This window comes from Amblyraja radiata, chromosome 8, assembly GCF_010909765.2.
Source record: "Amblyraja radiata isolate CabotCenter1 chromosome 8, sAmbRad1.1.pri, whole genome shotgun sequence".
In the NCBI taxonomy this organism is placed as follows: Eukaryota; Metazoa; Chordata; class Chondrichthyes; order Rajiformes; family Rajidae; genus Amblyraja; species Amblyraja radiata.
This window is the reverse complement of record NC_045963.1, coordinates 50,376,573-50,664,930: the sequence shown is the minus strand read 5'-3', so window position 1 is coordinate 50,664,930 and position 288,358 is coordinate 50,376,573. Positions and strand designations below refer to the sequence as shown.

Sequence of the window (288,358 nt, the reverse complement as noted above, 5' to 3'; positions counted from 1 at the left end):
CGCAGCCAGAAGCACCGCAGACTGCAGGGCCGGCGGTCGAAGCTCCCCTCCAGGGGTGATGATAAGTCCATGCCGGCCCCGCGGTAGAAGTTGGCCGCGGGCCGGCAGTGATGGCTTCTTCTTCCCCTGGGTCCCCCACGAGCTGCAGACCGCGACTTCAGGCTGCCGGCTGCCCCGTGCCAGCGAAACGGAGCGCTCCCCTCCAGCGAGCCCCAGCGAGGGCTCACCCGCTCCACGCCGAGAGTCCACGCTGCGCCCGCCGCTGAAGCCCCGGGCGCGTCTCCGGGAAAGGCCGCGCCGATCCTTGATGTTAGGCCACGGGGGAGGCGACCTGGAAAAAGTTGCCTCTCCATGGAGGAGGCGACCGAAGCGGTTTCCCCCTCACCCCCCCACACCACCCCCCACACAAAACACACAAAGGAACATTAAGCACATACTTTAAAACATACTAAAAAATTAAAAATAATTGAAAAAACTGACGCGCTGCTGACATGGCTGCTGCCAGAGATGCTGCCAGATAACACCAATCTGAATAAAACTTGATAAAAACACATCACAAGACAATTGTGAGTAAGGTGGTCCAAAAACTGTAGCGCTATCGTGTACCGTTTTGGCGTAGTTCAGGGCATGACAGACACACACGCACACAGACAAGATGAGATTTTTAGTAATACATAGATAACAAGACACTTTAAATGTTGATGCAATATAGAGAATAAGAAATTGTATACATATTTACATGTTATTTTTCAGGTACTCTGACTGCTGTGGATAGCTTTGTGATGTTGAAGACAGGACCACAGGTTTATCTTTTGTTTATTTGAACCATAGTTTGCAATGATAAATTCTGGTATTGAAACAGTTGCATGTTAACTGTCCAGTTTAACAGTGTAAGAAAATATTTTAATACAGTTCTTTTTGCTATTTCTTGGGTTGATTCAGAGGATCTGTCTTTTGGAATAATAATTGTCATTTGGCACCGGTACTTTTATTATTAATAGCCCTGTCCCACTGTACGAGTTCATTCAAGAGTTGTCCCGAGTTTGCCCTGATTCGAACTCTGAGATTTACGGTAATGGCCGCTCGGTACTCGGGGCTCTCATGGACATTTTTCAACATGTTGAAAAATCTTCACGAGTCTTCCCGAGCTTACCGTGTTTCCCGAGTACCTGCCGTTAGCGTTACGAGCCGCTAAGAGACGTCTTGCTTCTTGGTTTCTTGGTCCTCCAAAATATTCCAAATGGAATTTAAACTGGAGGTGGTGGAGGGAGGACTTAAGCCAGAAAGGGTTATTGGGAAGAAAGAGCTACTTTAAATTTAGTTGCATCTGGTTGGGTAACTATAGTAGGGTGGAGATTATTCCATGCTTTAATTGTGCTGTCCCCGAGCTCCAACGTACCCGCTACGTTCATTCTACATGCTTCCACGGGTTTGATTTATTTTTAACTCGGGAGAGTCTTGAATGAACTCGTACAGTGGAACAGGGCTTTTACCATGTTATTTTCTAAAACTACAAACAATAAATAGACTTGTTTGGGATATTAAACATTGTTTGTGAGTATATGTGGATTAATATGCACATTTAAATATATTATTTATTTATTTTTCTAAATTTTATTTATTTATTTATTCCGAACAAGTAAAGACATTAAAGACATTAATAGTAACAAAATCGAAATTATCAAACAATTGGATATTACAATCAATATTTACAAAGCAATGAAAAGAACAAAAGCAAAGTTCCAATGTGTCTGTACAAGCTCGAAAAGGAGTGAGAAGAAGAATAACTTATTAAATCTCACCCCTTTTCCCCAACACTTCTACCATGTTTAAAAATCAATTAATTAATAATAATAATACTACCCTAGGCAATTTCCCATAATACCTACAGACATATATATACATACAACTATTATGCACATACAAACTTCATATCTGAAGTACCCAAACATAAGTAAACAATAGTAAAGCAATAGATAAACATTAACCACCACTTGTCAACCATCCCCTCCATCCCTGTACCCCTTGAAAATTATTTTTTTATATATCATTTTAAAATGATTCATGTTTGCGCATTGCTTTAATTCCCCGTTCAATTTATTCCACACACCTACTCCACAAACCGAAATACAAAAGGTTTTTCTAGTCGTACGGACTCTTTGTTTCTTAAAGTTAAATATTCCTCTTAAATATTTTAAACCTAAAGCAAAAACAAACTGCTGGAGAAACAAATTGTAGAAGGGATATTGGCCTAACATGGAAAATGGGAGTAGTTTTCATGGATATCTTGTTCATTGTGGACGTCTGAAGAAGGGTTTATGGCCCGAAACGTTGCCTATTTCCTTCGCTCCATAGATGCTGCTGCACCCACTGAGCTTCTCCAGCACTTTTGTCTACCTTCGATTTCCCAGCATCTGCAGTTCCTTCTTAAACAGTTGGACTGAACGGCCTGTTTCCATATTGTATGACTCTTATGACCTTGTAATTCAACAGATCTGCTGACAGATCAGCAGTGTTTTATGCTCCAGATTCCACTATCTGCTGTTTTTTGTGTCTATATTTTAAACCTAACCTTTTTATTTGAGATTAAAATCTGATGCTTTTGAAAATGAAATTTATTTAAGCAGCCTAGTTTTTCGATCAGTTGCTCAGCCATAATGTATAGCACACAAATGTGTGTTTCGCCCCAACTTATTGATGCTGATCAAGAAGTCGATCTATGCTAATTTTATTTTTCTGCATTAGGATTACATCCCTCTAATACTTTCACATCCAGTAAATACTGAAATTGTATCTATTGTTTCCTCTGGCAACTTATTCCATATGACTATCACATTCTGTGGGGGAAAAAGTTGCCCCTCAGATCTCCCCCTCAATCTTAAATCAATGGCCTCTAGTTATAGATTCCCCCTATCCTAGGAACAAATATTCTGACTATCTATTTTATCTATGCCCCTCATTATTTTAATCATCTGAGAGGTCTTCCAGCAAGCAACCTTCCAGATTTCAGTGAGAATAAACAAGACAAGAGTGTTTTATTGTCATATGTCCCGGATGGGACAATGAAATTCTTACTTGCTGCAGCACAACAGAATATTTGAATAAGTAAACATCTTCAACTCTTCCAATTTTTGTTGTCACCAAACTTATTAATCAGTCCACCTACATTCTCATCTAAGTCTTTTATATTCATGACAAACAATAATGATTCAAGCAACAGCCCTCAACAACTACCCTCTGATTAAAGAAAAATGTTTGGAGGACTTGTGTACCAGATTTGTTTAATTAGTGTAAGTGTGAAGCGTTGTACTTGAATAGTTTGTAGTAATTATATTCCAGATGAAAATGGACATTGGCAGGTATTTACTAAGGCATGCATTATACTTCAGTCCACTTGGAGATTTATTTAAGCCTGTGATGTAAATTTAGTAGGTTGAATTAATAAAAAGGTTTGAATTACCTCATTTTTCATTTTAGTTTGAAGTTACTACCTCAAAGTTACTAAGTCCTTTCTATCTTTAATAGGGTGCCAGGTTTCACGATGGAACTTGGAAGTCAGCAATTCATGGAATGTCTGATCGAAGTAACCTGAAGAAACTAAGAAGACAGTTTGAATTTAAACCTCTTCCGGTTATTGGGACCAAACTAAAACGCAGGTGAAAAAACATTCCATTTAAATGTTCAGATTCATTGCTGCTTAGTTAAGGAGTTTGATGTCTAGGATGAAATAACAGTAGTGCTATAAAATTGAGTTTGATATTTTTTTGGCTATTCTCCTGTGGTATAAAAATGTATAATAACTTGTTCACATTAATGCAAATTTTGTGATGCTTCATTTAGCTCAATTGTAAATACTTTTTGCTGCAGTTATTTAACCACATTTGATTAATTTGAATTTGCATTTGAAAGGGATAGGTAACCATGGAATGCATTCATTTAAAATTAAATATTTCTCTCAGTTGTGGAATCATAATGTCTCCACATTATGAAACATTCTTGATGTTCCTATTACTACCATACAACTCCTGCACAAACCCATGCTACTCCTACATGTCTGAAGGAATTAAACAGTGCCGCATGACTTGTCGATGACTCTCAATCCAGCCTCTCACCAAATGTTTCTGTACTTATTCCTTTTCTCCATAGCCCTTTCTTCCTCCCCCTCTTTGGAAATATGTTTGTATGACTTCAACAGCTTTCAAGTAATTCATTTTATGAGTATATAATTTTTATGTGATGTCCTAACTTTCCACCTCTTCTCCCGAGCATCTGTGCCTTTGCCACTGTACTTGATGCTCTGATATCCAGTTAAATTAAAATGTTTTTGACCAGCCAACATCATTCCAAATTGCCCCTTCTTCTTGAGTGCTAAATATAAGGAAATCATCTCTTTGATTCAAAACCTTAAATGACTATTAACATATATTGACCCATTATTTTTTAAATTTGATGTTTTGTGAAAGCAATAATGTGAAGGGAATATGTGTATGGGAGAGGAGAAATATTAGGTAGTAGGCACAGCAGTAAGATTTTTTTATATTGATGATGTGGTAAGATTTTAAAGTAGTTGAACTCAATGTGATATAAACCTACTTGTGACTAGACTTATCCTTGAACAATGTTATTTCTTCACAGGGGTGGAGCATTTTATAGTAACAAAATAAATCAATATGCTATTCCATTCCTGGGGTCTGATGCCTCGGTAGTCAAACGCACACAGCGGTACCTGTATGAGAACTTGCAAGAAAGTCCTGTAAGTATATTTAGCTTTCTCTTTTTTTAATATTCACGGTATGTTAAGTTTAACTTAATGAAAAATCACATTGGACATAGCTCATATGATAAAAGAGAAACTAAATTGTAATTCACATGACCTCGAAACTTGGGCTTATTGATACATTTTTTTCCCCTATAAATGTAATTTGTTGTTGCAGAATCACATAGTTTTGTTGGAATATTCTCTCTTCTTGCCAGAAAAAAAACCCCGAATGGCAACATTTAGGCTTGCACGGTTTCTTCATGCATCATTTTGGCTCATTTACAAGGATGAAGACTTTTCTAAAATGTATTTACTCCTCGGTATGTGGCCACTGGCTAGGTCAAAAGCAATTGACCATCACAAATTGCCCTTAAATAGTCAATGAAGTGTCACCTATGTGACGACCATTGCCCTTCTGGTGAAGGTACAACCACAATGCCAGTGGGTAGTGAGTTCCTGGATTTAAATCCAGCAATGATAATGCAGCTCTTCTACACTTCCAAGTCAGGGTGATTAAAGGCCTGCAAGGAAATCTACAGCTGGTGGAACATTTTGAGTTGTGGTGGATGGGTGTCACTCCAGCACATTGCTTTGTTCTGCTGATGTACAAACTGCATGAGAGTTGGAGGTGCACACATCTATGAATTGAAGAGTATTCTATCATGCAGCTGTCTTGTATGTTAAAAATGGTGAAGGGCTTTAGGCTGTCAGACGATGCAACAGGTGCTGCAAGATGCCCAGTGTTTCTCTTGCTATTGCTGCACAGATATTTATGTGGTTGGTCCAGTTGAATTTCTGATCAGAAGTGACTCCCAGGAAGTTGATGGAGGGCTCAATAATGATAACGTTATTGAATGTCAATGGTTGACCGCTATTCTTGTTGGCGATGGTCCTTGCCTGGCAATTTTGTGCCTCTTATTTGCCTATTTCTTCACATTGTATAGCCATAGAGTGATATAGTGTGGAAACAGGCCCAACTTGCCCACACCGGCCAATATGTCCGAGCTACACTAGTCCCACCTGCCAGCGTTTGGTCCATATCACTCCAAACTTGTCCTATCCACGTACCCGTCTAACTGTTGCTTAAACGTTGGGATAGCCCCAGCCTCAACTACCTCCTCTGGCAGCTTGTTCCATACATCCACCACCCTTTGTGTGAAAAAATTCCCCCCAGGTTTCTATTAAATCTTTTCCCCTTCACCTTGAACCTATGTTCTCTGGTCCTCGATTCCCCCACTCTGGGCAAGAGATTCTGTTCATCTACCCGATTTATTCTTCTCTTGACTTTATACACCTCTATATGATCACCCCTCATCGTCCTGCGCTCCAAGGAATAAAGACCCCAGTCTACTCAACCTCTCCCTGTAGCTCAGACCCTCTAGTCCTGGCAACATCCTCGTAAATCTTCTCTGAACACTTTCAAGCTTGACAATATCTTTCCTATATCATGGTGCCCAGAACTGAACACAATACTCTAAATGCAATCTCACCAACGTCTTATACAACTGCAACATGGCCTCCCACTTCTATACTCAATACTCTGTCAAAGTCCAATGTGCCAAAAGCCTTTTTGACCACCTTATCTACCTGCAACTCAACCTTCAAGGAACCATGTACTCCTAGATCCCTCTGCTCTACAACACTCCCCAGAGGCCTACCATTCAATGTGTAGGACCTGCCCTTGTTAGACATCCCAAAATGCAACACCTCACATTTCTCTGTATTAAATTCCATCAGCCATTCCTCAGCCCACCTGGCCAATCGATCCAGATCCTGCTGCAATCTTTCACAACCATCTTCACTATCTGCAAAACCACTCACTTTTGTACCATCAGCAAATTTGCTAATCTTGCCCTGTATGTTCTCATCCAAATCATTGATGTGGATGACAAACAGTAACAGGCCCAGCACCGAACACCACTAGTCACAGGCCTCCAGTCCAAGAAGCAACCTTCCACCATCACCCTCTGCTTCCTTCCATGGATCCAATTTGCTATCCATTCAGCTATCCTTGGATCCCATGCGATCTAACCTTCCAGAGTAGCCTACCATGAGGAACCTTGTCAAATGCCTTACTGAAATCCATGTACACAACATCGACAGCTCTGCCCTCATCGACCTTTTTGGTCACGTCTTCAAAAAAATCAATCAGATATGTGACACACGTCCTCCCACGTACAAAACCATGCTGACTATCCCTGATCCTTGCCCATCCAAATGCCTGTATAACCTATCCGTCAGAATACTCTCCAGTAACTTTCCAACTACAGATGTTAAGCTCACTGGCCTATTGTTCCCAGCATTTTCCCTACAGCCCTTCTTGAAAAGAGGCAGAACATTTGCCACCCTCCAGTCGTCCGGCACCTCTCCTGTATTTAAGGACGACTCGTAAATTTCAACCAGGGCTCCCACAGTTTCCTCTCTAGTTTCCCGCAGTGTCCTCGGATATATCTGACCAGGCCCTGGAGATTTGTCTACCTTCATACACGACACAGGGGTGTAGGGGAGGGGGGGGGTGTGGGCTCACCGGTTCCCGACCCCGGCACCGACCGCACTCATCAGCTCCAGGACCCGGCTCCGGACTCATTCAGCGGCTCCCGTCCCCAGCGCCTGTCACACACGCACAGCCCCCGCCAGCGAACACAGCCCGCCCGCGAACACAGCCATCCCGCGAACACAGCTATCCCCCGCCCGCTGAACACAGCTATCCCCCGCCCGCTGAGCACAGCCCACGCTCCACTCCTTCAGCTTTATTCTCGGCGCCAGTGATTGACAGCGGGTACCGGAAAGGGCGTCGCTGTCCCAGCGAATAACAGACCAATAACTTTGGTAATATTTCACCGATGGGAACAAAACTTGGTGCACTTGGAGCAGAGGAGAGCGGTGAGTAAGGTGGCGAAAAATTCTTAGTGATATAGAGTGCCGTTTTTGCGCAAACTTAAAAACAACACAGACCAGAAGAGGACAAGATGAGAGTTTTAGTAATAGTATAGATAGGTAGATATAGATTTATTTTGACAAACAATTTTATAGACATGCTGCACTGCTTCTGACACTCTTTGGTTATGATAATGGCATTAATACATTTCATGGGCTTTGAGAAATTCTTCTTATAAATAGATGAGCTAATCTCATTTAACATCAATGCTTATCCGGTTCTCTTTAGGTCCAGTATGGTGCATATGCATCTTTGGGTGGAATTGGGTCAGTCATTCTGATGATCGTAACTGGATTCTTCTTCTGGTGTTTCACAAAGTGTAACTTTGGAAGGAAACTTATGATCAAAGTAAGTGACATTGATTGGTGTATTCATAAAGTGTTGTTATAGCTTCAATTCAGTTTTAACTTTTAATAATTAGACTAAGTGGGACCCGTTGGCTCCCTGTCACAGGAGGCTCGGTCCCCCAACGTTCACCCATAGCCCCCAACTGCACAGGCGCAGCTCATTTCCCCTCATCCCTAGCACTCTCTCCCCCTCCTCTTCACCCTCCCTCTTCTTTCCCCTACCCTCAGTCACTCCTCCCTCCCTCCATAACTCCTCTCACCTCCCTACCCCCTCCTGTCCCACTATCCCCCACTCCTCACCTCCCCCTATCCTCCCCCACTGCCCTCCTCTCCCTCTATTTCCCACTCTCTACCACCCCTCTACTCCCCCCTCCTCTCCCTCTATTCCCCTACTCTCCTTCTTCGCCCACTCTCCCTCCTCACCTCCTCCCTCTTCTTTTCTCACTCCTCCTACCCTCCCCCAATCCCTCCCTCACCTCTCCTTTCCCCTACCCTCAGTCACTCCCTCCATAACTCCACTCCCCTCCTCTCCTTCTATCCCCTCTCCTCCCCCACTCTCCCTCCCCAGAATCTTGAGGTTGCCGCTCCTCTCCCCTCTTGCGTGCCCCGGAGGAGCATCAGCCGTCACCGCCCTCAGAGGCAGGTTTCGGATCGGCCCGGAAGCACCAGAAGCTAAGGCCGCGCTGGCATGTGGGCGGAAGGGGGGAGAGCTCAGAGAAAAGACGGGGGAAGAGCCATGGGGGAGAGGGGGCGTATCACGGGGGAGAGGGCAGGAGCCAGCGAGGGGGACCAGAGGGGAAGGGGCTGGAGCTGCGGGGCGTTGCGATGGTGGTGCTTTTGGAAGCAGGAAGGGGCAAACCGTCCCGGGGAGTGACAGGAGAAGAGACCAATTCACGCGGCACTGACTGGCAGGAGAGGAGATCGATCTGCGCACATGCGGTTTTTATGATTTTTAAACCTTGCTAACTTTTACAATATACAATATACAAATTACAATATACCACCGATATACTTGTTGCACTTGCAGCACCGGAGAACGGTGAGTGAGCTGGCGAAAAATCGTGACGCTATCGCGTACCGTTTCAGCACAAATAGAAAAAAACCGGAAGAGCACAAGATTAGAGCTTTAGTTATGTATAGATATTGGTCAAGTATTTTGTTTAACTTTTGCCTTATAGTATCCAGCGTTTTTCTCATGTGGATATTTTACAAAGAACGGGCCAACCAAAGCGCAGGTACGTTTGTTTTCCCAATTAATCTTTGTTTAAAGCAAACACGAGTCCTATGTTTTCAAATAAATGGTATCTGACTACTCGCTCTCAAATTGGACTGGTTACTAAAGCGATGAAAACTACATTTTTTGTATTTCCTACCCAAGGTATTTTTAATTAAAATTTGGAAATTAAAACATTTTAAATATGTATTAGTTATGTCAATTTAGTATAGGTAATGGGCCTGTGAAGATATGTTTTAGTAGAATTATTCAGTGAAGTGAAAATGGAGTCTCGGATTAAATCCATAGAATTTTACAAGATGGAAGGGGACTAATTGGCCTATTGTCTGTTTGACTGATCGCCACAAGAAGTGCCACCTTGATCTCCCTTTTCGTTTCAAATTATTTTCTCGAGTCTCTCAATTTTCTTTCAAGCCATTCCCACTATCTTTTCAATTTTATATTTCTCTCCCAAATTATTGACTCACCAAGCAGAAAAGTTTTCTTGATAGTCTTCAATTTAGCTTTTCCTCATAACTAAAATCAATCGTTATCCAGTGACATTTAATTCCTTTCTTGATTTTAATACCCAAATATAGTTCCCAAAGTCTTATTTGGTTCAAATTTGCCCTCTTTACTATAAAGCTTTATAATTAGGATGCCATATGCATGTTTTAAAATGTTTCTGCTAATTTATTTTAAAGATCTGTACTTGTGGTATTGTTATCTTTACATATCTGAACATTGAATACAGCTGCATTTAATGTCCTTGTAAATAATTCCAGGCAGTAGTATTTCTCTCCACACATTTCTTTTATCGCATTACAATATTTGATTGCAGAAAGCTGCCCTAATGACAGAATGTTCTAGAACAGCTGCTCTAGAAACCGATAGAGCTGTTGCCTCACAGTGCCAGAAAACCCGGGTTCAATCCTGATATTGGGTGATGTTTGTGTGGAGTTTGCACGTTCTGCCTGTGACAGCATGGGTGTCCACCGGGTGCTCTGGTTTCATCCCACATCCCAAAGGAGTGTAGGTTAATTAGCCATCTATAAATTACCCCCAGGGAAAGAATATTAAAATGGGATAACAAAGAACTAGTGTGAACGGGTGATCGATGGTCGGCTTTGGCTGAAGGGCCTGTTCTCGTGATGTGTCTCAAAACTAAAGAGTAAGAAAATTGAAACCTACGAATACACTGTTTTAAAATGGACCAGAGAATCTGGAATAAATGCAAGTAAATTCAGAAAAAGCTTGTTGTATTTTGTTTTGCAGATAGAAGAGACCTCTTTCACCATGACTTTCTTTGGTGAGGGATATCAGGAAGGTCAAGATCCTAAAAAAGGCAATCCTTCAGTGAAAATCTGCACCCAGGTGATGGGGCCAGGTACAGGCAATTTTTAATTTACATTAAACTTATGATTATGGAATTAATTTATTTTACTTTATTATTTGACCTCACTGGAGCTGGAACTGCTAGAGTTTAGAAGGATGTGGGGGGACCTCATTGAAACTTACTAAATAGTGAAAGGCCAGGATAGAGTGGATGTGGAGAGGAAGTTTCCACTAGTGGGTGAGTCCAGGACCAGAAGCCATAGCCTCAGAATAAAAGGATATACCTTTAGAAAGGGGATGAGAAGGCATTGTCACCGATAGCTGTGAAGGCCAACACAATGGATATTTTGTAGGTGAAGATAAACAGATTCTTCATTAGTAAGGGTGCCAGAGATTATGGGGAGAATGGGGTTGAGGGGGAAGGATAGATCAGCCATGATTGATGGTGGAGTAGACCTGATGGGCCAAATGACCCAATTCTGTTCCTAAACCCGATGAACTTATTTGACAGGGTTGAGTGGGGAAGTTTATGGTAATTAAATAGTCGGCACGGTCAACTGATGTAATTAAAACTCTTCAACCATCACTTTCCTGTTTATCACCCGAGTTAGTGCTTCTGTTTGAAGCATAATGTTCCAGTTCTAGATACATTACAGACAGTAACTTCAAGGAAAACCTAATGTACATTATCACAGTGTTACACGGAAAAGCTTAATCAAGCAAATAGTACCTGACAAATATGACCCCTAATGAAGGCAGCACATCTCACAACTGACGGAAAAGAAAAAGGGACACATTTGAATTTAGAAACATAGAAAATAGGTGCAGGAGTAGGCCATTCGGCACTTCCAGCCAGCACCACCATTCAATATGATCATGGCTGATCATCCAAAATCAGTACCCAGTTAATGCATTCTCCCCATATCCCTTGATTCCATTAGCCCGAAGAGCTAAATCTAACTCTCTCTTGAAAACATCCAGCGAATTGTCCTCCACTGCCTTCTGTGGCAGAGAATTCCACAGATTCACAACCCTCTGGGTTAAAATGAATTTATGTTTTAATGTTTTCTTCTTCTTTATGCAGCTTTGATGAATAAAGTGGCAAATGTATATTTTAAAAAAATGTTTCTGCTTAAGTCTAATTTTCTATAGTGCAACACTTTTTCTTTGCATTATTTCACATCTTGCTGTTTTTTTTTTTGCCAGAACCTGGCTATGTTGCTACCCCGATGGCTATGGTGCAGGCCGCTATCACAATACTCTGGGAACAAAAGTTGTTGCCGAAGCGGTGAGTTTCATAACTCCTAAGAATCAAATATATTCAGCTTTGAACATCTGCTTATTCTATTTGGTGCTTGGCATAACAAAGTGCGGTGCACTTGTATTCAAAGTAATCTTAAATTCCTTATTGCATCAGATAGAATATTTCATTTATTAGACTATTTGTGATTCTATTTAATGCTGATCTGATAGATTATTGATATTAAATCTATCTAAATGGCGTCAAGTTGGGAAAAGGGGAAGTACAAAGGGATCTGGGGTTCCTTGCACATCATTCTATGAAAGTAAGCATGCAGGCAGTGAAGAAATCGAATGGCATGTTGACCTTTATAACAAGAGGAATCGAATATAGGAGCAAAGAGGTCCTTCTGCAGTTGTACAGAGCCCTAGTGAGACCACACCTGGAGTATTGTGTGCAGTTTTGGTCCCCTAATTTGATGAAGGATATTCTTGCTATTGAGGGAGTGCAGTGTTGGTTTACAAGGTTAATTCCCGGGATGGATGGGCTGTCATATGCTGAGAGAATGGAGCAGCTGGGCTTGTACACTCTGGAGTTTAGAGGGATGAGAGGAAATCTCATTGAAACATATTAGATTGTTAAGGGCTTGGACACGTTAGAGGCAGGAAACATGTTCCCGATGTTGGGGGAGTCCAGAACCAGGGGCCACAGTTTAAGGATAAGGAGTAAGCCATTTAGAACGGAGACGAAGAAACAATTTTTCCCACAGAGAGTGGTGAGTCTGTGGAATTCTCTGCCTCAGAGGGCAGTGGAGGCAGGTTCTCTGGATGCTTTCAAGAGAGAGCTAGATAGGGCTCTTAAAAATAGTGGGATATGGGGAGGGCAGGAACGGGGTACTGATTGGGGATGATCAGCCATGATCACATTGAATTGGCTGGCTCGAAGGGCCGAATGGCCTACTCCTGCAAATATCTTCTATTGTCTAAATGCTTCAATGTATATGCATATTTCAGGGACTGTGCTTTCCAATGACAATGTATGTATTGCTACAGATATGAGAGCCCAAAATGCATATTTGACCATATGTTGCAATTATTTTTCCTCCTTTAGGGGTGGGGTTTTCACACCTGGAGCAATATTCTCAAAGACTACACTCACTGAAAGACTGAATAAGCGTGGCATTGAGTTCACTGTCATCAGCAGGCCTGAAGCATAATTGTTCCATGCATTTGAAGCACAACATATTGCAAGAACAGTCCTGCTTTCACCCCAATGACAAGCTTGCACTCAGTAAGAAACCTTTATTTAACCAATTCTAGCAGCAATTTATTTGCCCATATTGCAGTATAACTATCAAAAGGAATAAATGATTTCAGAGACTTGTTCTCAAGGGTACTGAAAAAAAACTATTTTTGTGTTCATTTCTAATGGAAATTAAACATGTTGATTATAACACACTAAAGTTGACTCTTAGTTTTCAGTTGAATTTGTCATTTTGTTTTCTATAATGAAATATCTGAACATCCTTTGAATGGGGAACTAAATATTTTGTTTAGAAAATAATCTAAAGGGTGCTTTTTGGAGGGAGACAATGTTTTTATGAAATCCAGTGACCCAGGTTCAATCCTGCTTTTTAATCTGCCACCAGGCTCCCTAAATTCAATTTGCATGACCTCAACCCTCATTTTAAACTTTGTTAATTATTATTAATTCCTTGCATTCAATTTGCACCTGTGGGCCATCATGTATTTTTCTTGCAGTTTATGTTTATAACTCCTGAACAGTTGCACACTGAGGTTGAACAATCTTTAGGTAAGAAATACCAGGATTTGACCTGGTCATATTAGGAGGGAGTATGTGCATGAGCGAGTGCGGGAAAAATATTTATGCTAAACTGCGCCTCTTGGAATCATAAGTGTGTTTTGGTAATTGTGAATGTTGAACAATTATAACAGAACTTTTGTTTAAATAGTCTTTTTAAAAATGTTAATTATCATAAGTTAAAAAAAGCATTATTTGGAAACAATTTTTGGAAATGTAGCATTAATTAGAGCAATGACCTGTTCCTAGTTTTTATTTTTCCCTTTCTAAATCACCAATTCCAAGTAAACAGCAACCTTATGTAAAACTTTAGCACTAATTATTTAAATTGCTTTAAAATAAGCTTGCGGCTTGTAGCCAATTGTTTATTAAATTGTCATTTTGTTGAAACATTATTTGACTGCCGCATTTCAAATGGTGATTTAAATTCCAACTCTGGAAATGCCAATTTGATTTACAATGGAGTTGTGTTTATGATCACTGTTCAGATAGACTCTGGGAAAATTGCCCCACTAAAGCATTTCTGAGATAGATAATGATGATGGTTGTGGCAAAGAAGTCAGTTACTCTTTGACATAAATTGCTTGTAATCCAGAGGAACCTAAGTTATCACAATCAGAAGAAACCAAATATTTACTTTTTAAATGGTCAGAGATGATTTACTCTATTGAGTTATTCATTTAGCTTGCATTGGATCTCCTTTGGCATTGCTCTTAGGGTAAAACCTAATGTTTATTCAAACAGCAAACTTTGACTCCAAATTAATATAGGCCCATTCAGCACAGGGCTATATTGTTTAAAATGCAAGTCATGCCCCTGCAATGCTTCACCACATTAGAGGGGAAACATTCTTGCACTGGAGAAGATGCAGAGGAAATTTGAGAATGTTGCCAAGACCCCAATGTTCTAGCTATAGGAAAGGTTTGGATATGACATTATTGTTTTCTTTGGAACAGCGAAAACTTAATTGAGGTGTAAAAAAACAATGAGGGCTTTACACATAATAAATAACAAGGACCAAGTTCTCTTAATTGAAGGGGTGAAACATTTAAAATAATTGATAGGGTTAGAGAGAGGAAGGTGTTTGTTTTCACCCAGGAGTCTGGAACTCAATGCTTGACAGAGGGATGAAGTCTTGTAATTTGCTGTGGACTTTGACACAACATGGGATTAAACTCAGTAGTTTTTCTCAACTGGCACAGGTTGGGCAAATGGTCCCCAGTATTACAAATGTTCTATGACAATGTTGGTCTCCTAATTTGAGAAAGGACATTATTGCTATAGGGTGATTTCACGAAAGGTCACTGGATCATAGATCCTCACCCACGTGACCGCAAAATCCAACTGGGGTACAAGCGTCACTTCCGGTACATGTTATTGATGCTGAAAACGCGCACTTTCACACCCGTTAAAAACCGCGAAAACGGCCTGTTTTTGAGCTGTAAATAACTGTGCCAGTCGGGGTGACCGTGAGACACAGTTATCTTACTTTACAGTCCAGAAGATAGATAAAAACGAAGGTAAATACAAGAGGGAGCTGAAGGGGCAATAACAGCGGAAGTGGTTAGCGGACATTCGCCGTGGAGATATAAAGATCGAAAATATCGGGAATTATCGCGTTTCCTCACTGCATTTCATCAAAAGTAAGGCATTATTGATGTTTTATCTTTATTCATTTGTTATATGAAAAGTTTTAAAAGTGAAAAATCCGTCAGTAAAATTGCAAAATCGCCCATGGTTCTCAGGTGAGTTTTAACATGCAAAATGAAAACGCTTCTGAAGCTACATTTACCATTTAAATAATCGTAAACCATCAATGCGTTTTGAAATGAATTTTACTCAGATGCAAGCTAAGGAATGGGATAATTGTCAGCTGTTAATTGGACAAAATCAGGACATTTTATTATTATTATCCAATTAACAGCTGACAATTATCCCATTCCTTAGCTTGCATCTGAGTAAAATTTATTTCAAAACGCATTGATAGTTTACGATTATTTAAATGGTAAATGTAGCTTCAGAAGCGTTTTCTTTTTGCATGTTAAAACCCACCTGAGAGCCATGGAAGATTTTGCAATTTTACTGACGGATTTTTCACTTTTAAAACTTTTCATGTAACAAATAAATAAAGATAAAACGTCAATAATGCCTTACTTTTGATGAAATGCAGTGAGCAAACGTGATAATTCCCGATATTTTCGATCTTTATATCTCCACGGCGAATGTCCGCTAACCACTTCCGCTGTTGTTGCCCCTTCAGCTCCCTCTTGTATTTACCTTCGTTTTTCTTTATCTTCTGGACTGTAAAGTAAGATAACTGTGTCTCACGGTCAACCCGACTGGCACAGTTATTTACAGCTCAAAAACGGGCCGTTTTCGTGGTTTTTAACGGGTGTGAAAGTGCGCGTTTTCAGCATCAATAACGTACCGGAAGTGACGCTTGTACCCCAGTTGGATTTTGCGGTCACGTGGGTGAGGATCTATGATCCAGTGACCTTTCGTGAAATCACCCTATTGAGGGAGTGCAACATAGGTTAACCAGATTAATTCCTGGGATGGCGGGACTGATGCATGATGAAAGAATGGGTCGACTGGGCTTTTATTTCCTTGAATTTAGAAGGATGAGAGGGTATCTTATAGAAACATATAAAATTCTTAGAGGATTGGACGGGGGAGTCCAGAACCAGGGGTAACAGTTTAAGAATAAGGGGTAGGCCATTTAGGACTGAGATGAGGAAAAACTTTTTCAGCCAGAGAGTTGTAATCTGCGGAATTCTCTGCCACGGAAGGCAGTGGAGGCCAGTTCACTGGATGTGTTCAAGAGAGAATTAGATTTAGCTCTTGGGGCTAAGGGAATCAAGGGATGTGAGGGAAAGGCCAGAACGAGGTACTGATTTTGGATGATCTGCCATGATCATATTGAATGGCGGTGCTGGCTCGAAGGGCTGACTGGCCTACCCCTGCACCTATTTTCTATGATAATCGGCTGTGTCCCTTTAAGATTTCCACTTGTTTATTCCCTGTGATGCAGCTGCTTAGATTAATCACCATGTCATGCAGAGGATTTATATTGTTGAAAGTTCTTCAAATGACCACCTTTTGGGGTTGTCTCCACAGGTTCTTTATATCCAGTCAACACCAGATGCAGAAAGGGGACAAAAAGAAAAGTTAGCAAATTTTGAATGCATCACCGGTGACAAATAATCGTTTAAAATACTCTTGCCATTAGGATTTTTTTTGCTTTCTAATAACAATCTTGGCTTGACAATTTGCGCCTACGATGCAATGAAACTATTTTCTGATTCTATACAACAACAGAACAATGCAGTTATATTAGCACCTTTTTAATTAAACTAAAGATTCTTTCATGGTTAGAAACAAGGAAAGGCAGATGCTTGTTTAAACAAAGTTAGACACAAAGTGCTGGAGTAACTCAGTGGGTCAGGCAGCATCTATGGACAAAAAGGAACGGCGACATTTCGAGTCCGGACCCTTCAGACTGAAAGAGGGTGGAGGTGGGGAGTGGTGAGGAGCTGGAGGAGAGAAAAGACCAATCAAATGACTTCAGGCAGGGCGGTGCCTGGTAAACTCATTGTTGACTAAAGGGACTGTCCCACTTGGGCGACCTAATCTGCGAGTTTAGAAGAGTGTCTTCGACCTTCAAACTCGCAGCATGGTCGACACGCGGTCCTAGGAGGTCGCTGGAACTCTCCATCAAGCTCGAGGGATGTTCCCGCATACTCGCGGCCTCAGCTAGGTCGCAGAAGATTTTTCAGCATGTTGAAAATGTTTCTGCGGGTAAAATTTGGTCGGCATGGTTCTTTTGAACTCATAGTGCAGTGGAGGGCAGCCGTAGGCAATTTCCTTCGCTGACCGGGCATTTTGATTGGCTCATTGGAGTTTTCAGGACCCAGGAAAACCGACCGGTAGGTAAAATGCCCGCTCTGTCCAGCTCGAGGTTTTCCAGGCGAATGCTCTTGAGCTTGAAGGTCGAAGGCACTCTTCTTAACTCCCGGATTAGGTCGCCTGAGTGGGACAGCCCCATAACTCTCAAGCCAATCTCAACATAGAAGAACTATGGAATTGATAAACGACAAGGGTAGAGGAAGGGGATCAGATAATTCAATGTTCACACCACTGGGTTGTAAGCTACCCACGCTAAATATGAGGTGCTGTTCCTCCAATTTGTACACGGCCTCACTCTAGCAAAAGGTTTGTATGTAAGGAAGTTGAAATGGTTGGCAACCGGGAGTCATTTGTGGTTGATCCTGATCTTTCTTCAACTCTTCACAACCGACCTACAGTCTGAAGAAGTGTCCTGATCTGAAATGTCACCCATACTTTTTCTCCATTGATGTTGCCTGACCCACTGAGTTACTCCAGCACTTTGTCTATCTTTTCATGATTCATTGACTGCTATCTGTCAAAAACTAACAGAGGTAAAGGACTGTTTAAAACTAGGGACTATAGGCTTGCTTACAGATTGTTTTTAAACCAAGTTCTTCAACGAAAAGAGAAGGTTTGGTGAGATAATCCAGAGTCAGTAGTGGGAGAAATGAGGTCAGAAAGCACAGAAGGCAAAAGTTCGAGTTCTTCAAAGGCTAGAGAAGCTAAGCAGGACAGAGGGGATCAGTGCCTCCTTTATACAATAGGAACTGATCAATGAACGGCCATCTGGATATACTTTATTGAAATAGAAATGTTTCACATCAGCTCGTCATTCTTTTTCCAACCCCAGAGTGGATTCATTTGATAGTACAGAGCCTGGCTTCATCTGGTCTTGCAGTGCTCTCCTTTTTTTTTCTTAACAATGACACTGACATCATTTTTCAGTGCATTTATGCAAGATTCAAGGTGATCCCCGAAATCCTTTATCCCTTGAGTTTGCTTGTGGAGATGTATCCGCAGTGATTCCACATCATCATCCTCCTATAAAAGACATACAATAACTGCAATTATTGCAGATAAGGAAATCTTACATAGTTGAATTACTGCCTCACCTCAAAACACATCACAAATAAGATTGGAAATGTAAAACCAGAGGAATTGCAGTCACAATCAGTCAACTATATCACTGAGCTAAAAAGCACAATGGAATCAATACATTCTACAAGATGCACAATTTGTGGCATTTGGCAATAATTTTTGTGTGTAAGAGGGTGTAAGAACTGAATTTGGGTGGTACATACCGGTGGTTGATGGCACCTCAGTTCTAATAGTTGGCTTTGCACTCTGTTTATACTTTTGTAAAATGTTTTCAGTGCCTTAGCAAAGTCAACCTCACAGCTGACCTTCGATGTGCTCCTCCAGCATAAGAGATGTGCATTCATTTGCTGGAAAGATTTCTCTCCAGGTCTTGAGGCTAGAGACATGAAACCAAGGGAGGGAATTTTTTTCAATAACAATAGCAGAGCAAAATTCAATAACAATAGCAGAATTCAGCTCTGGATAGTTGCCCTGACGGGCTGTTATATTTTCCTTACAGCCTGGCTTTCTGCCAACTGCTTTGCTACTGTACCCCAATCTTACAAATTGGGAGGCACCCTTTTCTAAATAACAGTTTAAATATTTCAGATCCTGTTGGGCATAGGCCAACGATATGAGAGCAATTGGGAAGTTAAGTCAGTGCTTTCCCCCCCCATAAAAGATAGTGCCATTCGGGACATCCAAACAATCTTTTGAAACCTGGGTATAAGAGATAACTGGATTGATAAAGGCCAACCATGATCTAATTCATTGGAGAACAGATGCTAGTGTCAAAAAAAAACCCTCGTCTACATCGACCTATTACCTGCCATGCATTGCCCTGCCTCTCCTCTTTTCCAGCTTTCTTCTCCCCTCTAACAATTAGTCTGAAAAAGGGTCTCAACCCGAAACGTCACCTGTCCACGTTCTCCAGAGATTCTCCCTGACCTGCCGAGTTATGCCAGCACTTTGTGTCCTGCTAGTGGCTAAGTGAGCTTTCTAAACCAATGAAGATGAATGTGATTTTTATTATTAATTTGGCTGTGAAGTGCAACTATTGTACAGAAACCTTCGAAATGTTGTAGGTACCACGTCCCATGCAACCTGCTCCCCCACAATGTGATTACATTTTTTTTTAAAATGTCCCTTTAGACAGTTGTTGTAGTCCTTTGGATACAGGGCATTGGCTGGAAGACCCTGCTGCACGAACAAAATAACTATGTGCATTTACAATTACTTAATGAGAAAAGTAGGAACAAAGACATTGTAAAACATTTGATAGTGATTCCTTATTACTAAGTGTGTACTGTGACACTATAGCCCATGAGAGGGAAAAGTAATACTGTTCAAGGGATTTATTGTTAGAAATTTCCATTAAAACTATTTTTAAACAAATTGAAAAGTTGTTGGAATTTTTAATGGTTTGAGAAAGTGATGCATCATTTCACATCGCAATTACTAATGAACTGTCAAATGGAATGCATGAACCTTGCAAAGGTTAAAGAAAGCAGGTTTAACAGGAAGTATTATTATAGTTAAACTATGTTTCAATCATTTGACTTTTATTCATTTGGATTATATTTGGCTTGATTTATTGTAAGTGATTTGATAGACTAGATGCACAATGGAGCAGTATTTTAAAATTTGTTATTGGCAAATTAGGATTGAAATCAAGCAACAATTTTTCCACACCAAGATTAGTGGAAGTCGGAAACACTTTTCCTACTTCCCAGAAGGCGTGATTACTGAGTCAGTTGAAGTTTCAAATTCAAAACTGATGGACTGATCTAGGCTAAGGCTCCAAAGTAATGCTGTACAGATGGCCATTATCTAACAAAATGGTAGAGCTGACTTGAATGACCGAATGGTTTAATCCTGATGGTGTGAAATTGAATCTTAGGTTCCATGGTTTATATTAAACAGAATTTGATCCTGTATTTCATTTATATGTAGAGAACAGAATATTATCCAGCGCGATTCTTTTGCAACCTGAATTAATTTGCAGCAGGCACGAAAGTCGATCGTCACTTCTTTATTACCATCATTCATCATTTTCTTTATGGTGGCCTTCAAGCTGACATTGTCCTTTCTTAAGGTTCCGTTGATGTCCCTCAACAGATCAGTCTCTTGCTCCAACTTTGATAACTTAATGTAAAGTTCAGAGAGCTGGTCATCTCTCACCTCCTACAAATTGGGCAATAATTTTGACCATGAATTGTTGCAGCACACAATCTATTGTTGTTATCAGTTTCTAATTTAAGTTTCAAGCACAGCACAACATGAATATTACAAATATAATCTCGTCAAATAGACATATAAACCTTCTCGTTTTTGGACCTTTGGTAACAAGTGGTCTGTTCGATTGAATTAGTGTTTTACACTTTATTTGTACAAAGACCAAAAAAAAATCTTTAGTGTTGCATATTTTAGTTAGAATTACCTTGACTGATATTCTCTACCCTCGTCCTTGATACTGCATTTACATTAAAAATTCCTTATACTTTAGTCACATTTAAAATTCTAGCAGAATGGCCAGAGCCAGAGGATTTGTAAACTTTTAAAGAGCAAAACAGAAGATAACTAAAAAGGCAATACGGGGAGAAAAGATGAGGAACGAAGATAAGCTATCCAAGAATATAAAGGAGGATAGTAAAAGCTTCTTTAGGTATGTGAAGAGGGGAAAAAAATAGTTAAGACCAAATTTGGACCCTTGAAGACTGAAACAGGTGAATTTATTATGGGAAACAAGGAAATGGCAGACGAGCTGAACAGGTACTTGGGATCAGTCTTCATTAAGGAAGACACAAACAATCTCACTGATGTACTAGTGGCCAGAGAATCTAGGGTGACGGAGGAACTGAAGGAAATTCGCATTAGGCAAGAAATGGTTTTGGGTAGACTGATGGCTGATAAATCCCCAGGGCCTGATGGTCTGCATCCCAGGGTACTTAAGGAAGTGGCTCTAGAAATCATGGATGCATTGGTGATCATTTTACAATGTTCTATAGATTCAGGATCAGTTCCTGTGGATTTGAGGATAGCTAATGTTATCCTGCTTTTTAAGAAAGGCAGGAGAGAGAAAACGGAATTATAGACCAGTTAGCCTGACATCGGTGGTGGGGAAGATGCTGGAGTCAATTATAAAAGATGAAATAGCGACACATCTGGATAGCAGTAACATGATCGGTCTGAGTCAGCATGGCTTACGAAGGGGAAATCATGCTTGACTAATCTTCTGGAATTTTTTGAGGATGTAACTAGAAAAATGGACAAGGGAGAGCCAGTGGATGTAGTGTACCTGGACTTTCAGAAAGCATTTGATCATAGGAGATCAGTGGGCAAAATTAGGGAACATGGTATTGGGGGTAGGGTACTGACATGGATCGAAAATTGATTGGCAGACAGGAAACAAAGAGTAGGGATTAACGGGTCTATTTCAGAAAGGAAGGCAGTGACTAGTGGGGTACCACAAGGCTCGATGCTGGGACCGCAGCTATTTACAATATACATTAATGATTTAGATGAAGGGATTAAAAGTAACATTAGCAAATTTGCAGCTGGGTGGAAGTCTGAACTGTGAGGAGGATGCTATGAGGATGCAGGGTGACTTGGACAGGTTGAGTGAGTGGGCAGATGCACGGCAGATGCGGTTTAATGTGGATAAATGTGAGGTTATCCACTTTGGTGGCAAAAGCAGGAAGGCAGATCTGAATGGTGTCAAGTTGGGAAAAGGGGAAGTACAACGAGATCTGGGGTCCTTGTTCATCAGTCACTGAAAGTAAGCATGTAGGTACAGCAGGCAGTGAAGAAAGCGAATGGCATGTTGGCCTTCATAACAAGAGGAGTTGAGTAAAGGAGCAAAGAGGTCCTTCTGCAGTTGTACAGGGCTCTATTGAGACCACAAATGGAGTATTGTGTGCAGCTTTGGTCTCCAAATTTGAGGAAGTACATCCTTGCCATTGAGGGAGTGCAGCATAGGTTCACGAGGATGGCGGGACTGTAATATGTTGATAGAATGGAGCAACTGGGCTTGTATACTCTGGAATTTAGAAGGATGAGAGGAGATCTTAAGGGTTTGGACACGCTAGAAGCAAGAAACATGTTCCCGATGTTGGGGTTGTCCAGAACCAGGGGCCAAAGTTTAAGAATAAGGGGTAAACCATTTAGAACGGAGATGAGGAAAAACATTTTCTCAGAGGAATATGTGGAATTCACTGCCTCAGAAGTGGAGGTCAATTCGCTGGATGCTTTCAAGAGAGAGTTAGATAGAGCTCTTAAAGATAGCGGAGTCAGGGGATATGTGGAGAAGGCAGGAACGGGGTACTGATTGTGGATGATCAGCCATGATCACAGTGAATGGCGGTGCTGGCTTGAAAGGCCGAATGGCCTACTCCTGCACCTATTGTCTATTGGTTATAATGGAAAACATCCCATTAGCATATTTGATTATTTAGTCCATCATTGCCTCTTTATTTGTTCCATTTAACACTTAAATGTCAGCCATAAATCATATTCAGCCTTTTAATGCAAATTATTGCTGTTAAGAGTATAAATTTACATCAATCCACTAAAAGTAAACCGAGTATTTCAAAATGGGTGCTACAAGTTCCTACGTCTCTAATATTTATCCTGCTTTTGCAACCTCTCCAAGCGGCTAGCATGGAAACACTGTATTATACTGAATTAAATTGATCTGTAGCAATTAGTTATTCTGCAGTTAGATCATAGGACTACAGCAAAGGAACAGACTCTTTAGCTCTGGATGTCTGCATCGACCCTGATGCCAATCTAAAGTAACCCCATCTGCCTGCACATGGTCCATATTCTCTCTATTTCTTGTCTGTTCATGTATCTGTCTAATTGACTTGTAAATATTCCTAATGTATCTGTTTATACCACTTGGGCATTTCAGGCATCTACCACACTCCATGTAAAAAAAAAAACTTGACCAGCACATCTCCTTTAAACTTGGCACCTATCACCATAAAACAATGTCCTCTTGAGCCAGAGTGATACAGTGTGGAAACAGGCTCTTCGGCCCAACTTTCCCACCTGCCTTTGTTTCGTCCATATCCCTCCAAACCTGTCCTGTCTATAGAAACATAGAAAATAGGTGCAGGAGTAGGCCATTCGGCCCTTCGAGCCTGCACCACCATTCAATATGATCATGGCTGATCATCCAACTCAGTATCCTGTACCTGCCTTCTCTCCATACCCCCTGATCCCTTTAGCCACAAGGGCCACATCTAACTCCCTCTTAAATATAGCCAATGAACTGGCCTCAACTACCTTCTGTGGCAGAGAGTTCCAGAGATTCACCACTCTCTGTGTGAAAAATGTTTTTCTCATCTCAGTCCTAAAGGATTTCCCCATTATCCTTAAACTGTGACCCCTTGTCCTGGTCTTCCCCAACATCGGGAACAATCTTCCTGCATCTAGCCTGTCCAACCCCTTAAGAATTTTGTAAGTTTCTATAAGATCCCCCCTCAATCTTCTAAATTCTAGCGAGTACAAGCCGAGTCTATCCAGTCTTTCTCCATATGAAAGTCCTGACATCCCAGGAATCAGTCTGGTGAACCTTCCCTGTACTTCCTCTATGGCAAGAATGTATTTCCTCAGATTTGGAGACCAAAACTGTACGCAATACTCCAGGTGTGGTCTCACCAAGACTCTGTACAACTGCAGTAGAATCTCCCTGCTCCTATACTCAAATCCTTTTGCTATGAATGCTAACATACCATTCGCTTTCTTCACTGCCTGCTGCACCTGCATGCCTACATTCAATGACTGGTGTAACACGACACCCAGGTCTCGTTGCATCTCCCCTTTTCCTAATCGGCCACCATTTAGATAATAGTCTACTTTCCTGTTTTTGCCACCAAAGTGGATAACCTCACATTTATCCACATTATACTGCATCCGTCATGCATTTGCCCACTCACCCAGCCTATCCAAGTCACCTTTGCAGCCTCCTAGCATCCTCCTCACAGCTAACACTGCCCCCCAGCTTCGTGTCATCCGCAAACTATGTACCTGTCTAACTGTTTCTTAAACGTTAGCATAGTCCCAGCCTCAACTACCTCATTTGGCAGCTTGTTCCATACACCCACCACCCTTTGTGTGAAAAGGTTAACCCCTCAGATTCCTATTAAATCTTTTCCCCTTCACCTATGCCCTCTGGTCCTCGATTCACCTACTCTGGACAAGAGACTCTGTGCATCTACCTGATCTATTCCTCTCATCATTTTATACACCTCTATAAAATCATCCCTCATCCTCCAGCGTTCCAGGGAATAGAGTCCCAGCCTACTCACCCTCTCCCGATAGCTCAGACCCTCTAGCCCTGGCAACATCCTCGTAAATCTTCTCTGTACCCTTTCCAGCTTGACAACATCTTTCCTATAACATGGTGCCCAGAACTGAACACAATCCTCTAATTGTGGTCTCACCAACGTCTTATACAACTGAAACATAACCTCCCAACTCCTATACTCAATACTCTGACTGATGAAGGCCAATGTGTCAAAAGCCTTTTTGACTACTTCATCTACCTGCAACACGACCTTCAAGGAACTATGCACCTGCACTCCTAGATCCCTCTGCTCTACAACACTACCCAGAGCCCTACCATTCACTGTGTAGGTCTTGCCCATGTTAGACATCACAAAATGCAACACCTCACATTTCTCTGAATTAAATTCCATCACCCATTCCTCTATTATTTGATATTTCCATCCTGTGAAAAAGACTCTGACCATATACCCGAGCTATGTCTCATACTTTGTTCAGGTTCCCTATTTAGCCTCCGATGCTCCAGTGAAAACGTCCACGTTTGTCCAACATAGCTAATACTCTCTACCTGAGGCAACATCCCGGCCTTGTGTCACCACTTTCTTTCCTCACCCCAAAGTGCCTTTGTCCATCAATGCTCCTGCATTCCTCTTGCATTTGACCTCCCAAAATGCAACAACACGACCATGTCCAGATTAAACTCCACCTGACAACCTTTCCCACTGTTTGCACTTCCTCCAATTTATATGATAAAACTAGACCAAGTGGGACCGTTTGGGCTCTGTTCCCCCAACGCAATATTCCACCACTCACCCGTTCCCCCAATGCAATATTCCACCACTCACCCATAGCTCCCAACTGCACAGGTGTGGCTCATTTCCACTCATCCCCCAGCACTCCCTCCCCTCCCCTTCACCCTCCCTCTTCTTTCCCCTCTCAACCCTTACCCATTCCTTCCCTCACCTCTCCCTCCCTCTCCTTTCCTCTCTCAGTCCCTCCCTCCCTAACCCCTCTCCCCTCCCTAACCCCTCCTCTCCATCTATCTCCATGCTCCCCGACTCCTCACCTCTCCCCATCCCACTCCCCCAGTGAACACAATGTTTAAATAAAATTTCTCCTCCATCCCTTCCCCACTCCCTCCCTCACTTCTCCTTTCCCCGACCCTCAGTCACTGCCTCCCTCCATAACCCCTCTCGCCTCCCTACCCCCCTTGACGTCATTGTGAGATGGAAGCTGCTTTTTTAAAACAAATGTAAATGAGATCCCGTTCTGATGTCATTGTGGGGTGGATCACTCCTGATGGGCAGTTTATGTAAATGCGATCCCATTGTGACATCATAGCTGTAACTGCCACTGCAAGTTCCAGTGATTTTTCTCAAACTGGATTTTGGAAAGTTAAAAATGTGAATAACTTGTAAAATATATCATCAATCTGAACAAAACTTGATACAACACACCACAGGACAACTGTAAGGTGGGCCATAAATTATAGCGCTATCCTGTAATTTCAGTCATGACAGACAAACAAACAGAATGGGAGTTTTAGTAATATACTAGACCGAGGGGGACCCGTTGGGTCCTGTCCCCTCAACGTACAGTTGCGGGGGGAGGGCGGCCTGCGGCGTCACACACACGCACACACTAACCACCCACCCCCCACACACACACTAACCACCCCCCCTTGATATTATATTAATATTATTCATTGGCTCCTTTTACCCCATCTCTGCTCTATCTCGAGGACAGAGAGAGTGGGGCAGAGAAAGAGAGAGAGGGGGAGGGAGGGAGGGGGGGGAGAGAGGGCGGGAGAGGAGAGGGGGGAGGGAGGTTGTGAGGGGGAAGGGAGGGGGGGGAGGGAGATGGGGGAGGGAGGGGGAGTGGGGGGAGAGAGAGGGAGGAAGGGGGGGTGGGGGAGAGGAGGGAGGAAGCGGGAGAGGAGGGGGAGGGGAGAGAGAGAAGGAGAGGGCGGACTTGAACTCGGCGAGCGTGCGGCGCGGACAGGGCCGACTGCGAGCGGGCGGCGGGCCTCGGGCAGCTCTTGGGACCTCTCGGGACCTCTGAAGCTCTCGGAAGCCCAACCAAATTACTGCGTGTTCAGCGGCTTCAATCCAGAGCCCTGGGGGGGAGGGCAGCTGGGCTGTGGGCGGGGTGGGTGCTGCGGACAGCCGGCCGAGTGTGAGTTACGCGGGGGGGGTCGCAGTTCGTGGAAAACAGTGGCCAGCAGGCTGCGCATTGAAAACTGCGCAGCTGGCTGTGAGGAGCAGCCATTGTGACGTCATCAGCTCATTAGCTTTCAAAAATATCTCAGATTTGTGAACAATTTTATTAAAAAACTCAAGAAATACTGAATCAAATTTTCAGATGAGGCGATTTTTGAGATCATGAGGTATATCTATCGGAATATGTACAAATTTCACCGTTAGCGCGTTGTGTTTTCGAGGAGATGTGAATCACAGAAAAACACACAAATACACATACAAATACGTCCACATCCAAGATCAGAGTGTCAATAGTTATATGATATAGATGTGGAAATATATTTTCGAAAGAAAATTACAGGAACTGTTTATTTGCAAAGAAAATGCAGATAAAATAGGGTGTACTTACCCCGCTACCACTACTACGGGGTAGCTGCGATCTCTCGTCGCTATAATCTATAATTATACTGCCTTCATCAGTAATCTCAAAATCACCAGGAAAGACCATTTCCATACAACCTTCTAAAAAAAAAGGGGAAAAAAAAACTTTATAATGATTATAGTGGATAGATTTACGGTCCTTCATTGCCAGGCTGTGCTGCCGATGCCATTCTCAGCGGTCGCCATCAGGCTAGGCTGCCAACGCCACCGCCACCGCCTCCCAGGCAACTTCTATGCCACGCCGAGCCTTACTCGAATGCCGCGACCACAACTCCGCTGATCCCCGCCACCAGGTCAGTTCCGAACCGAGAGTCTGGAGAAGTCCCAAAAGATGATACCTGACCATTGCAACCGCAAGAAATGCAACACTTGTCCCTTTACCTCCCCCCTCGACTCCATTCAAGGACCCAAGCAGTCTTTCTAGGTGCGACAGAGGTTTACCTGCATCTCCTCCAACCTCATCTATTGCATCCGCTGCTCTAGATGTCAGCAGATCTATATCGGTGAGACCAAGCGGAGGTTGGGCGATCGTTTCGCCGAACACCTCCACTCAGTCCGCAAGAACCTACCTGACCTCCCGGTGGCTCAGCACTTCAACTCCCCCTCCCACTCCGAATCTGACCTCTCTGTCCTGGGTCTCCTCCATGGCCAGAGCGAGCAACACCGAAAATTGGAGGAACAGCACCTCATATTCCGCTTGGGGAGTCTGCATCCTGGGGGCATGAACATTGAATTCTCCCAATTTTGTTAGTCCTTGCTGTCTCCTCCCCTTCCTCAGCCCTCCTGCTGTCTCCTCCCATCCCCCAGCCTTCGGGCTCCTCCTCCTTTTTCCTTTCTTCTCCCCGCCCCCCCCCATCCCGATCAGTCTGAAGAAGGGTTTCGGCCCAAAACGTTGCCTTTTTCCTTCACTCCATAGATGCTGCTGCACCCGCTGAGTTTCTTCAGCTTTTTTGTGTACCTATGATACCTGACCTGTTGTGTTACTCTAGCACAGTGTCCATTTGTGTATTAACCTGCATCTGCAGTTGGTTTTTCTACTACTTATACAATGATAATCCCTTACTCAGTTGTGGTGGACAATCAGCAATAATGTACAACATTCTCCCCCACGGTCCATTATAACAAGATTTACTGCACTGATATTCATTTCTGCCAACAAAATTATAGTTACGATAAAAGAAAAAACTACACTTTTATGAGGAATTAAATGGGAGAGGTTCGTCAATGGAACATCAGTTTTGTTCATCTCCACTTTGCAGTTAGTTGGGACTTAGACTGTTTGAAATTAAAGCAAATTAATTTAATTGAGACATAAGACCTTCAGCAGCTCATACATACTACTCTGGAGAGTCTGCCAGCCTTGCTGTACCCATTTACAGTCAGTGGGTCAGCCAGAAAGATTAATGGGCACGGTCTAATTTATATGCCAAAAAAGCAAAAAATAAATTCCAGATGCTGTAAATCTTCTTACCGCTTGGTTGAAAACCAATATTCTGAGGGGAGAGGTTTCTGGCTTTAATTCATTTGTGTCAATTATTTGCTTTCAACAGGCCCATTTCCCCCAACAAGGAAACATGAAAACATATCTAGATTTTTTAATTACCTTGTAAACCCCAGAGTTGCAGAACCAGGGCATGATTTTGCAGATAGTTTAGTAACTCCTGTGACACACACTTGACAGTGAACTGCATCATGTGATCAATTCTTGCATTTACTGTGTTCCAAACAGGGTCCGAGTGGAAAGCATATGGATGGTTCAGTGCATGATATCTGAAAAAGATTAGCATGCAATTATTTTTTTTTCTTATCCCTAGGCCATAAGATCATCAGGTGTTTTTTTATAGTGATGCATCAATTCTGGAATAGAGATTTAGAAATGCACTGTCACTTAAAAGATATTCTGGTAATTCTGTTCCACAACATTTACAATTGATGTCTGATGTTGAATAAGCAGATTATCTTTTTTCAGGTATTAAAGTTATAAAAGTGGAATGTTTGGTATATTCTATTCATTTCAGATCCTCAAGATCTCTCGGTGGTCAAAACAAACTGGATTTGTATTATGAGTTAGCTGATAGGGTATCTGGAAATGCCTCCGTGGTGGAAATGGAAGCAGATACAATAGTGGTGCTTAAGAGGTTTTTGGATAGGCATATGGATATGCAGGGAATGGAGGGATATGAATCACATGCTGGCAGAGGGGATTAGTTTAACTTGGCATCATATTCAGTATAGAAATTGTGAGCCAAAGGATCTATTCCTGTGCTGTACTGTCCTTACTGGACAAGGAGGTTGCTTTTAGTGTTTTCATCAAATAGAGTTAAGCAGCTTATGAATGAACACTGTTGGATATCTACAGCTAGATTCCCAAGAATGCACAGCTAATAGAAGTAAATATCACAAGAGCAAAAAGGTATAGTGAGTGTAGTATAATCATTAGTAACCTAATAATAATAATAACAACAACAACCTAAAAATGTAACACAAAATTGTGAAGATTGAGGTATAGACGCCATACTGAGCTCAAAATCTATGATGAGCGTTCTCAGTTTTTGCATTATTAATAAAACCAATTTACTCCCTCCCCTCTCCCCTTTATACATTACTTTCAACAAATAAAAATGCTCCAGAACTGTTCATTGAAAAAATAAAATACCTCGGGGAGTTAATCAAAGAAGGAGGTATTAACAAGTGGGGCAGAAGGGTTCTGAAGGTAATTCTAGAGCATCTAGTTCTTGGAAGGTATAATTCATTGGTGGACTCATTACACCGGGAGATGCTGAAGAGTTTTCAGTTAGAGGTGTAACTCCTTCATGGCTGGAGGAGGTTACAAAGACAGAGAATGGCAAAGCCATGAAGATAATGAGAAACAAGGATGAGAATTTTAGGATTGAGGCTTTGCTAAATCAACAAGCACAAGAGTAATAAACAGTGGGGGTGGTGTTACTTGGGATATGGCAAAAAAAGCTTTTGATACCCTAAATTTATAGAAAATAGGATGGCTGACCAATGGAATAGTTGTTTTGAGGTAACAAAAGTATGGACGAGGGCTTCAGTGGTTTATGAACTTTACAAAGTAGGAGTGAGATGACAATGGGAATATTAAAAAGGTGACATTAACGGTTCTGCGGATGTGAGGTCAGTACTTAGCTCAGGCGTTAATGTGACACCAGACCAGCATCATTAACATTTTGGTTCAGTTTCTGAGTACATAGTTAGGGAACAGAAATTGTAAAAGGGATGGAAGATGATGATTTTGGTCTTCCTTTTAGTTGGACGATATTTTTCACCATCTAGTCTGGAATATTGAATAAATAGTCAGAGGGTCAAGAGGGGAATTAGGAAGGTTGATGGAATATGGAGGAGTACAAAATTTATTGCAAGGTGGTGAAGTATAGATGTAAGGGCATTTTGGTGCAACTTTACAGGAGACCACAGCTGGAGTTCTGCATGCAATTTTGATCTCACTTTTTTTTTTAAATGGGTATGCTTTTAGTGGAGGCAATGCATAGAAGGTTAATTAGATTGTTACTCAGGGATAAGGTGGTGATGGTATGTACAGAGTTGAGCAGTTGGCCTGTACTAATTAGAGTATCAAAGAATGCAAGATGATCTAATTGAAACAAAAGTTTCTAAGGTGGAATATCAATAGAGGCATCTAGAACAAGGGTTGTCCATTTCAAATGAAGATGAAGAGAACATTCTTCTCTCAGAAGGTTGTGCATCTTTGGAATTACTTATTCTAGACAAGTGGAGGTCAAATTATTGAATACATTCATGGTGGAAATTGTCAGACATTTGAACCTTGCTAGATTCAAGGAGTATGGGGAGATAATGAGAAAATGGTATTGAAGCCAATCAGCGATGTTTTTACTGAATGGTGGAACAGATTAGAGGGGGCAGTAAGTCTACCCCTGCTCCTGGTTTCATATGTAGGTGAACATGCAATTTGTATTTTATCACTTTATCATTTGTTATCAAAATGCTCAAGATTTTGTTTTAACAGAAGGAATTTCTCACAAAATCTGAATTCCTCTTTTGATGTTCTGTTTCAGCCATTTGATCCCTAGGCATTGAGTTATCTGAACTTGAAAATCCAGCCTGTGCCCCACCAACTCAGTGGGATCAATAAGCACCTCCTCTTCACCCAGATTTCTGCAAAAAAAGTTCCAGTTAACTTAAAATTCCCAAAAGGCTATGAAAACAATGTTTTCACTGTATCTCTGTACATATGACAATAATAAACCAAGGGCAATTATACTACAGGTACAGTTAGAGATTAGTAATTCCCACGAGCGATATGGTGTCCCCAGACCAGACCTATACAATTGGTTTAACAGCACATTCGCACAAAATGACATGGTGCACTTACATTTGAATTCAAAATGCTGATTGTTTTCATTGGCCCAGATTGACTCTGGTCACGACCAACCCACTGTTGGATTGGCCTGGCACCACTTTATCTGGATATGGAAGGTCCTGACTTTTCCCCCTTCCCTCCCCACCAACCCCAGAGATTCACTCTTGTCAAAGGCTTCTTAACTGTTTTAAACATATCTGACGGAAACATTCAAATAATTAAAAAAATATTTATTGAAAACGCCATTAAACATTAACATATATTGTTAAATATTTCAATGAAGGAAAATAAAATTAAATAATTCAAACACTTATCCACACGTGTCTCCTTCCACAGTATAGGGAATCCCATTTAAAGGATAGAATCACCATTCGTACTGTAGTCAGCCATAGTGTAAAGCTGAGGGGCGAAGCAAATGTTGAAAGTGAGCTGAGCCATGAACCGCTCCGGGTTGCTAGTTCCCCATGGAACCGCCTTTATTTGGGCCATATGTGATTGAACATGTTTCACACTGAAGTTAAAAGGGATACTTATGAATTAAACATATTTACTTTCTAAATAAAAGTTTACTTCTGGCCTTTTTGTAGTTAGGCTGCAGAACCAGACTGAAGTAAACTCCAAAAACAATCACAGCCTGTTTGGTAAGATTTTCCAAGCATGTTCTTGGTGGATGTGGAAAAATGCAATATATTTTTGTTCCAACAGTTATTTTTAAAAGAAAAACAGACAGGTTAATTCTAAAACTTACTGTCCGCTTGGGTTGCATGGTACCAGGTTCATCTGTAAAGTAGCCTCTTCTTTTCCCTGGGAATTATGAAACTCCACATGTTCCTCTAGTGCAATACAGTAGTTCAGAGACTGGAGCCAGACGTAAGCTGTACCTAAGTGAACAGCTTCAATAGGATCCCAGAATGGATCACTCTCTCTGTCCACAGAAATATTCTCCCCATCAACAAAACGCTGATACACGTCTTCCATGATGAACTTCCTGTTCACAAACTTGGCTTTTGACCAGAACCATATCTGTAACAATGAAGAAGCATTTGGATCAATCCTTCTAAAAATTTACCCAACACAGAAGAGAATATCTGATAATTGGATACATTCCTTTCATTGCTGAGGCATAGAACATAAAAGCAAAGAAGCCATGGTAGACTTTATAAAACACTGGTTAGGACACAGCAAATACATTGCATGTGATTCTGATAAATTATGACGAGAGTGTAATAATACTTTAGGGATGATTTAATTGAACTGGGCAGAAGAAAATTAGCTACAAGAAAAGAGTGGGTAAGCTGAGACTGATTTTCAGTAACATGCCACACAGCACCAGAGATGTGGTTTCACGTGCTACTGGGAGTTAGATGTGGCCCTTGTGGCTAGAGGGATCAGGGGGTATGGAGAGAAGGCAGGTAAGGGATACTGAGTTGGATGATCAGCCATGATCATATTGAATGGCGGTGCAGGCTCGAAGGGCCGAATGGCCTACTCCTGCACCTATTTTCTATGTTCTGGTGTGATGTTTGCACATTCTCCCTGTGACCATGTGCATTTGCTCTCACGTCCCAAAGATGTGCGGGTTTTTAAGGTTATTTTGGCCTGTGTAAAATTCCCTTTAATGTGCAGGGAGTGGTTGAGAAAGTGGGATAATATAGAACTAGTGTGAATGTGTCATCGATGGTCAGCAAGGAATCGGTGGACCGAATGGCCTGTTTTCTGTGCTGTATCCCTAAACTAAAATAAGGTTGATTGAAAGGAGATGTACTCAAGATGTGCAGTGTGCAAGAAAAGAATGAACAAGAAGAACCACCTATTTCATTTATTATTACAGCCTTGGAGCAGGAATTAAGGATTATTGCAGATATGTGGACAAATTGAATGAAAAGCAACGCATGTCAAATTCTCTTTAATGGTAACCTTTTTCCTTAGCCTTTCACGTTTAACTATTCTCTTCTACAGCCACCAAAGTAACTTAACCTTGATAATTAATGGCATTGAGGGAGGAAAATACATTTTTAATTGGGAAGGTGTAGAAAAATAAGGGAAAGGTCTTAGGAACTGTTTTCGTAGTGAGATGTCATTGGCAACAAAGAATGACATGAATGACTTCCTTCTTACCTGATCAGTTACTTTGTTTGTCACCTTCACTATCACTTCCTTTGCCAGGTCAGAGCCTCTTGAGTCTGTTAAAGCCAAATTTTTCACTTCCAGTTCAAAGCTTAGATCCTGTTATTGTAAAATTCAAATTGTACTTCACATTTTGAAAATAAGATTACCCTCAAAAGTTTTCAACAAATCCAAGACAGATCTTGGGAGCCTAACCTCAGATGCGTCTTTAGTGCAACACTGAGGAAGTACCACTCTGTTGCAGGTGCTACATTTTAGACATAACATTAATTTGGTTACCATGTGAACACAGGACAAACTATGCTACCATTGTGTGAACTAGAAGCATTATTATTTTTGAACACCATCATCAAAAACAGAATTTAACTCATTAATTTACTGCATATGAAAGCATAATGTGCAGGAACAGGTTCTATCAAATTTGCCTCCAAAAGAACGTTGACATAATTGGTTGAAAAAATTATTTAGGATGTCTGAAGAACATGAGAGTTATTAGATAAATGCAGGCTCTTCCAGTTTTGCACTAATGTATGAGATACTGCCTGCCCAAATGAAGAGAAAGATGAAGAGATCCCGACAAGGTAGAACGTTTGAGAGATTACCTTATTTAACTCTCTACTGATCTGGTTTGCTTCTGCCACCATTGGTTTCACTCTGATGTAATCTTGGAACACAGCAAGCACACTTGGGTCTACACTTCTGTTGTGACCTGGTCAATGGATAATGAGGAACTCATTAAAGCATCAAAACTCCTTGTCCAATAATCTTCAACTGGTGGCCCAAGCCACCAGACCAGACCTAAAGCAGTAATGCATTTGCATTTATAGCCAATTAAGAAAGGCAGTCCATGACTGCAATATTTCAATTACATTTCAAGTCCAAGTCAGTTTTATCTGCCAGCATATAGTCAAGATCTACAACCCCATAGATAGACGCTAAACTCAGGAGTAACTCAAAGGGTCAGGTAACGTCTCTGGAGAAAAGGAATAGGTGACGTTTCGGGTCGAGACCCTTCTTCAGACCCATTCTACAACCATTCATCTTTATTCTACAACCTAGTAGCTGGTTATATATAATGTATTGAAAAATGATCTCTAATTGACAAAATTACTGATGCTGTCCAAAAATTCTATGTAACTACCACTGACATAGATTTTTTTTAAAGTTATAGCTGACCAGACATTAAGGTGTCCAGATTACTCCCATTACCCAGTCTTGTAGGTTGCAGCTCAAAGTGCTGATCTAAACATGATGAAGGTTTCTGACTCCTCTAGGCTTTAAAGTAGCACAATTCAGAGCTCCACTACACTTCAGCTGAAACATTTTTCTTTTACAATCCTACAATTAATTTATGCCTTTGTATCCATGTTATAGATCCAAGATAAATAAATTATTTCAGATCACTTTTAATGTGAAATTTCATGATACGAGTTCAAAGGAATTCATTAGGTTTTAGGATTTTCTTCATACCTATATTTTTAGAACAATGCTTATGGGAAAAGGAGAACTTTTGCCAGTCAATATGTATTCCAGTTACTTGAGAAAGTTCCATAAGCTCAATGCTGGTTGTGTGTACAAAGATATGCTGGTAGATAAATTGCCCCTGTAAATCGACCTTCAACTGGTGATGTGGCAAAACAATCAGTTGGTGGGAGAGAGAATGAATTGTGCCAGCTTACTCACCATTCTCCTGTGCTGCGAGTGCAACAAGTTTTGTTCAGATCGTTGGTATATTGTAAAATTTATTAAGGTTTAAAAATCGTAAAAACCGCGCATGTGCAGATTTCTCAGTCGCCGCCACGCAGATTGGTCTCCTCTCCTGTCAGTCAGGAACTGGCATAATCGCCGCACTGATTGACTGTGTCTGCTGTCAATCGGCTGGAGGTCGCCATGGTGAAGGAGTGGTGGAGGGGGGAGGGGGAGGAGGGAGGGAGGTGGGAAAAGAGGAAGGGAGTGGGGTAGAGGTGGTGGAGTGCAGGGGGTAGAAGGGGTCTGGGGTGATGGGCAAGATGGGATACAGGGGGAGTAGAGTGAGTGGGGGACAGGGAGGGGTGGATTTGATGGGAGGGGGATAGGCGTGAGTGGTGGAGTATTGCGTTGGGGAACAGGTTGCATTGGGGGAACTGTGAGTGGTGGAATATTGCGTGGGGAACGGTTGCGTTTGGGTAACCAGGCCTCCAAATGGGTCCCACTTAGTCTAGTATACCTCTAATAAGGTCACTGCTCAACCTTCACTCCAGTAAAAACTGCCCCAACTTATCCCCAACCTCCCCTTTCCAGCTTAATTACATTCTTCATGTAGCTAAGCAATGTGAACTGCACAGAATATACCAAGTGTGGTCTCATTAACAACGTAGTTATAAAATTATACCCCAACTCTAGTACTCATAACCCTGACCAATAAAGATTAATGTGCCTTATTCTCCTCACTGCCCTGCCATGTCAGCACTTACAAGGAACTATGTATCGGCAGCTATGTATAGCTATTCTATAACGATCTCTAGAGCGCTGTTATTCACTGAGTATGAAATCAATAATTATGATATATAATCAGGCTCTAAAGATTATTACACCATTTCTTGACGACTTACCCAGAGCATCTCTGTCAAAGCCTTCTACTGCTGCCAACTCCGACTGGAAAAAATCATAGTCATATCTGCTCAATTCCTCATCATTGCGTTCGCATGGATATCCCACATAAAGATAAGTGCTGTTGGATCCCAGAATAAGTCGGTCCTGAAGGAAATAACTAAAATATAAGACTTGTTTTTCATTGAAATGTTCTCAATGCAAAAACAATTGGGGGAAAAAAACAATAATTCAATCTCATCTGTTATGTTTGTGCAGTTGCTGATCATAAGATCATCAGTGATGGGAGCAGAATTAGGCCATTCGGCCCCTCAAGTCTACTCTGCCATTTAATCATGGCTGATCAATCTCTCCCTCCTAACCTCATACTCCTGCCTTCTCCCCATAACCTCTCACACCCGTACTAATAATAATAATGGATGGGATTTATATAGCGCCTTTCTAATACTCAAGGCGCTTTACATCGCATTATTCATTCACTCCTCAGTCACACTCGGTGGTGGTGAGCTACTTCTGTAGCCACAGCTGCCCTGGGGCAGACTGACGGAAGCGTGGCTGCCAATCTGCGCCTACGGCCCCTCCGACCACCACCAAACACTCACACGCAGGCAAAGGTGGGTGAAGTGTCTTGCTCAAGGACACAACGACAGTATGCACTCCAAGCGGGATTCGAACCGGCTACCTTCCGGTTGCCAGCCGAACACTTAGCCCATTGTGCCATCTGTCGTCCCGATACTAATCAAGAATCTATCTATCTCTGCCATAAATATATCCGTGTTTAAGAAGGAACTGCAGATGCTGGAAAATTGAAGGTAGACAAAAATGCTGAAGAAACTCAGCGGGTAGCATCTATGGAGCAAAGGAAATAGGCAACTTTTCGGGTCGAGACCCTTCTTCAGACTACCCATAAATATATCCATAATGTCTACCCATAAACATATCCACTGACTTTGCCTCCACAGCCCTCTGTGGCAAAGAATTCCACAGATTCACCACCTTCTGACTAAAGAAATTAATCTTCATCTCCTTCCTAAAAGAACGTCCTTTAATTCTGAGGCTATGACCTCCAATCCTAGACTCTCCCCACTAGAGAAAAGTGTCAGCCGATATTATAACCAACCAGGTTAGGGATTTGGTATAATATTACAATTTCTTGAATTTCCACACTGCGCACACAGAGGATTACATATTCTGACAATAGCCATGGATTCACCAGGAATTAAGTGTACTTATTTATGATAAGTACACTTTCACACAGAGAGTGGTGAATCTCTGGAATTCTCTGCCACAGAAGGTAGTTGAGGCCAGTTCATTGGCTATATTTAAGAGGGAGTTAGATGTGGCCCTTGTGGATAAAGGTATCAGGGGGTATGGAGAGAAGGCAGGTACAGGATACTGAGTTGGATGATCAGCCATGATCATATTGAATGACGGTGCAGGCTCGAAGGGCCGAATGGCCTACTCCTGCACCTATTTTCTATGTTTCTATAATTAATTTTATTAATAATAATTTAGTGTAGAAATTAAAGTTATTGCATCATAAGGATAAATATCAGGATCATTTAAGAATATCTCCCATTGTTGCAAAATATTGTAATCAGAAAGAAATCTGTTTGATCAGGCAGGGGATGTCAGCATGTACACTTAATATTAATTTATCCTCTCCTGAATTATTCTTTTTTTTTTTTTTTTTTTAATCTGAGCGCTTGATTCCCATTTTGTAAGGAATAGTCTTAACTAATAACTGAAGCAATACCATGCTCATGGATATGAACATTGCTGTTGCTGAAAAACCTATGCATTAGTATATAGACAAATGCAGAATAAGGACAATATTCTGCAATACAGTATTTAGCTTGAACAGTTTCTGTCCAGCTCTTATCAAGCAACTGAACGGTTCTCTCGTCAGCTAGAGTGTGGTTCTGCCGTCCCATTTACCTCATTGGAGACCTTCAAGCAATCTTTAATCAGACTTTATTAGACTTCAATGTTATGCCTTGCGCTAAATGTTTACCCTTTATCCTTTATCTGTGTGCTGTGGGTGGCTTGATTGTATTCTTGTATAGTCTGTGACTGGATAGATCACAAACAAAAATATTTCTGTGCACCTCGGTGACATGTGACAATAATAAACTCAGTGGAATATCTCAGTGACATCTCTTTCAATCTTGTACAGTGCCCTGTCAATTAAGTTTAATCAATGTCTCAATACAAAATATTTTATACCGTACGATAGTGTATAAGATGATCTTGCAAAATATTTAGAGATTGTTGTCATTCACAGAGGAACCCAGTCGCAACAAAGCCTAAATGGGTGGGATTAGGTCCAAAACAATGAACTTTCACTAGATATAGAATTGTGCAGTTTTCTAAGCTTTCATTAGGACTTGTTATCTCACTTGTTTTAAAAGTGTAAGAAAAGTTTTTACAATATACGATGTTGAAGGAAGACCATACTGTGGACTCTTTTCACAGATTGGAATACCACAAGCTGCAAGAACAATAACTTGAAGAGTGAGAGACCTACCAAATGTCTAAGCTGAACTTTAGTACGAACGAGGACCCCATTTAAAATCACTCTGGCCTGTCCATGTGGCTCCAGCGTTACTTTGCTGTCCTGGTTTGTGATGATGGCATGTTTATCAGCAATACTGTGCAAGAAAAATTACATGCAATGGCCAAATAAACCATATTCACGCAAGGAATAAATACACAGAACATCAGATTACATTGAACAGAAAATGTAACTGTGGGATGTAAAACGTCACTCAAATACACATCAAGCCAATGTTGTTGCTCACTCATGGATCACTATTTAAAACATTTACCACATTGTCTATGAATGGTAATAATCTCATTCTCTTTGTGACTATTTTAAATTCACAACTCCTTATCAATGATCCCGCAACCAAATGAAAGGTTTTGCCTCAATTACTCTATCATAACCCTTAGCAATTTTAACAAAACTCTTAAGTCGTCTCTCCTGCAGTCTCCGGATGTTGTTACTTTTCAAAATTATCATGCAGTGCTTTAATTAAGTCACAACACCTACTTTTGATGATTTTATGTCCATTCTACACTGAACCCATTGAATATTACCCATCCTATAGCAGTTTTTCAGCAATAGTTTATTCATGTTCTTAATACATTTTGTCTTCATGTACATTAATCTTCTGCTGACAAAACTGGTGTTCTAAACTTTTTTGCCTTTATATTCATTCACAAGTAATTATTGGAAATTGTTTATTTGAACCCCTACCATAGCCCTGTTTGCCCGATTACCTTTGCATCTTTTCACAATTAATGTACACTTATCAAAATATTCCACACAGAATTATATATGTGGCTTGCAGCCCCTTCTGTAAATAATACCAGGCGCGACTCACGGATGCAGCACAGCTGAGTCAGGTTCTGCCTTCCCCTGATAATCACATCAGCAGCAAACCTGGTCAGTGATGAGAAACGCCATCATCTCTGTGATGCTGATGGAACTGTACCCCTTCCCACGGGACATTATGAATAATTCACCCTCAACGACCAGTCGATTTTAAAACTGTTTCATCTTGTTCGATATCGTCAGTGATACCAAGTCTGGCCCCAACTGAGCTTTGAGGTTGCACTGTGTAATATCAACATTATATGGACAGTAAACCCTGTATAAGGAGCCCCACATTCACCTATTAATTAATCACTTTCAATAATTAAAAACTATATTGTTACTTGTAGAAATTTCCACTTGGCATTCCACATCATCACTATATTTCTTGAAAATGTTTGTTGAGGTTCCCACATACCCTAAGCCTTTAATAATAATTGCTCGTGGGAAACTTCCGGATTGTCCCACGACACACTCGCCTGCAACAAAACACAGGTATGCCAAGTTATTTCTTCCATTTGAAACGTTAGTGAAGCCATTTAATTCTGTACAACCGGGTAGACACATAACAAGTATGCTGTACACTTGATTGGGCCTATATAACTGGAGTTGAAAAGAATGAGAAACCTATAACATTGTAACATGGGGTGGAGGTGAGGTGGACATGGGGTGGACAGAGAGGATGTACCCGACATCTATCCAGTTCAGAACCAGCTGTCACCATCCCAAGGTACGGGGTATGCATCTTCAAAGATTAGGAATCTTGTTGTAATTCAAACAAGATTAGGAGAAATGTATAAACCCAGAAGCAGGTGAACTTGTGGAATTCTCTGCCGAGAAATAAGTGAAGGTTAAGTCATCAAATACATTCGAGAAGTAGGTAGGTATATTTCATCATGGTCAATGGATATGAAGAAAGGAGGAACAGGATACTGAAGTGAATGATCAATCATGATCACAGTGAACAGAAGTAGAGATAGAATGGCATAATCCTGCTTCTTTTCGTCATGTTGAGTGGAAGTAATACTTAAACCAGAAGTTAATCTTCCCTTTGTGAAAAATAAAAGCAATTACTGACAGTTACGAAATGTTTAACTGCTTTGCTTCCGATGTTGTTTTATCCACAGAGGTAACCAATCAATTTGACACCTGACATTTTGTTGCTTTTATTCCTGTTTGGCCTTAAATTCTTGGCCCATGGAATTGAATCAGTGTCTAAAAGCTGTGGCGTAAAATTGTCAGTGCTTGGTCAGGCACCAGTAGTCATGAATTTAATGGGATCGGCAATCATCTGGAGTTTTGATAAGCACCTCCACACCATGTCACACCTGGGATCATCCTCCATCTGTTGGAATAAGTTTCCCACTTTTCATAAACAGACAGGGATGGATCGGGACAGCACAGTTCAGGATGATTGGTGTAGTTAAGGGTCATGACTTGATTTCTGAGAATTTACACAATAGTGGTTTTACTATGAATCATGTCAAGATGAGAGAGAGAGGGACTTTCAATTTCAAATTGAGTTTTTGTCTCAACTTTATACCTTTGAAATTGAGTACAACACCAATTTAAATAAATATTGGAAGATGGTTAGGAGACCACTAGGAGACCAGCAGCTGAAGCGAGAGAACCCAAGTTAACAAGGTAGGGGTAAGTTTAGCATCAGCTTAATTTCTTACAAATCTGACATGATCCCAGCACTAACCAGTTTCTAGTTTAAACCACAGCGGTAGGATTGGGAAAGAAGGTCAGTCACTTACCATCACTGTTCAACAGTCCTGATTTCCCACAGCCAAAGTGATAACCAGAATTGTCAGATTCAGCTTTTCCATTATTGCCTGTGGGGCTGAAGTTTCATGCACCCTCTGGACATCTCCAAGATTACTCCCTCCCTGGCCTCCTACCCACTTCCTGACCCTCTTACAATGGTCTTTCCTGGAATGGTCTTTCAACTCAGGTCTTCCTAACCAACAGTCAACTTCAAGAGGTTTTGCTATTAAATCCAGCAGGACCACCATGTTTCTGGGCTGCCCCTGTTGAAACCCCATTGCCTCCAACACAAACCTACAAAAATTGAGGCTTTTGTTTCAAAAGTTTAAAGACTTTTACAATCAGATGTGGAATGATGAATAATTTTTGATCAAATAGTGAGCCATAAAGGGCCATGAGCCAATGTCCATGATAACAAAGACAGCAGGAATAACTGAAAGAGGAGATGTTGGTAGAAAGGCAATATTTGGAAAGACAGAACAGTTGGAAACATCTTCACTATTTCTAAAAAAAAAACAAACACTTTCATGCAGATTCTCCTAAAGGGAAGACCATTTTCTCTCCAGTTCAAAACCAGATATGAGAATGCAGAAATCGATCGTTGATTTGCTTGGAAATGTGTGACAACCCCAACCCGGATGAAGATCAAAATAATAAGAGGGTGCAAGTAAAACCTATACTTAGATCAGTGCAGATCAGCATAGCATTCGAGGCCAGTACCATGCTGGATGAAATGCCTGACCAAGGCAGAGAGCTGTGGATCCACGTTGACATTCGACAGATAGGGGAATAACTGAATCATGAGCTGTTCCTAGAAAACAAATGTGAGAAAGTCAAGTCTAGTCAAATGTATTTTATATGCATATCTATGGTGAGGTACAGGTACAACGAAAATCTTGCTTGCAACAGCATCACAGGCACAGATAACACAAAAACAAACTATAATGAAATTGCACCAAATTTACAAGCCAGCGAAAAGAAAAACACTGCAAAAAGCAAGATTAGTGCAAAATACTGATACTTTCCATTATATCAATAATTCAAACCAACCTGATTAACCTCATCACCACACACTCCTGTCATTTAGTTTAGTTTAGAGATGCAGCATGGAAACAGATCCTTTGGCCCAACAAGTCCATGCCGAACATTGATCTCCTGTTCACACACGTTCTATGTTATCCAACTTTCGAATCACACTAGGGGCAATTTCCAGTGGCCAATTAACCAATAAACCATTACGTCTTTGGGTTATAGGAGGAAACGGAGCACTTGTAGGAAACCCACGCGGTCACAGGGAGAACGTGTAAACTCCACACAGACAGCACCCAAAGTTAGGATTGAACCCGAGTCTCTGCCGTTCTGAGGCATCAACTCCATCAGCTGCACCACTGTGCTGCCCATATCGTGATTAATACATTGGCAAAAACAAACAACGTAACTTTGTGACATCAGAAATAAATGTGGATGTTTCACATTATGAGCACTTTCCTTACATTTCCGATGGTGCTTTAGAACTTCAGCCTTTCTTCGCAATGTTCTGTACAAATCCTCACCTCCTCTCAACCCCCCCCCCCCCCCCCCCCCCCCCCCCCCCACCCTCCGCTGAAGGCATTAATTGGCAGGCTATATAGTGTTGGGATTTATGTCACCGGTTTTCTCCTGAGCCGTAAATGTCCTGTTTTGTTCCAGTGTCTGATGTGCCGCTTGTTAAGTGCCCAGGCAGAAAGTTTTGACTGAATTTTACTAGGCTTTAAGAAGCAGCAGCTTTATATTTAAAGATAGTGTATGTATATTTTTATTAAAACTCACTTTTCATATATGAAAATTATGTCACAGTATTTAAAGAAAATGCTGAATGTTCCATGTCATTTCACCTTATTCTGACGACGTCCTCAGAGATGTTAACTCTTTCTCTCTTTACGCAGATGCTGCCTAACCTAAATAGTTCCAGCATTTTCTTTTTATTTCAGAATTCCAGCAGCTGCAGTGTTTTGTTTTTTGACTGTGCATATATTACTTACCAAGGGTGAATGGACTAGACAGGACTCTCATTGATCATCCTTACCTGCATCAGGTTTGAGTATTGATGTTTCCATTCTTTCTGTGCTTTCTCAAGACGTTGCTCCCAGGATGTCTGAATCTCCAGCATCTGGACCTCATTCTCAACCAAGAGGTGCCGTAACTCCGCTGGTGAGGAAAGGGCAGCACACCTTTGAATGAGATCTAAACGTAATGGTGGAACATGACATAACTCAACAGCGGCAAAGTGTTAGGGATCCATCAGAGGGTGGAAGGGGAAGAATTTATGCTGGTTGAGGACAATTATATCTAACGGTTGGCAGTGGAATGAAGATTACTGAGTGCGGCAGAGAGGATTGAGGAATACTAGTTATGTTTAATCTCATATTTTAAATAATTCTCTTGGTTAAGAGCCAGCTCTCCAAATATTCACAAATGGCCCCCCGATGCCTTGTTTTCCTGGTAACCTATCAGGCATACAAACAGAAAATCCAGTTTGATTGATAATTTAGCTCAAGGAATTTCACCAACTAATTTCATGCAAAAAGATAACACATCAGAGCACAGTACTGATGAATTAAGAACTAAAACGGTCATACTCTACTTCAGCAGCTGTGGGTACCTACCCACTTCCTCCTCCACCATTTGTCCAGAGTTTCTAATCTTAGAGATCTTTAATTGCAGCTTGGTATTCTCTGCCTTCAGCTCTTGAATGAGTCGCTCCGTTGGATTTTCATTTATCATGGCCTTGTTCTGGATATTTTTTGTCCTTGCAGAAGGGTACAACATTTAAACATAAGAAATGGAGATTAATCCGTACAATCCCTCCAAACTGTTCCATTGTTGAGTTCCCCATTGGTCAACGGCCTAGAATATACTGAAAATTCTCCTGAGCATTCTAGTGGAGAAGTTTCCAAAGGTTCACCATGTCTCTAAAACAGATCCTCCTCATCTTCATCTAGGCAGCTTACTGGGCTTCTTTCACACCCAGCCAGAAAGTCAGGGATTTGGTTTCCTCCTCGGGAGCCAAGCAGTGAATCTTGGTTTATTCTTCAATGCTGCACTGTTAGAAGTGGCATGAATCTAAAAATCAAATGCCTTGTTGACTTAGTGTAAAAAACATTTTTGTTAACGTAAAATTTCCGCAGTGTTCTGGCCAATATTTATCCCCCAACCAAGATCACCAAAAAGCAGCAGATCCGCCCATCATTGCATCCCTGTCAGTCAGACCTAATTGCAATATGACAATTAGCTGATACATTTCTTTAATTAGATTAGTGACTCCACCTCAAAATAACCCAGAGTAGTACTGCACCTTGGAATTGCACGTTAGGTTTAAAACATTTCAATTCTTCCTCAATAGAATTCCTCCATCAATAGACAATAGGAATAGGCCTTTCGGCCCTTCGAGCCAGCACCACCATTCACTGTGATCATGGCTGATCATCCACAATCAGTACCCCGTTCCTGCCTTCTCCCCATATCCCTCGACTCCGCTATCTGTAACAGCAATTTCTAAATATTTCAATGTCCAACTTTTAATTACCGTTACTACTCGGGGATGTGGTGAAGATATAGTTTACGCACTAACAGATAGCAAAAATGAATCTTCAGTCGTTGTTTCTTGATTAATTGGTCTTTTATTGAAGTAATGCAAAACAAATAAATGATTCATAACTTTTCGTTCTTCTTTGTGGCGTCTCGTGAACATGAACATGATCGTGGTAAAAACTGTTGTCCTCACCATCCCTCGAAGCAAACTAAACTCTAAATCTGAGTGCGCTAGCCCCTCCAGATGTAGACACACCCCTCTACATATCAAATCCCACCTACATACAAACAGATAAGAACTCAAAATATCTAGACATGACGATAATATACTGATTTAAGCATTAATGGATCCTAATTGTTCTACGTATATAACAAGCAATTACCAATAGACATTAATGGGAGCTACAAGATTAACGTACATCAAAAAACAAAATAAATATGCACTATATGTTAGCATTCAAACTTCTTTGGTGATTCTTCTATCTTCGCCTTCTAGAAGCAGACATGTCTTGATTATCGGTCTTACCAAGACGTTGTTCTTAGTCTAAAGTCGTACAGTACGCACCAAACCTTTAACATCTGGTATAATCTCCAGTATTCTGCCCATTGACCAAGAACCTTGCGGTGCAGTAGAACCAACCACCAGACGATATCACCTGGAATAAAATTTCTTCTAACCCTTGACCATGGTTGTTGTTCTTGGATTAGAGGCAAGTATTCTTGTGTCCAATGTTTCCAAAAAAGATCTGCCATATATTGTACCTGTCTCCATCTGCGTCTAATATACAAATCTTTTTTCACAAAGAGCCAAGGTGGTAGTAATGGATTGGTTTTCACCCGAAGAAGATGGTTCGGTGTAAGTGAATCTAGGTCACTCAGATCATCAGAACTACTGGTCGTTCATTTAAAATTGCTTCAATTTCACAAATAAAAGTTTGCAATCCTTCATCGTTCAGAATTTGTTTAAGAACAGAGCACAGCACATTTCGAAACATGCAGATTAACTATTCCCAAACACTGCCGTGATGGGATCCCGCAGAGGGATTAAAATTCCATCGTATATCTTGCCGAAGCATAGCGTACTGGATTTTATCCTGATTTAAGCCTTTAAGTGCTCCTCTCAACTCTCTTTCCGCTCCAACAAAATTCGTACCATTATCTGATCTTAATGATAAAACTTGACCTCGTCAACAGATGAATCTTCGTAATGCAAGAATGCAGGAGTCTGTGTCAAGTGTAGATTCAACTTCAAGATGTTGATTGCCATGCGTGAAAATTACACCATACCTTTTCACAAGACTTTGTCCTCTCTTGACTTCTATAGGACCAAAGTAATCTACTCCTACATTTGTACATGGAGGTTTATCAGGTAAAATCCTTTCCAGAGGTAAGTCTGCCATTTTCTGTTCTCCAATTTTTCCACCCTGTCGTCCACACAGTACTATTTTTAATTATCTTTCATGTAGCGGAATTAGCTTTGATAATCCAATATTTCTTACGAAGTTTTGACAGCATATAATTTCTTTCTCCATGTTCATGGATATGTCGTAACAGTAGTGTTGAAATGTGAAAGCCCTTTGAGAGAATAATAGGATGCTTAGCCTCTTCAGGCATCGCTAGTTTACTCAGGCAACCACCTCCTCTCAGAAGTCATTCTATCGGATCAAGCTTGTATAAATGACTGCTTCTTTTGACACCATGAATGCCAGCTTCTAACATTGATATCTCTTCTTTGTATCTTTGTCTTTGACAGAAAGAGATAATTGCATTTTCTGCTTTGAGAAGATCATCAGGACGTAAACATGATGCTTTAGAGACTTGCATATTTTCTTCAACCTTTTCCGTTAGTTTACCAGGATCCTTTTCAAAGATACCTTCAGTAATCTCCTTTCTTTTTCCAGCTAACAGCAAGAACCTTGTCCAACAGCAAGAACCTTGTCCTGGCTTTAAGAAACCAAGCCACCACAGTCCTCAGCTTATTCCACGATCTAACTCTCCCTTGAAAGTATCCAGGGAATCGGTCTCCACTGCCTTCCGAGGCAGAGAATTCCACAGATTCACAACTCTCTGGGTGAAAAAGTTTTTCCTCATCTCCATTCTAAATGGCCTACCCCTTACTCTTAAACTGCGGCCCTGGCTCTGGACTCCCCCAACATCGGGAACATGTTTCCTGCCTCTAGCATGACCAATCTTTTAATAATCTTATATGTTTCAATAAGATTCTCACTCATCCTTCTAAATTCCAGTGTATACAGCCCAGTCGCTGCATTCTTTCAAAATATGACAGTCCCTCCATCCTGGAAATTAACCTCGTTACCAACGTGGTAGTAAATGCACTGATGCAAGTATAGGTTTTACTTGATTTGTCCAACACTGCACACAATACTCCAGGTGTGGTCTCAATAGGGCCCTATACAACTGCAGAAGGACCTCTTTGCTCCTATACTCAACTCCTCTTGTTATGAAGGCCAACATGCCATTACCTTTCTTCACTGCCTGCTGTACCTGCATGCTTACTTTCAGTGATTGATGAACAAGGACACCCAGATCTCGTTGTACTTACCCTTTTCCTAACTTGACACCATTCTGCTAATAATCTGCCTTCCTGTTCTTGCCACCAAAGTGAATATTTTCCTCACATTTATCCACATAAACTGCATCTGCCCACTCACCCAACCTGTCTAAGTCATCCAGCATCCTCCTCAAAGTTCACACTGCCACCCAGCTTTGTGTCATCTGCAAATTTGCTAATGTTACTTTTAATCCCTTCATCTAAATCATTAATGTATATTGTAAATAGCTGCAGTCCCAGCACTGAGCCTTGTGGCACCTTTTTATTTTATCTTTTTACCTTTCAGCATAACGTAATGTTGATAGAGTTTCCTCATAACAGATATCAGCTGGACTGACTGTTGCAATCTGTAAGGGAATTCAAGGGTCATTTTGAAAGATGCATTCATCAAACAGAGGGATAACAGTGTGAGAATGGAACACTCATGACAACATTAATCAACTCAAGTGCCGGATACAAAATGGTTCCCTCTGCCTGACGCTTGTGGAAAAACTACTATTGTTTACCCTACTTTACCACAAGCAAAAATAGAAATCCTCCCATAATCCATTCTCACCCTCAAAAGAGCAGCTTATGATAACCATATAACATATAACATATAACAATTACAGCACAATGATCAGGGATATGCATAGAAATATAACGATCAAGAAATTGAGGGTGACTGGAAACTGACACAGAGGAAGCGATGGGGCCAGCATAGGTTAGCCACGATCATATTGAATCGTTGGGCAGGCTTGAGGGATCTGATGGTCTCTTCCTGCTCCCATTTTATTGAAATTTAAATTTGACTGCTTTCGGAGGAGCTCATTGAACAAAGATACATTGTGCATGTTTTTAATGTCCTCAAATGGCGACTGGGTAAAGGTAGAGATCCCTAGACCCTCTTTGTACCTGCTCCTTCCAATACCAGTTCACCAGCTCAGCATAAGGCCAGATGGCTGATCTCAGCATGAGTTGCTGATTCAGCATCGTTTCATGTGTAGGAAAGAACTGCAGATGCTGGTTTAAATTGAAGGAAGACACAAAATGCTGGAATAACTCAATGGGACAGGCAGCATCTCTGGAGAGAAGGAATGGGTGACGTTTCAAGTCGAGACCCTTCTTCAGTCTGAAGAAGACCCGAAATGTCACCCATTCCTTCTCTCCAGAGATGCTGCCTGCCCCGCTGAGTTACTCCAGCATTTTGTGTCTACCCAGCACCATTTTATACCAACTTCTTTACAATAAATATATTGTGACTTTACATGGTTTAAAGTGATCGTTTTAATTATGTAGCCAGCGGAATTAGAATCTTAAGTTCCAGAGATGACTGGCCAACCTCTGGCACCATTCAAAGTCAGAAGTAAAAGGATATGGTGGCCCAGCTGGTACTGTATGTAAAACTGTCAGTGTTTCCCATTATTTCTACACAAGACCAATATGCACATCCAATTGGAAATTCTGAGACAGTTGTCATTGTTTTGAAGCGTCTCTGCAGACGGCATTCAATGGTGTGCGTATGTATTGAGAGAACCAAACTTGATACCTGTCATCCGCTGGAATCTTCCTCAAATATATGGAACTTTGGAGAATTGAAACTAATGCTTCAACCATCGCACTAGCCACTTCAGGAATTTGTAAAAAAAGATGTTTATCTGGGGGGGAGTGGTGATGGAATGCACAGTTACAAGCAATTCAGAGTTATATCTTGATCATAGCTTCACATGGGACTTTAGACACTGAATGTGATATCAATCTAAATACAAGATATGACATATCTTGTATTTAGACAAAGATCAAGAAATTGAGGGTGGAAACCAAGAAAGAGAAAAGATACAGTTAAGGCTGAAAAATAAACAGGAATGAATGAATGAATGAATGAATGAATGAATGAATGAATGAATGAATAAGTTTATTGGCCAAGTATTCACATACAAGGAATTTGCCTTGGTGCTCCGCCCGCAAGTGACAGCATGACATACAGTGACAGTTAGGAATGATACATAAAACATTAAACATTAATAATAAAACATTATTGATTAAACATGTGAAACCTAGTGGATTTGGTTTCCCTAGATCAAGTAGGTTTCCTGAGCATTTACCATTAAAGTCTTACTGTTTCCACCCAGTGCAGGCTGCAGTAGTTTAGTAAGCGTGGAGTTCCTGTAAGGCACGTAAAGCATCTTCTTCCCCATCGCTATTTCTGCCAAGGCACTGGGGAAAATATAGTGTAAAAAACTTGACAACACATGCCATCAACTCAAAACCACGCAATGCAGGGAGCAATGTGATTGGGTGAACTAATAATCCAGAGGCCATGATTAACAACAAAAAGAACAAGAATTCAAATGTTATTGTGCCGGTTTGCAATTTGAGTTCAGTTTAAAATAACGGAAATGAAAATATGACATCAGAGAGCTGACAGAGTCGTAATGGCCAAACTAGTGTCCCATTGCCTGTTTGGTGAATAAAATTATAGCCCTTAGCTAGTCAGGCCTACATGCGACTTCTGCTGCACGATCGCCTGGTATTGTTTACTAACAGTCAGTTTGAGAATCTGACATAAAGATTGAGCTTGTGGTGTAAACATATTATTGAGCAACAGTCCCACATTTGATCGTTAATCCTAGTCTATAATGGCATTGATTTATAATTGTCATATGTACCAAGATACAGTGAAAAACTGCATGCTATCCACACAAATCATACAATAATAATAATAATAATAATAATAATAATGGATGGGATTTATATAGCGCCTTTCTAGTACTCAAGGCGCTTAAATACAATACATAATTTAATAATAAACAAGTACAACAGGTCGTGCAAGAAGAGATAAATACCAGAGTGCAGTGTATTTAGCGTTATGGCATTACTGTAATAGTGCAAATTCAGGTAGATAGGGTGATTGGAACTACACCCAAGCCCGTCTGTGTTAATTGTACGGAAACCCCATAAACAAAATGTTTAACCATAATATTTAGCAGGATTATTAATGATACAAACCACGGGGGGTCAGAACAGTACCGTTGAAAGAGCAAAAGCTAATTGACATTGTTGCAATGTCAGAATCAATGCAGAACAAGGTCAGTGGCAGGAAACACTCCCTCTCTGTTTCTGTATTGATTCTGCCAGTTGCTCCTGATCCCATGGATTTTACTATTCACATCAGCAGAAACTCTCTCTGCTGAGAGAGGGGGTGGAGTATAGAACTTACTCTCATACTGGAAAGAAATTGCAGATGTCTAGGGGAAAAATTGAATTGGTAGATGAGATTGAAAGAAATATAATAATAATAATAATACATTTTATTTATGGGCGCCTTTCAAGAGTCTCAAGGACACCTTACAAAAATTGAGCATGTAGAGGAAAAACATGTAAGGGGAATGAAATAAATAGTAGAGACATGACTAGTACACAAAGTAAAGACAGAATTCAATACAAAACACAGTATGAGGCAATTAATGCACAGATGAAAAGGGACGGGGACGTGGGGCTAAGGATAGGCAGAGGTGAAGAGATGGGTCTTGAGGCGGGACTGGAAGATGGTGAGGGACACGGAATTGCGGATCAGTTGGGGGAGGGAGTTCCAAAGCCTGGGAGCTGCCCTGGAGAAGGCTCTGTCCCCAAAACTGCGGAGGTTGGACTTGTGGCTGGAGAGGAGACCGGCTGATGTGGATCTGAGGGACCGTGAGGGTTGGTAGGGGGAGAGGAGGTCAGTGAGATATGGGGAGGCCAGATGGTGGAGGGCTTTGTAGGTGAGGACCAGGATTTTGTAGGTGATCCGGTGGGAGATGGGAAGCCAGTGAAGTTTTTTGAGGACTGGAGTGATGTGATGCCAGGATTTGGTGTGGGTGATGAGTCGGGCGGCTGCGTTCTGGACCAGTTGGAGTCGGTTGATGTAGGTGGAGCTGATGCCAAGGAGAAGTGAGTTGCAATAGTCCAGTCGGGAGGAGATGAAGGCATGGATGAGTCTTTCAGCAGCAGGCGGTGTGAGAGAGGGTCTGAGTTTGGCGATGTTGCGGAGATGAAAGAAGGAGGTTTTAATGACATGGCAGATGTGAGGCTCAAGGGAGAGGGTGGAATCAAAGATCACGCCAAGGTTGCGGGCCTGGGGAGATGGGGAGACAGTGGTGCCATCGATGGTGAGAGTGGGGTTATTGATTTTGCTGAGTGTGGCTTTGGAGCCTATGAGGAGGAATTCTGTCTTATCGCTGTTGAGTTTGAGGAAATTATGTTGCATCCAGGTTTTTATAGCTGACAAACAGGAGTTGATATGGGAGAGGGGGGGGGGGGGGTTGTGGGGGGATTTGGTGCCAAGGTAAATCTGGGTGTCATCAGCGTAACAGTGGAAGTCCAGGTTAAAGTGGCGGAGTATCTGACCAAGGGGGAGGATGTAGATGATGATGAGGGGGCCGAGTACGGAGCCTTGGGGAACGCCTTGAGTGACTGCGGCTGTAGCAGAGGTGTGGTTGTGGAGAGAGATGAAGTGGGATCTGTTGGAAAGGTAGGAACGGAGCCAGCTGAGTGCAGAGCCTTCAATGCCGAGATCTTTGAGTCTGGTGAGCAGGATGTTATGGTTCACTGTATCGAAGGCTGCGCTCAGGTCGAGGAGGATGAGGATGTTGAGGGAACCAGTGTCAGCAGAGGTGAGGAGGTCGTTGAGGACTTTGAGGAGATCAGTTTCTGTGCTATGGAGGGGGCGAAAGCCAGTTTGGAGGGGTTCAAGTAGGTTATACGCAAGGAGGTGGGAATGAAGTTGTGACGCAACGATACGCTCCAGGGTTTTTGAAAGAAAGGGGAGGTTTGAGATTGGGCGGTAGTTAATGAGAGAGGAGGGATCAAGACCAGGTTTCTTTAAGATTGGTGTAACGGCAGCAGTTTTGAAAGCGGAGAGGACAATTCCTTGGGACAATGAGGAGTTGAAGAGATTAGTGAGGTAGGGGCAGAGAACGGGGAGGCAGGACTTCAACAGGGGAGTGGGGAGAGGGTCGAGGGAGCAGGTAGTGGGTTTGGAAGAGCTGATGAGTTTGGAGATATCAATAGGGGTGACCAGGTCAAACTGGGAGAGGAAGCAGTGTGGAGGAGGGGTAAGGAGGTCAGTGGAGATGTTGAAAGGAGGGGCCTTGGTAGGTGGTGGAGTAGATGCTGGGGAGTCGGGTACATGGGATAAAGATTGATAGATGGTGCTGATTTTATCAGCGAAAAAGTGGAGGAACGAGTTGCAGAGATCCGGAGTAGAGGTAGGGAGAGTGTTGGCTCGAGGCTTGAGGAGGTTGCCCACTGTGGAGAAGAGGGTTCTGTGGTTTAGGCAGGGATCGGTGAATATGGAGGAGAGGTAGGCAGATTTTGCAGCAATGAGAGCATCTTTGTAGTCAGTGAGGTGGAGTTTGTAAGCTTCAAGGTGGACTGTGAGAGATGATTTCTTTATAAGTCGTTCAAGTTGGCGACCAGTCTGTTTTGTCATGTTTTGGGGATGATTTGGTGTAGGGGGAGACTTGTGAACAAAAAAAGCATTGGCCTGGAACCTTTGCTTATCAGATCTTGACAAATGCAAACTACATTTAGTTTGCTTATTTTCTGCAGCACAAAATGTAGCATGGAGCTGTATATGGAGCTGCTGAGCCCTCAAACCAAAGTATAAACCTAGTCTCATCATTTAACAGCCAGTAATTGAGGATTTTGGTTACCATTTCATGCATCCGTTGACAACAATCTGAGGACTCGTCAGAATACCCCATGAAAGAAATGATAAATAATCAATGTGAAGAAAAACACTATATCTGTATAAATTGTTAACGGACAATATTTTCTGCAAAGTTCAAAGGAAGCAAAACTGACCTCCATGAGACTCCATTAATCACAGATAACTGATCCACAGGATCATCACAACTGTTACCTGAAGTGGTCAGAGTAATATTTCCTTCCTTTATTGGGCTTGGTTATACTCAGCGGTTTTGTCTCTCCTGGGTAAATTGCAATAGTCTTGGGGGGGGGGGGGGGGGTTGTGAGGAAAGAGAACAAATATTGGTGGTGCATTATCATGCATGTGGTGCAGTCTTGGGGGATCAGTTGGTCTTTTACTCCTCTTCCAATATGTAAGGCGTTATCAGCAAACACTGCCTCAACTCACAACGCTTAATGGATCAGCTACAATAGCAGGTGCACTTCACCGACATTCCCACCAGTTACACAGAAAAATGTGCTCAGAGGTGAACGAATGGACTCTCCTTCCACCTGAGGGGCAATGGCACCAGGTGTAATCAGAAAATCCCAGGTTTCAACAGTCTGTGTAAGGTAAAGGTAGTTGCTCAGGTAACCACAGTGCTATCTCTTTAACGGTTCCCAGTCCTCACCAACGTCTAGTCTCTGCTGGCTGCTGGGTCGGCCACCGGAAGGCCAAGATCGACTTTATATATTAAAAAACAGAAAATTAAGCAGGAGTTTTAAATTTGTCACCTTGCAGTTCTGCATTTTTTGTTTCAGAGGGCGCATAGACAGGGTGAATGCAAAGTCGCTTTCCCAGGGAAGGGGGTTCAAGAACTAAAATACATAGGTTAATGGTGAGATGGGAAAGATTTAATAGGAACTTGAGGGGCAACTTATTCACACAAAGCGTGGTGGGTATATGGAATGAGCTGACACAGAAAGTAGCTGTGGCAGGTCTATGACCATGTTTAAATGACATTTGGACAGGTATATGGATAGGAAAGATTTAGAGGGATATGGGTCAAACATAAACAAATAGGACTAGCTTAGATGGCCACCTGGTTGGCATGGATGAGCTTCCATACTGTATGACCCTATGACTATGATTCAGGGAATGCCTTACCTGATGACGTTACCCAGAGTGGTCAGGCTGAGGTTGATGGCTGTTCCCTCTCTCAGGCGATCCCCTTCAGAACCCGAGGACTTCTGCCGCTCGCTGCCTGCCAAATCCACCAAGTTTATGTTGGACTGTTTAGTTCGGTGTTCTTTTAAAAATACCTTACGTGTCAGACAAAAACAGGCATTTGTAGGCTGATCTTTCATGTTTAAAGTCCATCTTGTTTTCTTAGAAATTGATTTTAAAATGTACCCTTTCAAAGTAAGCTTCAATAAATATAAAAAGATGCTTCGATCTCATTTAGCAGTCATTTTAAAACCCAAAACTAACTACAATACTTCATAATAATTTGGAATGCAGCATTGAGGAAATTTGTGAAATTGGTCACCATTGGTAGACTTTTGGGTCTACCTTTTGAGTAATTGGGTAAAAACGTCTATTTTGATGGCAAGATCCGGTTACTGTCCATCATCTGCTCTCAGCAGACGTGATTTTTCCATAGTACCATTGTTATATTAATTGTAAGATTTGGTATATTGATTAAGGGATACATATTGACCAGAACACCAAAAAGTTAACCTATTTGCTCTGAAGAGCAATGTGGGAGCCTCTAGCTCATGTGCATGGAATTTTATCCCACAATCTATTGGCTCAAAAGGTAAACGTGCCATCTCAAATCCACGGCTGACATCAAACCTTTCAAACCATAAATCCTGAAACACCATTGAGAAGGTGCCTAATTCCACGGGCAGTTAGATATTAAACGCACCCAACGAAGACCAGTTTAACTGAGTTTAATTTATCAGGATTTGCAAACTTCTCAAACGCCCTAATGATGCAACAGATGGTGAAACTCGAACAAATATAAATTACAGCAAGCTTCTGAAAAAAAAAAATATCATCAGTGCTGTATTTTGCTACTTCCCTGTGATATGTTTCATTTCTGCATTTGATTCTATTCTATGGATTCTAATCCATAACTCACTGGTCAATGCAACATTTGTTTAAAATATTTAATAACTCTCAAATAATGCCAGTATCTAGAATGACATAGCATTACAACAACTCAACTTCAACTTCTTTTGAAATCTAATTTGTCCAGCTCAAAGTTTTCTCTTTCAAATATTTATTCTGTTACCTTATGAATGACCTTACAGTTCAATAGGTTGTTGGCCTTCATTGTGCAAGAGCATTGGTATACAGGAGCAAGTTTAAGTTCAAGTTCACATTCATTGTCACATGCACCAATTGGTACAGTGATATTTGAGTTACCATGCAGCCATACAAATAAAAAGAACAGAATACACGATAGTTTAACATAAACATCCACCACAGCAGAATCAACGTTTCCCACTGTGATGGAAGGCTGTAAATCTTCAGTCATCTTCCTCTTTGTTCGCCCATGGTCGGGGCCTTTGCAACCTCCGCAGTTGCCACTACAGACAGCCCGATGTACAGGCCCTCACGCCGGGATGATTGGAACTCCAGCGTCGGAATGGATCGGAACACTCTCGCGGCTTGGAGTTTCCGAATCGGCCGCTTCCTACCGGAGACCATGGCATCGGTAGTCCACAGGCCAGCTGGGCGGAGCTCCAACACTAGTGATCCCTGTCAAAAGATCCCAGGCCTGCGCAATGTTAAAGTCAGCGCCGCGCCCGTGGCTAGAAGCTCCGTAAACCACAGCTCCACGGTGTTAAAGTCAGCAGGCCCAACGCTCCGGAGCTCCAACATAGGCGATCCCCGGCAAGGCATCGTCCCGCTCCGCGATGATACTTCAGTGCTGCGCCGCTGCTGAAGCTCTGGGCCATCTCCGGTAGGAAAGGCCGCGCCAATCCAGTTGGTAGGCCGCCAGGGGGGGCGCGAAGATGCGACACAGGGAAAAGTCCAGATAAGTGACTGAAAAACGATTTCCCCTTATTGCCCCACCCCCCACATAGGACATGCTACGAAACATTTAATACATACAATTAGACACACTAAAAATAACAAAAAGGGTGAAAGGACTAACAGCTGCTGGCGAGGTTGCCATTGCTGGCGCCACCCGAATGTCTTGCTGAAGTTGTACAGGGACTTGAAACCTTATTTGGAATTGTATGTAAAGTTTTAGTGCCCTTATCTGAGGTGGGATATTCTTGCCATGGAGAGAGTGAGCTGAATGTTTACTGTGGTGATTCATGGGTTGGCAGGACTGATGCACGCCGAGAGATTGGGTTCTTTAAGCCTACATTCACTGAAATTCGTGAGAATAAGCAGTCTCATGTTACAGGACCATCACAAACTAAATACAAGGAGGATGTCCCCAATGATTGGAGAGTCCAGAACCAGGGGTCACAGCCTGAGGTCACAGGGCATCACATTAGGAACCGTGATCAGGAGATATTCCATCATCCAGTGGTTGGTTTACCACTGGAGTGGCTGCCTCGCCAACAGTCTGTTTGCCCCCTCTCTGTTTTTATTATTTTAAGTATGTTTTCAAAGTATGTTTTAATGTTTCTTGATCTGTTCTATGTGGGGGTGGGGGAAATTGGGGGAATCTTTTTTTCAATCACTTACCTCCACGGAGATTCGATTTTTCTCCGTATTGAATCTCCATCCCCCCCCCTGCGGCCTAACAACATGGAGTGGTGCAGCCTTTCCTGAAGACCGTCCCGTGCTTCAAGCTGCGGGCGCGGACTTTAACATTGGCAGCTGCAATCCTTTGATGAGGATTGTGGAGTGCTCCAACCGCGGGGTCTGTGGACATTAACACCGTGAAGCCTGCAGTCTCCGGTGAGAAGAGGCCGACTCGGTAGCTCCATGCCACGGAGTGTTCCATCCGTCCCGACGCCGGAGTTTTGATCATCCCGACGCGAGGATTCGGACATCAGACCGTCGGCAGCAACGAATGCCGGAGGGTTCAATAGCCCCGACCACGGGTGAACAAAGGAGGAAGATGATTGAACTTTATTACCTTCCATCACAGTGAGGAATGTGGTGAATGTTCATATTAAATTTTATTTTATGTGGCTGTGTGTACTGTTGTTTTCTCACTTAGTATGGCTGTATGATAACTCAAATTTAACTGTACCTTAATTGGTACATGTGACAATTAAATTGAATCTTGAATCTTGATCTTGTTTAATCTGTGGAATTCTCTATCAAAAGGCAGTGAAGGCCAAATCACTGAATATATTCAGGAAGAGGATGGATATATTTCTTACTACTGAAGGTGGGAACAAGGTTCTGAGGTGGATGCTCAGATGTGATTAGCATGAGTATTGGAGCTGGCTGGAGGGCAGTCTTCCTCCTGCTAGTTTCCAGGTTTCCACCAGTTTCAAATTGAGTCAATTCGAGACCACGACAATTAGATACTTAATAACTTGGTTCCGCTCAAATTTCTTTGCTAATCATCATAATCTGTGATTTACCTTTTAGCACTTTCATCACATCGCTCCCGAGTTTCACTGGTCCTAAATTTTCTGATCTCCGATATAATTTACTTCTGCTACGACCATTCTGCAATTTTCTTTATGCTCTCTACCAGGCTTTGATATCCTCCCTGAAGCACAGTGACCCGACTAATTTAGTTAATCTCCTATGCCAATTTAAGTCAAAAACTTTGCTGCCTTCAAAGATTCGTGCATCTGGTGGCAAGTCTTTCTAACGGCCACCCTTCTTTTTAAACTTAACTTATTTTGCTTTGCCACTTCCTTTCTCCCAAAATTACCAATTTTGCTCATCCTGACATTTCTCTCATCTGCCACAAGCTGTCCCTCTTCTCCCAAACTGCTTCTGTCTTCACATCTGTCCCACTGATTACATGTCCACCTTTCTCATCATCTGCTAAATTTTAAGCTGGATTTCAGCTCTAATTTTTTTGCAAATAAGTTCATGTTCTAGGGGCAGAATTTGGCCATTCGGCCCATCAAGGCTACACTGCCATTCAATAATGGCTGATCTATTGTTCCCTCTCAACTCCATTCTCCTGCCTTCACATGATAAACCCTGCCACCCTTACTAATGAAGAATCTGGCTATTTCCATCTTAACCACCTTAATCTGATGATAATTCATAAGCAGTTCCTAAATTTAACTGTACACTTTGGTCCGATTATTTATATTGACAGCAATTACCCACCTGAGTTGGTGCTGCCAGATGAGCCGCCTTAGCTCATTAAGCCAGTGAACTTGTACCTGCTTGAACTGGACAGTGATGATCATGTGTGAACGACTGCTGGTCATATTGATATTGGTGGATGTTGTACTCCTCTTCCTGGTTCCTTCCTTCATCAACTGTTCAATTTGCTCGTAGTTTTCACAAGGCACCGACTTCATATCTTCCACGTAGAAGCCTCTTTGTGAGCTTTCTCGCACTCTCAGACCCCCAGACTGTTTACTTTTAGATAATAAGTCAATCACCTAGGAAAGATATTTAGTTTAGTTTAGAGATAGAGCGCGGAAACAGGCCCTTCAACCCACCTAGTCCGTGCCAACCAGCAATCCCCGGACAGGGCACTATCCTACACACGAGGGACTCTTCACAATTTTTTTTGCCGGAGCCAAATTAACCTACAAACCTATACATCTTTGGAGTGTGGGAGGAAACAGAAACACTCGGAGAAAACCCACACAGTCACGGGGAGAATGTACAAAGTCCGAACACAGACAGCACCCATAGTCAGGATTGAACCCGGGTCTCTGATGCTGTAAGGCAGCAACTTTACTGCTGCGCCACCGTGCCTTTTGGTTGTTGAATATTGTAAAAATAACCATTCATCTGGACTTCTGGAGAGTTGAAAGAGATTCCTGTCCCCAGGGACAATCTGTTTATAATTTTAATGTGTGTTGGAGGGACTGAAATTAACTCTGACATTACAGGAATTCAGCTGGACAAATATCAAACTGGTCTAAATGGCTGAGGTTTTATTAATAAATTTGTAGTCTCAGAGGGGGATGGTGAGTAAATAAAATATGTAAACCTTTGAACATTGATTTTCCTCTTGATGTTATTTTATCTAATTACTTTAGTTTTACACTTTGATGTTTCAATGCTTTTTGCTACTTAGTTTAGTTCAAGTTATTTTCCTTATCTTCTTTCCCTGCTTCAGCCTAGACTAGCCATCTGGCAATTCTGGCATAACACTGATGCATGCCTTGTTTACATTTATTTTTATTAGTTCTGCTTGTATGTGTTATTCATGATATCACTGTGCTGCTAACTCAGGTGAAGTCTCATCTTGCAACAACCTCGAGTGTCCATTTCCACTGAACAGTCTCGGTGACTGGCAGATGGTAGGTTGGACTGGATACCTGACCACACTGTCAGTTACAGATAATAAAGTGCCCACAACTCACATGATAATTAAGGACCGAAATATACTTTGGCATGGACCCCACAGCATGAATTTGAGTTGGTGGACCAGGGCTGAGTTTTAGTCTCAGTCTGACAATGACTGATATTTCACAGCCTAAGAATAGCATTTCTTGATAAGGAAGTTTAAGCCAAAGGACAACTCAGCAATTGAAGATTCATGTGACCACATATACAAAGGGATAATTCTTTAAACACAGTCTATATGAATACCTCCAGACCACGACTCCCATAGATAATGTTACACTTTAGGCAACTAGAAACTCCCGTTTCTAATTAACCAAAGTACTGTTGACATGTAATATACTATTTACTTATTTATTTCACTATGGATCATATTATAGTTCAGGTGCAAACATTCTTGGCATTGTTTAATTGCTAATGAATACACATCTGGAACACTGTATTCCAAAACAGTGGAAAATTCGTTCAGCTTATTCCCTTGTATACTTGCCTTTTACTTTCCAGCACCAAAGCATTTATTTAATACACATTGTAGAACACAGTGATGAATTAACTCCGTGGGTCAGGCAGCATCTCCTATTCATCTCTAGCCTTTGTCACTTACTCTGCTCCTCTGCTAATTAAGCCAAGCTCCCCTGTATCCATCCACCTATCGCTTACCAGGCTCACCCCCACCATCCCCAGGCCCCCCACTACAATCAGTCTGAAGAAGGATCCCAATTAGAAACGTTTAGAGATGCTGCCTGACCCACTGAGTTACTCCGGCACTTTGTGCTTTACTCAAGACTCTAGCACCTGCAGTTCAGTGTGTCCCTATTTAATGCACATACCCATGGTAAGATTGGATAGTATTGAAAAATTACATTAATATGCCAGTAAAGAGCAAAGATTACCTTTTCATTGTAGATTTCCAGCATGCTGAAATAAATCTGTGGGGATAAAATTATCTGGAAATTCAGTGTCATTTTTACACTTTTCAAAATAACACATTAATAACATGTCAACACTCCCCCTATTCCCAGTTTCATTGATTCTTTATTGAAGTTGTTGTAAAAACAAAGAATTGAACAAACCAGACCAAAAGCCCACCCCCAAATAATTCTGCAAGAAATATCTGGACAAAATAAAATATCCTAACAGTAACTAGCAAGAATAGCTCCTACACATTGGTTAGACCACACTTAGAATATTGTGTACGGTTTTGCTTGACAAACAACAGGAAGGCTGTGGTACCAATAGAGAGTGCAGAAGAGATTCACCAGGATGTTGCCTGGATCGGAGAACTGTAGAGATTGGACAGGTTAGGACTATTCTCACAGGAACGTAGGAGGCTGAGAGCTCATTTTACAGAGGGGATTAGGTAGAAAAAAAATAATCAGTGAATTTGTACCCAGGGCAAGAGTGTCTAAAGGAACAAGAAGGGATAGGTTTAAGGTGAGAGGGGAGAAATTTAAAGGAGAACTGATTTTCACATAGGGGGTTGCAAACATTTGTAACAAGCTGCCAAAGGATTATTACAATGTTTAAAAGACATTTGGGTTGGTTCTTGGGTAAGAATGATGTAGAGGTACATGGGCAAATAGGGTTAGCGTAGATGGGTGCAACAATCCACGTGGAGAAGGTGGGCCATTTCTCTGTTGGATGTTCCTATGATTTCATGAATTAACACCTTGAATTTATTCAGAAATATTGAGTAGAGAATATGTGCTGTTTGCCTGTATTTAATCCAGTGAACATGCACCTCAGGCTGAAACATTCATCTTCAAGGATATCTCATGCCCAAGCATTTTGTGGTAAGTTTTTACAACGCCAAATGCTGTTATTCAATTTGAGAGACACCGGTTCCACTAGACCAACCATGGATGTTTGCTTCCTTACTATTATTTTTATGCTTCAACCCCAAACCACCTTTCATAGCTTCACAGCCATTCTTTCTCTCTTTTGCTTTCTGTAGTCTTTCTCATGCTTTTGTGATTGCCTTTGGCTTTTCTACTTGGGGTTTTATTTTTATTCCTCATTGGGTTAGGAGAGGAACCAAAGACAGAGCAAGATGAAATCCATGTACATCTTGTGTGGTTGGAATTTAAAATACATTTCATGATAGAAAGGTAGAGCTTTAAGCTGCAAATTGGAAATTGGATGAAGGAAAGAAAATACAGGAAGGGAACTAAGCAGATTTTTTTTCCAAAGAGCTGATTATTGTTCTAGTCGATCATTATATATAGATGTTGCTGTTAACTATAGTCCATCTCCAACGCCCTGAGGTGGAGGTGGTAATACTATGATGTCCGAGCCCAGTAATGATCTGAAACATTTGCTGTCTTGACTTCTCAGAAAGTCCTGTGTAACTCTGAGACTGTTTTTGGTGTTGTTGCTCAGTGAGATTTCTCATGCCAACTTCTCCATCCATCTCTTCTCCACTATTTACATTCACTAAAACTGCAATACTTTGCTGCATTTGATCTTATGGAAAAGATTTTGGATAGAGACAGTGCAAATGTGATATACATTGGGAATATCTTAATGCATCAGCCACAGAGTTAATAAGCAGGCTGAGAATGGTACAGAATTCATATGCACAAGAATGGCCCATTACTCCAAAGTAATTATACAGCAATATAAATGGAAAATCTAATCCCGTTGGGATGAAACACAAGAACAAACAGGAGCGGGACACCTGACCCCAACACCTGCCCATCGATCAATACCATCATGGCTGATCTGCCTCAGGCTTCAGCTTCTCTCCTGTGCCATTCCCCACAACCTTCAATTCCCTGATCTTTCTAAATCGTACCTACGTTGTCTTTACCTGCCATCATTCATCCTCTGCAGCCCTCCAGTGGCAAATTTCTTTCGTTTTACCAGACTCTTGGAGAAGATATTCCTAAAACACCTAAGTTATCAATGACTGACCCCTTAACCGGTAACTATGGCCCTTGTGCAAGACTCTGCCATCAGTAGAAGCATCTCAACGACTCTATCATTCCTCTCAGGATCTAATATATTTCATACGCTCACCACTGATTTATATCCAGGGATTTTCCCTCTCCACCATAACACCTGCAGCTTGCTAACCTTCTGTAATGATCTCAATTGTTCATCTTATTGCCTGGCATCCTAACATTTTAATATTAATGTTCATTTAATTTAGTCATCTTTTTGATTCTAGCCTATTTGGGGAAGGGGGGTTGATAATTTACAGATCTATGGGAGGTGTTAGATGGTTGATAAATCAATGGTCCTTTTAACATCAGTTATCCGAGCAGTTAATTGTATTATTCTACCAACTTTCTGAATCAAGTAGTTACAAAAGAAAGATGGGATAATTATCCATTTTAACAATTTCTAAATAAACCTTTTTTTTTGAAATTCGAGCTGTGTCACATCATTACAGTCCATCTCCATCAACTCTTCCATGTGCACTATGCATCTCAAACTTGCTGTACATAGAACAAGCAGCACAGGAGCAGGCGCTTCAACTTACAAGACACAAGGAATCTTAGTTCTTACCTGGTACTGTTTATCGCGTTCTTGTTCTTGTTTAATTGCTTTGAACAACTCGTCACAAATTAATGGGATTATTCCTCTGTTTTTTCCATAGCCAATCATGGAGTAACTTTTTCCTGAGCCAGTCTGTCCATAGGCCAACAGTGTAGTGTTGTATCCCTGCCATGCATTGCTCAACAATTCTTGGCCCAGATCATCGAACACCATTCTCTAACAAAGGAAAATTTAAAGAAGCACATTTTAAAGAAAGTTACACATTTGTCTTGATGCTCATCCTTTCCTGACCTGTGAAAAGTGACTCCACGTTGATGCAGGGATTCCCCAGCATGAATGCCATCTTTCAGCCTTGAACTACAGTGCATTTAGAAAGTATTTAGATCCCTTCACTTTTTCCACATTTTGTTACGTCACAGCCTTATTCTAAAATGGATTAAATTCTTTTTTTTTTAATAATCAATCTACACACAATACCTTATAATAAAAAAGTGAAAACAGGTGTTTAGAAATGTTTGCAAAGTAATTTAAAAGAAATAACTGAAAAATCACATTTTCATTAGCATTCAGACCCCTTACTCTAGCAATGTTACAACATTTTGAGATTTTAAAAATCAAGTCTGCAATTAATCCCATCAGATAAAGCATAAAAAGAAGTTTAATTTGACACCTAATTCACTTTCATATCTCAAGTATTAAAAATGTTATGGCCATTTTCATCCTCGGAAATTAGCACCTTGTTCCCTATTGATTTTCTATGGACATAACAAAAAAGCTGTGATCGTGAACAGTCAAAAGCCCATAACTTTCTTAAAAATTAAGAGAACTGAATGACATTTTCAGTTATCATAGATTGAAGCATTCTGAAACAAATATAAAATAATCTTACTTGGATGACCTGAAATTAAAGCATATAGTTAGTTAGTTACCCAATTGTAGCTAATTCCAAACTTCAATTACTAGATCTAAACATCTATCCATTTCTTAAGAAAAGATTAACATTTTTAAATAGACTAAGTGTCCAAATAATATTCACAAAGAATTCACAATAAAACATGATTTTTAAATCTAATTGACATTAATTTATAGGCCAAATGGAAGGAATTTATTGTTCAATTGCTGTAAATTAATGCATTTAAATCAGCTTTCGAGTGGGGAATCCTGTGGAACGCACTGGTTTAGAACCTTCACATTGCGGTAGATTTGTGCCCCCAAATGCCCAGAAAAATACTGCGGGATATAATGGGCCCCAAATTAGCTACTCGCAACATTAAATTTTGTATAAAGGGATCTTAAGAAGCCCTTTTTAACGTAAAAATAAACAACCTACCTTCCGTTGTCCCCGTATGAGATCCGGCCCGTTGTCGGCGGTCACGGGTTTAGAGGTTGATTTTTAACCTACTATAACAAGTAAATAAACCCCTTAAAACTAAAAATAGCTCAAGCGACGGAATCTTCCAGCGATTTTTCGTTAATAATTAACTAAGCTGAACATCCTCGATTTGAACAGCCTAGGGAAAATCGCGTTTTAAACCCGCCCCCCTCTAAACGGCGCCAAAATCGTGCACACAGGCTAGGACAGATTTTCAGCGACGCTTCAGGTACGTTTTACAACATACCTACTTACTCGGTACTTTGTTGAGGCACCTTTGGCAGCGATTACGGCCTCAAGTCTTGGGAATAACGCTACAAGCTTGGGCACACCTGTGTTTGGGTAATTTCTTCCATTCTTCTCTGCAGATCCTCTCAAGCTCTGTCAGGTTGGATGGGGAGTGTCAATGCACAGCTATTTTCAGGTCCCTCCAGAGATGTTCGATCGGGTTCAAGTCCGGGCTCTGGCTGGGCCACTCAAGGACATTAACAGACTTGTCACGAAAACACTCCTGCGTTGTCTTGGCTGTGTGCTTAGGGTTGTTGTCCTGTTGGAAGGTGAACCTCCGCCCCAGTCTGAGGTCCAGAACGCTCTGGAGCAGGTTTTCATCAAGGATCTCTCTGTACTTTGCTCCGTTCCTCGACCCTGACTAGTCTCCCAGTTCCTGCCGCTGAAAAACATCCCCTCAGCATTATGCTGCCACCACCATGCTTCACCGTAGGTATGGTATTGGCCAGGTGTTGAGCAGTGCCTGGTTTCCTCCAGACGTGACGCTTGGCATTCAGGCCAAAGAGTTCAATCTTGGTTTCATCTGACCAGAGAATCTTGTTTCTCATGCCTTTTGGCAAACTCCAAGCGGGCTGTCATGTGCCTTGTACTGAGGAGTGGCTTCTGTCTGGCCACTCTACCATAAAGGCCTGATTGGTGGAGTGTTGCAGATATAGTTGTCCTTCTGGAAGGTTCTCCCATCTCCACAGAGGAACTCTGGAGCTCTGTCAGAGAGACCATCGGGTTCTTGGTCACCTCTCTGACCAAGGCCCTTCTCCCCCGACTGCTCAGTTTGGCCAGGCGGCCAGCTCTATGAAGAGTCCTGGTGGTTCCAAAGTTCTTCCATTTAAGAATGGCAGAGGCCACTGTGCTCTTTGGGACCTGCAATACTGCAGAATTTGTTTTATACCCTTCCCCAGATCTATGTCTCGACACAGTCCTGTCTCTGAGGTCTATGGGCAATTCCTTCGTCGTCATGTCTTGGTTTTTGCTCTGACATGCACTGTCAACTGTGGGACCTTATAGACGGGTGTGTGCCTTTCCAAATCATGTCCAATCAATTTAATTTACCACAGGTGGACTCCAATCAAGCTGTAGAAGCATCTCAAGAACAATCAATAGAAACGGGATGAACCTAAGCTCAATTTTGAGTGTCATAGCAAAGGGTCTGAATACTTATGTAAATGTGATATTTCAGTTATTTATTTTTAATTACTTTGCAAACATTTCTAAACACCTGTTTTTGCTTCTTCATTCTGGGGTATTATGTGTAGATTGATGATATAATAAAAAATAATTTAATCCATTTTAAAATAAGGCTGTAATGTAACTAAATGTGGAAAAAGTGAAGAGGTCTGAATAATTTCTAAATGCATTGTATAACCATTAACACTTCATAAATGAATAGCAGCTTTGAAAATGTTCAGTTATGCCCCCAACACCAGCAGTGGTTGCGTGAGTTGCAGGCTTCTATGATCATTTTGTGAAGTAATGCTTCTCAATACCATCCCCAAACTACCTGCCTTTAATTTCAAGGTTATTCTTCACCAGAGGAAAGTGTTTCTCTTTATCTTCCCCATCAAGTTCTCTAAATCATTTTAAACACATCAGTGATATTAAATAATCCTTGATTTCTAAGGGAAGCAAGACCACTTCAATGTAGTGTAACTAAACCATCCTAACACAAGAGAGCAGTCCCGAATTAATATCTATCTCATTGGAGACCCTCGGACTATCTTCGATCGGACTTTACTGACTTTACCTTGCACTAAATATTATTCACGTTATTCCCTTTATCATGTATCTATACACTGTGGATGACACGATTGTAATCATGTATTGCCTTTCCGCTGACTGGTTAGCACGCAACAAAAGCTTTTCACTGTACCTCTGTACAGGTGACAAGAAACTAAACTAAATTGGACCACGGTTGAGCTGCATTTTTTAATCTTGGCAATGACAAGCGCAAAATCATCAGTCTGATCTTTAACCTTGTGATTGGTTCCCAGCTTGTGCCGAGTATATTTTTCAAATGCGACCAAATCACAAAGATAAAATAGGCCACATTTTACTAAAAACACATTTGCAAATCAATATTTTTGATAAATTCTGAATTGAAGTCAGTGTTTAAGTTTGACAACTATATTAATTCTTAATTGCAGTTGATAGACAAAACATTCTCTTAGCTCATTACATCAATCTGGGTAAATCATTTAAAGGCACTGCCGCATTTGCTATTTATTGTCCATCTAACTGCTGTGGAAACAAATACTTTACAGTATTAGAAATCAACCACAATGAGAAACCAACACAAGGAAGCAAAGCTTTTATCTGTACTTGAATGAAGGGCCAAAAAGATCCTTGCAGTTAGATCTCCAATGGTGCCAATGCAAGATAATCCCTCAGATTATTACAATCTTCATTGAATATACATATGATTTTTTACCATTGATTACAAAAACTGTTACACATTATCACTCAGAAACTTGAGAAATTACAAAAGACATCCATTCACCAATATGATTTTGAGAAATGGATTTCCAAGATTTCATAGAGGTAAACCTTGTCTCAAACCTCTTATGACAAAACATACTGGCAAATGGACTCCAGCTAGAACAAAATACTTCATTCAAATGGATTTTGCTGATGTGTTTGTGTCTCATCTGTGGCAGAACATTTAGACTAATCCCATATTAAAGAGTTAGCACTCTAGACTGTTGAATAAAAAAGACTCGGGTTGCCCAAGATCTGTGCATCATCCCACCTGGTCGGCATATTTGCTGGTAGGTCCATCAGGGACAAGAATTCCTTCCTCATTCTTAATAAATCCACTGTGTGACCAGTAGGCCAGGTCAAAAGTGAATGTTTTAGTGTCGCTCCGATTTCTGGGGTTCCAAATTGTGATGCTGTTTAAAGCCATGGAGATGATGCAACCACATCCTGCGTCTTTCTCAGTCTGTTAAAAGTAAGAAAGCATAGGGGGTCACACAATATTTAAATGTTTTTTATAATTCAGTATGTGTGAACATCCAGGGCAACTTTAGTATTGTTGAGAGGGTAGTTACCCTGTGGAATTTTATTGCAGAAAGTAGTGGAGGATAAATCATTTTAGTATACTCAAGAAGGAGGTGGGTAACAGTAGGTATTTGGACAAGGAGGAAGAATGAATAACCACCTGTGATTAACAGCTCTTGCTTTCTATGTTTCTATGGCAGGGGAAAGTAAGGGTTACATCCTCCCTCATCTAAAAGTTGGATATTGACGTAAACTGAATTAATCAAGTCCAACAAATACAGGTGTGAAATTGCAATTGCCTTCGTATATCCTTAGGCTGCAGTTCTGACCAAATCTGTGTGTGCCCCCGAAACCAATGGCATATGAAAGAAGATTTGGGCTATTTCTTCCCCATGTAAATGTATATTTAAACTCTAACAATGACTCCCTACTTTGTTACAGAATATTTATGAAAAAGTTAAAAATAAACTCCAATTTCTTGAATTCCTTTTCTGTTAAGCATTTGAAAAATTCACTCACCTGGTTAAAGGCTCTAACACGGGCAGCCACTCTCACACTGTCCACACTTGGCATTTTTCATACTTCATTCATTCATTTTCCTTTCTGCAGAAAGCAAGAATGGATAAATTGATAATAATACAATGCTCTAGCCGTTTGGTTAGACAAGGTGTTTATTTTTCAACACTAAACGTTTACCTTGTCTTTTTAAGAGCTGTTCATCTTTCACATCACTTTGTGTAGTTATGCGTGACCGTGCAGTGGGAGGAGAATCAGAATGGTAGCGTGGTATCAAATGTAGTAGCTGAGTTAGGCAAGAGGAAGATGTTAGCAGCAAAGCATGCCAGACCTGGGAAAGCTAAATACAAGGAACAGTCACTACACTATTATTTAAACACAATTTTAGGAAGAATTACATGGCGAAGAGACAGATCAAATTTCACATTTGCATTTATTTTTTTAAGTCAGCAATTTTGGACCAAGTGCTAATATGTATGGGAATGCATTATTCAGAATGATAAAATAATAATGAAATGGTAAACCTGAAACTTGATAAGAACAAATATAAGGCTTCTCCAGTGACTGAATGGTTGTAAAGGATTCTGAAACTAGTTTTGACCATCTCAAACATTTTAATATAGAGAGAATTGAAAAACTACCATAGTCCTGATTTCAGAGATTATGCTCCAGAAGTGGGCAAAAACAAAATTTAAACATTATAAAAATGGCAAGTCTTTATTTGGTTTCTAGTTATGCAATAACTAAATTGGTTCTCTTATTTTAAATGTTGTTAATCAAACACAACAAAATAAACGTTTTGGTGAATTTTATGAATTTTGAAGTATGAATTTTGCAAGAGACACCTTGGTAGCAAATACATTTATACTCCTGCACATCTTTGATGCAATTAGATGTGTTTTGAGAACATGGTTTGTAAATGAAACAATAGGTAATATATAAGCAAAATTTAAAAAAAATCCTTTCATATCAAATAAGTATCAGACCATATTGTATCTTGGAATCATTGAATTTTACATCAGGGACCATTCTGTTCATCAATCCAGGTTGAAAACTATTGAAACTAATCGCATTTGCCGATTCTCAATCTGTCTTTGCTCATTAAAACACAGCTCCCTGCACCAGAAAAGGTAAAACTACTGCATCTCCTTCAAACTGACACTTGGCTACAACCAGGGAACGAACGGTGGCGTAGTAGAGGATGGCATGGTAGGGCAGTGGTAGAATTGCCACCTTACAGGGCCAGAGACCCGTGTTCGATCCTGACCATGGGTGCTGTCTGTCGGGAGTTTGTACATTCACCCCGGAAATTGCATGCGTTTTCCCAGGGCGCTCCACTACTGGTTAGTCGGCTAATTGGCTTCAGTTGCGATTGTACATTGTCCCAAATGTATAGGATAATGCTACTGTACGGGGACTCGGCGGGCCGAAGGGCCAGTTTCCATGCTGTATCTCTAAAGTAAACTAATGTCTCAAAAGCCTTTCCTTATTGTGCATTTAGTCACCACATATATGTACTCATTAACAAGAACAGTTGTTTGGTAAAAACATTGAAAGCGTTTAATCATCTGTCATTTCCTGAGTCATTGTTCCAGTGTGCACGGTCACGGGTTTTGCATAATTAGAATGTTCCATCTTGCCAGCATTCTCAAGCATTACCATGGTGTGGACAGAACAGAGGCATTGGGGCGAGGTAGAGAGGGTGGTATCTACCTCATGGTAATTTTTTTGTGGTGGTCAGATGTTGCAGTCTCGTCCAACTCCTGCTCTCCATATCTGGAACACCTGGCAGTGAAGTGCCGGCCCTTCTACCTCCGACCACTGCTACACCACCACCATGGATGCCTGACGCTCCATCCCTCACCCGCAAAACAAAATCAGGGGGCAACATAAGACACAGAAGCATCACACCAGATGAGCTCAATGCATTTTACGTACTTTGATAGGGAGAACACTGATGTGCCCCTCAGGCCCCCATAACCCGATGCCCATGAAGTGTAAGGTGATGTGCCTCAATGACTACTGACCATGTCCGTGATGAAGAAGTGCTTTGAGAGGTTGGTTATGGCGTGTATTAACTCCGACCTCAACAAGAACCTGGACCCACTATAATTAGCCTACCACCAAAACAGGTCAATGGATGATTGGACCACTTGGGCAATAAAAACCACATACATCAGGCTTTCACTCAGACTACAGCTCGCCGTTCAACATCATTTCCTCCAAACTGGTTACCAAGCTCACGGAACTCTGCGCATCCCACCACAACTAGATTCTCAACTTCTTCATCAACAGACCACAATCTGGACGCATTGATAGAAACACTTCAAGGCTGCGTGCTGAGCTGCCTGCAAGCATTTCAAGGCTGAATGCTTAGCCCTCTGCTCTACTCATTCTATACTCAAGACTGTTCCAAGTCCACCTTCAAATTTGCCAACGACACCACCATTGTTGGATGAATTAGATGAAATCAGAGGGGTTGCCGAGAACAAAGGGGGGGGGGGGGGGGGGGGGGGGGGGGGGAGGGGACTCGGCGTGAGGGGGTCATCTGTGGCCATGTGCAGCAGCGGTTCACTGCTGCGAGCAGAAGATAAAACTATCCAATTAACCTTTTGTAACTTTGTCAGCGCCAGAAATGTGGCGACTCTTGTGTACTGCCTAGGTGGTCAGCTGTATGATTTTGCCAGGTTATATGCAAAACAAAAAGAATTTCACTGTACCTAGGTACATGTGACAATAAAGTACCATTAAACTGTCGCTGCCTAAAAAAGGTAGCCAGCATAATCAGAGACCCACATTACCCTGGTAATGCTCTCATTTCAATCCTGCTATCGGGAAGAAGGGATAGGAGCTTGAAAACCATAACATCCCGGTTCAGGAGCAATTTCTTCCCATCAACCAGCAGGCTATTAAATACTACAACCTCCAAATAAGCTCCGCACTACATAGTCTAGAGAGTATTGTTTTTGTCTTTGCACTATTGTTTGTTTTCATTTTTAGGAATGCACATTCAGGCTGCGGCTCATCGACCACAACTCGGCGTTCAACATCACCCCTCCAAACGTGTTTTCAAGCTCAGGGAACTTGAGCACCAAAAGGGTTCCACAGTGGCGCAGTAGAGTTGCTGCCTTACAGCGCCAGACACCGGTTTGAATCCCCAATAAGGCTGTGGTCTGCATGAAGCCTGTATATTCAATGATCATGTGGGTTTTCTCTGGATGTTCCACCTCCCTCCCACATTCCAAAGACGCGCAGGTTTATTGGCTAATTGTCTTCTGTAAATTGCCCCTAGTGTGTAGAATGCAAAAACTGGGGTAACATAGTACTAGTGCATAGGTGATCATTGGTTGGCACAGACCCGGTGGGCCGAAGGGCCTCTTTGCACACTGTACCTCTAAATTAAACTGGGTCTTTGTGCATCCCTATGCAACAGGATCCTTGACTTCATCATCAACAGACAACAATCAGTAAGACCTGGCTGCACTTCCTCAACAACCAGCAACACTGCCTGATGCATCATGGGTACAGATCAAAAGGATCTATAAGATGGAACTGCCTCAAAAAAGCAGGCAGCGTCATTAAGGACAAACACCACCCTGGCTATGCTCTCATTTCACACCTACCATCAGGAAGGATGTATAGGAGCCTGAAAACGGTGACCTCCAGATTGAAGAACAGCTTCTTCCCAAGAACCACTGGGCTCCTGAACACTAGAAACTAAACTATGAACACTTTTGATTACACGAAGGCCTTCGGCTATTTTAAAATTTATTTATGTATTTAGTTTTATCTGTTTTATTAATGTTATCTATGAACACTTTATTTACAGGCCTGTTATACTGTTGTGAATAGGAATTTCACCATTTCCATTGTCGATACATATGGCAACTAAACACTCTTGACCCACATTCGCAAAGTCCTGTACTTACCATTTAAATAGGTAAATTGGCTGATATATGATTGATAAAAATACGGCAAACCCAAGTTATAACGGTCCAGGCCATGGGGGGGGGGGGGGGGGGGGGGGGGGCGGGGAGGGAGAGAGAAGGTATCCATTATTGCCGATTGTCTGCTATAAACCAAATTAGGCACTATTGTATAAGTAGTGGAAACAAACAACTGCAGTCGCTGGTTAATACCCAAAAGGACACAAAGTGCCCGAGTAACTCAGTGCGTCTTCTTATCGAGTCCACACAAAAGATTAGAAGTTGTTCAGCCAGAGCTAAACCCACTTCTCGTCATCTGCATACAATGGTGTCTGTCTTGTTGCTTCTTGTGGGTGGTGGTGGAAAGATTGGTTGAAATAGGGCTGCGACGTGAACACTCTTTCCTTGACCCCCACGTAGTGGGTTAGGCAACATCTTATTGGATTGAGAACATGGGTTGGGACGTTTTGGGATCAGACCATTCTTCAGACTTTCAGTCCGGAATGGGGCCTGGAATCCAGGTGAGTTGAGGGCCTGGCCAGCTGGTGGCTACCTGGGGGAAAGTCAATAGATGTGGCTCGTAGGTCACCGGAGTGCAAGTAAGGGTCGGCAATGGAGGTGGCGCGGCAGGCGAGGCCTGGACGCGGCTGAGGAAGCTATTAAGAGAGTGGTAGATTTAGCTCAGGGGTAAGGGAATCAAGAGATATGGGGGGGGGGGGGGGGGGGGGGAGCCAGAACGGGGTACTGATTTTGGATAATCAGTAGAGCCAGGATGTTTAGGCACTAAAAAATTCTGAAATAGGCAGGCAAAAAAGCATAATAAAATTACACAAAAGGCACAAAAAAGGTATTTATTGACAAAAAGGCATTTATTTCCACCATCAAAATATGGTTACAATTACAATATAAAAGTATACTACATTAAATGACCAAAGTTGCCTGGTTGCACATAATTACTGGCATTTTCTTCAAATTATCTGGTGTTAAACTATACCGTCTGTCAGACAGAATATGCTTCAGTAGTGAAAAACTTTTCTACCTCAGCTAAGGTCACTGATGCATACCCGAAACAAGCTAGACTCTATATTCATGTCGATATCTTGTGCATTACAACTAACCTTTGAGAACTTTAGCTATGTTTTCTATTTCTTCAAGATCTTTGTGAGCTAAAATCACTCACATTTTCCTTGTATGTCTTTACCTACATCGCCAGGATCTTTACGAATATCGTCAGTTACTTTGTTGAAAACCTGCAAGTTATTCACTAATGTTTCGCCACGTTTCTCAAGGGAAGTGATGATAGCTTGTGGGAAGTTTGCAAAATTGGAAGCAATAAACACAAGATCGCGGTGGATGGACGTTTTCTCAATGATTTCACTGACGATCCAGCAACAGATTCTTCTTCTTCAAAACAGTTGACGATTTCTTTTATCTTTTCAAAATTTGCAGCATAGTAGAGTACAGCAGGGAGCCATGTACCCCACCTCGTCAAAACGGGCGGAGGAGGTAGCGGAATCTCGGCTGCCATTTCCTTGAACAACTGCACACATGATGGTGCTTTGAGGAAGATTTTCTTGACATTGGCAATTCTATGAGGTCCTTGAGCTAAGTATGTCAAATGCAACATTTTGGGGAATAATACTTTGTCAAACAGAAGAACATTCTCATGTTTCATACCTTCTGGCCAAAGTACAGCAAGTGAAGATATAAACAACTGAGCAATATTTGAGCTGTTTGACTTCCCCAATACTTCCGATGTCAACAAATACGCCTTTGATGGTTTACCTGCCTCCATTGTACCGATGACCACATTGGCAACATATCTCCCCACAGCATCTGCTGTCTCATCTATTGAGATCCATATTTTGTTGCATGCAACTTCATCTCTAATTTTCGGCACAACAATGTTGAAGTTGCTGTCAACATAATTTTTCCATAATGACTCACTTGGTATATGTTCCTCTGTGTATTTCTCTAAAAAAGCCTGAGAGATTTGTTTTCCAATTTCCACAGTGGAGAAAAACATTTTTCACACAGAGAGTGGTGAATCTCTGGAACTCTCTGCCACAGAAGATAGTTGGCTATATTTAAGAGGGAGTTAGATGTGGCCCTTGTGGCTAAAGGGATCAGAGGATATGGAGAGAAGGCAGATACAGGATACTGAGTTGGATGATCAGCCATGATCATATTGAATGGTGGTGCAGACTCGAATGGTTTACTCCTGCACCTATTTTCTATGTTTCTATGAATTCCAGCATCAATGAATACCTTGCAGATCACTCGAAAACTCAGATTTGCGACTGGAGTCAGCAGTAAATGTAGTGAGGAGACAAGCTTGGGTAGTCTACACCCCAGCGGTATCAACATTGACTACTCTAATTTGATATAACCCTTGTTTTCTCCTTCCTCCCCCTCCCCAGCTCTCCTAGTCCCACTGTCTCCGCCTCTTCCTTTTATTTCCCCGCCCCCCCCACATCAGTCTGAAGAAGGGCCTCGACCCGAAACTTCGCCCATTCCTTCTCTCCATAGATGCTGCCTCACCCGTTGAGTTTCTCCAGCATTTTTTGTCTACCTTTGATTTTTCCATCATCTGCAGTTTTCTTAAATAGATCTTGGAGAAGACTGAACCAGCGGGCAGCGGCATGAACAAATGAATGACCCGGTGGTGGTAGTTTTCTTGTAAGATATACTATGTTTACACGTTAATAATAACATTAATATTAACATGTAATCACGGTACAACGCGAGAAAATAGCAAACGACCTTTTAGCAAAACAGCTAAAAAAGGCTGATTTAGGCACTCAATCGTGAAAAGGACATTATCCTGGTGAAATAATCAAAAAAGGCACGAAAAGGCATTTATGGCAAAATCCTGGCTCTAATAATCAGCCATGATCATATTGAATGGCGCTGCTGGCTCAAAGGGCCAAATGGCCTACTCCTGCACCTATTTTCTATGAAGGCTGGCGGTGGTGGTAGAAGGTCTGGCCTGGAAGCGACATGGAGGCTGCAAATGACTAGGAAGGAGGCGCGAGGTCAGCATGCAACTGAGGAGACGGTTCGAGCCGGGATCGGCGCAGGGGGAGCCGTACTGAGAGCGGCAGGGTAGGCGACACAAGCCAGGGGTGGTGTGGGCAGCTGTCGGTAGGTCAATCCTATATAACCAAAATCTGTAATATAGAAATCGGTTAAAATGAGTGTTTACCGTATTGCAATCCTGAAAGAGGTGTAGCAAAGGACTGCAAAGATCTTCTTCCAAATCAGATAGCAACAAGTTGGAAAAAGTCTTGATTGTGATTCCAGCTCAGAGATGAGATTGCAAAATACTGACTTGTATAGTTCCAAAGTATCCCCGATCTGTTATATTCTCCCCATGATGTTTAAAAAACTGAACTATAAGGACACATCAAATGAAATTTCATGGTCAACCCTGCTGCTAAGCACGTTTTATCATCCAATAGATTTCTTCCTTCAGATATCTTTTAATTTAGGTTAGAGGCAACAATGATTTAAATATGGTAAAAATAGGGTAAAAATGAACTTGCACAATCTGATTTGCTTACCCGAGAGCAATTCTGTGCAGGTGCATATATCCCATATATTTTTTCCAGGGTTTAATTCATGAATAAGCAAATAAACTCTGCATCTAAACATATTGAATGTGTACACATACAACCAAGATTGACATTTATAAAAGCTGGAGCGGTCTTAATAAAGAACAAAATAGGTACCAACTTAAAAGTAAGATTAAAATAAGTGAGATTTGCCATGTAGAATTGAAGGTTATATAGTAGAGGATAATAAACACAAAGAATAAAAGGAATCGACTGTGTAGAGAAATTTCAGCAATTTTTTTATTTTTAAAATTTGCCTGACTTACCAGTATTTGCTGAGCTATCTCAGTTTGTTGTGTGATTTGTAGCAGCACGGCAAGCATATCTTGATGAAACCAAATAAACATGATACAAGCATTGTGACAAAAGTAAATACCGTGATGCAACATCACGTGACATAAAATTAGTATGTTACAAAGTTCAGCGAGATACCTGGGCGAGATTTCAAAAGTTGGCACTTAGCTGTCTTAAATGAACAGAAAATGCTGGATTGCAGGGGAAAAGAAAATATCCTCAATACAAAATATTTCCCATCCCTCTTAAAAATAATTGAAGATGGAATCTCCTGCTTCTTCTCTCACAGGGATCCTTCTTTCCAATATCCAACCGAAATAATTGATTTCTGTTGGGTGTATATTGTAAACGTTATAAAATATCTGCCATCCAAATAGCACAGATATGAAATACAAGTATTAACGGAATCATGAAACAGCTTTCTAAACTGGAGGCAATTCCTTACAATGAGGTAATGCCTTCACATATTTAGCAGTGAGATTGTGTACAACGTTATATACCAATTATAGTCTATTCTCATGACTAGACAATGATATATGACAGCTTAAGATAGCTAAGAACCACTTTGATCTGTGCCTCAGATTATTGACAATCTTGTGTCTAAAATAATCATAAAAACAAACTTTAGATGTACAACTGCATATACTGTACCATTTACCCCATTGGCAAAATGTTCCATCACAAAAATGCAAAAAAACATATCAAATTGCCAAGTATACATTTTATTTATAACTCCCCTAAAATGTCAAAAATATTTACATTTAATTTTATATACGTTAATAAAATGTATGAAGATTCATTACAAAATTAAAATGCAAAACATTTGCCTAAAAACAAAAAAAGCAGTTACAATACTCCACATGGAGCTACAATTCCCCTTACAGACCATTTGTTCATGAAATGTTAAAATAATTTATATAAATTATTTTCCGAAAATTAGATGAACTTCAGAAATTCACACAGTTCTGTATACTGTATAACTCTTATATATAAACTGCATCCAAGTATTAAATCGATAAAACAGTAAAACATCTTGTTATAAGGGCCGGTTCACTTTTCTGCGTGTGACTGGTTTTCTAAACATTGGGATCAGTTTTTTCCTCTTATGACGAAGTGTCATCTTATGTTCCACAGACCCAGCATCATCCTCTGCTTCTTTTCTTTTACCGGACAATGAATCCAATGGGCTTGCTAAAGGAGAGAGAAATTTAATTTCCACTGGTGGGGCTGACCATGAAGCCTTTTTGGTTACTCTGTTGAGACAAAAGCAATACCAGGATGTTTCACTATCAGCAAGAAATAAATCCGGCACCTTGCCTTTTACACAAGGGTTACGCCCCTGAAAAGCGTGTTATTCAATAGGTGTAAATTAAACATATACATAGGCATAAATTTGATCATGTGATTTAAAAAATACAGCACACAAATTTGGTTTTGTTGTTAATTAAGCAAGTATGTTATTTCAAAAAGGCATAAATTAAACACACATAAAATGCAAGATGCTTGTATACGCTTTCAGTAAAGAGGAATAAAATTTGGACTGCAGAGCTTAAAGGCTCAGTGCCTCTTTTTAAAGGCAGTCTTGCGATGCCACTCGACAATACCCTTGTAATAATTAATTATTGTTAATATACAATACCTGGGACTCTTTTTCATTCGAAGTCTTGTGGTTCGACTTCTGGTACATACTTTCTCCCCTTGTTTACTTTTCTCCACTTCGTCTTTTCTAAACTCTTTTATTTTAGGGACATCATCCTCCAAAATATCCAAATCCTGAAGTGCACATAAATTATATATTTGCATCAACATTTTTAAATAAGAAAACACATTTTACTTTTACAAACCCAGCAAATCTTCTTGCCAAAAGTGCATTAATCAATGTCAATGATTATTTATTGATGGGTATAAAATATTAGCCAGTGAAAATTTGAAATAAGGAAACCTATAGGCATAAGTTGCTTGCCCAACAGTACAAAGGGCCTGTCCCACTTTCACAACCTAATTCACGACCTCTGCTGAGTTTGCCCTCGACTCAAACTCGCAGCATGGTCGTCACGAGGTCGTAATGCTAGTTGTAGGTACTCGTGGCATCAAGTAGGTCGGGGCGTTTTTTCTAGCATGATAAAAAATGTCCACGAGTAAAAAAGGTCGTGAATTAGGTCATGAAAGTGGGACAGGCCCTTAAATCAGCAATTAAAAGCATTTAGCCCAAAGCATACTTGCCCTACCTATATGGTTACCCAGAAAATTGTCTTGTTAGCCTGAATATTTTTTGCAGTTTAATGTAATTTTATTATATATTTGATATAAAAATGTTGTTTACCTTCTCTTTCACTGTCTGCAAGTGTGCTTTGTTGGTTCTTCTACTGGACCTTGTAAGAGGAGTTGAAAAAAGAAACTCTGGCTGCTGCACAGAAGAATCCAGCAATGTAGGTTTCTCAACTATTAATTAAATTGGAAACAGAATCTGTCAATTGATCACTTGCCCATTTAGAATACCATCTCTGCTATTTAATCATGTAAAAAAGCAAACATATTTAAATTGATAATCCTTGAAAATCTCAAAACATTAAAAGCCCAATTTTTAGCAAAGTTTCATCAGGTGTAATGGCCACTAATTTTAATGCTAGATAGCTAATTGATTGTTGTAACCTTACATGTGGACCATCATCACATACTCTATCATAAAGGATCTTCATATTGAAAAATTAAAATATTGATGCTTTATAATGTAAAGCTGAAATGCCAGAAGCAGACTCAGAGCTGTACAACGCGTAAACAGGCCATCAGCCCAATTTGTCCATGCTAAGTTGCTAAACCAAGCCAGCATGATATGCTACTGCTTGCCAGACCCCACCAAACCTTTCCTATCCATTTATCTGTCCAAGTGTCTTTTAAATGACACAATGGCACCTGCCTCCAGCTCTTCCTCTGCCACCTTATGTGCGAACCACACAATGTAAAAAGTTGCCTCTCAAGTAGCCAATCATTATAATTTATAACCATTTGGGTGGGTGGGTGGGAGATTGCAACATTCACGTGGTCCACCCTGTTTCGACGAATGCAATCAACCCGGCGTGCACAAACAGAAGATCAAACAGAACAAGTTGTCTTACAGCTTTAAGCTGTGCATGCCATACGCAAGAAGAAGAAGATAGCCATTTGGCAAGTAAAACACAACAAATAGCCAATCTTAATGCTACATAAGAAATTAAACATGCACAATTTTAGATTTCTAGACAAAATTACCTTTTAACTTTCTTGATGACCTAGTGAGAGGAGGAGAGAAAGCATAAGAATCCTCTTCTGCTAAAATTATCGGATGTAATTCCGAGTCTTTACCAGATTTTCTCCTGGTTGGTTTATGGGTAAAAGTCACAGTAAGCTGTTCTTCTTGCCCGTCATCCACAATATCATCTTTGACCACAGGCTTTATTGTTTCTTTGTTTGTGACAGGCTGCCTCCTTCTTGTGTTATCAGATTTAACAGGCAAAGTAACCTCTACATTTGAAGTTAATTCAGCAATATTTTCTAGTGCCACAAGGTGGGCACCTTTGGCCCTACTTCTTGTAAGTCTGATGGGTGTAGGCACCACGGGTATGTGCTCATTAATCTCCAACTTTGAAAGTGAGTTGTCGAGGAGAGCGCCAACATCAGAAAGTTTCTTTCTTTTTTGTCTGGAAGAACGCTGAGAAATAGAAATGACTTCTGCTTTCTGATGTAGTGGCGTTCTCATAGAACTGTCCAAGATGAGCTCTGTATCTGCTCTGAATGTAACACTTCTTCTCGTCGATCTCAAGATAGGGAGCATTACAAGATGTGGCATATTGGCTTCTGCGTCATGTGTTCTACTAATGTTAGATTTCCTAGTGGACCTTGTAGTAGTAGTGTGGAGAGAGTCTGTTTTTTGATCCAGTGGTATGCCTTTATGTTCTTCCACATTATTTTTCACAATTTCATCCATCCCTGTAACCGTTCTTCTTGTACTCCTCCTTGGTGTGACAGGTATTTTAATTTTAGGTTTAACTTTTTGTATTTCCACTAATACCAATTCCTCATTATCAAGGGAACTAATTTCACCCACTTTACTTTTTCCTCTTAAGGACCTAATGGGCATTACCACAGCTTCCATTTGCTTACTCTGTACAACTTTTCTATTAAGCTCCTCAGACTCATCCACGTCAGTTTCCTCCATTGACTCTCTCTTATGCAAGCCATTTCTCTTCGTTATTCCAGTATCTACCAGAATAGGTGACTTGATGAATTCAGACATCTTTTCTTCATTTGGCTGACCTCCATTGAGGACCTCAGTCGAGTTATCTATTGGTTGACCTTCGAGGACCTCAGTTGAGTTATCTGTTGGTTGACCTTCGAGGACCTCAGTTGAGTTATCTGTTGGTTGACATTCGAGGACCTCAGACGAGTTATCTGTTGGTTGACCTTCGAGGATTTCAGTCGAGTTATCTGTTGGTTGACCTTCGAGGACCTCCGTTGAGTTATCTGTTGGTTGACCTTCGAGGACCTCCGTTGAATTATCTGTTAGTTGACCTTCTTTAAGGACCTCCTTTGAATTATCTATTGGTTGTCCTTCTTTGAGGACCTCTTTCGAATTATCCGTCAGTCGACCTTCGAGGACTTCCGTTGAATTATCTGTTGGCTGACCTCCTTTGAGGACCTCAGTTGAATTATCTATTGATTCACCTGCTTTGAAGACCTCTGTTGAATTATCTGTTAATTCACCTCCTTTGGGCACCTCTGTTGAATTATCAGTTAACTCACCTCCTTTGAGGACTTCTGTTAAATTATGTGTTATGTTTACTTTAATTGGATCAGGTACACAAGGCAATGGATCAGCAACTTTATGGTCATCTTCCAGTGGTTCTAGGATAAAATAATTATGCTTTGTACAGAGATTTTCTTCACTTTCAAAAGAATAATTTTCTGGATTCTCGTTAATGGATTCACTAATCTTAGTTTCCAATGATTCAAACAGAACAGCCTTCCTATTTTCAAACAAAGCAGCCTTTTGCTTCACCTCTGTCAATGTTAATTGTTCCACAGCTTCATCTCTATTGCCATCTTTTAATATTAAAGTCATGTTTTCTTGCATATTTTGGCACTCTGTAACACAAACTTCATCCCCTTCAACCTCACTTGCTTTGTCATTGGATTGGTCTGGAAATCCAATGTCACGTTCTCCAGCATGTAAAACTGTTCCAAATACAACTGGTTCATACTCTTTCAGCTCTATAGCAACTGTGGAGCACAACTCTTCAACTGGGGCATCAACTTCAAGTCCATCATTGACATTCTGTAATAAGATTAAAGGAATTGAGATAAAGTATTTGTTGCTTTGCTATAAATTATTTCATGAATTATAAACATGTTGACTCACCAGGCATAATGCATTATGTAAGGACGAAATTGTAATTAGTTTTAATGCTCTTACACAGAGGTATAACATGAAAGGAGAAATAATTTAACGTTATTTTACCTCCTTAGGTTATCTTTCTCAACAAACATAATTTTCAATCTTCACAGACAAATAAAGATCTCTTAAAATAAGAGGACGCATTGTTAGATATGCCTCTACTAAAAACTAATCAAAACAATATTCACTCAGTCCTACTATTCAAAAAGTTTTATTTTGGTACTGCATATAATCATGTCAAATGAGATGGATGGTGATTGCAAGAAAATGAAAACAGGCAAAGTGAAATCAAACCTCAAGGGTGAAGAGATGCTTTGCAACAATAATAGCTTCACATGGGCAATGGAGCTGCTGGTCAATTTTTGTTCCAATAGCATAAAAATAAGAAAGATGCTGCTTCAGTAATTGTAAGCTGCCCTATCTTATTCAGGATGTTTAAGCTTATCAGCATAACAATTCCAGCTGTTCCAAAAAAAAACCCCAATCAGCAACATCTCATGTCGAGGAATGTGTAATAAACTTGGTCGCAGTGGCATTCACATTTACAGCCAGGAGTAAAACCATATGGGAGAGGAATAAAGTGAAGTTCTCCTCCTTGTCTTGAAGAGAGGTGAGCAGTGGCATCCAACATCGGAAATAATAGCAGATAAGCATGCAAAGCTACAGTCAAATGCAAGTAATGTGCATTGAAGAAAATTGATTTTTTAAATAGCAGAATTCAAGAAGGTAAAAGAAATTCAGGAAAAACAGTCCAAGCTAATGGAAGAAAATGGTAGAACAATTTAAAAATTGTAATCCCATGATTTATAGCATTGAAGTGTTGGTTTGAAGAGCATCACTGAATGAAGTGTATCAGTTAAAAAGACAGATATAAAAAATCAGTACCAATTATATCTTGGTTTAATTGAAAGAAGCATGGTAACAGGTCGTTTAGCCTGAGTCTACACTGACCATCATTCACACTGGTTTGTTATCCCACTTCTGCATCCACTCCTGACACACTTGGGTCAAATTACAGAGACCAATTAAACTACAAATCTGCATGTCTTTGGGTTGTGCGAGGAAACCAGAGCACCTGGAGGAAACCCATGCAGTCAGAGGGGGAATGTGCATACTCCACAATGATAACACCTAAAATCAGGATTGAACCTGGGTCTCTCGTGCTATGAGGCAGCAGCTCTACCAGCGATGCCACAATATTGTCCATTTCAATTAAATTAAAATTGGATTTCAATTAAGATCCTGACAGTTCAAAATCCAGTGTTTGGTAGAGAATTTGCTCCCTGTATTCGAATGTTTATTATATATTAAGCCTCTATTTTGGGAAGTGGTAACTGATCAAATTTTGTCGCGATAATTTTCTATATAAGGAGTCCCATTAACTACCTGCAAAATGTTCATATATTATTTTCAGAGTTGCATCATAAAAAATTGGACAAAGATTTAGAATGCATCAATTACAATCTCTTAACCTATGTAGGTTGTAGACCAAATGGTGGAAGTCTTTCACAGCAGAGTATACTCTGCAGCTATAGTTTGTTTGCAATGTGCCCCTTTAGGTTAATCAGGACTCCATGACATAACCCAGAAATATAAACATCAAGATAAAACACAATTACAGATACATGGCATGTCTGAAAAGTGATTTATGAAGTAAATTGCAGTCAACATTTTTTATTCTGATGCATGCTGAATGAGTGAGGAACAGCCTATGTTTTTACACAAATTGGAATGAGGAAGGTAATCGAATGAGAACTGGAGAACATTGGTCAGATTACCTGCAAAAACTGAGTATTTACTGGAATTAAAATTGCAAGCGACTCATTCTGTGTACACTCAGCAACATCGTCCATCATTTTAACATCGCTTTCCTTGTATCCTGATAATGCAGATTCATTTTTCTCATTTCTTGACTCTGTTCTGGGAATGCCCTCATCGTCAACTATAATCAAAGGTGGAAAATAAGTGAGGAAAATTTGAGAATCTTTATTATACTTATATTTAAATACAAAGAAAAAATATTTTGACAATCTTGTTTTACAAATGTGCACTAGATATATTAAAGCTTTGTTCATCTTGCATGTCATACAGTTCTACATGTCAAACAATGTATTTTATAAATTGTTGTGAATGCTACTGAGAAGTCTTAACTTCACAATTCCATAGCATTTCTTGCCCTCACCCCAGTACCATGCAAAATAAAGTTTCTTGCTGCTTTTATGTTTCTGTGCCTCAAGGACAGAAAAATAGAAGCAATGTATTTTCTCTATCTTTCATTCTACATAACCTTTGAAGTTCTAAATTAAGGAATTGTAACACTTGAATGCAATAAAATCACTGCAATCGATTTGAAACTCACAAACAACAAATTAAGAAAAAAAGAACCTCCAACAGCAGCTTTTGGTAATAATGCTTCAAATTTTGCATTCCACCTGGATAACGAGCTGAAATTTCCCCAGCTAAAGCTTGGCAAAACACATTATAGAAGCAAAGAGGTCCTTCTGCAGTTGTACAGGGCCCTAGTGAAGCCACACCTGGAGTATTGTGTGCAGTTTTGGTCTTCAAATTCTTGCTATTGAGGGAGTACAGCATAGGTTCACAACGTTAATTCCCGGGATGGCGGGACAGTCATAAGCTGAGAGAATGGAGTGGCTGGGCTTGTATGCTCTGGAATTTAGAAGGATGAGAGGATATCTTATTGAAACATAGAAGATTATTAAGGGTTTGGACCAGGGGTGGAGAACCTGCGGCTTTAAAGCCGCATGCGACCTTCTAGGCCATTAGGTGCGGCCTTTTGAATGAATCCAAATGTTGTAGAACAAATCCTTTTATTTTAACTGCAGATGCTGGAAAATCGAAGGTAGACAAAAATGCTGGAGAAACTCAGTGGGTGAGGCTGCATCTATGGAGCGAAGGAAATAGGCGACGTTTCGGGTCGAGACCCTTCTTCAGGTCTGACGAAGGGTCTCGACCCGAAACGTCGCCTATTTCCTTTGTTCCATAGATGCTGCCTCACCCACTGAGTTTCTCCAGCATTATTGTCTACCTTTTATTTTTACTAATATGTTTTTTGTTTGTCTTTCATTATTTTTATTTTAATCTTAAAATGAACGTATTTAAAATACCAAAGAGTAAAAGAAGATTCAACATAATAATCCTCCCTGACTGACGGCCACAATAAAAACATTAGTAAGTCATGAGGGCTATTTTAACAAAATAATGTACATTTTGACGTATATCTAATTGAGGTTTCTTGGATGCGGCCTTATTAGATTACAGCTAACTTAATGCGACATTCCAACATGAAAAGGTTCCCCACCCTTGGTTTGGACACTCTAGCAGGGAAAAGGGGAAGTACAACAGGATCTGGGGGTCCTTGTTCATCAGTCTATGAAAGTAAGCATGCAGGTACGGCAGGCAGTGAAGTAAGCGAATGGCATGTTGGCCTTTATAACAAGAGGACTCGAATGTAGGAGCAAAGAGGTCCTTCTGCAGCTGTACAGAGCCCTAGTGAGATCACAGCTGGAGTGTTGTGTGCAGTTTTGGTCCCCTAATTTGAAGAACGACATTCTTGCTATTGAGGGAGTGCAGCATAGGTTTACAAGGTTAATTCCAGGGATGGCGGGACTATCATATGCTGAGAGAATGGAGTAGCTGGGCTTGTACACTCTGGAGTTTAAAAGGATGAGAGGGTATCTCATTGCAACATAAGATTGTTAAGGGCTTGGACACGCTAGAGGCAGGAAACATGTTCCCGATGTTGGGGGAGTCCAGAACCAGGGGCCACAGTTTAAGAATAAGGAGTAAGCCATTTAGAACGAGACGAGGATACACTTTTTCTCAGAGAGTGCGCGAGTCTGTGGAATTCTCCGCCTCAAAGGGCAGTGGAGGCCGGTTCTCTGGATGCTTTCAAGAGAGAACTAGATAGGGCTCTTAAAGATAGCGGAGTCAGGGGACATGGGGAGAAGGCAGGAATGGGGTGCTGATTGTGGATGATCAGCCATGATCACATTGAATGGCGGTGCTGGCTCGAAGGGCCGAATGGCCTACTCCTGCACCTATTGTCTATTATACGTTTGTGGTGGCATCATGTAACCCCATGAGATTATTCAACCACTCATTTAGACAATGCTAATCTGTACCAACTTCATTTCACCTTCAATTCTGTAATCCTTTATGGTTTATGCAACATAAAATATCCCTGGAAGAACTCAGCAGGCCTGGTGTGGACAGAACTGGTCGGACAACAGACTGAAGGATCCCAATCTAAAACATCGCCAGCCATTTCCCTCCACAGAACCTGTCTGGCCTGCTGAGTCCTCCAGCACTTTGTTTTTTGTTCAAGATTCCAGTATCTGCAGTCCCTTGTGGCTCCATAAAACTATATCAGTTCTAGTTGGTATTGGTATATTATTTCCAAGATACAGTGAAAAGCTTTGTTTGCGTGCTATACAGTCAAATCATATTATATACTAGTACAATTAAGCCATATACAAGTACGACAGTTAGAGCAAAGAGAAAAATCCCTGACTGTTGAATAAAGTGCTACAGCATTATAGCACTACACTTACAGAGGTCCAAGGTCCACAATGAGACCACACCCTAGCTTACACCCTAGACTGTTCAGCAACTTTGTTATTTCCATCTATCTCATCTAAACATTTTGTTTCAATTACTCAGCTTCTACTTTAAAGTTGTATTCCATGTCCTCTGCTTTGTCATCAAAGGAAATAGTTTTATTACCCAACAAATATCAGGATCATTTGAAAAAACTATCAATTAGGTGACCTTGTGTTACATGCTGACAGGAATACAAAATTAATCTGTGTAATTTGTCTAATCACAGTGCCCTCCATAATGTTTGGGACAAAGACCCATCATTTATTTATTTGCCTCTGTACTCCACATTTTAAGATTTGTAATAGAAAAAAATCACATGTGGTTAAAAGTCCACATTGTCAGATTTTAATAAAGGCCATTTTTATACATTTTGTGTTCACCATGTAGAAATTACAGCAGTGTTTATACATCGTCCCTCCATTTCAGGGCACCATTACGTCTGGGACACAGCAATGTCATGTAAATGAAAGTAGTCATGTTTAGTATTTTGTTGCATATCCTTTGCATGCAATGACTGCTTGAAGTCTGTGATTCATGGACTTCACCAGTTGCTGGGCATCTTCTCTGGTGATGCTCTGCCAGGCCTGTATTGCAGCCATCTTTAGCTTATGCTTGGTTTGGGGGCTAGTCCCCTTCAGCATATAAAAGGCATGCTCAATTGGGTTCAGATCGAGTGATTGACTTGGCCACTCAAGAATTTACAATTTTTTGGCTTTGTAAAACTCCTTTGTTGCTTTAGCAGTATGTTTGAGATCATTGTCTTGCTGCAGAATGAACCGCCGGCCAATGAGTTTTGAGGCATTTGTTTGAACTTGAGCAGATAGGATGTGTCTATACACTTCAGAATTCATTATGCTACTACCATCAGCAGTTGTATCATTAATGAAGATAAGTGAGCCAGTACCTTCAGCAGCCACACATGCCCAGGCCATAACACCCCACCACTGTGTTTCACAGATGAGGTAGAATGCTTTGGATCTTGGGCAGTTCCTTCTCTCCTCCATACTTTGCTCTTGCCATCAATCTGATATGTTAATCTTTGTCTCATCTGTCCACAAGACCTTTTTCCAGAACTGTGGTTGCTCTTTTAAGTATTTCTTGGCAAACTGTAACCTGGCCATCCTATTTTTGCGTCTAACCAGTGGTTTGCATCTTGCAGTGTAGCCTCTGTATTTCTGTTCATGAAGTCTTCTGCGGACAGCGGTCATTGGCAAATCCACACCTGACTCCTGAAGAGCGTTTCTGATCTGTCGGACAGGTGTTTGGGGTTTTTTCTTTATTATAGAGAGAATCCTTGTGTCATCAGCTGTGGAGGTCTTCCTTGGCCTGCCAGTCCCTTTGCGATTAGTAAGCCCACCAGTGCTCTTCCTTCTTAATGATGTTCCAAACAGTTGATTTTGTTAAGCCTAAGGTTTGGCTGATGTCTCCAACTGTTTTTTTCTTGTTTCTCGGTCTCATAATGGCTTATTTGACTCATTTGCACAACTTTGGTCCTCGTGTTGATAAACAGCAATAAAAGGTTCCAAAGGAGATGGAAAGACTGGAGGAAAGTCTAGGTGCTGAGAGCTCTCTTATATTTGCATGAAGGAGGCAATTAAATACATCTAAGCAATTGCAAACACCTCTGAAGCCATGTATCCCAAACATTATGGTGCCCTGAAATGGGGGGACTAAGTATAAACACATCTGTAATTTCAATGTATAAAAATACCCTTTATTAAAATCTGACAACGTGCACTTTAACTACATGTGATTTTTTTCTATTACAAATCTGAAATTGTGGAGTACAGAGGCAAATAAATAAATGATGGGTCTTTGTCCCAAACATTATGGAGGGCACTGTATTTAACCTTATTAGATCCAATAACTTTCTGGTGAATTTTCTCATAGTTGATACTCAGAAATGAAAGTGGATCTCCAGATGAGGTGTACCCAAAACTATAAATCTATAGCTCTACTCTCACCCATCAATCAGATACATTGTTCAATATGATTAATCATTCTTACAGGTCCGATAGAATTTAATTTTAAAGCAATTAAAACTAAATTGGGTTTTTACTTTTATCTTGATGTCCATCACACACAAATATATAATTGTGACCCAAAATCAAGACATTGAAAAATAGAAAAAAATGCAGGTGTTTTTGATTGAAAAATATGGAATGGGCATTTCCTGTTAATTCAGTTTTTAAAACATCTTGGAGGAAGGATTTTATTTTGGGGGTGGGAAAAGGAAACCAAAATAAGAGTATTTTGCTTTGATAGTTGAAAGACTGACTGATTTAGGGATTTGCAGAATCCCATCGTGTCAGAGTGATGTCATGAGTAATGAAAAACACTGAACTTGGGGAGTGATGAATAAATCAGGATTGGGCGGCAGATGTTGTCTGCAGCCATCCTTGCTGCAGAATGAAAATTTATACCACACTCAATGTGTTGCTTGATCAGCATTACTGCAGGAAGAGGAAAACCCTCAAAGTGGCTATTACAATAAATTAAGCGGCATTCTTGCGTATAGCTTGATTGTGCTCATGTATGGTGTGATTTGTCTGGATAGTATAGATTCAATTCTGGCTTGAACAATGCTATTCAGAGCAACAACTATTAGGTAGACGATAAAAATGACGTTTATAACGGTACATGCAGTCACCCAACTTTAGAAAGGCAAAAAGAGTTTACAACCTATGTTGACTGCCCTTAATAGATTTGTTATTTTTTTAAATTGCATTTGCTTTAATTGGTTTGTATCTGAAATACCTGCAAGTAACTGAATATTAGCAAACACAACTCCTTTGATTACTTGGGAAAACCCAACAGTTTTTTTTGCATGAAAGATTCTTTCAGTTGCCAGAAACAACTTTTGCCAAAAGATATTTGATGAAGAGCAAAAGCAATTATTTATGTTTTTATGTATTTATGTTTTTTTCTGTATTCAAATAACTATTCTTTAAATCAAAATCTTAAACATCAGGCACATTTCACCAGCTTTAATCAAATTTCTGGAAACGGCCATTAATGAGACGGCATTCAGCAGTTTTACTGAACGCAATCTACCATACTAGCGCAAAAGTTCATAAAATGGAATTGCACGCAACTACAAAATAATCTACTTATCCAATTTATGGGAGGTCAAGATATAAAATTATGACATAGAAAACAAATGAGGAAAAAAAAGTATTTCAAAGAGTTTGAAACTAGCCGTTTTGATAAATGGCTTTATTGATAACTTCCTTTGGATAAGATTAAGGAGAATATCAAGTTATTACACTAGTACATTAGGAGCAAGAAGGCAGCCAGGGTAAGACCAAATACCATGAAGTAATCTATATGTGGAGCCAGGAATTATAGACAAGGTCTTAAATGAAAATTCCTCGACTCTATCCAACAGGAAAGAAATCATGGAGGATCGTGAATTCGGGGAGGAATACGTTGAAAGTCTGGAGCCTCAGTATTAAGAAGGTGGAGTTATTAGATGTCTTGGAATGAACAAGGGTCAACAATTCTCCAATTCCTGATGAGATCTGTCATAGAGAATGTAATAGCAAACAAGGGAAGAAATTGCTGGGGACCTGGCCAAGATTTTCACATTTTCATTAGCCATAAGCAAGGAACCAGAAAAGCAAGAGGATAGCCAGGAAGGGTAGTAGGATAAGCCACATAACCACAGATGTAGGGAGGTCCATGTTACTGCTGAAAATATAGGATTTATGTACATTTGGAAAGGCATGATTAGAGGCAGACAACATGACTTTGGGGGTGAAAAGATTATGAGGCAAAACCAATCGCAATCCAATGCAAATTGACGAATTAGATTCAAACTGACAGTCATAGGAAACATTGAAGGGTGATGGTGGAAGATTACTTTCCTGATTAGAACTCTTAACTAGTGATGTACTGTAGGGATTGGTACTGTAACATTTGCCATATAAGATTCATAGAAACATAGAAATAGCTACATAGACAATAGGTGCAGGAGTAGGCGATTCGGCCCTCGGAGCCAGCACCGCCATTCATCCATCCACAATCAGTACCCCGTTCATGCCTTCTCCCCATATCCCTTGATTCCGCTAGCCCAAGAGCTCTATCTAACTCTCTTTTGAATCGGCCTCCACTGCCTTCTGAGGCAGAGATTTCCACAAATTCACAACTCTCTGGGTGAAAAAGATTTTCCTCTTCTCAGTTCAAAATGGCCTTCCTCTTATTCTTAAACTGTGGCCCCTGGTTCTGGACTCCCCCAACATCGGGAACACGTTTCCTACATCTAGTGTGTCTAATTCCTTAATAATTTTATGTTTCTATAAGATCCCCTCTCATCATTAATTCCAGTGAATATAAGCCCAGTCATTCCATTCTTTCATCATATGACAGTCCTGCCATCCCAGGAATTAACCTTGTGAATCTATGTGGCACTCCCTCGATAGCAAGAATGTCCTTCCTCAAATTAGGAGACCAAAATTGCACACAATACTCCAGGTACGATCTCAGGTCCCTGTACAACTGCAGAAAGACCTCTTTGCTCCTATACTTAAATCCTCTTGTTATGAAGGCCAACATGCCATGAAGGCCAACATGCCATCTTCACTGCCTTCTGTACCCGAATGCTTATTTTCAGTGACTGATGTGCAAGGACACCCAGATCTTGTTGCACCTCTCCTTTACCTAATCTGACACCATTCAGATAATAATCTGCCTTCTTGTTCGTGCCACCAAAGTGGATAACCTCATATTTATCCACATTATACTGCATCAGCCATGCATCTGCTCACTCACCCAACCTATCCAAGTCACCCTGCATCCTCAAAGCATCCTCATAGCATTTGTATTAATCCTTTGGGATGCAAGGAAGGCATTTTTAAAAAGGGATTACGAGGGGCTGATTTAATTTTTTTAAAGTGGTTAATATCTGGAACACTCTGCCAGAAGGGTAGCACGGTAGCGGAGCAGTAGAGTTGCTGCCTCAATGACCCGGGTTCGATCCTGACTATGGGCGCTGTCAGTATGGAGTTTGTATGTTTTCCCTGGCATGGGTTTTCTCCAGCAGCTCTCGTTTCCTCCCACATTGCAAAGACCCACAGGTTTGTAAGTTATTTGGTTTGATAAAATTGTTAAATTGTCACTAGTGTGCAGGATAGTGGATTCAGTGATCACTATTTGGTGCCTACTCAGTGGGTCTAAGGGGCTGTTTCTATGATGTATCTCAAAAAGTCTAAATATGGTAGGATCAGATGCAATTACAATGTTTAATAGGCATATATACAGACACTTACATAAAACATAGAAGGATAAGGTCCTAATGCTGGCAGATTGGATTAATGTAAATGGGCAAAAAAGTTGCTGTGTATGTGGCGGCGTGTATAAAGACCTGTTTCTGTGTTGCACAAGATAACAAAGTGATAAGGAAAGAGTTACGGGGCTACATAATGCTTTACTCAAAAAAGGAACATGGGAGATGGTACTACATTGTTTTAAAAGGAAGAGCAAATTAAAATTTGAAGGTAGAGATAGAGTTTTAAGATTAGGATTGAATTGTTCAAACAGAAGGTAGCATAGACATTCGTCCTGTATTCTCAATGTACTGCAAAGTCATGGTAACATGTTTCCCCATTTATAGGCAAAAGTGACAAGTAAATAATTATCAAGTTCTTTAAACTCACTGGTACTTAGCACACATATACACAAGACATGTAACAAAATAAACGAAAGGAAGTTAATCGCATTATGTGCCAACGCAACAATGATTTCCTTTCCAAAATGGCATAACTTCTGCAAAGGTGAAAAATTTGCTGATTATACGTAAAGTGCGCCATGTGTAAGAAACACCAAATAAAACTGCTGTAATAAAAGCAAGCCTCTCTTTTTTGTTAATATACCATGATCTCACAGGAACTTTGAAAATCACAATTATATAGTACACAAAACTAGATTTCATAAATAAGTTCAGACAACAAATCAGGCAGTTTGGTTTATTAGCATTTTACACACATTTTTGTTTGAAAGATATCTCGCTGACTTGGATTTCATAGACAAATCCACTCCAGTTGTTCTCAGGTGTCTCTTGGCAATCAAACCTGTTGACTGCAGATGCTGCATTGAAAATAATTTGAAAGAAAGGCTCACCTGCGATAGTTAGCTAGTTTTATTTAAGCTAGGTGGTAATTTTAAACAGAAGCAAGAAAAGCAATTATACATACGATCCGTGTCTGAAGTAGATGGAAGCAAACTGTCTTCATCCTGTACCAATCCTTTCTTTTCCCCTGGTATCGGAGACAGCACTTGTTCCTCAGATGTTTCTGGATGCATGGTTTCACTGTGTAATCAAACAAGTCAAACAGAATTAATAGCACAGAAAGTTAACATTTGACCCAATTTGGCCCTCCTAGTGTTTTTATGCGTAAAATGTATCCCCATGTTACTTCACCTCACCCATTTAGCACATCCTTTTCTCCCTTGTGTACTATTGCAGCTTCCCCTTAAATACATCTATGTCAGCAACCTCATCTTCTAGTTGTGCCGAGTCTCAAATTTGTACTACTTTTTTTGAAAGGAGCTTTCACCATTCCCTCCAAGATTATTTGGGCTACCATCTATAGTTATGCTCACATCTAGAAACAAGGTCTAACCTATCAAGCTTGTCCCTAATTTTAAAGATATCTGTTAAATGCATTCACTTAACACGGCTAATGGTGCAAAGTGCTACTACAATAGAACACTATAATTTAAGATTCAGATGAGCAATTTGTTAAAGTTCAACACATGTCTTGATGGTAAAGTTTCCAAGAAAAGAGCTGGGGAACAGCATTGACTGTGCAATTGGAGAAATGAAAAAGAGGAAGAGTGTGAAAACAGGCCATCGGTCCAACTTGCCCACATGGCCCAACATGTCCCATCTACACTAGTCCCACCTGCCTGCGTGTGGTCAGAATTGAACCCAGGTTACAAATGCTGTGGGGCAAGAAATGGGACTGACCAACTTGGTCAACAAAGGGCTGTTACCATACTGTATTGTGCTACGACTGTGTGACTACTTGTTGCATATTCTAGAATTAGACTTAAATTCAGTGAAGACAACCTCAAATTTTGTTTGGTAAACTATATTACCTGGATTTTTTAGTCATGCAAAAGATTCTTTCAGACGGTCAATTTCTTTCTTCCAAGTTGAATTCTTATCCAAAGCATGATGATTATTTTATTAATGAGCATAACATATTGGGAAAAGAAGATTAAATACTGGGAAGTTAAACGCTACATGTAGTAGCAGCTCATGGGAATAAAATTCTTTTTTTTAAAAAGGTGATTAATGAATGGAGTCGTGCACTACCTTCTATCTGTAACCACAGGCCTCAAGCCGCACTTCCCAGACCCCACATATTTCTGTCAAATTATGTCACAGACCTCTACTTAAAAGGGTGTACTGAGGAACTATTAACAAGCCTACTGGCAAGTAGCTCGACTGGACAAAAGTTAGCCTCATGTACTACAGACAGGCAAATGATCACTGTCTGGATGGTTGCATAACACCTGCTATGTTTTTTCACCACAAAAATAAGAGCAGACGTGAGATTTAAATTAATTTAAGATCAAAGTCTAATAACGGAAAAGCAAGAAATTTTGGACAGCAGAATTCACATTTGCTCAAATAGGAGTCATAAAGAATAGAAAATACCGAGCACATTTTGTATAATTAATATAAATAATGATGGCAAAAGTTGGGGATAATACCATAAACTCACCCCTCATCAGAAGTTATGAGATTATGTGCTGGCAAAACTGCTTCTTCACTGCTCGAGCCCATAAATTCTGTGGCATCATTTACCAATAGGGAAGTATTTTCATTCTTGTCAATCTCCAAAACTATCAATGGAGAGTAGAGTAGTCATTGAATTTGTTTTGTTTAAAATTAAGACAAGTAATTCAGGACGCACTACAACTCTCAGTTCAAAACCAACAGGGCCCCATCTCAATGCACATAATAATAATAATAATAATAATGGATGGGATTTATATAGCGCCTTTCTAATACTCAAGGCGCTTTACATCGCATTATTCATTCACTCCTCAGTCACACTCGGTGGTGGTAAGCTACTTCTGTAGCCACAGCTGCCCTGGGGCAGACTGACGGAAGCGTGGCTGCCATTCTGCGCCTACGGCCCCTCCGACCACCACCAATCACTCACACACATTCACACACAGGCAAAGGTGGGTGAAGTGTCTTGCCCAAAGACACAACGACAGTATGCACTCCAAGCGGGATCCGAACCGGCCACCTTCCGGTCGCCAGCCGAACATTTAGCCCATTGTGCCATCTGTCGTCCCAGAGAAACATAGAAACATAAAATTAATAAACAAATAAGCAAATTAAAAAGTCCAAATTGATTATTCTTTCTGACATTCAGCAGGATACAATTAATTCAAATCTATGCTAAGAGGCTGTTTAATGAAATATGGTCGTTTTTTGAGACATTTGGCACATTATTTAAACAAACCTTAATGTATGTATGGCAGACTTAATTAATTGTTCAATATAAAACAAACATAGAATGCCCTCCATAATGTTTGGGACAAAGACCCTCATATATTTATTTGCCGCTGTACTCCACAATTTGAGATTTGTAATAGAAAAAAACCATGTGGTTAAAGTGCATATAGTCAGATTTTAATAAAGGCCATTTTTATACATTTTTGTTTCACCATGTAGAAATTACAGCAGTGTTTATACATAGCCCCCCACCCCATTTCAGGGCACCATAATGTTTGGGACACATGGCTTCACAGGTGTTGTAATTGCTCAGGTGTGTTTAAATGCCTCATTTATGCAGATATAAGAGAGCTCTCACAGCCTAATCTTTCCTCCAGTCTTTTCATCACAGTTGGAAACTTTTATTGCTGTTTATCATCATGTGGACCAAAGTTGTGCCAATGAAAGTCAAGGAAGCCATTATGAGACTGAGAACCAAGAATAAAACTGTTAGACATCAGCCAAACCTTAGGCTTACCAAAATCAACTGTTTGGAACATCATTAAGAAGAAAGAGAGCATTGGTGTGCTTACTAATCACAAAGGGACTGGCAGGCCAAGGAAGACATCCACAGCTGATGACAGAAGAATTCTCTCAATAATAAAGAAAAATCCCCAAACACCTGTCAAACAGATTAGAAACACTCTTCAGGAGTCAGGTGTGGATTTGTCAATGACCACTGTCCGCAGAAGACTTCATGAACAGAGGCTACACTGCAAGATGCAAACCACTGGTTAGTCACAAAAATAGGATGGCCAGGTTACAGTTTGCCAAGAAGTACTTAAAAGAGCAACCACAGTTCTGGAATAAGGTCTTGTGGACAAATGAGACGAAGATTAACATATCAGAGTGATGGCTAGGGCAAAGTAGGAGAGAAGGAACTGCCCAAGATCCAAACAATACCACCTCATCTGTGAAATATGGTGGTGAGGGTGTTATGGCCTGGGCATGTATGGCCGCTGAAGGTACTGGCTCACTTATCTTCATTGATGATACAACTGCTGATGTAGCATAATTAATTCTGATGTGTATAGACACATCCTATCTGCTCAAGTTCAAACAAATGTCTCAAAACTCATTGGCTGGCAGTTCATTCAACAGCAAGGCAGTGATCCCAAACATACTGCTAAAGCAACAGTTTTTCAAAGCTAAAAAAGGTCAATTCTTGAGTGGCCAAGTCAATCACCCGATCTGACCCTAATTTAGCATGCCTTTTATATGCTGAAGAGAAATCTGAAGGGGACTAGCCCCCAAAACAAGCATAAGCTAAAGATGGCTGCAACACAGGCCTGGCAGAGCATCACCAGAGAAGACACCCAGCAACTGGTCATGTCCATGAATCGCAGACTTCAAACAGTCATTGCATGCAAAGGATATGCAACAAAATACTAAACATGATTACTTTCATTTACATTACATTGCTGTGTTCCAAACATTATGGTGCCTTGAAATGGGGGGGGGGGGGGGGGGGGGGGGGGGGGAAGACTATGTATAAACACTGCTGTAATTTCTACATGGTGAAACCAAAATGTATAAAAATGGCCTTTATTAAAACCTGACAATGTGTACTTTAACCACATGTGATTTTTTTCTATTACAAATCTCAAATTGTGGAGTACAGAGGCAAATAAATAAATGATGGGTCTTTGTCCCAAACATTATGGAGGGCACTGAAAATCAAGGTTGGTAAAACTTACCTTCTTCACATTCAAAGGGGTGCTGCTCATTATCCACATGAAACAGTTTTTCATTTTTAAGCACTTCTTCATTTTTAGATTGAGAAATGTCAACATCTTGGTCACTGGTTACATCCCTGTCCACAGCATCCACAGTAGTACGATCACAACTTATGATTCTCTCCTCCTTGTTAAAGATCAATTCATCTACTGAAACAGTTTTCTCCCTATCCTTAGATGTGTCCCCCCTATCTAGGGATTCAGCAGCATCCACATATTCTTCCATGGACCAGTCTTCTGTTCTTCCAGAACTATCAACATCTTCTTTACTAGCATCTTTGTCAGTGCCAGAAAGATTAACCACTTCTACTCTCTCAAATAGTACCCCATTATCTGGGGATAGTTCACTTGCAACCAGATTCTCTGGAGTTGAAGGCCATGATTCAATAGATGGTGTGCGTGGAATCCGTTTCGATAAAGGTGGCAGTTGTAATTCATCAGCAGCTGCATCCTTGATTTAAAAAAAGATATCTCAATTTCCAAGCTATAATAAAATAACAAATTAACCCATGAACTGCCATGCCACTTATGAAAAACAAGGTTATAGTAAGCTCTAAATTATAAATCCTGTTCCTCTTGCTCAGCATTTAATTAGACTATACAATACCAACCATTCCTTGAAAGTAAATCTATTGATCCAAAATGGTTGTAGATAGCCATGGTAGAAGAAAAAATCCACGGGCAAGCAACCTTTACATGTGTGTCTCATTGACCAGCATTTCATAAGATTGCATTCTTTTTGCCCCCAATCCACTACTAATAAGAAACCCCTCAGTACAAGGTTCAGTAAGATGGCCAGAGATTTTATTTTTTAAACCGTCCATTTTAAAACCCCTTCCTCAAGTCCCTTTCATCTCTCTCCCCTTCCCTCGTTTCCTTCTATCCATATCTGACCCTCCATCTTCACATTTCACTCCTTCCTTTAACTCACACCCTTTCATCTCCTTTTCACCAATACTCAGAGTCACATACACCACCCAACTGGCAATCAACTCACCTCTCACTTGCCAGGTTTTATCCCGTCCACCCCACCTTTTTTTTCCTCTAGCTTTCTTCCCCCCCTACTCCAATCAGTCTGAAGAAGAGTCCCAACCAAAATTTAATCTGTCCATTCCCTCGGCAGATGCTGCCTGGCCCACTCAGTTTCTCCAACATTGTGTTTTTCCCCAGATTCCAGCACCTGCAGTTTCTTGGGTCACCATGTTACTCCATCTTGTTGAAATGTTTGGGAAGGAGCTTAAAAAAAAAAAATCGCAATAAAGTCATCCAATCGAAGCTATAACTGGAGATAGTTCGGAAACTGCATCCTTCCTCCAAAATGCACAACCAAGCATTTATTAAATTTATGCCTCATCTTTGCATTCCCACCTCAGTCGTGGAACATGATTGTCTACCTAGCTTGACCAGAATGATAATTTTGTAACAAAATGTCAGAAATGAATCCAATACTAATTTTGAAACAGATCAGTATTGATAGTGATAGATAGGGTAGTCAAAAAGGCTTTTGGTACATTGGCCTTCATCAGTCGGCACTGAGTATAGAAGTTGGGAGTTCGTGTTGCAGTTTTTTAAGACGTAGGTGAGGCAGCATTTAGAGTATTGTGTTCAGTATTAGGCACCATTGAGGTTGAGCAGGCTTGGACTCCTTGGAGCACAGGAAACATATCCCCATATCCCTTGATTCCATTAGGCCTAAGAGCTAAATCTAACTCTCTCTTGAAAACAATTGGCTTCCACTGCCTTCTGTGACAGAGAATTCCACCGATTCACACTCTCTGATGTAAAAGTTTTTCCTCATCACAGACTTCTACCTACGAGCCACGGTTGTGGCCTGGGAACGCAGCCGGAAGCCTTTATCGAGGCGCCGCGGTATCGATACTTCCCGGATCTCCCCGTAGAAGCCCGGGTCAGGGCCCGGCCGGGGCCTTGTGGGTAGAGGCCTGAGTCGGGCTAAGCGGCCGATGGAGCCCATGGCTGGGGCCCGGGTCAGCACCACGGACGCGTGAAGCAGGGCATCGACAGCGGTGACGCCTCGCAATGATGGGGCCTCGGCGGTGGTGAAGCCTCGCGGCGGCAGCGATGCCTCGCAGGTTGACCCGCGGTCGATGAGAGCATGGAGAACCACCGTGAGGGGGGAGGGGAAGAACAATGAAGGACCTGGCGTGGGGGGTCGCCGTGAGCGGAGAGCAATGGACAATGGGGGGGCGAGGCGGGGAGACAAAGGACAATGGGGACCCGAAAGGACAATGGGGACCCGGCGTGGGGGGAACTGCTGTGGTTGGGGGGGGGGGGGGAAGGGGAGAGGAAAAGAAGGGGGGACAAAAAGGGGGAGCCGGCGTGCTTTGTAACTTTGTCAGTGCCGTAGGTGGCTGCTATTTGTATACAGTGTGTGTGCAAGGAAAGAATCTCACTGTGCTTAGTCACATGTGACAAAGTATTCCTATTCCTAAATGGCCTATCCCTTATCCTTAAACTGGGACTCTGGACTACCCCAACATCGGGAACATTTTTCCTGTATCTAGCCTGTCCAATCCTTTAAAAATTTTGTGTTTCTATAAGATTCCCTCTCATCCTTCTAAACTCCAGTGAATGCAAGCCCAGTCGATCCATTCTTTCATCATTCTTTCATCCATCCCGGGAATTAACCTGGTGAGCATACACTGCAGTCCCTCAATAGCAAGAATGTCCTTCCTCAAATTAGGAGACCAAAACTGCACATAATACTCCAGGTGTGGTCTCACCAGGGCCCTGTACAACTGCAGTAGGACTTCCTTGCTCCTATACTCAAATGCTCTCGCTATGAAGGCCAACATGCCAATTGCTTTCTTCACTGCCTGCTGTACCTGCATGCTTACTTTCAGTGACTGATGTGCGAGGACACGCAGGTCTCGTTGCATCTCCCCAACTTCCCGTTGGAGGCGCGACACTGTTGCAGCGGCCCCTACAGCCTGTCTGTCTTTTTTTTATTTTATGTCTAGTTAATGTACACAAATGTAGTTGTTTTATTTTTTTAATACTGTTTTTAACTGTGTTTATGTGGGGGCGGGGGAAAACTTTAAAAAATCTCTTCCCTGCACGGGAGACCCAACCTTTTTCCTGTCGGGTCTCCGGTGTCATAGGGGCCTAGCACCGTGGAGCGGCCTCCAGCCGGAACGACCTGGGGGCTCCAGTCGCGGAGCCTGCGGAGCTGCGGACTTACCATCATGGGGCTGGCCGGCCTCGGAGCGTGGGGAGCGATGGTGGCTCACTGCTGCGGCCCGACCCCGGAGCTCGGAGGCTCCAGATGCAGCCGCAGGTCCGGTGGACTGGGACATCGGGAGCTCGCGGGTCCGGGTGAGAGACCGCTTTCCGGAGCAACACAACTTCTTCAGCCCGTGTCGTGGGGTTGGAACAACCCGGAGCGGGGCCGTGCATGGCCCGGTGCGGCTTTAATGGCCGCGGGACATTCCAGCGCCCGCGGGGGGCTCCAACATTGTGACTTTTGGGTCTGGAGCGGGGCCGTACATCGCCCGGCACGGACTAAAATGGTCGTGGGACTTACCATCGCCCGCCTGGGACCTCAACATCAGGAGAAAAATGGAGAGCAGGGGAGAGAAGAGACTTTGCCTTCCATCACAGTGAGGAGGAGGTTCACTGTGATGGATGTTTGTGTGAATTAAATTGGTTGTGTGTCTAGTATGAATCGTTTTTTGTTTGCATGGCTGTAGAAACAGAGTTTCGTTTGAGCCTCACTGAGGTTCAAATGACAATAAATATTGTATTGTATTCTAATCTGACACCAGATAATAATCTGCCTTCTTGTTCTTGCCACCAAAGTGAAAAACCTTATTTATCCACATTATACTGCATCTGCCCACTCACCGAACCTATCCAAGTCACCCTGCAGCTTCATAGCATCCGCCTCGCAGCTCACACTGCCACCCAGCTTTGTGTAATCCGCAAACTTGGAGATGTTATGTTTAATTCCTTCGTCTAAATCGTTAATATATATTGTAAATAACTGAGGTCCCAGCACTGAGCCATACAGCACCCCATTAGTCACTGCGGATGGGGGTGGGGGGAAATCTTATAGAGGTGTATAAAATCATGAGAGGAATAGATCGGGTAGATGCAGAGTCTCTTGCCCAGAGTAGGGGAAATTGAGAACCAGAGGACATTGGTTTAAGGTGGGGGGGGGGGGGGGGGGGGGGGGGGGAAGATTTAAGAGGAATATGATGGGTAATTTTTTCATGCAAAGGGTGGTAGGTGAATGGAACGAGCTGCCAGAGGAGGTAGTTATGGCAGGCACTATTACAACGTTTAAGAAATATCTAGACAGGTATATGGTTTTGAGGGATACGAGCCAAACGCAGGCAGGTGGGACTAGTGTAGATGGAACATGTTGGCCAGGCTGGGCAAGTTGGGCCTGTTTTCACACTGTAAGACTCTATGACTAAGTGTCCCCTCTACCCCTGATTCTCCAGAGAAAAAAATCCAAGTTTGTCCAATCCCTTGTAACCAATAACCTCTAATTCAGGTCACATTCTGGTAAACCTCTGCAGCAACTCCAAAGCCTTAACATTCTTCCTGTAATATTTCACGCAGAGAGTGGTGAATCTCTGGAACTCTCTGCCACGGAAGGTAGTTGAGGCCAGTTCATTGGCTATATTTAAGAGGGATGTGGCCCTTGTGGCTAGAGGGATCAGGGGGTATGGAGAGAAGGCAGGTACGGGATACTGAGTTGGATGATCAGCCATGATCATATTGAACGGCGGTGCAGGCTCGAAGGGCCGAATAGCCTACTCCTGCACCTATTTTCTATGTTTCTAATGGGGGTACCGGAACTGGATACAATACTCCAAATATAACCAAACCTTTATAAAGCTGCAACATGACTTCATGACTTCTTCTCAATACCTCTGACTGATGAAGGCAAGCATACCATACTACCATATCATACCATATGCCAGGAAGCGAGCGGGCAAGATCATCTCTGACCCCTCTCACCCTGGCCACAAACTCTTTGAATCACTTCCCTCTGGAAGGCAACTCCGGATTGTCAAAGCTGCCACAGCCAGACATAAAAACAGTTTTTAACCACGAGTAGTTGCTCTACTCAACAGCCAAAAATCTGTAGCCTCCCTTTGATCTGGTATTTTGTTGGTTCACATGCTTGATCAATGGTGTTTTATCATTAATGTCTTATTATTTTAATAATTTTCAGTGTTTTCTGAGTCATTCGTAACTGTCACTGTATGTCACGTTGTTACTTGTGGGCGGAGCACCAAGACAAATTCCTTGTATGTGAATACTTGGCCAATAAACTTACTTACTTACTTAACCACTCGATCTATTTGTGTTGCCACTTTCAGAGAGCTGTGGACTTTTACTCCAAGGTCCCTCTATCCATGAATGCTGTTAAGGTTATCTTGTATACTGTATAATGTTCCCCATTACATTTGACCTCCCAAGTACACCTCACATTCGCTCAGATTAAACACCATTTGACAATTATTTGGCTGTATCTGTAATGTATGCTATATCTATTCTTTACTTACTATCCGCAATTTTGTCAGTTTTGGTAGCCTTAAACGTACTGCCCAATACATTTACACATGTCACAAATAACAGAGGTCACAGCACAGATCCCTGCAGAACACCACTGGACACAGACATCGAGCCAGAACACCCTTCACAAACAAATAAATCACTTGGATACCATGCATCAATTTCAAGTCCCCTGCAATCACCTCTCAATAATCTGGGATAGGGCCCATCAAGCCATGGGAATTTGTCAACCTTAATGCTTTTCAAAATACCCAATATCACCTCCTCCTTGATCTCAAGCTGTCCTAGCATATTAATGTCCCAGACTGATCTCCATATCCTTCCCTTTGGTGAATACAGCTGCAAACCTTGCCCACATCCTCCGACTCCAAGTAAAAATCCCATCCTGTCATTCAGTGGTCCTACTTTCTCCCTAGTTATGCTCTTCTTTTTTTGTGTGCGTGTGCATACCTTAGGATTTCTATAAACCCTATTTGCCAATGACTTTTTATGTTCCCTTTTGGTGCTTCTAATTGCCTGATGGAGTTCTTGCCTGCTTGTTTTATATTCCCCAGAAGACCCGTCTGATTTAATCACCTGAAATCTTACCAATGCCTCCTTTTTCCTTCAAACCAAATTTACAACCCTTCTGGTCATCCAAATCTCCCTTACCATGCTATCCTTATCCCTCCTTATTGGAACACTGATCAGCTTTTATTGGGCCTTTAGCATGCCCAATAATAGCTGCTCCCTATTTACACGCCCTAGCTTCCGCCTAATTATATTGTTGTATGTATTATCCTAATTTAATACTTTCCCAAGGTCCAGTTATCTTTATTCAAAACTATCTTAAAACCTATGTAGTAGTGATCACCGTTCCTAAATGCTCTTCCACTGAAATGGGGGGACTATGTATAAACACAGCTGTAATTTCTACATGGTGAAACCAAAATGTATAAAAATGGCCTTTATTAAAATCTGACAATGTGCACCATAACCACATGTAATTTTTTATATTACAAATATCAAATTGTGGAGTACAGAGGCAAATAAATCAATGATGGGTCTTTGTCCCAAACATTATGGAGGGCACTGTATGTAGTCCGATTGTGGAAAGGTGCAAAGGTTGTCGTAGAGGATGACTTTGACTTCCCCAATATACAGTGCCCTCCATAATGTTCGGGACAAAGACCCATCATTTATTTATTTGCCTCTGTACTCCCAAGGCTTTATAGATATATATATACAAAATCAAACAAGAGCGTAACTAGGGAGAATGTAGGACCACTGAATGATAAAGGATGGAATTTATGCTTGGAGTCGGAGGATGTGGGCAAGGTACCATACAAGTACTTTGCAGCTGTATTCACCATAGGGAAGGATATGGAGATCAGTGTGGGACATTAATATGCTAGGACAGTTTGAGTAAGCTCACCAGTGCTCTCTTTCTTCTTGATGGTGTTCCAAACAGGTGATTTTGGTAAGACTAAGGTTTGGCTGATGTCTCTAACAGTTTTATTCTTGTTTCTCAGTCTCATAATGGTTTCTTTAACTTTCATTGGCACAACTTTGGTCCTCATGTTGATAAACAGCAATAAACGTTTCCAAAGGTGATGGAAAGACTGGAGGAAAGACTAGGTGCTCTTATACCTGCATGAAGGAGGCAATTAAACATACCTGAGCAATTACAAACAGCTGTGAAGACATGTGTCCCAAACATTATGGTGCCCTGAAATGGGGGGGGGGGGGACACACCTATGTATAAACACAGCTGTAATTTCTATGTGAAACCGAAATATATAAAAATACCCTTTAATAAAATCTGACAATGTAACCATATTTGATTTTTTTAATTACAAATCTCAAATTGTGGAGTACAGAGGCAAATAAATAAATGACGGATCTTTGTCCCAAACATTATGGAGGGCACTGTATCTGTCCCTCTCTATCCAACCATCTATTGGGATACCTATTGTATAATCTCATTAGAGTGATTGCACCATATTCTGGAGTTCCACCCATATTGCCTCAGTGGATGCACCCTCCATTGCACCTTCCGAGTGTTGATGTGACATTTTCCCACATTAGTAATGCAATTTATCTCCCACTTTTACCTCTGTATCACATCTGAATTCTGCTGTCCATCTCACAACCAAGACTCCATAATGGCCACAACATCAAAGTTCCAAGCATTGATCCAGGCTCATCGCTTTATCCATAATACACCATGCATGGAAATACGAACACATTTCAACCCATCAGTTTCACCATATTCATTCATATCTCCATCTGTCATTTCTTTGAGTCATACTGGTATTACAATTGGCCTTCCCATCAGTCCAACCATTTGTTGACCAGCTCTCTGGTTCCAACCCCATTGCCACTCCAGTTTAAGCCCTTCTGAGGAGCCCTCTTGTACAGGACCCATCTTCCCAGGAAGAGAGCGCAATAATCCATGTATTTGAAGCCCCCCCCTTCTACTCAATTCCTCAGCCAGGCATTCAGCTGCACTATCTTTCTCTTCCATGCCCAACTAGCACATGGCAGATGTTGTAATCCTGAGATCACAACTCTGGGCATCCATTTTTCAAAAGTACTATTTAATTCTCTTTGAAAGGAATGAATCTCCCTTCCTACCCATGTCATTGGTACCAATATCGATCACGATCTCATGCTGCTCACCCTCTCCTCTCCAAATGTCATTTGCTCCGAGACATCCTTGACCCTGGCACAAGGAAGGCCAGTCTCTCTGGAGTGACTGTGGAATGAACACCCTTTCACTATGGCTCGTCAAGACTGAACCCTACCACGCTGTTCAACTTAGCCAGGTGTGATGCCATTGTCTTGGCTGCTGCTATTATTTGCCCCTGAGGGACCATCACCCCCAAAAGTATGTAAAATGGCATATTTGATCAAGATGAAGAAAGCCAGAGGATAATCTTGCACTACTTGCCTGGCTCTCCCGCAATCACTGGCTGAACCTTTGGTGTGACCACCTCCCTGAAATTACTGAAACTACCTTATTAGCCACTTGCTTCACAGATACTACTGATCCAGAGTATCTTCTGAATTTTTATTTTTAATTTACAGCATCCACAGTTTATCGCTTTCTATGAAATCTGAAATATAACCATCAACTTAAACAGACTGAACCTGCCCTGCCCACACTCCCCCATCCCCGTCTCATAAATTCATCAGTTAACATAAACAACTTACTAAAACAAATTGCTAGATGTGAAGGTCACTGACAAATCATTTTTTCCCCCCCAATTGACATCAAACTGAATTGTTTACTGGGCCATTTCAGAAATTAGCTGAAAGTGAACCATAAAAGGCAACATGTTTTTCCACACATTAGCATTATCACGGTCACCATGAGTGATAAACATTTTATTCCAGATTTCATTTCTTTAAGTTCAATTCCCTAGCTGCAGAGATGGGATAAAACTCGCGTTTCAGAGGTCAATAGCCCAGGCCTCTGGATACATCCAGTAATTTAACAACTATGCTACCATGTCCATTTTTCATTTAATAAATGTGAGCAGCAGTCAAAACCCAAACATTTTTGTAAACCTTACTACAAAGTACATACCCCAGTCCATCGAATGCTTTGTTTTTCTTTCACAAAACAAATTTTGGTCTCTTTAGCACGAAGCGGCGGAGTTGAAGAACGACTTGGTGAGGCACATGGTGATGCCATGGGTGTGGGGCGAAGGTTAGATCGCAAGATGGACTGAGGAGCAAAACTTGCAAAAGTGGGTTCTGATGCTGTAAATGCTCGTGCTCTCTAAAAAGGAAAAGGGATGTTTTCTTAGTTTAGCACTGCACCGCAGATTTGATGATTACACTAAAAACAATTCCAGCAATATCAGGACACTAAAATACCGCTTCTAATAATATTAAGCAAACAACGTACAGTGATTCAACTTATTTGGGTGCCTGAGAATATATTCCTGTGTTGTTTTCTTCCTGGTGTGAATTTCGTTAACGTAGACGTATTAAGTACCAGCATAGTTCTGACGTTTTAGAATTTAAAAAAATGCACGAAATATAATATAATCAGTTCAAGAAACTCCTGGAAGTTAATTTAAATACCTTCACCACAGGTGGTGTCTGCAAAAGCTTTAGTTCTGATGCCTTTGAAATGCATCCAAGGTGGCCAGTTCTGACAGCACGTGATTGTAATGGACTGTTTGTCATCCAAGAAGAATTAGTCTTCATTTGTTCACAACGAGGGGGCTCTTCTTTCAACATTGTGTGGCTCTTTAGCTGACGCATAGAATCCAACAATCTAAATGAGGTAAATAATTATGTCAGAAATGCATTCTTTCTGAAAGTCAGTATGTCATACCATCAGTCCCCAACGCTGTCATAACAAGTTATCTGCAATGATAATTTCACCATTAACAATAATCAAATACGCTAGATACTCAAAAAATGTTAATGGTTCTGATCAGTGATGAAACACCATTGCTTCTTCCCTTCACAAATGCAGACCAAATTGCTGAAAAATTTCTGCATTTTCTTCAATTTCAGATCTCTAGGATCCAACGGGTAAGAAGGAACTGCAGATGCTGGTTTAAACCGAAGACAGACACAAATAGCTGGAATAACTCAGCAGGACAGGCAGGATAGGCATCTCTGGAGGGAAGGAACAGGTGATGTTTCAGGTCAAGACCCTACTTCAGTCTGAAAGGGGCTCGACCCAAAACGTCACCCTTTCCTTCTCTCCAGATGCGGCCTGTTCCACTGAGGTACTCCAGCTTTGTGTCTATCTCTACGATCCAATGTTTTTTTGAAGTCCAGTACTTAATTTCAAGTCCTTCAAAAGCAATATTCAAAATGATTAAAATTTTCAGAATCTAACATTGATATTGGTATCAAATACATCAATATTAAAGCAGGATGCATATATTAGCAAAGACTATACCAAATACATAATATGAAATGCAATCAGTTGCTCAACTAAAAAAAACTATCTTTCCTTTTTCTTTCAATCACCAAAACAAAATATTATTTTGCATGCGGGTGATTAAAATCAAGCGGGTGGATATAGCAGTGGGAAAATAACCTTTGTACCAATAAATGTGCTTTTCCTTCATTTAACATTTTAAGGTCATTTGCAGATTGATTAAATTCACAATTACAAGTGTAATCTGAGTCCAATCATATTAGACAGATTATAGCAAAGCGCTCTCTGTAGCAACACCACACTGATATGTTTCAGTATTCAACAGATGAAATCCACAGCAGTCTTGTACAAGCATGACATTTGGGGAAAAAAATGTCCAAAGGAGACTTATATTTGAAAAATTCATCAATTCTTAGAACGTGGAAGTCAGCAATTTTTTATTTTTTAAAATATTTTATTTATTAGAAGTGAGTACAATGCATTGGTACAAAAACGATGTTAACATATTACATTCTCTGTACAACTTCCCTTTTTGTTTTTTAAAGAGAGAAGTGAGAAAGGAGAGAAGAAAAAGAGGTTGTGAAAAGTGAAGAATAGATTAGTGAGCGTGGGTGAAAAACCAGTAAAGAAAAAGTGAAAGAGAAGGAATAAGTGAAGAAGGAAAGCAGGAGGGAGATTATTCCATTGCCACAGTGAGATGTTTTTAAAAAAAATATTCTAAATCATCTTTCACCCATACCTGAAACTGTTGGTTTTCATGATACTATGTCACCACATGAATCCAAGAAATCAATAAATGGGGACCAACTCCTTAAGAATAGGTCTTGTTTGTCTATTAGGAGTCTCATTTCTTCCAAATGTGCTGTTTCCAGCATATTACTGATCCACATTTTAAATGTTGGTATATTAGTATTTTTCCAAAATTTAAGTACAGGTGCACAACCTTTTATCCGGAGTTCCGGAAACCGAAAAACTCCGAAAACCGGCCATTTTTTCCAGGATGTCGTCTGCACACCAAAGCTCGCATTTGGCGCCAAACTTGACCCGAAACGACCCACAGTCAACCCAGGTCTGTACTACTGTAGCGGCTGCCTCCTCCCCGGAGACCGGGGAGACACTTAAACATCTGTAAATCATTGCTTAAATGTTAGTCAGTTAGTTTGGAGGGCTTTTATGTGAAGGGGTGAAGGGGGAAACTTTAAATCTTAGTCCCCTACCTGGTCGGAGAGGCAGGGAGCGGGCAATGCCTTACCGGATCGCCGTGCAGTAAGCTCCGGAGCGCTGTGGCTGCCAACTCCCAGCTGGGGCTGCGGGTGTCCGGCCGCGGGCGGCGCCGGTTGTAGCTCCGACCCCGTCAACTCTACCCCTGGCTGCGCGGCGCTCCAAATCCAGCGCGGCCCGCGGCCGGACGCCCACAGACCAAGCTCCGCTGTGGCCACCGACATGTTGTGTGTCGGCAGCCACAGCGCTCCGGAGCTTACCGCACGGCGACCCGGTAAGGCATTGCCCGCTCCCCGCTGGTATCCCAGCGCTGCGACGCCGCCGACTCCCAACATCGCGGAGATGGGGCCGCGGGCCGCGCTGGATTTGGAGCGCCGCGCAGCCAGGGGTAGAGTTGCCGGGGTCGGAGCTCCAACCGGCGCCGCCCGCGGCCGGACGGAGCCCCCAGCTCCGCGATGTTGGGAGTCGGCGGCCACAGCGCTCCGGAGCTTACTGCACGGCGACCCGGTAAGGCATTGCCCCGCTCCCCGCCTCTCCGACCAGGTAGGGGACTAAGAATTAAAGTTTCCCCCTTCACCCCCCCCCCCCCCATCACATAAAATCCCTCCAAACTAACTGACTAACATTTATGCAATGATTTACAATGATTCCCCGGTCTCCGGGGAGGAGGCAGCCGCTCCAGACTTTTCAAGCCGCCCGCGCTACCTACCTAATCTACGCTAAAAATCTTCCATTCGGAAATCCGAAAAATTCCGAAATCCGACAAGTGTCTGGTCCCAAGGCTTTCGGATAAAAGGTTGTGCACCTGTATAAGTTTTTTTGCTGTTATTAACCCATAATTGAAAAATGAGTTTTGGTGTGTATTTAATTTGTTCCCATCTCCACTTACTCCAAATATAATCATTTCAGTGTTAGGTTCCATTTTTGTCTTAAATAGCTTTGAGAATATATCAAATATATTACACCAAAATTTATAAAGTTTTGAACATGAGACAAATGAGTGTGTAATATTGGCATTTTGAGAAAGACATTTATCCCAAATGGGAGAAATATTTGGATAAAATTTATTCAACCTAGTTTTGGAATAATATAATCTATGTAATATTTTAAATTGAATTAAGTTATGTCTAGCATTGATCGAACATTTATGTATATGTATCAAATATTTTTCCCATGTTTCTTTTGAGATTTTTATCATTAATTCTTTTTTCCAGTCTTCTCTAATTGCCTCTGTTGATGGTAATTCTATATTTAAAATTCTGTTATACGAGTATGATATTAATTTTGTTGACTCCGCATTGATATTCATTACTTCTTCCAGTGGGTCTAAAATTATACTTTGGAATCTTGGTATATATTTCTTCATAAAGTCACATACCTGTAGGTATTTAAAATATTGATTGTTATTCAATTTAAATTTTGATTTTAGTTGTTGAAATGATAATAAATTTCCCAATTCATACAAATCACCTACCTTTTTAATTCCCACTTTTTCCCATTGTTTATATGTTTTATCCATACCAGATGGTTTAAATACTGGGTTATTCACTATTGGTGTTAACACTGATAAATTTCTTAATTTTAAAGTTAATTTTATTTGTTTCCAGATTCGTATTGTATTTTGTATAATTGGATTCTTCTTATATAACATATTATTCAGCTTTATTGGGGAAAAAATGATCGCTCCTAGATCGTAGGGGGCGCAATCCTCTTTCTCCATTCTTATCCATTCCAACGGTTGAGCAGAACTGTCCAACCAATAAATTATATTTTTAATATGTACTGCCCAATATTAGTATAGAAAATTAGGTAATGCAAACCCCCCCACCTCTTTGGGTTTGCACAAGTGATTTCTTTTAATTCTATGTGCTTTATAGTCCCAAATAAAATTAAAAATATTCGAGTCTAATTTAAAAAAAAAGTGTTTTGGTATATATATCGGTATAGATTGGAATAAATATATTATTTGTGGTAGCGCTATCATTTTTATAGCGTTTATTCTGCCGATTAATGACAGTGGGAGCGTTCTCAAAAATTTAATCAGTGAATCAAATGTATTTAATAATTTTATTAATAGTATCCTTAGTATTATATCCCTGAATATCCGGATGCCTTCTTATCCTTTCAGCAAGCGGCTCTATCATAAGTGCAAATAGCAGGGGTGATAAAACACAGCCCTGCCTATTGCCCCTCGATAATTGAAATTTTGAAGATAATATATTATTAGTTAGTATTCTTGCCATTGGTTTATCATATAGCAATTTAACCCATCTGATAAAATTCTCTCCCATATTAAATTTTTGGAGTACTTTGTATAAATACTGCCATTCTACCTGATCAAATGCTTTCTCTGCATCCAGAGATATAACTGACAAGTCTTCCTTTTCCGTTTTGTATGAATACATTATATTAAAAAGGCGTCTCAAATTGTTAGATGATTGTCTTTTAGGTATAAACCCCGTTTGGTCCGGATTTATCAATTTAGTAATATATTGACTCAATCTTCTTGCTAAAGTTCTTGCTAAAATTTTCTGATCTGTATTTAGGAGTGATATGGCTCTATATGATCCCGGTTCTTCTAAGTCCTTATCTTTTTTAGGTATTAACGTAATTGTGGATTCGGCTAATGTTTCTGGTAATTTACTTTCGGTAAAGGCATATTTATATAACTTAAATAACCGTGGTACCATTAACTCCTGGAAACCTTTATAGAATTCATTATTAAAACCATCTGGTCCTGGCGTTTTCCCATTTTTCAGCTCTTTTATTGTTTCACTTATTTCTTCCCTTGTGATCTGTGCTCCTAATTCCTCTTGTTCCAAAATATCCAATTTTGGCAGATTACAATTATCTAAAAAATCTACAATTATATTGTCTTCTATTTTAGTTTTAGACGTATACAAGTTTTGATAAAATTGGGCAAACCTTTTTATTAATATCCTGGCAGCAATTAAGATGCTATTAAGATGCAATTAAGATGCTACAATCTATATTGTGAAAGGAGATGTACGATTATGGTAGAAATAAAAATCTGTGAAGTGTCAAAATTGGATAGAGCTGCTGCTAGGTGTCGGTTTGCCTTTGATTTTTGGGTGGTAAAGGTCAAGGGCTCGGTAGATGTTGTTGAAGACTTAGAGACAGAGAGAGACAGAGAGAGACAGACAGAGACAGAGACAGAGAGAGAGGGGGAGAGAGAGAGAGAGAGAGGAGGGGGGGAGACAGACAGACAGAGAGAGAGGAGGGGGAGAGAGAGAGAGAGAGAGGAGGAGACAGACAGAGACAGAGAGAGAGGAGGGGGAGAGAGATGGAGAGAGAGAGAGGAGGGAGAGAGAGAGAGAGAGAGAGAGAGAGAGAGAGAGAGAGAGAGAGGAGGAGAGAGAGCGAAAGAAGAGGGGGGGAGAGAGAGAGGGGGGGAGAGATGAGAGGGGGGCTCGGAGAGAGAGAGAGGGGGAGGAGAGAGACAAGAGGGGGGGAGGAGAGAGAGGGGGGGGAGACGAGAGAGAGGGGGGGGAGAGAGAGAGGGGGGGACGAGAAGAGAGGGGGGAGAGAGAGGGGGGGGGGGAGAGAGAGAGGGGGGGGGGGAGGGAGAGAGAGAGGGGGGGAAGAGGAGAGGGGGGGGAAGAGTAAGAGAGAGAGGGGGGAAGAGAGAGAGGGGGGGGAGAGAGACTGGGGGGGGAGAGAGGGAGCGAAGGGGGGGAGAGAGGTGGGGGGGAGGAGAGTAGGGGGGGGTGGAGAGGAGAGGGGGGGCGGGGAGAGGGGAAAAAGACGAGAATGAGGGGGGGGGAGAGAGAGGGGGGCGAGAGGGGGCGAGAGGGGGGGGGAGAGAGAGGGGGGGGGGGAGAGAGGGGGGGGCGAGAGAGGGAGAGAGGGAGGAGGAGGAGAGAGGGAGGGGAAGGAGAGAGGGAGGGGGAAGGAGAGAGGGAGGGGGAAGGAGAGAGGGAGGGGGAAGGAGAGAGGAGGGGGAAGGAGAGAGGGAGGGGGAAGGAGAGAGGGAGGGGGAAGGAGAGAGGGAGGGGGAAGGAGAGAGGGAGGGGGAAGGAGAGAGGGAGGGGGAAGGAGAGAGGGAGGGGGAAGGAGAGAGGGAGGGGGAAGGAGAGAGGGAGGGGGAGAGAGAGGGAGGGGGAAGGAGAGAGGGGGGGGGAGAGGGAGGGGGAGAGAGGGAGGGGGTGAGAGGGAGGGGAGAGAGAGGGGGGGAGAGTGGGAGGGGGAGGGAGGGAGGGGGAGAGAGGGAGGGGGAGAGAGGGAGGGGGAGAGAGGGAGGGGGAGAGAGGGAGGGGGAGAGGGAGAGAGAGAGAGCCAGGCATGATCCTTGTATAAATGCTGCAAGACTTCCGTATTGCAGAATTCATATTTTCCCCTCTGAGTACTTGGAACAATTTTCCTCAGTCCTAAAATAGTTTTAAGCAGAACAGGTATATTCTGTGAAAAGTATACATATACACAAAGTTGATGTTACAATCAAAAGTGGCATGAATTTAGTAAAGGACAATAGGACTGAGGTGCCGAGTAGCCTTCTGTTTTTCATTTGTATCTATAGGTAATAAAATAGCCACAAGCTCTGCCCCTGGCCAAGATCTTATTTTAAAAGGGATCCAAAAAGCAAGCTATGAGACAGAATATCGGCAAATCTATTAAAAAAACAAATCAATACCTGGAAAGTTTTCTTGAGCTTGTTTTGATTGGTGTTCCAACAAAAGCATCACACACTTCAGTAGACTTGAGAACCAGGTCAACTGAAGATTGTTCACTACACCTAGGGCTGAAATTTAAACGACAGAAAATAACGCAAGATTAAATTTTTGGATGTTTCTCTAGTTAACAATTACAGATTATTTTCATCCCATCTGCAGTACACATCAAGTGCTATTAAAAAATGATTGCCATAAAAAAAGCAAGTGGTATCACTAAAGATAGCAAGTCTCAAACCATGCTTCAAAATATCTTCAATTTCTTCTCTAGCATTCTGCCAAACAAATGGGGACTTAATTCCATTCATAAAGCATAAAAGATATCCTTATGATAATAAATTGGGGAATGTAAAGTTGTTGGTCTCCTGGGCAACAGGCCAAGATTACTGTCTACAAAAACACATTACAAAGTTCATCAAATGACATGCGTTATCTCACCCAACCATAAATTGAGTTTTTCTCCTCCAAAGCTAAACATTGGGTTAATTTCCATTCATTTGTATGCTTCAACAACATTTCTCAAGGGTTGGAGTGACCCAAATTTTTAGGTCATTACGCCACATTCCACTCTTCTGTTAAAATATCTCCTCAACTACACTAGTATGGTTTGGCTTCTTTTTTTTAAACTAAGTGATTTTAGGGCTGTAAATAATATTTTGTTTAAGGAAGTTATAAATGATGGCTTAACTTCCTTGGTTACTATGTTTCTTCCTTAGCTACTTTCTATATAATATTATGTTTTTAAATATTGATTCTTTACTTTCAAAAGATTCATTTTATTTCAGTTCCTATCCTAAATTGATGCAGGCACAAGACTTTATTTCACTATTTATAAGTATTGAAACATTATCCAAAAAGGGTAATTTTGCCCCCCTCTTCTGCACAATCTACACGGAATAACGGCTCTCATTAATTGATAAAGACTACCAGGTTCTTTAGTAACTTGTCAGTTTCTTTGTTGAACTAAATTAAGGCGCATGTTGCAATCAAAAGCGATTGAACAATTGGTTGGGAAGAAAGCCAAACTGTAAGAAAGACGACTGTGCCTCCTTTTCAAGAGCAGCCAGCTCTTGCACGGTCGGTGCCAAAGCATCAACATGACCCTTAAACGTGCTACCTCCCGTTGCTCTTTTCTGTCCATAAACTACTTTACCATCAAACTCATCCACTGGAATTTTTAGGTCAGGCTCAACTTGAGAGGTGTGTGCGTGGAGATTTGAGAAGCGATCATTAGAGTAAGGGTACTAATTTCAGACGGAACAGAGCCAAAGCAGAAGCCGTTAGTTTCTGGGAGTGAAAGCCCTAAGTGGTGTATAAATATGTCGAGCATGAGCAGATTGGCCATTTTGCAGCAGCCATCTTTGCGAATGACAGTGATTCAGGTGGAGTGCTGCAAGTGAGGTTAAGTGCTGAGACATGGGCTTGAGATGCTTTGGCAAGGAGACTGAACAGAGGGAATAGGCAAGGTCTTTTTAACCCCCTTTTTGTTTTACTGCAGTTGGGGAAGCCAGTAGAATCGTGGTATGCCACTCCTGCAGGATGTTGGAGATCAGTGAATCTTTCAGTGTGCATGGTGACATCTGTCCAGCTGCAGCTCCTGAGTGTCCACATTAAGAAGCTGGAGCTGGACGCCCTCAGGATCTTGTGGACTGATGAGCGCATCATAGTTAGGTGTTTAGTGAGGTGGTCACACCCAAGGTGCTGGCACAAAGTACCTGGGTGACCACCAGGAAAGGTAAATGGGGTAGGCAGAAAGTATTGTATTCACTGTTTTAATAATTTTTCATTAATTCAATTCTACAGATATAATTAATTCACTTGATCTCCCGAACTTGCAGCCTATGTGTTTATAAATTTCAGGCCGTTTCCTTGTTTCGAACACCATATGGATAAACTCAATAAATGTTATTACATTCAAAATAACTCGTTTCCTCTCTCTAGTTTTCGTAATTGTTCTTTCCTAGCTTAAATTTTACAATTTTATAAATAGCACAATGCATTGTACTTATGATGTCCTTTGGTCAGGATTATCAGTTATGGGACATCTACAAGTTATTCAAATGAGAATCAGTCTTCAGAAGAGAACTTGTTTCCACATATCCTCCTCACAATAATCAAATACAATTGACTTAAGAATACAGACAGCCAGTTTCAACATGGGAGGCATCAAAGCGAAGGATGATGCGTACAAATTAGCCAGAAAAAGCAGCATACCGGAGGACTGGGAGAAATTCAGAGACCAGCAGAGGAGGATAAAGGGCTTGGGCTTAATTAGGAAAGGAAAAATAGATTATGAAAGAAAACTGGCAGGGAACATAAAAACTGACTGCAAAAGTTTTTATAGATATGTGAAAAGAAAGAGATTAGTTAAAACAAATGTAGGTCCCTTGCAGTCAGAAACAGGTGAGTTGATCATGGGGAACAAGGATATGGCGGACCAATTGAATAACTACTTTGGTTCCGTCTTCACTAAGGAAGACATAAATAATCTGCCGGAAATAGCAGGGGACCGCGGGTCAAAGGAGTTGGAGGAATTGAGTGAAATCCAGGTTAGCCGGGAAGTGGTGTTGGGTAAATTGAATGGATTAAAGGCCGATAAATCCCCAGGGCCAGATAGGCTGCATCCCAGAGTACTTAAGGAAGTAGCTCCAGAAATAGTGGATGCATTAGTAATAATCTTTCAAAACTCTTTAGATTCTGGAGTAGTTCCTGAGGATTGGCGGGTAGCAAACGTAACCCCACTTTTTAAGAAGGGAGGGAGAGAGAAAACGGGGAATTACAGACCAGTTAGTCTAACATCGGTAGTGGGGAAACTGCTAGAGTCAGTTATTAAAGATGGGATAGCAGCACATTTGGAAAGTGGTGAAATCATTGGACAAAGTCAGCATGGATTTACAAAAGGTAAATCATGTCTGACGAATCTTATAGAATTTTTCGAGGATGTAACTAGTAGCGTGGATAGGGGAGAACCAGTGGATGTGGTGTATCTGGACTTCCAGAAGGCTTTCGACAAGGTCCCACATAAGAGATTAGTATACAAACTTAAAGCACACGGCATTGGGGGTTCAGTATTGATGTGGATAGAGAACTGGCTGGCAAACAGGAAGCAAAGAGTAGGAGTAAACTGGTCCTTTTCACAATGGCAGGCAGTGACTAGTGGGGTACCGCAAGGCTCAGTGCTGGGACCCCAGCTATTTACAATATATATTAATGATCTGGATGAGGGAATTGAAGGCAATATCTCCAAGTTTGCGGATGACACTAAGCTGGGGGGCAGTGTTAGCTGTGAGGAGGATGCTAGGAGACTGCAAGGTGACTTGGATAGGCTGGGTGAGTGGGCAAATGTTTGGCAGATGCAGTATAATGTGGATAAATGTGAGGTTATCCATTTTGGTGGCAAAAACAGGAAAGCAGACTATTATCTAAATGGTGGCCGACTAGGAAAAGGGGAGATGCAGCGAGACCTGGGTGTCATGGTACACCAGTCATTGAAAGTGGGCATGCAGGTGCAGCAGGCAGTGAAGAAAGCGAATGGTATGTTAGCTTTCATAGCAAAAGGATTTGAGTATAGGAGCAGGGAGGTTCTACTGCAGTTGTACAGGGTCTTGGTGAGACCACACCTGGAGTATTGCGTACAGTTTTGGTCTCCAAATCTGAGGAAGGACATTATTGCCATAGAGGGAGTGCAGAGAAGGTTCACCAGACTGATTCCTGGGATGTCAGGACTGTCTTATGAAGAAAGACTGGATAGACTTGGTTTATACTCTCTAGAATTTAGGAGATTGAGAGGGGATCTTATAGAAACTTACAAAATTCTTAAGGGGTTGGACAGGCTAGATGCAGGAAGATTGCTCCCGATGTTGGGGAAGTCCAGGACAAGGGGTCACAGCTTAAGGATAAGGGGGAAATCCTTTAAAACCGAGATGAGAAGAACTTTTTTCACACAGAGAGTGGTGAATCTCTGGAACTCTCTGCCACAGAGGGTAGTCGAGGCCAGTTCATTGGCTATATTTAAGAGGGAGTTAGATGTGGCCCTTGTGGCTAAGGGGATCAGAGGGTATGGAGAGAAGGCAGGTACGGGATACTGAGTTGGATGATCAGCCATGATCATATTGAATGGTGGTGCAGGCTCAAAGGGCCGAATGGCCTACTCCTGCACCTAATTTCTATGTTTCTATTAGCTTCGGAAACTGATAAGGCAAACAATACTTGATACTCATGCGATGATATTGTATTACAATGAAGCATTCTCTGATATTTCAAAGCCACTGGTTAAATATCCATGTTAACTGGTCCAAATTGAAACCCCCATGAGATCAGGAAGTCAAATCAGCAAGCTCCGATACCAACACAATGTTAAAGACATATCCGTGTCACTTAATTCTGTGTTCAGGACATGTCTGTTTTGTCAATTAATATTCAGAAAGCCACCCCTACACATTTTAATAAAATAGGTATATTTTTGGGTGCCTGGGTTTTGCCCTCAGAACCCTTTCAGACCAGCCACCAGTACTTGTATATTCAAAGCGATTCTGTCAGTTGGCACATGCTACCATTGCAAATATGGAATTTAGCAAAGTTATCTGTCCCCACTGAAAATGTTAATGCAGTCAATTATAACATTGAAACTCTACTTAATCACTTATGTTACCTTTGTATTTGAAAGGTATAAAAAATACCAGTTTTATTTTCTTGTAACTTATTGACAGCCAAACCCCATTTGTTACAATACTATGAAGGTATAGTTATCATTGTGTGATTTTGTGCATTTTCTGACTAATGGACAAAATCCACTAATGGACATCTGCAAAACAGATCATTTTCTTTGCCCAGGAAGGGCCTGCATATAGGTTTGGCATGACACCTTACTTTTCCTAACATATCATGGTTATGCATGAAAGATACACACAAAAGAAAAACATCCTCAACAACACAGTAGACAAAGTGCACTCAGTTAAATCACTACAGTACCTATTGAAAGGAGATAGAGTTGCTCCTTGCATATTCTTTAGCCAGACTTCGTTAACCTTTGAAAGCACTGAATTTATGAATGTTGCACGAGTGGTCACACCTCCAGAAGTAGATTGCCTGGCCACAGTGGATAATGGTTTGGGCCGCTTAACTGTTTGCAAAAATATATGAAATACATCCATGGATACGTATACTTTGGTAGGCTATCAAGAAGGTTAGTACAACAATATGCTGAACAATTAAATAGCACTGTACAAATTGAAAGAAATTGTGTTCAAATTGTATCATGCATGCATAAACATATCCAGTTCTGGTCAGACACTTTCAGACATTGAAGTCCTATACCTAATTTAAACAAGAACCATTAAGTTAGCACAATAACTGATTGCAAGAAAGAACTTAAATCAAGAAAGAACTTGAATGTTATCATTTGGGTGAACCTTCAATAGTATTTTCAAGATGGAAAAAGACATTAAACAGCAGGGAAAAGAGAACACAGACATATTTTTCAATTAAATTATACCAGAGGCATTAGGGGACATAGGAACTAATTACTTCACAAGCAGTTCCTTATGTGTGTATATACCATGAAGTGAAAGACAATAAAAAACAATAATAATAATTAGTGTTACAGGACAGTATTTTCCCTCTGAGTGCATTACAGATGGTATGGTTAACAATCTTCTGTAGATGAATCGAATTTGTGGAAACATTTGGTGCAGATTTTAAAATTTGGAGAAAATTCCTAAGTATCAACTTACCTTCACGTAATGTTGCAAAATAATGGTAAGGTTTTATGCGTTCAGTTGCTAGCTTTCTTTGTACAGTTGGAAGTACTTTTCCATACTGTTCGAGGATGGAATTTCTAGCAGCTGTTCTCTCTCGAATTTGAGGATCATGATCATTCTGATAAAACATTGATATATATTTGTCACTTTCCTTTTCCCCCTCATGCACACGTATAGATGTCAATTTTTTTCATTCTTCAGAATAAACCCTTTCTATTGAACACTGAGGACTGTTATACGAATCAAAATGTACTATGAAATATAGATCTCTGCTTTGAAGTGGTGGATGAATGGAGAGAGGGAAAGCAAGGGTTACTTGAAGTTAGAGAACCCTTGCTTTCCCTCTCTCTCCATCCCTCCCCCGTTCCCAGTTCTCCGACCAGTCTGACTGTCTTCGTTTAAATTTTATCTGTTTGCTTTGTTGTTACCTTCTCGTAGCTGACAATCATCTATTCTACATTTTCCTTGATCTCCATCCCCTTGTCTCAGTTTCACACTTAACACTTCCTCATCTCTGTATCTCTCTCCCCTGACTCAGTCTGGTCTCGACCCGAAACGTCACCCATTCCTTCTATCCAGAGATGTTGCCTGTCCCGCTGAGTTACTCCAGCACTTTGTGTCTATCTTCGGTTTAACCTAGCATCTGCAGTTCCTTCCTACACATTAATGCTGCTAATGATAAATGTCCATGTTCTGTAGCATCCAAACTGCTGTGATCAATCTGAGCATCTTTAATTTTATGGCAACTGACTCAAAATATAATTCGCCACATGATAATCCAATAACAGAAAAATGTGCAAGGCAACGAACAATTCTGGCAGACATACGAAAGTTTCCGCATTGATTTTTTTTTATAAAGCCTACTGCTTTTCTATTGTCATCCTATATTATCATATTACATTCAACTTCTAACAAATGGAAGCAAGACGCAATCCTACTAGATTCACAATGTTATATTAGACCACCCCATAATGGAACAGGTAAAACTTAGCTGCCCACAATTAAAAAAACAAATATAGATAAGTTTTTAACTCACCAAACTTGCTTTTAATGACTGATTAAGTTGCAAGGCAGGTACATAATTGGCACGTTGAAGGTGATGTACGAGGAGAAATTCTTGGTTTTGAAGATTTCCACTGTTTTTCAAAAACTTCTCCAAACAGTCCTGTGAATAGATTCAGATTAGTTTATGATCATATTATCCAGGGTGTAATGAAATTCCTTGTTCATATGAAGTAGAGTTCGTAAAACATGGGTTAGGCCACATTTGGAGTATGGTGTGCAGTTCATTATGAGAATGAGGCTTTGGAGAGCCTGTGGAAGTGCTTTATCAGGATGCTGCCTGGATTAGCTATCAAGAATGATTGGACAACGCTGGATTGTTTTTTTCCCTGGAGCATTGGCTGAGGGAAGAGATTTATAAAATTATGAGAGGCAGAGAGTAAGAATCTTTTCCCGAAGCTAGAAATGTCAAATACCAGAAGGCATAGCTTTGAGGTTAGAGGGTGAAAAATTAAAAGAGGTGCAGGAGAAGTTTTTTTTTTTTTTTAATATTATTTTCACACACACATGGAGAATGGTAGGTGGAAGCAGAGAGAATGGTGTTTGAGAGGCTTTTTGGCAGGCACCTAATATGCAGGGAATGGAGAAATATTGACCAAGTACAGGCAGACGGGTTTAGTTTAATTTGGCATGTTCAACAGACAACGTGGCTGAAGGTCCTGTTCCTGTGCTGTCCTGTTCTATGTTAATGTACACACTTTAAACGATAAATACAATAATAAACATGATGGTGCAAACAATAGAATGGTGCAAGATCAGTCACAGAGTGTTGAAACAGGCCCAACTTGCCCACACTGACCAACATGTTCCATATACAATAGTCCCACCTGCCTACTTTTTGCCCATATCACTCTAAACCTATCCTATCCATGTACCAGTCTAAATGTTTCTTAAAACGTTGCGATTGTACCTGCCTCAACTACCTCCTCCGGCAGCTTCTTTTGTACACCCACCACTCTTTGTGTAAAAGAGTTACCCCTTAGGTTCCTATTAAATCTTTCCCCTTTACAATAGACAATAGGTGCAGGAGTAGGTCATTTGGTCCTTCGCGCCAGCACCGCCATTCAATGTGATCATGGCTGATCATCCCCAATCTGTACCCCGTTCCTGCCTTCTCCTCATATCCCCTGACTCCGCTATTTTTAAGAGCACTATCTAGCTCTCTCTTGAAAGCATCCAGAGAACCTGCCTCCACCGCCCTCTGAGGCAGAGAATTCCACAGACTCACCACTCTCTGTGAGAAAAAGTATTTCCTTGTCTCCGTTCTAAATGGCTTACTCCTTATTCTTAAACTGTGGCCCCTGGTTCTGGACCCCCCAACACAACATGAAGATGGACTGGATGGAAGTGATGAGCCTGTGATGAACTGGGTTGTGTTCACCACTCTCTGCAGGTTGAGGTAATTAAGAATAGGGTAGTTGCCACTTCAGGCTGAGGTGCATCCTGCCAGAACGCACTTTATAACGCATCCATAGAAATAAAGAGAACCTTTGTGGACAAGCTTCATTTTGTCAGTCACCGTAGAAAATAAATACCTTGATGCGAATTCTTGATCATCACATCAGCGTGAAGGGACCAGGTTAGGTTACTAGTGATTTGGATACCTAGGAACTTGAAGCTGTTGACTAAATCTACAGCAGCTATGCTGACGAGGACAGTATCGTGTTTACCCCCCCCCCCTCCCCTCAGCAACCAACATTGTCTTGTTTTTGTACTTGGCCATACAGTCATAGGCGTACAGGGAGTAGAATGAGCACATAATCCTGAGGAATACCAGTGTTGTGTTACCACCTGCGTGGGACAAGAAATACGTTGATGTTATTTGGGGAATACATTCAGAAGTTAACCTGATTTAAGTCATAAGGCATCAGGGTTTGTTGTCTCAAGAGAGGTGGTGACAAATTTGTAACTATAGCAAGATTGATCAGCAGTTTATATACTGCTAGCTGACATTTCTCATCACGGCAGCTGGAACTACAAAAAAACATAGAAAATATAAGTAGAGAAAAACCATTTAGCCCTTGAGTCTGTTCTACCATTCTTTGCAAGGTCCCTTATGGTAGGCTGATTCAGTAGATTATCATGGGATCGATGGTGGCTTGGATTCAGAAACAGTTTACCCATAGAAGACAGAAGGTAGAAGGGTATTATCTGAGCTGGTCTGTGATGTTTCACAGGGATTAATGCTGGGACCTCAGTTGTTTGATGCATATGAGACGGCTAGCAAGTTTGTAGACACCAACATTGGTGCAATTGCGGGCAGTGAAGGTTGTCAATGGATACAGTAGAATAGAGATCAGTTGCAGATATGGGTGGAGAAATGGCTGATGGTGTTTAATCCAGGCAAGTTGAGGTGTTGCACTTTGCGAGGTCAAACGTGAGGGAAAAGTATGTTGTCAATGGCAAGCCCCTTAACAGCACTATTGTACAAAGGGATCTTGGTGTCCAAGTCTATAGCTTCCTAAAAGTAGAAGCATACATAGATGTAAGGTGAAAGTAAATCCAAAGGGTTTCTACAGCTATATTAATAGCAAAAGGATAACGAGGGATAAAATTGGTCCATTGGAGAAACAGAGTGGGCAGCTATCTGCAGAGCCAAAAGAGATGGGGGAGATATTGAACAATTTCTTTTCTTCGGTATTCACCAAGGAGAAGGATATTGAATTATGTGAGGTAAGGGAAACGAGTATAGTTATGGATACTATGAGTTTCAAAGTAAAAGAAGTACTGACACTTTTGAAAAATATAAAAGTGGATAAGTCTCCAGGTCCTGACAGGATATTCCCTAGGAGTTTGAGGGAAGTTCTTGTAGAAATAGCTGGGGCTATGACAGAAATATTTCAAATGTCATTAGAAACGGGAATAGTCCCCGAGGATTGGCGTACTGCGCATGTTGTTCCATTGTTTAAAAAGGGTTCTAAGAGTAAACCTAGCAATTATAAACCTGTTAGTTTGACTTCCGTGATGGGCAAATTAATGGAAAAGATACTTAGAGATAATATATATAAGCATCTGGATAAACAGGGTCTGATTAGGAACAGTCAACATGGATTTGTGCCTGGAAGGTCATGTTTGACTAATCTTCTTGAATTTTTTGATGAGGTTACTAGGGAAATTGACGAGGGTAAAGCAGTGGATGTTGTCTATATGGACTTTAGTAAGGCCTTTGACAAGGTTCCTCATGGAAGGTTGGTTAAGAAGGTTAAACTGTTGGGTATAAATGCAGGAATAGCAAGATGGATTCAGCAGTGGCTGAATGGGAGAAGCCAGAGGGTAATGGTGGATGGCTGTTTGTCGGGTTGGAGGCAGGTGACTAGTGGGGTGCCTCAGGGATCTGTGTTGGGTCCTTTGTTGTTTGTCATGTACATCAATGATCTGGATGAAGGGGTGGTAAATTGGATTAGTAAGTATGCAGATGATACCAAGATAGGGGGTGTTGTGGATAATGAAGAGGATTTCCAAAGTCTACAGAGTGATTTGGAAAAATGGGCTGAAAGATGGCAGATGGAGTTTAATGCTGATAAATGTGAGGTGTTACACCTTGGCAGGACAAATCAAAATAGGACGTACATGATAAATGGTAGGGAATTGAAGAATACAGTTGAACAGAGGGATCTGGGAATAACCGTGCATAGTTCCTTGAAGGTGGAATCTCATATAGATAGGGTGGTAAAGAAAGCTTTTGGTATGCTAGCCTTTATAAATCAGAGCATTGAGTATAGAAGCTGGGATGTAATGTTAAAATTGTACAAGGCATTGGTGAGACCAAATCTGGAGTATGGTGTACAATTTTGGTCGCCCAATTATAGGAAGGATGTCAACAAAATAGAGAGAGTACAGAGGAGATTTACTAGAATGTTGCCTGGGTTTCAACAACTAAGTTACAGAGATAGGTTGAATAAGTTAGGTCTTTATTCTCTGGAGCGCAGAAGGTTAAGGGGGGACTTGATAGAGGTCTTTAAAATGATGAGAGGGATAGACAGAGTTGATGTGATCAAGCTTTTCCCTTTGAGAATAGGGAAGATTCAAACAAGAGGACATGACTTCAGAATTAAGGGACAGAAGTTTAGGGGTAACATGAGGGGGAACGTCTTTACTCAGAGAGTGGTAGCGGTGTGGAATGAGCTTCCAGTGGAAGTGGTGGCGGCAGGTTCGTTGGTATCATTTAAAAATAAATTGGATAGGCATATGGATGAGAAGGGAATGGAGGGTTATGGTATGAGTGCAGGCAGGTGGGACTAACGGAAAAAAGTTGTTCGGCACGGACTTGTAGGGCCGAGATGGCCTGTTTCCGTGCTGTAATTGTTATATGGTTATATGGTTATAGATAGTGCAAAAGAAGGTGCATGGTATGCTTGACTTCATCAGTCGGAGCATAGAATATACAAGTCAGGAAGTCGTGTTGTAGCTTTATAAAATGTTTATAAGCCCTTATTTGGAATAGTGTGTGCGCAGTTCTGGTTGCCCTATTTGAGGAAGGATATGGAGGCTTTGGAGAGGGTGGAGAATAGGTTTAATGCTGCCTGGATCAAATAGTATTAGGTATAAGGCAGGGTTAAGAAAAGGGCGTTCATGTCGCGGCCCTGTTTCCACCAATCTTTCCACCACCGCGCACAAGAAGCGACAAGACAGACACCATTGTATGCAGATGCCGAGAAGTGGGTTCTGCTCTGGCTGAACAACTTCTAACCTTGTGTGTGGACTCGATAAGAAGAAGAAGCTATAAGGCGAGGTTGGATAGGCTTAGAGTATTTTCTCTGGAGCGTCGGAACAGGGGGAAATCTGGTAGAAGTCCATAATATTATGAAAAACAAAGAGAGTGGACAGTCAGAACCTTTCTCCCAGGGTAGAAATGTCCAATCTTGGACGTCCAAGCTTTATGATCTTAATGATCTTGTGGGCAGTTTAAAGGAAATGTACAGGGCGAGTTTTTATTTTACACAGAGACAGATGGATGCTTGGAACCCACTGCTAAGGGTGATGGTGGAAGTAGATACAATAGGGGTACTTGAGAGACCTTTACATAAGCACATGAATATGCAAAGAATGGAGGCATATAGATCATGTGCAGGCCGAGGGACTATCTTAATTTGGCACCATGTTCAACACAGACATAATGGCTTGAAGGAGTTGTTTCTACGTTAGACTGTTCAACATTATCATGACTGGTCCACAATCTCAATACCATATTTTTTCTCTTTTCCCTTACCTCACCTTCCCATTTGTATCCAGAAAGCTATCTAGTTCCTTAAATATATTTAGCTGACTAACTGAAATGCCTCATACCCTTTATCCTAAGACTATGAATCTCTCATTCTACACATCAGAGCTGTGGAAAGTATTCTCTCCACATCTAGTCTGTGTAGCCCTATCAAAATGTAATTTGTTATGGGTGAGATTCCTTGCACATTCTTCTGAGTTCTTATGAAAACAGGCCCAGTAAACCCATTCTCTTCTCATATAACCGTTTTGCCATCCCAGGAATACGTTTGATAAACCTCTGTTGCACTCCAATTATAGCAAGTAAGGAGTGTTCTTTCGTATGGAGACCAAAAATGAACACTGTATTTCAGGTCAGTCTCACTGAAGTTTTATATAATTGTGGTAAGACATGCTTGCTTCTGTACACAATAAACAATTGATTAACTTGGGCATTTAGACCTAGGGAGGTCTACATTTCTGCTCCGACTGTTCCATCACGAAGAACTAGTATTTAAGTGGGATGCTGAATACAATCTACCAAATCTAGTAATGAGACTTCATGACACTAGAGGGCAAAGTTGCCCAAGTAATAAAATACATATTTTGAAGAATACTGTTCCTTTCTGCCTTCAATATTAATCAAACTTAAAGAGAAAGATTACTGTTTTAAAATAAAATGAAGTAACAACCATTTTTTCAAATTACATCAAGAAATTATCTCCATCTTCCTAACCAATGGTTTCTTAGAAATTAACTTATCGACATCTTACCTGTTCAGTTCCGGTAAAAGGCAGTTTAAGTAGCTCCTCCATCAGTCCATTTTCCTGACACAACTCGTACATATGCCTTAACAGGTCCTCCACATTTATCCTGTTAGCATTTAGCCGCAGAAGATGCCAAGCCTCCACCATCGAACTGAAAATCACAAAATACAAATAAAATAATAAATTTCTTATACTTTCTTGTATTTAGCTTTAATGTTAGATTTTATAGGATAGTTAAACTTAATTGGTAATTATCTATTTTTCATAAAGTTCAACATGAGGGAAATAACAAAAAAGAGCCAAATTACAAAGATTTCCTTTGAAGCACAATAACACTAGGCTATTCTGCAGCCTCTCCCCACCAACCGTTCTGCATTCAGTGCTTAACCCCATTCATTTGTATGAATCCAGAGTATCTTTGCTTCATTAAAAGCTGTTTTAAAAAAGAAATCACCTGCCAATTTATTTGCATTCTATGCTTCCTCTTTTACCTTAACTACCTACTCTAATTTTAAGATCATACCCACTTGTTCTGGACTCCTTACAACTTGCTTTCTTCTGTTGTTGGCCATTAATTTAAAGATGTATTTGCTACAGAAAACTCAGCAGAAGCAGAGAGCTGTAATGGTATGGCGAGAGAAATTTGATAACTTTAGATCATGTCAGTTAGCCTAGTGGCTGTGAAAATACAACAATCTGTGTTAACAGAGAACAGAAAACAATAACAGCTGTGGGTATGGATTTCTGAAGAGGGAAATTAATTTTGACCAATAACTTACTATCATTTTTAAGTTTGTAGTAACATAATAGGAAAAAAAATGAATGTGGTGTATTTAGACTTTCAGAAGCCTTCAATAATTGCAGTGCATGAAATGACTGAACAAAATGCACTGGGGCATGGATTGAGGATCGAAAAATGTACAGAAATGAGTAGGATCGTTAGGATCACTAATAGGATCATTCATGCATTGGGAAGCTGTGACTTGGGGGATGTTACAGGGTGGGAGCACCAGCTGTTAATAAACTAAATCAATTATTTGAATGAGGAGACCAATCTAAGATATCCACATCTGCTGATGATACAACACAGGATAGCAGTATGGTTTGAGAAGAGGATGCAGACAGGCTGAAATGTGAAAAAACTAACAAGAACATGATAGCGGGAAAATTACATGGAGAAATAAGATCATCCACTTTGATAAAAATAAAAAGGCAGGTTCTTTTTAAACAAAGTAAAGAGAAAATAGCAGATCTTGTCCATTAATCAGTGATGTTTAATGTACAAGTTCAGCAAGCAATCAGGAAGGCAAAATATGTATTGATCTGTTTTGAAAGAGTATTCAACTGCAGGTATCCGTGTATTTTAGTCACATATACAGAGATAGTGAAAAAAACGTTGTTTACGTGCTATCAGGTCGAAGCGTAAAGATATTTTAATGCAGTATTACAAAGCTTTAATAAAACTGGACAGAAAATTATGTACAGTTGGTTTTCCTGTTTAAGGAAGAACTTGCAAGAGATGGTTTACAAGATTAATTCGGGTGATTTGGGAGGAGAGAGGTTTCACTCAGACCACTAAGAGCCAGCCTTCATTCGCACATACACCAAAGAGCTGAATATCTGCACTTGATTTCAAGAAAATATTTGACCAAATGTGCCCTGGTAAAACTGATGTTGATTGACAAAAAATTCTGTTGACTGTAGTTGTACCTTGCACAAATGAAGATAGTTGTAGCTGTTGAAGATCAATCACCACCAGCATTTCTCAAAAAGCTCAACACCATTCAGGACAAAATAGCCAGTTTGATTGGCATGCCATCCACCATCTAACTCATTCCCATCACAAATGGTGCAATGTAACTTAAATGTTTATATTTACAAATGCACCAGAGTTACTCACACTATTCAGACAGCATCTCCCAAGCCTGCAACTATTACCATCAAAGGTCAAGAGCAGCAGATGCTTGAAAACACCCTGCAAGTGGCACATCATTCAGACCTGGAAATATACTGCCAGTCCTCCATTATAACATTGCACAGTGCCCTCCACATCATTTATTTATTTGCCTCTGTACTCCACAATTTGAGATTTGTAATAGAAAAAAAAATCACATGTGGTTATTAGCAGATTTTAATAAAGGCTAATTTTATACATTTTGGTTTCACCATGTAGAAATTACAACTGTGTTTATACATAGTCCGTCCGTCCCCCCCCCCCCCCCCCCCCCCCCCCCCCCCCCCACTTCAAGGCACCATGTTTGGGACACATGGCTTCACAGGCGTTTGTAATTGCTCAGGTGTGTTTAAATAGATACATAGATACATACAATGCCTCCCTTATGCAGTTATAAGAGAGCTCTCAGTACCTAGTCTTTCCTCCACTTTCCACCTTTGGAAACTTTTATTGCTGTTTATCAACATGAGGACCAAAGTTGTGACAATGAAAGTCAAAACCATTATTAGATTGAGAAACAAGAATAAAAGTCTTATAAAGACATCAGCCAAACATAAGGCTTACCAAAATCAACTATTTGGAACATCATTAAGAAGAAAGAGCACTGGTGAGCTTACTAATTGCAAAGGGACTGGCAGGCCAAGGAAGACCTCCACAGCTGATGTCAGAAGAATTCCCTCTATAATAAAGAAAAACACCCAAAGATTAAAAATTGTAAATTCTAGAGTGGCCAAGTCAATCACCCGATCTGAACCCAATTGAGCATGCCTTTTATATGTTGAAGAGAAAACGGAAGGGGACTAACCTCCAAAACAAGTATAAGCTAAAGATGGTTGCAATAAAGGCCTGGCAGAGCATCACCAGAGAAGACACCCAGCAAACTGTAAATCTCAAATTGTGAAGTACAGAGGCAAATAAATAAATTACGGGTCTGTCCCAAACATTATGGAGGGCACTATATATCCTGGAATACTCTCCCCAACAGCATCTTCACCAGAAAGACTGCAGTTGTTCATTGGAGGTTCACCAACTCCTTCAAGAATCAGTAGCAAATGCTGGACTTGCCAGCAATGCCCAGTTCCAAAACATGATTTTTAATTTTTTTTTAATTCTTCATTCAAGCATTCTGAATTCTTAGAATTTTCTACTGAAGGTCTCTAGAGTCTCAGTCACCATGAATGTTCAGACTGTATTTAAAGAATCAAGGGATATTGTGGTTAGCTTGTGAAAAGACACCAAGGAAAAAGATCAGCCTTGATGGTGAATGGTGGAAGAGTTGAGGGGCTACTGCTGTTCAGACACGATGGAAATGTTAGCTGCTGGATTTATTTTTTTAAATCTGCTTTTAATAATCACCTGCTAACTAAAATAAAGCTACAAGATAACTAATATTGGGAACTTTGGCAAGGAAACTCCTCTTGAAAGTAGTTTATTGAAAAAGATAAGAATGCAGAAATGTTCTTTCGAAAAATGCAGGTCCAGTTATACAATTTGTAAGTAAAATACCTCGTGAAGCTGAATAACCTTCAGAAAGGAATAGGTTGTCCTGAATAAAAGGCAAGATTGCAAGACACTTGTGGCTGGCAGTCTTCTACCAGAGTTCACGTGAAAGCATCAAACAAGAGAGATAAAGGAATGCTGCAGAGTAACAGTGATAAACAAAATATAAGGAAAGAAACTGTAACCAGACAATCATAAACTAGTGCGATAATAAATTCTCAACAGAAGAAAGCTCAGTTACTTCAGATTCCAAAACAGGTGATCCACTGGAACAGATAGTCCATAGCATAGATAGAGACACATGTCCTCCTATTGTTTTGGTGAGAACGTTGCTTTGCAGGTCAAATTCGTACAACGTAGAGAAGCACAGGACTGGAACCAGTCCTTCAGCCCACAATGTCCATGTCAAGTTAAACTAATCTCCTCTGCCTGCAAGTGATCTACATCCCTCCATTCCCTGTTCAAGTCACTTTGTCTCTGTATATAACTTGAGAAAAGTTTATGCTTGCATTGTTGTCAAAATTGCTAATAACATAACTGCATGGATAAGTAAATCTACAACTAGTGAGTGAAGGGATTTCATTGCCAGTGGAAAACAAGCTATGATAATAAACTGCTGTTAATTCAGTTACCTGTTAAAAAGCAGGACAGTGAGGTGAAGTTTTACCTCACTGCTACTAGTCATTGAAGGTTTCATTGCCTGCATGTATCGAAGAGCCTTCCTGTACTCTCCTTGGCACATCAAGGCCTGAATGATCCGGACATGCTGCCATGAAGATAGTGATCTGCTGGTAGCTGGATGCAAAATACGATCCAAGCCATTCTTAGAAAATAAGGAATAAAAAGAGAAAATCAAAATGTAATATTTTCCAACCAAAGATCACGACAGGGACATTGAGTTCAGTCAGTAGACCTAACACTTTTTTTGTGATTGTTCCTGGTTCATAATATAGTAGGAACAAATCCGATTTACCTAATGTAGAACAGTGCACCACAGGAACAGGCCCTTCAGCATACAATGGCTGTGACAAATAAGTTAAATTACTCTACAGAACATACAACAGTATAGTGCAGGAACAGGCCCTTTGGTTCACAATATGTTTGACAAATATATATTTAAGTAGTGGTTAAATTAGAGCTGGTTAAAATAATGCTTAACTGACTGATAATTGTGCATTTCACAGGAGACACTATGTAAAAGATGCTTGCAAGTTGTGGCTGGCAACCTCAGACATGTTAGTATTGCATACAAACCGTCAATGGTGAGAGACTGAGCTTTAAGAATGTTAATTGTGCAATATAGAACTTCTCTCTCTAGCTGGTCTCTGCTGCATTTGACCCACTTAGCAGCAACTGTAAACTTTCCAGTAAAAGCTTCCACAAGTCCAGTTATGAACTTAGACGAACAATATGTTATCTACCTTATTTGTTTAAACAATCACAGCAACTTCAATGTAATTCCTTCGCACACAACCATTTTACCTATTGAAAGCACACGGACATGCACTTTGGTAGTAGGAATAAAGGCAGACTATTTTCTAAATGGGGAGAGGATTTGGAAATTGGAGGTACAAACGGACTTGGGAGTGCTGATGCAGGATTGCCAAAAGGTTAAATTTGAACCAAAAGGTTAAGGTTGAAATCAGTAGTATGGAAGACAAAGGCAATGTTAGCATTCATTTAGAGAGGATTAGAAAATAAAAACAGAAATGTAATGCTGAGCCTTAAGCACTGGTCAGACCGCATTTGGAGTATTGCGAGTAGTTTTGGGCCCCATATGGATTAATGTATGATGAGCGTTTGACAGCTCTGGGCATGTACTCGCTGGCAGTTAGTAGGAAGAGGGGGGACCTCATTGAAACCTACCAAATAATGAAAAGGCCGGATAGAGTGGATGTAGAGAGGATGTTTTCACTGATGGGTTTCCACTTGGTCCAGAGGGCACTGACTTTAGAAGGGTATGGATGAAAGCAGGCAAACAGGACTAGCTTAGATGGGACATCTTGAGCAGCATGTGCGATTTGGGCTGAAGGACCTGTTTTCATTGCTGTTACTGTCTACAATTATGTAGACTGTCTACGTAACTGTCTACAATCCCATGTTTCCTTTAATTCACCTCAAATTTATTTGATATTATTTCCATTTTTTGTTTTTATCTTTTAATACCTTTCTCAATTTATAACATATCAAATGGTTTGATGAAGAGACTGGTGTTGTGCAATAAAATTGGATATAATTTGCCTAATGATCAGATTGTACTTCAACAAGGAAGCTACTAAACCTGTTACTTTCTACGTTGGTCCAAGCACAACAGTTGCTCCAGGGAATACCCAATTACCCTACTATGTGACTGGTTCTAGACTACCTAATATTGTCCATATGTTGCTTCTGACAATCCCCATTCTCACTTCACAGTACAGCCTCAGAATTTGTGGGGAAATGGCATCCCCTATGATAACCATTGGGGATCCACTGCGGAACGTAGTTCCTGAACCGCAGCAGTATGGCACCAGACTGTGGCAAAGCCTAACATTTTATAAACAGCATTGAGTGGTAAAAAAAAAGGCCAGTCTACAAAAGAACGAAAAAGTATATCAATATTAAATCAGCGTAGCCAATTATCAATGTTACTAAAAAAAATGAATAGGACTTTTAATTGCTACCCGAGAACCAGCAGGAAACCCAATGGGCCAAATCATCTTCCTTTGTCTCATGATAAAATATTGTAATTTTTTGAATATCTATAATATCCAAGCCTTCTCAATTAGGAAGAATTCTTGGTTGAGAAAGAAACCCTTAATGAAGGCTAATTGTTCAAAATGGCATTCACACTGGACTCTATTAGGAATCAAATATTGCAGCACATTCAAAGCACTATTGGCAGACCTGTCAATAAGTTCTGGACTTCTAGGTTCATGCGTGTATTTGCAAGAACCTCAAAACTGCTGACACTCCGAATGTGAAATGCTGGCATGCACATAAAAATAAAATCAGGCTATTTTTGATATTATTTTTGACGCAACTTCTTTGAGTCTTATCTTCAAAAACCCTAAACGCATTCTATGCATATTCACTTTCATTGTGGGGTTGCCCAAAGCTTTCACTGGTCTGTGACACAATGGCACAACTCTAAAATAAACCAAACATCCTTCTTTCAGAATCTACCTCATGATGTCATTATATATACACAGGTGTTCCAAAAATATTTAAGGGCATTTTGCACATTCTATCCCAAATTTACTTCTGTATAATAAGATGTCTTTTTTCATCTTTCTTCACAGCATATTAATCACTGATAACAATATTTGTTTGAATCCTAACAAAAGGGGGTGTACTCTGATCACCATTGTTTTAATTTGTGAAGGCATTCAAAATATCCAACTTCTGAATAAAGTTAAAATCTATCTATATTCTATATCTATCTATCTGTCTATCTATCTATATATACTTAAAAGTCTAATCTTGTACGTGGGTTATTCACTACCCCCCCTCCCCCCCCCAAAAAAAGATGGCGCTGATGGAACAAAGATGGTCGGGGCCTGGACTGGAGACTGCGGCGGCCGAACTGACGGAGAAGAATCCCGTCCCCCAGATTATTCACACTCCCCCCCCCCTCAGGTTATTCACCCCCTCCCCAGGTTATTCACACTCTTCCCCCAACCCCTGGATTATTCATTCCCCCCAGGTTATTCACACCTCTCGCCCGCTGCCTCAAAAAGACAGCCAACACCCCCTCCCCCTCTCTACCCCATCCCCCTCCCTGGACCACAAATTTCGTTTTTTTTTAAACCGCCATACTTTTTTTTGTCGTTTGTACTTGCCTGGCCTCACAACGGGGACCCAATGGCTCCACGGGTATTTAAAACTTAAAATAACTTTAAACAGCACCCCCCATCCGCACATGCGCAGTTGGGGGAGGGTTCCCCTGCGCCTCACAACGGTGATCTCTGGCGTCACAAGGGGAACCCCTCAGCCGCACCTGCGCAGTTGGGCCCTTTCCAAATTTTCAGATCGCCATCTTTTTTCACTTTCACCTGTACTTGCCTGACCTCACAACGGGGACACAAAGGCTCCACAGGTAAGTTTCCTACTATTTTACAAACACCTCCACGGGTCCTCTCTTCAATTTATTAACTTTAACTTAATTTCAGCTGACAACGGCACAACTTTGAACGCGGCAGCTACGCATGTGCAGTCTGGTGGAATATTGCGTTGGGGGAGCGGGCCCAATGGGTCCGCACGTGGTCTAGCAAATAAAACTCTCAGACTATGTCACCCACTACCTATCATCTGATGAACTGTGATGGTTAGTATAGATGGCTTTTAAAAGTCTGAACTCTCTCATACAGTTTTAAAAGTAAATAATTTCCACCATCTTTCAATCTCTCTTATAATTTCAAGAGATAAAAAAGTCAACTGAAGCTAAAACAGAATTACTGGTGTCACTTACCTCATGATCATTGTGATCCAAAAGCCAAAATCCTTGGATGAGGTTCACCAGCCCCACAGGTATGGCAAAAGCTGGTGGGAAGGATTCAATCGAAGATTCATTCTTGTTAGGAGCAGATGAAAGAACATCCAGCAGAAGGTAAATAGCCTTAAAATGGAGAGGTCAAGGTTCCAAAACACTACACAATGACCCATAAGCAATTATTCAGGCAATAAATAAAGTGTACGAGTTTACTCATGATTTTAGCCTCATTTAACATTTTCTTCAGAAAGGTATGTGATTGGTGAGGAGAAACATAATTCCAGATACCTGAAGTAAGATATATGCATTGGCAAGCAATAATTGAAACAAGGACATATTAACTTTGTGAAGTTTACTCCACACTAGCAAGCTGGTAATCCCATTTTGACAATTATCTTCAGAAAAATTTCAATACTATACATATTTTTCTCATCAGATTGGATATAGATTGCCAGCAACTTTGATTATCTATAGCATCCCTGGTTCTGGAGACAAATTTGATATTATACAACCTCAATGCAGTTGGTTCAACTACTTCACTACTTGCAAGTTATTGCTGTTCTGAATTAGCATTAGATACACTGAACAACATCTAACTTAATGCAGATATTACTTGCAGAATCAGTGGAGCAGAAAGGCAACACACACACACACACACATATATATATTTTTGAAGGATACAATGGCATGCTTTGTCGTCTCATCTACATTCTCCAGTAAATATACATCAAGAAGTGCCTATTAATTTAAACAAATAGGTTTAATATTTGCAACATTTCTAAAAAAAACATTTTACAATTCATAAATTAATCTTATATGAATTATAACCTTACATGAAGGGTTGATGGTGGATATTTTCCTGTCCCTCCTTCATCCTTCTTCCACAATTGTTCTATGTTATCCCCAGTCTCTGATACCATCCCATCAATTAACAGGCAGTCTGAACACCATTTGCCTCTGGATAAAGCAAAGTTAATTTAGAAATGTTAAATGTTTAGAAATGTTTTTCAAAATTACCATCGCCAATTAAAAAAATCAAAATCTATTTTTTCCTCAAAAAAGAAAATTTCCACAGAAAACAAAGGCTCAAAATTTGAAAACCAGAATTTATTAAGCACCATATAAAATCCAAGTAGTTATTCAGAAATTCTTAGGATCATGGTGATCCACATATAATTTAGAAAAAAAATTAGAAACATACTTCGACAAACGCTCCAGCTTGTGTCGCCTGTTGGTATAATAGTTTTGTATTACAGGATAATTGTAGATGGGCCTGGATAATTGCAATAGATCAGCATCATCTAAGGGAAAGGAAAATGGCATGTTAATAAATTGCACAGACTGACCAAGCAGAGCAGTAAAAAAAGTTATTTTGATTTAATTGACAAGTAGAGCCAGGATGTTTAGGCGCTAAAAATCTCTGAAATAGACAGGCAAAAAGGCATTTAAAAAAATACAAAAGGCATTTATTGCGAAAAAAGGCATAAAAAGGCATTTATCTCTACCACCAAAATATGGTTAAAAATGATAATTATAAAGGTATACTACATTCAATGACCAAAGTTGCCTGGTTGCACATAACTACCAGCATTTTTTCAAATTATCTGGTGTTAAACTATGCCGTCTGTCAGACAAAATATGCTACAGTTGTGAAAAACTTTTTTCTATCCCAGTTGAGGTCACTCCCATGCTGGGAGATGAAATATTTATTCTCATGATTCACTGCTTTCTCACATAATTTGCAAAACAGCACACAGTTGTCTGTAGAGAATATATCACTCCCTTACACTCTCACCAAATCGTTCAATTTTTTACAAGGCGTTGACTTGACTTTAGGCATTTTGACGCTTGCAGGGGTAGATCCTACAGGAGCGGGGATGCAGACCTCTACAGGCAGGCCAAGTACAAGCTGAGAAGAGGAATCAGAACTGCCAAGGAAAGGTACTCTGAGAAGTTGAGGAGCAAGTTCTCAGCAAATGACTCTTCTTCAGTGTGGAAAGGCTTGCAAGAAATCAAAAGCTACAAGTGGAAAACCCCCCGCTTCTTGGACAATTGTGTCAGCTGAGTTCTACTGCAGGTTCGATAAACAGAAACTTAACCCTGGTACCCCCACACCCCATCCCCAATCAACACTTCACACCTACTCACAGCTTGACTCCAGTTTGCAAAGACTGGACCCTTTCCCACGTACCAATCATCATTTAACACCCACTTACAGCCGGGTTTCACCCCGGTGGTGTAAATTTTCTTGTAAGTTACGTTAAAAAGGCAAAAAAAGGCTGATTTAGGCACAATCGTGAAAAGGGCTTTATCTTCCTGAAATCATCAAAAAAGGCACGAAAAGGCACTTATGGCAAAATCCTGGCTATTGATAAGCATTTTTCATAAAATATCCTGAGCTTACCTGAACCCTCAGGAAGCAGACCTGCTCGACAGAACCATAGCACAATCTGAGCATATTGTGAAAGCAGAGTGCCAACAATACGTTTGTTCATTAAGTCAACCAGTCCTGTATGAAAGATAGTTCGTATTAGTATGCTAATGGTTACTGTCACATAAAAACAGAAAGTATTCGGTGTTTAATTGTTAGTATGATTTAGGAAATTTAATTAAATGTTTCTGTGCACAAAATAAAACTTCATGTTAGTAACAATAGAAAGGAATGGCAACTGTAATAGTTAAAAACACACCTCGCTCAGTCAATTCCTGGGCCTCTGTAAGGAAACAGCTAACAATGGTGGTGAGGTTGCTAAGTAACATCTGGCAGTGCTGTAGAGACTGGAGTGTGTGTGAGTCAATGAAGTGACACGATCCATCAAAAAGTGAAATACCTAGTGGTTAAAGGACAAGGTGAGACAATCTAGAGTTAAGAATAAGGCAATCTTCAAAACAACCTTGAACAGTTTCCAGAAAATAATTCTCACATTTCATTCATTAAATTTAGGATGTCCCACTTGGCTCACATCAACAGAACCATATTTACAAGTGTTTAAGAAAGAACTGCAGATGCTGGAAAAATCAAAGGTAGACAAAAATGCTGGAGAAACTCAGCGGGTGTGGCAGCATCTATGGAGAGAAGGAATTGGCGAAGTTTCTGAAGAAGGGTCTCGACCCGAAACGTCACCAATTCCTTCTCTCCATAGATGCTGCCGCACCTGCTGAGTTTCTCCAGCATTTTTTGTCTACATACAAGTTTATGATGTCAGCTAAGTTATGAAAGGGAGCTGCCAAGCAAGCACTTGCCCCTTCCAACCAGGAAGATGCAAATAACAGGTCTCTTCCAAAACAGATATGCTCAAGGTTGACTTACACATCTCTCAGAAACTCAATATACAAAATTTCGAGTTCTGAAGAAAGATCACCAGATAAAATCTCGAAGAACGTAATGACGGACAAGGGCACACATAAGGTTTGTGCAACATGTTATGAAGCAAAACAAAATATAAACCCCTTCCTTTATGCAAAACAAAAATAAGAGACATTAAATCTTTAAGAACGTTAGGTTGCTAAAGTTATAAATGGCTTGATCCACTGATGAAATGTTAATTTGGTATTAGTCAAATAAATGTCATAAATAAGGCTATTGTTTCTTTATGAAAATGTTAAAATACCCTCCAAATATTTAGTTCCATCAATAATAGAGCATGGTCACAGGATTGTTGTTGGAGCTTAAGTTTTAATAACATGGAGCACTTCAAAAAGTATACATTACCGTTTTCTGAGCAGCTCATTTGGCTCAACTCCAAAATGGTTAGGGTCAGGGAAAATAAAAAAAAGTAAACGGAATCAAGCATAGTGATAGACAGATTGCGAAGGGGCCAAATTGGTTGGCCAGATACACAAGATTTTGGAAGAGCAGGCGAAAATGGCGAGCTCGGCAAGCTATACCTAACTTGTTTGGTCTATCACGGGTACCAATCCTCCTATCATCAAACGGATCTCTAGGAGGTGCCGTCTCAGAAAGGAAGCTAGCATCAACAACGACCTTCACAACCCTGGCCATATCTCATTTCACTCCTGGCATTGTGAAGGTCGTACAGGAGTCAGAAAATGAATCTCCAGGCTCAGAAACAGCTGCTTCCCACCAACCATTAGCCTCATATACACGACGAACACCAACTAAACTACAAACTGTCTTGGTTTCACTAGGGACATTATGTTTTTGTTTTGCATGAAGTTTTTTTTTTAATTTATGGAACTTTTTTTGTTTACTGCCTTATCTGAGTACTGTGATTACAGATCCGGTTTGCTGCTGCAAGTAATAATATCATTGTTCCGTTTCGGTATATATGACAATTAAACACTTGACTCTTGAATTCCATAGTCTGACGGTACTGGCCCATTTCTAAACAGTGAACTAGATGGTAAATATGGGTGATTTGGCAAGGTGGGGTAGATACCAGATCAACACAAAGTACGGCACCACGGGTGATCAAGACAGGCTACAGCAGCAACAGTTTGATCTGGAAGAATTTGTGTTAAGTACAAGTGAATGGCATGAAGGGTTGAGAATTATAATCCATTTTGCCAAGACATTCAGTGGTTAAAGTGCACATGCATTCCCTGTGTCCCACGAGCATATGGTGAAGACATACATTTATTGATTTTTATTTTTATTATGCAAATCTAGATGCCTCACTGCTAAATTGTTAAATTCAAAGTGGTGAAAAAGTAGATAAAGATAAACAAAGATCATAAAACAAGCTTGCCATGTTACCATTACAACTTACGTTTTAATTAAAGCCCCTATAATTTAGAGATAGAACATATCTTGGACACTCTACTTCAACCTCCTCAAACCACTTGTGCTCTAGGTGTCACATCCAGATCTATTACTCACTGTAAATCAATTTTTACCCCCAAAGTGATTTTAAAAAGCGGTTAAGGGTATAGCATACAAAATCAACTTGGATGATTAACTGTTTAGGGATAAACATGCTGAGAAATGAAATTATTTTCTTCCAGTAATAGTATAAATCTATTGATGAGATAGAACATTAAAGTGCAACCCCAAGACTAAAAAATACCAAAAGATATTCTCATAGGTGCGAATAGATCTTCAGTTGAAAAGCTAAGCATTCTAGAAATACAAGATCTGATTTGCTGCATCTGCACCACAGGAGGTTTCAAGTGGGAAAGGCCAAGTATAGGAAGTAAATAAAATTATGTTTATTAGCTGTGGACTTACAGATGTTGTCCAGTTCCTCTTTTGTACGAGTTATTTTTTTCCAGGTCCACTCAAGCACAAAACGCAGACTGGCAGCTGACCTGGGTTGTTCTTGCAATGAAGAGTTTAAAAAAAAAAAAAAAATCACAATACAGAACAAAAATCACACATTAAACAGTTAAAAAAATTGTGCACAAGCTAAAAAGGTTTTTCAGTATGCTTAAAATAGTTTAGTTCAATGAATTGCAAAAAATGTGATGTCAAATTGTGTGAAAATATCTATTGGTATTTCAGCTGCTCTCTGCTCAAATTACTGAATAGGAAGGGAATTAGTAACTAATAAGATCAATTTAGGAGATTCATGCAGGGATCAATAAGTACAACTTCAGATGAGCGAGTTTAATGAACTTAATTTTATTTGTAACACGTTCTTCAAACTATACTCAGTTGTTCACAAAGTAAAATATCCCATCTTTTTTTTTAACCTTTGAACAGTTATGGCAGTGTACTAAGTTTAATGATGCTAAATGAAACTTAAAGATTGGGTGCAAAAGCTCACAATTTATTTCTTAGCACGTACACGTATAGTTGAGTAAGAGTTGCATTCTTTAGCTTTTATTTTATTGTCTATTTACATAATTATATTGTGCGAGTGCTATTTTAGGTCGGGTTAATATGTGGAAGATAGAAGACATGAAAGCGCCAGACAACTATCCAATAATTCTTGCTGACAAGAATATTCTTTTCCTAATTATTTTCCTCACAAGATTAACATTTCATGACTAGGCCAATATGAAGCATCGATACTTGAATGAGATAATGACAACAATGGGTAATTCATGCAATCTGCCTGCCTGATATAATAATTTTCTGCAGACCAAAACAAATTTGGATAAATCATTAAGTATTAATGATTGATTGATGGACTAATGATGCAACTGTACAAGTCAGGGTGACACCCTGACTTGGAGTACTTTTTGCAGTTCTGGGCACTCAGCTACAGGAAGGATGTCATTAAATAGGGAAGGGTGCAGAAGAGATTCTCCACTACGTTATCTTGGCTTGCAGAATTGAGTTATAGGAAGAGGTTGGGTAGGCTGGGACATTTTTATTACGATAGAGTGAATGCGCAGTCTTTTTCCCAGGATACAGGATTCTAAATCAATTTCACTTGCTTTATCTAGCTTAGTATCCTAACACACAACATATTCACACCCTACAACAACAGCAAGCCATTCAGCCTCTTGAGTTCAATTATCCCCAGATCAATCAATTTTCAAATCACATTATTTAGGTGGCCAGAATACAAAGCTGCAAATGGAAACAACAGTTGATAGTCATATTTTAAACATTCACTTTCAATTCTACCCATACTCACTACATTCAATTACAAGACCATTCAATTCAAAGTAAAATTCAAATATTTAAAAAGAACTAAGCTAATTTTGTTTTAAACACTTTGATGGCTTACCTTCTGTCGTCCATTGTTTGATGCATCCGGTTATTAAACCCAAAGAACTAGATTCCACAGCTGCTGACAAAATAGCTTCAAGCTTTTCCTCCTGAAAGAGAGAATTGATATTACAATTACATTTGAACTCCAAACACCGCTTCAATTTTAAATCACTGGCTCAGTAGTCAAAAGCGTGCACCAGCATCTCAGACATACAGTTTTGTAGGCTAATTGGCCACTGTAGATTGTGTGGAGGAGTGGTAGAATCTTGGGGGAGGGGGAAGAAGGGATGATAAACGAAAATTAGTATAGGAAGTGTAAATGGATGCCTGATGTGAACTCAGTGGCCCAACAGATCCATTACATGTTGTACTTTTATAGGACTCTATGTGAATCTCACATGAAATGCAGACCAAATCAAAATGAACCAAATACATTTTATGGTCAAAAAGGATGCCAGACATTGCATGGTTTAGCCAGAGTCAGCATCCCACAGCACATAAACAGGCCCTTTAGCTCAAAGGCAACACCAAACATCAAGTACCTATTTACACAAATCCCATTTTATTCTCCCCACATTCCCAACAACATCCCACAACTCGCCTACATAGTAGGAACAATTTAAAGCAGCATATCAACCTGCCAGTCTTTGGGATGAGAGGAAATCAGAGAACTCAGTGAAAAGTCTGTATGATTACTATGAGAATATGCAAACTCAACACATTCAGCAAAGAAAGACAGGGTCAAACCTAAGTTCCCTGAGCTTAGAGCAAGCAGTTCTACAAACGTACCACTCATATTTGAAAGGCACTAATTAACTTCCAGTAATTTCAACATCCAAACCTATTGCCGAAATTAAGAAACCTATCCAACTTAAACCCCAGAGTCCACGAGGCAAGTCAGAAAGTTAACAAACATTTGTTAAATTGGAAAAAATTGATAAATGTTCCTCTATTTACCTCATTTCTTCAAAAACCTTACTGAGGGAAAAAAACAAAAATATCTCTTCTCAAACAATCAAGCTATAGAGTAGTTGCAAAAGATAATAACATTATCTCAACAATAATGTACTCAACAAGTTTGCTGCTCCGTAGGTTTATCTGTTCAAAATCGGTTTCCAAAAAGCTTATATTTTGTTTAAAAAACATTACATAGAACTTTGTTCATTTACAGATGTGAACATCCATGGCATTATTTGACTCTAAATGTGAAGAGGCAGTCAAATCAAAGAATACATACAGATTCTGCAACTAAAAATTTAATAGAAACACAACCATCATTTGTTCGATACAAAGCTATTTATTAAAAACATCATGCAATAACATTTTCAGTTATGCATATGTCAAATCTGCCTCGACTAACAGGGTACCCTTAATTTCTCTACCTCCTTTAGCCTCTTCCCTACTTATAATGCTCTAAACATATTCTCAATTGTCTTAATATCCCCATTTTGTTTGAGAGCTCTCTCTGAAAGCATCTTACTACATTGAAAATCCTATAAAAGAGAACGTCGTTATTGAATAAGAGAAAACAAAGATCACCATTTAGTTTTTCACAGAAGGAAACACATTCAATAAATCAGTCCACTACCTTTAAGTAAAATGATGAAAAATAAATCTGACAATAAGCAGTTCAGCAGTTGATTTTGAATGTTAATATCATTATTTGGCCTTTGGCCCAACTTTCCCATGCTGACTAAGATGCCCCATCTAACTAGTTCCATTTGCCCACATTTGGTTTATAACCCTCAAACCATTTCCTATCTATGTACCTGTGCAAATGTATTTTATATTGCCATTGTACCTGTGAAAAGGAGTTAAATTTGGTCAAGTTTGGTTCGTAAATTGAAATGGAGATTTACTGAAAGAACAAAAAGCAGTCATCTTTCAAGTAGAGTTTTTCCCAGCAGAAAAAAAACAGTATGGGAAAATTTTAGAAGGTGTATTTATTGATAAGAAATGACTATACCTGTACTAACTTTTCTTTGCTCGAGGTGTGTGCGACATGGAAGCTAAGGTGTATAGCTTACAGCACACACCCGCAAGCGAATAAAAGAATCTTGCCACGCTTGGTGTTTGACTTGTCTGTGATAAGTAATTGAACTTTAACACCTGCCTCAACTACTTCTCTGCCAGCTCGTTCCATATACCCACCACTAAATGTGTGAAAATATTGCCTCTCAGGTTAATACAAAACTTTCCCCGGACCATAAACCTGTGCCCTCTGGTTCTTGATTTCCCTACCATGGGAAAATGACGGCATTCACCCTATTTATTCCCCTTATGATTTTATACACCTTAATATATTATGTTATATTCAAGGATGTATTACACATAATTCCACAAATCAATGATAAAAATGTTCACAGAATGAAATCTATACTGTTTCAGGTAAGCATTTCACCACAAGAGCTCAAATGCAAAAAAACAGTATTTATCTTTTCTTTGGTGTTCATTTGTACAAATTAAAACAATGTAAACGACTCTCACTCTGTACTTACTTGTGACAGGCAAGAAGGCTGTACATCTGCTAGTCTTGGAGACAAAAGCCCAGCCATCAGGCAACGACTGTAACCATCCGGTATAGCTTCACTAAGAAAAGGGCCGACTTTCTTCAAATAATTCAATGTCTAGAAAATATGTCATCAAAAATCCTTCAATAAACTTTTATCAAACTAAACATATTAACCCCATAGAATATTTTAATAGGAGAGCTCAGAATTCCAATTTCCTCAAAGACCTGAAAGACCATGGATTGTTGACTATTGTGAATGATGACAAAATTACAAACACATTTCAGAATCTGTTCGGTAGCAGTTATATAAGCAAAGTAACTACTATCAGTATATTACATTCACAAATGTCCAGAATCAGGGATTTAAGTAAAATCCTAGATGCCAAAGAGTAACCCAAGCAAATTATACCATATTTCCTATGTCCTTATAACATAGGGGGATATTATGTTCATTGTGTCTCTACTAGCTTACAGAATTATACCATTGCCCATTAATTTTTTCTGCAACCAATATTCCCATCAACAGACCCCATACTCTACCAATGATCTACAGACTGGGCACAGTTTAGAGCAGCCAATTAATCTAGCAAGCAACACATCTTGAGGACAAAGCTGAAGCACCCAGAGAGTTATGTGGTCACAGGAAGAACATGCAAACTCAGCAGATTGGGCAGCATTGGAAGTCAGGATTGGACCCTGTGCGACAGTAGCTCTACTAGCTACACAACTGTATTGCTTTATAGGCTTTATTTGAGCAAGTGGGAGAAGTAAAATATATAAAGCTAGGATCAAGCTAAATGAATTATATGATAAGAATTAATACATTCGAGTCAATCGAGTTTACTAATTAAGGCACCAAAAATATCATTAAGTGTTTATAAAACTGCTAGGGGAGAGGTGAGGGGGAGGTCTTGATGGTTCAAATGATATAAACAGAAGGGACGAGGCCCTGCAGGCAGATTTTGAAATAGGAAAAGAAGATAAAGAGCAGAACCTCAACATTCCCTATGCCACATAAGTGATCATTGAAATTGGTGGATAGCACATATAACATGACTAGAAAAAGTGCCAAAGGGATAGTATTAGCTTCCTTGCACACAAATGCCAATTCTTGAGGAAGTGGTTCAGCTACTAGTTGGATGGGCTGGGTCTCGGAGAAGAGACATCTGTTCTCACATGAAGGTTTATTGTTATTGTGGAATTCGGGTAGAAACCTTGGTTAAGAACCAAGGGATAGAGTGGTGATAGGCAAAACAAAACAAAGTTAGTGACAAGGTAAAACTTGAAAGATATATACATATATTTCATATGGAATCTAACATGTTCTGGGACTGTGGTTCAGCTGGTTAAATTGCTGGATTCAAAAAGGAATGAATACGTAAATGGAAGAAAATAATTAGTTAGCCTGTGGACTAAGGTAGGAGACAGGGATCGGCTACATTGTTGTTAAATATAATTGAATTTGATGGGGCAAAAACCTTTCTGCAAATTAAAGTTACACTCCGATCACATCTTCATTCCAAAGGACTGACTAGTTAAATCAAACCACAAAATATTGAACATATAATATTGCAGATATAAATAGTAACTAAAGACAAATTTAAAAAAAAATATTTAAAACAGGCATAAAAGGATTAAATTATGAGGACCTACAAGACTGATTAAAACTCAATTAAGTAACATTGGATCATCTTAAGTCTCAATTTAACCCTTTTAAAATGACAATTAGGGTTGTAACTTTTTCATCCATATTACCTCAAGGTAAAATATTAACCCACTGCTACATTACTATGAGGAAATGTTCATTAAAACTCACCTCTTTTTGAAAACCAGAACCAGTTATATGAACAAGTCCAGTATTTAGCAAACAAGTTGCATCTATAAAAGTAGAGAAAATTATTTACACCATTGAAAATGTAATTTTGATTTATCTATAGTATCTTCAACATAAATTTGCCCTGCCATGTTTATTTTTGGTTCACTTTCTGCCACGTAAACATAACAAGATGGATTACTTAAAATCCCCCTCATAATTTCAGTTTAAGCCATTCACATTTTAATATTCAATAGCGATCGGAGAACCGAGAGTTGTCAGAGAGAAATCCTCAAGCTTAAGACTTCGGCAGCTAAAAAGATATTTTCCGATAATCAAAAGAAATAGAATACAAATCTGATGCAAGAGATCATAAATATGAGGCTTAACAATAAATTGCAAAATAACAAAAATGTTGTTAATGACGTGCGATTCCATAAGCAATGAGATAACGTATGTGAAGGAGCTGCAGATGCTGGTTTAAACCGAAGATAGACACAAAAAGCTGGAGTAACTCAGCAGGTCAGATAACATCTCTGGAGAAAAGGAATAGGTGTGACGTTTTATGTCATTTCCAACACATATACTCAGTTACGACAAACATAAACCATGTAAACTAGTTTTGATAGACTGGTTAATTGTGAATGGGCAATAATAATATCCCTACTGTTTCTTAGTGAAAGTCAGTTAATTTTTTCAAAAACTGACCAAGCATTGATCTGCAGTTACAGCCTAGCCAGCTGAGTATTTCTAGCTTTTTCTCTTCCTATTGAAACTTTTAGCATCGAAAGACTTTTATTTTTCAGTTGAAATCTATGGTTTGGCAGGATAATTTCACACGCTGGGAATCTGAATGCTGAATTATTCCCTGAATAATTACCTCTGCATTCAATGTCAGCAATTAATCAACTTACATTTCAACTCACATTTCATTCACAAGAATGCTTCTGCATTATGATCAGTTGTTATTGTACAGTGCACTCACCAAAATTGTATGTACTAGGATTAAAAAATTGCTCTGGTGGAGGATAAGAAGGAGGAACTCCCCGGCTAAGGCTTCTTTCAAGTACGATGACATCCAGCAGATAATATGGGAAGGTCATGTTCACCACAGCATCAAGGGACCATAATGCAAAATACGGGCAGTTACCAAGCTTCTCACCCGCTCTAGAAATAAGAAATCATGAAAATGAAAACCGGAACCAAGAGATATGGAGGCAAAGTACAATGCCATTGCTTTATCTCTTCACTGAAGCCTTTACAAAAAAAAAAAAAATATGCATTGTAGAATTTAGTTGACAAGTTAAATCATTAATTATTTGGAAACTGGATTTACTCTAACCACTGAACTTCCGAAACATGACAATTTATATTTTTGATTTCCATATGCAGCATTATTACAATAACGCTATGAAATATATACTTTAATATTTAATTTGATTATTTTTAAACATTGCAATCCAAAACATTTCAGCACTTGTAAAAACATAAAGCTCTAATGTTATTGGAAAATTTCTTAACCCAGCCTGGAATATTTAAATTCTTAACCTTCTGCATATTAACCAGATCTTGCTAACAGTCGTCACAGCTGGAGGAGGATAAATGCCATACTGCCCCAAAACCAGCATCATCACTGTCCTTTCTGTGATATCATTATTAGAAGAGCAATGACTTGTAGAAAAGGTCACTACCCCGTGGACTCCTGTGATGATGTTCTTATTTCTGGCATGTTTGACTACTAACAATCACAACAAACTTTCTTTGAGAGACATGCAAACTGATTTATTTCATCAGGGGTCCTTGATGCAACTCAGTCAAATGTGATCTTCATGTCAAAGGCAGTCACCATTTCACTTCTAGGATTGGGATCTTTAAGTTCATGTTTGCTGCACTGAGATCTGGAGCCAATTAGGTATGGCAATGTCCAGTCTGAGAATCGATGGATGGGTTATTGGTAAGTATGTACCATTTGACAGCACCATCCATGACTCCATCACTTTGCTGTTGATTAAGCAGGTAATAGGGCATTGACCAGCTAGACTAAACTTTTAAAGGGACTAGACCAACTGGGATCTGTTGGGTCCCCGTCACACGGGAGGCCTGGTCCACCAACGCAAGCCGTTCCCCTTATTCCAGCACTCGCCCATAGCCCTGCGCAGGCTGCTCAGTTCAACCTCCCTCGTTTTTAAACAAAAAAAAATGCATTTGCACTTGCTAGGGTGAGCAGAACTCAGTGTACTTGGAAAGCAACAATGTTGCAAGCAGGGCTAAGCACAGGGAAAAAGTTATTTTTTCCAAGTTTCTGCACATTTGTGAACATTTTCATAAATAACTCGGGAAATAAAGCATCAAATTTTGAGATGAGGCATCATGGCGTAAATCTATCAGAATATGTAAAAATTTCACCGTTAGCGTGTCGTGTTTTCGAGGAGATGTGAAACGCAGACGAACACACAACTAAATACACACACATCCAAGATCAGAATTTTATAAGTATACTAGACCAAGGGCAGACCCGTTGGGTCTGCTCCCCCAACGCAGCCGTTCCCTACCCGTAGCCCCCACGGGAGACGTGGTCCTCCAACTCAAGCGGCCCAGGAATGAGGTTTTAATGAAAAATGTGGACATAAACATAACGAAATCTAATGAGTGGATAGTTGGAATGGAAAGTGAAATGTCTACCGAAATGGCTGCTTCTATGGGTGAGAAGCCAGTTTATTTTTAAAATATTGGGGGGGGGGGGGGGGAGAAGGATTTGATTAAAAACGTGTAGTTAAACACGAAGAAATGTAATGAGGAGCGGATACTTAGAAAGAAAAGCGAAATCTCTACCGAAATGGAAATGATCTCGGAGATTGAGCGTCTGGATTCGGCGTGGCAATGAATCGAAGGAGGAAATGCAGCCGGCAGCCGTACATGTAAATGGATCCAATCCGATTGGACATCTGCGAGCATCGGCCATTCCAATTGGACATCTGCGAGTATTGGACATTGTGACATCACATGATGGAACGAATCAAAAGGCAGAAAGGCAGCTGGACGGCAGGCACAGAGTTTTAATAGTATATAGATATAGATAGATAGATACTAGACCAAGGGGACGTTGGGGTTGCGGGGGGGGGTGGGGTGGCCTGCGGCATCACACACACTAACCATCCCCCCCACAATATTATATTAATATTATTCATTGACTCCTTTTACCCCATCCCCGCCCTATCCACTGACGCATAGCCTCCACCTCGCAGGCGCGTCTAGAGAGGGGGGGCGGGTAGAGAGAAAGGGCAGAGAGAGAGGGGGCAGAGACAGAGGAGCAGAGACAGAGGGAGTGGGGCAGGGAAGGGAGGGGGTGGGGAGGGGAGAGGAGGAGATTGGAGGAAGAGGGGGGAGAAAGACAGAGGGGGGGATTGGGAGAGAGAGGGGGAAGTGGGAGAAAGGAGGGGGAGGAGTGGGAGAGGAGAGGAGGGGGAGAGGAGTGAGAGGGCGGACTTGAACTCGACGAGCGGGCGGTGCAGACACTGAGCGGGCGGGGCCGACTGCGAACGGGCAGCTGGAGCGCTTGGGACCTCGGAAACCTTACCAAATTACAGTGTGTTCAGCGGCTTCAGCGGCAGGGTGCTGCGGATGGCCGGACGAGTGAGAGTCGACTGCGAGCAGGAAGCAACAAAATGACTGAAGGGGGGGGGGGGGCGTGACTCGCAGCGCGTGGAAAACAGTGCCCAGCAGGCTGCGCGTTGAAAACAGGCCGCGAGGAGCAGAGCCATTGTGACTTCATCAGCTCGTTAACTTTGAAAAAGATTTCAGATTTGTGAACAATTTTAATAAATAACTCAGGAAATAATGCATCAAAATTTCAGATGAGCCGATTCTTGACATCATGGCATAAATCTATCGGAAAATGCACACATTTCACCGCTAGCGCATCGTGTTTGAGGAGATGTGAATCACAGACAAACAGCACACAAATAAAAACACACACACATAAATAAATACACACACACACACATCCAAGATCAGTTTTAATATTTATATGATAGATAGACCAAGACACTTCCTCACTCTTTTGTCTTGATGCCATCATTGTTAGTGCACTGGAACTTTAATTGTCCGCCACCATTCTAACTAGAACTACCGAGCTCTGATCTGCTCACTAGATTGTGAGATAAATGCAATGTCTGCTGCACACTGTTTACTGCGCATGCAAGTCCTGGGTTGCAGCTTCACAAGCATGGCATCTCATTCTTCATAATTTCAGCCACCTTCAACGAGATTCCATTGCCCAGTGCATCTTCCCCAACCCTTCCTCTGCCTGCATTTCTAAGAGACTGCCCCTTCACAACACTTTCGTCTAATTCACTAACCATTCTAGTTCATATGGAATCTTACCATACAACGACAGAACCTCTTCTCTTCCAACCATCCATGGACACAAAAAGAGTGTTTTCACAAGAAGCAGCAATTAACTTTAATCTCATAATTACTTTAATCTCATATACTGTAAACTAACGGAACAGAACTCAATGTTCTATCAGGGCTCCTTGCAATTTTCCAGACAATATTCAATTCTATATGTTCAGGTCCATCTGTATCAGAACTGGCTAGTGTTTCTGTGATAAAGCTCAGTTTTTTTTCTCTCCATTCTCTTAGAGCTGTGGCACACGTCTGGAAGCTCTGCATTTTACAATTTATGTTCCTTTTTACTTTTTCTAAATGCCCTAATTTAACAAATCATCTGGTAGACCTCGGTTACAGTTTATCCCCAGGGCAACACTGGCCTCAATTTTGAGATATTATTTTCTCCTTTTCACTCCTCCTCCACACCCTGCAACTTTGCTTGTTTGTTTCTCCCTTAAGCACTTCTGATGAGGGATCTTTGACCAGAAATTTTAACTGTTTTTCTTTCCACAGATGCTCTCTGATTCTAGCACTTTTTCATTACATTCTGTGAGCAGTGGTGCTTCTTACAACCGTCATTCAACAAAGAGGAACACCAATTCATCAGCAGAGGGAGAACCGTAGGTGGCAATCGGGAAGCGTCTTTGCCAATATTACATCTGTGAAGTTAATGTCAAGGAGTCAAGGGCAACTTTTATTTCCACCTTCATATCACTGCGCTGTCCCCTCTCGTCTGCTGTTGAGACAAGACATACCCTGGGATTCTGAAGAACAGATCTGGAAGCACTGATCAGGTCAGATAGCACCAGTGAGGGAAACAGAATCATCATTTAGAGTCAATGACTCTTCATCAGAATTGCAAAAATGAGAAGACAACTGTTTATGTTTGGCTTTCAAGTGGCTTGCTAGTGCAGAGATCATTTAGGAGTCAGACAAGCAGAGAAGGTTTGGAGTCACAAATAGGTCAGACCAGATAAGAAGGTAGTGACTCAGAGGGATTATTGTGACAGCCTGAGAGTCTTTATGGCTATCATTAACTTCTGCATTAGTAACTTCTGCGCAACCACACCTTGAAATTAAAACCCATTATAAATAGAAATTTGCTAAGCTTAAAAGAGTTTCATTTTAATATTTGATAAAAAAGTTTAAAGAATATAAATTTAAAAATTGTGCAGGATGATTTGTTGGCTGCTGAGGAAAAATTGAGGATAGGACTACGTGCGTGCACCACAGTTCAGTCCATCAAGTCATCAGTCTGAAGAAGGGTCTCGACCCGAAAAGTCACCAGAGATGCTGCCTGTCCCGCTGAGTTACGCCAGCATTTTGTGTACCTTCAGTCAATCAAAATACACCCTTTGTATCCTGACCAAATTCAGACAGATTGACTGTGGGTCACTACAAATAGTGGGCAAGATCTCTTTTCGTTTGATATTAAATGCAAGCATATTGGTGGTTGGAGGCCCAGGAGTGGTTGGAGCAGCGTCCGGGCGGTGTTAAAAAACGGAGCGCGGGGCTTTGTTCCACAGAGGCCCGGGAGCGGTTGGAGCAACGTCCGGGCGGTGAGTTTAAAAACGGAGCGCGGGGCTTTGTTCCACAGAGGCCCGGGAGCGGTTGGATCGCCCACTCTGCAACGTTCCATCACACTTCAAAAGAAGTGGTCTGGAGGAAGCCGCTGATTGGTGGAAGCGGACTAGAGGAAGCAGTTGATTGGGAGCAACACCAGGTTTGTATTTCTGCTTTCTGGTTAAGGGCGCAGCGAGTAGAGGGCGCAGCGAGTAGAGGGCGCAGCGAGTAGAGGGCGCAGCGAGTAGAGGGCGCAGCTAGTTGAGGGCGCAGCTAGTTGAGGGCGCAGCTAGTTGAGGGCGCAGCTAGTTAAGGGTGCAGTGCTTTTTAGTAAAGGTACAGTTTAAAGGATTAAGATTTTGATAGTGGGAGTGAGTTGATTTAATTTGGGGGTAAGCCATGTCAGTTGAGATCGGCCCCATGGTTTGCTCATCCTGCAACAAGTGGGAGATCTGGGATATGGTCGGTGTCCCTGGTGACTACGTGTGCAGGAAGTATGTCCAACTGCAGCTCCTGGCAGACCGCATTGAACGATTGGAGCTGCGGTTGGATTCATACTGGAGCATCCACGATGCTGAGAAAGTTGTGAATAGCACGTACAGTGAGTTGGCCACACCGCAGGTAAAGATTAAGGGGACAGAAAGGGAACGGGTGGCCACTAGTCAGCAGTAGGTAGGTAGTGCAGGAGTCCCCTGCGGTCATCTCCCTCCTAAACAGATATACCATTTTGAATACTGTTGGGGGACATGGCTCATCAGGGGAAGGCAGCAGCAGCCAAGTTCATGGCACCGTGGGTTGCTCTGCGGCACAGGAGTGGAGGAAAAAGAGTGGAAGGGCTATAGTAATAGGGGATTCAATTGTAAGGGGAATAGATAGGCGTTTCTGCGGCCACAAGCGAGACTCCAGGATGGTATGTTGCCTCCCTGGTGCAAGGGTCAGGGATGTCACTGAGCGACTGCAGAACATTCTGGAGGGGGAGGGTGATCAGCCAGTTGTCGTGGTGCACATTGGCACCAACAATATAGGTAAAAAACGGGATGAGGTCCTACAAGGTAAATTTAGGGAGCTAGGAGATAAACTTAAAAGTAGGACCTCAAAGGTTATAATCTCTGGATTACTACCAGTGCCACATGCTAGTTTTACCAATGTCCTTGGGGGAGTGTTTGCTAGTGCTGTCGGGGAGGATTTAAACTAATGAGGCAGGGGGATGGGAGCATGAGCAGAGAGACATAGGGGTATAAAATGAGGGTAGAAGCAATAGGTAGCAAGGCGAAAAGTAAAAGTGGCAGGCAGACAAATCCAGGGCAAAAATCAAAAGGGCCACTTTTCAACATAATTGTATAAGGGGCAAGAGTAAAAACAAGCCTGAAGGCTTTGTGTCTTAATACAAGGAGCATTCGTAATAAGGTGGATGAGTTGAAAGTGCAGATAGTTGTTAATGAATATGATATAGTTGGGATCACGGAGACATGGTTCCAGGGTGACCAAGGCTGGGAGCTGAACATCCAGGGATATTCAATATTCAGGAGGGATAGACAGAAAGGAAAAGGAGGTGGGGTAGCATTGCTGGTTAGAGAGGAGATTAACGCAATAGAAAGGAAGGACATTAGTTTGGAGGATGTGGAATCGATATGGGTAGAGCTGCGAAACACTAAGGGGCAGAAAACGCTAGTGGGAGTTGCGTACAGGCCACCTAACAGTAGTAGTGGAGTTGGGGATGGCATCAAACAGGAAATTAGAAATGCGTGCGACAAAGGAAAAACAGTTATAATGGGTGACTTCAATCTACATATTGATTGGGTGAATCAAATTGGCAGGGATGCTACAAAAGTTTTTATAGATATGTGAAGAGAAAAAGATTTGTTAAAACAAATGTAGGTCCCTTGCAGTCAGAAACAGGTGAATTGATCATGGGGAACAAGGACATGGCAGACATATTGAATAACTACTTTGGTTTTGTCTTCACGAAGGAAGACATAAATAATCTGCCGGAAATAGCAGGGGACCAGGGGTCAAATGAGATGGAGGAACTGAGTGAAATCCAGGTTATTCGGGAAGTGGTGTTAGGTAAATTGAATTGATTAAAGGCCGATAAATCCCCAGGGCCAGATAGGCTGCATCCCAGAGTACTTAAGGAAGTAGCCCCAGAAATAGTGGATGCATTTGTGATAATTTTTCAAAACTCTTTAGATACTGGAGTAGTTCCTGAGGATTGGAGTGTAGCTAATGTAACCCCACTTTTCAAAAAGGGAGGGAGAGAGAAAATGGGGAATTACAGTCCAGTTAGTCTAACATTGGTAGTGGGGAAACTGCTAGAGTCAGTTATTAAAGATGGGATAGCAGCACATTTGGAAAGTGGTGAAATCATTGGACAAAGTCAGCATGGATTTATGAAAGGTATTCATGTCTGACGAATCTTATAGAATTTTTCAAGGATGTAACTAGTAGAGTAGATAAGGGAGAACCAGTGGATGTGTTATATCTGGACTTTCAGAAGGCTTACAACAAGGTCCCACATAAGAGATTAATATGCAAACTTAAAGCACATGGTATTGGGGGTTCAGTATTGATGTGGATAGAGAACTGGCTGACAGACAGGAAGCAAAGAGTAGGAGTAAACGGGTCCTTTTCACAATGGCAGGCAGTGACTAGTGGGCTACCGCAAGGCTCAGTGCTGGGACCCCAGCTATATATATTAATGATTTGGACGAGGGAATTGAATGCAATATCTCCAAGTTTGCAGATGACACGAAGCTGGGGGGCAGTGTTAGCTGTGAGGAGGATGCTAGGAGGCTGCAAGGTGACTTGGATAGGTTGGGTGAGTGGGCAAATGCATGGCAGATGCAGTATAATGTGGATAAATGTGAGGTTATCCACTATAGAAACATAGAAAATAGGTGCAGGAGTAGGCCATTCGGCCCTTCGAGCCTGCACCGCCATTCAATATGATCATCCAACTCATTATCCTGTACCTGCCTTCTCTCCATACCCCCTGATCCCTTTAGCCACAAGGGCCACATCTAACTCCCTCTTAAATATAGCCAATGAACTGGCCTCAACTACCTTCTGCGGGAGAGAATTCCAGAGATTCACCACTCTGTGTGAAAAAGGTTTTCCTCATCTCGGTCCTAAAAGATTTCCCCCTTATCCTTAAACTGTGACCCCTTGTTCTGGACTTCCCCAACATCAGGAACAATCTTCCTGCATCTAGCCTGTCCAACCCCTTAAGAATTTTGTAAGTTTCTATAAGATTCCCCCCTCAATCTTCTAAATTCTAGCGAGTGCAAACCGAGTCTATCCAGTCTTTCTTCATACTCCCTCTATGGCAAGAATGTATTTCCTCAGATTAGGAGACCAAAACTGTACGCAATGCTCCAGGTGTGGTCTCACCAAGACCCTGTACAACTGCAGTAGAACCTCCCTGCTCCTATACTCAAATCCTTTTGCTATGAATGCTAACATACCATTCGCCTTCTTCACTGCCTGCTGCACCTGCATGCCTACTTTTAATGACTGGTGTACCATGACACCCAGGTCTCGTTGCATCTCCCCCTTTCCTAATCGGCCACCATTCAGATAATAATCTACTTTCCTGTTTTTGCCACCAAAGTGGATAACCTCACATTTATCCACATTATACTGCATCTGCCATGCATTTGCCCACTCACCCAGCCTATCCAAGTCACCTTGCAGCCTCCTAGCATCCTCCTCACAGCTAACACTGCCCCCCAGCTTCGTGTCATCCGCAAACTTGGAGATGTTGCATTCAATTCCCTCGTCCAAATCATTAATATATATCGTAAATAGCTGGGGTCCCAGAACTGAGCCTTGCGGTACCCCACTAGTCACTGCCTGCCATTGTGAAAACGACCCGTTTACTCCTACTCTTTGCTTCCTGTCTGCCAGCCAGTTCTCTATCCACATCAATACTGAACCCCCAATACCGTGTGCTTTAAGTTTGTATACTGATCTCTTATGTGGGACCTTGTCGAAAGCCTTCTGAAAGTCCAGATATAACACATCCACTGGTTCTCCCTTATCCACTCTACTAGTTACATCCTCAAAAAATTCTATAAGATTCGTCAGACATGATTTACTATTCATAAATCCATGCTGACTTTGTCCAATGATTTCACCACTTTCCAAATGTGCTGCTATCCCATCTTTAATAACTGATTCTAGCAGTTTCCCCACTACCGACGTTAGACTAACTGGTCTGTAATTCCCCGTTTTCTCTCTCCCTCCCTTTTTAAAAAGTGGTGTTACATTAGCTACCCTCCAATCCTCAGGAACTACTCCAGAATCGAAAGAGTTTTGAAAAATTATCACTAATGCGTCCACTATTTCTGGGGCTACTTCCTTAAGTACTCTGGGATGCAGCATATCTGGCCCTGGGGATTTATCGGCCTTCAATCCATTCAATTTACCTAACACCACTTCCCGGCTAACCTGGATTTCACTCAGTTCCTCCATCTCATTTGACCCCCGGTCCCCTGCTATTTCCGGCAGATTATTTATGTCTTCCTTAGTGAAGACAGAACCAAAGTAGTTATTCAATATGTCTGCCATGTCCTTGTTCCCCATGATCAATTCACCCGTTTCTGACTGCAAGGGACCTACATTTGGTTTAACTAATCTTTTTCTCTTCACATATCTATAAAAGCTTTTGCAGTCAGTTTTTATGTTCCCTGCCAGTTTTCTTTCATAATCTATTTTCCCTTTCCTAATTAAGCCCTTTGTCCTCCTCTGCTGGTTTCTGAATTTCTCCCAGTCCTCTGGTAGGCTGCTTTTTCTGGCTAATTTGTACGCTTCATCTTTTGTTTTGATACTATCCCTGATTTCCCTTGTTATCCACGGATGCACTACCTTCCCTGATTTATTTTTTTGCCAAACTGGGATGAACAATTGTTGTAGTTCATCCATGCAGTCTTTAAATGCCTTCCATTGCATATCCACCGTCAACCCATTAAGAATCAATTAAGAATCAATCGCCAGTCTATCTTGGCCAATTCACGTCTCATACCCTCAAAGTTACCTTTCTTTAAGTTCAGGACCCTTGTTTCTGAATTAACGATGTCACTCTCCATCCTAATGAAGAACTCAACCATATTATGGTCACTCTTGCTCAAGGGTGACCATATGGTGGCAAGAACAGGAAAGCAGACTATTATCTGAATGGTGGCCGATTAGGAAAAGGGGAGATGCAACGAGACTTGGGTGTCATGGTACACCAGTCATTGAAAGTAGGCATGCAGGTGCAGCAGGCAGTGAAGAAAGCGAATGTATGTTAGCATTCATTGCAAAAGGATTTGAGTATCGGAGCAGTTGTTATTATCTGAATGGTGGCCGATTAGGAAAAGGGAAAATGCAACGAGACTTGGGTGTCATGGTACACCAGTCATTGAAAGTAGGCATGCAGGTGCAGCAGGCAGTGAAGAAAGCGAATGTATGTTAGCATTCATAGCAAAAGGATTTGAGTATCAGAGCAGTTGTACAGGGCCTTGGTGAGACCACACCTGGAGTATTGTGTACAGTTTTGGTCTCCTAATAGAAACATAGAAATTAGGTACAGGAGTAGGCCATTCGGCCGTTCGAGCCTGCACCGCCATTCAATATGATCATGGCTGTTCATCCAACTCAGTATCCCGTACCTGCCTTCTCTCCATACCCTCTGATCCCCTTAGCCACAAGGGCCACATCTAACTCCCTCTTAAATATAGCCAATGAACTGGCCTCGACTACCCTCTGTGGCAGAGAGTTCCAGAGATTCACCACTCTCTGTGTGAAAAAAGTTCTTCTCATCTCGGTTTTAAAGGATTTCCCCCTTATCCTTAAGCTGTGACCCCTTGTCCTGGACTTCCCCAACATCGGGAGCAATCTTCCTGCATCTAGCCTGTCCAACCCCTTAAGAATTTTGTAAGTTTCTATAAGATCCCCTCTCAATCTCCTAAATTCTGGAGAGTATAAACCAAGTCAATCCAGTCTTTCTTCATAAGACAGTCCTGACATCCCAGGAATCAGTCTGGTGAACCTTCTCTGCACTCCCTCTATGGCAATAATGTCCTTCCTCAGATTTGGAGACCAAAACTGTACGCAATACTCCAGGTGTGGTCTCACCAAGACCCTGTACAACTGCAGTAGAACCTCCCTGCTCCTATACTCAAATCCTTTTGCTATGAAAGCTAACATACCATTCGCTTTCTTCACTGCCTGCTGCACCTGCATGCCCACTTTCAATGACTGGTGTACCATGACACCCAGGTCTCGCTGCATCTCCCCTTTTCCTAGTCGGCCACCATTTAGATAATAGTCTGCTTTCCTGTTTTTGCCACCAAAATGGATAACCTCACATTTATCCACATTATACTGCATCTGCCAAACATTTGCCCACTCACCCAGCCTATCCAAGTCACCTTGCAGTCTCCTAGCATCCTCCTCACAGCTAACACTGCCCCCCAGCTTAGTGTCATCCGCAAACTTGGAGATGTTGCCTTCAATTCCCTCATCCAGATCATTAATATATATTGTAAATAGCTGGGGTCCCAGCACTGAGCCTTGCGGTACCCCACTAGCCACTGCCTGCCATTGTGAAAAGGACCCGTTTACTCCTACTCTTTGCTTCCTGTTTGCCAGCCAGTTCTCTATCCACATCAATACTGAACCCCCAATGCCGTGTGCTTTAAGTTTGTATACTAATCTCTTATGTGGGACCTTGTCGAAAGCCTTCTGGAAGTCCAGATACATCACATCCACTGGTTCTCCCCTATCCACGCTACTAGTTACATTCTCGAAAAATTCTATAAGATTCGTCAGACATGATTTACCTTTTGTAAATCCATGCTGACTTTGTCCAATGATTTCACCACTTTCCAAATGTGCTGCTATCCCATCTTTAATAACTGACTCTAGCAGTTTCCCCACTACCGATGTTAGACTAACTGGTCTGTAATTCCCCGTTTTCTCTCTCCCTCCCTTCTTAAAAAGTGGGGTTACGTTTGCTACCCGCCAATCCTCAGGAACTACTCCAGAATCTAAAGAGTTTTGAGGAAAGACATTCTTGCCATGGAGGGAGTACAGAGAAGGTTCACCAGACTGTTTCCTGGGATGGCAGGACTTTCATATGAAGAAAGACTGGATAGACTCGGCTTGTACTCGCTAGAAATTAGAAGATTGAGGGAGGATCTTATAGAAACGTACAAAATTCTTAAGGGGTTGGACAGGCTAGATGCAGGAAAATTGTTCCCGATGTTGGGGAAGTCCAGAACACAGTTTAAGGATAAGGGGGAAGTCTTTTAGGACCGAGATGAGAAAAACAGTGGTGACTCTGTGGAATTTTCTGCCACAGAAGGTAGTTGAGGCCAGTTCATTGGCTATATTTAAGAGGGTTAGATGTGGCCCTTGTGGCTAAAGGGATCAGGGGGTATGGAGAGAAGGCAGGTACAGGATACCGACTTGGATGATCAGCCATGATCATATTGAATGGCAGTGCAGGCTCGAAGGGCCAAATGGCCTACTCCTGCACCTATTTTCTATGTTTCTATAACATTTATTGGTGAATCTAATCAGCTATGTTATTAGAATGTTGTAAAATGCCATTTTAAACCAATTATGAAATAAATCTGCAGTTGCCCAGATCTAAAGGTGTGCAACCTTTTGAAAAGCTTCCAACTGATACTGTACACTTAATATTCAATATTAAAACCACACCATACAGTATATCTTCCAAACCTTTATCTCCATATTCAAGGGCAAATTTCAAAGTTATGAGCTCTTCAGCTGTTCTAGTATCATCATTTGTGACTACATTCACTTACACTTTAAAAATAATAAAGTATAGATCTCTTACCTTAGTGAATCAGGCATCTGTGCATGATACCAACGATTAATGTCAAAAATGCCCAGATAAGTAGATGGCTTGCGTTGCCCATATGTATTCACCTGCCAACTGAAAACAGATACACTGGTGTCCGGCGAGGTAGCTGTAAGCAAAATGATCAAATTAAGCTTTTTGCTAAGACTTCAGCACGAAACCAACACATTAAAATCAATTAGTTAAGCTGCATCCAAGACCACAAAAAATCGCAGAGTTGTGAACGTAACCCACACTCCCTCTTTGATCGGGCAGGAGGTACAGAAATTTGAACACACATTTCTCCAGAAACAGGATGTTTCTTCCCAGCTATTATCAGGCACCCGAATGCTACTCTCATGAGCTAGTGTGTTGTTCTCATTCCCATCTATCTCACTGGAGACCTTTGAACTATCTTTAATCGGGCTTTAATGGATTTCAATGTTATATCTTTCCATTAACTGTTGTGCCCTTGATCCTTTATCTGCGCACTGCGGACGGCTTGATTGTATTATAGCACGCAAACAAAATCTTCTCACTGTACGTCGGTAGACATGACAATAGTAAACTACGCTAAACTAAACTAAGATTATATCGTATAGGATCCAGGGAGACAGCCAACTGGATCGAGAAATGACGTGGCAAAGTGTGGTGATGGAGAGTTGTCTTTTGGACTGGAGGCCAATAATTAGTGATGCGCCTTAGGAATTGATGCTGTCTGTCATGAATATCAAGGATTTGGATGAGAATATACAAGCGATTAGCAGGTTTGCAGGTGACGCCAAAGTTGGTATCGTAGACAATTATTATGGTTATTAATAATTACCACGGCGTCTTGATCAGCTGGGCAAGTGCGCCAATCAATGGCTAATGGAGTTTAATTCAGTTAGGTGTTGCATTTTAGATGTAAAAGCAGGGTGGGACCTTTACGGTGAATGGTTGGGTCTTGGGAACTGTTGTGGTGCAAGGGGACTTAGGAGTAGAAGTACAGTTCCTTGAAATGTAGATAGGGTGGGAAAGGTGGTGTTTGACATACTGGCCTTCAACAATTAGGGAATTAAGTAATGAACTTAGTTATAGGAATGAATAGAAAAGGTTTAGAGTGTGCAAGCATGGACAAGTTGGGCCAAAAGGCCTGTTTCTATACTATATTACTATTATTTTTAAGTTCTTCTGTTATGCAAACACAAATAGGATGCAGTTGGAGTTTGACTGTCTTCCTCTATGAGCTCAAGTGCTGTGACTTTCTTACAAGATTTCCAAGTTAACACAAAAATATGGCATACGTACATCTATTTTGTCACCAATACCCTTTGAAAGAGTCAAAATGGAGAACTACTCATCAACCCTGATATCCTCAGATTTATCTCCAAAGCATTTTTTTGTTGTGCTAATGATTGATCAAACATTTCAGTATCAAACAGTGTCAAAAGTTAGGTGGAAGAAATTATGATTGAGCCAGTCAAATTTTCATGGGTGTGATTTTGGTATCTTGATAATAAAAGGTCCTAGCCAAACTTTAGGAACTTGCAGGATGTTGCAGACTGGTTTAATCCCCTGTGAACAAAGGAAGATGTTCCTCCAAGTAATCACTGCTGCGAGTTACGTTCAAATTAATCTGGCATTAAAGAGCAAGTAATAACAACTAAAGTTATAGGGCACATTGCAAGACTGCAGCAAACAGAGCGGGGATGGGGATGGAGTCCTTAAAGTTATGTTAGGGATGGAATCCTTCAAGTTATGTTAAAGTAAATTGGGTTCATGGAATTCATAGAGAAATACATGCAAGCAGAATTCATATTTAGGATGAAAGCTGTCCAAGGTACACACAAAAGCAATGATATAAATGGACAATATTTTGTAGTATATTACATCATAATCTTCAGCAGTTTCTTGTAACATCTTGTTCATTGATAGCTGTGGTTATACTGTATAATTTTATTTGCTGCATTTCTTCAGACAGTCCTACAGTATTGAAAGAGTGCTTTCGGTCAATAGACAATAGGTGCAGGAGTAGGCCATTCGGCCCTTCGGGCCAGCACCGCCATTCACTGTGATCATGGCTGATCATCCACAATCAGTACCCCGTTCCGACCTTCTCCCCATATCCCTTGACTCCGCCATCTTTGAGAGCTCTATCTAACTCCCTCTTGAAAGCATCCAGAGAATTGGCCTCCACTGCCTTCTGAGGCAGAGAATTCAACAGAATCACATCTCTTCGGGTGAATATGTTTTTCCTCATCTCCGTTCTAAATGGCCTACCCCTAATTCTTAAACTGTGGCCCCTGGTTCTGGACTTTCCCAATATTGGGAACATGTTTCCTGCCTCTAGCGTGTCCAATCCCTTAATAATCTTATATGTTTCAATAAGATTCCCTCTCAACCTTCTAAATTCCAGTCGCTCCATTCTATCAACATATGACAGTCCCGCCATCCTGGGAATTAACCTGGGGAACCTACGCTGCACTCCCTCAATAGCAAGAATGTCCTTCCATTATGTCCTTGCTACCCATCAGGTATCAATCTGATTAAATACCATTTCCAGCAGTTGGCTTGCAGCCGTCCATGCCATACATCTTAAGCACTCAACTCAAATGTGAGATCAGCTGCCTCCACTACACCCTCAGGCAATGTCTTCCACATTCCAACCATCATCTAGGTGCAAAATAATTACCTCAAATACTCTCAACATTGTAAATTGAACATGCCCTCTGATTACAGACATCTACATTAGGGGAAAAGTTTATCAGTGTCAGTGCCATTTAATAAAAAATAAATAAAAAAATGCTGACAGTTCAGAGTTCTGCTACTCCTCAAGCCCCTCCCAGATGAATTCTGGGCAACCCCAGAGGACAGGCGTCCCGCACCATTCACCCAAGTTGAATGTCAGCACTTACTACGATAACCTTTTAAATGATTAGCAAAACAAAATGATGCAAATGAGCAGTTATAAAACATGAAACCTACATTCCCTGGAACTGCCACAATTGGTTGAATCACCCAGTCAAACCTCACAAACTAGACACTCTCCAAATTACACAAGGGGTACGCTCTCCGTAAACCCTTACGCAAGTCAGATTTTACACGTCTGCATTACCTTAATACTTGGTAGAAACAAAGAACTGCAGATGCCAGTTAGTACACAAAATGCTGGAGTAACTCAGCAGGTCAGGCAACATTTCTGAAGAATATGGATAGATGATGTTTCGGGTCGGGACCCTTCATCAGGCAGGGTTCCAAGGATCCCGACCTGAAACGACACCTATCCAAGTCGCCTATTACATAAGGGGAGTGCCTGTACTACAACAAATCCACACATCGAACTCCAATGATATCATTAAAACTGCAAATGTAATTCAGGTTTCCATGAAGAAGTTCATGTAGATTTAAAGCATAGCTGAGAGGGAGATTGTCTGGGAAGATGTAAAGGCCTAAACATGCAATTTCATTAGGAATATGGCCGAGTGCTTCACAACTTTGGTATCTGGCTGCTCCTACCATCAAAATCTTCATAAAACACCTTTGCTCAAGTTTTAATGAAGAATGGATTGGCAGCATATTCCAACTGTGACAAGTGGAAAGTCAAATGAATTATGTTAATGAAGTGCAAATTTTACTAACAACGGTCCAAAATCTATAGTCATGGAAGAATTTATGACAAACCTCAACATTCTCTAGCTTAAATATACCAGTTGAAATCAGAACACATTTTGAAAAATGAAATTCTTATGTGGCAACTATTTACACATATTAACAGATAACTTAATCTACATAATAAATTCCACAAAATCTTACTCAAGCTAACTTTGAACACCTAAACTAACTAATATTTCCACAAAGGCAGGCAGTGACAAAAAGTTTTGCAGAAAAGTTATCTAAATTGATTTGACATCCATGTATAAGTAACATTTTAAACTAACCCTCAGCCACGCTTTCTTCTCTATCAGCATGATTCCGAAATTTCTCTAAAGTCTGGCAGCCCAGCAGCCGAGCATTGGTATTCCGTGTTCTTGAAGATAATACTTCATAGGTAAGATCTTGCGTATAACGCTCTTCACAATATTCCAATCCCTTCAAGGCAACAAAAAGACCATTTAGAAATTCAAGTATAAATTGTAGATTTCCACCACTTCCCTTAACCTCCAAGGTAGGTGATACACTTGAACCACAGATGATCCTTCGTGACAACATAACCATGAAGTCTCAAGGTCAGACTTCATGTTAGTTTGATTTAACATATTCCACTTGTTTTAGTTTTATATCGTAGTCTGTATATTAAATTATTATGTCCATAATTGGTTCTTACGTTAAAACTTACATTTAGAAATAGGTGCAGTATTGCAAACTATAAGTTTTCTGCTTGCATGATGATTTAAAATACTTCACAGTCCCAATAAGGCTATACACTGTTCTATTTCACTTCCTTTAAATGACTAAATGCATGACATATCTATAAATTAGATACAAATGTGAATATACTCCACAATGTAACACAGAGATATGGCAGATATTAATAGAGTCACAGATGTGCAAGATTAATTAGCATATCCATTCATTTGTAAGTTAAAAGCAACCACCAACTGGATATACTTTATTTTGTTTTTAATTCTAGGAAATATAAAGAGTTTAAAACATTAGCAGCCAATATTTCTTTCTTAATGTTTTTGTCATCATTCAGACTTGCACTGTCATCGTTTGTTCAGTATTAATTGGATTACTTTGGAACATGCACCTAAACATATGGTTTAATTGCTGAAAGAAAACTTCAGTACCTCATAGAGGATCTGTCCTGAAGTTAAACACTTCCGGTCACCAAATGCCAACTGCAGCAGGTGCAGGCTTACCACATCTCCTTCACTAAAAAACAAAAAACACACTAAAATAATTCACACTGTCATGGTTTTCGATCTTTTTACATCACAAAAACCTCCCTCAGCACATTATAAACCCTGAACTGCACAAGCTGATATAAACTGATATAAAATGAACAAAAAAGGCCATTCCTTCTGAAATATAAATAAAGGAATTCAACCACAAAGTTACTATTTGTTTCTGATATAATTTTTACTGTACAGACTAATGTGATGTTTAGTCTCTATTGTTGTAATTGTCCCTTTAATGGAACAATGTTTTCATAGTAAATTTCCACAAAAGATAATTTTCGCTAATTCTAGGCAAATTAAAATCTCACTTTTTTTTGACAGCATAACTGTAGAAGGCTTTTTCAATGAAGCAAAAAGGTAGTCTCCTGCAGTTAGAGCCATCATGGACTTTACAGAAGAGTATTAAAGAACTTCATACATATGGTGCTAACTTTCAAATAATTAACCTGGACATGATGCTCTAGATATAGAGTGATCCAGGATCACTTCTGTCTGGGTGAGCACAAGACACAAAATATGCTCTTCCAACAGCCACACTGCACATAATGAACTGCATTTTCTTTCATTATTATGAGCAGATACTCACCCATCTTGAGCAGATTGCACAGCCCAAAGATAGCAGCAATTCCTAGGATCGTTTTCAGGTTCTTGAAAGGTGAATGCATAGACAGGCACATTCCCTCCTTCTAACTGGGAGCAATATCTGTTATCAAATAAAAGGTTTCTATCAAATCTTCTACATTAAAAAAAACAACGAAACATACAAAATTTCCAAATTTCAGAATCCCCCCCTCCTCCCGAACTTTAAATTGAAATTAAACATGGTAAATTACAGGGAATCTGTGAGAAACCTCGGAATCTTCTGGAAGTGTTGTTAATTGGTTGGAAGAGATTGTACAAAGTAATTAAGCCAAATATCTACTTCCCATTACTTACTCCTGTTTCAGCGTCTTCAAGTTCCAGAGTTGAACATAGCCATTTGCAAAGCCAACAACAAGATGATTTGTTCTGAGGACATATCTCACTGCAGTGGCTGCTATCCCCGATGGATTCTGCAACTGGAAACAGAGGTGCCGTCCTTCCCTCATCACATTTTCCCTCATACGTGGGATTTCAGCAGGGGATCCATTGACCACTTCGAGGTCTGAAACATTAATTAGAACATAAGTGATAATATTTTTAAGTAAATAATTTAAGAAAGCAGAAATTAAACAAAAAAAAGCTAAATGCAGGAACAGCCCACACAGAAGACTGCATTCAAAAATTTATAGTACCTGTTTAGAGACAATAAATTCAGAGTCCTACAGCATCGAAACGGGCCCTTCAGCCCAACTCGTCCATGCCCCATCTAAACTTGTCCCATTTGCCCACATTGGGCACATATCACTAAATCTTTCCAACCCTAGTACCTGTCTCTTTTAAATGTGTTATTGTTCCTGCCTCAACCACCTTCTCTGGCATGACATTCCATATACCCACAACCCTCTGAATGAAAATGTTGCCCCTCGGGTCCCCATTAAATGTTTCCCCTCCCACCTCAAACGGATGTCCATCACTTCTTGATTCTCTTACCCTGGGTAAAGGACTGTATACATTCACCCTATTCCCCTCACAATTTTATACACCCCTATAAGATCATCACTTAGACTCATGCGCTCCAAGGAATAAAGTCCTAGCCTGCCCAATCTCGCCATTTGGTTAACCCCTGGAAACATCCTCGTAAATCTTCTCTGTACTCTTTCCAGCTTATTGACATTCTTCCTATAGCAAGGTGACCAAAAAGGGCAATATACTAAAAGCCTTCTTTACCATCCTATCTACCTGTGATGACACTTTCAGGGAACTGTGTACTTGTACTCCTCAATCCCTCTGCTCCACACACTCCCCAATAGCATATTATTCACTGTGAAGGTCATGCCCTGGTTTGATTTCCCACGAAGGCATACTTCACACTTATCTGCAATGAGCTCCATTAGCTATTCTTCAGCCCACTTCCACAGCTGATTAAAACCCTGTTCCCATGTACATAACCACTTAAGAATCTCAAGCCCAACGCCCACACATGTCACAACTACACTAGTCCAACCTGCTTGCTTTTGGTCCCTATCCTTCCAAATGTGTCCTATCCATGTACTTATCTAACTGTTTCTTAAACATTGGGAAAATCCCAGTCTCAACTTCCTCCCCTGGCAGCTTGTTCCATACACCTACCACCCTTTGTGTGAAAAGGTTACCACTCAGATACCTATCAAATATTTTCCCCTTCACCTTCAACCTATGTCCTCGGTTCACCTACTCATGGCAAGAGACTCTGTGCATCTACCCGATCTATTACTCTCATGATTTCATACACCTCTATAAAATCACCCCTCACCCTCCTGCGCTCCAAGGAATAGAGTCTTAGCCCACTCAACCTCTCCCTATAGCTCAGACCCTCTCCAGCTTGACATCTTTCCTATAACAGAGTGCCCAGAACTGAACACAATACTCTAAATTTGGCCTCACCAACGTCTTATACAACTGCAACATGACCTTCCAACTTCCATGCTCAACACTGACTGATGTTTGACTGACTATCCATAATCACCACCTGTCTATCCAAACTTCAAAATTCTCTCCAAGACTGGAAAACAATATTGCTAAATATATTGAAAGAATACTTATTCAAGAGAATTGCCATTACAACAGTTTTCTATTGGAATGAAAACAAACAGGTGTGCCAGTCATATGATTTGGAATGATACCGAAGACTATTCAGTTCTGCTCAAGTGTTCTTAGCACTGAGATGTCCTGAAGTCTGCATTTTTCACTGTCTATTAACTGCACGTCCACAACAGCATCAGCATCCTGAATACTAAAAAAAGTGCAGGAGAGCAGAGAAAACAAATTCATGCAATCAATTACATTTGTTAAAGATCCTGTAGATGGGTTATGCATGCAACCTATAATGTAGTTACCTCATCACCACTAACCACGCCCCATCATATTAGTATAACTGTAGTATCCTCCCTTTGTTCCTCCCGTTAGGTCCCAGTACGCCTGAAGGCTGGATGCAGTCAGTGCTGGGACGTGTGTGCCATGTGCTATAATAAACTACCAGTAAAGGTCACAGTGTGTCAGCAACCTTTACATGGTGTCAGAAGTGGGATTTCATTTATTTTGTCCCCGTTAGTGCCCAGTTTTGGGTTTCCCTTGATATGGCATCCTCATGCCGAAAGCCATCTCCCCTTGTCTTCGACGCTGACATTGCGGAACGATGGACAACTTTTGTGATGGACTACACTCACTACGTCAATATTGCGAACCGGAACGACCCAGCCGCGGTCAAAGCATCACTCCTGCTCAACCTGGCCGGTCCCGATGCAATGAAGAGAGCTCAAGCCTTTGTCTACGAACCAGCGGTCCTGGATGACAACGACCAACCGGTCGAGCCTGCTGAATCGGCCGACGACCCGGTATGTCTTTTGCGCAAATTCGCGGAGATATGTGACCTGCCCTCCAACCGTATACTGGAGCGGGCCAGGTTCTTCTCACGCAAGCAACAGCCGGATGAACCTGTTGAATGCTTCATTGCCGACCTGCGGCACCTTGCCCAGCGGTGCCGATTCGAAACCATGCGCGACCAGCTTACCAGAGACATTCTCGTTACCGGTATGATCGATCAGAAGCTGCGCACCGACCTGCTGCAACGGCCTGACCTAACCCTGACTCAGGCAATGCATGCGTGCCGCATTGCCGAAGTGGTCACCCCTCCTCATGGACAGAGGGGGTCTGACAACCGAGCCATAAACTTAACTGGTGTTGCTGGACAACGACGGATGAAGGACAACTTTCGCCCTCCACCGCGGCCCGTTCGTACACCACGGGACCCAAGATCTAATAAGTGTCCTAACTGCAACTACGTGCACTCCTCAGAATTACAGTGCCCAGCCCTCGGGAAGACCTGCAATTTCTGCGGGAGAAGAAACCATTTTGCAGCTGCCTGCCGATCCCGTGGGAAAGTTCCCTCAGCTCCCAGACAACTCCTAAACAACCTTCTGCAAGTTGATAGCGAGATGGACTCTCAGCCCTCTGTTGACGCTGCCCCCGACTCTGAGCTCAGCTTTTCCACGGGAGATGTAAGTATTTACACTCTCCTCCACAGCCGATCTCGCCTCCCCGATCCTTCTGTGAACATAACTGTAAACAATAAGTCTTTCTCTGCTAAACTTGACACGGGGGCGAAAGTGAACGTAATGTCAACAAAGCTGTTCCACCAGATAAGGAATAATGAGCTGCTGATTGCAGACCGCTCTGTTTTGCGTGCCTATGGGGGAGAGGAACTAACACCTGTGGGGAGGGCAACTTTCCACTGCGTGCTGCAGGAATCTTCCCAGGACCTGTCTTTCTTCATTCTGGACAGTGACTGTGTGACGTTGCTTAGCAACCAGGCCTGCCAGGATCTTGGGCTGGTGTCGTTTGCCCGTACGGTCCACGAGGTGCAACCTGTGATGGATCCACTATGTGAGTACCCAGACCTGTTTGACGACAAGTTGGGGAAGCTGCCGGTGGTGTACAAGATCGCGACTGACCCATCTGTGGAGCCTGTGATCCGTCCACCCCATAGTGTCTTTTGCCATGAGGGGCAAGGTGGAGAATATGCTGAAGGACATGGTCAACATGGGAGTGCTGGAGGCTGTCAGCGATCCAACCGTATGGGTCTCCACCATGGTCGCCACGTTGAAGAAAGGAAAAAACGAGATACGGGTATGCATCAACCCTAAGGACTTAAATATGGCGATTAAACGGCCCCACTACCCCATGAGGACTGTCGAAGATGTTGCCGCCCAGGTGGGCCAAGCTACTGTGTTCTCCGTCCTCGATGCAAGAAGTTCGTTTTGGCAGATACCACTGGACAAACGCTCCACGGACCTGACCACGTTCAGCACGCCCTTCGGCAGGTTTAAGTTTTTACGGATGCCGTTCGGCATCAACTCTGCCAGCGAGGTATTTCAGCGTTCTATGGAACAATTATTCGCAGGTCTGCCCTGCGCTATTATTGTGGATGACATTCTGGTCTATGGGAGGGATGTGGCCGAACATGACCACAACCTCCGGCGGATTTTGGACCGTGCTCGGCAGATTAATTTGAAGCTCAATCGGTCAAAGTGCAAGTTCCGGGTGCCTGAGGTCACATGTCGGCCACGTTTTCACGGCCCAAGGGTTGAAGCCAGACCCGCAAAAGACCAGCGCAATCTCTGAGCTGCCAGCCCCGACAGACGCTGTCAGTCTGCAGCGCTTCCTGGGTATGGTGAATTACCTGGGGAAGTTTATCCCCGACCTCAGCGAGTTGAGCGCACCCCTGAGACAGCTCACAAAGAAGGACATTGCCTGGGCATGGTTTCCGCACCACCAGCAGGCATTTGATCTGCTAAAGACGAGGCTGGTCAGCACACCTACACTGAAGTTTTTTGATCTGCTGCGTCCGATCGTGGTCACTTGCGATGCCTCCCGATTTGGTCTGGGTGCTGCCTGTCTGCAACCCCACGCTGGTGACTCGCTGCTGCCCATCTCCTATGCCTCCAGGACCATGACGGGCACAGAGCAGCGCTATGCCCAGATAGAGAAGGAGCTGCTGGCGGTGGTTTTCGCGTGTTCGAAGTTTAAGGACTTCCTATTTGGCACCAGGTTCACCGTTGAGACGGATCACCAGCCACTGGTAACGATACTTAACAAACCAATACACTGCGCTCCTGCCAGGCTGCAGCGGATGATGCTGCAGCTACAGCGTTTTGACTTTAAAATCGTATATAAGAGGGGCACCGAGATGCATGTGGCTGATGCACTGTCCCGGGCCCCCCGGGCCTCCTGTGTCCAGCACCCCTTCGAGCAGTCGGACTTACAGGTACTGAACATCAACTTCGTCCCTTCTCACCAGCGGCAGTGCTTGGTTGAACACACCGCAAACGACCCCGACCTGCAGCAGCTTGCTGCTGTCATCAAGCGGGGGTGGCCCACCAAACGGAATTCGTTGCCTGCCAGCGTCCACCCCTATTTTTTGGTCCGCGATGAGTTAGTCCTCCGTGACGGTATTATTATCAAAGGACACAAAGTTGTCATCCCGGAATCGCTGCGTGGCTTGTATTTTGATGCCGCCCACATGGGTCATCCCGGAGCTGATGCCACCATCTCACATGCCCAGGAACAGTACTACTGGCCGGCCATGGCTAAATACATCCAGGCCAGGGTGGATTCCTGTCCGGACTGTCACTCGCTTGCCCCGCATCAGCAAAGACAGCCACTTTTGCAGCAGCCTGCCCCTGAAATGCCCTGGTCTTCTCTGGCGGCCGATATCTTCGACTGGCGTGGGAGGCAATACCTTGTGCTAGTGGACTTTTACTCGAATTGGTTCGAGGTGGACCTCCTCCCTGCCATCACCTCCGAGATGGTGATCAGCAAGCTTCGCCGCCACTTTGCCACGTTTGGTTCCCCTGTCCGGCTGCAGACAGACAACGGTCGCCAGTTCACCAGCGCCGAGTTTCGAGCATTTGCCACAAAGTGGAACTTTAATCATTTCACTAGCAGCCCGGAGTACCCGCAGAGCAATGGTCTAGCTGAACGGGCGGTCCGCAGCGCTAAGCACCTGCTTGAACAAACCCGCCTCTCGAACGGGGATTTCTATCAGGGTCTCCTGAACCTTCGTAACATTTCCAGAGACAGTACCATGGGATCCCCTGCCCAGCGACTCATGTCCCGAGTTGTCCGCCCTCCGATGCCTATTGCCCAGCAGTCCCTGATGCCTAAAGTCCTGCAGCCTGCTGATGTCCAGAAACGTATTGCCCAGAAGCACGAGATCCAGCGACGATCGCATGATAAATCCTGCCGCCCGCTTTCGCCACTGATGCCTGGACAGGTCGTCCGTTTGCAGACGCCCACCGGCTATTCTGGACTTGCCACCGTCGTCGGGTTTGACAGCGCGCCACGGTCCTACCTCGTGGATTTCGAAGGGACTGTATACCGACGCAGCCGCCAGCACCTGCTGGCGGTTAACGAGCCCAAACCACCTCCTGCGGTTCCGTATACCCCTCCTTCGCGTGTCGAGCCTTCCTCCACTAACGTACCATCTGCTCCCTGCACGCCACGGTCGGTCCTTTTGCCTCGGATAGCCCCCCCTGCTCCTCCCGGTTTTGCTCCCCAGGCTCTGTTGTCCCCTGCAAGGTCTTCTCTCTCTCCAACTTCAACTCGTTCTACCCCTCCATTCTCACCTGGCTCTCCTGTGCCTCTCCGTTCCCCCTTAAAGCTGGGTTCCCCACCCATCTTCTCTCCCCCTCCTGTTTCTGCTCCTGTCCCTCCTCCTATTCTTTCGGGCGGGGAGGGTGAAGGTGCTGTGCGCACTCGCTCGGGTCGGATTGTAAAACCTCCGGCTCGATACGGGGAATATGCTTAGCTTTGCAGGTACTGTATAATAAACCTGCTACTGTAGTAACTTGTTCGAATTGTAAGGGAAAGGATGTAGATGGGTTATGCATGCAACCTATAATGTAGTTACCTCATCACCGCTAACCACGCCCCATCATATTAGTATAACTGTAGTATCCTCCCTTTGTTCCTCCCGTTAGGTCCCAGTACGCCTGAAGGCTGGATGCAGTCAGTGCTGGGACGTGTGTGCCATGTGCTATAATAAACTACCAGTAAAGGTCACAGTGTGTCAGCAATCACTCCTTTACAGATCCTGCTAACACTTTTTCAACTTCCGATTACTGTTGTGTGGGAGGGAACAAAAATCAATAATAACTGGAACCTGACAATGAAATAATGTTTTAGAGAACTGATTTAAAAAAAAAAAATTTAAATGCTGTCTGTACAGAGATTGAAAACATGAAAAGATTGCATCTGTGGAAGCCACTATGCTGGGTGCAGCGAACCGTGCAAGATCGGGACACAGATACATAGAAAATAGGTGCAGGAGTAGGCCATTCGGCCCTTCGAGCCAGCACCATCATTCAATAGGAACATGAATGATAGTCCAAAATCAGCACCCCATTCCTGCTTTCCCCCGATATCCCTTGATTCCGTTAGTCGTAAGAGCTAAATATAACTCTCTTGAAAACATCCAGTAAATTGGCCTCCACTGCCTTCCACAGAATCACAACTCTCTGGGTGAAAATATTTTTCCTCATCAGTCCTAAATGGCCTACCCCTTTTTCTTAAACTGTGACCCCTGGTTCTGGACTCCCCCAACACAGGGAACATTTTTCCTGCATCTAGCCTGTCCAATCCCTTAAGGATTTTATATGCTTCTATAAGATCCCCTCTTTCTAATTTCCAGTGAATACAAGCCCAGTCGACCCATTCTTTCCTCATATGTCCAGCCATCCCTGGAATTCTTTCCTCAGAGGCCCACCCATCCCTGGAATTAACCCGGTGAACCTACGTTGCACTCCCTCAATAGCAAGAATGTCCTTCCTCAAATTAGGAGACCAAAACTGCACACAATACTCCAGGTGTTATCTCACCAGGGCCCTGTACAATGGCAGTAGGTCCTCCTTGCTCCTAAACTCAAATCCTCTCGCAATGAATAATAATAATAATAATAAATTTTATTTATTGGGCGCCTTTCAGACATCTCAAGGACACCTTACATAGGTTAACAGGAATATAAACATATAATCAGAATAAAATAAATAATAAAGACATCACAGAAACACAAATTAAAAACAGAATTCAGTCCAAAAACAAAAATCAAAAACACAATGTGAAGAGAGAGCAGCGGCAGCTAAAGCGCGCCAGCGTCCACTCTCCCTTCACGGCAGCCATCTTGGACAAAGACTAACAGGATTACCTTACAGACAAAAAATTATCCCCCCACAATGGACACCACTGTGGGGGAAGGCACAATGTCCAGTCCCTATCACAAGTTCACCCCAAAGTCAGGCCTATTGAGGCCACCGCAATTGCCTCTACGGAGGCCTGATGTTCCTGGCCGTTCTCACCGGGTGGTCTTGCCCCGGCGTCGGGAGAGTCCTCTCAGTGGCTGGGCCACCTGGAACGGCCGCTATCTAGCTGGAGACCGCGGCTTCCGAAGCCGACAATGAAGGCCAACTTTTAGCTTTCTTCACTACTTGCAAGCTTACTTTCAGTGACTGATGTACAAGGACACCCAGGTCTCGTTGAACCTCCCCTTTTCCGAATTCGACACCATTCAGATAATAATCTGCCTTCCTGTTCTTGCCACGAAAGTGGATAACCTCACATTTATCCATATTATACTGCATCTGCCATGCATCTTCCTACTCGCCTAACCTATCCAAGTCACCCTGCAGCCTTATAGCATCCTCCTCGCAGTTCACTCTGCCACCCAGCTTTGTGTCATCCGCAAACTTGGAGATGTGAACATGTCAGCTCATCCATGATATTGGATATCAGAAAAGGTGTATGACAACAAAGAGGTAATAGAATGGTTGAGACATAGTGCGGAGGTAACAATGGTGTCATCAGCATACATGTAAAACCTGGTGAGATTTTAGATGTGCGTGCAAACAAGCTGCAGATAGATTTTTTTTTTGGGGGGGGGGGGGGGTTGGAGAAACTGTTGAGTGTTTAAAAAGTGCCAAAAGATGCAGCTTTGAGGGACTGATATTAGGTAGATTAAGACAACTATTATGTAGGCACTCTACATGATAGCGATTATTATATTCATAATTGTCATGCAGTTGGCCTGATTAAAAGTTTAATCTATACAATTGACAAACAAATGTGGAATAAAAAATACATCAAAAGAAAGATCAACATTATCAATAATCTATTTATTGCTTTTTGATAGGTATGGGCCTTCCGACATCAGGTATTTAACAGCTAAGAACTTGATGTCATCTTTTTATCCTCTGTTTACTAACAGCACAATCTGAATCACATTGCACAAAATTCTGCAGCGGGGAAAATTAATGGTTGAACTTGGTGATGGTCTTGTTGCAGAAATGCTGCAGAAGTCTACTCTATTAATGATTATAGCAATGTCACGGTTCCTGAATGCCCTGCATATACTGTATGACTGATTTGATTATTTCAGTGTGAGGAAGTTGCTGACGTAATTCACCAGGCTGCTAGTGGAAGACAAGATATCTTGAGTATAAAGCCCAAATACTTTCTGTTCAGTCATTTGCCATTTGTGCTTTAGTGTGATGTGCTTGTTTTTAAACAACAGTGAAGTGTATGAAAGCCATGTTATTTGGTAATTCTTGTGCAGATACTTGCAGAAGTCTGCTGTGCTTAGCTGGCTCTCCCGTTACAAGAATGATCACAATTCAAAATGGTACATCACTGGCTGCAATACATTTTGTAATGAAATAGCTTCATGGATATGCAAGCTGGATTTTTCCCCCTAGCAAATTTACCTGCTGGTTCCTGCTCACTTTGACTGCACGAGAAATCATCCAGGCACAGGTCGATAAGAAGAACGTGGCCAGTGTCAGTTACAACAGCTACTATACCAAAAAACCACCGGAGACTTTGATTCAAGCGCTGTGTACTGGCTGTGGCACCTCCATGATTAACAATTGGCTCAATGCCTGTTACCTATGATTAAAAAAAATAAATAAAAGGCTCTAGTAATATTGGAATCACCCATCAAAATGCAAAATGAAAATGTTATAAACATCATTTTTAAAAAGCTGTCACAGCATTGTGAGAGAGAGACAGAGACACGGAGACAGAGCGAGACACAGAGCGAGACACAGAGACAGAGACAGAGACAGAGACAGAGACAGAGACAGAGACAGAGACAGAGACAGAGAGGCAGAGAGGCAGAGAGGCAGAGAGGCAGAGAGGCAGAGAGAGAGAGAGAGACAGAGACAGAGGCAGAGAGAGAGAGAGAGACAGAGACAGAGACAGAGACAGAGACAGAGACAGAGACAGAGACAGAGACAGAGACAGAGACAGAGACAGAGACAGAGACAGAGACAGAGACAGAGACAGAGACAGAGACAGAGACAGAGACAGAGAGAGAGAGAGAGAGAGAGAGAGAGAGAGAGAGAGAGAGAGAGAGAGAGAGAGAGAGAGAGAGAGAGAGAGAGAGAGAGACACAGAGAGAGACACAGAGAGACAGAGACAGAGAGATTGGTTCCAAGTAATTAGGCCATCCATCCAACCACATTCAAGTTATACTTGGCAACTGATCTGTGAACGATGTTAAAACAATAACAATAACCTGCTTTGCATAAAAATTACTCCATTAAATTAATGTATTGAAAATCAGAAAAGAAAACAAAGGTTTGGAAAAAACTTACCGACAATTTTCCAAATCAAAGAATTCAGCATACATCATATTTTATGTACTTCTGGGTGAACCAAAGTGGGAAAGTGTGTGTGCCACACTACATTAAGCAGTTTAATTCTGGACACTGACAACACGCACACATGTTGTGTAAAAAAAGGCACTTTTTAAATGAGTAACACCTAATAACTCCCAGGTATCAACATAAGGAAACCAATTCCAATAAAAGCACAGCACATACAGAATTCAAAACTGTTATACTGAAATTGAGAAAGATTATTCACCTTTTAGAATGTAATTATAACTAAATTCAAGATGCAACTTAACATAATGTAATCTTTTGTACAAAGGCTCAAACATCAATTGCTTTTGTGAATATTATTTAAAATAGGATCTTACGATCATTACTAAAATTGTATCTTACACGACCAATAATAAATTTGATTTAAAATCCCCGACTATACATCAGTATGATGGGACAATTTATACATGCCAAAATTTGTCACGTGTGAAATGTTTTGTTTTTTTAATTAATTTACTTAATTAATGCATGAAAGGTCACAACAATGAGATCATTCATTTTTTTTCCTTCCTAATGAAGGGCTGATTTTTTAGGAAGGGGAAAAGCATCTTTATGAAAGCAGAAATTCTGAATGGTCTGTAAGGGGAAAAAAAAAAACACATAATAAACCAAGGACAACTAGTTTACAGATTAGTAGAAAACAAAATCACTTTTTACTTTTCCTAGCCCATCAGTTGTGGATACAAAAACTGAATTTTAAATACAGCTTTTGCACTCTTCCCTCTCCCCCCCACCCTCAATCGGCACAGTGGGGTACCGGTAGAGTTGCTGCTTTACAACGCCATGGACCCGGGTTTGACCCTGACTACGGATGCTGTCTGTAAGGAGTTTGTATTTTCTCCGTGACCTCCAGGTATTCTGGTTTCCCCCACACTCCAAAGATGTACCTGTTTGTAGGCTAATTGGCTTTGGTAAAAATGTAAATTGTCCGTAGTTTTTTGGATAGTGTTAGTGTACGGACGATCGTTGGTCAGCATGGACTCGGTGGGCCGAAGGACCTGTTTCCGCACAGTACTGCTAAAGTCTAAATATTATTAAATATTTTGAAAATTGCAAGTAAATATTTACTAAACAAAGTAATTAATTATGCAAAGCAACTGTTAACTTGCCTGTGTAGGATGATTACATAAACATACCTTCCCAGGGAGGAATACTGCTTTAACCACTCTGGAAACTGAGAGGTCATAAAGGCAGAGGATGCTACCTTCAGATTCTTTTAATCCAATCAATAATCCAGTTCTTTTCAACCAACAAAATTCTTTGACCGCCAGAATGGTGGGAGGCTGCTCTCCAATTCCACAAAACCTATACGCAGACAGTCGTTCACCTGTGATCGAGTTAAGTAGCTCCAAATGAGCACCACAAGCCAGCCAAGACAACCCATTTCTGCCTGAAAGAGAAACACAAAAATAATTATTTTACTTTCCTACTAGAATGTATGAACCCATCTTCACACATAGTAAGCCATTTAAAAAGCAAAACGAAGCAAACAAACATCCTGTGCTCACCAGACCTGCAGCCAGATTGTATACCCCCAAATTAACACTCAGTATGGCAGTTCTGTCCAAAAGGTCACAAAGACAATCGTTACCTATTTACAGCAATTTGGGATGGGTAACCTTTGGTAAGAACACCACCTAAATTGCTTTGAATAAGATAAGCAAGGAGGTGGGTAAATCCATGTGAAAATTTTATACACGTAATTGCTGATACAATTTGAATCTTAAGTCATCTTGTAAACAATGTATCCTTATTTTATCTGATCCTGTGAAAAAAAGTCACTGAAGGTATTATAACTTGATCCCCCTGAGATACAGGCAACACCCTCGGGGTGGGGGGGAGGGGGGGGGGTTGAGGACAGAAAATATCTTGTGCTGCAATATTGTACGTGTGTCAAGAAACACAAGTTGAAGAGAAGAGTTTCTTTCATTACTTTTTTCCCTCCTCCCACATAAATTCTCGAAAAGTGAAATTGATTCTGTGTCTCAATTTGTGAATTCTACAAGGGCAAAGATAAGTTGGCTGAGCAACGGTGACACAGAATCAAATTTATCTTCAATAATGAATTCTTCCTTAATATCTGGGGATATGCAACCACACCTGGAGTATTGCGTACGGTTTTGGTCTCCTAATATGAGGAAAGACATTCTTGCGATAGAGGGAGTACAGAGAAGGACGTACACTCCATTGAGGATAAATGGGGATCCTGTGGATAGGGTGAACTGTTTTAAATATCTGGGAGTCCACATCTCCGAGGATATGACATGGGTATCACACGCCTCAGCACTCGTGAGTAAGGCAAGGCAGCGCCTTTACCACCTCAGGCAATTGAGGAAATTCAGAATGTCTCCGAGGATCCTCCAGTGCTTCTACGCAGCAGCGGTGGAAAGCATCTTGTCCGGGAACATTACCATCTGGTTTGGGAATTGCTCTGCCAAGGACAAGAAGGCTCTGCAGAGAGTAGTGCGTTTGGCCGAACGCACTATGGGAACTTGACTTGCCCCCCTGCAGGAACTATACATCAGGAGGTGCAACTCCAGAGCCAACAATATCATGAGAGACCCCTTCCACCCCTGCAACGGACTGTTCCAGCTGTTACGGTCAGGCAAACGCCTCCGTTGCCATGCGGTGAGAACAGAGAGGTTGAGAAGGAGTTTCTTCCCAGAGGCCATTCGGACTGTAAACGCCTATCTCACCAGGGACTAACTCTACTGAACGTTTTTCCTTCCATTATTTATTATGTAAAGGTATATGTGTGTTATGATTGTGTTTATAGTTTGTTTGGTTGTTTGTCTTTTTGCACAAAAGTCCGCGAGCATTGCCACTTTCATTTCACTGCACATCTCGTATGTGTATGTGACAAATAAACTTGACTTGACTTGACTTGAGAAGGTTCACCAGACTGATTCCTGGGATGTCAGGACTTTCATATGATGAAAGACTGGATAGACTCGGCTTGTACTTGCTAGAATTTAGAAGATTGAGGGGGGATCTTATAGAAACGTACAAAATTCTTAAGGGGTTGGACAGGCTAGATGCAGGAAGATTGTTCCCGATGTTGGGGAAGTCCAGAACAAGGGGTCACAGTTTAAGGATAAGGGGGAAATCTTTTAGGACCGAGATGAGGAAAACATTTTTCACACAGAGAGTGGTGAATCTCTGGTTTCTCTGCCACAGAAGGTAGTTGAGGCCAGTTCGTTGGCTATATTTAAGAGGGAGTTAAATGTGGCCCTTGTGGCTAAAGGGATCAGGGGGTATGGAGAGAAGGCAGGTACAGGATACTGAGTTGGATGATCAACCATGATCATATTGAATGGCGGTGCAGGCTCGAAGGGCCGAATGGCCTACTCCTGCACCTATTTTCTATGTTTTGCTATTTATTAGGTTTAAGAAATGAACAGAAAAGATTTCACACAAACATAAGAATTTCATGCAGTAGGCTCTGAATCTTCTCCACCATTCATCTACAGTATGGCTTATCTTTACTATTTTCTTCGCTATTCCTAGATCGGATTCCCTTAATGCCAGAATTTTACCATTCTCTGTTCTGAACGAATTCAACTAATTAGCATCCACGGTAGAGAATGGGAGAGATTTGTCACCCTCGGAAGGAATTTATTTTCATTTCAGCCCCAAGTGCACCGTCTTTTAATTTCTTTAAGCAGATAGCTAGACTTCAAAGTGAGAGAAACATCCTACCTACTACTGTTTACCATTGTAAGAATTTTGTAAATTTCAATGATCCCTTTTCATTCTACTGAACTCTCGTAATATCCCATTAGTCACAGCCTGCAAAATCTGTAAAAACATCAACTTATTTCTCTTTACCACCAACTTCATGTACTAATTTTTAGTAACTACACAGTTCACCACAAATGGCCATTGAAATTGACAAGAATTAAATTGATGAGTAACATACAGCCGTTAATATTTTTAGCTTGGGGTAATAACTAGCAAATATAAAGATGCTTATCTGAAAATTCTGTGGGAGAAATATTACATCCTTCATTATAGATCCAAGTATTTTCTCTGTTATGGATATCAGGACAACAGGCTGGTAGTCCTCCGTTTTTACTCTACCTCGCTTGTTAAATAATGGGGTCAAATTTAGTCACAAAAACAATTCCAATATCTATGAGACTTTAGACGGTAATAATCAGAATCAGGTATTATTAAGGTGGGGTGACGGAGCTGGGGGGAATCGATGGTCGGCATGAACTCACTCAGTGGGCCAAAGGGGCAGTTTCCACACTGCATCTTTCCACACTGAAACTGGATGACCTCAGGATCATCCAGGAAAACAAGTTTCCTGGACAGGACCTACAGCGAGATCGTTACACCGAAGATACCGGAAGAGAGAAGGTGGGTGACGATGAGGAAGGGAAGGAAGCTTGGAGTACTGGAGACCCCAGGGGATGTACCTCTTGAAAACAGGTTCACCCTCTTGAAAGCTGTCGGGACCGAAGACACTGCCAGTCTGAGCGGCTGACAGTTCTGAGTCAAACTGTGGTGCTGAAGCAAAGCCGAAGAGACAGACATCAGGCAGAGCCGTGGTAGTAGGGGACTCCATAGTGAGAGGTACAGACAGGGTTTTTTTGCGACAACAGGGGGGATTCAAGGGTGGTGTGTTTCCTCCCCAGTGCCAGGGTCCAGGACGTCACAGACCGATTACAGGGCATCCTCAAGGATGAAGGCGAGCAGCCGGAAATGGTAGTGTGTGTCGGCACAAGTGACGCCGGGAAGAAGAGGAAAGACATTCTGCGGTGTTGAATTCAGAGAACTCGGAAAAGCAGGACCTTCAGGGTGGTTATCTCCGGTTTGCTTCCAGCTCCTTGTGCTGGTGAGGGCAGGAACAGGGAGATAGGGGATCTGAATGTGTAGCTGAGGAGCTGGTGTGGGAACCAGGGATTTAGATTCTTCGACCACTGGGTGTCTGTTTTGGGGTAAGGGTGAATTATACAAAAGGGACAGGTTGCACCTTAACAGGCGGGGGACCAGCATTCTGGCAGGCAGGTTTTCCACTACTACAAGGGTCTAAACTAAATAGTGGGGGGAGGAGAAAGGAGACAAACTGGAAATATAAGGATGGAGTTAAAGGAAAAGAGAGAATAAGAAAAGTTAAGAAAGGCACCAGAATTAACGGGGCAGAAAGCTCAGGAAGGGATAGGGGAGTATGGCCAAGTGAAATAGGAATCACTGTGAAAGGTGTGGGGGTAATGGATTAAACGTATTATATATGAATGCACAAAGTATAAGAAATAAAATGGATGAGCTTGAGGCTCAGTTAGAAATTGGCAAGTACAGGTGCACAACCTTTTATCCGAAATTCCGGAAACCGAAAAGCTCCGAAAACCGGACATTTTTTCCAGGATGTCGTCTGCACACCAAAGCTCGCGTTTGGCGCCAAACTTGACCCAAAACGACCCACGGTCAACCCAGGTCTGTACTACTGTAGCGGCTGCCTCCTCCCCGGAGACCGGGGAGACACTTAAACATCTGTAAATCATTGCTTAAATGTTAGTCAGTTAGTTCGGAGGGCTTTTATGTGAGGGGGGGGGTGAAGGGGGAAACTTTAATTCTTAGTCCCCTACCTGGTCGGAGAGGCGGGGAGCGGGCAATGCCTTACCGGGTCGCCGTGCAGTAAGCTCCGGAGTGCTGTGGCCGCCGACTCTCAACATCGCGGAGCTGGGGCTGCGGGCGTCCGGCCGCGGGCCGCGCTGAATTTGGAGCGCCGCGCAGCCAGGGATGGAGTTGCCGGGGTCGGAGCTCCAACCGGCGCCGCCCGCGGCCGGATGCCCGCAGCCCCAGCTCCGCGATGTTGGGAGTCGACGGCCACAGCGCTCCGGAGCTTACTGCACGGCGACCCGGTAAGGCATTGCCCGCTCCCCGCCTCTCCGACCAGGTAGGGGACTAAGAATTAAAGTTTCCCCCTTCACCCCCCCCACCACATAAAATCCCTCCAAACAAACTGACTAACATTTAAGCAATGATTTACAATGATTCCCCGGTCTCCGGGGAGGAGGCAGCCGCTCCAGACTTTTCAAGCCGCCCGCGCTACCTACCTAATCTACGCTAAAAATCTTCCATTCCGAAATCCGAAAAATTCCGAAATCCGAGAAGTGTCTGGTCCCAAGGCTTTCGGATAAAAGGTTGTGTACCTGTATGATGTTGTGGGAATTATTGGCCTGTTCCACAGATGACTCTTTAGGCGACAGCCAGGGACTAGTTTTAATGTAATTCACCTACGACACCTGGCGACAACCTAGGAAAATCTATGCCAACACCTACGACAGTAAAAATTGTTGCCACTGTCGCTGAAATTTTTTCATGTTGAAAATTTAGCAAGTCGCCCAAAAAAATTGCATAAGTGGGACACGCCCATTACAGAGACATGGCTGCAAGAGGAACAGGGCTAGGAACTGAATAATCAAGGGTATACTGTAGCAGCCGATTTCTATATCGTTCGAGAAATTGACCCTCCAGCCCACTAAATGGATGAGCATGGTTAAGGGTAATGTCTTCGAAACGAATGCGAGCTCACCCACAGAGACCTTCAGAGCTTCACAGATAAGTCTTCAAAACAGTCTTTTGATGAATAAATTCTCTATTGTTGATAGAAAACAGTAAGATACATCCAAATTTCTTCAGACGTTACTACAATCTTCATCGAACTCCAGCTTATTAATTTAAACATTAGAAAACTCCTCGTGTCTCCGTTACACTTCGCATGGTCGAAGGGCAAACCTTCTCCATGGTCTCTCCAAACTACAAACTAAACTTCTGTACAAGCAACATAGCCCAAAACACCCCCAAGAATACGTCATAAATCCCACCCACAATATAACGGGCAGTCTAAAATTTAAAGGCACATGCCATCATCAATGACATGCAAAACAAGCCAAATGGCCACTACATATACGTCCTATCGAAAAGACAGACAGGTGGGTAGAGGGGATGGGGTAGCTCGGTTCGTGAGGAATGAAATTCAGTCCCTTGCGAGGGGTGACAAAGAATCAGAAGATTTAGAGTCAGTATGGATAGAATTGAGGAATTGAGGGTAAAAATTGGTTGGCAGACAGGAAACAAAGAGTAGGGATTAACAGGTCCCTTTCAGAATGGTAGGCTGTGACTAGTGGTGTACCGCAAGGCTCGGTGCTGGAACCACAGCTATTTACAATATTTTTTGAAGATTTAGCAAATTTGCAATTGACACAAAGCTGGGTGGCAGTGTGAACTTTGAAGAGGATGCTATGAGGATGCAGGGCGACTTGGACAGGTTGGGCGAGTGAGCAGATGCATGGCAGATGCCGTTTAATGTGGATAAATGTCAGGTTATCCACATTGGTGGCAAAAACAAGAAGGCAGATGATTATCTGAATGGTGTCAAGTTGGGAAAAGGGAAAGTATAACGAAATCTGGGGGGTCCTCTGTTGGCCTTCATAACAGGAGGAGTTGAGTATAGGAGCAAAGAGGTCTTTCTGCAGTTGTACAGGGCCCTAGTGAGACCACACCTGGAGTATTGTGTGCCGTTTTGGTCTCCAAATATGAGGAATGACGTTCTTGCTATTGAGGGAGTGCAACGTAGGTTCACGAGGTAAATTCCCGGGAGGGCGGGACTGTCAAATGTTGATAGAATGGAGAGAAGGCAGAAAAACCTCAGAAGGCAATTGCGGCCAATTCTCTGGATGCTTTCAAGAGAGTTAGATAGAGCTCTTAAAGATAGGCTCTACGGATATGGGGAGAAGGCAGGAACGGGGTACTGATTGTGGATGATCAGCCATGTTCACAATGAATGGTGGCGTTGGCTCAAAGGGCTGAATGGCCAACTCCTGCACCTATTGTCTAAAATTCCAGGATGTGTACAATCAGGTAATTTGTATTTATCTACTTTTAGTTTCACTGGCTTCTCTTGTACTCATTTGTACACTTTCTTCCGTTTTTGATTCTCACTAGATTTTAGTTCTTTTGATTAACTGGCATACATAAAACATGCAGTTTCTCTTCACCAAATATAAATTAAATGTACTCAAATTTAAATGAAATACTTTGTCAGAAAACTCTCAAAGGACAACTGTACCTTCCACGCTTAATCCTCCAAGGTAACGAGGTAGTTGTATTTTAGTGGTGAGATAAATAAACATCTTACAACAGCCACTTATAATAAACTATAGACTAAGTGGAACCCGTTGGGTTCCTGTCACACGGGAAGCCTGGTCCCCCAACGCAACCTGTTCCTCCAACGCAATATTCCACCACTCACCCATAGCCTCCAACTGCGCAGGCACGGCTAATTTCCCCTCATTCCAGCACTGTCTCTCCCCAACCTCTTCATTCCCCTCCCTAATCCCTCCCTCTCCCCTACCCTCAGTCACTCCCTCCCTCCATAACTCATCTCCCCTCCTTACCCCCCTCCTATCCCTCTATCCACCTCCCCATACCCCCCCACTATCCCTCCTCACCTCCCCCACTGCCCTATTTCCCACTCCCTACCTCCCCCTCTTCTTTCCCCTCTCCTCCAACCCTACCCAATCCCTCCCTTGCCTCTATTTTCCGCTACCCTCAGTCACTCCCGCCCTCCATCTCTCCCCCCCTCCCTCCTCACCTCCCCCACTTCCCCCCTCTCCCTCAATCCCACCACTCTCCCTCCTCACCTCCCCAGGATCTCAAGGTTGCCGCTCCTCTCCCTTCTTGCGTGCCCCAGAGGAGCATCAGCCGTCGGCGCCCTCAGAGCCAGGCTTAGCACCCAGACCCCGGATTCTCGGCGCGGCCCCGGAGCACTAGTAGCTACGACCGCGCCGGCAGAAGCGGGCGGGTGCCGGTGAATGACAGCGGACATGACCAATCAGTGTGGCAATGGTGCAGGATGGGGCGTCGCTGTCCCAGTTGTGACTGACAGGATAGACCAATCTGCGCATGCGCGGTTTTTAAAGATTTTAACCTTTATAACTTTTCAAATATACCACCGATCGGAAAAAAACTTGTTGCACTTGCAGCACAGGAGAATGGCAAGTAGGGTGGCAAAAAACGTAGCGTTATCATGTACCATTTTTGCGCAAATGTAAAAAAATTACAAACCGGAAGATAACAAGATGAGTTTTAGTTATATATAGATTATTGGAACAACGTTTCACATGGAAACACAATTGGCAGAGATATAAAATGCAGCACGTTAACAATACTATTCGAACTAGAAAGCAAACTTACCTCCCTGCCATTGACTCCATCTACACTTCACGCTGCCTTGGCAAGGTCACCAGTATAATCACGGGTGAGTCTCACCCATCATTCCCTCTTCACCACCATCCCATCAAGCAAGGGGTACAGAAGTGTGAAAACATATACCTCCAGGGTCGGAGACAGTTTCTTTCCAGCTGTTATCAAGCAACCGAACCATCCTGTCATGGTTCAGACCTGCCATCTACCTTTCTGGAGACCCGCAGACTAACTTTAATCAAACTTTTCTGGACTTTATCTTGTACTAAACATTATCCCTTTTATCCTGTATCTGTACACTGTGCATAATTTGATTGTAATCATTAGAGCCAGGATGTTTAGGCGCTAAAAATCTCTGAAATAGGCAGGCAAAAAGGCAAAATAAAACTACAAAAAAGGCACGAAAAAGTCATTTATTGACAAAAAAGACATAAAAAGGCATGTATTTCCACCACCAAAATATGGTTAAAAATGATAATTATAAAGGTATACTACATTATTGCCTGGTAGCACATAACTACTAGCATTTTTTTCAAATTATCTGGTGTTAAACTATGCTGTCTGTCAGACAGAATATGCTTCAGTTGTGAAAAACCTCTTTCTACCCCAGCTGAGGTCACAGATGCATTCCTGAAACAAGCTACAAACTCTACATTCATGTTGATATCTTGTGCATTACAACTACCTTTGAGAAATTTAGCTATGTTTTATACCTCTTCACGATCTTTGTTAGCTAAAATCCCCCTCTCATATTTTCCTTGTATGTCTTTACCAACATCGCCAGGAACTTTAAGTACAAAGTACAGCAAGTGAAGATGTAAACTGAGCAATAGTTGAGCTGCTTGACTTCTTCAATACTTCCGGTCAACAAATACTCCTTTGATGGTTGACCTGCCTCCAGTGTACCAATGACCACATTGGAAACATTTCTCCCCACAGCATCGATTGTCTCGTCTATTGAGATCCATATTTTGTTGCGTGCAACTTCATCTCTAATTTTCTGCACAACAATGTTGAAGTTGCTATCATCATAATTTTTCCGTAATGATGACTCGCTCGGTATATGTTCCTCTGGGTATTTCTCTAAAAAACCTCTGAGAGATTTGTTTTCCAATTTCCACAGTGGAATTCCAGCATCAATGAATGCTTTGCACAGGATACATGAAAACTCAGATTTGCGACTGGAGCCAGCAGTAAATGTTGTGAGGAGACAAGCTTGTGTATTTCCCGCCTTAAGTTTCTCTGCCGCCCGACGTGTTTAGCTGTCTGTACATGCTGGGAGATGAAATATTTCTTCTCATGATTCACTGCTTTCTCACATGCTTTGCAAAACAGCACACAGTTGGCTGTAGAGAATGTATCACTCCCGTACACTCTCACCAAATCGTTCAGTTTTTTACAAGGCGTTGAGTTGACTTTAGGCATTTTGACGTTTGCAGGGGTAGATCCCACAGGAACGGGGACGCAGACCTCTACAGGCAGGCCAAGTACAAGCTGAGAAGAGGAATTAGAGCTGCCAAGGAAAGGTACTCTGAGAAGTTGAGGGGCAAGTTCTCAGCAAATGACTTATTCAGTGTGGAAGGGCTTGCAAGTAATCACAAGCTACAAGGGAAAAAAACCCCGCTCCTTGGACAATTGTCAGCTGACCAACGACCTGAACGAGTTCTACTGTAGTTTCGATAAACAGACACTTGGTGAGGGGGTGTGGGGTACCCCCACACCCCCCTCCCCAACCAACACTTCACACCTACTGTGTTCAAAAGGGAACTGCAGATGCTGGAATATCGAAGGTACACAAAATTGCTGGGGGAACTCAGCGGGTGCAGCAGCATCTATGGAGCGAAGGAAATAGGCGACGTTTCGGGCCGAAACCCTTCTTCAGACTTCTGAAACGTCGCCTATTTCCTTCGCTCCATAGATGCTGCTGCACCCGCTGAGTTCCCCCAGCAATTTTGTGTACCTTCACACCTACTCACAGCCTGACTCCAGTATGAAAAGGCTAGATCCTTCCCCACCTACACTTTCCCAATCACCACTTCATACCTACTTAAAGCATGACTCCAGTCTGCAAAGACTGGCGACTTTCCCACACACCCTTTTCCAATCACCAATTAACACCTACTTACAGCCGGTATTCGCCCCGGTAGTGTAAATTTTCTTGTAAGGTTCGTTAAAATGGGGAGAAAAGGCTGATTTAGGCACGCAATCGTGAAAAGGGCATTATCTTCCTGAAATCATCAAAAAAGGCATGAAAAGGCACTTATGGCAAAATCCTGGCTCTAGTAATCATGTATTCTCTTTTCACTGACTGGATATCACACAATAAAAAAAGCTTTTCACTGTGCCACAGTACAAGTGACAATAATAAACTAAACTGAATAGTCCGAATACTCAAAAAAAAACAACCCCAGAAAGATATCACATACAAGAGAAAGAACTGGGCTACAGGTTGAAAGGCAAAGATATAAAACGAAAGGGAATTGACATGAGGCACACAAATGCTGACTAGTAACAACATGTAACAACAGTCAATCAGATCTTGAATATTTTCCCAAATAAAAAGTGCTTTGTATACAGATTTGACAACAGGTGGTTCATTGGTAATGAAGGGGGTATTCCACTCCTAACGTCTGCTCATAAGACATGTTCCACTGCATTTACATAAGTGTAGTAAGATCCAGTAAATCCTGAACAGCTGTAATGCTTTCAATAAATTCCCACAAACATCTTGAGCAGACAATAAGGCATCTAATGCAGACCATGCATCTCTGAAGCAAGGGCTAGAGCTGGCTGGAATAGACCTCATTTTAATTGCACTAAAGTTCACACTCTTTACGGTATGCCAACAGTTCCCAGCACAGATAATATGCAGATCAGGGTTGAGTCAATGCTACCTGTGTAAAACAACAAACTCATGGAAAGTTTGATTCAGTTTTATCTTGAGAAATTACCATTCAATAAATTCCGAGCACGAGTCGAGTTCTATTAAAACCACGGCATCACAGAATTAATCACTACAGATAAACAGAAGAAACTCGCTCACACTAGAATTGGCACAACTTTTTCAACAGCTGTCAAAGAATATTCCATAAACTAGGTTGAATAAGAGTCCAGTGCAAGATTATCCCTTGCCCAACACTACATAGCCATCCTATTCTATCCAGCAAGAAGTTTGAATATATTAATTCAAATTAGAGCATTGGACACTTACATGCAAGATGACAGCAAGATGTCATCATTATTCCACCAGAACCGTAACACATAAACTAAAAGTGGACAAGCAGTAGGGTTTAAATATCCTTCAAATAATAGGGGTTTAAGATGCAGATACAATGACTGCAATCCAAAGCTGTGCAATGGCTCACATCAGTACTCAACTTCCAATAAACAAATGTTATTAAACCAGACCTACAGGCAAAACATATTATTTAACTTTTACTGTACACAAATAGATACGTAATTAGAGTCAAGAGCATAGAAACAGACCTTCAGTGCAACTCATGCATGCTGACCAAGATGTCCTATCTAAGCTAGTCCCATTTGCCTGTGTTTGGTCAATATCCCTCCAAACCTTTGGTATCCATGTTCCTGTCCAAGTGTCTTTTAAATGCTCACAAGTTATAGGAGTAGAATTAGGCCATTTGGCCCATAAAGTTTACTCCACCATTCAATCATGGCAGATCTCTGCCTCCAAATCCCGAATCCCATTATTCTCCCTATAACCCTTGACACCCGTTCGAATCAAGAAGTTGTTTATCTCTGCCTTAAAAATATCCACTGACTTGGCCTCCACAGCCCTCTGTGACAATGAGTCTACAGATGAACTAACCTGTGACTAAAGAAGTTCCTCCTCACCTCTTTTCCAAAAAGAGTGCCCTTTAATTCTGAAGCTATGACCTCTGGTCCTAGACTCTCCCAACAGTGAAAACATCCTTTCCACATCCACTCTACGTCTTTCATTATTCTGTAAGTTTCAATGAGGTCCCCCCCTCAACCTTCTAAACCCCAGCGAGTAGAGGCCCAGTGCTATCATATGCTAACCCACTCATTCCTGGAATCATTTCTGTAAACCTCCCCTGGACCCTCTCCAGAGCCAGCACATCCTTCCTCAGATATGGGGGCCCAAATTTGCTCACAGTTCTCCAAATGCAGCCTGACCAGCACCTCATAGAGCCTCAGCCATCCATCTGTTTTTGCATTCCAGTCCTCTTGATACAAATGCTAGCATTGAATTTGCCTTCCTTACTACTGAAATGCTGGCTCTACCGAACTACCAAAATGCTTTTATAGTATCTGTCTCAACTGTCTCCTCTAACAGCTCATTCCACATACCCACCACCCACTGATTGGAAAATGTTGCCCCTCAGGTTCTTATTAAATCTTGTCCTCTCATCGCAAACATATGTTCTCTTGTTTTGAGTAACCTACTCTGGATAAAAGACCCTGTGCATTTCACCCTATCTATTCCCCTCATGATTGTATACATTTCCGTAAAATCACCCTCGGCCTCCTGCATGCCAATGAATGTCCTAGCCTGCCCAACCTCTCCCTATCATGCAAATCCTAGAGCCCTGACAACATCCTTGTGAAACCTCTCTGCACTCTTTGCAGCTTAATGACATTCTTCTTATAGCAGGGTGACCAAAACAGAATGCACCACTTCATGTCCTTCCTCACCAACATCTTGTACAGCTGTAACAATAACATCCCAACTTCTATACTCAATGCACCGACTGATGTACCAACGCCTTCTTGACTACCATATCAACCTGATATTCCACTTTCAGGGAACTATATGTACCTGTACTCCTTGATCCCTCTGCTCTACAACACTCCCCAGGGTATTACCATTCACTGTGATGGTCCTGCCCAGGTTTGACTACCCAAAATACAACACTTCACATGTATTTGCATTAAACTCCATTGGCCATTCTTCCGCCCATTTGCCCAACTGATCAAGAGCCTGTTGTAATTTTTGATGACCACCTTCACCATCTATACCACCCACTTTAGTGTCATCTGCAAACTTATTCATCATGCCTTGTACATTATCATCCAAATCATTGATGCAAACCACAAACAGCAATGGGCCCAGCACTGAAATTCGTAAGACACGATCTCCCCCGTACAAAACCATGCTAACACCATAAATCAGTCCCTGTCTATCCAAATGCACAAACACATACCTGTCAACATTTGAAAATGAAAAATCTAACTTTGAGTGCGCAGGTTGATGGAGTGCGAATGCCGAAGGCGCTCGGCCATTATGGGTGGGGTCATACCCATGTAAGAGCACAAGAATGCATAACTTGTTTATTGACTATTTGTAATACAGTTTATTGTGTATTATATGTCATAGCTGCTTTCTTGCATTTGTCCAGAAGTTTATCATTGAAAGTAATTTGGTAGCAACATTTTCCCATGACCTGGGGAAACGTTAAGAGACTGGAATCTCTATGCCTCGTTCTTTTTTTCTCTCTCCCTCTATCCCCTCCCTCCCTCTTCCCTCTCCCCCCTCCCTCTCTCTCTCTCTCTCTCCCTCCCTCCCCTTCCCCCCCTCCCTCTCTCTCTCCCTCCCTCCTCTCCCCCCCCCCTCTCTCTCTCTCTCTCTCTCTCTGAAGCTGGTCTGTGATTGGCCGCAACGCCCCTCGGATACTGTGTCTGATTGGCCGCCGAGTGCCCACCGCATTATGTGATTGGACACCATGCCCTTGGAGACAGCGGCCGATTGGACGGGAATTTTAAGGGAAGCTGGTCGGTGATTGGACGCAATCCCCTTAGACAGATCCCCTTTGATTGGCCGTTTTTTCCCCCTCATTCAAAAACCGTACTGTTCCAATTTTTCACACTTTTAACTTAAAAATCTGAACCAATACGATAAAATCGGACTAGTTGGCAGGTATGTATACATCTTACCCTTCAGCACCTTCTCCAGATACTTGCCTCCACATATGTTAACCTCACTGGTCTATGGTTCTCAGGCTTTTCCTTGCAGCCCTTCTTATACAGAGGCACAACATTAGCCTTCCAGTCATCAGGCACCTCACCTATGTCTTATATGATTCATATATCTCAGCCAGTGTTCCCACTATATCTTCTCGAGCTTCCACAGCGTGCTCATGTATATATGATCAGGCCTAGGATATTTATCTAGCTTCATAAGCCCTAGGGTGTCCTGTACCCACTTGACTGTAATACGGACTGTCCTCAAGGCACTCCATTAACAGTATCAAGTTCCTCGCCTTCACATTTTCTCCACAATAAAAACAGGAGAAATGCCCATCGACCTTACCCATCTCTTGCAGCTACACGCATAGATGATTACTTTGATTCCGTGGTGGCCCTATTCTCTCTCTAGTTTTTTCTTTTAATGTACAGAAAATATTTTTGGATCCACCTTAATATTATCTGTCAGACCCATCTCCTGCCCCCTCCAGCTTTTAGCACCAGGTGATGATGCAGAAGCCATTTTGGAAGCCTCCCTCTACCCCCTTTCCCTCCCACCCTGCCTCTCTTCCTTTTTTTCTCCTTCCCTCAATTATTCCCTCCCTCTCTCCACACCTCCAGCTCTCCCCCTTGAGCCCACCCACCGTTCTGTAAAATCAAGGCTGTGTACCAATCACTGGTAACCTTTCACCACTAGGCTTATCCAGAATTCTACCACAGCCTGAAAAATAAGCAAAGGCTCAACTTCCACTCACTCAATGTTCCAAAGACTCAATGTTATATGAGAATTTTCTCGAAGTTTGTGACCCATAGCGCTGTGGCCATGGCGCTGTGTAAATAGCGATATGTTTAAAGCTCATAGCGCTCCAGCCGGTAGCGCTATATTTAGAACCCATAGCTCTGTAGCCGACAGCTCTTCGTTTAAATTCCCATGCATTAAACTGACAGTGCTCTGTTTAAACCTGGAGTGGGACAGGCAGATCAAAGCTTACAAAAATCATCCAGATCTTGAAATTTTAAATACTAATAGATTGAATCTGCTATAATTTTTAGAGGTACAGAATGACTTTTTAAATCCTTGCATTTTTTAAGCAGCAAGATCTCACGTCAATTTCAGCGGGTTATTACTTTTCCATTGGCAAGTGGTATGTTAATGAAACAGGAAGTCGGGCCGATTTAAAAAAAATCCCCATTTAACAACGTAAAATCGTACATCAGTATTCTTATTGCATTTCCGTACAAAATACGAAAAATCCGTACTACTTGGCAGCTTTGCTAATGCCATCAAAGTTGGCCTGACTCTAATTCAGAGCTCTTGCTTGTGGACAAATCCACAACTATTTTAATGCTATCAGCTGATCCCAAAAGCCTCAACCACCAACACTTCAGTCACCTGCCCTTCACAATTTCTTAAGAGTAGATCAAATTACCCCTTGCCCTTATAAGTCCCTCTACATATTACAGGAAACTTTCCTGAACACATTTGACAAATTTCACTCCGTCTAAGTCCTTGGCATTAGTCCCAGTCTATATTGGGAAAGTTAAAACCCCCTTTTATGACATCCCTATTAGTCTTGCAGCCACCTGTAACCTCCCAGCATATATGCTTTTCAAATTGACTATTTGGGGGCCTATAGTAATTGTGTATATGGGCCATTATTTGGAAAGTGAACCAAAATGTCACACACGTTACCAAATGACATCACATAAAGTAATACATTAAAAAGTTATTGTAAGAGATTAATCTTATTCGTTGTTATTTCCCTACCTACAGAACTATATGCATGTTTACTAAAGATAAGAACTCTAGCTTTTTAAAATTCACAAGAGTTTGTAAGATTAAACCGAGTTATGGAAAAAATGCTTCCGTGAGGTCACACACGTGACCAATCATATTTGACCTCTGATCCTAAACAAACATTGTCTGCATAACATAAATATTTAACTTCATAAACCTCAAAAAAGAATCATATCTACAGTGCAAAACAATATACCTGTAATGCTTTCAGAATTAGGAGAGATGTATTCCACAATTTTTCGTCACATGCGTGACTGAGAATGGGCTATATTACAACTTAATCTTGTGATGGAGGTGATGTGGGTGGGTAACTTTGTCTCTATATTGACTTAATTGGACATAATTCTCCCCCAGAGAAATTTTGAAATGTTGAAGCACACTAAATGTTCTATGTGGAAATAATTCATTCATATGGATACAATTTATTCCTATTATTGTCCAAGTGGACACTAAATTAAAATTTTAAACAGCCCTTATGTCTCTGATTAAAAACAATGCACTTTATTCGTATTTATATCCAGGTATGAAATTATCCCATAGTACCTTGCGTATCGCCTGCAAGAGCACCCATAGAATAAATAGCAAAAGGGGTAATTATCGTACTATGTGTAGAGAGGCACAATTCAGGCAATGCTGCTGTGCTGGATATCTGAAGCGAAGCCCGGCCCCCCATACAGGTCTATCGATCATCTGGTTGAGAATTCAGTCCTCTATTGTCATTCACGAAGGAATGAAAAAAGCTAGTGATCTCATTGCCTCAAGAATCAGTGTGGAGTGGGCCAGAGAAAATGTTTAACTGCGAGGGCTAGCATTGGTGGGCTTGTGCTTCTCCCTTAAGAATACACTGTGTGCAGGACTACTGAATAATTTCCATCTAATTTTCAGTTCATGACAAAGTCAAATCTATTTAAAAGATACATTATTTTCGGTTTTGCTCTGAACTGATATTCAATTTCAAACAGCTACAGCCTGTAATGTTGCAAGGTACAACTGGTAGTGCATTCCAATCTGGAAGATCTTTCCAGCAAAACATCTTTACAAGTTCCAATGTTTATATCTGCTTTAGGCTGACATGCAGATCTTATTAAGATATGCAAAACAAATTATTTTATTTCTGGAAAGCTTTGACAAAAGTTATATATCACAATTTATATCCAATTTTATTATTGAATCAAATCAAGTACAAACACAACAGAATCAATAACTCAAAACAAAAAGTTATCCAAAATCACAAACAAGTATAATCACCATAATATACACCTCAATAGTCAAGGCATATTAATATTCAGTATTCTTTATTCATTACTTTGTTGGAGAAAAGAAAAAAAGCATAAACAAGGTATATGCAAAATTCTCTGGGTTTTTTTAGTTCCAAAACATGAATTTTATTTAGAGGCTGCGAAAACAAACAAAAAAACAATTGTTTTGAGTAAAGAATTTAAGGCTTACCAGTGGCAATTTTCCCATATAGTCCTACATCTTGTGCTGTCTCATCATCACCAAGAGCTTCAATGGTCACCTCTGGAAACTGTAGTAAACTACTTGTGACTTGTGCTGTTAGTTCACACATACTTCACTCTGAAATAAAATAAACCAAAATATATGCTGTAAATCAGAAGCAACTGAGCAACCATTCCAACAATTATAATCTGATTAGAATGTAGCATTTGTGATTGTGATCTAGATAAATATTTACTTATTACAATGCTGCTGAATGCCGAATTCTGAATTACAGAAAGTGTATTTTAGAAATGAATTCCCTGGCTATTCCATAATTGTAGGAAAATCATAAATGAATATTTTTAATCTAACATTTCCCTTTACATTCTGATTAACATTTCAGAATTTAAGTCTTACTGGCCTTATCAGCACAGGAAATGGGCTACTCGAGTTGACAACGTGCTTATTACCAAATCATAGATTATCCATTATCAGGAAAAATCGCGACAATGCCAACCACCGCCTAACTAGACTAATCCTATTTGCCTACATTAATTGCATATCCTTCTATGCCCTGCTCATTCAAGTAACTATCCAGAGGCCTCTTAATATGTATAATCTGTTCCTGACTTCACTACCTCTTCTGGCAGTGCATTCCAGGTGCCAATTACACTTGTGAAAAAGATCCCTTTAGATATCATTCCTCTCACTTTAAACCAATGACTTAAAGTTTTAGACACCCTTACCATGGGAAAGTCACTGGTTATCTATCCTATATATGCAACTCACAATTTTACATATCTCCCTCATGTCAATTCTCAGCCTCTTACTCGAGAGAAAACAGATCGAACCTATTCAATCTCTCCTGCTTTCACAAGCCCTTCAGTTCTAGCAACATCCTTGTGAATCTTTTCGGCATCCTTCCTAGCTTAATCATATCCTTCCGAACATGTGATGACCAGAACTGTGGACAATACAAGTGTGGCCTAACCAATCTAGTGTACAACTGTAACTTACTATCCCTACTCTTGTACTCAATGCCTGGGCTGATGAAGGCAAGTATACCATGCACCTTCTTCACACCCTGACTACCTATGCTCCCATTTCAGGAACTGATTGATACAAATACATCGATAGATGCTCCTGAACACATCATCAGTGATGTAACCTGGGGTCATTGGGTGCTTCGGGTCTTTCAACATCAGACACCGTCACCCAGACGACCCAGCTGTGGTTGATCAGACCACGACTTGTGTTCACCCAAGTTATCTCTGTTCAACAACATTTCTCAGTGCCAAGTGTACAGTATGTATAGGTAATTCTGTTACAACACAATAGTTGTGTTCCAGAGAAACCTTGCCTTGGAAGAAGAAGACACATGAAGTGCTGGCGTAACTCAGCAGGCCAAGCAGCATCTCTGGAGGTGATGTTTTGGATCAGGACCCTTCTTCAGATTGATGGCAATAGAGAGGAGAAAGACGGAGGCAGGATAAAGCCAGGCCTGTGACTTTATATTCCGCTAGAGTTGCTTACAACCCAACAGTATAAACATTGAATTCTTTCCATTTTAGGTAACCAACCTACAAGCTTTTGAGAGTGTGGAGGCATTAGTCGTGATCTTTCAAGGACCACTAGAGTCAGGAATGATTCCAGAGGACTGGAAAATCTTAAATGTATCTTAACTATTCAAGTAGGAAGTGAGGCAAAAGAATGGAAATTATCGGCTGGTTAGCCTGATTTCAGTGGTTGGTAAGATTTGAGTCCATCCTCAAGGATGAAGTTTCAGAGTATTTGGAAGCACATTATAAAATAGGTCAGAGTCAGCATGGTTTTGTTCAGGGAAGATCTTGCCTGACAAATCTGTTGGAATTCTTTGAGGAAGTAATAAACAGGATTGACAAAGGAGAGTCAGTGGATGTTGCTTACTTTGATTTTCAGAAGGCCTTCGAGAAGGTGCTGCATGCGAGGCTGCGAAACAAGATAGGAGCCCATAGTATTAGAGGCAAGCTACTTGCAAGGATAGAAAATTGGCTGACTGGCAGATGGAAAAGAGTGCGGATAGAGCGAGCCTTTTCTGGTTGGCAGACAATGACGAATGGTGTTCCATTGGGGTCGATGATGGGCCAGCTACTTTTCATGTTACATGGTAATGATCTGGATGATGGAACAGATTGCATTGTGGCCGAGTTTACAGATGAAATGAAGATAGGTGGAGAGGTAGTGTTGGGGAAGGAGGAATTCTACGGAAGGACTTGAACAGTTTGGGAGACCGGGCAAAGAAGTGGAGCAAATGAAATACAGAGTAACAAAGTGTGCGTTTGTGCACTTTTTGTAGACAGAATAAAAGCATGGACTATTTTCTATATGGAAGGAGAATTCAGAAATCGGAGGTGCAATGGGACTTGGAAGTACTGGTGTGGGATTCCCAGAAGGTTAATTTGCAGTTTGAGTCAGTAGTAAGGAAGGCAAATGCAATATCACCATTCATTTCAAGAGGACTAGATTATAAAAGCAAGGATGTAATGCTGAGGCTTTATAAGCTGCTGGTCAGACCACATTTGGAATATTGTGAGCCGTTTTGGATCTCATACCTGAGGAAGGATATGCTGGAATAGGAAGGGGCCCAAAGGAGTTTTATGAGAATTATTTCAGGGATGATTGGGTTAACATATGAAAAACGTTTGATGCTCTGGGCCTGTCTTTGCTGGAGTTAAGTATAATGGACACAATAATATCCAATAGAAACGTACCAAATTATGAAAGCCTATAGAGTGGATGTGGAGAGAATGTTTCCAGTACCGGGAGAGTCTAAGACAAGAGAGCACAGCATCAGAGCAAAATGATTTACTTGTAGAATGGAGATGAGAAGAAATTTCTTTAGCCAGAGAATCTGTGGAATTCATAGGCACAGATGGTGTTGAAGGCCGTCATCGGATGTTTTTAAAGCGGAGATTGATAGGTTCTTGATTAGCAAGGGCGCCCACATTTACGGGGACAAGGCAGGAGAATGGGGTTGATAGGGAAACATAGATCAGCCATGCTCATATGCAGAGCCAAATGGCAAGATTTAGAATGCAGAGCTTTAAGGTGAGAGGAACAAACTTTAAAGGAGATTCGCAAGTTTAAAAAAAAAACACACACAGAATGGGGAGTGCCTGAAACACACTGCCAGGGTGGTGGTGCAGATACAACAGTGGCATTTAGGTGTTTTTTAGATAAGCACATAGATATGCAAGGAATGGAGGGATATGGATCACATGCTGGCAGATGGGATTAATTTACTTGGCATCAATTTCAGGGCATGGACATTTTGGGCCATAGGGCCCGATCCTGTGCTGTACTGTTCTATGTGCTGTGAGCTGGATTCATCTGCCTTGGAAAGAAGATTCTGACGATGCATATCCCTCATAATTTCATAAACCACTATATGGTCACCCCCAGCCTCCTAAATTCCAGTAATAAACCCTGAATATCCAATTTCACCCATTCATCACAACCCTTCATTCCAGGCAACATCCTTGTTAATCTCTTTTGTGCTCTTTCTATTGTTACCACATCCTTTCCAGCTGTGTACAGTGTAACCAATGTTTTATACAAATGCATCATTGAGCTCGTGTGCTCATGTTTTGGCCTATAAAGAAAAGCATTCAAAATGCCTTTTTCACTGCCCTATCCATCCGTGCTGTCAAGAAAGCTGGAAGAGAGGAAAGGCAGGACAAAGCCCAGCGAGTGATATGTGGATACAGGTGGGGGATCATCATATACACCACACCCATTTTTTCCTCATTCACATCGCCTCCCCCAGAATCTACCACTATCACGAAACTCAGCTACACAATGGAGCAATTTACAGTGGTCAATTAGCATGGCACATGGAGAAAACTATAGTTTCCTATGCAGGAAGTCTTATGAAGAACCCTGCACCAATATGCAGCCCACACTACTGAATAATGTTTGGAGTTCATGAAGCCCTTAGAAATTATATGAGCTCATGAAGGAAGCTTAGAAATTATGTTTGGAAAGGGCTCAGAACCAAGTTATTTGGCATTTGTGGTATAATATATTAATAAAACATACAGGTGGCATTTAAGTGGTTTGCCATGATATAAACATTTGCTGTCGGCCAATAATGAGCTAAAAAGCTATAGCCATATAAATACGTCAAAGTAGTGGTTAGGCACAAACATATCAAATGGAATTTATCCAGCAATGCATTTGAGAGTGTGAGCGAAAGTCTAAGGAGGGCAAACAAGGCAAGGAAATGAAAGATACATGGCAGGATACCGAGAGATCAGAAGAAATCCACATCCATGGATCTATCCCCCAAGGCAACAGAACACGGAGAAAAAAGTATCCAAGACAAACAAAGTAACAAGGATACAAGCTCTGCCTAAGTTAATAAAAGGAACAGGGGGTTCTGCTGAAACTTAGTACTAGGTCACTACTGCAGTTCCCACATACAGTGCATTCAGAAAGAATTCAGACCCCTTCACTTTTTCCACATTTTGTTACGTTATAGCCTTATTCTAAAATGGATCAATTTTTAAAAAAAAATCAATCTACACAATACCCCATAATAAAAAAGCGAAAACAGGTGTTTAGATATGTTTGCAAAGTAATTAAAAAGAAATAACAGAAATATCACATTTACACATATTCAGACCCTTTACTTTGTTGAGGCACCTTTGGCAGCGATTACAGACTCAAGTCTTCTTGGGTATGACGCCACAAGCTTGGCACCTGTATTTGGGTAATTTCTCCCATTCTGCTCCGCAAATCCTCTCAAGCTCTGTCAGGTTGGCAGCTATTTTCAGGTCCCTCCAGAGATGTTCGATCGGGTTCAAGTCCGGGCTCTGGCTGGGCCATTCAAGGACATTCTCGGACTGGTCACGATGCCACTCCTGCGTTGTCTTGGCTGTGTGCTTAGGGTCGCTGTCCTGTTGGAAGGTGAACCTTCACCCCAGTCTGAGGTCCAGAACTCTCTGGAGCAGGTTTTCATCAAGGATCTCTCTGTACTTTGCTCTGTTCATCTTTCCCTCGATCCTGACTAGTCTCCCAGTTCCAGTCGCTGAAAAACATCCCCACAGCATGATGCTGCCACCACCATGCTTCACCGTAGGTATGGTATTGGCAAGGTGATGAGTGGTGCCTGGTTTCCTCCAGATGTGACGCTTGGCATTCAGGCCAAAGAGTTCAATCTTGGTTTCATCAGACCAGCGAATCTTGTTTCTCATGGTCTGAGAGTCCTTTCGGTACTCAAAGTGGGCTGACATGTGCCTTTTAACGAGGAGTGGCTCCCGTCTGGCCACTCTGCTATAAAGGCCACTATACCATAAAGGAGTGCTGCAGATATAGTTGTCTTTCTGGAAGGTTCTCCCATCTCCACAGAGGAACTCTGGAGCTCTGTCAAAGTGACCATCGGGTTCTTGATCACCTCCCTGACCAAGCCCTTCTCCCCCGATTGCTCAGTTTGGCCGGGCGGCCAGCTCTACGAAGAGTCCTGGTGGTTCCAAAGTTCTTCCATTTAAGAATGACGCAGGCCACTGTGCTCTTCGGGACCTGCAATGCTGCAGAAATTGTTTTATACTCTTCGCCAGATCTGTGTCTTGACACAATCCTGTCTCAGAGGTCTACAGACAATTTCTTCGTCTTCATGGCCTGGTTTTTGCTCTGACATGCACTGTCAACTGTGGGATCTTATCACAATCAATCACAATAATGCTTTATTAGCCAAGTATATTTTGCAACATATGCAGAACTTCAGTTGCCTCGTCAGTCATACAAATAAAAAGCAGCGGAACACGCAAAACATTATAACGTAAACATCCATCATAGTGACTCCACATTCCTCAGTGATGGAAGGCGAAAAAAGTTCAATCCCTTTCCTTTGCTCTCCCGCGGTCGGGGGCCTCGAGTCCTCAGTTGACGGGATGATCTTGACTCCCGTAGCCGGCGGCAGTCAGCTCCTGCATCTGGGTGATGTCAGTTCCTCCGGGCCGGACGATCGATCCCCGAGTCGGGGCTGGTCAAACCTTCCGTGACATTGGAGCTCCCGACATCCACGGCCTCTCCCGAGACTTCCGACGTAAAGTCCGCAGGCCATAGTTGGAGCGATCCCAGGCAAGGGATCGCTCCAACCGTAGTATACAGGCGTGTGCCTTTCCAAATCATGTCCAATCAATTTAATTTACCACTGGTGGTAAATTACCACAAGTTGTAGAAACATCTCAAGGATATTCAATGGAAACAGGATCAACCTTAGCTCAATTTTGAGTGTCATAGCAAAGGGTCGGAATACTTGTATAAATGTGATATTTCAGTTATTTCTTTTTAATTACTTTGCAAAAATTTCTAAACACCTGTTTTCGCTTCTTCATTCTGGGGTATTGTGTGTAGATTGACGATTTAAAAAAAAGAATTTAATCCATTTTAAAATAAGGCTATAACGTTACAAAATGTGGAAAAGGTGAAGGGTCCGAATACTTTCTGAATGCACTGTACACTCGCATTACAAGGAGGATGTCACAATATTAGAGGGGGTGCACAAACTTCCATGTTGTTGTCAAGATTGAATTAGTTACAATGTGGGGTACTTTCGTTTAGAACAAAAATGACCAAAGCGAGACTTGATTAAAGTGTTTAAAATAATATGAGGACAAGAGGAAAGGGAATGATCTATCTCCCCTCAGAGGCGAATAACTAGACGGCATAAATTTAAAATGATTAATAGAGGGAACTGAGGATTGGAGGGAATTTTTAAAAAAAATTTTTTTTTTTTTAATTGCTTAATTAGTGTTTGAAAATTTTGAAATTATGATTGGTTAATCATAAAATTGAAAATATTTGCATTTTAACAGACATCTTAATCAAAGTTTCTACAAATTTCCAAACTCAAGTATTGGTCAAATGTGGAGAATTAAATTTTGTACATCCTGTGACTTGCTATTTGAAACACAACCTCAGGGACACGTTAAAGCTGCTGTGAAAATTTAAACTATTGTGCACCATGTCAGTTTTAGTCATTTATTATTACCATACAAATGTTTGATAATTTTGATTTTTTTAGCCCCAGTTTTGCAGTTATATTATGTAATGACAAACAAATAAAAATCAATAAATCTGGGTAAGAATGCAGAAACTACCAGCAGAGTGGTTTAACCATAAAACTTGCTACCACATGTAGACAAATTCCTTCTCCTAATGTGACTACATGTGGTAAGTGAGATAGGAGAAGAGGCACAAGTTGTGAAGCCAGTAGAAAGGATATATAGGTGGAAGGATGTACGAAGGAACTGCTGAAGCTGGTTTAAAATCGAAGATCGACACAAAAAGCTGGAGTAACAAAAAGTGGAACAGGCAGCATCTCTGGAGAGAAGGAATGGGAAGCGTCACCCATTCCTTCTCTCCAGAAATGCTGTGTGTCCCGCAGTTACTCCAGCTTTTTGTGTCTATCTTAGGTGGAAGGATGACAGACACTAAAAAGCTGAAGTTTAGTTTATTTTAGTTTAGTTTAGTGTCACATGTACTGAGGTACAGTGAAAAGCTGAAGAAGGGTCTCGACCCGAAATGTCACCTATTCCTTTTCTCCAGAGATGCTGTCTGACCCACCGAGTTACTCCAGCTTTTTGTGTCTATCTTTAGTTTAAACCAGCTTCTGCCGTTCCATCCTACACATATAGGTAGGAGACAGGGAGGAGGTACAGGATAGAGGGAGAAATGAATGCACATCCAGGTGAGGTACAGGGAAAAGAAGAGGGGAAAAAAGGAAGGGATGTTTTTGGTAGTTTATCTAAAATTGGAGAACACGATGTTCATACTGTTGGTTTTTAAGCTCCCCGAACTGAATCAGAGGCACTGTTCCTCCAGTTCACGTCTTTGTTGCCCCCTTTCTTTCCATTCCCCCACCTGGATGCGCACCCCTGTCCCCTTCCACCTCTATCCTTTGCTCTAACTTCACATTTTGTTCCTCTTCTCTCCTCATTTCAGTTATTTGTCTTCTTCCCACCTGTGGCCTTTGTCCATTCACCTGCCAATAAAAAATACCTCACCAGAATCTACCTACCACAAGCCTAGCTTTATCCCACACCCACCTCTCTTCCAGCTTTCTCCACCTCCCCCCTGTAGCTAAATAAATTTAGTTACAGAATAACTTTGAAAGACTAAGTCATAACTAACAATGGTCAGCAGGTATGTTACACTAGGAATGATTACAACTTGGCGAACAAAAAATAAACTGATATTAACTTAATCCAATACTATTTTGTTAAGAGTCAAATGGAATGTTGAAAGATCACTTTCAACTGCAATAGTTATTGGGCTGCACTTGCAAACTCATGGAATCAATTCGTAACACAATAAGTGATATCCAAGTGGTAAAAGGGAAGATTTGCATAAAGTTCAAACAGAAATAACGCATCAAATAAAATGTAAATTTGTGTACAGGTCGGCAGTAGTACCTACTAACAATGAGCAAGAAAATGATGACTAACTATCAAATCAGAATTCAGTCAGCACAATGACTAGGCAAGTCATAAATTGAGGTAAATTAAATCAATGTTAAGAACTAAAATAAGAGAAAGCAGCTGACAAATTGCCTTGAACCTATAGCAACTGATCTTAATAAATGCTCATAGGCCATTCTCACGTTACGAACTGACACAAGAGGTAACCCGAGTTAAACCTCGTGGTAATAACGTACGATTAACGTACGGCATTCGTGGACGCAACGTAGTGCATCGTGGCGCTAACGGCAGGTTCTCGTGTAACTTGTCTACTCTTGCAAAAAATCAAACATGTTTGACATTTTCCACGAGTCAATTTTACTCTTGTGGTTAATAATTGAAACATTTTAACTCGATTTAAGAACGTAGTGGCCCGTGCGTTTACCTTAGTGTATCGTGAGTCTACTGTGGGAACTCTTTAACTCAGCAGGCAGGCAGCAGCAGAATGTCGCTCCCTTCAGTTTCCCAGCGACAGTCACCTGCCACGCGAGAGAGACCATTGTAGGTCTCCTTTGCACGTCGGTGTTTCTGTCTTTCTCCACTCATTGTTGGCCACATCTGTCACCACCCCCACCTACACCCCTCTGCTTCCCGGCCATGTGTGTGACCCCTTCCCTCCCCTCTCCAGCTCCCCGCCCATTGCACCGGCACGGGGGCTTTGCACTGTCTTCATGTCGGCAATGCCAGCAGGTCCGTGCCAGTCACTGGAGACGTCAGGACCAATGGGACATCGACCCCCAGAGAACCCAGAGACCCACAGCCAACAGCAACTCCAGCCCAGCCCCGCTCCAACTCCAGAGGAACCCGGGTTGCGGATGAGGGGGCGCAGCTCGGGCGAACTGCCACTTGTCGCCGTAGCGGCCCATCGGGGAGCGGGTTCCTGTTGGTCCTGACGTCTCCGGCCACCCCCTGTACAGGAGCTGAGACTGGGAACTGTACCGCCCTTGCAGGTGAGCAGGAGAGTGTGGTTGTTTGCAGTTGCAGAGGGAGGGGGCAAGGGCGGTACAGTTCCCAGTCTCAGCTCCTGTCCAGGGGGGTGGCCGGAGACGTCAGGACCAACGGGTCACCGACCCCCAGGCCCACTGCAAACACGGAGAACCCAGAGACCCACAGCCAGCAGCAACTCCAGCCCAGCCCCGCTCCAACTCCAGAGGAACACGCTCCCCGTAGGGGCAGAAGCTGATGGTGTGCATGGTACGTCTTGTTCTTGGGGTGGCGAATGAGGGGGCGCAGCTCGGGCTGTTGGCGAACTGCCACTTGTCGCCGTAGCGGCCCATCGGGGAGCGGATTCCTCTGGAGTTGGAGGGGGAGGGGGGTATTGTGCTGTTTGATCGCCCCCTGTTATCCCAGGGACAGGGAAACACAGCGGCTTTTGAGACTGGTGGGCAATCACTTCCAAAGTTCTGCCCACTCAGTCAGTACACCTCTCCTGCACTTGTCTCCCGCACTAAGATCAACCCGCAGAGAATGATCCCAGCCTAACCCAAGAGCCATGTCACCCCAGACAGATTAATGACGCCCCACCCCCCCCCAACCTCTCTCCATCTCAACTCACGCCTGGGCACCAAAGCAACTCAGGAGGCGAACCTTGAGTCCGTCTCACAACAATCTGATGTGCACATCCGTCCACATTCAAAGATTTAATCTCCCGTCTCCCCGCAGTGTGTAGACATGGCAGTAAATTCAATTAAAACATATCAAACCTGTGTGTTTCAAACAAATCATAAGTATAACTGCTCTGGCACTGGATGGTGCGCATTTTCCCTTTGTAGGTCACATCAATAGATGCGGCCGCTCAGAATTATATCTTTAAAACAAGCCACAGGATGGAGAGGACTTCTTTAACACTGTTGCTTATTAAAACATAACACTGTTGCTTATTAAAACAAAACTTCAATCAGGATTGGCTCAAGAGTAACTCGGGAGACGAACTGGGAACATCGCAGAAATGACAAGTAAACGGGAAACTGCCGTCTACCCGTGGGAACTCGGTTAAACTCTTGATCTTTCACTTGTTATATCGTGCTCAACCACGACCCCTTCACTCGGGTTACCTCTTGCGTCAGCTCGTAACGTGAGAATGGCCTATTAGATAGTTAATTTTACAGGTAGACAAAAATCCTGGAGAAACTCCTGGAGAATCCTGGGTGCAGCAGCATCTATCAGCATGGAAATAGGCACCGTTTCGGGCCGAAACCCTTCTTCAGACTTCAGACTTCCAGTCTGAAGAAGGGGTTCGGCCCGAAAAGTAACCTATTTCCATCGCTCCTTAGATGCTGCTGCACCCGCTGAGTTTCTCTAGCACTTTTGTCTACCTTTGATTTTCCAGCATCTGCAGTTCCTTCTTGAATAGTTAATTTACATTTTTGTTTACAATATCATTCCTGTTCTCTTATTCAAAAAAATAACCATGTGTCAATCCGAAAAGTTTGACAAATTTAGTGATGAAAATACTCAGAAAATAGGTTTGCTCATTGCAAGGCTTTATCCAAATTTGTCTATGTTGTCAAAGAAATTCAATCCTACAGCACTTAAATCAATAGAATCTACAGTAGTACAATTTCACAAGCAGAAGATAAATTATCCACAGATATAAAAACCTCAAGTGCTTTTTTAGTTTTTAGTGAGTCCTGTTTTTTTGTTTGTAGGGGATATGGTCTTTTAATGTGGGGGGGTAGGTGTTACTTTATTTATAGGTCCCTACCTGGTCGGTGTGGCAGCCTTTTTTCCGGGCTGCCCGTCGACCCGTCCTCGTGGCCTACCAGCGGGCTTGGAGCGCCGTTTCTTGGCAGGAACCACCCAGCACCTCGGCCTGCGTGGCGGCACTGCATTGGAGCGCTGGAGCGCTGGAGCGGAGCGGGCGATGCCTTGCCTGGGTCGCCGCGCTGGAGCTCTGGCGAGCTGGACCGCCGTGAGCAACATCTCCGGGCTGCGGGTTTGCGGAGCGGAGAGACGGCGTGCGTAGAGGCAGCAAGGCGGCAGTGACGAGAGCGGGCGCCGACTTTTTCATCTGGAGCCTAGGAGCGCCAAACCGGCGCGGCCTTGTCGGCTTCGGCAGCCGCGGGCTCCAACCAAGAAGCGGCCGTTCCAAGTGGCCCAGCCGCCGAAAGGACTCTCCCGACGCCGGGGCAAGACCACCTGGTGAGAACGGCCAGGGACATCGGGCCTCCGTAGAGGCAATTGTGGTGGCCCCAATAGGCCTGACTTTGGGGTGAACATGGGGTGGGGCTGGACATTGTGCCTTCCCCCACAGTGCTATCCACTGTGGGGGGATGATTTTTTTTTGTCTTTTTTTTTTTTTTTTTGTCTAACTGTAGTCTTGTAGGTCTGTGTCCAAGATGGCTGCCGTGAAGGGAGAGTGGACGCTGGCACGAATTGGTTGCCGCTGCTCTCTCTTCACACTGTGTTTTTGATTTTCTGTTTTTGGATTGAATTCTGTTTTTAATTTGTGTCATTGTGATGTCTTTAATTACTTGTTTTACTCCGATTATATGTTTTTATTCCGATTACTATGTAAGGTGTCCTTGAGATTTTGTATGAAAGGCGCCCATTAAATATAAAATTTATTATTATTATTATTAAGTGCATCTAGCTACCAAGTAGGGGCAAGACTACTAATGAAACAAGTATTTTGTTTTTAAGATTTAGAAACTTTCATAAACCTACTTAAAGAAACTATTAAGCTAAGTCAAAGAATAACAGCTGATACAAAGTAACCACTCAACCCAAGAGTAATGGCCCCACAGGTTACATGCTGTGTTCCATTGTAATAGTCCAGTTTTACCGCAGCACCTTGACTGTTGAGCCAAGTCATCCTTATCAGAACAGTGCCCCCAACAAATGTGTAAAAGGAAAAATTATCTTTGCCTCGTATGATATTCCAGCTCTAAATGACCAGCATTATGTTTTCAATCCAACCAATGCCAGCTATGATAATGTCTGTTGTAAGTCATTGAATGAGATCGCCATTTTATATGCTGCTTTTCACAATCTCACTACCTTCTGTATTCTTTACTAATGCTACGCAAACGCTCTTAATTTCCCATCTGTATAGGGCTCATTGACAACGTCAACCAAAAACATTGCTTGTTTCTCTATACAAGTGCCAACAATCAACTTGAGCATACCACCCCTTGTCCCCTCCAGTGTCTCTTAGCCATCCAATATAAGCATCATCCTCCAACCAAACCTCTCCCAAAATGACTAAATATCATTCTCTCTTCCAGCTGCCTTAAAATGAACAAGGATGATCATACTTTACCCTAAAAGGAGTTTCAGGCTACACATCGATATTTTTTGTTAACATCTATATCACCTGACACGGCCTTAATTCAGTTCATCAGAAATGCTCTTCCATTCCATTGCTATCTCAAGATTAACATTCCAACATGCTTTTGCCTCTATTTTCAATACTTACAATTTTCCTTTTATTTACTTATGACTCATTCTTTCGTCAATTCAATATATAGGATTTTATGGCTCATGCTCAATAAGCCTCAAAATCATCCAGAATGTCAATATCAATTTACAGGACTGCAACATGCTCATTTACACATTACACAATGTAAACCATCTGTATTAAATAAACAAGCCAGAACATGCCTCATATGGACTGCATGTCAGAATACCTAAAAAGAACATACGACGAAGTATATCAAGACACTAGAGAACTATTTTTGGAATTAAACCAAAATACATCTTTTCTGTGTACTATAAAAGGAATTTTGAAACCTATTACTTCAGGAGGTATAAAATCCTAGAAATATTCATGAGGTCAGGTAGTATCTGTGGGGAGAGACAGATATATCAATCATTGACCGGAAATGTTTACTGTTTCTATCGCCACGAGATGCCTGACCGCGTGAATATTACTAACATTTGTTTTATTTCAGGTGTCCAGCATGCACATATTTTTTAACCGTAAGTTGGAAATTTATATTAAACTAAAGTGCGAGTGACTCCCTACTCCTCACGACATGCTAAGCTCAATTTAGACGTCCTGGTCCCAACACGCACAATCGACACACTGGATCCACGAACCGCTGATTTAAAGAAGATCTGGTTTCTTGTTCACAAGTGCAATCTACATATTCCCTCCAGGAATCTATAAATCACAGCATTACATTTCCAAATGTGACGAAGGAGGCTGCGTTGGTTTAACTCCGGACTTTGCCATCATTTAAGATTTCGGAGACTTAATGCAACCGGATTACCCGACAGCACATTTACCGCACCGTGAATTTGGCCAGGGCATGCCAGAAAAGCAACACCACTAAAGTGATCCCTTGTTCCCTTCCTCATCCGACCAACAATTCCTCCCGAGAAGAAAACCACGTTGCGGTAGCGGGTATTCGAGGGCTGGACATCGATGTGAGCAATGTAGACCACGCGCGCCGAGGCCTACACGCACTGAGTCACCAGCCCCCACCCCACGCATGCCGCCCAACTTCGCCATCTAAGAGTAAACCCGCGGCGGCAAGGGCAGCTGCAATGTCGGCCTCCCTCTCTTTCTCTATCCCCGCAAGATAATCCTCTCCAACCTCTCCCGGATCAGGGTCTGAGCACATCAGATGCCGGCCGGCCGGAGACTTCTACCTGTTTGCGATCGGATGCAACAGCAGCACCGCCGCCACCACCACCACCGCCGGCTGGGTGAAGCTGCTGGTCGTGTCATTAATCCAGGGCACCGGCCCCGTGTATCGGCTCGCCCCTTTCAGCAGCGCGGGCGGACTGACTGTTGTTTGGACTGACGCTCGCGGAGGGTGCGGTGCGGTGCTTTGCTTTCCCTTCCTTTCCTTTTGTGCCTTTTGCTCCTCGCTCACTCTCCCGCTCCTTTTACTTTAACATCAGCGCCATTTCCCAGCCGGAGCTGCGCACTGCTCTTGGCTCCAATTTCCCGTCCGTCCGGCCGCCAACTCTCGCGAGCCGCGCACCCAGAGCGGGAACCCGCCTCACGTTCAAAATCCTGCGGTTTTATTCAACAAACTTTATTCAAAGGAGGGCGGAAAGTGAGGACAGTGGGGGAAACTACTGGCGCTGGAGTGTGAGTTGTCGGCTGAGTAAATTATTTTATCCTATCTCCCCCCCCCTCCCTATTTACACATAGTCCAGGACATTGTAATTTGGGGCATCTGAGTATCATAAGTGATATGAGCAAAATTAGGCCATTCGACCTATTAAGTCTACGCCGCCATTCAACCATGGCTGATCTATCTTTCCCTTCTGGAAATAACTAGGTTTGTTCACCAGAAACTCCTTCAGCCATGCATCTCCAAGGCCTTTCCTAACCTCTTTATCCTTCACGTCCCACTGACCCAATCATTCTTCCAATTTCATTTGTTCATGTGTACTTAGTCTTCACAATACTAGGTTTAAAAAAAAGTGCTGGAGGAAGTCAACAGGCCAGGCAGCATCTGCAGAAGGAAATGGGCTGACGGGTTCGTGTCAGGATCCTTCTTCAACCCCTGAGCAGTACAGCGGATGGAATCACAGAGGGGAAGCAGTGAGAGGATCCTACAAAACTCCAATCAAAGAGAGAAGTTATTTAAAGTTGGCATTGGAGAGATTTCACAGCAGTAAAATTAAGACAAGAGATTGCAGATATTGAAAACTTGAGCAAAACATAAAGTGGTGGCAAAACTCAATGGGCCAGGCAGATCTGTTAAGGGAAATGGATGTACAACGGTTAGTGTTTGGACCGTTTGTGAGTGAGTTCCTCCAGCAACAAGAAGTTATGCAGCCATGTTGTGCATAGCAAATTCTAACAAACAGCAGACTAGATTTTTTTTTACAAAATCAAATAGTATTGAGTAAACAGCAAATATTCGCCAGGAACGTGAAGATAATTGTCCCACTCCCCAGGATAATCATGAGGGATGTTTTACATATTTTCTTCCAGAAGGTAGAAGAGAGTAAAGAGAATGGGCAATTTCACGGGCATCTTTAACAATATTTTCAATCTTCCTGTTGCAACACAATATGAAGATAGACTTGATGGAAGGCAGTGATGAGCCTGTGAAGGACTAGGCTGCGTTCACCATTCTCTGCAGATTCAGGTAGTCAAGAGCAGAGCAGTTGCCATACCAAGATAAGATGAATCCCGTCAGAAAACTGTAGCACATCTGCAGAAGTTTGAGACAATCCTTATAGACATGCCGAATCTTCCCAGATGCCTAAAAGTAAATATGGCAACGCTCTTTTTGATCAGTATGAAACAACCATGTTAGGTTGCTGATGATGCCTAATAACAAGCTGTTGACCATCTCTACGGCAGCTCCATTGATGGGTTTACCTCCTTGCTTACTTAGGTCAACACCCAGTTTCTTTGTCTTGCTGACATTAAGGGGTATGTTATTGTCCTTGCCACAATGTTCTTGATATTTCCTTTACATCAGGCCATTGTTGTTGTAGATACATTTAACAATGGTGGCATCATCGGCAAATTTAAATAAACAAGTTGGCATTGTACTTGATCCCAGTCATGCGTGCACAGGGAGTAGAACAAGGGAATGAGCACGGTGGGCACAAAATGCTGGAGTAACTCAGCGGGACAGGCAGCATCTCTGGAGAGAAGGAATGTGACTGTTCTTCAGACTGATGTCAGGTGAGTGGGCGGGACAGAGATAGAATGTAGTCGGAGACAGTAAGACTGGTGGGAGAACGGGGAAGGGGATGGAGAGAGAAGGTAAGCAAGGGCTACTTGAAGTTAGAGAATTCAATATTCACACCGCTGGGGTGGTAAAGCTACCCAAGCAAAATATGAGATGCCCAGGACAGAAAGGTCAGCTTGGGAATGGGAGGGGGAGTTAAAGTGCTGAACAACTGGGAGATCAGGTAGGTTAAGGCAGACTGAGCAGAGGTATTCAGCGAAACGATCGCTGAGCCTGCGTTTGGTCTCGCCGATATACAGTGGATACAGTAGAGGAGGTTGGAGGAGGTGCAAGTGAAACTGCCTCAATTAGAAAGACTGTTGGGGTCCTTGGATGGAGTCTAGGGGGGAGGTAAAGGGACAGGTGTTGCATCTCCTGAGGTTGCAGGGGAAAGTACCTGGGGAGGGGGTGGTTTGGGTGGGAAGGGACGAGTTGACCAGGGAGTTGCAGAGGGAACGGTCCCTGCGGAAAGCAGAAAGGGGTGGAGATGGGAACATGTGACCAGTCGTGGAATCCCGTTGGAGGTGGTGAAAATGTTGGAGGATTATATGCTGTATGCGACGGCTGATGGGGTGAATGGTGAAGAAAGGGGGACTCTGTCCTTGTTACGAATGGGGGGAGGGAGAGCAAGAGTGGAGCTGCGGGATATCGAGGAGCCCTAGTGAGAGTCTCATTTATAATGGAAGAGGGGAACCCCCGTTCCCTAAAGAATGAACACATCTCCGATGACCTGTATTGGAAAACCTCATGCAAATGCAGCGTAGATGGAGGAATTGGGATTAGGGGATAGAGTCTTTGCAGGATGCAAGGTGAGAAGAAGTGTAGTCTAGATAGCTATGGGAGTCAGTGGGTTTATAATAGATGTCAGTCAATAGTCTGTCTGCTGTGATGGAGACGGTGAGATCTAGAAACGGTAGGGAGATGTCGGAGATGGTCCCAGTAAATTTTAGTGCAGGATGGAAATTAGTTGTGAAGTTGATGAAGTCAGTGAGTTCTGTATGGGTGCAGGAGGCAGCACCAATGCAGTTTTCAATGTAGTGGAGGTAGAGTTCAGGGATAGGGCCAGTGTACGCCTGGAAGTGATTATAGCGTAGGGGCCCATGCGTGAGCCCATAGCTAGGATTTGGAAGAAGTGGGAGGAGTCAGAGAAGTTGTTAAGGGTAAGAACCAGCTCTGCTCGGCGGAGGAGTGTGTTAGTAAATGGAAATTGGCTGCTTCTGCGGTCGAGGAAGAAACGGAGGTGGGGGATGGAAGTGTAGAGTGACTGGACATCCATAGTAAAGATGAGGGAGTGGGGGTCTGGAAAACAGAAGTCATTGAAGATGAAGGGAATGAGCACAAAATGCTGAGAGGCACCAATGTTTAGGGTCAGGATGTAGAAAATCTTATGACCAATTCTAACCGACAGGTGTGCTGGTCAGGAAGTCCAGAAACCAGTTGCAGATGGGGACTCCAAGGCCAACATTCAGCAGTTTATGGATGGGTTTACTCAGTATTATGTAGTTGAAGGCTGCGATGTAGTCAGGACATCGTATCCTAAGCTGTAGCCAGTGAAAAGCATACTTCTTGTTAAGTTGATCCAGCGCAGAATGTTGTGCAAGTGGGATGGCATCTTCCGTAGACCTACTTTTCCTGTATGCAAATTGTGGAGGGTCTATATTGTTTGGAAGACTGGCATAGATGTGGGTTCTTTCAAAGCACTTCATTATGGTTGATGTTGAAGCTTTTGGGCAGTAGTCAGTGAGACAGGTCACTGTATTTTTCTTGGGGGCTGCATTGATGGAGCTTTCCGTGAAGCAGATCGGAACAGAAGACTTGAAGTGTGAGGTTGAAGATACATAGAAACATAGAAAATAGGTGCAGGAGTAGGCCATTCGGCCCTTCGAGCCTGCACCGCCATTCAATATGATCATGGCTGATCATCCAACTCAGTATCCTGTACCTGCCTTCTCTCCATACCCCCTGATCCCTTTAGCCACAAGGGCCACATCTAACTCCCTCTTAAATATAGCCAATGAACTGGCCTCAACTACCTTCTGTGGCAGAGAGTTCCAGAGATTCACCACTCTCTGTGTGAAAAATGTTTTTCTCATCTCGGTCTTAAAGGATTTCCCCTCTATTCTTAAGCTGTGACCCCTTGTCCTGGACTTCCCCAACATCGGGAACAATCTTCCTGCATCTAGCCTGTCCAACCCCTTAAGAATTTTGTAAGTTTCTATAAGATCCCCCCTCAATCTCCTAAATTCTAACGAGTACAAGGCGAGTCTATCCAGTCTTTCTTCATATGAAAGTCCTGACATCCCAGGAATCAGCCTGGTGAACCTTCTCTGTGCTCCCTCTATGGCAATAATGTCCTTCCTCAGATTAGGAGACCAAAACTGTACACAATACTCCAGGTGTAGTCTCACCAAGACCCTGTACAACTGCAGTAGAACCTCCCTGCTCCTATACTCAAATCCTTTTGCTTTGAAGATGTTCGAAAACTGTAGCCAGTTCATTGGCCCACAATTTCAGAACCTGTGCAGGGACTTAATCTGGGCTGGCTGCTTTCCAAGAGTTTATCCTCGTGAAAGCAGATCTGACTTCTGCCATTGAGATGTATGAGGCAGAGACATCTGGGAATAGAAGACACACCTCGGTGGAACCTTGTTTACTTGTTCAAAATGAGCATAATATGCATCAAGGTAATCCGTTAAAGATTTGCAGTTGCCAGAGATCATCCCTGAATTTAGCTTGTAGCCCTGTTCCATCCTGACCCTGTTCTAGAGAAGGTAGGAACGGGGTACTGATTGTGGATGATCAGCCATGATCACAGTGAATGGTGGCGTTGGCTTGAAGGGCCGAATGGCCCACTCCTGCACCTATTGTCTATTGTCTGGGACTTGCATGACTAAATTGATCTTCTAGCTTGTTTCTGAAGTTTCTCTTAGCATCCTTGATAGCTTTGTGGTGATCTTAAATGGCTGACTTGTACAGTGCAGGATCATCCTTTTTGAGAGCCTTGGATCTGGACTTTAGCAGCGAATGAATCTCCTTGTTCATCCAAGATACCTGGTTAGGATATATCTTAATTGTCTCTGTCAGAACACTGCTGTCAATACATTTCTTGATGAAACCGGTTTCAACTGAGATATATTCATCCTGGCTGGATGAAGTGGTCTTGTACATGTTCCAGTCCACTGACAAAAAGCAGTGCAGAATGAACCATCGGCAGCGTCAGACCATTGCTGTATTGCCTTTCTCTCCCCCACCTGACTCATCTGCCAATTAACCCCACTTTGCGGCATCCACCTATGCCTTGCCAGCTCTTGCCTCACCCCTTTCTACTGGCCGTCTCCCATCTACTCCAGTCTTGAAGAAGGGACCCAATCCAAAATGTTTGTATGTTTCCTGTATGTTTCTCTCCACAGATATTGCCTGACCCACTAAGTTCCTCCGGCACCTTGGTTTATGATCAAACTGACAGATACACTGGTTTGTTGCAGCAGCTTGAATCTTAGTCAGAATATAAAGTTATGCTACTCTTTCCCATATTTCCACTTGACCAGGAATTTAGTTGTGAAGGTTATTGTTGCAACACCACCTAATCACCAGTAATTTTGAACACTGAGATTATGAGATAGACAGAATACAGCAATTTAAGAAAGTGAAATGGTTGTCTTGTGTTAGAATACTTGAAAGATTCTTGGCTATCCTGCCTCAGATTTATAAATTCCTTGAAAGCAACGGGAAGGCGGCAAAAGACCTGGAAGATCCAGGCATGCATTTTTGCCAATTTGAATTCTCTCAATCTCTATTTGCAAGGAAACAGACACTTCCCAGTAATATGCTGCATTCATCATCACTTTACAAAGATAATAACATTATTCATTCTTTGGAGACCCAAAGGCTACAAATGCTTGAATCTGGAGCAATGAACAATCTATTAGAGGAACACTGAATGTTGACCTGCTGAGTTCCTCTTGCAGATTGTTTGTTACTCCATTCATTGATTGAAAGATACAGCATGGAAACAGGCCCTTCAAGCCTACCACACCAACCATCGATCATCTGTTCACACTAGTTCTATGTTATCCCACTTTCGCATCCACTCCCTACACAATAGGACCAATTTTACAAAGGCCAATTAACCTACAACCCTTGGAGTTCTTGGAGTTGTGGGATGAAATTGGAGCACCCCAAGGAAAATCATGTGGTCACGGCCAAAGTGCAAACTCCTCACAGACGCAACACCGGAGGTCAGGATCGAACCTGGCTAATATTCCTTACATTCCTTAATTTTCCAGTTCTCAGAGCAGTCACCTTGCACCTAAAAAAATATGAGCTTTCGAAACATTTAAATTACAATTTATCTCTTAGTGTGTGGAAGAATTGAGGGAGGAATTCATGTCCAGATTAAAAAATGTAAAAGAGAAGGGGCAGCACAGTGGCACAGCGGTAGTGTTGCACAGATTCAACCCTGACTACAGGTGCTGTCCGTATCAAGTATGTACATTCTCCCTGTGACCACGTGGGTTTTCTCCGGGTGCTCCAGTTTCTTCACATATTCCAAAGACATGCAGGCTTATAGGTTAATTAGCTTGTGTAAATTAACTAGTGTGTAGGATAGAATTAGTGTGCATTTGATCGTTGGTCGCCGTGGACTTGTGGGCCACAGGACCTGTTTCCATGCTGTATTTCTAAACTAAAGTACAAGCAGTTTTTTTTATTTCATTGTGAACCCCTTGACATATGTGTCACCCCTGTTACCAGTTATCGGGGACATTTGTTCTGACTGCATTAAATTGGAGAGTTTAATTGTTTCATTGTAATTGTTGAGAGAGTAATTTAAACAAATGACTGAAGCTTGATTTAAGACAGGCATTTATCAATTCTGTAACTTTGTCCCCATACACAGTATCTATTTCTGAAACAATGTGAGCAAAACTGGCTCAATTGTTTTTGTCAGTACCTATACCTGCAAATTGCGTTTTCCCAATGATTTATTTGAAAAGACAACCAAAGGAACAAATTGACCAAAGAACATGTGAACTGCTTTACAGGTGCACAACCTTTTATCCGGAGTTCCGGAAACCGAAAAGCTCCGAAAACCGGACATTTTTTCCAGGATGTCGTCTGCACACCAAAGCTCGCGTTCGGCGCCAAACTTGACCCGAAACGACCCACGGTCAACCCAGGTCTGTACTACTGTAGCGGCTGCCTCCTCCCCGGAGACCGGGGAGACACTTAAACATCTGTAAATCATTGCTTAAATGTTAGTCAGTTAGTTTGGAGGGCTTTTATGTGAAGGGGGGGGGTGAAGGGGGAAACTTTAATTCTTAGTCCCCTACCTGGTCGGAGAGGCGGGGAGCGGGCAATGCCTTACCGGGTCGCCGTGCAGTAAGCTCCGGAGCGCTGTGGCCGCTGACTCCCAACATCGCAGAGCTGGGGCTGCGGGCGTCCGGCCGCGGGCGGCGCCGGTTGTATCTCCGACCCCGGCAACACTACCCCTGGCTGCGCGGCGCTCCAAATCCAGCGCAGCCCGCGGCCGGACGCCCGCAGCCCCAGCTCCGCGATGTTGTGTGTCGGCGGCCACAGCGCTCCGGAGCTTACCGCACGGCGACCCGGTAAGGCATTGCCCGCTCCCCGCTGGTATCCCAGCGCTGCGACGCCGCCGACTCCCAACATTGCGGAGCTGGGGCTGCGGGCGTCCGGCCGCGGGCGGCGCTGGATTTGGAGCGCCGCGCAGCCAGGGGTAGTCTGACGAAAGGTCTCGACCCAAAACGTCGGCAATTCTTTCTCTCCATAGATGCTACCTCACCCGCTGTGTTACTCAAGCATTTTGTGTCTACCTTTAATTTAGTACTTAATGTGTCTCTCACATTGAAGTTTTTTGCAAAATTACCGTCACTTGACAGGTATTGAAGATCACTGGCTTAGGCAATGTCTTTTAACAAGGTTTGAACTCGTGTGTAACTCATGTTCACCATGACTGAGTGTTATGGCATTTGAAAATTAATTTCACACTATAATGTCACATGGAAAGATTTTCCAAGTTTGCTAAGAAATAGGAAACTAAATGAAATTAGTCCCAAGTCTTTGAAAAAGATGCTTGTAAAATAAAACATTATTGTATTTAATGAATACTAAGATAACCAATGATCTAATGTTGATTGAAATGCAAAAAACTAGTTGCTGTAAATCTGAAGTAAAAAGAAATGCTGCAAATACTCTGAGTAGCACATGTAAAGAAAAAAAGCTAATGTTATAGATCAAAACATTAATTCTATTTTCTTATCGCCAGATGCTGCTGATATTGTTTTTTCCAGCATTGTTTTTATTTAATGCTGATTGTTAATTTTATTGATGGCCTTAGATAAAGAATAATTTGTAATTAATAAACAGCCAGTTTTTTGCATTTTCAAAAATGAGATCTTGGCCTAAGTCTAAAAAATGTGGTTCTTATCCTGCTTGTTGTACAATGTTGCTTATTCCAAAAAGGTCATTTTATTTAATTTGCAGATTATGACTTTAAAGATTGATCTACTCAATAAGATGCGTTTGTCAATTCCCAGATAATCTGCATATCAAATATTTTATCAACATGAAAATGATAGCAGATAAATATTTTATAGTACTTTTGAATATATTCAAGCACAAAGCATCCTATTGTGTACAGCACATTTTTTGGTCCTAATTTAAAATAAAAGTATAATATGGATTGAAAATATTGGAAGCACACAAACAATTTGATAGCAGCAGTGGGAAAGAAAGAGTGAAATGGAGTAGTGGAAAGTATAGAAAATCTGGAAAAGAGGCTCTGTAGTAGAGGAATATGGTGAAAAAGTTCTTTGCAGTAGGGACTATTATGCTGACCATCTACAACAGGGAGCTACTTACACTTGAGAGACAGCAGTCTTCAAATATGATCTCCTATTCCCTCGGTAGGTCATGGTTTGAGTTTTTCTCCACTTTTAGGCAATTCATTGCCCAAATATGGTTACATTTGTGACTTTTTCAATTCACTATAGTTGTCATACTTTAGGTCATTTTTTAAAAAACATTGGTAGGCATCTTCAGCCTCCAGTCACCAAATAAATTACTGAACAGGCACAGCCAGCAGAACTTTCTTATTCTTAAGAAACTCTTGTTCCATCATCTGGAGAGTATTTCAGATTCTCTGTACGCTACTCTGTGGAAGGTCAGGTAAACTCAGAGATGAGAAGACTGAAGGGAATATATTCACTCTGGTCTGAAAACCTTTCTATACATTGTTACAAACCAGAGACACATGATACAGTACTCAAAGTGGTAGTTATGTTTTACCATCAATCCTGCTGATTACTCTTTATTTTAAAGTTACATTGGTATTTGTACATTTTGAGCTTTACATCTGAATCACAGGTACTGATATGTATGATTAGTGTTTTAACTGGAATGTGATTTAATAATCCATTTCAGAACCTACCACAATCCCTTTTGGGATCGCTATCACAATTTCATCTGCAATTTTCCTATTTTCTACTGTCATTTCCTCATGACTTTCTATTATTGATACTGGCACCTCAGAGATTGTGGGCAAATGGTAACTGACCCACTTTGACCTTCCTGAATCTCCCAATCTTAACTAAATAATTATTGGCTTAAACACTTGCACCGTTTCTCTAAAGTCCAATTTGGCCGCTAAATTTACCCATAACTCATCACTGAATCACAAAGCAAAAGTCAACTTTCTCAGAGGTTTACACAGATTTAGTATGCCCCCGAATATTCTAACAATCTTTTGCAGATATATTGTGGAAAGTATCTCGACTGGTTGCAAAATGGCCTGGTATGGCAATTCCAACTCACAGGTACGCAGGACGTTGCAGTGAGTGGTGGACACAGCCCCTACCTCCATCGAAAGCATCGATATGTGCAAACTCAAGGTGGCAACATCTAACATTAAAGTTTCCCATCCTCTTCTCACTGCTACCATTGGGCAACTGGTACAAAAGCCTGAAGCCCCACACCACCATGTTCAGGAACAACGACTGTACCTCATCAACTATCAGGTTCTTGAACCAGCCCTTACAACCCTAATCTTACCTTCAAAATAAAACACTACGACCCACCACTGGCACAATCAGACTTGATTTTTATTTTCAAATATGTTTTTTTGCACTAAATGTCTTTTTGCATGGTCTTTCTTTTAGAAATATTATGTCATTTATGTATATTTGCTTTTCTGTCAGAGTATGTGCCTGTGATGCTGCTGCAAGCAAGATTTATCTTTGTACCTGTAGCTCATCATACTTGTGCATGTGACAATAAACTCAACTTGAATCTGGTATTCGTACTTGTGAAGCTTAGAACAAGAGCTACTGATTTTCCATCAGCCACCCTAATGTATCAAATCATACAGCAGTTTCCTATGCAAAATCAAGAGGTGCAATACCTGTCTTTTCCTACCATACAATCTTTCCAGGTAAGGCATTGATTCACGTACTATTCTTCTAATTTATGTACTGCATTTAATGTTCAGTGTGCTTTTTCTACACTGGAAAAAAAAATGCAGATTGGATGTTTAAGAAAGAACTGCAGATGCTGGAAAAATCGAAGGTAGACAAAAATGCTGGAGAAACTCAACGGGTGAGGCAGCATCTATGGAGTGAAGGAATAGGTGATGTTTCGGGCCGAAACCCTTCTTCAGACTGACGTTGCCTATTTCCTTCGCTCCATAAATGCTGCTGCACCCGCTGAGTTTCTCCAGCATTTTTGTCTATCTTAGATTTTCCAGCATCTGCAGTTCCTTCTTAAACTTCAAGATTCAAGGACAGTTTCTTCCCAGCTGTTATCGGGTAACTGAATGGTCTTCTCATCAGCTAGAGTGTGGAACTGACCTCCCATCTGCCTCACTGGAGAGCTTTGAACCATCTTTAAACAGACTTTATCTCCCAATAAATGTTGTACCCTTTTTCCTGCACTGTGGACGGCTTGATTGTATTCGTGTATAGTTTTTTCTTTGACTGGATAGTACGCAAAAGCTTTTCACTGTACCTCAATACACGTGACAATAAAATATATTGAACCTAAACTATCTGGAATAATAAGTGCATCTTCCCATAATGAGGTGACATTTTATGACAAACCCATACACATACGGTCTAATAGAGTTGGGGGAATTCACTTATAAGCCACCTTACATTTTATGGCCAGATTTGAAAAAACGGGTCCCCATTTACACACAATAACTTACAATTAATTTTTTTTAATTTTGAAAATGTAACATTCTTATTCCTTTAATTCAATATCTTGTTACCTCAAGTTTTAAAGAGGAGTGAGGATTTTGATTTACAAAGCATGAAATATGGATCAAGATAATGGAATTAACCTAAATCTCAGCAGCACATGGGGAAACTAAATTTGGGTCCTATTATTCAATATGGATTTTTAAAACTAGTACAAAATAATGGTAAACACAAAAGCAGCAAATTGTTGTTAATTGATCTGGTTCATTCGTGTTATTTAAGGATGGCTGACCTCCTTATCCAGTACATCCATTAATGTGGCCAACTCTAAGCATTCCCTGAAACTCGATATAATTAGGGATAGAAAATATTTGCTGGCCTTACCAGCAATGTCATGTAAAAAAAAAAAAAATCTATTTTGCCATTCACTGAAATCATTCCCAACTTTATCCAACTCATCAAAAACAAACTGCTAGAAGAAAGCAGGACAACCAACAGACCCCAGGGCTGTGCTGAGCCCTCTCCTCTACTCCCTCTTTACCTACGACTGCACACCTGTACATGGTACTAACACCATCATCAAGTAAGCAGATGATACAACGGTGATTGGCCTCATCAGCGACAACGATGAGTCGGCCTATAAGGAGGTGGTCCAGCTCCTAGCAGCATGGTGCGCTGACACAACCTGGCCCTTAACACCAAGAAGACCAAGGAGCTCATTGTGGACTACAGAAGGTCTAGGTATGGCACGCACACCCCCATCCATATTAACGGGACGGAGGTGGAGCGTGTTTCCAGCTTCAGGTTTCTGGAGGTCAACATCTCTGATTAACTCTCTTGGACCCACAATACCTCAACACTGGTCAAGAAGGCTCATCAGCGTCACTTCTTCCCGAGGAGACGAAAGAAGGTCCATCTGTCTCCTCAGATTCTGGTGAACTTCTACCGCTGCGCCATTGAGAGCATCCTTACTAACTGTATCACAGTATGGTATGGCAGCTGCTCTGTCTCCAACCGGAAAGCACTGCAGAGGGTGGTGAAAACTGCCCAACGCATCACCAGTTCCTCGCTCCCCTCCATTGAGTCTGTCCAGAGCAAGCGATGTCTGCGAAGGGCGTGCAGCATCGTCAAGGACTGCTCTCACCCCAACCACAAACTGTTTAACCCTCCTCCCATCTGGGAGGCGCTACAGGTCTCTCCATTCCTGGACCAGCAGGTTCAGGAACAGCTTCTTCCCTGCGGTTGTTACCCTACTTAACTCTGCACCTTGGTGATTGCCAGTCAACTCCTTCCCCCAGTGACTGATCTCCCCCCCCCCCCCGGAAATTGCACTACTGCTACTGTATATACATATATATATTTTACTGTTCGATTATTCTGTGTTCGCACTTCTGGGTGAGATGCTAACTGCATTTCGTTGTATCTGTACTTGTACACTGCACAATGACAATAAAGTTTGAATCAATCTGATATGTGAAGGCAAAGGAATTATGACGTTTCAGATCAAGACACTGCATTAGGACTGTGTGGAGGTGGAAATTGTCAGTATATGGAAGTGAGAAGAAAAGCTGAGACAGATACTGGTAGGTAATATGTAACTGGTAGGCGGTCACAGTGGCGCAGCGGTAGAGTTGCTGCCTTACAGTGAATGTAGCGCCGGAAACCCAGGTTCTATCCCGACTACGGATCATCTATACGGAGTTTGTACGTGTTTCCCGTGACCTACGTGGGTTTTCTCCGAGATCCTTGGTTTCCCCCAACACTCCATAGATGTACAGGTTTGTAGGTTAATTGGCTTGGTAAATGTAAATAAAATTGTTCCTAGTGGGTTAATGTGCGGGGATCGCTGGTTGGCGCAGTTTCCGCGCTGTATCTCTAAAGTAAACTAAATCAATAGGTGTAACCAAATGAGGGGAATGATGGACAGATAGAAAGGGGATAGGAAAGGTGAATTAAGGGAAAATAAACGCAGGTGGATAGATATATGGGTGATGGGCAGTTGACACTAGGTGGGGTGGGATTGATGAATCTTGGTAAAGGCGAGGGTGGAATATGGTGAACAAAGATTGAGAGAGAGAGACAGAGGGAGTGAACTTGATGGTAGTGGGAAAGGAACAGGTGGTATGGGTACCTGAAAATGTAAAATTTAATGTTTAATTGTGTTACAAGCAGAATAAGAGCTGTATTATTCCAGTTTGCATTTGGCCCCACTATGGCAGTAGAGAAGGCTGAAGCCGCAGGTTAGTATGGGAATGGTCAGGGGAGTTGAAATGACATGCATGGAGAAGCTCAAGGTGGTTGTTGGTTCTGTGCAAAACAGTCAACTAGATTGTGCTTGGCTTTGCTAATGTAGAGACTTCATCGCAAACACCAAATACAACAGACAATGAGAGGTGGCGCACAGGAATCTCTATCTTGCCTACAAGGCCATTTAGTTCCCTGAATGGTAAAGTGGGAGATAAAGGGACAGGTGTTGCACCTATTAAAGTTGCAGGGGGAAAGTGCCAGGTGACAGTAAGGGATAAACTGATCAGGAAGTCAAAGTGAGACTGTTCCCAGCAATAAGCAGCAGAGGGAGGTGTGGGAAAGATGAGGCTGCTTGTCAAATCCCATTGGAGCTGGCAAAACCAGAGAGGACCAATATGCTGTGTGGGGAGGCTAGTGAGATGAAAAGCAAGGACCATAGGAACTATCTCTGCTCTGACGGGATGGGGATGCAGAATATTGGGAACAGATGTCTGGGAAATGGAGTGATGTGCGTGAAGGCCCCACATAAACTACAGCAGAATGGGAAGCAACATATCTGGAAGGAGGAGAATGATGACATGTTAGAAGTCTTGGAGCAAAATGTCTCATCTTGAGCACAGGTGTTGCAGCAAATAACCAGAAAGGGGGATGGTGTTCTCACAGGAGACAGTGTGGGAGTCTACTTCGTCTCTGGAGATTGAACCAGAAATCCAGAAAAGGAATACAAGTGTCAGAGTTAGTCGAGGTAAATCTAAGGGCAGGGTGGAATTTAATGGCAATGAGATAAAATTGACAAGTTCCATGTTTGTGGGAAGCAACTCCAATGCAATCGCTGTAGCAGAGAAAGAGTTGTGGAGGGGTATTGAGTAGGTTTTGACTTGCATGTAATTAACAAAAATACAGGTATAGCTATAGCCATGTGACTGCCATCCGTTTGGCTCCATGACAAGAGATAGATTTTTGACTGAATCTCCATCATAGGAGATAGATTTTTGACTGACTTGATATCACCATCACCATCACAGGAGATAGACTATCGACCAACAACTATACTGACTCCCACAGTTATCTAGACTACTTCTTCCCACCCTGCCTACGCCGCATCTGCGCCCAAGATGAGGTGTTCAATACCAGGACTTCTGAGATGTCCTCATTCTTCAGGAGTTCCCCTCATCCATCACAGAAGAGGCCTTCACACGGGTCTCCTTGGTTTCTCACAGGTCCGCTCTTGCTCCCCCCTGGTCCTCACTTTGCACCCTGAAGTACACAGCACATAATCCTCTTGACATATTTGCCACATCCAACGGGATCCCACCACTAGCCACCTCTTCCCATCTCCACCCATTTCTTACTCTCAACATCAGCAAGACAAAGGAGATAGTGTTCGACTTCAGGAAGCAAAGCCGTACACATACCCCAGTTTCCATTGATGGTGCCGAAGTAGAGATGGTTGAAAACTTCAAAGTCCTCAGTCAATATCACCAGAAACTTCTCCTGGACCACCCATATTGATGCAACGACCAAGAAGGCACACCAATACCTCTACTTCCTTAGAAGGCTTAGGAAGTTTGGCATGTCCCCTCCAACTCTCGCCAACTTCTACAGATGCACCCTAGAAAGCATTTTATCAGGATGCATCACAGCTTGATTTGGGAACAGCTCCATCCAGGACCATAAGAAATTGCAAGAGATTGTGGACGCAGCCCAGGCCATCACACAAACCAACTTCCCTTCTATTTATTCAATTTATACCTCACGATGCCTCGGCAAGGCCAGCAGCATAATCAAGGACGAGTCGCACACTGGTCACTCCCTCTTCACCCCTCTCCCATCAGACAAAAGGTATAGGTGTGAAAACACACACCTCCAGATTCAGGGACAGTTTCTTCCCAGCTGTTATCTGGCAACTGAATTATCCTACCCCAACCATAGAGCAGTGCTGAACTACTATCTACTTCTTTGATGTCCCTCAGACTATCCTTGACCGGACGTTGCTGGCTTTACCTTGCACTAATTGTTATTCCCTTATACAATGGATTGGTTGTAATCATTTATTGTCTTTCTGCTGACTGGTTAGCACGCAGCAAAAAAGCTTTTCACTGTACCTTGGTACAATAAACTAAACTAAACTTCTGTTTTCCGCAAAGACATTTCCCTCTGCAACTCCCTGGTTAACTCATCCCTTCACAGCCAAACCACCCCCTCCTTTCTCCTGCAACTGCAGGAGTTGCAACACCTGTCCCTATAGCTCCTCCCTCGACTCCATCCAAGGACTCAGACAGTCCTTGCAGGCGAGGCAGAGGTTCACTTGCTTCTCCTCCAAACTCATCTATTGTATCCACTGTTCCAGGTGTGGACTCCTATATATTGGCAAGACCAAACGCAGGCTCAGCAATTGTTTCGCTGAACACCTCTGGTCAGTCCGCCTCAGCCTAGGCAAGTTCCCAGTTACTAAACACTTTAATTCCCCCTCCCAATGTTTCTGTCCTAGGCCTCCTCCACTGTCGAAGAGTGAGGCCCAATACAAATTGGAGGAACAGCACCTCATATTTCGCTGGGGAAACTTAAACCCCTGTCTCCACGAGTGATCCCGAGTTAAAAACAAATCAAACTCGTGGTAATCATGTAGAATTAACGTAGCGGGAACGTCGGAACTTGTGGACGTAACTTAGCGACTCGTAATGCTAATGGCAGGTACTCGGTAAACGTGTTAACTCGTGAAAATGTTTCAACATGTTGAAAGATTTCCACGAGTCAAATATACTCTTGAAGGAAAATGTTGATACTTTTAAACTCGTTGTAATACCGTAGTAGCCCGTGAGTTTACCGTGGTGACTTGTGAGTAACTCGTGGGTTTGGCCTGAGTTAACACCGGGTGGGACGCGTGAAAAGTGACCATACTGAGGGAATTCCCACGTATATGAAGCAGAGAGAAACGCGAGTTCTACACGGCTCTGCCCGACTTTTGAGAATGGATTCGGTGGTTTGTACCCACTCCCTCTCCCTGCCCACCCACCCACCCACTAAGCCAGCCAGCCAGACCCCTCCTCGTTACAGCGGCAGAAGCGACATGTCCAAGAGAATGGGGCAGAGAGCTGGGGCAGGGCTGGGATGGGAGCAGGGCAGATGAGGCGCACCAAAGAAACTAACAAGTTGATGGCTGCAAGGGGCAGGTGGCAGAGGTCTTGTGCCCCAGCAAGGTAGACCGCTCTTCCCCCTGCTAATGCACACACAGAAAGAGAGAGATGAGTGCAGAGAATGATCCCAGCCTAACCCAAAAGCCTTGTCACTCCAGACAGATTAACGACGCCTGCGCATCGCCCCCCCCCCGCCCCCCCGCCCCGCCCCCAACCTCAACTCACGCCTGGGCACCAAAGCAGCTCAGGAGGTGAACCCTGAGCTCCGTCTCCCAACAATCCGATGTGCAACTGACGTGAAAGACCAGCGGCTGCGGCCGGCCGGCCGGCACCCGGCATGGACTTCTCACACTCTTGCGTATTTTCCCTTTGTAGGTCATATCAATAGATGCGGCCGCGCTGAATTCTATCTTTAACTCAAAGCCGCAGGATGGAGCTGTCTTCTTTAACACTGTTGCTTCGCCGCCACCGCCTCCTTGCTGCACAATGGCAGCGAGTGCGGGGCCGAGATCCTGCCTAGTTTTTTAAAGTTCTGAAATTGAATAACTTTCAATACTGAATCAAAACATACTTACTGTATGAGATGCTGTCCAACTCCTCTATTCGATACTTTAAAAAGGCCTTCATTCACGGTGGTGCAGCGGTAGAGTTGCTGCCTGACAGCGAATGTATCTCTAAACTAAACTAACAGGGGAGAACACTGGACCTTCTTGGTCAGTTTATTATTTTACACTTATATACATTGCACAGATCACGGAGTGTGAAATAAAGCTGGCAAGCCGAGGTCATGCAAGAAACGGAGGAAAACGGGAGAAAATTTTATTCAGCAACTCCGTTCTGGCATTAAGAAACCTAACTTTCAGGGGATTTAAATCTTGAGTTCAACTTTTACCTGAATTTAATCGATTTACAAAAGCTTTGAAGTTCTCCCTGCAGTCCGTTTCTTAAACACCTTTATGTTTTGCGCTTTTTTTGACAGCCAAGTACTTTAAATGCCATTTATTGCATTGTAGCAATGATAGGCAACGATATGATAAAAGGTTAAACATGTTTTTATTGTTTGCAAACACACAGCGGTTAATTACATGACACTTACGCACAGCACCGCCCCTGGAAAAAATACGAGGTACGTTACCTGTGGCTGGAGTTTGCAAACAAATGAATGGGTTGTCACAATTCGTTCATTTATGTGGGAAACGCATCTGAGCAGAATCTGAGAATCAAGCGGCGTCCCAGAGAAGCATGCAGCTACATCTAAGAGACACGGAGAAGCTGATCATCGGGGCAGTTCTGTCCATGGTCAGGGGAGACTTTTTATAGTTAAAAAAACTGCATGACACCCTTTAGAAGAAGGAATGAATATTAAGGCTGATTCACAAAAATTAATTTCATACTTTTATAATAATATATTAGATAGAGAATCACCCTCAACAGAAGCACTAAGGGAAGATTGGGAACATGAGCTAATGATAAAGATCTCGAAGGATAGATGGGAAAAGTATTTGATGAATACACATAACTGTTCTATTAATACAAGACATAATTTAATTCAATTCAAATTATTACATAGACTATATTATTCAAAAACGAGGTTGAATACATTTTATCCAAACGTCTCTCCCAGATGCGATAAATGTTTGTTTCAAAACGCTAATTTAACACATTCATTTGTAGGATGTACAAAGTTGAATAAATTTTGGAGTGATATATTTGATATATTTACAAAGCTCTTCAAGTCAAGAATAGAACCCAAAATGGAATGGATTATATTTGGAATAATAGGAGAAGATACCAATTTAAATAAAGACCAAAATGTTTTTTTTAATTATGGGTTAATAATTGGAAAGAAATTGATACTTAAATTTTGGAAAAATACAACCATACCAACTGTTAAAATGTGGATTAGGAATATGATGGACATAGCACGCCTTGAAGAAATGAGACTCCGACTAATAGATAAATATGACCAATTCTTAAGGAGTTGGTCTCCTTTCATCGACTTTTTGGAATCATGTGATGCAGCGGTACCATAAGGATTGCTGATTTCAGTTCATGACGTGGATAGATCTACATCTCCGAATATAGATTTGAAAAATTCTCTTTTAAGGGGCCTTTTCTTCTATTTCTACTTTCCACCTTTTCTTTTTTATTTTATTTTTTTATTTTTATTTTTTATATCCACACTTCACATTTTTCTACTCTCTACCATCTATTTTTCCACTCTTTCCCCTTTCTATTGTTTTCTTTTTCTTGTCTTGCCTACTCATAACATAAAACTAGAGGTTGTACATAGAATGGATTACGGTATGACATAGTTGGCACCTAAAATTAGGTGCCACTGTATTGTTTTGTATTGTATTAACTTCTAATAAAAAAAAAAAAAAAAAAAAAAAAACAAAAAAAAAAAAAAAAAACTGCATGACATCATTTTTATCCATGTGATGATTTTTCCACACATTGGTTGTCGTTGTTGGCTCAAGAGAACACTGAATTGTGACTATTAACATCCTTAAGTTTGAGCCTTGCTGGTTCGTGTACCACATGCACCCGTGCCTTGTTGGTACCCAGTTCTAGAACCGGGGAACAGCAAGTGGAGAGTAGAACGGCACATCAGATGATGTAGACAAAAAAGGCTACCTGATAGTCACTAGCCTGTTGAATGGTCGGCTCAGTTCCGTCACCCTTGCGGTGGTGGTCTTCCATGCTTGGTGAGCGATAATTTACCAAATTGTCCTATTCATACTGACTCATCACGATCGAGTCAGCTATAAGATCGAGCCTGCCCCGACTGCGGGCCCAATCCTTGGTCCTGTGGTTTTCGCTGCTGGTGGGAATTTCTCCGTGGACGAGCCACGTAAAGACTCGAAATATACACTCGCTTAATGAGGGCACCCCAAGAGTGTTACCAAATAGCCAAATGCCTCGTCATCTAATTAGTGACACGCATGAATGGATGAACGAGATTCCCACTGTCCCTACCTCGGGAAAGGAACTTGGTACATCGCAGAAATGCGAAGTAAACGGCAAACTTAGACATACACGTGGGAACTCGTTTAAACTCGTGAACATAAACTTGGAATCTCGTAGACAACCATGAGTTTGATTTTTTCTTTCACTCGGGATCACTCGTGGGTGGACTTGCACCGTGAGACAGGGCCATTACAACCCAGCAGTATGAATATTGAGCTCTAACTTAAAGTAATCCTTGCTTTCCCTCTCTCTCTATCCCTCCCCCATCCTAGTTCTCCGACCAGTTTCACTGTCCTGATTAAATTTTACTGATTGTATGCCTCGTTGTCACCTTCGCTCTACATTTCCTTCTCCCCTCAGTTAGAAGAAGGGTCTCGACCCAAAACGTCACCCATTCCTTTTCTCCAGAGATGCTGCCGTCCTGCTGAGTTACTCCAGCTGTTTGTGTCTATCTTCGGTATAAACCAGCATCTGCAGTTCCTTCTTACACATTCTCTTTTCCTTTGTTGTTTTCTTTTGTCTCCTTACATTACCCGTCATATTTATATACTCCCAGATTTTCTCTCCCACAGTTGTTCTTTTCGATCTTTTCATAATCATAACACTCAAATTTTCCAATCCACTTCCATTTATGTGCTTCAGCATTAAACTCTCTTGCTCTTCTCACTGCCTCTTGTTTTCCAATCCGGTGTTGCTTTTTGGATTTCTCACTCCAGTAATCAGTCTGTCAATTCTTCTGCTCAGCTTCAAGTCTATCCCTCGAATATCTTTACCATACCCATCGTCTTTACGTCGGTTCTGTACTCTGACTCACTTTATCAGATATAAAAATGAGCGAGCAAGGCTGACTTACTTAATGTGTCAAATGTTCACTTTTCACTTTGCAAAGTCCCTTGGACAAAAGCATAATAATTAGTGGACAGGCAAAAATTGTCGAAAAGTAAATAAGTTTGCTTTCCACTGTGGATGTAATCACACTTTGGAAAGAACAGAGAATTAAGGGTCACTCAGTGAGGAACATTAATTAGGGTTTGTAAAGTACTTTGAGCTCAAGCTTAGAATGTATAGTTGGAAAGTTACTAGAGTGTGTTCAGAGGGATAGGTTATACAGGCATTTGGATGGGCAAGGGCTGATTAGGGATAGTCAGCATGGTTTTGTATGTTGGAGGTCGTGTCTCACAAATCTGATAGAGTTTTTTGAAGACGTAACCTAAAAAGTGTGGGCAGGGCTGTAGATGTTGTATACATGGATTTCAGCAAGGCATTCGACAAAGTTCCGCATGGTGGGCTGTTCTGGAAGGTTAGATCGCATGGGATGCAAGGAGAGATAGCTGAGTGGATAGCAAATTGGCTTCATGGAAGGAAGCATAGGGTGATGGTGGAAGATTGCTTCTCAGACTGGAGGCCTGTGGAGTGGTGTGCCACAGGGTTCGGTGCTGGGCCCGTTACTGTTTGTCATCTACATCAATGATCTGGATGAGAACCTACAGGGCAAGATTAACAAGTTTGCTGATGATACAAAATTGGGTGGTTTTGCAGATAATGAAGATGGTTGTGAAAGATTGCAGCAGGATCTGGATCGATTGGCCAGGTGCGCTGAGGAATGGTTGATGGAATTTAATACAAAGAAATGTGAGGCATTGCATTTTGGAAAGTCTTTGGGAAGGACCTACACAATAAATGGTAGGCTTCTGTGGAGTGTTGTAGAGCAGAGGGATCTAGGAGTGCAGGTGCATGGTTCCTTGAAGGTTGAGTCACAGGTAGATAAGGTGGTAAAAAATACTTTTGGCACATTGGCCTTCCATCAGTCAGAGTATTGAATATAGAAGTTGGGAGGTCATGTTGCAGTTGTATAAGACGTTGGTGAGACTGCATTTGTAGTATTGTGTTCAGTTCTGGACACCATGTTATAGGAAAGATATTGTTAAGCTTGAAAGGGTTCAGAGAAGATTTACGAGGATGTTGCCAGGACCAGAGGGTGTGAGCTATAGGGAGAGGTTGAGTAGGCTGGGTCTCTATTCCTTGGAGCGCAGGAGGATGAAGGGTGATCTTATAGAGGCATATAAAATCATGGGAGGAATAAATCGGGTAGATGCACTGAATCTCTTACCCAGAGTAGGGGAAGGGGACCAGAGGACATGGGTTCAAGGTGAAAGGGAAAAGATTTAATAGGAATCCGAGGGGTAACCTTTTCACACAAAGGGGTATGGAACTAGCTGCCAGAGGAGGTAATTGAGGCTGGGACTATCCCAATGTTTAAGAAACAGACAGGCACATGGATAGGACAAGTTGAGGGATATGGAGCAACTGCAGGCAGGTGGGACTAGTGCAGCTGGAACATTTTAGCCAGTGTGGGCAGGTTGGGCCAAAGGACCTGTTTTCACATTGTATCACTCTATGACTATAACACAAATTCATTGGATAGTAGATTATATACCCAAATTTGAATGAGAACCGTTGCGACAATAGTTCCTATGCGTTTAAACCTCCACAGAATGATCCATTTGAATGATTCCAAGAATCCCCCCATATATGGAATTATTGAATCCGGAACTATAATCTCATCATTCGTGGATAAGTGGAAAAGAGAACTGTGTAGTTATCCCGACATTAGTGCACGGAAAATGCTGGGATCCATTATCTGATACTCTTGGTGCAGGTTACTTCAGAAAATCAAAATGTGATTGGGAGCTGCACAACCCCCAATACTAAGAGATTAGTATACAAATTTAAAGCACACGGCATTGGGGGTTCAGTATTGATGTGGATAGAGAACTGGCTGGCAAACAGGAAGCAAAGAGTAGGAGTAAACGGGTCCTTTTCACAATTGCAGGCAGTGACTAGTGGGGTACCGCAAGGCTCAGTGCTGGGACCCCAGCTATTTACAATATATATTAATGATCTAGATGAGGGAATTGAAGGCAATATCTCCAAGTTTGCGGATGACACTAAGCTGGGGGGGCAGTGTTAGCTGTGAGGAGGATGCTAGGAGACTGCAAGGTGACTTGGATAGGCTGGGTGAGTGGGCAAATGTTTGGCAGATGCAGTATAATGTGGATAAATGTGAGGTTATCCATTTTGGTGGCAAAAACAGGAAAGCAGACTATTATCTAAATAGTGGCCGACTAGGAAAAGGGGAGATGCAGTGAGACCTGGGTGTCATGGTACACCAGTCATTGAAAGTGGGCATGCAGGTGCAGCAGGCAGTGAAGAAAGCGAATGGTATGTTAGCTTTCATAGCAAAAGGATTTGAGTATAGGAGCAGGGAGGTTCTACTGCAGTTGTACAGGGTCTTGGTGAGACCACACCTGGAGTATTGCGTACAGTTTTGGTCTCCAAATCTGAGGAAGGACATTATTGCCATAGAGGGAGTGCAGAGAAGGTTCACCAGACTGATTCCTGGGATGTCAGGACTGTCTTATGAAGAAAGACTGGATAGACTTGGTTTATACTCTCTAGAATTTAGGAGATTGAGAGGGGATCTTATAGAAACTTACAAAATTCTTAAGGGGTTGGACAGGCTAGATGCAGGAAGATTGCTCCCGATGTTGGGGAAGTCCAGGACAAGGGTCACAGCTTAAGGATAAGAGGGAAATCCTTTAAAACCGAGATGAGAAGAACTTTTTTCACACAGAGAGTGGTGAATCTCTGGAACTCTCTGCCACAGAGGGTAGTCGAGGCCAGTTCATTGGCTATATTTAAGAGGGAGTTAGATGTGGCCCTTGTGGCTAAGGGGATCAGAGGGTACGGAGAGAAGGCAGGTACGGGATACTGAGTTGGATGATCAGCCATGATCATATTGAATGGCGGTGCAGGCTCGAAGGGCCGAATGGCCTACTCCTGCACCTAATTTCTATGTTTCTATGTTTCTATGTTTCTAACCCATTAAAAAAATTGTTACACCTCAAAAAACGGTTAGAATTTGCCTGTTGGTGTCACTGTTAATTGAAAACTAAATCAGTTTTCAGTGCTAAAGCTCCACCTCGTTTTGATGGGTGTGTCCAAGTGGGTCAACAATTAGTTTAATTGTGTTTTTAGCTTTTATGCAGAGATTATACCATCTAATGCTAATTAACCATGAAACAAAATGCAAATTGGAAGGAATGCATAATGGGACTTCAAAGAACAGGGGGAAATTCTTAATTTCAAAATCAATTTATAGTGTTTTCAATTTTAAAGCATGAATTTAACAAAACTAATGTAAACAAATCTCCCCTAAACTGCCTAATTTAGGAATTATTGTATTCCCCTCTTCTTACTTTACTCTTAAATCTTATAAGATTGACATTCTCCACCATAAATTGATCTTTAGACAAATTTAGTTTAGCTAATTGAGATCTAGCATAGAAACAGGCCCTTGAGCCCACCAATTTCACACCAACCTATATTATCTCATCCACCCTCGACACATTTCTCATCCACCCTCGACACACTGGGGGCAATTTACAGAGTGAATGAACCTATAAACCTGCTTAACTTTGGGATGTTTGCGGGCACCAGGGCACCCAAAGGAAACCCACACTGTCACAGAGAGAACATGCAAACTCCCCACAGACAGCACTCAAGATCAGGAGTAAACCAGGATCTCTATCGCAGCTCTACCAGTAAAGCCACTGTGCCGCCCCCCCCCCCCCCCCCAATAAGGATTAGAAATAATGCCCACTCTTTCTAGCATTGTGCAGCTAAATAAGGAAGTAATTTCACACGTTGCATAAGCCTAAAACCTAAAAATGGGACAAATTAAACACATTAAGTTTCATTTTTGAATAAATACAGAATAGATTAAGTGAAATGAAAGAACCAGTTGAGGAACTGAATGTCTTACCCACACATTAGAATATGAAGGCAGTAGAAAGGATAGGTTTTCAAAGCATTATTGTTATGTGCATAAAGTGGGATTGTTTTAGTGCAAGAGGCTAAGGGGAGATATGAGAAATGGATAATATCTGTGGAAAGAACATTAAAAATTCTTAGAAGTTATTGATCCAAGAGTCCAATAAACAAACTTTTCCCAGTTGTAAAGATTTGCAAATGACAAGTGTCTCTTCAAAACTGCTTCCGGACTTAAGTATTTGCAGAATTCAGAATTTCACTTTGAATTGAACAATTTGATTGACAAAATATACCAGGCAAGAGGGAAAGATTCTACACAAGTGGTTAGGAAACAAAAGCAAAGTATTACAAATACTGAAATATTCCTTCCATCTCTACCACCCACCTCTTCTCATGGCACTTTCCGATGCAACTGCAGGATTTATAATATGCTCTTGCTTCTTTCTTTCCTACTATCTAGGGATCCGTCTATGCTAAATCTTCCACTTCGTGCAATGTAGTGCACCGATTTTGTACTTTTAACGTGGTCTCCTCTACACTGAAGAAACCAAGTGTAGATTGTTGTGACAACTTTATGGAGCACCCATGTTCAGTTCACAGGGGCAAGAGGTTCCAGTTGTCCATCACTAATTTTCCATCCCATTTCCCATCCCGTTTACAGCCTCCCGAATTGTACAATAAGGCCCAGCATAAACTCGCGGCATAGTACTTCATCAATTATCCAAACACATCGTAGCCTTCCAGACAATATTTAATTCAATATTTTCAGACAAACTTGCTTTTACTGCTCATTTTGAACTGACTAGTTCTGCTGTAGAGTATCCATCCGTAATATCAATTCAGTTTTACTTTCTTTATTAACACTACCCAATCTGCCATGCAATTCCATCCGTCTGATCCACCTCTACGTACATTTTCCAGCCTAATCCCCAATTTATCACCTTTTATATACAGAAATTGATCACTCAGTTGTGAATGCAATCATTGAGTCATCAGGAGTAAAAAAGATTCACTCCTCAGTGAAGAAATTTCTCAATCCGATGTGGCCTCCTTATTTTCAGACTGTGGCCTTTGGTTCTAGAAAAATCTTCCCCATTTCAACACTGCTGAGCTTGGTAAAAGTTTTGTATATTTTGATAGGGATCCCTTCATTCTTAACTAAAGAATAAGAGGCCTAGCCTACCTAATCTCTCCTCTTTGGAGAAATTCACCAATCCTTTTAATTCATATTGACCAAGACACTGAAGACATTCACCAACATATTTGTGGTGCAAGAGATACCTTTACTCATAACTAAAACGTTAGAAATGAAGGTCAACAGATCATTTGCCTTCCTAATTGTCTCCTGCACATTAGCTGCCAACTAAATAAACAACGATGCACAGGTTTAAAAAAAAATCAAAACTCAGCATTTGTTTTTGTAATGCATTGTGAGACCAGTGGGCCAAATTTGCCACGTAATGCAAGGATCTCATGCCATGTGGGAATTCTGTTCCTGGCCACATTTCCAGCTTAAAAACTGTTCAGGTTACAAAGAGTTCACAAGGACAGAATGCTACTGTAACCAGAGAAGATCTGTAACAAATGCTTTTTTTTTTTTGCACGTCCAGTTCTTGGGATTTGAATTTAATCAGTCCCCTGCCCAGTTGAATCTGCAAATATAAAAGTATAAAGTAAACACTTGCGTATCACTTAACTACTATTAAAGAAACAAAGCCTAGGTTGTCAAAATACAATTTTACTTTGGTTAACTCTAGATCCAATTCAGCACTAGTAAATTTGTGGTCTAATTAAAAATAAACATTTTAGATTCACTTTCATAAGCAGAGCTGCCAATTCTCACGCTTTGAGCGTGAGAATAACGCATTTTGGGAAATTCTCACGCTCTGTCGTGAGAAATTCGGTGATCAACGAAAATTTAAATTGCATGGGCCACGGGTGTTGGAGAGCCGGGGCTGAGGGAGGGATGGAAGCAGCGGGCGGTGACAGATGCGGGGAGCTGGGACTGGTGAGTGCTTGCGGGGCTGGCGAGTGGCTCGCTGCATCTCCGGCCATGGAGCCACTCCGGACAGTGCAAGAGTCCCGGCCGTCAGAGGCGTCGGAAGCTCTCAAAGGGAGGGGGAGAGAGAGAGGGAAAGGAGACAGGAGACAGTAGGGAGATAGAGAGATGGGGTGAGACAGAGGGGGAGAGAATGGGGGAGAGGGGGAGGAGAGAGAGAGGAGAGTGGGGAGAGTGAGGTGGGAGAGAGGGGGAGGGAGAGAGGGGGAGAGTGAGAGGGGGAGAGTGAGAGAGTGAGAGGGGGAGAGTGAGAGGGGGGGAGTGAGAGGGGGGGAGAGTGGGAGAAAGGAAAAGAGAGAGAGGGAAGATAGATGGGAGAGAGGGGTGAGAGGGAGGAGAGAGGGGTGGTAAAAGAGAGGGAGAAGAGGGGGGAAATAGAGAAACGGGGGAAAGAGGTAGAGAAGGGGGCAAGAGAAAGAGGAGATAGAGACAGAAGAGAAAGAGAGGGGAGAGAGAGCAAGTGAGGTGGGAGGGAGAAATAGGGAGAGATGTGGGGGGAGAGGAGGGGGAGAGAGGAGGGAGAGGGGGGTGAGAGAGAGGGGGTGAGAGAGAGGGGGGGTGAGAGAAAGAGAGAGAGAGAGAGGAGGAGGGGAGAGAGAGAGAGGGGGGGGAGAGAGAGAGAGAGAGAGGGGCGGGAAGAGAGAGAGAGAGAGGGGGAGAGGGCGGGGGGAGAGGGAGAGGGGAGAGGGAGGGGGGGAGAGAGGGAGTGAGGGGAGAGAGGGAGTGAGGGGGAGAGAGAGAGTGAGGGGAGAGAGGGAGTGAGGGGAGAGGGAGTGAGGGGGAGTGAGGGGGAGAGAGGGAGTGAGGGGGGGTGAGGGGGAGAGAGGGAGTGAGGGAGAGAGGGGGGGGGAGAGAGGGGGGAAAGAGAGGGAGAGGAGATAGTGGGATTATAGAGGCAAGGCTGCCAACTCCCATGCATTGAGTGTGAGAATCACGTATTTTGCCAAATTCTCATGCTGATCACAAATTTCTCACGCTCCGTTTGGCTTTGGAAGCAGAAGCAGCGGCGGGGACATGTGCGGACAGGGAGTGGGGATGGCGAGTATTTGCTGGGCTGGCGAGTCGCTCACTGCAACTCCGGCCATGGTGCAGCCTCAGTGCAAGAGTCTCAGGCCATCGGAGGCATCAGAAGCGTTGCGCCGCTGCCGTGAGAGTCTCTGCGCCAAATTCGCCCAGGTGGCCAGCATGGATCAGGCTGCGGCTCGGTGCATCCTGGAGGACAACCAATGGCTGCTGGAAGTAAGTACCAAGCACTGGGTAGAAACGGTGGAAGATAGTGGACTTCAAATGGGAGTGGTTGGAGAAAGCACCCTGCTTGCCTGCTAGATTTTCACTTACTGTAACTGCTGGAAAATGTTCCTGCTGAGAGGAAGACAGCAAAATACTGAAAATATTGGGGGTGAAAACGACTTCAGGACAGTTTGTTAGGAAAATGAAGGAAATGGTAATAGAATACTTATACAGTTGTGAGTATAATTTGATGGATGATAAATTGTGTTCAACCAATTGATGACTTCTTTGACAAAGTAACTAGCATGTTAGATAACAAGGAAGCCAATGGATGTAACAAATTTTATTATAGATAATTTGGTCTGTGAAGTGCCCCATAAAAGATTACTGCATTACATAAGTACCTATGGGCTTGAACATAATAGGTTAACTCCAGGAGGTCAGATATGGGGCTTTATGTGTGGGCCAGATATATTGTCAGTGCAGAGGGGCTAGGAGCAAGGCCAAGTGTGCATCCAGAGTCATGGTCTGGAATAGAACTAGGCGTGCAGTCAAAGCTGGGAACAGGGTAGTGTTCAGCACTGGGAACCTAAGCAGGTAAGCAGCTATGATCAGGGTAGAATAGGGGGGGGGGGGGGGGGCGCAGGTGTAAGGCTGGACTCAGGGTCAGGAATGAGGGAAGGTATGCAACTGGAGTCAGGGTCAGGCGTAGTACCAGGTGTGCAGTGAGACCAAGGTTGGTCAACACAGCCAAGTGTTTGATTATAATCTGATTTCCATACATGAATACACTAAGATCAGTCATGTGCTGCATGTGTTGATCAGAGCCTGGGCTCTACTGCGGAATGTAATTAGGAATGTAATTTAGTCTAACCTTATTCATAGCTAATCCAATTTAAAGCATATATATTGCATTCAAGTGTAGGTTAAAAGACTCGCTACAGTATGCACCATATTGCACAATTTCAAGCTGAAAAATGCAAAAGCCCCGTACCAATCCCATCGATGATAAATCAGAGAGATATTAATGTCTGAGCGCTGAATAACACTGAACAAATGTCTACACAACTGTGAGTACCCTTAATGTGGTTTGAAAATGAAAATATGGTTTGTTTGAAGTAAAAAGGCTCTGCCTGCAAATGGTTTATTGGGTGCTTTGGCTTGAAGTTGAAAGGCATACTTACTGCAAATGGTGGTTTGGGTGCTTTGACGAAGTTGAAAGGCACTGCTTACTGCAAATGGTGGATTGGGAGCTTTGGCTTGAAGTTGAAAGGCACTACTTACTGCAAATGGTGGCATGAAGTTGAAAGGCACAACTTACTGCAAATGGTGGCTTGGGAGCTTTGGCTTGAAGTTTAAAAACAATCACCATTCTCTCTGCTGCACCTGCTGGAGGGAGGGGGAGGGACTATAAAACCAGGAAATGGTGTGCCTCACTCAATCTCTGCAAGATGGATGAAGCCAAGGGTCACGTCTCTCTGAGCTCTGAATAACACTGAACAAATGACTACACAACTGTGAGTGCCCTTAATGTGGTTTGAAAATGAAAATATGGTTTGTTTGAAGTAAAAAGGCACTGCCTGCAAATGGTTGTTTGGGTGCTTTGGCTTGAAGTTGAAAGGCACTTCTTACTGAAAATGGTGGTTTGGGAGCTTTGGCTTGAGGTTGAAAGGCACTACTTACTGCAAATGGTGGCTTGGGTGCTTTGGCTTGAAGTTGAAAGGCACTACTTACTGCAAATGGCGGCTTGGGTGCTTTGGCTTGAAGTTAAAAGGCACTACTGCAAATGCACAAATGAGTCTGAAGAAGGGTTTCGGCCCGAAACGTCGCCTATTTCCTTCGCTCCATAGATGCTGCTGCACCCGCTGAGTTTCCCCAGCAATTGTGTGTACCCACTGCAAATGCACTTCCTGTTTGCACTGTATATTGATTTTAGATAAAACGCTACACTTACGGCTGTGATTTTTGGCCATCTTACTCAGTCCCCCCTCCGCTGAGCAGGTGCAGAGAATTCTTCCCATCAATGAAAAATAAAAGTGATATTAGTGTTCAAAAAATGTTGAGAATCTCTCTCCTGTCAATCACGCCCTGAAAGCCACACCTTTTCCGGTGGGAGGGGGAGGGGTTATATAACCCAGTAGTGTGGGTGTGGCTCAGTCTCTGCATGATGGGTGGGGGAGGGGTCATGAATCTGTCTGAGCTGTGAATCAACTGAACACACTGAATGTCTACTGAACTGTGAGTTTGGTGTTTTGTGTGGTTTTCTGGTGGTTTCACCCTGCATGAAATGGTATGAAGCTGCATTTGAATTTGGTGGCCTTGGACCCTGCTTGAAGGGGAATAAAACTGCACTGAATTTGGTGGCCTTGCACCCTGCTTGAAGTGGTTGGGTACTGCACTTGAATTCGGTGGCCTTGCACCCTGCTTGAAATGGTAGGAACATGGATTTGAATTTGGTGGCCTTGCACCCTGCTTGAAATGGAACTTCAAGGAATAGTCATGAGTCAACTGCCAGCCCACCAGCCGTGAGTGAGCTGCCAGCAGATCAGGCTTGAGGGACTGAGCTGCCACCCCAAGAACCCATACCAGCACTCCAGAAAGCCCCCCCACTGGCCACTAATATTGGAATTGGTGGAGAGGTGGAATATTGCATCGGGGGACCAGCCCTCCCGTGTGAGCATGGGACCCAACGGGTCCCACTTAGTCTAGTATTCCATATAAGCTGATGTTTCACAAATGCAATTAGTCTTTCATTCAATTAGTCTTTAATTTAATTCAATTATGAAGTCAAATACAAGCTTTGTTCCTTCAAACACAAATCGAACCAAAAAATATAATGGAATTCAGTAGGAATAATCATACAGCTGTCACAATTTTAATTGAGTATTTGATTCCCAAAACAGGAAAAGCTCAGCTAAATATTTAAAACTGGAGTTAAATTAACAAACACTGCATTACTTTAAACACTACTTTCTTCAAAAGAATAGCGTGACTTAACGATGATTTTAAGTATACAAAGTACATTGTCATTGCAGCACAAAATCTCAACACTAAGAGGGAAAATTTGTGAGCTTGTACTATTATTTCAAAACAGAAGAGGAATTAAAGCTTTTCTAGATTTTGGATACTCTTGAAACATCTGCTGATAAAACCTGAAAAAGAAAATAAATAAAAGATAAACATTTATTGATTTCTTTTGTCAAGAATACAACTAGTTTTAAACTATGGTTGGAATTTTGCAAGTTGCAAATTATTTCAATTCATACACACATGCTCTTTAGTAAAATACCAACAGACAAGACTATAACAATTCTATATAGGACATAGAACAGTACATCACAAGCGCAGGCCCTTCGACCCACAATGTCCGTACCAAACATGATGCCAAGTTAAACTAATCTCCTTGCCTGCATGCGATTCAAATCCCTTCATTCCGTGTGCCCATCTAAAGCCTCTTAAATGTCATTTTCGTCTCAGCCTTCACTACCATCCCTGGCTGCACGCTCCAGGCACCCACCACCCTGTGTAAAAAAGCTTGTTGCTTTCAACTCCTTTAAACTTTGTCCCTCTTACCGTAAAGCTGTCCAGTCTAATTTCTACCCTAGGAAAAGATTCAGACGGTTAAACCTATCTTTGCCTCTCATAAATGTTATCATATTCATAATCGTAATTGATTAGCCAAGTATGTTTTCCAACATACAAGGAATTTGATTTGCCATAGTCATACCAATAAAGAGCAACAAGACACACAAATAAATTTTTAACATGAACATTCGCCACAGCGACTCCCCCATATTTCTCACTGTGATGGAAGGCAAAAGTTCAATCTTCTTCCCTTCTTTGTTCTCCTGCGGTCAGGGCACTCGAACCTTCCGTTGTCGGGGCGATCTTGGCTCCCGCATCGGGGGGGGGGGGGGGAGAAACGGGACCTCAGCTCACCCGCGCCTCAGACATTCCAGAGAAAACAATCCACGTGTGCTCAACCTTTACCGAGAGCTAATACCCTCTAATCCAGGCAGCATTCTGGTAAACATCTTCTGCACCCTCTACAAAGCCTCCATTTCCTAATTGTAATAGAGCGAACAGAACTGCACACTTTCCGCTAAACGCCACCTAACCAAAGTCCTAAAAAGCTGTAACACAATTTCTTGACACTCACATTCAATGCCCAGAATGTCTCAAATAGATTAGAGAACAATTAATTGAAAGGTCGCAAATACAATTAGAAGAAAACATGAACAAGCAATGTAGAAATATAATGGAAAGCATTTATAACTGTTTTCTAAGTACAGTTTAAAAAAAATTCAACCGGAAGAATGGTATTCCAAAAACACTTATGGGCTTGTCCCACCTATGCAACTTTTTTGGCGACTGCCGGCACTCGTCATAGGTCGTCAACATGTTGAAAATTCAGAGGCGACCAGAAAGACGCTACGACTCTTTGGGCGACTGAGGAGACTACTCACGACCATACAGGCGACACCCTGGCGACATATCGTGGGGTGAAGCCTGTATGGTCGCGAGTAGTCGCCCAAAGAGTCCTACCTTGTTCTGGTCACCGCTGGATTTTCAACATGTTGAAAATTTTCGACGACCTGCAACGACCTATGACAGGTGCCGGCAGTCGCCAAAAAAATTGCGTAAGTGGGACAGGCCCATTACAGTAAACCATGAGAGGAATAAATCAGGTAGATATACAGAATCTCTTGCCCAGAGTAGGTGAATCGAGGACCAGAGGACATAACTTCAAGGTGAAGGGGAAAAGATTTAATAGGAATCTGAGGGGTAACATTTTCACACAAAGGGTGGTGGGTGTATGGAACAAGCTGCCAGAAGAGGAAGTTGAGGCTGGGACTATCCCATCATTTAAGAAACAGACAGGTACATGGATCGGGCAAGTTTGGAGAGATATGGAACAAACGCAGGCAGGTGGGATTAGTGTAGCTGGGACATGTTGGCTGGTGTGGGCAAGTTGGGCCGAAGGGCCTGTTTCCACACTGTATCATTCTATGACTTTTCTATTATAACTGTAAATGTGTAATTTTTCTCGAAGAAAGTCTCTTTAGTGAAAGATATAAGAACCCCAAGGATAGGCAACATCGATTCCCAACAAATGCAGATCAGCATGCAGATGTTACGAGGAATCAGAGACAAATATTATGATGTACAAACTTAACTTACACTGTTATACCAAGAGCATTGTTAAACACTGACAAGATTTAACAAAACAAAATCTGGACAATCTCCAAATGTAGCCGAGCACATCATGTTCTTGAGATCAATGATAAGAAACAAACAGGTTCAAATTTTTACATGTTCTAAATTTTATATATTCTGCAAGTACACAATGTTTGGATAGATTTGTAATGGGTCTTTAAAACAAGCACAAATCTACCCCAGTATATTAAATTCTGATGAGGATTTCATTCAAACCAAAATTGTTATATTGCAATTACATGTCGATTACTGCAACAAAATAAAACAAACTAGACTAAGTGGGACCCGTTGGGTCCCATGTTCACACGGGAGGGCTGGTCCCCCATTGCAATATTCCACCTCTCCGCTAATTCCAATATTGGTGGCCAGTGAGGGAGGGGAGGGGGCTTTCTGGAGCGCTAGTATGGGTGTTGTGGGCTGAAGGGACTGGTTTCCAGAGGGCTAGTATGGACATTGTGGGCCAAATAGATTCTTGGGGTGCAGCTCAGTCACTCAAGCCTGATGTGCTGGCAGCTCACTCATGGCTGGTGGGCTGGCATTTGACTCATGGCTATTCCTTGAAATTCCATTTCAAGCAGGGTGCAAGGCCACCAAATGCAAGTGCAGTTTCATACCACTTCAAGCAGGGTGCAAGGCCACCAAATTCAAGTGCAGTTTCCGATCATTTCAAGCAGGGTGCAAGGCCACCAAATTCAAGTGCAGTTTCCTGCCACGTCAAGCAGGGTGCAGGGCCACCAAATGCTAGTGCTGTTTCATGCCATTTCAAGCAGGGTGCAAGGCCACCAAATTCAAGTGCAGTTTCCGATCACTTCAAGCAGGTTGCAAGGCCACCAAATTCAAGTGCAGTTTCCTGCCACTTCAAGCAGGGTGCAGGGCCACCAAATGCTAGTGCTGTTTCATGCCATTTCAAGCAGGGTGCAAGGCCACCAAATTCAAGTGCAGTTTCATGCCATTTCAAGCCACACCCACACTTCCGTGTTTTATAATCCTTCCCCCATCCCACTGGAAGGGGCGTGGCCTTCAGGGCGTGATTGACAGGAGACATTCTCAACATTTTTTAAACACTAATAACACTTTTATTTTTCATTGATGGGAAGAATCCTCTGCACCTGATGAGCGGAGGGGGGCCGAGTAAGATGGCCAAAAATCACGACCGTGAGTGGTGGCATTTTATCTAAAATCAATGTACAGTGCAAACAGGAAGTTGTCAAGTTTAGACTTTTAATCATTTGCTATTTCGAACCAACCACCACTTGCAGTGCTTTATTTTGAACCAACCACCAGTTGCGGTGCTTTATTTCAAACCAACCACCACCAACAACCATTTGCGGTGCTTTATTTCAAACCAACCACCACCAACCACCATTTGCAGTGCTTTATTTCATACCACATTAAGGGCACCTTAAACCACACTCACAGTTTAGTAACACATGTTCAGTGTTATTCACAGCTGAGAATGAGAGACGTGACCCTCTCGCTCCCCCATTTTGCAGAGACTGACATAGGCACTCAACACTTCTGGGTTTTATAGTCCCCCTGGAAGGGGCATGGCCTTCAGGAGAGAGAATCTCAACATTTTTAAACACTAATAACTAATTTATTTTTAATCGATGGGAAAAATCCTCTTGTGCTGCACAGCGGAGGGGGACTCTGAGTAAGATGGCCAAAAACCATTGCCCAAAATGGCAGCGTTTTTTCTAAAATCAATATACAGAACACCAGGAAGTGGTCAAGATCAGGCTTTTAGTAATATAGATAGATTACATTTTGCTCCTGTCAAATTACCTGTGGTGCAGCACAGCACGGGAGCCCAAACAGAGGGCTGTGAACAGAGCAAAGGCAAAAGCTGGGTATGTCCAGGTTGCTAGAGAATAACCAAACCACTCCACAATCTCACCAAAATAGTTTGCTGCAGAAATGTATTCAAATAATCCTCCTGAAAAAGCAAAACCATAAAGATAGATTATGATTATAGTCATGGATCATTTAGTGTCACACAGTCCTTGTTATCTTGATACAAAACCAATTTCCTTTGACTATTGTTTCGCTTTAGGAATCAGCACCAAGTACTATGTAACCAAACACAAACCAGGTAGTCATTTCCTTAAACAAGCAGCAAATTCCAAAAAAAATTGAGCATTTACTATGCTCAATAAATCTCTCATGGTTGTTAAATTCTTATAACCCAGTTTATGTTAATGTTGAAGCAGCATAATTTACACAAATTGAAAAGTGTGAAATGTGGTCATATTAAAGTGCACCCTTCCACTTAAGTATTATTAATTCACTTCCTATAGTGTGTGTGTGTGTGTGTGTGTGTGTGTGTGTGTGTGTGTGTGTGTGTGTGTGTGTGTGTGTGTGTGTGTGTGTGTGTGTGTGTGTGTGTGTGTGTGTGTGTGTGTGTGTGTGTGTGTGTGTGTGTGTGTGTGTGCGCGTGTGTGAGAGAGATATTTTTGGCCTTTGATTCGTTACTCTGCCAAAACCAGACGCAAAAATGCCGAGATTTTTACCATTTCGCTAGCGATTTCACTTTTACATTCGCTCATCCACTCCTCATTAAATCTAGTCATTTTTCTGTACACATTTTTAATAAAATCCTCCCCCCCCCCCCCCAACTCACTCATTTTTTTTGCCTCACGCTGTGCACATTTATTTCGCCTCACGCTGTGCCCAGCGCTACCATAACGGCTGCTGCCGCCCGGCTCTCCTCCAAAAACGCCGAGATGTTTACCATTTCGCTAGCGATTTCACTTCCTCCACTTTCCACCTCCCCCCCCCCCCCCCGGCCCGGCTCTGTCACGCTGGTCGAAGCCAAAGATCGCCTGGTCCCCCCCCACTGCTTTTCGACGTCCCCGCAGGCTTGCACTGTCATGGCTCAAAATTAGCGGTTACCCGGGTGCCACTGACCACCCAAAGTGCCGCCGGGCAACCTAAACGGCGAGTCATTTTGCCCGGCTTGGCAATTGGTTTATACTGAAGATAGACACAAAAATCTGGAGTAACTCCACGGGTCAGGCAGCATCTCTGGAGAAAAGGAACGCAACGTTTCGTGTCGGCGACGGCTGTCGTGCGGGGCAAAGATACTAGACGCGTGGTGACGAAGGGTCGGAGCGAATGATGTGCTCCGAACAGCGGCAGCAGCGGCCGCGTAAGCGGCTCCATCTCCTCCCGCACCCCGCCCGCCCTGATAAGGGCCGCTGCTTGCAAACTCGCTAACGGCGCTTTCAAAACAAACCCTCCCGCATGCCGAGACCTCCCCCTCCCTCGGGTTTGTTTTTAAAGTGCCGTTAGCGGATTTGCAAGCAGCGGCCGCTATCAGGGAGGAGGAGGAGAGAGAGCCACTATCGCGGCCACTGCTGCCGCTGTGCGGGACTATCATTCGCTCCGACCCTTCTGAAGCAGCTGCACCAAAGATCCTATAGCTATATACCCACCTCGCCCTCCCCCCCCTCTCTCTCTCTCTCTTACGCCCCCTCCACCCCCCTTATCCTGGGACCCCTCCTCTCCATCCTGCACTGATCCCCATTCCCGCCTCTATTCAGTCCTCACTGACATCCCCTGTGCTCCCCTCCCCATCTACCACCCCCCCCCCATCTATTCATCCTGCGCTGATCACCCTATCCACCTCGCATTGATTCTCCTGCCACCTCCCCATCCATCCTACACTTCTCCTCCATCCATCCTGTACTGATCCCCCATCCATCCTGTACTCATCCACGCATTCATCCCGTACTGACCCACCCTCCATTTACCCTGTATCTTCCACTCATTCATCCTGTAGTGAACCCACATTCATCCTGCACAGACCCTCCGATCCACACTGTACTGACCCACCTCCCCCCATTCACCCCGTGCTGATCCCCCCCCATCCATCCTGTACTGATCCTCCCATTCAAGAGGAATGGGGGGGGGGGGTGAAACAGTCTGAAGCAGGGTCTCGACCCGAAACGTTGCCTATTTCCTTCGCTCCATAGATGCTGCCTCACCCGCTGAGTTTCTCCAGCACTTTTGTCTACCCCCATCCATCCCATACTGAACCCCTCCATTCAACACCACTGACATCCCTCGTGCTCTCCTCACAATTTTACCTACTCCAACCAACACGTACTAATTCACCTGCCCCCCCCCCCGTCCCACGCCCCGTCCCCCGCCATCTATCCTAATAGAAATTGCATTAATTGCAATGTGTAAAAAGAGTTGAGATACTGTTTATAATTTTGCTGCATGTCATTGTGGGATACATCATGCCTTGATTGGTGAATATGTTTAGTTTGTGAATTTATTTGAAGCAGAAATAATATGTGAATGCTTCATTGAGTATAATTCCAACTGTTAACTACACACTTCGTCCGAGCACATTATCGCACGCGTCATGCAAACCGACTTAAATGACCACCTAAGCTGTCATTTGGCAACCTAAAAAGCTGACAAGGTTGCCCGGCTGGCAACAGGGAAAAAAAGTTAAGCGAGAGCCTTGACTGTCCGAAAATCCTGCGCGTCAACGGCCTGTCGGCCCGCAGGCGCATTGAGGGCGTACGCAGCATCTCGACGAGCGTACGCAGTGTCTTGACGGCGCACGCATAGTGCGTGGCGTTGCGCGGCATCTTGACAGCGTACGTCTAGTGCATGGCGTTGCGCGATTACGTCAGGCCGCCCCCTCCCCTCGCAACCGCGCGTTGCGGGAACAGACCCGATGGGTCTGCACTTGGTCTAGTCATCCTTGAAATGCCGATCAGACCCAGATAGAGTGGAAATACAAAGCTCACTTTATACAGGAATTAAGTTTTAGATTAAGTAATTTAAAATTTTGATTCTGTAGTCATTAGTTCAAAGTCAGGGCAGAACAGTATTATATTCAAAACTTTAGGCATTCAAAATCTGCAGAAGGAACTCAGCACATCAGGTAAAATCTGAGGGAAAAGGACAGTCAATGTTTTGACTAGAGACCCTTAATCTGGACTGAAAGTGGAAGGAAGGGTAGCCAGTATAAAGAGGTGAGGGCTGGGGCAAGAAATAGGTCAATCCCAGTGAGGAGTGGATTGAATGGGATGGAGATAATGGCAGAGGCTAAGATGTGATTTGTGGAGGTGACAAGGGGCTGTAGATGAAATCAGATGGGAAAGGAAATTGGAATATTGGGTCATATAAAATACGTGGGGTGGGTAGGTGGGAATAGTAGGGAGGGGTGGGAAAGTTACCTGAAGCGATGAGTGTTTTGATGATGGGAAGATGGAGTAGGTGGGGAAGACGATGAGTAAGGGCAGGTTGGGGGGTGGGGTGTAGGCAGGGCCGGATTTACGTAAGCTTAGGGCCTCGAGATCTGCGGGGCCTCGCAGAGCCGGATTTACCACTAGGCTTCATAGGCTGAAGCCTTGGGCTTCGAAATCTAGGCGGCCTCCGGCCAAGGCAGGACACCTAGGCAGGACTCTCTATCTTTCTCTCTGTCACTCTCCGTCTCCGCCTGCCATCCGTATCAGTGTCCGGGCCGCTGGGTCTCCGCTCCCCGCCCGCTCCTCATCCGCCGGCACTGCAGGCCGCCTTGCACATGCACACTGCTGCGGCCAGCACATCCTCCCCCTGCACATGCGCACAACCACGGCCAGCACATCATCGGCCGCCCTGCGCATGCGCACTGCCACGGCAACTGGTCGGCGCTGGGCACTTTCTCCCTCGCTTTGAATTGTGGGAGATCTGGCCGCCATTGCTGTCCGGTCACCACCTCGCCACGACCGCTGAAAACCAACGCAGAATCATTCTCGACCCTGGATCTGGAGTAACTCCCTGGAGTAACTCTTGCTTCTGGTTTCCTGGTCCTCCATAAATATTCTAAATGGAATTTAAACTGGAGGTGGTGGAGGGATGAACAATAACAGCCTTCTACATTTTATTGTGTATATATATGGTCTATGGTATATAGACACACTGAACCTTTATCTCCTGTTCTGTATTATGTTTACATATTCTGTTGTGCTGCAAGCAAGAATTTCATTGTCCAATCTGGGACACATGACAATAAAACTCTTGACTCTTGACTTGGACTTAAGCAAAAAAGGGTTCTTGGGTAAAAAAGAGGTACCTTAAATTTAGTTGAATCTGGTTGGGTAACTATTGTAGGGTGAAGACTATTCCATGCTTTAATTGTGTGGGGGAACTCCATGTCAGCCATAGCAGCCAGCATCTCTGGATAGAAGAAATTGGGTGACGTTTCGGGTAGAGACGCTTCTTTAGACTCCCTCTGTTTTAGTGTTTTTTGTTTAATTTAAAGATACAGCATGGAAACAGGCCCTTCGAAGGAACTGCAGATGCTGGTTTAAACTGTAGATAGACACAAAAAGCTGGAGTAACTCAACAGGTCAGACAGAATCTCTGGACAAAAGGAAAATATTATGTTTTGGGTTGTTTCCTGCACACCTTTGGAATGTGGAAGGAAACAAGAGCACCCAGAGAAAACCCATGCGATCAAAGGGAAAAGGAACAAACTCTACACAGACAGCATCCATATTCAGGATCAATTCCGGGTCTCTGGCACTTTTAGGCAGCAACTTTATGGCCAATGTACTGCCCCATAGTCTTGATCGTAATTAAAACATAAAGTAGCTGTAAAGGGGGACATAGCGTCACTTGGAGATTTAAAACTGAAAATTGATATTTTCATTTTTTTAGTAACCAAAGTTATCAACGTATAGTTTTTTGTGTTGGAAAACAAAATATAGTGGCATAGCTGGTAGACTTGCTGCCTCACACACACCAGAGATCTGTGTTCGATCCTGTCCTCGGGCACTGTCTGTGTTGAATTTGCACATTCTCCCTGCAAGAATGTGGGTTTCCTCCCACATCCCAAAGACGCATTGGCTTTGTAGGTTAACTTGTCTCTGTAAAATTGCCCCTAATGTGTAGGGAGTGGGTGAGGAAAGTGGGATAACAGAACTTGTGTGAATGGGTAGACAAAAATGCTGGAGAAACTCAGCGGGTGAGGCAGCATTTATGGAGCGAAGGAAATAGGCGACGTTTCGGGTCGAGACAATTCTTCAAACTGATGTGAGGGTGGGGCGGACGGGAAGAAGAAAGGAAGATGCGGAGACAGTAGGCTGAGGGAAAGCTGGGAAGGGGAGGAGAAAGCAGGGATTACCTGAAATTGAAGAAGTCGATGTTCATACCACTGGGGTGTAAACTGCCCAAGTGAAATATGAGCTGCTGCTCCACCAATTTATGGTGGGCATCACTCTGACCATGGAAGAGGCCCAGGACAGAAAGGTCAGATACGGAATGGGAGGGGGAGTTGAAGTGCTGAGCCACCGGGGGATCAGGTTGGTTATTGCGGACCGAGCAGAGGTGTTGGGCGAAGCGATCACCAAGCCTACGCTTGGTCTCACTGATGTAGAGTAGCGGATGCAATAGATGAGGTTGGAGGAGGTGCAGGTGAACCTCCGCCGCACCTGGAAAGACTGCTTGGGTCCTTGAATGGAGTCAATGGGGGGGGGGGGGGGGGAGGTAAAGCGACAAGTGTAGCATTTCCTGCGGTTGCAAGGGAAAGTGTCAGGTGAGGGGGTGGTTTGGGTGGGAAGGGACGAATTGACCAGGGAGTTACGGAGGGAGCAGTCTCTGCCGAATGCCAACAGGGGAGGCGATGGGAAGATGTAGCCAGTGTTGGGATCCCATTGATAGACAAAAAAGCGGGCGAAAATCAGTGGGTAAGGCAACATCTATGGAGCGAAGGAATAGACGACGTTTCGGGTCGAGACCCTTCTTCAGATTGGTGTCGGGGGGGTGGCACACGAAAAAGAAAGGAAGAGGCGGAGACAGTAGGCTGGGGGAGAGCTGGGAATGGGAGGGGAAGGAGGGAGAGAGCAGGGACCACCTGAAATTAGAGAAGCCAATGTTCATACTGCTGTGGTGTTAACTACCCAAGCAAAATACGAGGCGCTGTTCCTCCAATTTGCGGTGGGCTTCACTCTGGCCATGGAGGAGGCTCAGGACAGAAAGGTCGGATTCGGAATGGGAAGGGGAGTTGAAGTGCTGAGCCACCGGGAGATCAGGTTGGTTCTTGCGAACTGAGTGGAGGTGTTGTGCGAAGCGATCGCCAAGCCTGCGCTTGGTCTCACCGAGGTTGATCATACGCTGAATAATCCAACCACATTTATGTTTGGAAGTGGGAAGAAATAATAGAAATTGCATTTATTGCAATATGTAAAAAGAGTTGAGCTACTGTATTATAATTTTGCTGCATGTCATTGTGGTATATATCATGTCTTGATTGGTGAATATGTTTAGTTTGTGACTATTTGAAGCAGAAATAATATGTGAATGCTTCATTGAGCATAATTCCGACTGGTAACTACGCACTTCGTCTGAGCACATTATCGCACGTGTCATGCAAGCCGTCTTAAATGACCACCTAAACTGTCATTTGGCAACTTAAAAAGCTGCCAAGGTTGCCCGGCTGACAACAGAGAAAAAAAATTTAAGTGAGAGCCCTGCAGGGTGTATAATATTTTTGACACTCTCATAGGCCTTTACTAGACTAAGTGCGACCCGTTGGGAGGGCTGGTCCCCGGCCGCAATATTCCACCTCTCCACCAATTCCAATATTGGTGGCCAGTGGGGGGGCTTTCTGGAGTGCTGGTATGGGTTCTTGGGGTGGCAGCTCAGTCCCTCAAGCCTGATCTGCTGGCAGCTAACTCACGGCTGGTGGGCTGGCAGTTGACTCATGACTATTCCTTGAAATTCCATTTCAAGCAGGGTGCAAGGCCACCAAATTCAAATCCCTACCATTTCAAGCAGGGTGCAAGGCCACCAAATTCAAATGCAGTTTCTTACCACTATGAGCAGGGTGCAAGGCTACTGAATTCAAGTGCAGTTTCCAACCACTTCAAGCAGGGTGCAAGGCCACCGAATTCAAGTGCAGTGTCATACCACTTCAAGCTGGATCCATGGCCACCAAATTCAAGTGCAGTTTCATACCACTTTCAGCAGGGTGCAAGACCACCAAATTCAGTGAAGTTTTATACCACTTCAAGCAGGATGCAAGGCCGCCAAATTCAAGTGCAGTTTCATTCCACTTCAAGCAGGATCGAAGGCCACCAAATTCAAATGCAGCTTCATACCATTTCATGCAGGGTGAAACCTCCATAAAACCGCACAAAACACCAAACTCACAGTTCAGTAGACATTCAGTGTGTTCAGTTGATTCACAGCTCAGACAGAGTCAAGACCTCTCCCTCCCCCATCATGCAGAGACTGAGCCACACCCACACTTCCGGGTTTTATAACCCCTCCCCCTCCCACCAGAAAAGGTGTGGCTTTCAGGGCGTGATTGACACGAGAGAGATTCTCAACATTTTTAAAACACTAATAACGGAGTAAGATGGCCAAAAATCACAGCCGTAAGTAGTAGCATTTTATCTTAAATCAATATACAGTGCAAACAGGAAGTAAGTGCATTTGCAGTAGTGCCTTTTAACTTCAAGCCAAAGTACCCAAGCCGCCATTTGCAGTAAGTAGTGCCTTTCAACTTCAAGCCAAAGCACCCAAGCCACCATTTGCAGTAAGTAATGCATTTCAACTTCAAGCCAAATCACCCGCCACCATTTGCAGTAATTAGTGCCTTTCAACTTCGAGCCAAAGCACCCAAGCCACCATGTGCAGTAAGTAGTGCCTTTCAACTTCAAGCCAAAGCACCCAAACAACCATTTGCAGGCAGTGCCTTTTTACTTCAAACATAGAAACAGAGAAACATAGAAACATAGAAAATAGGTGCAGGAGTAGGCCATTCGGCCCTTCGAGCCTGCACCACCATTCAATATGATCATGGTTGATCATCCAACTCAGTATCCTGTACCTGCCTTCTCTCCATACCCCCTGATCCCTTTAGCCACAAGGGCCACATCTAACTCCCTCTTAAATATAGCCAATGAACTGGCCTCAACTACCTTCTGCGGGAGAGAATTCCAGAGATTCACCACTCTGTGTGAAAAAGTTTTCCTCATCTCGATCCTAAAAGATTTCCCCCTTATCCTTAAACTGTGACCCCTTGTTCTGGACTTCCCCAACATCGGGAACAATCTTCCTGCATCTAGCCTGTCCAACCCCTTAAGAATTTTGTAAGTTTCTATAAGATCCCCCCTCAATCTTCTAAATTCTAACGAGTACAAACCGAGTCTATCCAGTCTTTCTTCATATGAAAGTCCTGACATCCCAGGAATCAGTCTGGTGAACCTTCTCTGTACTCCCTCTATGGCAAGAATGTCTTTCCTCAGATTAGGAGACCAAAACTGTACGCAATACTCCAGGTGTGGTCTCACCAAGACCCTGTACAACTGCAGTAGAACCTCCCTGCTCCTATACTCAAATCCTTTTGCTATGAATGCTAACATACCATTCGCCTTCTTCACTGCCTGCTACACCTGCATGCCTACTTTTAATGACTGGTGTACCATGACACCCAGGTCTCGTTGCGTCTCCCCCTTTCCTAATCGGCCACCATTCAGATAATAATCTACTTTCCTGTTTTTGCCACCAAAGTGGATAACTTCACATTTATCCACATTATACTGCATCTGCCATGCATTTGCCCACTCACCCAGCCAATCCAAGTCACCTTGCAGCCTCCTAGCATCCTCCTCACAGCTAACACTGCCCCCCAGCTTCGTGTCATCTGCAAACTTGGAGATGTTGCATTCAATTCCCTCGTCCAAATCATTAACATATATCGTAAATAGCTGGGGTCCCAGAACTGAGCCTTGCGGTACCCCACTAGTCACTGCCTGCCATTGTGAAAAGGACCCGTTTACTCCTACTCTTTGCTTCCTGTCTGCCAGCCAGTTCTCTATCCACATCAATACTGAACCCCCAATACCGTGTGCTTTAAGTTTGTATACTAATCTCTTATGTGGGACCTTGTCGAAAGCCATCTGAAAGTCCAGATATAACACATCCACTGGTTCTCCCTTATCCACTCTACTAGTTACATCCTCGAAAAATTCTATAAGATTCGTCAGACATGATTTACCCTTCATAAATCCATGCTGACTTTGTCCAATGATTTCACCACTTTCCAAATGTGCTGCTATCCCATCTTTAATAACTGATTCTAGCAGTTTCCCCACTACCGACGTTAGACTAACTGGTCTGTAATTCCCCGTTTTCTCTCTCCCTCCCTTTTTAAAAAGTGGTGTTACATTAGCTACCCTCCAATCCTCAGGAACTACTCCAGAATCTAGAGTTTTGAAAAATTATCACTAATGCATCCACTATTTCTGGGGCTACTTCCTTAAGTACTCTGGGATGCAGCCTATCTGGCCCTGGGGATTTATCGGCCTTTAATCCATTCAATTTACCTAATACCACTTCCTGGCTAACCTGGATTTCACTCAGTTCCTCCATCTCATTTGACCCCCGGTCTCCGGCTATTTCCGGCAGATTATTTATGTCTTCCTTAGTGAAGACAGAACCAAAGTAGTTATTCAATTGGTCTGCCATGTCCTTGATCCCCATGATCAATTCACCCGTTTCTGACTGCAAGGGACCTACATTTGTTTTAACTAATCTTTTTCTCTTCACAAATCTATAAAAGCTTTTGCAGTCAGTTTTTATGTTCCCTGCCAGTTTTCTTTCATAATCTATTTTCCCTTTCCTAATTAAGCCATTTGTCCTCCTCTGCTGGTCTGTGAATTTCTCCCAGTCCTCTGGTAGGCTGCTTTTTCTGGCTAATTTGTACGCCTCATCTTTTGTTTTGATACTATCCCTGATTTCCCTTGTTATCCATGGATGCACTACCTTCCCTGATGTATTTTTTTGCCAAACTGGGATGAACAATTGTTGTAGTTCATCCATTCAGTTTTTAAATGCCTTCCATTGCATATCCACCGTCAACCCATTAAGAATCAATCGCCAGTCTATCTTGGCCAATTCACGTCTCATACCCTCAAAGTTACCTTTCTTTAAGTTCAGGACCCTTGTTTCTGAATTAACGATGTCACTCTCCATCCTAATGAAGAACTCAACCATATTATGGTCACTCTTGCCCAAGGGGCCACGCACAACAAGACTGCTAACTAACCCTTCCTCATTACTCAATACCCAGTCTAGAATAGCCTGCTCTCTCGTTGGTTCCTCTACATGTTGGTTTAGAAAACTATCCCGCATACATTCCAAGAAATCCTCTTCCTCAGCACCCTTGCCAATTTGATTCACCCAATCTATATGTAGATTGAAGTCACCCATTATAACTGTTTTACCTTTGTTGCACGCATTTCTAATTTCCTGTTTGATGCCATCCCCAACTCCACTACTACTGTTAGGTGGCCTGTACACAACTCCCACTAGCGTTTTCTGCCCCTTAGTGTTTCGCAGCTCTACCCATATAGATTCCACATCCTCAAAGCTAATGTCCTTCCTTTCTATTGCGTTAATCTGTTCTCTAACCAGCAACGCTACCCCACCTCCTTTCCCTTTCTGTCTATCCCTCCTGAATATTGAATATCCCTGGATGTTCAGCTCCCAGCCTTGGTCACCCTGGAGCCCTGTCTCCGTGATCCCAACTATATCATAGTCATTAATAGCTATCTGCGCATTCAACTCATCCACCTTATTACGAATGCTCCTTGCATTGAGACACAAAGCCTTCAGGCTTGTTCTTACTATACTATTATGCTGAAAAGTGGCCCTTTTTGATTTTTGCCCTGGATTTGCCGGCCTGCCACTTTTACTTTTCACCTTGCTACCTATTGCTTCTACCCTCATTTTACACCCCTCTGTCTCTACGCTCACACATTTAAGAAACCCTTTCCCTTTAACTCCATCCTCCACTATCCCATTCGACACCCCACCCCCCTCATTCAGTTTAAAACCACCCGTGTAGCAGTGGCAAACCTGCCTGCCAGAATGCTGGTCCCACACCTGTTAAGATGCAATCCGTCCCTTTTGTACAGTTCCCCCTTACCCCAAAACAGATCCCAGTGATCTAAGAATCTAAATCCCTGCCCCACGCACCAGTTCCTCAGCCACACGTTCAGGTCCCGTATCTCCCTGTTCCTGCTCTCGCCAGCACGAGGAACTGGAAGCAAACTGGAGATAACAATCCTGGAGGTCCTGCTTTTCAGCATTTTTCCGAGCTCTCTAAAGTCACTCTGCAGAATATTCATCCCCTTCTTTCCGACATCGTTTGTGCCGACATGCACTACCACTTCCGGATGTTCACCTTCTCCCTTGAGGATTTTCTGCACTCTGTCCGTGACATCCTGGATCCTGGCACCAGGAAGGCAGCACACCATCCTCGCATCCCGTCTGTTGCCGCAGAAACCCCTGTCCGTACCTCTCACAATGGAGTCTCCCACTACAACGGTGTTGCCTGCCTTAGGCCTCTTTGGTTTTGGCTCAACAGCCCTATTCGCATCGCAAGCCAGTCCACCGCTCAGTGTAAACACGTCTTCTGTCCCGACAGCTTCTAAGTGGGTGAACCTGTTCACAAGAGGTACAACACCCGGGGATGTTGGCATTCCATGCTTCCCTCCCTTTCTCACTGTCTCCCACCTTCTCTCTTCCAGTACCTTAGGTGTAACAATCTTACTGTAGGACCTGTCGAGGAACGACTCCATTTCTCGGACGAACCGGAGGTCATCCACTTGCTTCTCCAGTTCCCCAACACAGTCCTTCAGGAGCTCTACCTGGAAGCACTTCTCGCATTTGTAGCAGCCAGAGGCACCAGAAACAAACCATATTTTCATTTTCAAACCACGTTAAGGGGACTCACAGTTGTGTAGACATTTGTTCAGTGTTATTCAGAACTCAGAGAGACGTGACCCTTGGCTTCATCCATCTTGCAGAGACTGAGTGGGGTACACCACCTCCTGGTTTTATAGTCCCTCCCCTCCCTCCAGCAGGTGCAGCAGAGAGAATGGTGATTTTTTTAAACTTCAAGCCAAAGCTCCCAAGCCATCATTTGCAGTAAGTAGTGCCTATCAACTTCAAGCCAAATCACCCAAGCCATAATTTGCAGTAAGTAGTGCCTATCAACTTCAAGCCAAAGCACCCAAGCCATCATTTGCAGTAAGTAGTGCCTTTCAATTTCAAACAATGCACCGAAACCACCATTTGCAGTAAGTAGTGCCTTTCAACTTCAAGCGAAAGCACCCAAGCCACCATTTGCAGTAAGTAGTGCCTTTCAACTTCATGCCACCATTTGCAGTAAGTAGTGCCTTTCAACTTCAAGGCAAAGCACCCAAGCCACCATTTGCAGTAAGAAGCGCCTTTCAACTTCAAGCCAAATCACCCACCACCATTTGCAGTAATTAGCACCTTTCAACTTCAAGCTAAATCGCCCGCCACCATTTGCAGTAATTAGTACCTTTCAACTTCAAGCCAAATCACCTGCCACCATTTGCAGTAATTAGTGCCTTTCAACTTCGCCAAAGCACCCAAGCCACCATGTGCAGTTACTAGTGCCTTTCAACTTCAAGCAAATCACCCGCCACCATTTGCAGTAAGTAATGCCTTTCAACTTCAAGCCAAATCTCCCAAGCCACCATTTGCAGTAAGTAGTGCCTTTCAACTTCAAGCCAAAGCTCCCAAGCCACCATTTGCAGTAAGTAGTGCCTTTCAACTTCGAGTCAAAGCACCCAAGCCACCATTTACAGTAAATAGTGCCTTTCAACTTCAAGCCAAAGCACCCAAACAACCATTTGCAGGCAGTTCCTTTTTACTTCAAACAAACCATATTTTCATTTTCAAACCACATTAAGGGTACTCACAGTTGTGTAGACATTTGTTCAGTGTTATTCAGAGCTCAGACATTAATATCTCTCTGATTTATCATCGATGGGATTGGTACGGGGCTTTTGCATTTTTTAGCTTGAAATTGTGCAATATGGTGCATACTGTAGCGAGTCTTTTAACTTGCACTTGAATGCAATATATATGCTTTAAATTAGATTAGCTATGAATAAGGTTAGACTAAATTACATTCCTAATTACATTCCGCAGTAGAGCCCAGGCTCTGATCAACACATGCAGCACATGACTGATCTTAGTGTATTCATGTATGGAAATCAGATTATAATCAAACACTTGGCTGTGTTGACCAACCTTGGTCTCACTGCACACCTGGTACTACGCCTGACCCTGACTCCAGTTGCATACCTTCCCTCATTCCTGACCCCGAGTCCAGCCTTACACCTGCGCCCCCCCCCCCCCCCTATTCTACCCTGATCATAGCTGCTTACCTGCTTAGGTTCCCAGTGCTGAACACTACCCTGTTCCCAGCTTTGACTGCACGCCTAGTTCTATTCCAGACCATGACTCTGGATGCACACTTGGCCTTGCTCCTAGCCCCTCTGCACTGACAATATATCTGACCCGTGACCCTTGGCTTCATCCATCTTGCAGAGACTACGTGAGGCACACCACTTCCTGGTTTTATAGTCCCTCCCCCTCCCTCCAACAGGGGCAGCAGAGGGAATAGTGAATTTTTAAAAAACATTAATATCTCTCTGATTTTTCATCGATGGGAAAAATCCTCCGCACCCGTAAGGCAGAGAGGGGCTCTGAGCGAGGTGGCCAAAAATGACGGCCATAGGTGGCGGCGTTCTGTCGGAAATCGCAGCACAGTGGGCCAAAAGCTGTCAAGATCAGAGATTTAGTAATATAGATTACATATGCTGTCACAACGCACTGTAGTCTCTAACCAACCCTTCAGTAATTTTCCTTGCCCTCCATTTCAGAATAATAGTGTTTTAATCCAATAACTCGACACTAGCACTGGCAATAAATAAATAAATAAAAGTGCAGCTTTCCAGCCCTTTATCTCATTGGCCACGCTCGGCTGCAAATCGATGTCAATATGGTGGACCATCTTCCTCTAGTCGTGGGGGTGGGGGACTGGGAGGGGCCTCACAAGTGGAACATCTTATGGCCTCTCTTCATCTAAATCCGGCCCTGGGTGTAGGTGGTGGAATAGAAAGCAATGTGTGGGAACACCAAGTAGATGAGGAAGAGGGGAACCATATTATCCAGAAGAGAATTCAGTGTTCATGTAGTCAGAAGACAAGAATCTGCAGATGCTGGAATCTTAAATAAACCAAAAGGCACTAGTGTAACTCAAGTCATTCGGTATCTGTGGAGGGAAAAGATAGGCAATGTTTTGGGTCAGGACTCTTCTTCATGCTGTCAGTTTATAGACTGAACCTGGACCAGTCCAACTGAAACATCAACAGATTCTCTCTGCACAGTTGCTGCCAGACCTTCTGAATATTTCTAATATTTTGTTTGAATGTAACATTTATAACAAGCAATTTACAGGAGAATTTGGCCAAAAGATAATCACATATTCCATGTTTTAATATGTACAGCGAAGTATCTTCAAAAATACAAGTATAGGCCATTGATTCATTAACATGAAATGAAATAGAAGTGATAATGGAATGAATAGAACTTGGATGCAAAACTCAGTTACTATTTTAAAAGATAGTAGGAAAGGTTACCTCGAGGAATTTTATAACTCAAATCTCCTGGTTCCCTCAATTTGCGCAACAAATTATCGCTATGAATATTGGCGGCCATTCCCATCAAGAATAGCAATATCCCTGGAAAACAAACATGAAAGTCTCTTGAAACACAGTAGAGAAATAAAAACATTCAATTCCATTCTTGTTGTATTTGTCTTGAGAATTCATCAAATATTTTGAGTCTTCAATGTGGCTTCATCCAATTTATCCGTCTTCTATTCAACCCTTTAGATTGTGTTAATTCTCCTGCTTTGACCCAAGTATAGATGCGTCAGGAACCCAAAATTCAAAGTATTGATATGTTATAATTTAAATGAAGGGTCTAACGCAAGTCCCATGAGATTAAAGGAGCAAAACATTTTGCACGAGTAAATATCAGGTACTGTACAAACTAACTCTGCTAATCATATTAAATTGTATTAGGTTTTACATACACACTTCTACAAAAATATTGAAATTAGGAATAATGGTCTATTCTAGCCTGCTCCACCATTCAACACTACCACAGCTGATATCAATCATTCATGTAGGTATACCATATCTATCATCCTACTATTTCTCCCGCTTTCCTTTGATCCCTTAGAATTAAGAAATATCTTGCCGGTACCGCATTTTCTTCAGTTCTAAATAGCATGACCCCATGTCAAGGCGGAAAACACAGGGTTTCATATACTCAGCAACCAGGGAACTTCCTCCTTGCATCTAAACTGTCCATGTTAACATTTAATTAGGCTTATTCAAGAACATGGGTTCTTGAATAATTATGAAAGGGTTCAGAAAAGATTTATGAGGATATTGCCAGGACTAGAGGGTGTGAACTATAGGGAGAGTTAACTAGGCTGGGTCTCTATTCCATGGAGCATAGGATGAGGGGAGATCTTTTAGAGGTATACAAAATCATGAGAGGAATAGATCGGGTAGATGCACAGAGTCTTTTAGCCAAAGTGGGAGAAATTGAGGACGAGAGGACATAGGTTCAAGGTGAAGATTTAATAGGAATCCAAGGGGTAAGTATTTCACACAGAGGGTGGTGGGTGTATGGAACAAGCTGCCAGAGGAGGTAGTCGAGGCTGGGACTATCCCATCGTTTAAGAAACAGTTGGACAGGTTCATGGAAAGGACAGGTTTGGAGGGTTATGGACCAAGCGCAGTCAAGTGGGACGAGTGTAGCTGGGACATTGTTGGCCGGTGTGGGTGAGTTGGGCCGAAGGGCCCGTTTCCACTTCTTATTCTTCATTAACAAATTGACAAATAATCCAATGATTAGGATGTCAACATAACCTCGGCTGGGGGTTTATATAATAAGTATGGTAGAACCATATTCAAAGACAAATTCAAGAGCAGCTAGATGATGTTTACAATTCAGGCAATTTGCAATATCCCTTCAAAACAATATCATAATGTCCACAACTCCATTTCAATCGGATCGCTGCTATAGTTTAGTTTATTTGTCACGCGTACCGAGGTACAGTGAAATGTTTGTGTAGGAAGTTTGTAACTGCAGATGCTGGTTTACACTGAAGATAAGCACAAAATGCTGGAGTAACTCAGCGGGACAGGCAGCGTGTCTGGACAGATACTCAAATGGAATAGGAGGTGCTGTACCTCCAGTTTGCATGTGGTCTCACTCTGGCAATAGAGGCGGCCCAGGACAGAAAGGTCAATATGGGAATGAAAAGGAAAGTTAGAATGGTTAAACCCCAGTGTGCACCCATTTCTCTCATTATCCCATCCCTTCTCCCCTGCCCACTTCCACCTCAATTCCTTCCTCTGGTTTCACATTTCACTTCTCTTCTATCTTTATCTTAGACTCTGTCTCCCTTCACCTGTATCCACTTATCAGGATATCTTGCTAGGCTTTGTCCCACCCTCACCTCTATTTTCAAGTTTTCTGTTACCCACTACAATCAGTTGACTAGAAGGTCCTAACCCGAAACATCACCTGCACTTGTCCTCCAGAGGTCCTGTCTGATTCACCGAGTTATTCCAGCACTTTAGTTTACTTTTTGCTGTAATAATCTGAATGTTATAACATCTTCCCAACTGATATGTATTATATAGATTTCTTATCTGCTGTGCCAATTATGATTCCACAATCACAACCCTGCTGCCCAATGAATGAGATTCCAACATGTCAACAGGGTAGATCCAATAAATCAAAGTAAAACTTACGAGGCCACAGTTTCATTGCCCAAAACATTTCTGCTCTCACTTCAGAATGAGCAGAAATGATTGGATCTAAATATTACCCATCATTAAGGATTTTTGTGACCTTCAGCAGCTTTAAAATGTCTCAAATGAACTCCAAGGAATTCCATTAAATACAATGCTTCCACATTGCTGGAAACCCAGCCTTGGAATGTGCCCTTGAACATCTACCGAGGGGGCAGCAGGTTTGAAATGGATACAGTTTGGAGGAAAATTTAGGAAGATTGGCAATGTTGGAGAAGATAGTCCAAGTTTCCCTTCTCAGTCTCTCCACTACAACGAATCATCTAACTCTTTTGCACATATTACAAACCATTCTGAAGGGTCCCGATCTGAAATGTTACCTGTCCATTCCCTCTACAGACGCTGCCTGACCCGCGAGTAAAGGGCCTGTCCCACGAGCATGCGACCTGCATGCGGCAAGCGCGACCAAACCGGAAGCGGGGGTTGCGCGGAGGTCGAGTGATCCTCATACAGGGCCGGCCCCATCAGCATGCGCCTGCATGCGGCAAGCGCGACCAAACCAGAATCGGGGGCCGCGCGGAGGTCGAGTGAGTGACGTGAAGTTCGAGCGGTCCGCGGGAAGTTCGCGCGTGACGTACGGCGTCGAGACGCTGTGCATGCCCGTCGAGGTGGTGCTAGTGCGTAAAGGCGGCTGTGGGGTGGCAGGCCGTTAACGCGTGGAATTTTTGAACACGGTCAGTTTTTCGGAGCCCCGCGCGATGTCGGGACCAGCTCCGCACAACTCCATACGACTCCGGCGATCGAAGTGGGACCAGCCCCGCGAGGCCGTACGGCTCAAGCGACCACGTTAGGTCGCGCTTGCCGCATGGAGTCGCATGCTGGTGGGACAGGCCCTTTACTGCAGCACTGTGTTTTACAAAACATAGGCATGATACATAAAAACGATCTCCGAGTGTGATTATATCTTGCTTTTAAATTGAATATTTGCCTTAGATTGATATATATTTGCATCCTACCTATATGTATTCTTTCTAATCTAGGTTTATTGGGAAGTCAAGATAAACATTTGAAATAGCAAATCAGCCACATAAAGAGATAAATAAGATTTTCACACCAAACTGACATATCTAGCCAATGTTGGACACCCCTTTTATCATCAAAATGCGAGGTATTGACAGCAGTGCTGGAATTGTAATCTGGTGCCGTACCAGAGCACTGCAAAGGGATGAAAGGTTTTACTAGGAACAATCAGCACCTTCTGTAGAGAAAGTGATGGAAAGCCTAGGGACAACAGAAGAGAGTCAAGTCTAAAATTCCAACAATACAAGTTGATGGTTAAGATCCAGAACCAGGGGCCACAGTTTAAGAATAAGGAGTAAGCCATTTAGAACGGAGACGAGGAAACACTTTTCTCACAGAGAGTGGCGAGTCTGTGAAATTCTCTGCCTCAGAGGGCGGTGGAGGAAGGTTCTCTGGATACTTTCAAGAAAGAGCTAGATAGGGCTCTTAAAAATAGCGGAGTCAGGGGATATGGGGAGAAGGCAGGAACGGGTTACTGACTGGGGATGATCAGCCATGATCACATTGAATGGTGGTGCTGGCTCGAAGGGCCGAATGGCCTACTCCTGCACCTATTGTGGAGGGTTTTGATACAGAAGTAAACTGGATGGAATGTCAACTGACAAGCCATCTAGCCTTGTCCCATGTTATAATGCTATGCAGTTCTTTGGAGGATGCAGAGGTTTGAGGGATAATAGAAATACATTTTGAGTGCACAAATATGTAGATATAAATCTGCTGGGAGATTATTATTTGGACCAGCTTCCCTTCTTCCCTGCTCCCCAACCACATTTCTAAATGTTATTGAAAAATTTGTTTTATCACAGGTTCAATCAATCAAAGATAACGAATGTATTCTCAAACAAACACCATTATTTCAACCTACCCTCTTTTGTACAAACAAAGACTTCATCACAACCAAAAGCAATTTACATCAGGAAAAAAAAAATTTACAACAAAAGGCTAGGGACAATCTAGTCAAATCTAAAATTACACTCCAACATTAAAAGAGAATTATTAAGATTAGAGAAGGTTTTCATGCAGAAGAAAACTGATGGGTCGTCAATTGACAAGCTTAAAGTTTACATGAATTAAATTCACAGAAAAAGGCACAATGTTGGGGGCAGTGAGCACAAAGTAATAACACAATGGAATATTAATTGCATAATAAAGAAATGTAAATGCTAGAAGATTCATGATTATGACAACTTACCGAACAAAAATCTGAAGTCCGTTGTCCAGCTATCATCATAGCTTGTACAGTAGATCAAGTTGTGTCCTTGAAGATACCCATTCCAAGTGCAAAATAAAATACTTTGCAAAACAAAGGAGATGTGAACAGATCCCCCTCTGGTGAAGTATCCATAAATCCACGTCCTAATATACAAGTAAAAAAATGGAAATCATGGTTTATTTTCTTTGATGTTCTTTCCCCCCACAAAAGGATATCCTTCCAATATCATATGACTACTTAGTTTTTGTTCTAAACATGTCCTACGCATTGTACCACCACATCTGCTCTCAATGCCTTCCATTCCAGGACTTAAAATGCACTCCTTTATATGGAAATGGGACTTTCCATTTGGCATTTCTTCCATTTCTTAGACTTCTACTCTCACCTTACCCCACCTCCTTCCACACAGATGGAGTGCCCAGAGTCTTCACCTTTCACCCTACTAGCATCCAGCACATCATACATTGTCTTTTCCACCATCTGCAACAAAATGCCCGTCACTTACATCTTTTCCTCCCCACCACTTTCTTCTTCTACAGGGATCACTCCCTCCGTGACTCCTGATCCTCTCGTCCTTCTTGAACCCGACATTTTATCTTGCAACCACAAGGAGTGCAACGCTTTAGTTTAAAGATACAGTACGAAACAGGCCCTTTGGCCCACTGAGTCAGCACCAACCAGCGATCCCTATACACAAGCACTATCCTACACACACTAGGGATAATTTACAATTTTATCAGGCCAATTAGCCTACACACCTGTACGTCTTTGGAATGTGGGAGGAAACTGGAGCACCCGGAGAAAACCCATGCAGGTCATGGGGAGAATGCACAAACTCCATACAGATAGCAGCCGTAGTCAGGATCGACCCTGGGTCTCTGGTGTTGTAAGGCATCAGCTTTACCATTGTGCCAGCGTACCACCCCTTACACTTATTGCTTCACTACCATCTAAGGTCCCAAACAGCCCTTCCAAGCGAGGCAGAGATTCACTTGTACCTCCACTCTCATCCATTGCGTTCAGTTCCTCTCGAAGTGGCCTCCTCTACATTTGGCAAGATCAAATACAAATGAGGCCACCAGTTTGAGAGCTTTGGTTCTCTATCTGCAGTGTCCATCCTGCACTCCTGGTTGTATGCCATTTCAACTACTTACCATGCCCATATCAACCTGTCCATCCACTGCCTTCTCTATTACCATAGAGGCCCAACACAAACAAAAGGAACACAACCTCATTATGTTTTAGTTGTGTACAACCCTGTAATATAAACATTGAATTTTTCCCTTTCAATAACCACCTCGTATTCCGTTTACTGTCTTTCCATCTGATCCATCTCCAGTATTAGGATCCTTCCAATTTTTTCTCCTTTCCCACTTCCCACCATCATCCATTTTTGCCCCCCTTCCAGTTCTCTCCACTTAGTTCACATACATTTCACCTGCCAGATACCCTTCCCCATCTTTACCTCACCTCTATCCCCAATGGTTCTCTTTGTCATATTCATATTTATCAGATTGTAGAACTGGTAGTCCATGTTTTCATTAATCTCCATTGTAGCCACCACTACCTTCAAACGCTACACTTTCCCTTTCTTCACCCAAAACAACCCCTCCCAAGCTCAGAAGGCAGCGAGAAATCGAACGCATAATCAAAGAGAGAAGGGACCTGAGGAAACGGTGGAGGAAATCCTCACTGGAGGAAAGAGTGGGCATCAACCTCCTGCAAGCAGATCTAAAGGAATGCCTGAGAAGACTGCGGAGAGCAGAAACCCTCAGAACTCAACGCAAGAAGGAGAGGGCAAGAACATCCTTCTACAAGGCTCCCTTCAGATTTGTGAAAGGACTCTTCACAAATGAAAAGAGCGGGTCACTTAAGGTGTCAAAGAGGGAATTGGACTACCTGAAATCAACGTACATAGACAACCAAATATTTGAGCAGAGGGGGATAGCTCCAGACATGCCACCCATTCCTCAACCAGAACACCAGTTGGACGACAGCCTCCCAAGGTGGAGTGAAGTCAAGAAAGCCGTAAGGAAGGCAAGGGCAGCTTCAGCTTCAGGACCAAACGGAGTTCCATACCGGCTGTACAAATATGCTCCAAATGTTCTACTGCTCCTATAGAGGCAAATGAAGATAGCATGGAGAAAGCAAACCATCCCAAAAATATGGCGAAGAGCAGGGGGAGTGGTGTTTCCCAAGGAAAAAGATGCCTCAAACATCGACCAATTCCTGCAAATCAATCTCTTGAATGTTGATCTTCTTTAGCATTGTTGCTCAAAGGATGATAACCTACCTGAAACAGAACAACCTGATTGACAGAAAGCTGGTATACTAGGCTTCTCTGGATGCTTAAAACACACAAGCATGATATGGCATCAAATCCAGTCTGCAAAAAGGGAAGACCTAGCCAATGCTTTTGGATCTGTTCCCCATTATCTCTTCTGGACAGCCTTCGAGTTCTTCCATGTGTCAAAGACCATTACAAACTTGGTCAGGAACTACTTCCAAGATTTGCAATTCTGTATTTCAACAACAGAATGCACAACATCATGGCAATCACTGGAAGTGGGAATAATTGCAGGTTGCACCATCTCCCCGCTAGCCTTCACCATGGCGATGGAAGTGATCATCCGAGCTTCCAAGTGGGTCGTAGGAGAGCGGCTGCAGTCTGGGCAGTGGCTACCTCCCATTCGTGTCTACATGGAGGACATGACCACCCCGACCTCACACATCGCATGTGCCAAGCGCCTGCTGGAAAAGCTTCATGCAAACACAACATGGGCCCGGATGAAGTTGAAACCCAGCAAATCCAGGAGCATATTCATCATCAGAGGAAAAATCATAGACAAGCGATTCCACATTGATGAAACACCCATTCCAATGGTGTCAGAGCTGCCAGTCAAGAGTTTAGGACTGTGGTACAATGCAAGCCTCAAAGACTCAGACCAGTGTGACCAACTGAGGGAAAAAACCATCAAAGGCCTTGCTAGCATAGACAAGACCTAGCTTCCTGGTAAGCTGAAACTGTGGTGCCTGCAGTTCGGATTACTATCAGAAGCGCAGCATCCGCAGAGCCATCTCCATTATTAAGGACCCTTATCACTCATCACACCATATCTTCTCCATTCTGCCATCCAGGGCCGGATTTACCTATAAGATAGACAAGCTTAAGTTTAGGGCCTGGAGATCTAGGGGGGGCCTATGCTCGCTGCACCAAGGTGTGTTAAAATTTTGAGATTGTGGCGTTGTTACAAAACCTACCATCAGTGGCGCTGTGCGATAGTGCCGTTGTTACAAAACCTACCAGTGCTTGCGATTCCGGAGGCTTTGGTGGTGTGGGGGGGGGGAGGGGTTAAAATGCAGGTGAGGTATATATTAATTGTGGAGAGGAATTTGCTCCACAGATCCTTGAATCATTGGAAGTGCAGGACAACGGAAAAGGTATGTGGTTTATTTAACCCTTTTCCCTCGTCGCCGCGCAGGGGGCCTACACACACCTCCACGCCGCGCAGGGGGCCTACACACCTCCGCGCCGCGCAGGGGGCCTACACACCTCCGCGCCGCGCAGGGGGCCTACACACCTCCGCGCCGCGCAGGGGGCCTACACACCTCCGCGCCGCGCAGGGGGCCTACACACCTCCGCGCCGCGCAGGGGGCCTACACACCTCCGCGCCGCGCAGGGGGCCTACACACCTCCGCGCCGCGCAGGGGGCCTACACGCGCCGCGCAGGGGGCCTACACACCTCCGCGCCGCGCAGGGGGCCTACACACCTCCACGCCGCGCAGGGGGCCTACACGCGCCGCGCAGGGGGCCTACACGCGCCGCGCAGGGGGCCTACACGCGCCGCGCAGGGGGCCTACACGCGCCGCGCAGGGGGCCTACACGCGCCGCGCAGGGGGCCTACACGCGCCGCGCAGGGGGCCTACACGCGCCGCGCAGGGGGCCTACACGCGCCGCGCAGGGGGCCTACACACACGCGCCGCGCAGGGGGCCTACACACACGCGCCGCGCAGGGGGCCTACACACACGCGCCGCGCAGGGGGCCTACACACACGCGCCGCGCAGGGGGCCTACACACACACGCCGCGCAGGGGGCCTACACACACACGCCGCGCAGGGGGCCTACACACACGCCGCGCAGGGGGCCTACACACACGCCGCGCAGGGGGCCTACACACCTCCACGCCGCACAGGGGGCCGACACACCTCCACGCCGCACAGGGGGCCTACACACCTCCACGCCGCACAGGGGGCCTACACACCTCCACGCCGCACAGGGGGCCTACACACCTCCACGCCGCACAGGGGGCCTACACACCTCCACGCCGCACAGGGGGCCTACACACACGCCACACAGGGGGCCTACACACCTCCACGCCGCACAGGGGGCCTACACATCTCCACGCCGCACCTGGAGCGGACGCACCTCGCTGCCGCACGGGAGGCCTTCCAATTTGCCGCCGCACGGGGGGCCCTTCCCAATTCACCGCGGCACCTGGGACCTCACCGCCCCACCAGACCCGTCGAACCTCGCTGCCTCACCGACCATCCGCCCACCGGGACCTCCCACGCTTTGCTCGTCACTCCACCACCCTCCAGCAGCCCGCAGCCTGGACTCATCACCGGGCCTATATTTTCCACCAAAGATACTAGAGGAGCTCCTCTAATATCTTTGGTTTCTACGCTGCAGATTCCCGCTACCCTGGGTTTGACTGCGCTGGGTCCTAATACTAGTCTGTTCCACTGGGTCTTCCCCATTCCCCTCAAACCATGTGACCCCCCCCCCCCCCCAGCTCTTATTAAGTAGTGAACCTGTTTGTTTAGTTACAAGTTTCTTTCTTCACTCAAGTGCACTGCATTTTGTGAGAATGCCCCTTCATGTTTCCTTTCTAATAACCGTTGAATATTAATTAATTTTTATTTTTATTTTCAGATTCCAATCTGAGCATGAGTAAAAAATTTGAAAGTGGTGCTAGCAAGCGCAAGAGAAAGAGACTTGAAAATGATACGGTGAAGAAGTTAAGACCAATCACTGCTTTCTTGGGTCAGCCACAGACAGAGGCAACAAGTGCCAGCGGTGAAGCAGATACATTGCTACTAACACAAGGAAATCAGTCTGGTGGAGCTATCCAGCCATCTGCTAGCATTCAACCAGAAGAAAACCTCCCTGAAACAGAAACAGCGAAGTAGGATGTGGAACAGCAAGCTGAATATGAGGAAACAGCCATGATGCCGACTCGAAATGAAAATATAGAAATGATTGATGATGCCAAATATAGATGTACTGCAACAGACGTTGGTTTGTGGACAGAATTATCGCACGAGGACGTATCGTATTGGGTAAAAAGCGGCCCCTCTCAAATTCAGCATCGTTGTGGACCATTTTCAAATTCCAAGCGACTGTATAAAAAGCAGTCTAGGTTTTGCTCCAAGGCTCTTTTTTATTCAACAAAAGTCAATGGAGAAACATATAGCCGAGATTGGCTTGTGTATTCTCCCTCAAAAGACTGGGTATATTGTAAACTCTTTCCAAACATTGCATCTTATTCTTCTGCTACATCTTTAGCTTCTGAAGGGTTTGATGATTGGCAAAACCCCTATCTTATCCAAACTCATGAAAACTCAGAGAAACACAGGAATGCCATGTTGACCTACTTAACAAGAAAGAGAGGGCAGACGTTAACTTCAAAGCTGCAGGAACAAATAAAAGCAGAGCAGCAGTACTGGCGGCAAGTCATGGAGAGAATTGTCGCCGTAATATGCACTCTTGCAGAACGAGACTTACCATTCAGAGGACACAATGAACAATTTGGATCTCCAAATAACGGCAATTATCTTGGTGTTTTGGAGCTAGTTGCAAAATTTGATCCATTTTTACTGGCTCATATCAATCAGTGTGGAAACTCCGGATCAGGAAATCCCTCTTATTTGTCAAAAACTATGTGAGGAAATAATTCAACTCATGGCAAAAAAAGTTAAGGATGCAATTCTGGCTGACTTGAAAAAGGCTGGATATTTCAACTTGTCAGTGGATTCCACCCCAGACATTTCACATACTGATCAGTTGACTTTAATTATCAGATATGTATCACCTGAAGACGGTTTACCAAGTGAGAGATTTTTTAACTTTCCTTGAGCTAAAGGACTACTCAGGAGAAAGCATGGCTGATTTAGTGTTTAACTATCTCAGCTTGAAATTGACTTTAGAAAATGCCGAGGGCAGTCTTATGACAATGCTGCCAACATGGCTGGTAGGTACAAGGGTATGCAGCAAAAAATCATCGAAACAAACAAATTTGCAAGATTTATTCCATGCGCTGCTCACTTATTAAATTTGGTGGGCCGTTCGGCTGTTGATTGCAGCCTTGATGCAGTGAACTGTTTTGGAATTATCAATGAAATGTATACCTTTTCATCCTCCACAAAGAGATGGGCAGTTCTAAAATCATTTCTGCAACCTCAGTCAAAAGTGCCTAAATATTTGTCAGACACTAGGTGGGAGGCACATGCAAAAGCCACGGAAGCTATTTTGGAAAGTTACAGCGCTATCACTGATCCTCTAGTCGTGGGGGATTGGGAGGGGGGGCTCACAAGTGAAATAGCTTAGGGCCTCTCTTCATCTAAGTCAGGCCCTGCTGCCATCTGGGAAGAGGTACAGGAGCATCAGCTGCAGAACCAGCAGGATGCTACACAGCTTCTTCCCACAGGCAATAAAACTGGTTTACGGACTGTGTCCCCTCCCCATACATCATACACCAACACATCTAACCTCGCCCATACGTTGACAGCTAGACAAAGCAAAGCCACTGTTCAAGTTCAAGTGAGTTTATTGTCATGTGTCCCTGTATAGGACAATGAAATTCTTGCTTTGCTTAAGCACACAGAAAATAGTAGGCATTTACTACAAAACAGATAAATGTGTCCATATACCATGATATAAATATATACACACATGAATAAATAAACTGGTAAAGTGCAAATAACAGAAAGTAGTTATTAATAATCAGAGTTTTGTCCGAGCCAGGTTTAATAGCCTGATGGCTGTGGGGAAGTAGCTATTCCTGAACCTGGTTGTTGCAGAACACTGTCTCCGGAGTTATGAGGTGCTGTTCCTCCAATTTCCGCTGTTGCTCACTCTGGCAATGGAGGAGACCCAGGACAGGGAGGTCGGATTGGGAATGGGGGGGGGGGGGGGGGGGGGTTGAAGTGCTGAGCCACCGGGAGTTCAGGTAGGTTCGGTCTGAATGTCTGTTTTTAGTTCAATTTTTAGGTAAGTTAATTTTAAAGTTGTATGTATTTATTCTGCTTTTATTAACTGCACTGACAGGAACTGATTGAAAAACAATTTTTCTTTTTTTCTGTGTATGTAAGTACTCAGTGAAAATGACATTAAAGTAAATACTGAATCTGATGTGGCCTCTGATGGTCTACGAGGTCACCATCACCAAAGTCGAGAAGCTGGAGAGTTCATACATCAAGAAGTGGCTTGGACTCCTGCGTTGCCTCAGCAATATCGGCTTGTATGGACACAGTGCTCTGGAACTGCCTGTCTCTAGCCTCACAGAAGAATACAAATGCACCAAAGGGAGGCTGGACATGACCCTGACCGAGTCTGAAGATGATGCAGTACGAGCGGCTGCTCCCAGACTGGCAACTGGGAGGAAGTGGACCCCATCGGAGGCTGTACAGCGAGCAAAATCTGCTCTCAGGGGTGCAGCAGGGAAGAGGTGTGATTGGACTCGGGACAAGTCGACCCACAAGGCACAAGGCAACATCCATCCAGAGAAGAAAGCTGGTAGTTGCTGAGGTCCGTCAACAAGAGGAGGCAGAGAGAGGCACAAAGGCAGTCTCACTGTCCAAACAGGGCCAGTGGACTACCTGGGAAAATCTGGAGCATCGTAAGCTTACCTGTAAGGACCCGTGGGAAATGGAACAAAGCCATCTTAGCTTCATCATCAGAGCCACCCACACCCAAGAACCTAAACCAGTGGCTTGGAGAGGTTCCATCATGTTCTCTCTGCCAAACCCCAACAACATTAAGGCACATCCTCACTGGCTGCAAAACCAGTCTTTCACAAGGCCGCTACACCTGGGGGCACAATCAGGTCCTGCAACAACTGGAAGGAAGGAGAACTACCACCAATGCCCTCCCTCCCCCAACGCCTGGGTTCTCGAACACCATCCCTTTTGTAAAGGCAGGACAACTTCCAGAAAAGCCATTTGCAAGAAAGGAACCGACCCTCCTGGACACTGCCCGGGACTGGAAACTGCAGGCTGATCTAGACCAGAAGCTTAACTTTCCACCAGAGATGATCACAACTAATCTCAGGCTGGACCTGATCTTGTGGTCAACCTCACAGAAGTCCCTGTACATCATGGAGTTAACTGTGCCTTGGGAGGCTGCAGTTGGTGAAGCGCATGAACGCAAATGTCTGAAGTATTCAGACTTCGCAGCCGAGGCAGAGTAACGTGGCTGGCGTACCCAGGTGCTCCCTGTAGAGGTTGGTTGTAGAGGGTTTGTAGCCATGTCAACAACCAGACTCCTGAAGGGAATGGGAGTTCGAGGACAGGCCATCCTGCAAGCCGTCAGGTCACTGTCAGAGGCTGCCGAGCGAAGCAGCAACTGGCTGTGGCTGAAGAGGAAGGACTCCAACTGGGCTGCAAAATGACCAGCAAGAGGGGTAAAACAGAGGGGAGCGCACCTGGGACGCCAGGTGTTACTGTTGAGCCCTCTGGACGTGTGGTGGGCATATCAACGAAACACCAAGGAAGGAGGGTGCCCACCTGATGACCCCAATGAAGTCTTTACCCCGACCCCCACTCAAGATATTAAGAAGGTTCCAATTGAAACAAGTTTATTCATGGATAACCCCTTGAGATGGACAGTCATCTCGTTTTCGAGGGGGTCCAACATAGAACATACAGCACAAGACATAACATACATAGAGGCTCTCATTGACCCACCTACCCACACACCAATCCCAAAACCCCTCCATCCCCATTTGTTATAGTTTATAACAATTGTTAATTGGCTTTACATATCCAATAATAATAATAGTTATGTGTTACAGCATAATGTTGATGCATAATACCATATACCACCTATCATACATTAATACATACTATCAACATTATTACATGATATATTATTTCATGATATTGTGACATAATACAATATAAGACCTTGTTACACTATGCAATACAATAATACATAAGTGTAATGGCCATGCATATACAATAGTTATGCCAAATGATCACACACAGAGCAAGCTAGATAAAGGAGCTCGAAGACTCTAATACTAGAAACAGGTACATGGTTTTATAAGGAAGGGTAAAAGTGTATTTTTAAATAGACAAAATGAGCTAATAGTTCTTATGGTACTAGGCAGAGTGTTCCAGTCAGAAGGAGCTTTGAATTTAAATGCACGTCTCCCAATTTCTTTGTTAGTTCTTGGAATGAAAAAGAAGGGTTGCTGAATATGTCTTAGTGAATATGAGGGTGTGTATGGTAATAGGTCTTGTTTTAAATAAGAAGGGTAATTGAGATGGATGCATTTAAAGATGAACTGGAACCAGTGGTAGCATCTTCGAGCGTGGGGGGGATAACCAGTTTAGAGTTTCGTACATAGAACAGTGGTGAGTTATATATGGACACCTTAAAATAAATCTGCAAAGACTATTATAAACAAATTGAGGGGTTGAAGATGTGTATCAAATGTATTCTGATAGACAATATCAGCATAATCCAGTGTTGGTAGTAGTTGAGAGACAATTATTTTTCTCATCTGAAAGGTGAAACAATTTATATGGCGGTAAAGAATAGCTAGATTACAGCTGAGTTTTTTTAGTAATCGTCTCACTATGCTGCGTAAATGAAAGCGTTGGGTCGAGCCGAACACCAAGATATTTGAAGTTCAATACTTGTTCTAATGGTGATCCTTCATTAAATGATATAGTCAGATCTACAGAATTACCCAGGCCTTGTCTGGTACCAAATAACATACTGCATGATTTATTTTAATTTTAAATTAATTTGTTAAATAATAGCCATTTCTGAACAGAAGTAAGATCTGATTGAAGGGATCTTTCAATTTCAGACTTGTTAGTACTAGATGTATATAGCACTGCATCATCGGCATATAGTTGTGTTTGACAGTCAGAACAGATATTAGGGAGGTCGTTTATGAAAATAGAGAAAAGGAGTGTTCCCAAAGACGAACCTTGCGGGACCCCCTTCTCAACAATTAAGGAATTGGATTGACTTCCATTAAAGATGACACATTGGCGTCTGTTACGAAGGTATGAGTTAAACCACAGTAGATTGTTTTGAGAAAGACCAATAGAGTAAAGTTTATCAAGCAGTAGGTAGTGGTCAACAACATCAAAGGCCTTGGTTAAATCAAGAAAGATGGCACCGATGAGTTTACCATCCTCAGAAGCAGTGAACACATCGCTGGTGAGTTTTAACAGAGCTGTAGTTGGGATTGTAATATCAAGTCCTATAAGAACACATTTAATAATTTTACCCCAGCAGAGGCATTGACCATACTCCCAGCACAAGATTTGCGCCCTTCAAATCTGATTAAAACATTAGATTACCAGGTATTCAAAGTAGAGCCAGAGGTTAAACCTCCAGCATCAGTAAACCAAGTTATACAGAAATAGTTTTTTCCCCCGTTACAAAAACAAAATAATCACAGCAACCAAGGTAAGAGGAAGTGTGGAAGCAGATGCAACAATTGTTGTCAAAAGGGGTTTAAATGTTTTTGACGGTAGGTGTGTGTGGGGGGGGGGGGGGGGGGGTGCATATAAGAGGGAAAAGGTCTACATAAGAATAATTATATTGAGAATACCATAGCCTATAATTTCATTGAACGACTAAACGGCTCCCCGTAGTATTCGATTCTGTGTGGAGTAGGCAACGTTTAAAGGTCATTACGTGCAGTCTTAGTAAAAAAAATAACGACTTTACCTGTGGAAGTAGTGTCCACAGAACAAGAACAGCAAGAGTTTGCTCCCCAGTGTATCCAGGCTGCCCGACTGATAAATTAACAAGGCAGGTACAACAAACGAAGGCAACTCCTGAATGATCCAGGCCACTTTACCCGGGATCTGGACCCAAGTATCACTGGACGACTCCAACCTATATCTCCCATAGAAGAAACCCTGCTTCCGTTGCCTCATCCAAACGAAAAGTCCCAGAAGAACGAGGATACTAGAAAGAAACAGCACGGCATTCCCATTGCAGTGGGAGCCCATGGTTCCCAAACAGGACACCACTATATTCGAGAAACCTCCAAGTCGCAATTCCCGCTCAGCCTTGGTGAAATAGGCTAAATAAATAGCACTTGCTAGCGTGCGCTCGAAGCTAGTGATTTCACCAGGCGCAGACTCTGCCTACAGTCCAAGACCAATCCACTTTCTTCAATCACAAACCACTCCCATTCAATTACACCCTGCGCGCACAGTGGAAACTCCTTTAATTTAAATTCTTTAGTAATGATCACACGTTGGTATTCACGACTACTCTGTTTTTGTTTCATTCAAATAAAATTAGAGGAGGGCGGAAAACATTGGCGACCTATATTGCTCTCATTTTGCATGCGCTTTTTGAAGTATATAAACGTGTTCAGCTAAACCATACTGTTTTTCTTATGTATATGTTGTCGTTGTCTTATTATAGAATATATTAGTGCAAACACGTAGCCACTTCTGATTATAATATTGAGCTGATTGGACCCGTTTTCTACGAGAACTATTTCTTAAAATCTGTGAAGTAGTCAGTGTGTTGTAAATTGAAGCGTCGCAGACTTTCAGAGCATGCGCTCCTCAATTAGCGACTTGTCCTTGCACGTTTGTCATTTTGAGTTTCGTTTACTGTCACGTGTACCGAGGTCCAGTGAAAAGCTTTTTTGTTGTTGCGTGCTATCCAGTCAGGGAAAGACTACACATGATTACAATCCAGTGCAGACACTGGACAAAGAGAATAAAGTTTAGTGCAAGGTAAAGTCCGATTAAAGATAGTCGGAGGGAGGGTCTCCCATGATGTAGATGGGAGCTCAGGACCGCTCTCCAGTTGGTGATAGGATGGTTTAGTTGCCTGATAACTGCAGGGAAGAAACTGTCCCTGAATCTGGAGGCGTAGGAAGGAACTGCAGTTGTTGGTTTAAACTGAAGGTAGACAGTCTGAAGAAGGGTCTTAACCCGAAACATCACCCATTCCTTGTATCCAGAGATCCTGCCTGTCCAGCTGAGTTACTGCAGCAATTTGTGTCAATCCTGAATCAGGAGGTTTGCATTTTACACTCTACCCCTTGCCTGATGGGACAAGGGAGAAGAGGGATGCTGTTGGCCCTGCCCAGGCTTGGTATAGAGGGTTGCACGTAAGGTCACTGGGTCATAGGGCTTGACGCACGGAGCCACTCAATCCATCTGGAGGACATCAGTAACTTCCGGTATATGTTATTAATGCAAGAAACGCGTACTTTCCTACCTGTTAAAAAATGCCAAAATGTTGAATTGTTTGCGCTGTAAAAAATTGTGGAAGTCGGGGTAAGCGTGAGAGACATGTACCCAACTTCAGAATTCCAAAAATGAAGTGAAATGAAGGTAAAGAGAAGCGAGAGCTGAAGGGACAACAACAGCTAAAGTGCTTGGCGAACACTGGCCGTGCATATATCGGAATTGAAAATATTGGGAATTATCGTGTTTGCTCACTGCATTTCATCAACAGTAAGGCATTATTTGTGGTTTTTCTTGATTCCTTTGGTATCTAAAAAGTCTCAGAAGTGATAAATCTGGCTGTAAATTTTGCTTCAGAGGCGTTTTCTTTTTGTATGTAAAAATCCACCTGAGAACCATGGGCGATTTTAAAATTTTACAGACAGATTTATCACTTGTGAAACTTTTTAGATCCCAAAGGAATCAAGAAAAAACACAAATAATGCCTTAGTTGATGAAATGCAGTGAGCAAACGGCCAATGTTCGCCAAGCACTCTGGCTGTTGTTGTCCCTTCAGCTCTCGCTTCTATCTACCGTCATTTCTCCTCACTTTTGGAATTCTGAAGTAGGCTAAATGTCTCACACGCTTATCCCGATTTCCATAATTATTTACTGCGCAAAAATTGACAATTTCGGCGGGTTTTAACGGGCTCGCTACGTTGGAAACAATGGTAAATGCCTACCTGCAGTTCATCGCGTGTACTCCAGTTAGAGTAGCGTAGCAACAGTACGGGTCATGGGTCGTGACCCGACTGCCGTGAAACCTCCCTATAAATGTAAATTGTCCCTAGTATGTGTAGGGTGGTATTAATGTGCGGGGATTGCTTGTTGGCGCGGACTCCGATCTTCCGGCCCCATCACCATCAAGCCTGACTTCTTGAAGGTGCTGGGGATCTGGTTCGGGGGGGCTGAGACATGTGACAAGAATTGGCTGGAGTGGATAGCCAAGGTGAGGAAGAAGCTGGAGCTGTGGAAGCAACGCTCCCTCTCTATAACGGGGAAACATTTGGTCATCAGGTGTGAGGTGCTCTCGGGGCTGCTGTACTTGGCGCAAGTGTGGCCTGTCCCTCCCTCCAGTTCATCGAGGATAGACCGGGTGCGACGGGCCACAATGCACAAGTCTGCAGACAATGGGGGTAAATACGTGCCCGACGTCGCCCTCACCCTGATGGCCACCTTCGTGTGTGGCTGCACCAGGCGGAGTGCAGAGCCAAGGTACGTGGGCACCAAGTGTCACTACCTGCTGAGGTTCTACATGTCCCCGCTGTTGCGAAGTATGGGCCTGGCGCCGATGCCACGCAATGTGCCAGTCAGCTGGACATTGCCGCCCCATCTGTCGTTTGTGGAAAGGTTCTTCCGGACCAACACCTTTGACCACAAGTCCATCGGGCAGTGGTCAGCATGGAACATCCTGCAGGGGAAGGACTCCATGGATCCGGTGGCTTGGTTCCCAGAGCAGACTGCCCAGCTTGTCTGGCAAAATGCCTCATCACCAGAACTCACCAACAAGCATCAAGACCTGGCTTGGCTGGCGGTGTGGGGAGCCCTCCCAGTCAGATCCTTCCTGCACCATCGGAACCGCACTGCCAGCGCACGCTGCCCTCAGGATGGCTGCTTTGGAGAGGAGACAGTTGCCCACCTCTTCGCAGAGTGTGGATTTGCAAAGAGAGTCTGGAGAAGTATGCAAGGGTCCCTGGCACGCTTTATCCCGAACAGCACCGCCACAGAGGACTCTGTGATTTACGGATTGTTCCCAGGGACACATTCAGAGACTGACATCGAGTGCTGCTGGAAGGTCATCAACTCGGTGAAAGACGCTCTTTGATCTGCCCAAGCGTTGTTCACCACCCAGCAGAGCGAGATGTCCATCAGGGAATGTTGCCGACTGGCCCGCTGTACACTGCAGGAGTACGTGCTGAGGGACGCACTGAAGCTCGGCGCAGTCAACGCCAAGGCTCATTGGGGGAGGACCACAGTCTAGGGTCCTTCTGCTGCTGGACATGGAGGGCAGGGTGTGGTGGAGACGCCCCCCAAAATAAGGTAAGGGATCCCACGCCAGTGTGCCACATGAGTGGCAAGAGTGGGGGACAGATTTGTGAAATTTGAGCAATGTATATAGACTGTATTGAACAATTTGTATAGCCTACGAAAATGTCGGATGAATTTTTCGCACGGTTCATGTATTATATATATTTATTACCTGAATAAAGTCTATTTTGGAAAAAACAAAATCTCAGTATCTGGCAGGGGAGAGACTGTGATAAAAAAGGCGGTTGGCCGAGCGTTGTTGACCGCCCAGCGGAGTGAGATGTCCATCGGGGAATGTTGCTGACTGGCCCGCTGCAGACTGCATGAGAACGTGCTGAGGGATGCACTGAAGCTTGGTGCAGCCAACGCCAAGGCTCGGTGGGGGAGGACCACAGTCTAAGGTCCTTCCACTGCTGGACATGGGGGGCAGGGTGTGGTGGAGACGCCCCTCGAAATAAGGGAAGGGATTCCACACCAGTGGGCCACATGAGTGGCAAGGGTGGGGGATAAATTTGTGAAATTTGAGCAATATATATGTAAACTGTATTGAATGTTTGCATCGCCTCCAAAAATGTTGGAAGAATTTTTTTTGCACGGTTCATGTATTGTATATATTTATTACCTGAATAAAGTCTATATAAAAAAACATCTCAGTCCTAAATGGCCTACCCCTTATTCTTAAACTGTGACCCATTCCGATAAAATGCTTTCTGTAGAAGTTGGTGAGAGTTGTTGGGGACATGCTTAACTTCCTAGGCCTTCTGAGGCAGTAGAGGTATTGGTGTGCTTTCGTGGCCATTGCTTTGATATGGCTAGTCCAGGACAAGTTGCTGGTGATGTTCACTCCCAGGAACTTGTAGCTTTCAACCATCTCTTCATTGGTGCCGACAATATTGAGAGTAATGACTCGATGGCGATTATGTCACATGAGTTGTATCATGCCATGAACAAGCTGTCCAACAACAAAGCAAGTGGCTTGGATCATATTTCTGCTGAACATCTTAAGTATGCGAGTATGAGGATAGCTCCTCTCCTTGCTATTTGTTTTACTGGCTTTATGATTCATGGCTTGTTACCAGACTCAATGTTGTCTGTTCTGTTAGTGCCGGTCATTAACGACAAAGCTGGTAAAGTAGGCAGCCTAAATAATTACAGGCCCATAGCTTTAGCCAGCATATTGTCAAAAGTTTTAGAAAGAGTTCTGCTGGATAGAATAAATGAGTTTGTTAACTCCACAGATAACCAGTTTGGCTTTAAAGCTAAACATGACACTGACTTATGCATATATGCCCTAAAGGAGATTAAACAAATATAAAGGCAAAAACTCTTCAATCCTTATGTGCTTTATTGATGCTTCCAAAGCCTTTGACCGTGTTAATCACAGAAAGCTGTTTGGTAAAATGAGTCAAAGAGGGGTGCCTAAATACATTGTGAGAATTCTGGTCTACTGGTATGCCCACCAGACTATGCAAATAAAATGGGGCAATAGGGTCTCAGCCCCATTTGGGGTTAGCAATGGTGTTAGACAAGGGGGAATTTTGTCCCCAGTCCTTTTTAATCTATATATTGATGATCTGTCCAAACAATTGAAAGCTGGGTGCATGATTGGTAATATTTTAGTGAACCATATTATGTATGCAGATGATCTTGTGGTCTTTAGTCCATCTAGCGTTGGTCTCCAGCAGCTCCTTACTATATGTTCTGTGTATGGTGTGGAACATGATATTAAATATAATGCTAGTAAGAGTGCTGTTATGATCTGTAGAACCAAAGAGGATAAATGTCTAAAATTTCCTGGTTTTAAATTGTCTGACAATAATCTTAGTGTCTGTAATAAGGTAAAATATCTAGGGCATTTTATTACAGAACAAATGACAGATGATGAGGATATTTTAAGCAACGACGCATGCTGTATGTACAGGCGAATATTCTCTTGCGAAAATTTGGTGCGGGTGCAGATGTGGTGAAGTTGTCGCTATTTAGAGCATACTGCACACCACTCTACACTGCGCACCTGTGGTCGAACTATGGAAAGACAAGTTTGCAGAGACTAAAGGTGGCATATAACGATGCCATGAGAACTGCTAAGGAAACCTAGATGGTGCAGTGGCAGTAATATGTTTGTGGCTGCAGGAGAGTACTTTAGAAGCTATCCTAAGAAATCACATGTACAAATTCATTTGCAGGATGAATGACTCTAAAAATGTAATTATTGTGGCCTTGTCAAACATAAGGGTTAGCACTACACGCTACGAATCCCAGCTGTGGAGACACTGGTATCGTTGTCTCGTTGTAGGACATTGATTATTCTTTTAACCTGGATTTTTAACTCATGTATTGTGTTTAAAAATATATATAATTTATGATGCTTTTATGTGATATACTAAGATTTTATATGTACTTTATGATATTTTTTTTAATATGCAATGCATTTTTATGTAATGTTGCCCCTTGTCTGGACCTCGAGTCCGTAATAAAGTTTATTATTATTATTATTAATGTATGTGTACAACTTCACCTCCTGAAGTCCTTTGTCTTTCTAACATTGAGAGAAAGATCATTGTCTTAACACCAGATACAAGGTTCTCAATCTCCTTCCTGCATTCCGTCTCAGCATTATTTGATATCCTGCCAACTACGGTGGTGTCTGCGAATTTGTAAATTTTAATATGTGTTGCACCTACAGCATTTTCTGTATGGCCTGACCACTATTTGTTTAATTGCCATTTGGTCTTATCAGCCAACCCTATTCTATTCAGGAACTCTCAATTAATCCATCTCTCTTGTATTGACTCTGCAGCCTACCTGCCCTTCATTTATTGTTGCATCAGCCTTTGTTTTCTGTGCTTGGAACTGAGACTCTCATTAGCAAGTTGGCCAGTCTGTCTGAAGAAGGGTCATCACTTTTTTTTTATGCTCAATGTTCCAACATCTGCAGTCTCTTGTGGCCCCAGGTGACCTTTTTTGTGTGTGCTTGAGTCAAGCAAGCAAGCTCAACTCCTTTCCCCGTGTCGAATCCAAACTAATCTGATAGAAAACTATCAGACGAGCTTCAGGCACCAAGGCAGAAACTCAACTGCGAACTTCAGTAGGGATGGATACTCAGCTCAGCCTCCGAATCCACCCTGCAGTACAGGTGGGTTTGTAACTAAGGTCATAAGGAATAGGAGTAGAATTAGGCTTTTCGGCCCATCAAGTGTACTCTGCCATTCAATCATGGCTGATCCATCTCTCCCTCCTGACCTCATTCTCCTGCCTTCCCCCCCTTAACCTCTGAGATACTTGTACCTCAAAATTATGTCCCAAAAAAAGATTTTTGGTGCTTCCTGTATTCATTCACCTTTTTGGCATTTTGTCTCTTTGCCATCCATAGACTTTTACTAATGTCCACTCAGTCTGAAGAAGGGTCTCAACCCGAAACGTCACCCATTCCTTCTATTCAGAGATGCTGCCTGTCTCGCTGAATTACTCCAGCATTTTGTGTCTCTTCGGTTTAAACCAGCATCTGCAGTTCCTTCCTGCACTACATAGACCTTTAGTTGTGTTCTCTGCTCCCATCCTAACATCGGTTTAAGATGGTGCCTGCCTGTGGTGACATTTTGCCAGCAGCTCAACAGAAGATAATTAATTACAGCTTCACTGAAATCACCTGGATTAGCGAAACGGCAGAAATCAGCGACGTATCGGAAAAGCTGCTCGTGCACTTGAAGGCACTAGCGACATAGCGATCTCCCGCAGCTGTGGAAGCCCCCGACTGTAAATGATCCCTCGATCGCTGGAGAACATCCGACCCGACTGAGGATCTCGGGTACTGTACCTGGAAACATCGGGGAGACCTCCGGAGCTGGCGAGCAGGATTCCCAGGAGCAACGGAGCTGGAGCTGCCGTCTGTGAGGGAATCCCCATTCCAGCGCAGGTTTGCAGAAACAGCAGGTACAGTAAGCACAGTACCTGGAAACAAAGGGGATGCCTCCATTGTGTCCGGAAACGTGGCCGACGGGCAGGACTTCAGGTCAGACTGAAACGCAGGGGACTTCGACCCACGCTCCCTACCGTCCTCCTGGCCAATGTACAGTCCCTTGAAAATAAAGTGGAGGACTTAAGAGCAAGGCTGCTTTACCAATGGGAATGCTCTGTGTTCTGTTTCACAGAGACATGGCTCACCCCCAGCTCCCCAGACTCAGCCGTCCAGCCTGAAGGGTTCTCCATCCACCGTATGGACCATACTTTGGCATCTGGGAAAGGGAGAGGAGGGAGCGTCTGCCTCATGGTCAACTCTGCGTTGTGCTCAGACGTGGCAGTCCTGTCCAACTCCTGCTCTCCACACCTCGAACACCTAGCTGTGAAATGCCGTCCCTTCTAGCTTCCGAGGGAATACACCTCCATCATCCTGACCGCGGTCAACATCCCACCCCAGGCAGACATCCGTCTGGCATTGGGGAGCTGCACGCCGTGGTCAACAAGCACCAGACGGCTTATCCGGAGGCATTTACCACCATAGCACGTACTCCTGCAGTCTGCAGCGGGCCAGTCGGCAAATGTCTCCTGCAGCACCAGAGGACCAAACACCCTCGACCACTGCTACTCAACCATCAAAGATGCCTATTGCTCTATCCCTCGCCCTCACTTCGGTAAATCCGACCATACTGCGGTGCTGTTTCTTCCTGCATACAGGCAGCAATTGAAGAGCACACCCCAGAGGTGAGGACTGTACAGAGCTGGTCGGGGGGGGGGGGGGGGGGGGGGGGGGGGGGGATGAGAGAGGGGGGGGGGAGAGCAGAGAGCAGAGGAACAACTCCGGGACTGTCTGGAGTCTTTAGACTGGGCAATTTTCAGGGACTCGGCAACAGACCTGAATGAATACGCCACAGTCGTTACAGACTTCATAAAGAAATGTGTGGAGGACGGCATCCCAACAAAAACCTTCAGAGTGTTTCCTTACCAGAAGCCTTGGATGAACCATGAGATCCGCACTCTTCTGAAGACCAGATCCCAGGCATTCAGGTCTGGCGATGCAGTGATCTACAAGAAGTCCAGATACGACCTTGGTAAGGCCATCAAAAAGGCCAAAAGGGACTTCTGCTCCAAGCTGGAGGATGAGACGGATATTCAGCAACTGTGGCGGGGCCTGAATGCAATCACCTCCTACAAGGCGAAATCAGGAGGCAGCTCAAATGTCAGCGAAGCATCACTCCCTGACTAACTCCATTCGTTTTAAGCACGCTTTGATAGGGAGAACACTGATCTGCCTTCCCGAGCCCCCATGCGCCGTGATGGTACTTTGGTCACAGTCACAGAGGCCGACATCAGAAGATCTTTCAGAGGGGTGAACCCTCGGAAAGCGCCTGGATCTGATGGTATACCTGGTCGTATGCAGACCAACTGGCTGGAGTTTTTACGGACATTTTCAACCTCTCACTTCTGAGGTCTGAGGTTCCCACCTGCTTTAAAAGGGCATCAATAATACCGGTGCCCAAGAAGAGCAAGGTGACGTGCCTCAATGACTATCGACAAGTGGCACTAACGTCTGTGGTGATGAAGTGCTTTGAGAGGTTGATCATGGAGCAAATCAACTCCTACCTCGACAAGAACCTGGACCCACTGCAGTTCGCTTACCGCCACAACAGATCAATGGTGGATGCGATCTCACTGGCTCTCCACTCCGCTCTGGACCACTTGGACAACAAAAACCCATATGTCAGGCTGTTCATTGACTACAGCTCGGCATTTAACACCATCATCCCCTCCAAGCTGGTTACCAAGCTCTCAGATCTGGGTCTCTGCGCATCCCTCTGCAATTGGATCCTCGACTTCCTCATTCACAGACCACAGTCTGTCCGTATTGGTGGAAATGTGTCAGCCTCGATAACAATCAGCACGGGAGCACCTCAAGGCTGCATGCTCAGCCTCCTGCTGTACTCACTCTATACTCATGATTGCGTAGCCGTACATAGTGCGAACTCCATCATCAAGTTCGCCGACGACACCACTGTTGTGGGACATATCATTGATGGGTCCAAGTCAGAGTATAGAAGTGAGATTGAGCAACTGTCCATATGGTGCCAGTACAATAACCTGGCTCTCAACACCAGCAAAATGAAGGAACAAATTGTGGACTTTGGAAGGGGTAGGATGGGGACCCACAATCCCGTTTATATGAACGGGTCAATGGTGGAAAGGGTCAAGAACCTCAAATTCCTGGTCATGCAAATTTCCGAAGATTTCACCTAGTCCCAGCACACTGTTGCAATTATAAAGAAAGCACATCAGTGCCTCTACTTCCTGAGAAGATTACGGAGAGTCTGTATGTCAAGGAGGACTCTCTCAAACCTTTACAGGTGCACAGTAGAGAGCATGCTGACCTGTTGCATCGTGGCTTGGTTCGGCAACTTGAGCGCCCAGGGCCGGAAAAGATTACAAAAAGTAGTAAACACTGCCCAGTCCATCACCAGCCCTGACCTCCCCACCATCGAGTGGATCTATCGCAGTCGCTGCCTCAAAAAGGCTGCTAGCATCATCAAGGACCCACACCATCCTGGCCACACACTCATCTCTCCGCTGCCATCAGGTAGAAGGTACAGGAGCGTGAAATCTGCAACATCCAGGTTCAGGAACAGCTGCTTCCCCACAGCTATCAGACTATTAAACACAACTTCAAACAAACTCTGAACTATAACCGCCTATTGCACTTTACCTGTTTATTTATGTGTGTATATATGGTCTTTAGGTATACGGACACACTGATCTGTTCTGTATTTATGCCTACAATATTCTGTTGTGCTGCATCAAGCAAGAATTTAATTGTCCTATCTGGGACACATGACAATAAACTCTCTTGACTTGACTTGATTCTCCATGCATCTTAAATCTTTTTTAGATCCCTGCTTTTCCAATGAAAGGTCTTTGATCTGAAACATCAAATCAGTTACCCTTTCCACATGCTGCCTTACCTGCTTTTTTATTTTGCTTTTCCATCTTTTTAATTTTTATTTCAGATTTCCAGCATCCACAATACCTGCTTTTGTTCCATAAATGTATTTCTTAACAAAATAAAACACACACACTTTGTTCTTTCTCTCCTCACACTTTGTTGGATTGAATATAATTTGTATTTGCATGCTATTTCTACAAGTTTGTTCATGTTTTTTTTAATATCCTGATGCAATCTTCCAGCAGCACCACCTCCAATTGACATCTTCTAAACATTTCAAAAGCAAATGTCCATATTCTCAATTATAGGATTAAGATAACTTGAGAATTTAAAATGCAGATTTGTCATGATGGAATGGAAGAGTGTAATGCTCTAGAGCGGCTGAATGGTATAATTTCTGTTCCAATATTCCTTTATCAGGCATTTGGTTATTCTTATTTATCCAGCAAAAAAACAAAAATATGCTTTTCTACTTCAGTAAAAATTGGAAATATAAATCAGCAATAAAGATCAGGATTTATAGACAACATTCTTGTGATTTGGAGCAGCACATAATGCCTGGTATCAACAGAAGGGAACATTGATGTTCTTTTTCGCACATCTACGTTCGAACCCAACATGTGTTGCAAAATCAATGAAGAAGCCTTTCAATGCCATGTGTCTAGAGAGGTGAATTCCACTTACTGGCTGGCCAAATATAAAACGACTTCCAAAAGTGGAATGGAGCTGTATGGATTAACTTTGCTGTTATGTATCTTTTACTTGTCAATAATCTGTGTATTGATGTCACTTTGGGTCTCTCCAGGTCTATTTGGCTCCAAATCTGGACACAAGAGCTGAATTATGGAGGTATGTGAGAATGATTGTATTTGATATAAAGGAAGCATTCAACTGAGCAATCAACAACATAAGTCAGTCAAAAGTTGGAGATCGTCAAAAGTTGTCCGCTAATTTAGATTCAGAACTGGTACAAGGGAAAACATCTGTGGTTATTGGAGGTCAATCACCCTACCCTCATGACATTATTGTAGGAATTCCTCAAGAAGGAAGGATCCAATGTTGAAATATGTATAACTACTTTATTAATGGTCTTCATCATTTGGTTTACCCTCGATGATTACCATCGACAAACCCATTTGCATCACTTTCCTGACCATTGACTAGAAATATTGTGGTTACTAGAGGTGTGAATTTGGGTATTGAGGATGAATGTCGCACATCCTGACTCCCCAGCACCAACAAAACATTAAAGGTGTATGAGTTCAAGAGTTCAAGAGAGTTTATTGTCATGTGTCCCTGCTAGGGCAATGAAATTCTTGCTTTGCTTTAGCACACCAGAACATAGCAGGCACAAATACAGAACATATCAGTGTGTCCATATACCACTGTATAAATATATACACACATGAATAAATAAACTGATAAAGTGCAAATAAACAGATTATGGGCTATTAATGTTCAGAGTTTTGTCCGAGCCAAATTTAATAGCCTGATGGCTGTGGGGAAGCAGCTATTCCTGAACCCGGTCGTTGCAGTCTTCAGGCTCCTGTACCTTCTACCTGAAGGTAGTGGGGAGATGAGTGTGTGGCCAGGATGGTATGGGTCCTTGATGATGCTGCCAGCCTTTTTGAGGCAGCGACTGTGATAAATCCCCTCGATGGACGGGAGGTCAGAGCCGATGATGCACTGGGCAGTGTTTACTACTTTTTGTAGTCTTTTCCGCTCCAGGGCGCTCAAGTTTCCGAACCAAGCCACGATGCAACCGGTCAGCATGATGGAATAACCTCCACTTCCCTGGATCGAGTTGGCTTCAGGAGCAGTTCAGAAACTCAACACAAGATAAAGTGGTCTGCATAGTCAGCATCCCTGGCACTGGGCTTAAACATTATCTCTCTTCATCAATAATGCAGGTTATAACTTGATTTGCAGCAGGTTGGTAGGTCTTAATTGGCAGCATTTTCCAAACCCAAGACTTTTACATGTAGAGGGCATGGACATCAGGCACTGTTCAAGTACTTCTCCAAGACAAGCATTGTCCTTCATTTTATTTTTGTCAACAACTTGAATTTCAGGTAGCTTTCTAGTAAGAGAGAACAATGTGTTGTAGTAACTCAGCGGGTCAGACAACATCTCTGGAGAAAAATGATGGGTTTTGGGTCAGAACCCTTTTTCATTCCCGAAACGTCATCCATCCTAGTTCTTCCGAGATGCTGCCTGACCCACTGAGTTACTCCATCACTTTCTGTCGATCTTCGATATAAACCGGCTTCAGCATTTCCTTCCTACACAGCTTTATTGTAAGAATTGATAGTACAGGTTTCCATTGCAAACTGAAGGAGAGGAGTACTCATTAAATGGTGCAATATTAAACACCAATTGTAGACATTTGGACACATTTAGATTTGCTAATCGAGATCCAGACAGACTTGCATTTACACAGAAATTCTGGATTCAAATCCTGCTCTAGAGATTTGAATACAAAATCTAGACTGATATTCCAATAGAATACTAACATATTCTTTCCATGTTGGACATAATGTGATAAAATTACACTTGGAAGCAGTGTGATCTTTGAGGAGATTAGTAATAGCCTAAAAGGAAAAACAGGTAGATTGGTTGAATGGGTAAATAGGGGTTGACTATGAAAAGGTGATGTCCACATCCGTGGAAAGAGTGCTTAGATTTTATGCTCTGCCCAATGAGCATTGAGGTAATGATGCAGATACAATGTGCTTGGCAATTTCCTCCCAAAGGGAGATGCACATTTCCCATATATGCAAACTGCCACTTGCTGTTCCTAACATTATTGGTAATTTCAGGATTTTTTTTGCTGGGGATCTTTTTGGATTGTTTATTCTGGAACACCAGAGCCTGGAGGAGACCTGATAGAAGTTTATAGAATTACTAGATCAAGTGCAGACCCGTTGGGTCTGTTCCCGCAACGGGCGGTTGCAAGGGGAGGGGGCGGCCTGACGTCATCGCGCAGCGCCACGCACTAGGCGTACGCTGTCAAGACGCTGCGTACGACGTCGAGACGCTGCGTACGCCCTCAATGCGCCTGCGGGCCGACAGGCCGTTGACGCGTGGGATTTTCAGACAGTGCAAGCCAGAGAGGACGGCAAAAAGCAGCGGCCGGAGCAGACGATCTTTGGCCTCGGCCAGCGTTGCAGAGCCAGGCCCGGGGGGGGAGTGGAGGAAGTAAAATCGCTAGTGGAATGGGAAAAATTGGAAATGTGTGGGGTAAGTGTTTTTCTATAGTGATAGGTGCTTGGTCAGTCCAACAAAAAATGGTAAAATCCAATGTTTATGCACCAATAAGTAATAATTAGGAAGGGGTCCATCCTCCCTCAAGTTATTCAAAATGATCTACTTCAAGAAATGTCAAACTGCCAACTTCACAAGTATTCATGGATCTCAACAGAAGGGTGATACAGTGGCACAGCAGGTAGAGCTGCTGCCTCACAGCACCAGAGACCTAAGTTCGATCCTGACCTCGGGTGCTGACTTTGTGGACTTTGCTCCCTGTGACCACATGGGTTTCCTACGGTGCTCCGGTTCCCTCCCATTTCTCCAAAACATGCAGGCTTGTAGGTTAATGGGCCTCTGTAAATTGCCCAGACTTTGAAGGGAATGAATGAGAAAATGGGATAATATAGGACTCGTGTGAAATGGTTTACTTGGGCTTGATGAGCTGAAGGACCTGTTTCCATGCTGTGTCTCTAAACCAAATTGACAATTTCAAGTTACGTATTTCCCGGCAATGAAGACGCTATTTTTTATCCAAAGATAAAGCACGAAAATTTACCTGTGTCTTGGAGGCCGAAGGTTAGGTTGTTGGCCAAGAAAGATAGACTTGGCTATCCCTCAGTACAGCAACATCAAGAACGATGTTGCTGTACTGAGGGACAGCCAAGTCTATCCCTCATTGCTGGCAGCTGATGGGAAGCGGCTGTAAAGTGGACAGCGCCGCTGGGGGGGAGAGTTCCTTTCACAGCGTGTGGGGAATCTGGCCCGACTCAGCATGGGCAGGAGCGTTGAGAAGGAGGGGGCTGGGGATCATGCCAGCAACTCACTCACTCACCGCTGCCACGGCGCTCATGGCGCAGAGCCACCGCATTGTGGCCGGGGAAGGAAGTAGCTCGGGTGGCTGTGAATGGCTGCCGGGACCAGACAGCGGAACCAGCCGCCACCTCAGCGCTTTCTGCCAGCCCACTCACCTCTGGCAGTGCTCTCCATCTGAACACCTCTCTCCTGCCGCTCGCCGGCCTCGCTCATGTCAGCCGCTTCTAGCAAATCCTTAAATTCCGACTGTTGCTCGCGTGGCTGCAAGCGGCCGCCGTTACTGGACAGCGGAAGTGGCCACTACCTCAGCGTCTTCTGCTGGACCGCCCGCCAGCCAGCCACGGTGTCCTTTGCCACATGCACAACCGGTGGAGGTGGTGGTTGGCGAGTAGCTACTGTGCGGAAGGCCGGCTGCTCCGTCCCTCTCCCTCCCCCTCCCCCTCTCCCTCCCCCTCTCCCTCCCCCTCTCCCTCCCCCTCCCCCTCCCCCTCCCCCTCTCCCTCTCCCTCCCCCTCTCCCTCTCCCTCCCCCTCTCCCTCTCCCTCTCCCTCCCCCTCTCCCTCTCCCTCCCCCTCTCCCTCTCCCTCCCCCCTCTCCCTCCCCCCCCCTCTCCCTCCCCCCCCCCTCTCCCCCCCCCCCCCCTCTCCCCCCCCCCTCTCCCTCCCCCCCCCCTCTCCCTCCCCCCCCCCTCTCCCTCCCCCCCCCTCTCCCTCTCCCCCATCTCTCTCTCTCTCCCCCATCTCTCTCTCTCTCCCCCTCCCTCCCCCTCTCTCTCCCTCTCCCTCCCCCCTCTCCCTCTCCCCCTCCCTCCCCCCCTCTCCCTCTCCCCTCCCCCCTCTCCCTCTCCCTCCCCCCTCTCCCTCTCCCTCCCCCCTCTCCCTCTCCCTCCCCCCTCTCCCTCTCCCTCCCCCCTCTCCCTCTCCCTCCCCCCTCTCCCTCTCCCTCCCCCCTCTCCCTCTCCCTCCCCCCTCGTCCCCTCCCCCTCCCCCCTCTCCCTCTCCCTCCCCCCTCTCCCTCTCCCTCCCCCCTCCCCTCTCCCTCCCCCCTCTCCCTCTCCTCCCCCCCTCCTCCTCTCCCTCCCCCCTCTGCCCTCTCCCTCCCCCATCTCCCTCTCCCTCCCCCCTCTCCCTCATCCTCCCCCTCTCCCTCGTCCCTCCCCCCTCTTCCCTCTCCCTCCCCCTCTCCCTCATCCCTCCCCCCTCTCCCTCTCCCTCCCCCCTCTCCCTCTCCCTCCCACCCTCTCCCTCCCCCCCCTCCCCCTCTCCCTCCCCCCCTCTCCCCCCCCCCCTCTCCCCCCCCCCTGAATGCAATTACCTCCTACAAGGCGAAACCAGGAGGCAGCTCGATTGTCGGCGAAACATCACTCCCTGACGAGCTCAATGTGTTTTACGCACGCTTTGATAGGGAGAACACCGATGTGCCTTCCCGATCCCCCATTCGCTGTGATGGTATTTCAGTCTCAGTCACAGAGGCCGATGTCAGGAAATCCTTCAGAGGGATGAACCCCCGAAAAGCACCTGGACCTGATGGTATACCCGGTCGTGTTCTAAAAACCT

At 42.7% G+C, this 288,358-nt stretch overlaps 4 protein-coding genes and 2 long non-coding RNA genes across 17 annotated transcripts in view; 2 read left to right on the top strand and 4 right to left on the bottom strand.

Annotated features, from left to right (window-relative positions):
• Positions 1-13,294, top strand: part of sccpdh (saccharopine dehydrogenase (putative)) — a 22,717-nt gene extending 9,423 nt beyond the window's left edge. Inside the window, exons 5-12 of the mRNA XM_033025878.1 lie at positions 754-803; positions 3,526-3,656; positions 4,636-4,753; positions 7,926-8,045; positions 9,223-9,279; positions 10,533-10,644; positions 11,799-11,880; positions 12,943-13,294. Coding sequence (XP_032881769.1) covers positions 754-803; positions 3,526-3,656; positions 4,636-4,753; positions 7,926-8,045; positions 9,223-9,279; positions 10,533-10,644; positions 11,799-11,880; positions 12,943-13,048 — 776 coding nt within the window. The 3' untranslated portion in view covers positions 13,049-13,294. The remainder of the gene's footprint in view (positions 1-753; positions 804-3,525; positions 3,657-4,635; positions 4,754-7,925; positions 8,046-9,222; positions 9,280-10,532; positions 10,645-11,798; positions 11,881-12,942) is intronic.
• A 5,031-nt stretch (positions 13,295-18,325) lies between these two features.
• On the bottom strand, positions 18,326-69,111 carry LOC116976201 (kinesin-like protein KIF28P). Its single transcript, XM_033025877.1, has 24 exons — positions 68,885-69,111; positions 68,708-68,791; positions 67,938-68,129; positions 63,544-63,750; positions 60,927-60,962; positions 58,893-59,117; positions 54,727-54,881; positions 49,997-50,108; positions 48,192-48,259; positions 44,416-44,558; positions 43,836-43,957; positions 42,491-42,581; positions 40,419-40,479; positions 39,152-39,275; positions 36,627-36,771; positions 34,638-34,744; positions 34,027-34,134; positions 32,657-32,931; positions 31,569-31,703; positions 29,152-29,318; positions 27,517-27,629; positions 20,658-20,802; positions 18,843-19,015; positions 18,326-18,582 (listed from the first exon to the last, which is right to left on the bottom strand). The coding sequence occupies exons 2-24, from the start codon at positions 68,759-68,761 to the stop codon at positions 18,424-18,426; spliced, it is 3,117 nt and encodes a 1,038-aa protein (XP_032881768.1). The 5' UTR covers positions 68,762-68,791; positions 68,885-69,111; the 3' UTR covers positions 18,326-18,423.
• A 7,349-nt stretch (positions 69,112-76,460) lies between these two features.
• Positions 76,461-207,687, bottom strand: ahctf1 (AT-hook containing transcription factor 1). 11 transcript variants are annotated; one of them, XM_033025867.1, is made up of 37 exons: positions 207,360-207,687; positions 193,273-193,401; positions 176,003-176,256; positions 173,907-174,087; positions 164,470-164,677; positions 164,120-164,236; positions 163,423-163,507; positions 162,571-162,721; positions 158,648-158,780; positions 145,832-146,013; positions 144,850-144,911; positions 143,020-143,148; positions 140,538-140,628; positions 139,088-139,177; positions 136,590-136,730; positions 136,304-136,408; positions 135,101-135,200; positions 134,733-134,856; positions 134,581-134,637; positions 133,879-134,025; positions 130,061-130,251; positions 125,981-126,125; positions 119,983-120,111; positions 118,920-119,064; positions 118,159-118,309; positions 113,151-113,258; positions 106,462-106,657; positions 105,959-106,153; positions 96,802-97,291; positions 94,320-94,440; positions 92,781-92,896; positions 83,748-83,911; positions 80,881-81,849; positions 79,788-80,844; positions 78,862-78,980; positions 78,178-78,311; positions 76,461-77,791 (listed from the first exon to the last, which is right to left on the bottom strand). In XM_033025867.1, the coding sequence occupies exons 2-37, from the start codon at positions 193,391-193,393 to the stop codon at positions 77,575-77,577; spliced, it is 7,125 nt and encodes a 2,374-aa protein (XP_032881758.1). In that variant the 5' UTR covers positions 193,394-193,401; positions 207,360-207,687; the 3' UTR covers positions 76,461-77,574. The 11 variants fall into 11 exon arrangements, with proteins under 11 accessions (XP_032881758.1, XP_032881761.1, XP_032881764.1 ...); XM_033025870.1 differs by having other exon boundaries at positions 79,788-80,880; positions 80,953-81,849; XM_033025873.1 differs by having other exon boundaries at positions 80,953-81,849.
• A 51-nt stretch (positions 207,688-207,738) lies between these two features.
• On the top strand, positions 207,739-217,722 carry LOC116976200. The gene is made up of 2 exons (XR_004412893.1): positions 207,739-207,807; positions 217,182-217,722. It is a non-coding gene; the product is annotated as an uncharacterized LOC116976200 (long non-coding RNA).
• On the bottom strand, positions 214,450-226,989 carry LOC116976198. The gene is made up of 3 exons (XR_004412892.1): positions 226,655-226,989; positions 224,602-224,603; positions 214,450-214,464 (listed from the first exon to the last, which is right to left on the bottom strand). It is a non-coding gene; the product is annotated as an uncharacterized LOC116976198 (long non-coding RNA).
• A 6,362-nt stretch (positions 226,990-233,351) lies between these two features.
• Positions 233,352-272,689, bottom strand: LOC116976196 (3-oxo-5-alpha-steroid 4-dehydrogenase 2-like). 2 transcript variants are annotated; one of them, XM_033025863.1, is made up of 5 exons: positions 272,253-272,689; positions 261,259-261,422; positions 256,791-256,892; positions 242,101-242,251; positions 233,352-233,461 (listed from the first exon to the last, which is right to left on the bottom strand). In XM_033025863.1, exons 1-5 carry the CDS (start codon positions 272,537-272,539, stop codon positions 233,440-233,442), a joined length of 726 nt encoding a protein of 241 aa, XP_032881754.1. In that variant the 5' UTR covers positions 272,540-272,689; the 3' UTR covers positions 233,352-233,439. The 2 variants fall into 2 exon arrangements, with proteins under 2 accessions (XP_032881754.1, XP_032881753.1); XM_033025862.1 differs by lacking the exon at positions 233,352-233,461 and adding an exon at positions 237,847-238,250.
• Positions 272,690-288,358: the final 15,669 nt, after the last annotated feature.

What these genes read in the sequence shown, in the direction of transcription:
- LOC116976196 (XM_033025862.1), bottom strand. Translation starts at nt 272,539, where the DNA reads ATGGGCTCCCACTGCAATGGGAATGCCGTGCTGTTTCTTTCTAGTATC. An exon ending in TGTGGACACTACTTCCACAG is followed by an intron (nt 261,423 to 272,252) that starts GTAAAGTCGTTA and finishes CTTGTATATTAG; the next exon opens with GACGTGGATTTATGGATACT. An exon ending in GGACTTCAGATTTTTGTTCG is followed by an intron (nt 256,893 to 261,258) that starts GTAAGTTGTCAT and finishes TTTGTTTTCCAG; the next exon opens with GGATATTGCTATTCTTGATG.
- LOC116976201 (XM_033025877.1), bottom strand. Translation starts at nt 68,761, where the DNA reads ATGCCAAGTGTGGACAGTGTGAGAGTGGCTGCCCGTGTTAGAGCCTTT. An exon ending in GAAACAGTAAGACTTTAATG is followed by an intron (nt 48,260 to 49,996) that starts GTAAATGCTCAG and finishes ATTCCCTTACAG; the next exon opens with ATTGCAACAGTCAGTCCAGC. An exon ending in CAGGCATTTCATCCAGCATG is followed by an intron (nt 40,480 to 42,490) that starts GTACTGGCCTCG and finishes GTTTTGTTGCAG; the next exon opens with GCGAGTGTGTCGTGGGACAA.
- ahctf1 (XM_033025864.1), bottom strand. Translation starts at nt 193,393, where the DNA reads ATGTGTGAACTAACAGCACAAGTCACAAGTAGTTTACTACAGTTTCCA. An exon ending in AAAGCATTCGATGGACTGGG is followed by an intron (nt 97,292 to 105,958) that starts GTATGTACTTTG and finishes TTTTAAATCAAG; the next exon opens with GATGCAGCTGCTGATGAATT. An exon ending in CCCCTTTGAATGTGAAGAAG is followed by an intron (nt 94,441 to 96,801) that starts GTAAGTTTTACC and finishes CTCCATTGATAG; the next exon opens with TTTTGGAGATTGACAAGAAT.